This window comes from Pinus tabuliformis, chromosome 7, assembly GCF_031772625.1.
Source record: "Pinus tabuliformis cultivar Carrire ecotype Pingquan chromosome 7, CPIR1, whole genome shotgun sequence".
Taxonomy (NCBI): domain Eukaryota; kingdom Viridiplantae; phylum Streptophyta; class Pinopsida; order Pinales; family Pinaceae; genus Pinus; species Pinus tabuliformis.
Window position 1 is genome coordinate 668,743,389 of NC_142293.1, and position 247,429 is coordinate 668,990,817.

The 247,429-nt window shown below is 39.1% G+C and overlaps 1 protein-coding gene across 1 annotated transcript; it reads right to left on the minus strand.

Moving 5' to 3' along the window:
- Positions 1-48,982: 48,982 nt before the first annotated feature.
- Positions 48,983-243,221, minus strand: LOC149249229 (uncharacterized). The gene is made up of 13 exons (XM_089452400.1): positions 243,208-243,221; positions 242,629-242,745; positions 242,450-242,534; positions 198,891-198,999; positions 198,639-198,706; positions 198,372-198,497; positions 198,212-198,281; positions 196,987-198,103; positions 183,190-183,393; positions 182,827-182,887; positions 127,284-127,397; positions 49,611-49,724; positions 48,983-49,488 (listed from the first exon to the last, which is right to left on the minus strand). The coding sequence occupies exons 1-13, from the start codon at positions 243,219-243,221 to the stop codon at positions 49,423-49,425; spliced, it is 2,265 nt and encodes a 754-aa protein (XP_089308526.1). The 3' UTR covers positions 48,983-49,422.
- Between the last annotated feature and the right edge of the window lie 4,208 nt (positions 243,222-247,429).

Genomic DNA, 247,429 nt, shown 5'->3' on the forward strand with positions numbered 1-247,429 from the left:
ATTAATAAAGTATTCCATTCCTGATGAAGATAGATGGGAAAAAATATGTCATCTCATTGACTGAACAAATAACATGTTTCCAGTGGCACACAACAAATTACCAGCAAAAAGATGCAGGTTTGTAGGAGCGAAAGGATAGATAATTAGGAAAGACAACAAAATAACAGCTTTTATAGCCTTAGTCATCGGCAAAAGCCTCGAATTATGTGCAATATGTCCAAGCAGTTCAAGATTCCTATTTTCTAGTTCTATTTTTGAAGATATTTTGTAAATAAATCTTGATTTTTAAATCAAGATATTTTGAAGACAGTTCTATAAATAATTTGTAGTTTGAAGTATGAAGGGTTGAGCCCTTGTGATAAACTAGTAAGCATAATTGTAATCCTCTAAAGTTTTTTTGAGATTAATAGAAAGATTATGGATTCATCTTGAAACAGCTTGTGTTCTTGTGAGTACTTCTATTGTTACTTATGTTTTCATTTTGTTTAATTCTGCATATGTTTGAAATTAATGGGAATTATGGGTAAGATAAGAATGAATGTCAATTTATCTGAAAACCCTTATGAAGTTATAATCCATTACAGAGATTAGTTAATTGGAATTTTTTGTTTTAATTAATTCCTCTACGTCTTTTAATTGTCACTTCCTTTTAAGCTTTAAATATATTTTGTTTGGTTGTAAAAGCATTTTACACGCATCAATTGTATATGACTAGTTAAATATTATGTTTGAAGATTTAATGAATCATAGATATTCTTAAGTTCAACCTTACACATCTTTTAAAAGCTAAATTATGTTAAAGGTGAAGAGTCAACCCTTTTAATATATCATAAATAATTAAGAGTTTGCACCTATTTAATAGTTTAAAACATTGGTCATCCAAAGATCCAAATTAAAACAAAACATTTTAGATGCTTTGGCACAATTCCTTAACTTAGAATTGTCTACAAAGGTACAACAGATGCCAAGCAAAGATGGGAGGTATAACTTGGAGGAATTAGTACCTATTTGTTGTATGATGTTTCAAGAAGCATATTGAATGGAGTTGAGCTTGTAATATTGATATTTGAAGCATTCTTTATATATATTTAGTGAAACTAGATCACTAATCTAAAAATGTGAAGAAACTTGATGGAAATCACGAAGTGCCTTATACCTACTATCTTTGATAAACAATGTCATGAACCATGTTGTGTATCTTCACTAAGTTCCACACAAAATTTGATTTGTCTTGCTTTGTCTACCCATGGGATGTGGATGAAGTTGTAAGAGAAATTCAAATATCGTAAGATCCAAAACATGAAATGCCAATACAAACCTCAAAATGGGAGTCTTTTGTAAAGACAATTTTTTCATACTTGTATTACAAAATACAGAACTACTAATCCCAAGGACTCTTTAGTTTTCTCTATTGGTGGTAGACATAAAAGTGTGAACCAAGATTATGTTCACTACCTTGACTTGGCCATCAATTTGTGGAAGTGTTGAAATAGATAACTAAATCTAAAAACCTAAATTCATCCATATGGATTTCCAAAAGTGGCTATGAAATCAAGAATTACAATAAAAAAATTATTGTCGATGGTAATCCAAAATGGATCCAAACATTTTATAATAATAGTTTGAAAACTTACAAACAGTTTTGTTGCATAATGTAAAAAGGTGATCATGGAAAATGGAAACTACTAGCTCAAAAATGCAATCACAATTTCACTAAATGTTTAATATTCCACTAACGAAATCCAAGGATATGGATTCTCAAGCCCTCGAGGGAATCAACAAAGGTTGGTGCAACCCAAGCTTCATGTTGGCAAGTTTGTTTTGGTTGTAATGTGAACATATCTAGATGTAAAAGAATAATATATACAAGAGTAACAAAATTATGTACATGTGAAAAGTGGTCTCCTTGATAAGAAAATGTTGAGTTGATCAGACAAGAACACAAATTTATTTTAGCTTGTAAAAAACCATCGAAAACTATCTAGTCAAAGGTGGGGGTCTAATTGAGCAAGGTGAGTTTCTCTATTGACCCCATGACTATATAAATGTAAGGATTTTTACAAAACAAGGATTTACAAACATCATACACTACACCTACAAGATATAAGATAGAAAGAACCTTATCCAAAGGTATACCTAAGAAATTTACCTATTTAAGCAACCCTTATTATAATTAATGACAAAATTACAATGTTGAATTCTCAATGCCCATTTTAAATGTCTTTTCTCCTAAATTCTAAATTAATGGATTGGTCATAAGTGTGAGAGATGGATTCCTTAACAATTATATAATGCAACCATTGGTTGAGAGACTGCACCAACAAGTAAAATTCCTTGTAGTAAGTGTTGTAGATGACATTAGCTTGGGATAATTTATCTTTGAATGATAAGCCATTGAATGTCCTCCCTACCTAAGATTAATGCTTATGGAATAGTGTGAATCATTTGTCTCAATCTCAAGAATTTATTACAAGTTGGAAAGTGCAAGCAATAATGCAGTGCAAGGAGTAACTATGATGACTGAATAATGTGGGGATAACAATAGTTCAATTTCTTACAAAAATTTATTCCTCTCAAGAAGCTCTCAAGAACAATAATATTGGTAGGAGTGAGTCAATGCTTCAAAACTCGAGCTTTGTTACCCTCTATTTGAACCCTTGAAGCATCAATCATATACCTTGGTTATTCAACAAAGCTTTGTCTAAAAATTTATTCTTAATTTTGGCCTACAATGTATGCTAGTAAAGGGATTCCAAGATAGAAGGAAAATGCTTCAAACTATATTTCCAATGCCCATATCATCTAAGTAAACCATTTCAAAGTTACCAAGATATGTTTGGAAGATGGAATTAATAATCCACATGACAACAGCAAGGGAAATAGCGAGGCCAAAAGGCATGATAAACCATTCAAAGAGACCAAATCTGGTTTGGAAATCCCTCTTCCATACATCATTAGGTTCCTTATGCACTTGGTGATAGACTGAAGCAAGGCCATCCTAGGGAGATATCATTTTTCCCTTTGCAGTAATGAAGAATGTCGTCAATTTGGGGAAATTGGTGGTGGTTACTAATATTGACCTTCTTAAGGGTCTTCTAATTTGTGTAAAGATACCTTTGTTGCTCCTTCTTGGGAACCACCACTATAGTGGTCCATAATTCCCGAGTAATGTTGTCAAAACTAGACTGGCCATCGAACTGGTAGATGCCCCAGACTGGGAACCAGTTAGAACCATATTAGAACTAGTAAAAAAACTGAACCAAAAAAAGGTCAACCAAAAACACATAAAATATTCAAAATTTAAAGAAAACATATATATTCATGTGCATCCATATGAATCCAAACCATTTATACCAAAAAAAAAAAAAATCTCATTTATATAGCATGTAAGGGTGTACATAACCAAAATAGCACTGAGTGCAATCCATCTCTGAACCGAAAATACATCAACAAATAATCCCTAAATGGCCTCTGACAACAACAAAAAAATCATGCTACAACAAATACCTACACATCATCAAAATAGTTTCCCATATTGGGATCTTCGTCATCAATATTACCCTATAAGCATTAAAATAAGATATAAAAATCTTAGCATGTCAAGATTTTGTTTGAGTTATGGGTACATTTTTTGTAGGATCATGATATAGTAGTTCAATAATCAATGCCACTAACATCAAGGTACATAGAGAGGTTGGTGTCCTCTATTAAATGCTAGTTCCATACCCTCATACATGATAAAACCCAACAGAAACATTGCAATCCCCCAATCCTTGAATCCTAAAAAACTATTAAGTCTATTGGATTTTGAGTGGGATCTAAAATTATAATTTCTCCATATGAAATTCATTGAGTTCAGAACCACTCTCAAACAACCTAAATCGGTTAATGGTAATGTTAAAAACTTAGATAAAAGGATGAAAATGAAAGATAAAGGAGAATGTCACTTTTATCTCATAAAAATTAACAATACCATTAATGTTAGTAGGGAAATATGGTCAACTACTAGTCTTCCCCAGTCATAAATCATTGTTTAAAAAAAAAAATGTGTTCAAAGGGTCCTTGGTAGAATTGTATAAAATCAATCGGTTTTGTACAAGAACCAGTCGGTCCATACCAAACCAGCCAAAAATGGTTTAGTTCACTTGTCTGAACTGGATTTTCCCTCCAACTAATTGTACCAATTGGATTTGACCAATCCAATCCGATTTTGATAAAATTGTTCCCAAGATAGTTGCTCGCAAGGGGGTGTGTTAGCTTGATATTTCTATGTTGCAAGAGTTGTGTGAGGGGACATGCAACATGCAAGAAAATGGTGCAAGAATCAAAGAACCAACTTGATAAAATGGTGTATGTTATAAAGAGGATCTAAACAACTCGATTCTTACAATACATGTTATGAATAAATGGTTCAATATATATCAAAAAGATGGAGATCCCATTTGTTTTATTCCTTAATGTTATACACTTAATGACATGAATTTGTTAAGAACCCTATTTAATAATTGATCTTCCAAAAAGCACAATTGTAGTGGAACAAGTCGAAGTTAGTTTGTGAATATTACCATCCTTGTGTTGCATGTAGGTGTTCAGAAGTAGCCATCATATTATGCATGTTTAGTTAAATGATAACACCCTACCTAGAATCAAATTAGAAATGTGAGTAGAATCACACTCCACTATGACACATAAGGGTCCAATGGCAAATGGAATGGAGCACCTTACAGTGATAATAGTACATTTTTTCTATTCATTAACCCATATGAGTTGATATGGCCTAAGGTGATGAACAATGGGCTACCAAAACTCTACTACGAATTATTGAGATATTAATTCTTTTATATTCAACTGTTCACAAAGATAGAAGCCAATTCATTCTTGAGTTGGTTCTTATGGGTAAACAAAGCTTCCTCCTCATTGTGTATGTCATTCTTGTCCATTAAAACTAGAAGTGGATATGAATTTAAAAGGTTGATGACATCTATGTCAAAACCAACTTTGACTAATTGTTGTTGTTTAGCAAGGAGGGTTAGTCCCTCTTAGTGGCGTTGTTAACCTTCCACTCATCATTTTAATGGTCATAATTTTGTGATAGGAGAAACACTTACATTGTATCCTAATATAAGGTTCTCTATTGTGAAGCATTGAGTTTTAGCAACTAGTATTGGGATTCCCATTAGATGTGGTAAGGGTTTAATTTATTATGAGTAATAGAATTTGTTTTACTCAACTTAGCCTCTATTTTCGAAACAAGCTAAAGGGTGTGCTTTATGGAAGTTATATAGAATAGATCTAGTTTCTTCCTTAAATGTGGCAATATGTCAAGGGTGAACTTAACATAGATTATATCTTTAGAGTCTCTCAGCTCTTGAAGTGATTTTGTTGAAGATATGAATAAACTCTTGGTGAAATTTTTTCAACATTTATCTAATTTGTAGCCTCTTTACAAAGAAATAATATTTGTACTCTAATGGTAAAACCTCTTACAAACAAAAAATTTGAAGTCTCCCCAAGTATAAATTGAGGGTTGGTTGTTGGCTACCAAAATTTGGGTGCCAGTTTACCACCATGTGAGGGCCAAGTCCTATATGTAAATTTTAATGACTATAATCATTTGACCTCTATTAATTTCCACGGTTGTGTATCCAAGAATCAAACTTGTTGACATTAATAGCCCCATCAAATTTAGGCACTGATATATTTATATCCAACTTCAATGTTGAACAATAAGAACCACCTAATGAAAGGTTAGTTGGGGTTGAGGTTGTGGTCAAGATTTTCATTGATGAGTGATGTGTTCTTGGAGCAATCTCACTATATCATCCATAATTTTATCTTTTTGGGTGTGTTTTCATTGTTAAGTAACTTGGTTTCCAGCAAAGGAAATATTGCTCCTTCAAAATCTCTTGGTTCAAGATACTTTTGGCAAGGAGCCATGGGACTTAGGACATGCTTGAAAGTTCGAAGAAAAAATTAAAACAATCAAAAAATCAAGGGCCATGAAAGGTAATAATTTGTAATTTATCACTTCATGAAAATTTAAAACCTCTTTTGATGCAGAAGCATACAGCTCAGCAATTTCATTATGTTTTAGCTAAATTAGGGGGTCTTGTGTTTTCAAGGAAGTTGGATTCCTATGTATCAAATTCCTGTAATTATTAATGTTTTGAGTGATTAGAATAGGAATTAATTAGATACTGTGAGGATATTTGTAAATGATCTCGAATGTAGGAGAACATGAGTGATGCTGAGTGATGACGATAGAGTTGGAAATAAATTGTAAGTCTTAGACTAGAAAGTGGTGTCATGATTCGTGGAACTAGAGAGGATTCTTAGGGATTACTAGAGTTAAAAGTGGACTTAGAGGATATTCAGGATTTAGTTCAGCAGATTAAGGATCTGAACCAGAATTGATTAAACATAACCTTTTGTATAAATGTAAGCCTAAAACACATAGTAAAGGTAGAGAGTTAGTCAGTCAGTCAGGAGTCAGAGAGTCAGTCATTTAGGCCTACAGGCAGGAAAGGAAAGGCCACTGATATTGAAAATCAGGCCGAGGAAGAAATTCCTGTGTAAATGGTTGTTTATTAATACAGATAACTCGATTATGAGTTTGTGTGATGTGTATTTGAATTATAAGTTGTGTGTGAACTTGAGTAATTCTACGTAACATAGGTTGCAGGTGTGCAGAATCAAAGAAGAAGTGCAGAGAGGAGTGTCATGGTTTTACACACAGACAGTATTGGAGGAAGCCTTTAATGTTACAGCAAAGGTGAAGGAAGCATAAAGGCACAAGCGGAGATCGAGATCAGAACATGTGAAGATCGTGAGGCAGTGCAAAGGAACTATTAGATCAATCAGATCAATGAATGAGAGCAAGGGAGATAGAAGACTAAGATTAAGTCACGCAAAATAAAGTGAAGAAGATGAACGGCAGAGATTAAGCGCTAACCCTTTTTTAAGCTGAGTTTCTTTAAGTTTGATTAAGCACGTGGGCAGTTTCCAAAGACGGGAAGCAATTTCTCGCGCGTTCTAAAGGTTGTAAGCAGTCTTTCAAAATTTCACACGATTAATCTTAGAGGCCAACACATAGCAAACGGTGGAGAGAGAAAACCACTTTTCTCGCGTGCTCTCAATCGGACAACGGTTGTGCAAATATTTGTGCGAGATTGTGCGATAACCGTTAGATCAAGTGGGATTGATCGCACGATAGTCGGATCGGACGTAGCAGATCAACGGTGGAGATTGTCCGAGATATTTAATGATCGGGTGACGCGATAACTGTCGAATTGAGGAATGAGATCGACGGTGGAGATTTAACGCACTAAGGAGAGCATCGAAATATGTGCAAAAGGTTGAAGAATGGAAGAAAGGTAAGTTTTAAGTGTGTTTATGAGATATTTCTACTATACGAGAATTATAATAGAAATAAGCGGGATTAGTGTATTTCGGGTTAAGTTAAGAATTAACCAAAGTTTATGAAAGGTTGGGTAAGGTTCTGCTTAAAGTTTATCAAAGGTTTAGACTTTGAATAGTTAAGTCTAACGTTTCTGCATTGAGTTTATTTAAGAAGCCTTGAACCTTGATTAAGTGAAGATTTTACGAAGTATGGAATTTTGAGAATTCTTGGGGCACACACACAAGTGTGACATGCAATTGTATTTGCATACTATGTGTATATGCGGCTTAGGTTGCATCATTGGGGTATATGCAATTTAGGCTAGCATCATTTCGTATCAGAGTTGAACAAGGAAATTCTGTGTGTAAGAATTCTTTGAGAATACTTAGAAAATATTTATGTTTTGAAGGTATGTATGCAGGCAAGAGGAGATCAGATTTTAAATCTAACAAACAGTAGGCACACAGAGATAAAGTGCAGCAGAATTTGCAAATGCAAGGAAATAGAGAACAATCTAAGCGGCTAGTGGAAAAACTCAAACAAGCTAAGTTGGAAATGGAAGATTCCATTTGTGAAGCAGAACAGGGTGAAGTTCTGGATAAAGATGAAGACTGGAGATCTATGGAAGATCTTATGAATTATTTTGAGATTTCAAGACAGAAAGGAGATATGATGACTGAAGCATCAAGTGAGACCACAAGGTCTTATGTTTTTAAAACTAATAGTTTGTGTATGATTGCAGGTATCGCAGGAGAAAAGCAACTTTGTGAAGATTTCTTCAGAATAAGTGAAGATCTTGAAGTAAAATGTGACAAGGAAAATTTCTCAGAGGATGAATAATTTGATTGGTTACAGTAGGAAGAGTTGGTGGATGAGTTACTTAATGAGAGAAGAAAGTCATTTGAAGTTGTCATAGAAATGGAAGATCGGGATCTTATTCTAATGAAGAATGAAGGAATATTGTCTCAGGGAGGTAATCTAATGAATTTGATTAATGTTATTAATGAAGAACAAATGTAGGAGAATATTAATGCAGATGATGAGACAAGGATAGCTCTTGAAGAAGGGTTATAGAGAGATAGCAAGGCAAAATGTATTGAAGAAGAAGGACATCTACTGAAAGATGTTAAGAAAAAAGAAGTATATGCTAAAGATTTAGCAAAGGGAGAAAGGACATCTGATGATTGGTCACTAACAAAGGAAGGTTTTGCAGAGGATGAGTAGTCTTTTGAAGCTGTCAAAAGTATGGAAGAGTATCTTTTAGAAGATGAATACTCTGAAGTAAAGAAGGATGGAGAATGTCTCTTAAATGGGAAAAACAGTGAATTATGGCAGCAGAAAGAACTTAGTAATACATTGATGTTTGAAGTTGTTACACTCCAGGAATAATTTCTTGTGAAAGAAGGAGATGAGAATCAGTCTGAAGCGCTGATATGTGAAGCAACAGTTGATATTTTTGAACCTTGTAATTCTCAAACTGATAAATTATGTATAAATGCAGGAATTATAAGTGATGATGAAATACTTATGAAGTGTCAAAGAGAAATTGAATTGCTAGAATATTTGCTAGAAAACTCATAATATGACAATGTGATTGCAGAGGAAGGAGTTCACTACAATGGACAATAGCAGAAAGACATTATTGAAGTAGATGGTGTGGAAGAGAGACTTGCTGACAGTTTCGAGAGTCCTTTGGAGGATTCTTTAGAGAGGTTGGATCAGCATACTGATGTGCTGATAGAGGAGAAAAAATCAAAGCAACATACTGAAATGTTTCCAAAGGAAGAAGAGGCACTGATGCCTTATGTTTTTCATTTTAATAATTGTTTTGTGAGTGCAGGTTTTGTTGCAGATGCTGGAGAAAATTTGACACATGTGAGCAACCAAGTAAAGATGGAAGAGGAAGAAAAATATGCTGGAATCAATGAACAACATAGTGATGTATTTGAGGGGAATCAAGTACAAAGGAAATTGGAGGACAATTTACTTTTTGAAAGTAAATTTACAGATATTGAACAAAGGTTGTTTAGACAACAACAAGAGGGTAAGGATGAAAGGGCGGTATTAAGAATCCAACAACTTCAAAGAGAAGACGGTAAACAACAGTTTGAAGATGAGTGGACAGAGTACAACAACAAGTGGCAAAGTAAATATCAGTCAAAAGATAAATTGGACTTAGAGATTGAAAGAATAATAAGATTGATGATGAAGGTGCCTCAGAAGAAAACAGTAGTAAGAAGGCCAAGGAGCAACAGAAAGAGAAAGATAGAAGCAAATTGTGGAAGCATATCTAGTGGAGCAAAGCAACATAAAGTGTGGAAACCTGGAGAACAGCAACAAACAACAACAGCAACCAAAGACAAATTGCAGAACAAAGTATGGGATCCAGGAAGACAAAGGTCGAAAGCACATGATCAAGAGATCATGATTATTTTAACCTTGGGAGTCTGATGCAGGAGCATATAGCTCAGCAGTTTCATTATGTTTTAGTTAACTTAAGGGGTCTTGTGTTTTCAAGGAAGTTGGATTCCTATGTATCAAATTCCTGTAATTATTAATGTTTGAGTGATTAGAATAATAATTAATTAGATATTGTGAGGATATTTGTAAATGCTCTCGAATGTAGGAGAACATGAGTGATGATGAGTGATGATGAGAGAGTTGGAAATCAATTGTAAGTCTTAGACTAGAAATTGGTGTCATGATTCGTGGAACTAGAGAGGATTCTTAGGGATTACTGGAGTTAAAAGTGGACTTAGAGAATATTCAAGATTTAGTTCAGCGGATTAAGGATCTGAACCATAATTGGTTAAATAGAACCTTTTGTATAAATGTAAGCCTAAAAGGCATAGTAAAGGTAGAGAGTCATTCAGTCAGTCAGGAGTCAGAGAGTCAATCATTCAGGCCTATGGGCAGGAAAGGAAAGGCCACTGATATTGAAAATCATGTCGAGGAAGAAATACCTGTGTAAATGGTTTTTTATTAATACAAATAACTTGATTTTGAGTTTGTGTGATGTGTATTTGAATTATAAGTTGTGTGTGAACTTGAGTAATTCTACATAACGTAGTTTGCAAGTGTGCAAAATCAGAGAAGAAGTGCAGAGACGAGCGTCATGGTTTTACACATAGATAGTATTGGAGGAAACCTTTAATGTTACAACGAAGGTGAAGGAAGCATAAAGGCACGAGCGGAGATCGAGATAAAAACAAGTGAAGATCGTGAGGCAAAGACAAATACACAGGCAGAAAGTTGAATGGGCGATCATACAATAAGAAACAAAAGAGTGTAGCGGTGCATAGGAACCATTAGATCAGTCAGATCAACGAATGAGATCAATGGAGATATATGACTAAGATTAAGTCATGCAAAATAAAGTGAAGAAGATGAACGACAGAGATTAAGCGCTAACTCTTTATTAAGCTGAGTTTCTTTAAGTTTGATTTAAGCATGTGGGCAGTTTCCAAAGACGGGAAGCAGTTTCTCGCGCACTCTAAAGGTGGTAAGAGGTCTTTCAAAATTTCACGCAATTAAGCTTAGAGGCCGACACGTAGAAAACGGTGGAGAGAGAAAACCACTTTTCTCGCGTGCTCTCAATCGGATAACGGTTGTGAAAATATCTGCACGAGATTGTGCAATAACCATTAGATCAAGCGGGATTGATCGATGGCAGAGATCAGCCAAGCTTGTTGGTGATCGGGTGGTGTGACAGTCGTTGGATCAGACGGAGCAGATCAATGGTGGAGATCATCCTGGATAGTTAATAATTAGGTGACACGATAACCGTCAGATCGAGGAATGAGATCGACAGTGGAGATTTAACACGCTAAGGAGAGCATCGAAATATGTGCAAAAGGTTGAAGAATGGTAGAAAGGTAAGGTTTAAGTGTGTTTATGAGATATTTCTATTATATGAGAATTATAATATAAATAAGCAGGATTAGTGTATTTCGGGTTAAGTTAAGAATTAACCAAAGTTTATGAAGGGTTGTGCAAGGTTCCACTTAAAGCTTTATCAAAGGTTTAGACTTTGCATAGTTAAGTCTAACATTTTCGCATATAGTTTATTTAAGAAGCCTTTAACCTTGATTAAGTGAATATTTTACTAAGTATGGAATATTGAGAATTCCTGGGACCCACACACATAGTGTGACATGCAATTGTATTTGCATATTGTGGGTATATGCAGCTTAGGCTGCATCATTGGGGTATATGTGGTTTAGGCTGGCATCATCTTTACCCTTAGACATTTTTAGGGAAGGAATTTGATTCATGATTGTAATTTCAAAACCTAGAGAGATTGAGAAAGACTGTATGAGGAAAATATTGAAGAAGCTCAAAATTTCAAAGCTCTAAGGAGGCCCTAATCATCATTATTTGATACCAATTGAAATGAGAGAAATACCAATAATGAAAATAAATATTCACACACAATAAAGCATGAAAGAGCTTTTGAAAGAAGTTTTCATTAATGTCAAAGGTTGTCCAAAAAAAGAGTAAGTTACATATTCAAATAACATATTTAGAAATATTGTTTTAGGATTTTTGATGCCCCATTTGGATCCCCTATCTTTGAATGCAATTTTACTCCATTTACCTAGCTCAAACGGAAGCATAACATATATTGTAGGAAAAAAAATCTAAGATCATTCGAAAGGTATATGGAACTCTGTCTAACTCCTCACGGTTGAGGAGAAATGATTTTTTGAATATTCACCATACATTGTACCAGTTGCACAAGCCAGACCAACCAGTAGGAAAGTTGGCCCAGTCTATACCCCGAATGTACTATAAATAGGCACGAGAAGGAGCATTTCAATTCATTCGCTCAAGCGAAGTTTGGATATGTTCAAAAAAACAAACAAAAGGTGTTATGAGGTTCATACCTCATGAACCAAAATGAAGAGGAGCTGATTTAGAGAGACAAGTTTTTTGGAAAGAAAGTTTTGGCACATTTTTGAAGGGTTTTTTGGCTTATTTTGAAAGCATTTTTGTCACACCTTTTGAAGGTTTCTAACCCTAGTTAGAAGGATTATTTCAAACCTAGGGCCAAATTTTGTGCCCTTTGAAGGTAGAATTTCATATTTGTGTATAGAGACAAATTCCAGTGTGGAAGGTCAAATTTTAGGACCAGAGTTATGGTATAAATAATGCTAAACTTAGGCTTCCTTTGAGGGCTACATTCTAGTGTGCTTGAAGGCAAGTTTTAGGTCTATTTTGAAGATCTAACAATATCCTCTACTGAGGAGGCAGAGTTCTAGAGGCCAAATTTTGTTCATAAGGAAGTTGAGTTCAAGGATCATTTGTTGAGGGTAGCTTTTTTGCTAAGAAGGTCATGTTTAGGAAGCTAAGTTCTTGTGTGAAGGAGAAAGGAGCAGCTTCCATAAGGGAAAACTTTATTTGACTAAGATTGACTCTTGTACAAATTTTGGTGCCAATAAATCAAGGAGTTGGTGCCTCCTTTCAGTTGGTGTTGATAAACCAAGGAGTTGGTGCTTCCATTTAGTTGGTGCAGATAAATTTGAATGCACTATATATATATATATATATATATATATAACCATTATGTGGTTTTCACATAAAAATATGAGTTATGTATATTTACGTTCTTTGACTTATAATAATGGATGCATGTACAAATTTTTGAAGTTAAAAATTGTTAACACTAACTCTCGCCCCCACCCCCACACCACCCCACCTCCCGCACCCCCCACCGCGCCCCCCACCCCTTCTCAATATTGTTGAATATTCCAACAGGAGAAATTAGGTGAGTTTGAGAGGAAATTGTTGGCATTGTACAAATTTATATCACTAAATATAGAGTGGGGAGAGTGAAAAAAGTTAAGCAAGTCTCCAATGACATAAAATAAATTGGATGTGTATTAATAAAAGTGAAAATACATTTTTGAGAAATGAGAGAATTAAGGAGACCAACAACTTTCTCAATGGAGAGGGTTTACCCAAATTATCACTTGATTTGCAAGATTAAAGAACTCATAGACGTAAAGAAACCCACCATCACTTGCATGCAAGACCACGATATACCAAATCCTAATTCATGTCAACCACATAATATTACCTTGTTAACCATTCACTCCATTGAATCTAGATATGGGGCCACCTAAGCATAGCGGATGATTGGACATCCAAATTCTTTGCAACCTGAATTACCAATTCCAATGCCAAAGGTTTCATTGCTACTCCATAGGATCAAGAGCCAAGACTACAAGCTAAATCAATTAAATAATTTATTTTGGATCTGGGTCCATCAGGATATGTTAATAATAATAATAAGAATAATAATGTCATTTTCGAATGTATATGTTAAATAAATTTAAATTGAAAGTAACAAATATATATCTTAAAACAAAAATAATAAATAATAAAGAAAAGGCAATAATAGTAAATAAATAATATTATTTATTTACTATTATTGCCTTTTCTTTATTAATTATTATTTTTGTTTTAAGATATATTTTTGTTACTTTCAATTGAAATTTATTTAACATATACATTCGAAAATGACATTATTATTACTACTACTATTATGGGGCATTACAATGTTAACACTCTCGGATCTCTGAATAAGTTGTATATCTCTTCACACGAAATGACAAACTATGGAACCTTGACCTCTTGCCCTTCGAGCTCAATTCAGTATCCAAGAATTTATTTTTCTTTGACAAATTGCTTGCACCATAATCTCCCAAATTATCAGATAATTGAATGGCACAATGGAACCATAACTTGTTGGAACTTTTACCTTTCAATCCATTTAAATGTGGATATAATCCCTTGACCATTGTCATGTACACCCCAGATTTCTTGGAACCCTAGATATCAGGATATTTTTCGTTGTCAAACCTTCTTTTCCATTGAATCTAGATCGGGTCCTAAAGAAAGCCTATGAACTGTTGGACCTTAAATCACTGAATTCCCAGATGTCCTAGAATTGTGGGCCTTTTTTTGATTTTGGCATAAATTTCTTGTTTGTCACTATTTTAGCTAAAAGCTAAATACACTAAAAAACTTCATCAAACCAATCCTTGGTGTGAGTCCAGAGGCTTCCACATCGAAACTTCAAGAACCAATCATAACTTGACACATGGATCATTTACCACATCATCATTTCCATATCACTACCACATCATCATTTCCATATCACTACCACATCATCTTCCACATGCTATGCCACATCATCACCATGTATCACTTAGAATAGAGCCACTTGGCCACCCAAAAAATCCAAATCTCCTTACCACATGTCCACACCTCAGGGTGCCACTTCTTCATCCTTGGCCACCATGTGCCATCTCTCATCCTATCTATATTGTCATGTTAGTTCGGATCCACTTGATGACTATTAGAGAAGTTGTTGTGGAGGTAAATCCCCTCTGCGGACAGAGGCGATCCCTACTAGTCCAAATAGGGTCTAGCAACAATCAAACAACGCTAACACGTAGGTTCCTAATTGCAAATTAAAGACAAATGATGAAGGCCTACCTGGATTCCAACGCTAGTACTTGTAGAAGAGTCGACACTCCCGTTCCTTTGCTCCGGCTAGTCACAGTCCTCATGATCCTCGTGCACAGACACCTGCACATGCAAAGAACGATACAAACACAAGCATGAAATCCAAGAGATGCAACTATATATCAGTCAGAAAGGATACAACTCAAACACCATCATAACGACATTAAGAGTGGAACCACAATGATAGTCGTCTATTATTTAAAAACAAAGAAGAATACAACCATAGTTCTGACGTCAAATCCTTCTCAAGAGGGTCTAGCCAGCAAGTTCCTCAAGCATTCACCCTTGAAGATAGATCTCCCAAGACAAACTCTCTCACTCACAAGTTTACACAAGATCAAAACACTTCACAACCTTCCTTAAGCTCTCTAACGCTCCCACACTTGTCACACCAGCTACCCATCAAGCTCACACAATATCAGCAACACTCCAAGCACTATGAATTCCAAACTAGCAGCTCATAGCAATGGTGGAGGCTTAAATAGGAGAAGGAGTCTCCATGAATGGTGGGAGGATGAGCTTATCTCCAAGGAAGGTGGCTCAAATGACGAAACAGACATGCCAGAGAAGGGAGGGCGACATATACAAGGCCAACAACCAGGTCTGGAGTCATCTGGAAGGCCGGCTGTTAGAACAAACTCACCCAGACTAGATCATCGCGGGTGCATAACTGCACTGGAGCGCTGACATCGCAACTGCATAACGAAGAAATTCATGTCAGCACGATCAAATACAAGCAACAATCGCGCTATCTCATGAAATTCAGCCATCGCGGGAATCACGTGTACTTCCGCGCTGGCAGCGCGTTCGGTCTGTTTTGGAGCACTCATCAGCGCATTTATTTTTACAACAGTCGTGATGATAGAAGAACTTTGGCAAAGTGGGTCATTTTGCAACATTAGAGAGCATGAGCATGGATGATTTGGACTCATGACACAGTAGGAAGACTGGTAGGAAGGCAGTGACAAATTACTATGTAACAGTGCCCCTAAAGCATGAAGCCCGAGAGAGTGGGAGGGGTGAAATGCTTTACGAAACTGACTGAACTGGAACACCACCGAGAAGAACCTGCATGCAAGTACAACTGATATCTCTGATAATCAATTACATGTAGTCTAGGCATGGGCGCAGCCATCCAAAAGACATACGAAAGAGGTCTGTGGTATGGACGCAGCCACCCAGCTAATGAGACCGTGATGATAATAAAGGTATGGTCGCAGCCATCCATGAAGACTCAGGTATGGGCGCAGCCATCCATCAATGAGTCATGTAATGATCATAATAATCCACAAAATCGCAACCTGGATCTCAATAGACAAAATCCAGGGTCTTGCGCTCCATCTCGACCCGAACAAAGTACAAGTCCAAGCATGTGAATATAGGAGTTGAGGTCGAACATGCAAGAACATCGTCTGATTACCAGTCAATGATGAAAACTGTTAACAGACGCGAGAGGTACCACCAATAATGACAATGGTCCTCAAGGTACTATAGGTACAATCTACGGCGTGCGAATCAGTGAGCTGGCGTCGAGCACCCGCAGAATCATTCGATCGGAGGCCAATGATGAAAACCTCATGTCGAACACGAAGAACCTGCCATTGAGGCATGCAGGCTCCAAGGCACCTGAAGGGAGTCTCTAGGTCAACTTCCTGGATAATGAGCTGAAGTCGACAAGAAGTGACCTTGATCGAAGGTGGGCCATAATGTTTCCCACATCATCGACATGAGACAGAGGAGGATAAGATATTTTTCATGAGGTATCAGAGGGAGGTTGAGTATTCTTGCAGAGGTCAACTTCTCTTGAACATATCGGCGACACAACAGTAGACTTGGCAGTATTTGACATTAAATGATCAGGGGTCATGGTGACAAGGCAATGAGCAGATGAGAGGTCAAACAGGATAACCCAAACCCACGGAAGCAAGTTTGAAACAACAAGATGAGATATCCCCACCCAGACACGAATGCAGACAAGTGCCATGTTCAAGAGCGACATACTTCCGACATGAAAATGGTTGTGGTTCCATTTTCCCCACCATTGCTGGCAAGTACCCCGGTTATTTTTGATGACAAGCTTGATGGGGATAGCATATGCTTGAAAAACGTCATCCGATGTCATTAAGTTTTAACGAGTCTGACAAAGGAAGAACTCAGCGTCTTTTCCTGTTTAGAGAGTCTGAAAAGACAGCAAAAAAGTGAACTCTAGGGGGGTCCTTTTTTGTAAAGTTGTGTATCTCGAGCCCGAAAAAGTATAAAACAATGCCCGAAAGAACCGCTCGACCAGTACGATCGAGGAGTACTTTTCATAAGTAGTGACTTCGACCCGAAAAAGTAGAAAAGCGGTCAGAAGCACGTCGTTTTGTAGCCAATAACGAGCTCGAAACGACAAAAACCCGGCGATCTTTTTAAGTTTAAACGGTCGAAAAAAGAGCTTAAAGGCGACCGCCTCTCGCTTCTTTTAACGAGTTGAGAGGGAGACTCGGCTATCTTTTCTTATTTCACGTCGAAAAAGAGCTTAAAGACGACGTTTTGGGACCAAGTGCGTATAGAACTGTCGTAATTCCACCAGCTGAGATCCTGCACAAGGAACACTGCACGCGTAAACCCGTTCGAGATAATATAGACAATGTGCATAAAAACATAGTAAAAACTATATCGGAACCAAGCATATAGTAAAAACCATCATAAAAACCCATATTTATGAAAAATAATATTTAATTTTTTAAAATTACCATAAATAAGGGGGGTAAACAAATTTTTTTACCATTGTTACCATTGGAGCTTTGTGGAGCGACTTGAAGCATTGAGGTTGGCGAGCGAAATTCCACCCCGTACGTGCATCATCCATCCTGAAATCAGTTCCAGGTAGATACATCTTGCCCTACACTCCATTTTGAAGTCTTTTTTCTGCATTTTAACGGTGGGAAGTGGTTGTTTGAGCGGATTTTTTGAAACGCATTCCGCTCTCGGTCAGCGCGGATTTCCCTATCGGGTCCACGCTGACCGATAAAAACTTCCACAGGCCACTCCCGGATCAGCGCGGAAGAGTGATGTACTTCCACGCTGACCCGAAAAAAATAACAAAGGCGCCCATTATCAGCGCGACTGTTTTAAAAACAGTCGCGCTGACGTCGCGCAACAAGTTTTTTGATAAAATTAACGTATGAAACTTTGCAAGGAGGGTGCTAATGAGATTTTTTGATTATGCAGGGTATAATGGCGTTCGTTTGGCAGGAACGTGCTCACAATAACGATGACATAGCGGCTTTTGCCGATGCTGGGTGCCGAAATGCATTGCGGAGGTGCGGGTTGCTTAAATTTTTCTTAACTCCACGCTTGCGGGCACAACCTGACCTTTTGGAACTCTTGATCAGGGCCTGGAATCCCACTGATGGGAAGTTCGTTATCCGAGGCCGAGACATTGAGTTTGATTACACAGACATCTATTTTTTGACCGGGTTGTCACGTCGAGGTGAGAGGCCTATTCTGGAGGGGCAGCGACCCGGTGGTGATACTTTAGACATGCTGATGGCTCAGGTGTGCCCACGGGCACGCAAGTCGCGGAGCAGAAAGATAGCAATTCCTATGGTGGAGGACATCATCCTTCGAGCTATGCTCTTCATGGTGACACGGGCAGCGGGCTCCCAGGCCCAACACGAGGCCTCAAAGACCCATCTCCGACTGGCTCTCGAATGCTTGAATCCTACCATATTTAACTGGGCAGAGGCAGTAGCGGCAAACATGAAGAGACAACTGACCAACTGCCGTCGCGGTGAGACGAAGCAGTTTGGCTATGGATCGATCTTACTCCCGCTCATGCTGGAGCGGGTGTCGGCATTGCAACTGCAGGATATGGTTTTGGACCCACCTAGGCCTCGCGAGACGAGGGCCACACGATGGGGCCATGTCATGCCACGAGGAGGTGGTGGTCGACCAGTGGCATGGGGGGTATACTTCCGAGAGTGGTTGGAGCGGCAGACTATCTTTGTGGAGGACTGGCTGTATGCTGGCCTAGACTTCCGTGGAGACCCAAACATGCCGTTGCATGTTGGAGAGCAGTGGGATGACGGTGGTAAGACACTTGATCTCATTTTTTTATTTTTTATTTTTGTGATGTTTTTTATTTTTTTTCCTTTTTTTCATGTACATGTCCTAATGACGAACGCTATGGTATGCAGATGTAGGACCGGCGAGACCCCTCGGCCTGGCTCTAGAGGCACGGAGGGACGCACAGGGCATTGGAGCTCTAGCCCTGGCTCCTCCGGGAGATGACGCGATGGAGACCGTGATATGGAACCTCGAGGGCTTGCTGACAGGGGTTCCAGATTACCTGGGGATAGAGGAGGTCCCCATAGCGTCCCAGATCCATACAGTGGGAGTAGAACCTAGGATGCACCGCCTTTTGAGGTGGGTGGCACGAGCGGCTGTGCAGTATAGGGAGCACAACCCGCCACAGTAGATATCTAGGTCTTTATTTCCTACTGGTGATTTTTGAGAGACATGTGTCTCAGATGTACAGAGAACACAGGCCCTATTTAGACATGTACACTTATTTTTGAGCGCCTTGGTGCGCCACACGATATATATATATATATATATATATATATATATATATATATATATATATATATATTCCTATGGTCTATTATTGTGCTTTTATGTGCTTTCTTGTATGATGTTTTGATTATATGTTACACAAATGTCTATCCAATACATGATTAGCCAATGCATCAGATAATGTGTTTAATCGTCGTGGAATATGCTGATATGTAATGTAATCAAAATTCCTCTCTAACAATTTAACACGTAAATACAACCTTAAAATGTGACGGTCTCTGACGGAATATCGCCCATTGAGCTGATGGACGACAAGTTGAGAGTCCAGGTTGACAACCAATGTACGAATATTGAGATTAATTGCCTCGGCCAATAATTCAATCACAGCACTATATTCAGTGACATTGTTTGTGGTACAGCCCAAACACACACCTTGAAGATCTATCAACTCACCGTGAGGATCGTAGATCACCCACGCCGCAGAAGACAAATTGCGAGTGCTGCGGCAGGCACCGTCAGCGAAACCAACATAAGGTGCACCAGACATCTGCACAAGAAGCAAAAGACACAATAAGCGGCAATCACGCCTTCACACCAAGCCAAAAACATGAAAACACACACACACAACACACCTGCTAAAACATACGCATGTACAAAACGAAGTGCATGGAATCATGCATAGTACTTTTTCAAGTACAGCCCGTTGTGGGGCTTATCGAGAGGGTTACCTTCGTAGTCAACTAGCTCATATGCCCCTTTCTGTAAAACTCTCTTTACAATATAAGGGCCTAGCCACATGGGCTCGAGTTTGCTTGCCCCCAGCTTGTCATTCGCTTGATCGTATAGCAGGACTAAATCTCCCTCAACAAAGGAACGAGGATGGATGGTATGGTCGAAGTGAGTTTTAACTCTCTTCTTCTGTGCTTCGATAGCTAGAGAGGCTAGCCGACGGGTCTCGTCCAGCCATTCTAGGTAAAGAAGACGTTCCTCTACCGGAGTAGTGTTGGGAAGCAACTCGACGGCCAATTTTAACGAAGGGATTTCGCATTCGATAGGAAGGGTAGCCTCCAGTCCATAAACTAATTGAAATGGAGTGAAACCGATGGCATCCTTTACAAAGGTTCGGTAGGCCCACAAGGCGGGAAACAACATCAAATGCCAATTAGACTTATGCATGCCAACGGTACGTTGAAGCATCGTAACCAAAATCTTGTTAACGGCTTCAACCTGGCCATTGGACTGTGGATAGTATGGGGTCGAACTATCATGTCGTAAGCCTAGTTGGGTTGTTAGTTCGGTCATCATGTGATTACGGAAATGCTTCTCGTGATCCGTGATGATGGCCTGAGGAACTCTGAACCGTGAAATAACATGGTTGAACAAAAATTGTGCCGTTGTGTGACCATCTTCAGTTAATGTGGGCATCGCCTCGGCCCATTTTGTAAAGTAATCGACGGCAACGATAATATACCCATGCCCCCCAGCCGAGCGAGGGTTACAGGTCGTATAATCAATGCCACATTTTGCAAAAGGGCCACCGGTGACAACAAGGTGCAACGGAGCTAGTGGTGGCGCACGCATCTTCCGCTGGTATATCTGGCATGCGTGACACGAACAGACGGCAAGAATGCAATCCTTAAAAATGGAGGGCCAGAAATAACTGGCGCGGAGGATTTTTTGAGCTGTGGCATATCCGGACATGTGACCACCACAGGCGCCAGAGTGGCAGTCATTCAGGACTCGCTCAGCTTCCTTGAGAGTTAGACATCGGCGGAGGACGGAGTCAACGCCGAGACGATACAGGGTGTCCCCAATAATACGGTAGGGTTGAGACTGATGACGGATCCGTCGCCGAGCATCCTTGGACACAGCGGGACGGAAAGAGGACGTCTGCAGATATACAATGATATCCCCGTACCAGGGGTCGAGGGTGCTGATCAGGAATAGAGTTTCGTCCGGGATATGGTCCTCTGAGTGAGAGGGTGCAGAAGGAGATGGCAAAGAGCAAAGTAACTCAGCAAAGACCAGGGACTTCTTAGACTTGGCAGCAGTGAATTCCAAGTCAAACTCTTGGAGGATGACGATCCACTTTGAGTATTTGCCCCCCAGCAACTAACGTGACAAAATGTACGTCATCAGGTTGCAATCAAAAATCACAGTCGTGGTACGCAACAAGATATAATGCCGGAAACATTGGACGGCACAAACGGCGGCCAATGCCAACTTCTCGACGTAAGCGTATCGAGTTTCCGTGTCTAAAAGGTTGCGGCTGAGGTAATATATGACATGCTCAGTGTCATCATCGTCGTCTTGCACGAGAACCATGCCGATAGTGGTATCGGTGGCGGCCAAATACAGAGTATAATCGCGATGGTAATTCGGAGGATGCAATAATGGAGCAGAAGCAAGGAGACCCTTGAGACACTCGAAAGACTCCTGAGCGATAGCATCCCAATGAAAAGGGGTATCTCGCTTCAATAATCGTGTAAAGCCTTTAGCCACCTCGGCATAGTTCGGAACGAATCATCTTAAGAAATTTGCTTTGCCCTGCAAGCTCTGCAACTGCTGCAAAGAAGCAGGGGGAGGAAGATTCAGAATAGCTTCGACTTTGAGGGGATCCAGCCGGATGCCCTCTCGGGAGACGATAAACCCGAGCAGTCTGCCTGATTCAACGCAAAAGACACATTTATGAGGATTAAGCCTGATGTGGTAGTGTCGACAGCGGAGAAAGATTTCACGAAGATGGGAAGGGTGGTCCTGGCATTTGACTGAATGAGCTGGTAGATCATCCAGGTATGGTTGTACAATGTGACGGATGTCATGAAAAGCATAGGACATTGCACGTTGGAAGGTAGCACCGGCGTTCTTCAAACCGAAAGGGAGCTTTTTGTAAGCAAAAGTGCCCCAAGGACAGATAAAGGCAGTCTTATGCTGATCAGCAGGCGCAATATTGATCTGGTTATACCCAGAAAAACCGTCCATAAATGAATAGATTTTGCTCCCCGCACACTCATCAATGAGCTGATCAATGAAGGGTGTGGGGAAGTTATCCTTAGGACAGGCCCGGTTGATGTCATGGTAATCAACATAGACTCGAATGGTACCCTGCTTTTTGTTCACAGGGACAATATTGGAAACCCAATCTGTAAGTGGAATGGGATAAATAAAACCAGCCTTAAGAAGCTTTTCAACTTCTGCTTAGTGGCTGCAGCCTTCTGGGGGTGCACGGGGCGTAGACGTTGGCGAACAGGCTTAGCACCCGGATACGTAGGTATCTCATGCACCACTATGCTAGGGTCAATGTCGGGCATCTCTTCGTAGGACCAAGTGAAGACATCACAAAATTCGCGAAAAAGATCGGTGTAGAGCTGAATTTCCTCTGGAGTACAAGTGACTCCAATGTGAATGTGCTCGACAATCCCTGGTTTCGCAAAGATGTCGATGGGTTGGGTCTGCGTAATGTTTCCCATATTTCCTTCAGAGGACACTTGATAAACTTGAATAGGTGTTTGAAGGGGCTGAGATGGGAGACAAGGAGCAAACCGCTCGAGACAGGTGATCATTTCCTGATGGGCAGGGAGAAACGAGGAACGGTGGTGATGATCAGACCAAGGAGGTTCCTCGAGAGACATGGTCTCGATAATGGCTTCATCGGAAGGAAATATTTCCTTTAACGGATCTGAAGTAGCGTCATCTCCAAGCCAAGGGGAATGAACATACGAGTCGGGAACCCTGCTCAGAGGAGCAGGTTCAGGAGGGGGAGCCGATGCAGCAACGATTTCAATGTAGTTGAGCTCGGCAGGACTCAACGGCATCATATCGCCCCAAGATTCTATCTGATTAGCGGGAGGAAGGACCCACGGATCAGAGCGCACGGAAATCATATTAATAGGAGCGAGATTAGGAGGTGGGAGGGAAAAGACACCCATCAGGGCGAGATATTTAAAAAGTCCGGCTCCCACACTCTCACATGATTTGGAGGTATGCTCCACGAAAGGCACGTTGCCTTCGGAAGAGGAGGTGAAGAAGGAGAGCTGGTCCATGGTGAAAATCTTCCCCTGATGAGGGAAATGAATGACACGGAAAAGAGACGAAGCCACAGCTTGCATGGCGTATGTCCAGCTACGTCCGAGGAGGAGGTTGTAAGTAAGATTAGCATCGACAACTTCAACCTCCACTTCGACCGTCTTCCCTTCCAAAGAGATGGGCAACCGTTGGAGTATACCATAAGGACGAGACTCTCTTCCGTCAAAGGCTTCCAATGTTGTAGGAGACTGGCTCAGCGTCGGAGACCCAATAGCTTTCCAACAGGCAACAGACATGATGCAAGTCGAAGCACCTTCATCAATGACTGTACGATGAATCGTTTTAGTGTTGATAATGACATGTATGAGGAAGGCGATTTGGTGAGGCAATCTCGGCGCATGGCCTTCCAGGTCAAAAGAAATCAGATCCGAGTCAGCCGGGTCTATGCCACCGATGGCCGATAGCAAGGACTTCCTCTTGGAGGGGCAGCTCTGGAGCACTTCTAAGGCGGACGGAGCTTGAGCTAAGTCCTCAACAATGTTGTAGTGCTGGGCAGCATGAGCATTAGGGTTGTAAGAAGACTTCCGGAGTAAACCTTTTGGAGGGGGTCGGATGGGCGTCTCAGTTCTACGTCTCTCGATATGGAGTGGACCAGAACTGGACGGAGGAGCGCTGGAGGGGACCTCAGGCTCTTTCCCGACATGCGACGGATATTCTTTTGCCCGAGTACTGATGTGGACGAGAATCGTCCCAGCCATAAATACTTGAGAGCCAAATGAAGAAGAGGGTTGTGATGGGTCAGCCACCATTTGAGTTTGCTATGAGGGGAAAGGTTCTTTGAGCACAGCAGGAGTCCCGAGAGCACCTTTCAACAATCGACTAACTTCGGACCGCCTGGGGCAGTCTTTAGTATAGTGATCCTCGTCACAGATAAGACAATGATACTTGGGTTTACGTTTGGCTCCTTCTTCGGGTGGAGGTTTAGGGGAGTCTTGTCTAGGCTACTCAGATTTATTCTTAGCTTTCCTTTTCTTCTTTCCTTTCGAGGATTTATCCGCCGTGGTGGACTGGATGGTGTTAACCTCGGAAGTATTTCCAGAATTAGATTGACCCTGAGAAGTGTTTTCGTTTGAAGCATTCGATTTTTGCTTCCCAGGGTTCACGGATGATTTCTTTGAAGATGTATTTACAGAGCCAATAACACCGTCAACAGATGGCTTTGGCAGAGCTTTGGATGTTCTGGGTCTCGAGGCATCTGGAAAATAATCATATAAGGTACCTGACTGAGAATACACTAAATGGAGGTACTGAGCACGTGCGATAGCTTGCTCTTCAGTTACACGAGCTCCCACAGCAATGTCTCGCGCGATTGCAGGGACAAAGGAGGTTGTAAACCAATCGGTCAGGAGCTGATCAGGAATCCAGAACTTGATCAAACAACGACGCCGTCTCCATTCATGTATGTGATCGGATATATGTGTGGCCGTGTCCTGTTTAAGAGACGTGAGGAGATGTGTTCCTGTCTCATACCGAATGGGAAACTGAAATTGAGTTAGAAATGCCATTGCCAACGAGTTGAAATCTTGAAAGGATCCGCGATTCAACTCAATGTACCACTTAGCAGCTGAGCTGGTGAGAGTCCTTTGGAAAAGGCGAAGCCTGATGGAATCGTCAAGCCATGAATTTGACGAACACCAAAGGTGATAGGTCATGACGTGGGCTTGAGGGTCCTCTCCAGCTTTGCCATCGAATTTGGGACAATCACCGGGTATCTTGGTTGGAACTGGTGGCCAGTATGGATTATGAAGAATGGGATCATTAGTCAATTTGGACACATCTGGCAATTCCAATGTTGCTAAGAAAGGTAACTAAGGATTGAAGGACATCTGTGGCCACGGATAAGAGGTAATACCAGAGTTCCAACTAGGTGACGGTTGCCCCCATGGACTTTGTCTGGACGGGTCCGGCCCATAAGGGTTCTGCCCATAGGGATTCTGTCCATAGGGGTTTTGTCCATAACCGAACAGTTGACTCTGGATCTGCCCCCCAGCACCCCATGGATTACCAACTTGACCTGCAGGAGCAACATACTGTTGCTGATAATTCTGATAAGGAGTGACCTGCATTTGTTGATAATTTTGATACGGGGCCAACTGAGTTTGCCCCTGGGGTTGTTGGTAACCATACGGTTGCTGAGCTCCATACTGAGCCTGGTGACCAGGCTGCGCTTGGTAAGAAGGTTGGGATTGCAACCCACCTTGCATCTGAAGACCAGTTTGAGTCTGGGGCCCAGAAGGATGTCCTTGAAAAGGTTGAGCTTGGGCCACCTGGCCGGAAGGTTGTCCTGGCTGAGTTTGGGACGGACCCGTTTGCCCAGAAGGATGAGCTTGCTGGGTATTAGGTTGTCCTTGTACAACCGAGGGTTGTCCTTGCGGAACAGATGGCTGAGCGGGCTGGACGGCCGGTTGACCTTGAGGTTGACCAACTTGTCCAGATGGATGACTAGGCTGGGCAGTGGGTTGGCCTTGCTGCACGTAAGGCTGACCGCCCTGCCCAGAAGGGTACCCTTGCTGGATTCCAGGTTTTCCTTGTTGCATATAAGGTTGTCCTGCTTGTCCAGATGGATAACCTTGCTGGACACTAGGTTGACCTTGTTGGATGTAAGGTTGTCCCGGTTGCCCAGACAGGTAACCTTGCTAGATACCAGGTTGCCCCAGATTGCCAGAAGGTTGAGTAAGATAAGTGAAAGACGGACCACCAGCGGCCGAAGGTTGTCCCTGAAAGGGTTGTCCTTGTAGGCCCCCAGGTTGCCCTGGGTAAGACTGGTCGTAATATTGCTGCCCTTGGGGGGTTTGCACGTAAGACAGCTGGCCTTGGTTAGGCGGTCCCTGAAGCTGTGCAGGCATCGCTTGGCCACCATGGTAAGTGGTGGCGCCCCAAGCAACGGATAATGGTACCGAGACCTCAACAACAGGCTGAGTAGGCAAGGGCCTAGAAAGATAGAGGTACTGACCAGTGGAATCGTAGTAATAGAACGGACCTTGCGAGCTCGGATCCTGGACAGTTTGCAAATATTGATCATATGGCCCCCCTCCTGGAGTGGGACCAGAAGAGGGCGGTGCACTTTGTGCAGGATGAACAACTCTGGGTGTATGTGCCGATTGGCCACTACTTACTAGGCCGTGAGACGGACCAGCACCAGTAGTCACAGCTGAAGATGTCATAACGGCACTAACAACCGGTGTTGAATATGCTACACAAACAGTCAGAACAGTTGGAACTGAAGTGACGGGTGTACTGTGAACTTGTGAAACAAAAGATCCCGTAGTGGGAGTGATGTGGAGATCCCACATGGTACTTGAAGAGGGGATCCTAGTACCCACATTATCCCTCAAGGACTTATAGCGTGAGGGTACCGGAGATGTGGCCAGGATAGGAGTTTCGATACTCGACAAAACAGGTGTCTCACTCACTCTAGGAGATGTATCATCCATGTCGGAGGAAGACATTGGGGTCGAAACACCAGGAGGGGTAAAAGGAATATCGTCTTCGTAAGGCTCCCAAATGGGGTTCCAGTGAAATTCGTAAGCCTCGTCGTCTGGAGCACGAGAGTTAATTGGTTGGATACTCGGGATAACAGGGAGAGTATCACTCACAACCGGTACCTCAGGAGCAACAGAAGACGGAGACCCTTGATCACTTGGAACGGGAGACGGGATTGATGATTCTGCCAGGATGACAAACTTCAAAACAAATCCTAGGGAAACTAACGAGAAAGGACCCTACTCAAACTAACGCAAACAAGATCTAACCGGGTAAATGTTAATCGCGGCCGAATAAATTTTAAGACGCAAGGACATAACTTGACCTTTTCATTTTTTAAGAGTCGAGAAAAGGACAAAAAGATGACTCTAGTCGCCTTCGAGTGTTTAATGAGCCTGAAGTGACAAGTGCTCAGATGGACCTTTTCTTTTAGAGAGTCCGAAAAGGAACGAAAGTGACTACTCTGGAGAGCTAGGAAAAAAGGTTTACCAAACAAATCCGTAAAACTGCATATACACCTTGGCAGTCATATGAAAACCAAGGATTTCCCGTACGACAGTCAATCTTCCCAAATGCTGTGTTCGGTGCGTTACAGCTTGTAAGGCGGCAGACACGGCTTCCTATGGATAAAGGATGATAACCTAGTGGGGTCTCCCCATATACTCGACGGTACGTGGGAGCTCAAATCCGTGCTAGACCACTGTTGCATCACAGAAGGAGGAATCACCCAACCTTAAGTGAAACAAAAGTGACTAGGTTTAACGACGCCAGAGCACGTCTCTAGCCTAGACCTCTAAACAGTGAGCGTTATGTTCCAATGCGTTTTTAAGTTCATTCAGTTCATTTTAAGGTTGATCTTGTATTAGGTTTCGGTTTTCAGGCCTTACCATATGAAATCTCTCAAAATTTCCTAAATGCAAACTATATGCCAAAATATGTCATTCCATTCGATGAATGCTAGTTACGAGAGGGTTTGAGGGCTTTCACGCAAACGAAATGATCACAAAACAACAAATAGCTTCCCTAATGCAGCTAATGGAAATTCACAAACTTTTCTTCAAGATCACTAATCACTAATCAAAACGAAAAGCTCCTAATTTTCATTAACTAATACAAAGAAAAAGAGATTTTTCTTTTTATTGATGGAAAAGTGCATTAAACAAACTTTGAGAAATAATAACAAACAAATGTGAAAAGAACCGGTTGACCCCAAACAACTGTGATCCGTGTCCGGGTAGTGAAAAGAAATCGAAACAATGTCAAGATTGGTTCAACAATGATCACTTAAACAACCAAGCAAAAGCAAGCAAAGAGGAAGGCTTGACCAAACCAATAGCAAGCAGTAAACGAATCTTTTCAAACGAGTAACCAAGCAAAGCTGATCCAACAAACTTGGAATGATAAAACTAGGTCACAAGACAAAAAAGGCAAGATCCGTTCAACAAAACTCACAAGAGAGTGCTTCAATCTCCAGACAATGAAAATCAAGTCATAAACCAAGTGAAGATAGCAGGGGATAGCAAGACCAACAGGCTCAGGAGGCAGAATTGAAGAAATTCAATTCTACAGGAATCAGCGCGGGTGGTACACAGCAACAATGCGCTGATAAAGAACTACGCGTAGCAACAATGCGATGTCAGCGCGGAAGTACACGCCTTACCCGCGATGGTCCGATTTTCAGAACCGTCGCGACTGTTTGGTGTATTAACGTGATGATCAGGAGGTCACAGAAAGGGTTGCGCGATGACAGCGCGACTGTTTAATTATAAACCGCGATGATGCTCAAAAACGGCCACAATCAAGCCAAAAACTCCCAAACCAAGGCAATCAATCTTTAAACAAACAAGGCACCTCCCAGACCGAACCAGGAAACCAAAAAATAGAGAACTAATCCCCAAACTTTGAAAAGAGAGCAAAAACAAACTCAAGGAAAGAATGAACAAAAAGGACAAAAGCCAGCTCCAAGCTGTTCAGTTCGTAAACCAAACCGGAGATTGACTGAAGTGGCGTTGATCTACTTCGCTAATGCAGAGCAATAGCGTTTCGAAGGCTATCTGGCCGTGCTTCAGGCTCCGTCTAAAGTTTACAAATCAAACAACAAGGTAAACTCCCCAGCGGAGTCGCCAAATTGTTGTGGAGGTAAATCCCCTCTGCGGACAGAGGCGATCCCTACTAGTCCAAATAGGGTCTAGCAACAATCAAACAACGCTAACACGCAGGTTCCTAATTGCAAATTAAAGACCAATGATGAAGGCCTACCTGGATTCCAACGCTAGTACTTGTAGAAGAGTCGACGCTCCCGTTCCTTTGCTCCGGCTGGTCACAGTCCTCACGATCCTCGTGCACAGACACCTGCACATGCAAAGAATGATACAAACACAAGCATAAAATCCAATAGATGCAACTATATATCAGTCAGAAAGGATATAACTCAAACACCATCATAACGACATTAAGAGTGGAACCACAATGATAGTCGTCTATTATTGATAAACAAAGAAGAATACAACCATAGTTCTGACGTCAAATCCTTCTCAAGAGGGTCCAGCCAGCAAGTTCCTCAAGCATTCACCCTTGAAGATAGATCTCCCAAGACAAACTCTCTCACTCACAAGTTTACACAAGATCAAAACACTTCACAACCTTCCTTAAGCTCTCTAACACTCCCACACTTGTCACACCAGCTACCTATCAAGCTCACACACTATCAGCAACACTCCAAGCACTATGAATTCCAAACTAGCAGCTCATAGCAATGGTGGAGGCTTAAATAGGAGAAGGAGTCTCCATGAATGGTGGGAGGATGAGCTTATCTCCAAGGAAGGTGGCTCAAATGACGAAACAGACATTCCAGAGAAGGGAAGGCGACATATACAAGGCCAACAACCAGGTCTAGAGTCATCTGGAAGGCCGGCTGTTAGAACAAACTCGCCCAGACTGGATCATCACGGGTGCATAACTGCACTGGAGCGCTGACATCGCAACTGCATAACGAAGAAAGTCATGTCAGCGCGATCAAATACAAGCAACAGTCGCGCTGTCTCATGAAATTCGGCCATCGCGGGAATCACGTGTACTTCCACGCTGGCAGCGCGTTCGGTCTATTTTGGAGCGCTCATCAGCGCGTTTATTTTTACAACAGTCGCGATGATAGAAAAACTTTGGCAAAGTGGGTCATTTGGCAACATTAGAGAGCATGAGCATGGATGATTTGGACTCATGACACAGTAGGAAGACTGGTAGGAAGGCAGTGACAAATTACTGTGTAACAGAAATCCAAAATTCTGGTGATTTTGTTAAGAAACTATTTTGTTGCATCCACAAATACTTGTATGCCTGGATGCAGAGAAAATTTGGTTCATTAGCTCTTTGGTTCAGTGACTCAAATGTAAAATGACTTGGATGTCCAAATATGTTGAAGAACCTAGATATATTGAAGAACCTATATATGTTGAAGCACCTGGATATGTTGAACAACCCAGATATATTTAAGAACCATAATATGTTGACATTGTTGAGACTCGGATATTACTTATGGATCTTTGACCAGCCTCGGAAACTTGCATGACATCTTCACTTCAACTTCATTTTCGTCTTGATTCCTATGGAGTTAGGAGAAATGCTATATATAATTAGAAAGGTCTTAAAGATGGGTATCCAACTTAAGACTTGGCATGTGCTTCTGAACAAAGTAATTATGGGAAAATTGCCTTCAAAGTTAGTCTACACAAAAAAATGAAACTATGAGCATCATGCATGACCCCCAACAAGCTCCCCCTGAGCTTGACATCACTCGTTATTAATGACAATACTTGACATCACTGACAACCACCACCAACTTGCTCAACAAAATTCTCAGCATAAAGGGGTTCCTTAGTCAATGACATCCCAATATTGTTTATCCACTCAAGAAATAATCGATTTGAACTTCTTGGAAACCCTTTTGGGAGAAAACCCCAAAATTTCTTTTTATAATTATTTGTAGACACCAATCCCCACTGGTACAAACTTTGTAGGCACCAACCTATTCTTCTAGATCTTCATAGGCACCAATCTCCATTACAAAGCACCAACTTAGTAAGAAACACCAATATCCTTCCTTGTGTGACATCAACTTGCATATAGCTTCTTCAAAAATGATATACTCACCATAACACCAAATCTACTTGTTGCTTCTTCAAATCTACTCATTATGTGCCAAGTGAAAATCATGGCAATTTTCCCAAAACTTGTTGACTTTTTTCCTCTTTCCAAGAGAAAACTTGTATAGTGTGTCTTGTGTCCAATTCTTTATATCCAAGTCTAAAAAAAATTCCATTCACTTTGGTATGTCTCCTAAGATCTCTAAAAATTTCATAGTATGAAGTGTCACAAAAAAAAGAACTGTAGCAAAAAATTTCATGATCACTCCTTTAAAATTGATTTCAAGACCATTCACAAGACCTATCTTCCATAAAGAATATCTTGTAGTGAATTAGAGTATGCTCATTATACTCAAAATTTCATAGACTAATTCTTCATTGAAAGAAAATTATAGAAAAATTCCATGTTCACTCATTTAAAACTAATTTTAAGACCATTCACAAACCCTAACTTCCGTAGAGTATATCTTTGGAACTATAATGAACTAGAATATGAATTTTTACCAAACATACTTAGAGTTGTTTTTTAAATATGTTCAAAATTTCACAGTCTAATTCTTCATAGAAAGAAAATTATAACAAAAGTTCCATTTCACTCATTTAAAATTGATTTCAGAACCATTCACTAACCCTAACTTCCATATATCTTGAAAATTATAGCAAACCAGAGTCTTAATATTTTACCAAATGTCCCTTGCAATGTCTTCTCAACCTGTTCAAAATTTCATGGTCTGAAACATCCCCAAAATAAAAATAATAGCAAAAAGCCCAAAATGGTTCATTTGAAATAAATTTAAGGACCAACCACAAGCCCTAACTTCCACAGTGTGTATATCCGAAAGTATAACGAACCATAATTTGAAACTTTAACCGAATATTCCCCTCAATATCTCCTCAATATGCTCAAAATTTCACCATTTGAAGCATACTAGGAAAATGAAAGAAAAAAAAGTTGTAGCAAAAATGCCAAGATAACCCATTGCCTCCACAAATTATATTTTTACACATACACATTTTCCTTTCAATACGTTATGCTTTTATACATTATCATAACTCTTCATGAAAATGGGTGTTAAATCAAAAGAGATGTCAATTTCATTAATTAAATAATCAATTCCTTTTTTATTTCACTTTTCTAAATACCATGGGCTTCCTAAACCATGGGTTTGAAACCACCATTTCACTTTTATTATATCCAACAATGAGGGTTCACTCTGGATCTTCTAAATCATTTGTCCAGATCTTGAAGCAAGAACCAAATCCCTCTCCTCCTCTCACGAGAGGAAGGATACCCAATTGCAAACAAATATGTTATGAGGCAAAAAAGAATATCCTCTCCAGATATCAAACACTTCTAAATTTTACTTTAGGGAAGGACTACAAAATCCAATGATAGTTATCTTTGGCTTCTTACTTTTCTTTGTGATCAATTTGTACAACTCTATTCTTTTGCTAAGGAATTTGGCAATAAAAGTTGCTACAAGAAAATTCACTATCTGCTCCCATTTCTTTGAGGGGGAGAAATGAAAATCCAAAACAATTGCAAATTCAATAAGATACACACTTAACACCTTTTGTGTGCTTCTCATTAGCTCTGCTACAAACCTTTTTTAATATAAATATTCCCTAGTTTTGATTAAAAAGAAAAGAATGGCAATTTACATAGTCATTTAAAAGAGATAAAGATAAAGCAAAAAGTGTATTAAAATACAAAATAAAATAGTACAAATATAATACATGATCACACATGTTTATTAGACTAAGTTTCATCAATGTAAAATTGTCCATGTCTCTATAATGAATTTCATAGACTTGCATGTAAAGTAGAATATTTGAACATATATATAGATTAACATGTGATGTTTCTTAATGCATAGCTTTAGAGTAATTTATGAAAATTTGGTTGGTATAATCTATAAAATTGCATTTTACAACCTCTCATTTTTTGTCTAACATCCTTAACAATATTACTAAATGGGACTACATTTGGTCTTCCTCAAAATTATGGACTATACATGTATGAAAATGACGAACAAAAGGTAAATTGCAAACAAATAAATTATGAGGCAAAAAAGAATATCCTCTCCAAATATCAAACACTTCTAAAATTTACTTTAGGGAAGGACTACAAAATCCAATGATAGTTATCTTTGGCTTCTTACTTTTCTTTGTGATCAATTTGTAGAACTCTATTCTTTTGCTAAGGAATTTGGCAATAAAAGCTGCTACAAGAAAATTCACTATCTGCTCCCAATTCCTTGAAGGGGAGAAAGGAAAATCCAAAACAATTGCAAATTCAATAAGATACACACTTAGCATCTTTTGTGTGCTTCTCATTAGCTCTGCTACAAACCTTTTTTAATATAAATATTCCCTAGTTTTGATTAAAAAGAAAAGAGTGGCAATTTACATAGTCACTTAAAAGAGATAAAGATAAAGCAAGAAGTGTATTAAAATACAAAATAAAATAGTACAAATATAATAAATGATCACAAATGTTTATTAGACTAAGTTTCATCAATGTAAAATTGGCCATGTCTCTATAATGAATTTCATAGACTTGCATGTAAAGTAGAATATTTGAACATATATATAGATGAACATGTGATGTTTCTTAATGCATAGCTTTAGTGTAATTTATGAAAAATTGGTTGGTATAATCTATAAATATGCATTTTACAACCTCTCATTTTTTGTCTAACATCCTTAACAATATTACTAAATGGGACTACATTTGGTCTTCCTCAGAATTATGGACTATACATGTATGAAAATGATGAACAAAAGGCAATGTCATGGGTTATAGTTAACAGCCACTAGAAAATTACATGCATATATACACACATACATACACACACATGCATAGACACATAGACATACATACATACATACATACATACATACATACATACATACAGATATATATATATATATATATATATATATATATATATATATATATATATATATATATATATATATATATATATATATATATATATATATATATATCTATGTATGTATGTATATATATATATAGATATATATATATATATATACAAACAAGCATATAGATAGACATATACACATATACATACGTACAAATAGAAAAACATAAATACATACATACACATATACACATACAACATGAGCCCATTTCTAATCATCTCCCATATTTCTGGTATACTCAAAAGTCCAACTTGGTATTCATGATCCCTGGCATATTTAGAGATGATCCTAAAATATCTTTGGAGACAATGTTATCGCAATGAATAGATGTAGTGAGAAGTTAAAAAACATATTGAAGAAAATATAATTGTAAAGAATGCCACAAAAATTTCTTGCAGAGTGAGTTAGAGTCACATGACCATTCATGTTTACACCGAAGAGAAGGTATAAAGATTTAATGATAATTTATATATCCCAAATTTATTATTAGACATTGGAATTTTAATATTGTTTTGAAAACTATAAATAAAGTTGATAAGGCAGCAAATATTTATTAAATTTTTCAAGGAATAGCTCATACAATATGATCAAATCAAAAAGTAAAGGATTTGACACAGACTATTTCCATATTATAGCTTTCACAAAAGATTGCACCTTGGATGCATTTTATTCACACATAAGAAACAAAGAATGTGTCCTCTAATGAGTGCAACATCCACCAAGTAATATCCATCACTACACAATAGACTTGTTATCAAAGAAGAATCTAGCCATTACCATATAGAAGAAACATTGTTAGAAAGAAGAAAGAAACCACCTAAGAAGAGAGGAAATTGAGCCATTGAAAAACATTTGTAAAAGACATTTTTTGCTGCTTGTTATTAAGAATAGAGCAATAACCAAGAAGAGGGGAAATCAAGGCCAACTTGATTTAAATCAATTCTATAATTTGAAATAGTTGTATCAAGGAGACCCAAGGTCCTACCATCATATATGTGACAAAAGACAATACATGTAGAATGCAAAGAGCTATCAAGGAGATGCTCGAAGTTGAAACATCCTATTTGTGAAAAAAAAACAATGTAAACATACTCAAATCATTTTGAAGAACAAACTGCCATATAGAGAAAAGTTCCCAAAAAACAATCCAACATATTTATAACAAGACTCTATAGAACAAAACTAATTATATGCTCAAAATTATTTTTGAGACAAAAGACAATACATTGTAGAATGCAAAGAGCTATCAAGGAGATGCTCACAGTTCAAACATCCTATTTGTGAAAAAAAAAACAATGTAAACATACTCCTCAAAAATCATTTTGAAGAACAAACTAACATATACAAAAAAGTTCCCCAAAAACAATCCAACATATTTCTAACAAGCCTCTACAGAATAAAACTAATTATATGTTCAAAATTATTTTGTGACAAAAGACAATACATTGTAGAATGCAAAGAGCTATCAACGAGATGCTCAAAGCTCAAACATCCTATTTGTGAAAAAAAAACAATGTAAACCTACTCCTCAAAAATCATTTTGAAGAACAAACTACCATATAGAGAAAAGTTCCCAAAAAACAATCCAACATATTTCTAACAAGCCTCTACAGAACAAAATTAATCATGTGTTCAAAATTATTTTTGAGACAAAAGACAATACATTGTAGAATGCAAAGAGCTATCAAGGAGATGCTCGAAGTTCAAACATCCTATTTGTGAAAAAAAAAACAATGTAAACATACTCCTCAAAAATCATTTTGAAGAACAAACTACCATATAGAGAAAAGTTCCCAAAAAACAATCCAACATATTTCTAACAAGCCTCTCCAGAAAAAAACTAATTATATGTTCAAAATTATTTTTGTGACAAAAGACAATACATTGTAGAATGCAAAGAGCTATCAAGGAGATGCTCGAAGTTCAAACATCCTATATTTGAAAAAAAAACAATGTAAACATGCTCCTCAAAAATCATTTTGAAGAACAAACTACCATATAGAGAAAAGTTCCCAAAAACAATCCAACATATTTCTAACAAGCCTCTATAAAACAAAACTAATTATATGTTCCAAATTATTTTTGAGAGGTATATGCACAAACTTCAAAAGTCAAGACAAAAGTTTTAATAAGTTCAATTAGTAAGATAACAAATTTTGAACATAATTTTGTGAATGACATAAATCCTAGATAAAGGTAATTATCTTTTTAAAGAATCAAAGAGGTTAATAATAAATGTGGTGATGGTTAATTTTTTTTATGAACAACTTTGCAATTTAAATTCTATAAGATGGAAACTCAGCAAGGATGAATAGTTGGTAGTTTGGTTGGGGGAGTTCAATTGTAATCTACCTTCATAAAAAAAGGAGGATGATGGTAGTGCCAGAAAAGGTGATTGTTTAGGGAAACAATTGGATATCTACCTTCAAAGAGAGAGTGATGTGAATCAAATTAAGGACCTACAAAATTTTGAGCACTAAAAATGTTGCATCATTGACAATTGAACAAGAATGTTTTCCAATTTTTATAATTCTTTTTAATTACTAAATCAAGTTTTGATAGATCTTAAAAAAAACAATCATGTTAAAAAAGAGGGTATTAGAATAATTACCTCCTTATAATAATAATAATAATAATGTTTGCAGGTGGTAGCACAATTGGCAAAAAACATGTTATAAAGCCTTTGTGAATCCAAATAATCGGAAATTCAATCCCTGGACATGTCTTACCAACGAAACATACAAATAATAATAATAATAATAAAATTACCTTATAATAATAATATTAATATAAAATTATATAATTAAAATATGCAATAATAAATTTAATAAATAAAATTAAGTCATTAATTGTTGAAGAATGTAACTAGGTTTGGTCTTCATAAATGTATTTAAGTCCCAATATAACATATTTGTCAAAAGAAAGAATAAAATTTTATTATTATTAAAATTGACTTATTAAAGCATGGGTTTCATGCTTTGGTCAATTATTTTTAGGTCAAAGTCTCCATTTCAGGCTTCTAGGGTTTGTGTCAAGTGTTCTTGTCCATATCGTAATGTAAAGAACACTTCCTGGGAATTAATTTTCAAGAAAGAAATTAATTTTATATTAAAATTAGTCTTTTAGGCCTCCTCCACCAAATCAACCTCAAACTGGAAAAGTCAGCCTAAACTGGGCAACATAATAACTATATAAAGGCAACAACTCAACCTCATTTGTCACACACACTCAACAAGTTCAATCTACAAATTTTGGGGCCAGAAAAAGTGTGAATTTCAGGGAAAAAGAGGAATAGGGATAGCTAAGGAGAAGGTCTCTCACAAGCATAAGAAGTCAAAAATTCCTTTGTCTTTCCCACACATGTGAAGTTGTGAAGCTGGTAGAAGGGGACTAAAATTCTACAGTAACTGGAAGGCCAAAATTCTACTACTGGGAGTCGAAATTCTACAACTAGGAAGTCGAATTTATGTATTGTTGTTGGGATGGAGCTGCTGGATAAGAAGAGACTACTATATCATCTTGGAAGTCTGACTTGGTGGAGGAGGAAAGTCTATTGGTCTAGGGTCTTGGTCCATCTCAATATGAATTATTGAAGGAAGATTTATTGATTGGGTTTTCCCCTGTAGAGGGGTTTTAGTCCTAGTTGTCTACCTACATCTAGTCTCCATGATATTCGTGATTTGCTTTTGATAAATGCTTGATGAAACAAAGATAAAGAAGAACATAAGAATATCATAATAAATTATCAACATAAGAAAATATTTTTGCCTTTCCGATTTTCTAACATCGTATCAGAGCTGAGGTGAAAGAAGGAAGAGAAAGGTAGGTTGAAGATCTATTGAAGAAAAGGATCAAGGAAACGTTATTAAAGAGGAGCATATAAGGAGATAAATCTACCATTTACAGGAACAATGACAAACTCAATGAAGGGAGAAAACAAATTAGAAGGGGCCTCCAAGTACAAGGCCTGGAAAAAGAGAATAGATCTCATTCTCGAAAAGAATAAAGTTTTAGATCTAGTTCAAGGAATATTTAAGAAGCTAACTAATGAATCAAATAATGAAAATAAAGTAAAGTTTAAATAACTTGAAATTGTGGCTATGAATCTAATAGTGGATGGGGTTAAGGATAACTTACTTCCATACATATCAAACATAAATTCTGCTCAACAAATGTATGAGGCTATCTTCAAGTTATTCACAATCAAGAACATTGGTCAAATAGCAAGCCTCAAGAATGAACTAAGACCTGTCAAGATGACAAATGATGATACTCCTCCATTGTACTTTATAAGGATATCTAGAATCAGGGATGAACTCCAAGCAGTAGATGAAGTTGCCTCGGAAAAGGAGCTCATAATTACTACCCTTCTAGGACTACCTAAATCTTGGAGTTCCTTTGCACCAAGACTCAATAGTTGGAAGGATATGCTAACATTTGAACAAATTTGGAATGCATGTAGTCAAGAAGAAGTCAGGATATCAATGGTAAACAACAAAAAGGAGAATGAAGAAGAAAAAACCTCGAATGCTTACTCTACTCATCACAAAAAGAAGGGAACCTTTAATAGTTTTAAAGGATCAAAGAAGAAAATGGACCTATCCAAGGTTGAATTTTACAATTGCCACAAGATGGGACATTACCAGAGTTATTGTCCTGAGAATCCAAGAAATAAGAAAAGAAATAGGGATCAAGCAAATGTCATTGATGAAGCTCCATCTAAGAAGAACAAAAGGCTAAAGAAGAATCAAGAGTCAAGGACTTGTACTACTAATTCCTTCCTTACACATATCCTCCCTTGGTCTTCTATTCTAAGCTTTGAATTTCCTTATGTTTTCTAAATTTATAGTTCTAACATGTTGAGTTAAGACATGTTGACACCCAATCTTTGGGATCAGGAAAATTATGTAAATAATGTAAATAGAAAATAAGGAGATTAGGAATATGAAGAGACATTAGGAGGGTAATCCCAAGAGTCTCTTACTCCATGTATATATCTATGAGAAATCTTAACACAAAATCACAATTCGCAATGTGGAGTTACTTCCGGGCCTACATGGTATGAGAGCCAACTCCCAAATTAGTTTATGTGTTGTAACTCCTATCAGCTCTCTGCCATATTTTGTTCCTATATTCCCTGCCATATTCTATGCAAGATTTTGTGCATTCATATTCCTCAAGGAGGCCACGAATATCCACTGTGAGTATTTTTTTGTGAAGGCTAAGGTTTTGTATTTGATAAAGTTTATATTCTAGCTTTGTAAAGTGATATTCCTAGCATGGAGTCGAGTGCTACTACACTCTCCCTCGGCCCATACACCTCATATAGTGATATATCACTATCTCCTGCACAGTCAGCTCTGCTCCGTTGCCACTCCCCCAAACCCAACTCAATGTTATACAGTTGTCATTTGGTGCTCGACTCCCAGACCATACCACCGGTTGAACGTTGCACCACTCCACCATACCATTAGTTACACTCCTCTAGAGCTCACACCGCTTACCGTGCTCCTTCCACCAGTCCCCTCGCACCCCATACTACATTCCTTGTGTTTTAATCCACTCCAATTTTTACGTTAACACAGCCTGTCATACCCATACCTCCACATACCCCATTCATTTCCTCTATCAAGCCTCGTTTCCATACCAATACATACCACTGCAATACCACACTACCTCCATACCGCTCATATGAAAGTTGTATCGTTTCCGTGGTCATGTATCATTGTCATGGCTCCAGACCACCCTCCATACAACACTCCCATACCATATATTACATACCGCTCCAAATGTTGTTGCATTTATTATATGTGTTTGTTATATGCGTTTTGTTAATACCATAATCTGCCTCCCTCATATAAGCCCTCCCCCATATACTCCCTCTCCCATATAACAACTACCCCAAATAATACCTCTATCCCATATATATCGAATTGCAATTTTTTTATATTGGTAGCAAAGTACATTTTTAAGATGCATTCACTAATATCAATTGTTGGAGTAGTCCTCTATGGGAAAGAGAACTATCCATAATGGTCGCGGAAGATAAAACACACTCATTTTCAGTGAGTTGTGGAAAGGAGTTTGTGTAGGAGGAGATAATGAACCTGCAAATCCCACCTCATATAAGGAGATCGCCATTTGGGAAAACAAGAACAGAAATGCCTATGCCTTGATTGCAGCATCTGTAAATGAAGAGGTGAGTCGCTATATTTCACCATTTTCAAATTCTTTTGAAGCCTTACAAAATTTGAAGGAACTCTATGACTCACATTGTGAACTTGAAGTTGTCTAATTGATGATTAAATTGTTCAGTGTTGAATCAAAAAATGATGATCCTCTTGCTTTAGCATCAGAAGTAAGATCTATTATGCATGATATCAAAACCACTGGTGTTCAAATAGACATTCCTCTCATAGCTTATGTCAAGGAACTATATCCCACTTATTCAAATTATCTTGAGTCATTGCAAGCAAGTGGAAACCTCAAGGAGATTACCTTTCACTCCCTTGAGAAGAAGTTTGCTGAGAGAGAAGGATTTTGGGAAGAAGACAGCTCCTCAGTCTTCTAAAGAAGTTGTGTGTCTTGCACATAGAGAGAAGAATCATGCTCAAGATTATTCTAGAGGAAGAGGTGGCCGAAGAGGAAGAGGAAGAAGAAATTTTAGAGGCAAGGGGGTAGACAGTTTCAAGGAGAAAAGTCTGATCTTCATTACATACGTTGCAATAGAGATGGACATGATGCATCCACATGTAAGTTGCCTTGGGATAGAATTGAGTAAGAAAGAAATGAACCCAAAGGTAAAACCCATGACAAAGAGAAAGGTAAAGCACCTCCACTCATTATGTTGTGGCACATTGCAATACTGGAGTAATTGAAGACGTGTTTAATGCTTCACTTGCTTCTTGGAAAAATGATTGGTTGTTTGATTTAGGAGCAACTTCCCACATGACCTTTAGAAGATATTTTTTTGAATAATTTACTGACAATGTTGATGGAGTAGTATACTTTGTAGACAAACCAAAACTCAAGCAATCGGGGCTTGGCACCATCAGGCTCAAATTTCTCAGTCTTCTAGACTTTATTCTACATGATGTTCTATACCTCCCGGAGTTGAGGAGAAACGTGATGTTTTTAGTCTACATTTGCCAACAAGGACAGTCCATTCATATGTTTGATGGAAAGGTTGAGGTCAAAAAAGCATCAGATCACTCACTTGTCATGACGAGGATAGAAGAAGAAATACTTCTGAAGTTGCAAGGTACCTTTGCTCCTACACAAAACTTCTCATACAATTCTCATTATGATGAAGGCACATTTCCATCAAGTCTTTTATGGCATGCTAAGTTTGGACACTTGAATTATGACAGCCTTCATATGTTGAAGAAAAGTGGTGTTATTGGTTTGCCTACAATTCCTAGGAAACATAAGCAATGTGATGCTTGTATTCTAGGAAAGCATAGCAAACAGTCTTTTGATGATTCACATTCCAGAGCACATAGAAAACTTGAACTCATTCAAACAAATTTATGTGGCCCAATGCCTATTCCTTATACAAATGGAAATAAATATATGATGACATTTATTGATGACTACACCAAAATGTGTTGGGTTTATTTATTGAAAACCAAATCTGACGCTTTTCAAACATTCAAGATTGTTCATGCATGGATTGAAAATGATGCACAATCGTGTATTGGCTCTATTCCAACTGATAATGGAAAATAATACACTTCAAATGAATTTGAAAATTATCATCGCCGGCATGGGATCAAAATTCAAACAACTGTGCCTTATAATCCCCAACAGAATGGAGTAGCTGAAAGAATGAACATGACAATCTTAAATATGGTATGTTCCATGATGTTTTTCAAGAATGTAAAATTGATGTTTTGGGTTTATGTAATTCTATGTGTTGCGTATATAAAGAATAGGTGTCCTTCTAATGCTATTAGAAACAAGACTCCTTATGAAATGTGGTATGGCCACATTCCTTCGGTATAGCATCTCGGGTCTTTGGTTCCACTTGTTATGACTTGATACCAAAGGAACAAAGAAACAAACTTGGTGCAAGGAGTCATAAGTGTATCTTCTTGGGGTATTCAAATACCTCCAAATCATATTGTCTTTATGATGAAGTTAATAAGAAGTTTGTTGTATCTAGAGAAGTGATCTTTCTTGAATCTTCCAAGGCTGACAATGTTGTTGAGCGGTAGTTTGATCGCTTGGATAGATTTGGACATGCAAAGTCATTCCAAGAATTTGATAATCAGATTCCACATCTTGTACGGGGCATTCCTATACTGGATCAATCTGTGGAATCTTCTTCTGAAGCACTTTCTCCCCCACATGAAGCTCCAACCACTGATGACAATTTGAGTGATGTGATTGACAGAATTGGGAGACTCAATCTTGATTCAATCCCAACTCAGTCAACTGAGCAGCCTCGGCCATCTCAAAAAGGTCCTCCAAATGCTGACAAACACTTGAAAGTGTTCATCTTGATGAGGTTGGAAAGACGGGAACAAGAAATTCAACCAAGAAAAATGGAGGTGATATAGACGATTCTGATTCACCTGTTGATATGGATGTTTCTTATGATTGTGAATTGAATTTGTCTACAGATTTTGAACCAACTTCCTTCAAAGAAGCCTCTTCTCATGATGAATGGAAAGAAGCAACGCAGAAAGAGTATAACGCCTTGATAAAGAATGGCAATTGGAAGTTGGTTGATCCTCCATTGGGAACCAAACCAATTGACTACAAGTGGGTCTACAAGAACAAGTATAAAGTTGATGGCTCACTTGACAAGCACAAAGTCAGGCTTGTGGCAAAAGGTTTTGCACAGAAGGAAGGGATTGATTATGAGGAGATTTTTCCCCCACAACGAAATGGGCTACCATTCGGACACTCTTTGCCTTGGCAACTCAGAACAGTTGAAAAGTCCATCAAATGGATGTAAAAACTGCTTTCTTGAATGGAGATCTAAAAGAGAATGTTTTTATGTCCTAGACAGAAGGATTTGTTGTTAAGTGTAAAGAACAGAAGGTATGCAAGCTTGTGAAATCCTTGTATGGCCTCAAGCAAGCACCACGAGTCTGGTATGAAAAGTTAACTAAGCATGTTCTGAAACTCAACTTCAAACATTATGATCTTGATGATGTGACTTTGTTTGTCAAGAAAGTTAGCAAAAAAGTTGTATATATTGTGGTGTAAGTAGATGATCTTTTGATGACAAGGAACAATGAGAGCTACATCGCATCCATAAAGAAGGAATTGAGGAAAGGTTTTGAAATCACTGATTTGGGCTATGTTCATTACTATCTTGGTATTGAAGTAACTCAACATGCGAAGTCTATATTCCTTTCTCAAAAGATGTACATTGGAGATCTGTTGAGCAGGTTTGGCATGGCTGAGTGCAATCCTCTAACCACTCCAATGGAACAAAACTTAAAGCTCACATCTACAGAAGGAAAAGAATTTGGGGATGCAACAAAGTATAGACAGCTTGTAGGAAGTCTCAACTACCTAACTACTACCAGATCATACATTTCATTTGTTGTTAGAATCCTCTCCAGGTTTATGCAAAAGCCTTGTGGGGGACATTGGTCTGCTGCAAAAAGAGTTTTGAAGCACTTGAAGGGAACTCAAGACTTTGGACTCAAGTATACACAAGTGGGTGACTTCAGCTTGATTGGATACTCTGACTCAGACTTCGATGGAGATAAAGAAAGTGGGGTATCTACTTCAAGTTATGTTATGTCTTGGATCAAGAGTTGTCTCCTGGAGATCACGCAAACAATGAACTCCAATAGATTCCACAACTGAGGTAGAATACATGGCAGCAGCTGAAGCAACAAAAGAAATTGTGTGGCTCAGGAAAATTCTAGAAGATTTGCAGGTGAAACAAGTGCATTCAACTCCAATCATTATTGACAACACTTCTGCAATACAGTTGGCCAAGAACCCAAAGTTCCATGATCGAGCGAAACATATCAATACAAAATACCATCTGATTTGACATCATGTTGAGGCCAAGACTATCCATCTATGCCATTGTTCAACCAATGATCAGATTGCAGACATCTTCACCCAAGTGCATGGGGATGAGAAAAGTTTGAAAGATTCAGAATGATGCTTGGACTCACCAACATCCCTTCAAATTAAGGGGGGGGATGTTGACACCTAATCTATGGGATTAGGAAATTTACGTAAATAATGTAAATAGAAAATAAAGAGATTAGGAATATGAAGAGACAGTGGGAAGTGAAGCCCAAGAGTCTCTCCCTCCATGTATATATCCATGAGCAATCTTAATGCAAAATCACAATTCGCATTGTGGAGTTACCTCCTGGCCTGACAAGACATTTTTGAATTATTTTTATAAGTTGTAGGTATCCCTCAAGATTGGATTAAGAGGGAGCTCTCACCATTTTACCAAAGATAAGTGTCTTACTCCTTGTCTTATCTTTTATGTTTGGTTCCCCTCTCTTATCAAGATGTGTTTGTATTATAGAATAATAACCTTTCTTTTTATATTTTCCCTTGGCTAGGAAAGATCGATAATTTCTCAAGGGTTGTGGAGAAGACCTCAATGGATAGACTTGAAGCATGAAAGAAGTTATATTGAAGCCCTTCAAGCAGTGATGTCCTATAAGGTTTGTTAAGAAAAACAACCCAAGGTATGTCTTAGCCTATAAGCTTTGTTACAAAGTTCTCTTCATATAAAGGTACGATCATTCTTTTTTTAAATTTTGCTCTACATTACTAACATCGTTATGTCTAGGGTTTTGAATCGTAAGAGATTCTTGTTTGGGTGATTAATCATTAGATTGAATCTACCCTCATTATATTTTGATCATTCGTATGGAAGCATAAAAGAATCTCAATAAAGCCCTAACCTAAGGGTATGTCTATAGTTATAAAGCCCTAGTCTACTTAGGGTTAATGATGAAGTCTAGAAATCATATTCTCTTTTTTAGAGTCTTGGTATTGTTATAATAAAAACCCTAGTCCTTTAGGGTTTGTTGTTAATGTTTAAATGAAGCCCTAGACCTTTAGGGTTTGGTAAATTAGGGTTTATGACCAAAACCTTTGTAATGTCTATAGTAAGATTCTAGGGATAAAACCCTAGGTGTATATTCATTTGTATGACCAAAAACCCTAGTCTGAATAAATTGATTTGATGTATTGATATTTGTGTCCTAGGTTTACCTAGTAAATATTGATGAGAAATGCATCCTAGATATGTATATACGAGTATGATAACCTAATTGTTGTTGCTCATGTAAATTCTAGGGTTTGTAACAAAGCCCTAGTAGAGATTGATATTCTAGGATATGATGATATTGTTTTCGATATGATTTAGTCTAGGGTTTGCATCAAACCTTAGTAAAGTCTAACATTGTTGAAACATTAGATGCATGGTAGGATTGTTATTAATTACTGATATCTAAGGCTTTGTGTCTCTAAGATGGAATCTAGGGTTTGTAATGGATCATAGTAGAATTTGTCATATATCTCTGAAAATAATATTGAGGCCCTAGATAGAATGAGATTGATCTAAGTTGTTTTATGTAGTCTAGGGTTTGTAACAAAACCCTAGCAAAGAAGTTGAAGTTTAGAAGTATATGTCTCCTAACTAGGTTTAGGTATTTGATGTCTAAAGTATTTGATTGTTTTGATGGTTCCATTATATTGACATAACTTTGATATTTTTAATTTAATGCTTATATATATATATGGTTGTACTTGTTATTAAAGTTTTGCAGGTACACAAGATGTCTGTACGAGCAAGATCAAGATGACCTTGATGAAGTTGTGAAAGGTTGAAGCTTCTCTGATGTTATAGAAGAAGAAAGTAGTTGATCTCCCTAAGTTAAGAGGGATTCTGGATAGAAGAAAGGGTACATCTCCCCAATTGAGAGGGAGGGCACATTATGACAGTGAACATCTTGAATTAAAGAAAAAGACCTGAGAAGGACTGAGAATGTATTTGGTGTTGCTGAATAAATGAAAAGTAGAAAGTTTCTTACAAAATTGTATATGGATAACTTGATCCAAATGAACGAGGACCCCAATGGTTTGTGTTTATTTGTATGTTTGAAATTTCATCACTGATTGGGGTTGTGATTGTATAGGTAGATCTCTCCATGAAGAAAGATGATCACTTGAGAAGCATGCTTGGATAAATGGATATATCTAGTTTATTAGGAGAGTTGAAGCATCTAATGGCAGATGCTTGGGAGGACATATGGTCGGCTTGTGTGTTGATGTCTAGATCCCAAAGAGGGAGGGTGGCGTTGGTCTTGAAGCTCTGCCCTTGGATACGCACCTATATCTCTAGGTTGATGGTTAGTTAGTAAACCTGATGGTACCTAGACTGGTTGAAAGTTTTAGTCCATCTTCGTCCCACCTGGATAAATAACCCTGGTCAAGTATCTAGTTTACTTGTATGTTTGAAAGTTCATTACTGATTGGGGTTGTGATTGTACATGGATAACTTGATCCAAAGAATGAGGACCTCGATGGTTTGTGTTTACTTGTATGTTTGAAAGTTCATTACTGATTAGGGTTGTGATTGTACAGGTAAATCTCTCCATGAAGAAAGATGATCACTTGAGAAGCATGCTTGGATAACTTGATCCAAATGAATGAGGACCCTGATGGTTTGTGTTTACTTGTATGTTTGAAAGTTCATAACTGATTCGGGTTGTGATTGTATAGGTAAATCTCTCCATGAAGAAAGATGATCACTTGAGAAGCATGCTTGGATAAATGGATATATCTAGTTTATTAGGAGAGTTGAAGCATCTAATGGCGGATGCTTGGGAGGACATCTGGTCGACCTATGTGTTGATGTCTAGATCCCGAAGAGGGAGGGTGGCGTTGGTATTGGAGCTTTGCCCTTGGATATGTACCTATAGCTCTGGGTTGATGGTTAGTTAGTAAACCTAATGGTACCTAGACTAGTTGAAAGTTTTAGTCCATCTTAGTCCCACCCGGATAGATAACCTTGGTCTGGGATCTAGTTTACTTGTATGTTTGAAAGTTCATTACTGATTGGGGTTGTGATTGTACATGGATAACTTGATCCAAATGAATGAGGACCCCGATGGTTAGTGTTTACTTGTATGTTTGAAAGTTCATTACTGATTGGGGTTGTGATTGTACAGTTAAATCTCTCCATAAAGAAAGATGATCACTTGAGAAGCATGCTTGGATAACTTGATCCAAATGAATGAGGACCCGATGGTTTGTGTTTACTTGTATGTTTGAAAGTTCATTACTGATTAGGGTTGTGATTGTATAGGTAAATCTCTCCATGAAGAAAGATGGTCACTTGAGAAGCATGCTTGGACAAATGGATATATCTAGTTTATTAGGAGAGTTGAAGCATCTAATGGGGGATGCTTGGAAGGACATCTGGTCGGCCTGTGTGTTAATGTCTAGATCCCGAAGAGGGAGGGTGGCATCGGTCTTGGAGCTCTGCCCTTGGATACGCACCTATATCTCTGGGTTGATGGTTAGTTAGTAAACCTGATGGTACCTAAACTGGTTGAAAGTTTTAGTCCATATCAGTCCCACCCGGATAGATAACCCTGGTCAAATATCTAATCCGTGGCACTAAGTGTGCCTGAACTTTTCGTAGTTCATATTGGAGATCTTCCATGTACCTCTATATGGTTGTAATTACGAATACTTACCTAATTAAAAGGGAGTGTTGAAGAATGTAACTAGGTTCGGTCTTCATAAATGTATTTAAGTCCCAATATAATGTATTTGTCAAAAGAAAGAAAATAAAATTGACTTATTATTAAAATTGACTTATTAAAGCATGGGTTTCATGCTTGGGTCAATTATTTTTAGGTCAAAACCTCCATTGCAAGCTTCTAAGGTTTGTGTCAAGTGTCCTTGTTTGCAGCATAATGTAAAGAACCCTTCTGGGAAATTATTTGTCAAAAAAGAAATATATTTTATATTAAAATTAGTCTTCTAGGCCTCCTCCTCCAAGTTGGCCTCAAACTAGACAAGTCAGACTAAACAGGGCAACAAAATCACTATATAAAGGTAGCAACTCGACCTCATTTATCACACACTCAACAAGTTTGATCTACAACTTCTGGGACCAGAAAAGGTGTGAATTTCAAGGAAAAAGAGGAAGAAGGATAGCCAAGGAGAAGGTGGCCTCTCACAAGCATAAAAAGTCGACATTTTCTCTCTTTCCACGTGTGTGAAGTTGTGCAGCTGTTGGAAGGGGGCCGAAATTCTGCAGTGACTGGAAGGCCGAAATTCTGCTGCTAGGGGTCGAAATTTTGCAACTAGTGAGTCGATTCTGGATTGTTGTTGGGTTGCAGCTGCTGGATAAGAAGAGACTACAATATCATCTTGGAAGGCTGACTTGATGGAGGAGGAAAATCTGTTAGTATAGGGTCTTGGTCCATCTCAATCTGAATTACTAAAAGAAGAGTTCTTGACTAGGTTTCCCCCTATATAGGGGTTTTAGCCCTGGCTGTTTACTTACATCTAACGTCCATAATCTTCATGATTTACTTTTGATAATTGCTTGATGAAACAAAGAGAAAAAAGAACATAAGAAAGTTAATAAGAACATAAAAATATCACAAGAAATTATCAACATAAAAAAATATTTCTGCCTTTCTGATTTTCTAACATTAATTAATAAAAAAACCTAAATTAAATAAACTACAATTTCAATGATAAATAAAAACAGGAACAATGTGTATGTATTTCGCATGAATTCATTTCTAACCATCTCTCATCTTTATTGTATACCCAAAAATCCATCAATATCCATAAACCATCTTGAAATGATCCAAATATTCTCTCAATTTCGTTAATCGGCCAACTCGAGAGGCATGTCCACGGGAATGTTGTATATAGTTTAGCAGGCAATATACAAGTGTATCATATCCTTTCCTTTTTTTTATCGAGACAATTGTAGAGATTGAACATGTAAAGAAACATATATAGGAATTGCCCAACTGTAGCAAAATAAAAGAAATAGCGTGATAGGCACACCCCAGAACAAAATTTCTTGCAGCATTCCAAAACATATTCAAGGGCAGACCTCATATGACTAGCATTCCAAAACATATTCACTGGTTTTATCATATGACTTCAATAATAAAACCAGTGAAAAATGAAGAGAGATCCGCTTGAGCGGCACTAACTTCATCAAATGGACAGTTGAGCTCTATTCCGTTTTGCAAAGAATATATATGAATTTTCAAGATAGTTGCTTCAAGATTACACCACCTCAAACACATTTTCTTCATTAAGCGAGCTCATGCTGATAATTCTTAGCTTGCCTTCCTGCATGAGGGTAACATAAATTATATGTGTGATGTAATTAAACAAACTGGATATGTCAGAGATCAAATCACGTTTAATTTACAAGGAAAAAAAAAATGATGTTCTTTTATCTGCGTTTTCACCTTAGTTCCGTAAGCAAGACCACCTCCAACTAAAGGGTGGAAGCATGCCACATTAACCTCATCTTCTGTACTTGGAAGAACTCCTACTAGCTTCATGTCAGAAACTCTGTAAACCTGCAAAAATGAACAAGAAAACACATTTTAGCCATGCAAGAGTGCAACTTTGAGAACTTCAGAACTTTCCAAACTTCGTACTGGTCTACGACATTTAACGTTGTACATGCTAATCCACAAGGTCTGTTCAAGTTGTAAAGTCATTGGCTTCTAACAGGAAAGCAAATGTGAATCTCAATGGGGGAAAACACTTGTGTCAGTCTTTCAATTGCAGAGACTTCAGACATCCAATGTTCCACGAGGTCTCGTCCCCCACTTAGGGGTCGAGTTTCCTAGCTCCCTTGCACTCCGGGGACTTGGGATGAGAGGGGGGTCGTTTCTCCACGCCCCAAAAAAACAGGGTACACGAGGAAACTTGAAAGGGGTCATTTCCTCTATTTTTTGGGTTGTTTCCTAGGAAAAAGGGGTCTTAAGGGGTCTTGAGGGATCGTTTCCCTAGAAAAATTTCGCAAATTTTTCTTATGAAACAAAAAAATCGTAATTTTTAATATTTTTTGACCGACTAGGAAGGGTTTACGTTATGTTCATATCACATTTCAGTTTTTGTTTGCTCCTTCGTTGAACTTAACACTGTCGCCCTCGCCAACCTTCTGTCTGCTCGTTCGTTGAACGGAACACTGCCGCCATCGCCAAGCAGCCTTCTGTCTGCTCCTTTGTTGAACGGATTACCTTGAGCAATTATGCTCATTTATCTTTTGATATGTTCTTATGTTATTTTGACTCTATAAAATTAAAAATTTCCACTGTATCAGACTTTACTTTTATAATTTTATTTCAATGTTCATAGTTGGAAGTGGAACATCAATATGCTTTAAAGTTTAAACATTTATAATTTTATAATTTATTTTCATTGTGCATTGCTAGTAAGTTAGTAAACTAGTAGTTACACTATACAGTTATAAACTTACATGTATGATGTATGATTATAATTTATATGATAAAGATATCAATGATCATGCTTTTCGTTTTAAATTTGTTTCAGTTATATGATTCATCGATTTATATTTTGTATTTATAAGTTTTTAAGATCCCAATATCCCCACGTTTCTTAAAAATTGGTGAAAACTTTTGCATAAGCCGCTCCTGTGCATCCTTGCCTCCTCGTCCCAAAAACTTGGTGGAACATTGATTTAATCACCTACAAACCAGCCTCGATCATTAAATGATGTTCAGGGTCTCAGGGTAAAAATTAATGGTGTACATCATCTCCCAACCCGTCTTTGACACTTGAAAATATTAACATCTATTAATTGGAACTCCAGCAAGATATTAGATCGAGTATCATGCCAGATATACTATTTTAGTTTCAATAATTTAAATATATCATCATCACCTAGGTGGTTAGGAGATGTATTGAAGTCCAACTTGACAGTGACTGCTGGGAAATGAAAATATTGTGCTGAACACCTCACGCATTTAAAACTCCTCAAGCTATACATGCTTTATATCTTTTTGAGTTGACGTGCTATAATAACAACTAACTTCTTGCGCTCTATTCATGTTCGTAAATAGAAGGAAAATTTTCGCAGCCCAAATTATTAAATTCCCATAAGCAAATATTTTATTCATGATGATTGCATCAACAATCTTTATGGTCAGAAAATAAATGGTGTTTAACATATACATTTTGCATGTCTTTTATAAGCCTCATAGTCAACATTGCTTCGCTCTTAAACCATATTAACCACTTCTGCTTATAAGATATCAGAGTAAAATTAAATTCAGTTCTTTCCACTCTCCACTAGGAATGTAAAGCATCTCCCATGCAATATGGAATATGAGTGATCATAGACTGCAAATTCACCTATCAGAGCACTTTTCGAAGACAAACAATCCACTCAATCTAATGAACATAAAGGTGCATTACTAGAGCCCCGAGATGGAATGGCAGGGAGGAGTGACACCAGCAAATTGATTGAGGTTGGTGGAAAAGGCACGTCAGCCATTCACGCAAAGGCATGGGAGCATGGAGAGGATGGATACAAACACAACATAGAACATCTGTCCCTCTACAAACTAACGCAGAAAAATAAAGAAGACGTCACAGGATGGGGCAGGGCAGGTATCATGAAGGACCATGGCTCTCAACCATGGTCGTGGCCTCATTCTCCTCGCTATCACCATGAAGACAAACGGTCTAGTCGAGCATCCAATTGCTCATCGTCCTTGCAACAGGAAGGCAAGGAACCAATCAACGGTGGAATGAATTGCTGAAGGTATGGACTATAGGACTCCTATCTTAATCTATGAGGCCGGTGAACTGAAGAAGAAAAGGGAGACACAGGAAGAAACTCTACCCAAACCTCGATGCAGAGGTAGATTCCCAAACCACCGAGTTTAGAGGATGTTAAAATGTGACAACAACAAAATGTATAATATTTTAATTGATGTAAATGTGCTTACGGTTGGTTATTTAGTTTTATGAACCAAAAATATAGTTACCAAAACTATTGTAATGAGCCTATGTATTTAAATTTTTAAATATATGTTTTCGATAGATATATGTTTCCTACAATTGATGAAGAAGCTGTGCATGTGTAATAATTCTCCTACAAATAAATTTTATTTGCCTTGATGTTTCCTTTATAAATTGTCAGGATTTTACCAGGTATACTGTGTATTAGTGTGCCATTGTTCTTTGTTCTTGTAAATAAGTTTTGTATTACTAACTCTGAATAACAGATAATTCGAAAGCCAATTCAGAGAGCCAGAGGACTCGCTCTAGCCATCGGAATTCAAAAGCCTTCCACATTGCAAAGGGATTTGTTGGTAGACACAAGGCTGCTACCATCCAAAGGGTTGTTGGTAGACACAAGGCTGCTACCATCCAAAGCTGAAGACTCTGGAGAACAAGGGGAAGGCCAAAGGGAAGCCACCGATAGTGAACACATTGACAAGGAATTAGAAAGCATTGTGCCAAACCTTCGCTTCAAAACGAAGCTGAACCACCCACTACTCTCACAGTGGATATATATTTGCATAACAAGAAATTGATTACATGTCACATGGACACAGACTCAGAGAAGGACGATCCCATTCTGATCGCCATTCTGGATGAATTATACCAGCTCAATGACAAGTACTACCATCTAATAGAGGAGGCCATTTATGTGTGTAAATTCCATGTTGAGCATAAAAGAATTAAGCATCTCTTTCATTTTGAGCAACACAAAAATAAAATGTTTAGTCACAAATTATTATTTTTTTCAGAATTTAGACTTCTACGGTTATTTTTGTGTGTGGAATTTGTTTCCAGATCCATCACATAAGTATCGGTGGTTTTATCAACGTTTCAAACCATCATATGTGGTTCACCATCAAGATTTAAAAAAAAGATGTGAATATCTGATCAAAGAATATATATATATATATGGGGGAAAGCCGACAAGAAAAGAAAAAGGAAAAACAGATGGAGGGATTTCTTGAAACTCTAAAAATGATAAAAAGAGAATTTTTATTTGTTTTATATAATACATACATAATCTCACTGCATAGTGAGATATATAAATATTTCTATTGATTTATTTTGTTATTTATATATTTTTTTTAAATGTTACATGTCAAGTGCATATTAAGCATGGATGAAATTAGAAATTCTCCCTCATACTCTGAATTATAAAGCACCTATCAATCGAATAATAAAAATATTAGTTTGTAAATAAAGAAAGAGATATTCACATAGAGTTTTTTTGTTATTAATATGTATATAAATATTAAACATTGAAAAAATTGCGATCTATATATATATATGATATTGAAATAATTTATATAATGTGTATATTGAAATTTTATTATTATTAATATTTTTTAAATGTCACATATCAACAACTTCATTCATATCATAAATAAATTAGGCATCCCTTTATATAAACGTGAAAATATAAGAATAATTTCAATTATTTAATCTCTCTATATAGTACATGTTGCTTATATATCAAGTGTTGAGAGAAATCAAATCCCTTAAAGTGTAAACTTTTTTTTCTTAATTTTTGTACTCTAAAATAAATTTTAGACTTTAAAAAGATTAATCCTTCTCGACATTTAATAAATCTAAAATTAGTATATATATATATATATATATAATTATGTTTTTTATTAAATTATATATTTATGAAATTGATATATATATATATATATATATATAATCAAATTCACACCAATTAATTATAGGAAAATATCATGACGATATTAAAAATTTCCAATATAAAGAACTGTACCTGAAATATGTCATATATATATATATATATATATATATATATATATATATATATATAAAATCTTATGTAAAATAATCTACCAACAATATATATCATTACATCCAGTGTTTTACAAAACGGACTCGGATTCGGACTCGGCCGAGGATCGACTCGGACTCGGAAACGGCAATGACTCGGTCGTTGTAAAAAATACATTAAATATTTATTTTTTTTATAAAAAAACATAATTTTAAATATTTTAAACATAATTTTAAAGATTTTCATTCAAGTTTCCAAACACACAACATTATAATATACATGGAAGACAACATATGATCAAAGTAGGCTCATCAACCAATCCATTATATCAAAATGGTACGGTGTACCCAATGGCAATAGTAAATACATAGTCAACTGTAGTCTGTCATACATGATCAAAGACTCAAGAGTCAAAACAAAATACAAATAACCAAGGAGGCTAGTAGCTAGAAGTTAAAGTTATTAAGGTTTTTTCTTGGGCTTTGACCTGAGTCTCTTCAAGGTTTTTTCTTGGGCTTTATTGCTTATCTCTCTGTGTTGTAATTCACTGCTCTGGGGCAGATCTGAGCCCAGCTTTGGAGCATAATTTCGGCCTATTATGAGGCCATTCCGAGGCAGAATCTGAGCTCTGTTTAAGGACAGTCTGAGGCAGCATTCGAGGTATCAAGGCCAAAGAGTTTCAGGGCATATTTTGAGGCCTTAATAGCCTGTCTAGACTGTAGATCAGAGGCTGAGGTTGCACTGTTGTAGGGCCATAGTAGCCTTGAGGAAGCCGCACCAGTTGAAGCCTGTTTTAGACACATATAAAGGGTCGTATTACCCCTATGACAGCAGTTGTAAGAGAAGGTTCAAGGCCCCAGGCTAGGAGACTAGTCTAGGTCTCTTTTTGAAGCAAATGGACAGTTGAAAAGAAGGTATGTAAAGCTGCAGGAAGACCTATTTTAGGCTGCAAGAAGAGGCCTATCTTGGACGCCAATGAAGACCAAATTTGTTGTAGGAGAAGCCCGACTTTAAAGACAGCCTTTGAGGGTATATTCTGAGATTTGAACAAGACCGAGTTGCTTAGCTCGTGTGCAAGTCAAGATCAAAATTAAATCATACTTTGAAGGATTGATTAAAAGTGCTACCCTGAGACAAAATTTGAAGTAGGAGTAAAGGGTCAAGGCCTGTTGAGCAAGGATAGAATCGAAGGTTAATGCTTGGTTTAGTCATAAGTTGGAAGGCCTGAGACGGCACTTCCAAGGGCTGAACTTTGGCAGCAGAAGGCAAATCAGTGGCAGAAGAAACAACACTCAGTGGCAGCTAGACATCTTCAATTGATATCTGAGGTATGAACCAGATTCTCCTTTCGTTTAATGGTTGAGCTGTATATCAGTAAAATATCTTTGTACTATTGTAAAACAACAACAGCATTTGAAGAACAGATCAGCAAAAAAGTGTTAAATTTTTGGTTAATACGCTGCCCAGCCGGTTTTGAATGACTCGGCCGTTTTTTGATGGGACCCGGCCGGGTTGACCGGGTCAGCTATGACCCGGCCGAGTCATTGGCTGACTCGGCCGAGTCATAGCTGACTCGGCCAGCCGAGCCGGGTCAAAGGCCGGGTCAGAAATTTTTTTAATAGAACGGAACGAAACGGCCGTTTCCGTTTCGGTACGGCCGTTTCGTAAAACACTGATTACATCATAACTAATACATATAATGATGTAATGTAATCATAATTTATAAATTTATTTATTATTTTTATATTTCTCATTATTAATTTATAATTTTATCTATTATTTTTATATTTCTCATTATATTTTGAGATTCAAAATATATAAATGAAAATAAACATTATTACTTCAACACAATGCTTTATTAGTCTCTGCATCTCCCTATTACATGACACGAAAGAATAAAAAGCAACCACAAGAATGAGTTGTTTGTATTTTTAGCGATAATTGCACACCAACCAACCTGACTTATAAGTTATTTAATCCCTCCCTCCTTATTTACCCATACATCAGGTTTATATTCATTTTATTTTCACTTTTTCCTATTTTTTGTTCCTCAAAACAACAAACTTTTTTTATAAAGGAATACGAGAACATCTCGGAGGGTGTTTATCTATTGCCTTCTCAACATAAGGGAATGTGAGAAAACGGCCCGCTACGAGAACCCAGGTCCCAGGAGCATGACAAGCACAAGGAGCATGTCGCCTGCTTTCGAGATTGTCCCCATGTAGCATTGTACATAGCTTAAGTTCATATTTTTATAATAACAAGAAAAAAACCTATAAGATAAAAGGTGGTTAAAGGTGTTCATGTCATATATACTATAACATAAAATTAATACGCAAATTCATTATTTAAATAAGGTTTTAGTATGTAAATTCGGTTGAAAAATGTGTAACTAGGTTCGGTCTTCATAAATATAAAATGTACTCTGTTAAATAATAAAATGAAAAGAAATTATTATTATATTGGAGCAAGGGTTTCATGTTCAAGTTCTTTTATTTTATAGGTCAAGCACCCATTGAGTGCTTTTAGGGTTTGTCCTAGGTGTAAGAGTCATTGTCATATATTGAAGACCCTATGGACACATTGTATCTTGTAAAGAAAAAATTATTTTGCTTTTAAAGTGTCGAAATACCTCCAAGATCAAGTTGGCCTAAGGCGCTGTCAAGTCGGTCTACATGAAGAGCCATGTCCACCTTTAGAAGAGCTTATATAGAGAGAGGAACTCGTCCTGCATTAGACACACTCACTCATCTCATTCTATGCGAAGAAGAGGAAGAGAAGAAGTCGAAGAAGTCGAAGTGCTTGGGCTAGATCTATCTCTCTTGTGAAAGTCCAAGTTAGCATTTTTGCGCTGGGTCTATCACTAGTTTGATCTTCAAGGAAAGAAAGAAGGAAAGGCAAGAAAAGGTCACTTACGGCATCTCATTAGCTCTAAGTCCCAAGGAAAAACTAGAGAAGAGAAAGAGAAGGTTATTCAAGGGAGATCGAAGTCTCTAGGAGAAGCAGCAACAGTTGTCGTGAGCCAGAATTTTAGATCTACAATGGGAGGGCGAAGTCACTGCAGCAGGACATTGAGTTGATCTTGATCTTGGAGGGTATTTTTCAGAGTCACTATATCATGGTATTCATCAATTGAAGAATCTATAAGAAGAGAAGAGATTTACGGGTTTTCCCCTCAAGAGGAGGGATTTTGGGCCTTGGCCCTGGCTTGCATCCTATATATTGTGTCACTGTTCTTATTGTTTTGGTAGCTATTTGATGTATCGCACACTGTAATAATAAGGAACAAAGCTAACAAGTAAAAAAGTAACACAAACAATTATCAAGTTAAGAGAATTAACATTCTTACTGCCCTATTGAATTCTCAACATGGTATCAAAGCTAAGGTTATCTAAGGGCATCATGAAGATCTCCTCTACAGTGAAGAAGTTCATCAAGAAAATTGCAAGCCATCTCAAGAAAGGTATCAAGGAAGCATGGAGTTTCTTATTTTCTTCAAAGAAGGTATCACACAAAGAAAGGGATGAAGGTCTCTTCTCGGCTCTCTCTGGTACATTCCAAGATGAAGACGTTTAGGTAATTGAGAGTGGTGCATCAAGGCACATGACTGGCCACTCCAACCAATTGAAGAACTTATCAAAAGGTAAATCCGCTTATTGCGTAGAACTTGGAGATAACAAGAGCTATCCCGTGAAAGGCATTGGATCAACCTCCATAAAGTTGGAAGATGGAAGCAACATACACCTCAACAACATTCTATTTGTTCCAGGTTTGCATAAGAATTTACTTTCTATTTCAAGTCTAGAAGATAAGGGTGATAGAATAGCCTTCATTGATGGAAAGGTCGTTGTCTGGGGAAAAGACTCGAATATAAATCAAGCCAAGGTCATTGGCATCCGAGAAGGAAGACTCTACAGATTAATATCTCTTGTGGCCCAAGCCCTAGTTCACATTGAAATTAGCCCATGTGAACTTTGGCATCGAAGATTTGGTCATCTACATTTCAAAATCCTTCCAACTCTAAGCTCCATAGTAGATGGAATTCCTAATTTGAAGGAGGATCATGAAGGTGTCTGCAAGGGATGTGCATTGGGTAAGAATACCAAGAGACCATTTGGAAGCAGTGCTTCGCGGTCAAAAGAAATCTTGGATCTCATTCATTCTGATGTATGTGGCCCTATGACTCCTAAATCTCTTGGAGGACATCTATATTATGTCACATTTATAGATGATCATTCAAGAAAGACATGGGTTTACTTAATGAAAACCAAGGACGAAGTATTTACAAAATTTCAAGAATTCAAAGCTGAAGTGGAGAACCTTACAGAAAGGAGAATCAAGATACTAAGATCTGATAATGGAGGAGAATATACATCCAAAGACATTATAGCATTCTGTAAAGAATCTGGGTTTAAGAGGGAGCTGATAGTCCCATATAATCTCGAACAAAATGGAGTTGCAGAAAGAAAGAATAGATATGTTGTCGCTCCCAGAGAGCCTCAAATTGCTTACAAGACTAGTGCCTAGGCACATCTAAATTTGGAGTGTCTCAAATGATTCACAGTAAAGGGAGACCTCACTTATATTCTATATGTATATATAATGGGTTGGTTCATTCACCTAAAGGAGTAAGACATGAATTTCTTGGTACTTCTTCCCATATACAAATCTCATAAATATGTATAAAACAATGGAGGCCGAGTAGTCCAAGGACTTACAATTTAATAGACTTTTGCAGAGCAATGATAGAGGATGAGGAGGAGGAGTAACTCATCATATGGAGCTTACAACATCAAGAATTCTATGCATAACACATAGAGCTTGCAGCTTTAAGAATTCCTATACTTATCTGAGTCAGAAGTAGATATAATGGGAAGAAGAGAGGTTGTGTGCTATGATTCATGAAGAGCAACTGTTAAAGATATAATTTCAATAATCCATGCAGGCACTAGCATTAACAATGTCAATACAAATGAATCTGTGAGGAACTTACAAGCACATGCATAACATATTGATACCAGCGAATCTGTGAGGAAGTCTTGAAATATTTCTAACAATAGTAATTACATGAATTCAGAGAAGAAACATGAACAAAATGGGTTTTAACAAAGGGAGAACATACTGTAATACTTGGAGGGGGAATCACCACCATTTCTCTTCATATTCTGGAAAATCTGTATTGTAAAGCCATATAGTCTGAAAATAACATGTAGTGTTTCTTTAGAATTTCTGAACCTTTTTTAAGTCTTGCTTTCCCCTATTTATCTGGAGAGGGGAGCAAGAACATTCATTACAACAAAATATCTCTAGTCTAGACTCAGTTGTCGGGTCAACTAGTTGTCTCAGTCATAAATGGCTTTGTGGCCCAAAAATATTACAGAATTAAATGCCTCATGAAAGGAGGCACGTTACAGTACAATAAATAAGAAATACTCAGATAAAAAATACACAAAAACTCTCCTTGCCCATCCTGTGATCATCTCTGTTGCAGGGGTTGTTCTACTTGCGGTATGGCTTCCTGCACTGCTTCGCCAACCTCTGTCATTTCTGCCTTTATTTCATTCGGCGCCGACTTCCGGATCCGTGTCATAGTAGGCTTCTTCTGGATCAACCCATCCCGTGCTTTGAATGCACCATCTGTTTTTCTTAAAACCACAGTTGTCAACCCATCACGCCCTTTAAATCCCTATCCTGCACTATCGGCGCCTTGATGTACCAGGTGAGTCTCTCTTGATGGCAATATGGGGGAACTTGCTAATTCTGGCCTCTGGCTATACAAAATGTTGTGAAACAGACGAAACCCGACCTCCCTTAGCCCTTTTCACTTTAGCTCCCCTTTTGTAACTTTCTCCATATGACCGGGGGCTGGAACCAGGGGCTTAGCCCTTCGGGCGCTAAGGTTTTCCACTGCTGTGTGGGGGGCCTTTTCCTTTATAATACCAGAAACGCCTTTGATAACTCTTTATACCGCATTGGTCGATATCCCGAACGCGAAATGTTTATAGACCATGCCGTAATAACTTATCGCATTTGGGGGCCTTTTTCCTTATCGCAATCGTAATCGCAAGTCGGGAGGGATATCGGCAGAGAATGAACTTTCACTTTGTGCGATCGTCGATCCCGAGGTGACATCATCATTGCCACGTCACTGGAAACGACCCAATAAGACCCCTGAAAACGCCTAAACTGAGTGTCACGTGTCCTCCGTACTGCCACATCATTGATGACATCAGCTACCATGTCAGCCATCAAGACCAATCACATTGCACCACATGGCCCCCAGGAAGAGAGAGAAAATGGCTTGCCTAGCCCTGTTTTTGCATGGGTTTCCTTTGTAAAATGATCTCGGCCTTCCCTGGCGATTTTACACAATACCGTAGAATCGCATCCCGCAAGGTTTTGGAGTGGTAGCCCCTCTATTCCGCTAATTGCTGATAATGCGAGATTGCAGGATGCGGGATTACGGGATTGCCCATCATCAATATGTCGTACCACCATGTGGAGGAGAGGGAAAGAGGTCGCCGGGCCTTCGTCCTTCCGTGAAATTCCTTTGTTAACGATTCTCGACCTCACTCGGCGATGTAATACTATATCGCAAAATCGGTGATTCGCCAGTCTTTTAAGTTTAGAACCCCATCGATCCGTTGATCGCTGATATTGCGGGACTGCGATATCACCATTCGGCACCGTGAACTGCCGATAACCTTAAGTTTGTGCCCTGGGACCCCGCCGATCGCCGATATGCAGGATACACTGTGAAGTTGCGGGACTGCAAGATGCCTGATATGTGGGACTACGAGATTTACCGTATTCCGTCATGTGGAGGAGAGAGAAGCGGGCGACCCGGCCTTTGTTTTTCATGGAATCCCTTTGTTAAATGAAATTGGCCTTCCTCGACAACTTTACATTATATCGGTGAATCGCAACCCTGTAGGTTTTCTTGAGTGGTAGCCCCTCTGCTTCGCCGATTCGCCGATGGCCGATAGTGTGAGATTTACTATGCCTGAGCCCGATTCGCGATCTGCCTTGGTCCTTTGGGATTTTCTCTTTGTTTTCTAGCTTCTCAAGGGGCAATTTAAAATTGCTCTATCTCCTGATCTAGAAGTCCATTCTTGGACTTCCATATACTGTTGGAAAGCTCTTTCCGAGCACTATGCAATGGGGAGGGTCTGATTTAGCTTTGAGATCTTATGTGGCCTAGGAAGGTGACCTCAAAATTCACTGCTCTTGGGCAACCTTGACCAATTGAAACCCACAAGGCAGTGAGTGATAACAAGATCCATTCAAGAAAGTGTAAAGGCAATGTTACACGATCAAGATCTACCTAAGTTTCTGTGGGGAGAAGACACGAAGACAATTGTATACATTCAAAATCGAAGTCCACACAAATCTCTAGACAACAAAACTCCAGAAGAAGTGTTCACTGGAAAGAAGCCATTTGTAGATCATCTCTGGATCTTTGGGTGTCCTGTATATATCCATATATACCAAAGGATAAAAGAAAGAAGCTGGATCCTTCTGGTGTGAAGGGAACATTTGTGGGGTATAACAACTCATCAAAATCTTATAGGATCTACATGAAAGATGGACATCACATAGAAATCAGTCATCATGCCATATTTGATGAGCATAGCATTCAAAAAATCAAAAGAACTTTCCATAGACTCTGATGATGAAGAACTTCCGATATTTGAGGAAGACGCTAACCAAGGGCAAGAAGAATCACAAGATGAAGAAGAAGGTCCCTATGAACCTATTCAATCTTTGGTCATTCCTAAAACAAGGAAAAGACATAATTCGTTGAGGTCTACACTACTTGATGCAGAAGGTCATGGAGCAGCAATATGCTCATTTAGAGAAAGCAAGAAACCAAAAAGATATTCTAGGTATGTTGCATACATGACAAAGCTAATAGAAGCAGAACCATCCTCCCTTGAAGAGGCTATAAATCATCGGGAATGGAAGGATGCCATGAATGAAGAGTATCAATCTATAATGAAAAATAGATTCTAGGAGATCGTACCTAGGCCCAAAGACAAATATGTGGTCACTTCCAAATGGATCTATAAGAAAAAGCATGGAGCCGACGGAAGTATAGATAAGTATAAAGCAAGATTTGTGACTAGATGTTTCTCTCAACTTAAAGGCATCGACTATGAAGAGACATTTGCTCCAACGGCAAGATATACAACAATTCGATCATTAGTCTCTCTGGCAACATCGATGGGATGGAACATCCACCAAATGGATGTCAAGACTGTTTTCTGAATGGCACAATAGATGAAGAAGTCTACATAGAGCAACCCTTGGGATTCGAAGTTAAAGATAGAAAGGCATATGTTTGCAGATTGAAGAAATCACTATATGGCCTCAAGCAAGCACCAAAGGCATGGTATGCTAGAATGGATGCATACCTACAAAGAATAGGCTTCACAAAAAGTTATGTTGATTCGAACCTTTATATCAAGGTTGTAGATGGAGAACCTGTAATTATTCTTCTATATGTAGATGATCTTCTCTTGACAAGTGTAGAAGGCCGAGTTGAAGAATGTACGAAGCAATTGGTAGCAGAAATTGACATGAAAGATCTTGGTCCGATGCATTACTACTTGAGACTAGAAGCCTGGCAAGGACCTAACGAAGTTTATTTGGGTCAAGGAAAGTATGTAATCGAGATACTGAAAAGATTTGACATGATGGACTGCAAACGGATGACTACTTCGATGATCACTAACTTGAAAAACCTAAGAAGTTCTTAATCTATCCCTATGGATCCTTCCAAGTATAGGCAACTCATTGGCTCACTGATGTACTTGGTGAATACTCGACCAGACATATGCTTTGTAGTAAATGTTCTCAATCAATTCCAAGTGGAGTCGAAGCATGATCATTGGGTGGCAACAAAACATATTTTGAGATATCTGCAAGGAACCATCCACTATTGTCTGAAGTATGACCGAAGAAATGATGTCCAACTGATTGGATATACAAATTCTGACTGGGGAGGCAGTGAGCAAGATGGAAGGAGCACTACAGGAGGATGTTTCAGTTTTGGATCCTCCATGGTCTCATGGATGAGAGGAAAGCAAGACACAGTTGCTCTGAGTAGTGTTGAAGATGAATACGTTGCAACCTGTGAAGTAAGCAAAGAAGCAGTATGGTTGAGGAAGTTTCTATCTGACTTGTTTAAAGGACCGATGAACCCCATAGTGATACTTTGTGATAACACCAATTGTATACGATTGTCTTAGGATCCAGTGTTTCATGGAAAGACAAAGCATATAAACAAGCATCACTATATTCGAGAGCTAGTGCAAAATGGTGTGTTGTAGCTACAATATATCTCCACTAGTGAGCAAGTAGTTGACATATTGACGAAATCACTTCCGAACAAGAAGCTTGTATACTTGAGAGACAAGCTTGGTTTGGTTGATATATCCTCCCTAATTGAGAGGGAGAGATAGACACTACATTCTTGTCTTCACTTGGGAAGAAAGAATGCAGGATTGGGTAACCATCTGTCATCCGATACTCTTTGAGAATGTGGTAGGGCATTCAAGACAAGAGTAGTCGTGGACCAAAATTCTTTGAGGATTAGCTACCCAAGATAAGAATAGTCCAATGGAAGGTCATACTCTGTGAACACCCAGGTGGAGTATGTACCTTGAGAGACAATGATTTTGGTGTCTATGAATCATTGGTCTCGCCAGCATTGTGCTCTGATCATGTGGATAGAGTTGTTAGTCAAGGCCTTGCTATGTAACAATGTTGATTGAGATGATGCTAGACAAATGGGTTACCAATCCAACCCTTTTTATGAGAGCTCTTTAGAATGAGAATGACCATGTACCTCTTGTGAATACCTCCCTAGTTAAGAGGGAGTGTTGAAAAATGTGTAACTAGGTTCAGTCTTCATAAGTATGAAATGTACTCTTGTAAATAATAAAATGAAAAGAAATTATTATTATTATTGGAGCATGGGTTTCATGCTCAAGTTCTTTTATTTTATAGGTCAAGTACCCATTGAGTGCTTCTAGGGTTTGTCCTAGGTGTAAGAGTCATTGTCATATATTGAAGACCCTATGGGCACATTGTATCTTGTAAAGAAAAAATTATTTTGTCTTTAAAGTGTCGAAATACCTCCAAGATCAAGTCGGCCTAAGGAGTTGTCAAGTCAGCCTACATGAAGAGCCACATCCACCCTTAGAAGAGCTTATATAGAGAGAGGAACTCGTCCTCCATTAGACACACTCACTCATCTCATTCTATGCGAAGAAGAGGAAGAGAAGAAGTCGAAGAAGAGGAAGTCGAAGAAGTCGAAGTGCTTGGGCTAGATCTATCTCTCTTGTGAAAGTCGAAGTTAGGGTTTTTGCACTGGGTCTATCACTAGTTCGATCTTGAAGGAAAGAAAGAAGGAAAGGCAAGTGCAGGTCACTTAGGGCATCACATTAGACCTAAGTCTCAAGGGAAGACTATTGAAGACAAAGAGAAGGTTATTGAAGGGAGATCGGAGTCTCTAGGAGAAGCAGCAGCAGTTGTCGTGAGCCAGAATTTCGGATCTACAGTGGGAGGTCGAAGTCACTACAGCAAGAGGTCGAGTTGATCTTGATCTTGGAGGGTATTTTTTGAGTCACTAGGTCATGGTATTCGTCAATTGAAGAATCTATAAGAAGAGATTTACGGGTTTTCCCCTCGAGGAGGGGTTTTGGCCCTGGCTTGCAGCCTATATATTGTGTCATTGTTCTTGTTGTTTTGGTAGTTGTTTGATGTATCGCACACTGTAATAATAAGGAACAAAGCTAATGAGTAAAAAGGTAGCGCAAATAGTTATCAAGTTAAGAGAATTAACATTCTTACTGCCCTATTGAATTCTCAACAAATTCGTCTACTCAAAATTATGGAGTGGTTACTCATTTGATGTGTAATTTAATTCCATATACAATAGGTATCTACATTTGAGATAAACCTATAAGGAGATAAACCGAAAATACAATTAAAAAAAATTGTTTTCTTCTTTTCCCTTCAAAAATATTTACACCTAGAAATAACATCATCATCTTGAATCTTATTGGTTCTCTTAATCTTGATTTTGTTAGTACATTTTTTGTTTTGAGGCACACATTTTATAGCAAAGTTCCCCTACTATTATTTCTTTCATAAATAAGACTGCAAACAATATCAAAAAGATCCTTGAAAACTCTTCCTGCCTCCTTATAGGACCAGCATGCCAAACCTAGAAAAGTGAACTGACAACTAGCTTCAAAGAGACAATTCCAAACAAGTCTCCATGGCCTCTACATCTTACTTCAACACTGAGGACAAGCTTAATGACAAATCTGACTATCATGGATGGAAGATGACTTTGGCCTTGACTTTGGAGGAGCATAAAGTATTGGACTATGTGCAAAGAAAAGTGGTGGAGCCTCCTTCAAATGCACCTGCTATTGCTAAAACGAAGTATAGAAAAGGTGAGGTTAGAGCTAAGAAAATTATTATTGAATCCATTCAAAAGCATTTGGTTTCCTATATTTCTGATCTGGAACTTCTAAGGAAATGTATGATACGCTAGTTGGGATGTTCAAAGTGAACAATGCAAGTCTGTGTCTACTCCGATGGAACTAAACTTCAAGAAGCCCGAATTGGCAAACCCTTATGAATATAAACAACTTGCGGGGGCCCTGATGTTCTTGGTAAACTCCCAACTTGACATATGCCTCGTTATAAATATTTTGAGACAATTTATGGCTGAGCCTCATCACATACAATGGGTTGTTGCTAAGAATCTCTTAAGATATCTCCGTGGCACTATCAACTATGGACTGAGATACATTGTCAGGAATTTGAGGCTACATGGATATTTTGATGTTGACTGAGCTGGCACTGTAGTGGATAGAAAGAGAACGTCAAGATGTTGCTTCTCTTTGGGATCTACTTCAATTTCTTGGATGAGCAGGAAGCAGAAATTAGTTGCTCTAAGCACCGCCAAGGCTGAATATATTACATCTAGTATGGCCTGTTGTGAAGTTGTTTGGTTGAGAAAGCTCTTTAGTGAGCTATTTGAGCACGTGTTGGATACCACTATTATCTATTGTGACAATCAGAGTGGGATTCGCCTTTCAGAGAATCCCATGTTCCACGACCACTCCAAGCATATTGATATCAAGTACCACTTTATCGGGGATATGGTACAACGAGGAGCAATAAGACTCCAACACATTAAAATGGATGAATAGGTTGCGAAGCCTTGTGATACCCCATGATGATATATGAGAGCATAGGGTGAGCGGTTCACCTTCCCCTATGGTTGACAATGTTCCACCATGTAATGTCCCTTGCTAAATAATTTTGGAACAAGAATTGATTTTGTATTATGGGGCCAATTTTGGAGTGGTGGACACCATTCGATGTTAATAGGAGATTAGACTAGGAAAAGATGTTTTGTTTTAAAGTTAAGTTACACATGGAGACCACCCTCGCTAGGGAATTACACACTCCCTAATTCAATATGCATAGAGAGGGAGATAACTTTTGCATGGCATTGGTTAAGTGGGGCCCATGATGGAGGACGAAATGGAGGGAAAATTCCCCCACGAAAACTATATAAGGAGGGTAGCTCTCTTCTCAAATCATTCATGAGTGTATATCGATTTCTCTTGGTTGCTCGAGCTGCTTAGCTAAGTCACTGGTTGTTTAGCATGAGTTCTTTAGGCGGAGAGCTCATCCTTTCTTCGAGGGACTTCGAGTGCCACCCTAGGAAGGTTTCCTTCATTTCTTCAGGAGGAGATTCTCGTTGTGGTTTCCAACAGTAGCATTTCCTTCCAGGTGGTGCATATTTCTGGAGGACGCAGGGAGAGAGGAAGTCGAGTTGTTTGTGGAGCTGAGTAGGAGAGTTTTGTTGTGGGATTTTCCAGAGGAGAGGCTAAGGAGGATTGCCAGCCTTTGGGGGAGTTTGGGGGTCAATTGGGCTTCAGGTTTGGCAGTGTGATTTTCGCACTTCCTGGGCCAGCGCAGAAGCAGTGTGTGGGAGCTCATCTGGTGGGTAGAGTATCAGTCCTTGAGGCTGAGCTTTGTCGTGGAGGTTAGAGGAGATATTTGGAGTGGTGTTTTCTTCCATTTCAGATCTTGGAGGAGGACTTTGTGGCCATTTCTTGCAGGCCGTTTTGTTGTAGCTGCTTGGAGGGCGTAGGCCATAGAGGAGGTCGAAATTGGGTGGTTGGAGATAGGCCAAACCCTTTCTGGGTTTTTCTAGGTTTTGGCCAAGGAGTTTGTGGCTGAAATTTCAGAATTTTTTGAGCACCAAAGGCAGGGTTTCTTGCAGCACCTTTCCAGCCAGCAGTTGTTGTAGCTGGGAGACAGCGCAGAGCTTTAGAGGAGCAGTTGCTTTCTAGCATTTGGGATTACTATCGACACCTGGGTTCTGTCTAGCTTGCCCTTGAGGCAAGCCCAGGTGCTCTTTCCATACTATTGTACATTGCTCCATTACTAAATAAAATGGCTTAGCTAGTTCCCATTTCTGTTGTGTATTGAGTATTTGCTGATAGTTTAATTTTTCTGTGCAATAATCGAATTGGCTTTTGTGTATCACTGTTTGTTTAAGTTTGGAACATTACAGTGGTATCAGAGCTTAGATTTTGGCGCAGCCATGGGGAAACTTTTCTATGAGTGAAGAAGACCGACAGAATATCACTTACAAAAGGCAGAGGTACCGGAGTAGAGAAAGGGAGTTGGAGATTACTCCAGACATGGAGGATCGTGGGAAGACTGCAGTAGCAGAAGATATGGGTGAGCCCAAGAGCAGGGAGGAGATGGCTTTCGATAGCCTCTTGAAGGCTTTGAGTGATTTGGCAAAGGGGCAAAAGGAGATGTTGGACAAGATCAAAATGCAGAACCGGGAGTGAAGCATTCACCGAGAGTTCGTAGTTGGAGAGACTTTTGGGGCCTCTCAACAGTTCGATCATCCTTCTTCCACTGCGCAGCGGCCATCCTCGAGTGAGCCAGCTCGAGCTACTTTACCCTCTTTTATACCTTTGGCACAGGAAGAGACTAGTGGAGGTGAGGATTCATCGTCGATGGGGGAGCATTTCCGGGAATGGCAATCCATGGGGGCAGACTTCAGAGAGGCTCTGACATTCAGAGACTTTTGCAAGCTCAAGCAGAACAAGAAGGGGAAAGGCTATGGTACTCAAAACTATGAGTTACATCGCTATATTGGGAAAATGTATTTCCCTACATATGATGGAACTTCCAAGTGCACAGCGCGTGCTTGGGTGGAGAAGTTGGACACATACTTCCAGCTGAATCAAATGACAGAAGTAGAAGCCATCAAGATGGCCACATTGCACCTGGAGGGGGAGGCACACGATTGGTGGTTTCATGGTTTGTCCACTCTAGGACATGCCAGCATGACCTCCTATGAGGAGTTCACAAGGAGTAGTGGAGCGCTTTGATCGGAAGGATCCAGAGGCTCACTTCAGGGAGTTGACCCAGCTCCGACAGATAGGGCATCTAGAGCATTATATCTTGGAGTTTTTGAGGGTCTCAGTCATGGTGCCTGATTTGTCAGATACAAGGAGAGTATACACATTTGTGGAGGGATTGACAGAGCCATTGCGAGGATTGGTAAAGTCTCACAAACCATCGACTCTTCTGGAGGCAGTATCTTGCACTCGGGATTTCCAAGGGGCCATTCCCAAGGCTCGAGCTCCATTTCCTACACGCACTCCCTACCCTCAGAAGGGAAGTGACACTCGAGCACCCATAGCACAGAGAGCAACCCAAGGGCGTGGCCAATTGGATGACAAGACAAGGAGGGACCTTAAGAGGAAGAAGTTATGCTTTACATGTCGCAAGCCTTGGGCACCTGGTCATCGGTGCAAAGCAAGCAAGGCCCATTACATCAAGGTCTTCTCAGACAATGATCAGGAGGATGATGAGGAGTTGGAGTTTGGTGGTGGAGACAACGATGAGACAGCAGGGAATGGACCACCACCACCACCACCACCTCAGGGAGGAGCATCCTCCGCACCAACAAGGGAAGTCCTAGCTTCCTTGTGCGAGATTCCCAAATTCTTGACTTTGAGGATCAGAGGTATGGTGCAAAGGCAGCATGTTTCAGTCTTGGTAGATAGTGGGGCCACCCACAACATTATTGATGCTCAGATGGTCCAGAGGGACACGACTATGCAGTGTACTTGATATGTTCCCGCTCTGACAATGACTATGGGGAACTATTTGATGACAGACCATTTTTTCGTGGTGGATGTACCAGACACCAATGTGGTGCTAGGTATCCAATGGTTGTATTCCCTTGGTCGGGTTACCGCCGATTGGAAACAATTGGTGATGGAGTTTACTAGGCCAGATGGCAAGCCGGTGGCTTTTAGGGGCATGCATTCGTACCCCCCTCTGACAGTTTCGGCTCATCGGGTGGAGGCCAATTTGAGGCATGGAGACATAGCATGGCAGTGGAGCTGAGGATTTCAGAGGTTAGAGGGAAGACCACACCACCACATCCGGACATACAGGCAATACTGGATAAATATCCGGTAGTTTTTGGAGATATACCACCAGGGAAACCACCTGACAAAGGATTTGAGCACACTATAGAGTTGGAGCCCAGTGTGCAGGCAATCATCACCACACCCTATAGGCATCCCAAAGCCTATAAGGATGAGATCGAGAGAGCCATCCAAGAGTTGTTGGCATTGGGTCACATCAGACCGAGTTCTAGTCCGTTTGCTTCCTCAGTTGTGCTGGTGAAGAAGAAGGACAGGACTCTTTGCATGTGTATTGACTACAGGGCCCTCAACAAGAAGACGTTGAAGAACAGGTATCCCATTCCGTGCATTGACGAGTTGATGGACGAGCTTAGAGGGGCCAAGTACTTCTCTAAGATAGATCTGCGATCAGGGTATCATCAGATTTGGGTGAGAGAGCAAGACATTCCGAAGACAACCTTTAGATGTCATTATGGGCATTTCGAGTTCCTGGTCATGCCCTTTGGGTTGACCAATGCACCAGCTACTTTTCAATCATGTATGAACCATGTGTTCTGAGGCCAACTGAGGAGGTTTGTACTGGTATTCTTTGATGACATCTTGATCTACAGCAGGACATGGGAGGAGCACCTACAACACTTGGAGACAGTCTTGCGTATATTGGAGGAGCAGCAGTTCTATGCAAAGATGTCTAAGTGCGAGTTTGGGTTGACAGAGATGCTTTATTTGGGACACATCATCAGTGCAAATGGGGTCAAGGTGCATGAGGAGAAGATTCGGGCCATTCGAGATTGGTCAGAGCCCCGGGATGTGACAGCATTGAGAGGGTTTTTGGGCATCTGTACTTATTATTGGAAGTTCGTGAAGGGCTTCTCACAGTTGGCAACACCCCTTACTGATCTGACTAAGAAAGGGGCCTTTGCGTGGAGCGAGGAAGCTCAGATAGCATTTGATCACCTCAAGGAGGTGATGAGTTGTTGTCTAGTTCTAGCACTTCCAGATTTTTCTCAGCCTTTCACATTGGAGTGTGATGCATCAGGTGTAGGGATTGGGGCAGTCTTGTCCCAAGATGGGCACCCCATTGCTTTTGAGAGTAGGAAGCTTCTACCTCATGAGATGTCGTATTCCATTTACGACAAGGAGATGTTGGCCATAATGCATGCATTGGCCAAATTTAGACAATATTTGGTGGGGAATCGATTTCGGGTGAAGACGGACCACAATAGTCTTCGCCATTTTATGGGGCAGCAGGGCCTCAATGACAAACAACAGAGATGGGTCAGCAAAGTGTAGGCCTATGATTTTGATATTGAGTATGTGCGGGGAAAGCACAATATAGTAGCGGATGCACTATCTAGGAGACTAGCAGGGCTTTCACTCGTGAGCATCTGTCATGACTGGAAGGCTTAGTTACTAGTATAATACTTCAAGGATCGCCAGGCGTGTGACATCTTGGAGGGTAGCTATGCAGATGAGCACTACAGGGTAATGGATGAGGTCAATTATTATAAGGGACGTATATTTCTAGTTTCAGGATCACAGTTGAGGGAGCACGTCCTTCGAGCAGCTCATGATTCTCCTTTGTCCGGGCACCAGGGATTTAGGAAGACATATATGGCAGTGAGAGAGCGCTTCACTTGGAAGGGCCTCAAGGGAGATGTACTGAGGCATGTACAGGAGTGCGAATCTTTCCAGAGGAATAAGGGAGAGTTGACCCATCCTACAAGATTGCTGCAGCCTCTTCCCATCCATGAGGGGAAATGGGAGAGCATCTCTATGGACTTCCCTCAGTAGAAGCGAAGGATTGTATTTTTGTAGTGGTCGATCGGCTGACCAAGTTTGCACACTTCTTTGCCATACCAACACGATCTTCAGCTTCACAAGTGGCGGAGTTGTTCTTCAGGGAGGTCTTTCGTCTGCATGGACTCCCGAAGACCATAGTCAGTGACAGGGATAGCCGATTCATGGGAGGATTCTGCAGGAGCTCTTCAGGTTAGTCAGCACTGAGCTCACCCCGAGCACCAGCAAGTCCTAGAGAACCAAGATATCCTCAAGGCTCTTAAGGATAACTTACACGCAACCCAGAACCAGTAGAAGATGTATGTTGATCGGCACCGAGTAGAGAGACATTTTGAGGGTGACTTGGTCCACCTTCGATTGCAGTTGTACTGGTAGTACACACTCAAGCAGAAGGGGGCAGAAAAGCTACAACCGAGATTCTTTGGGCCGTATAGAGTGAGCAGAAGAGTTGGAGAGGTGGCTTACGAGTTGGAGCTACCACTAGGGAGCAGGATTCATAACATCTTTCATGTATCATGCCTCAAGAGGGTGTTGGGGCAGCAGGTTACAGCAATCATGGAGTTGCCTCCGCTTGATGATGAGGGGCATTTGATCTTAGAGCCAGAAGCCATCTTGGAAACTAGAGAGAGGAAGCTCAGGAGCAGGATAATCAGAGAACATTTGGTGCGATGGAAGAATCTACCGGATGAGGATGCCACTTGGGAGGGAGAGCACATTCTGGAGCATCCGCATTGAAGTTGCTTGGGGACAAGCAACATTTGGGAGGGGAGGATTGTAATGTCCCTTCCTAAATAATTTTGGAACAAGATTTAATTTTGTATTATGGGGCCAATTTTGGAGTAGTGGACCCCATTCGATGCTATTAGGAGATTAGACTAGGAGAAGATGTTTTGTTTTAAAGTTAAGTTACACATGGAGGCCACCCTCACTAGGGAATTACGCACTCCCTAGTTCGATATGCATAGAGAGGGAGATAACTTTTTCATGGCATTGGTTAAGTGGGGCCCATGATGGAGGACGAAATGGAGGGAAAATTCCCCCACGAAAACTATATAAGGAGGGCAGCTCTCTCTTCTCAAATCATTCATGAGTGTATATCGATTTCTCTTGGTTGCTCGAGCTACTTAGCCAAGTCACTGGTTGTTTAGCACGAGTTCTTCAGGCAGAGAGCTCATCCTTTCTTTGGGGGACTTCGAGTGCCACCCTAGGAAGGTTTCCTTCATTTCTTCAGGAGGAGATTCTCGTTGTGGTTTCCAGCAGTAGCATTTCCTTCCAGGTGGTGCGTATTTCTAGAGGACGCAGGGAGAGAGGAAGTCGAGTTGTTTGTGGAGTTGAGTAGGAGAGTTTTGTTGTGGGATTTTCCGGAGGAGAGGCTAAGGAGGAATGCCAACCTTTGGGGGAGTTTGGGGGCCGATTGGGCTTCAGATTTGGCAGTGTGATTTTCGCACTTACTGGGCCATCACAGAAGTAGTGTGTGGGAGCTCATCTGGTGGGTAGAGTATCAGTCCTTGAGATTGAGCTTTGTCGTGGAGGTTAGAGGAGATATTTGGAGTGGTGTTTGCTTCCATTTCAAATCTTGGAGAAGGACTTTGTGGCCATTTCTTGCAGGTCGTTTTGTTGTAGCTGCTGGGAGGGCGTAGGCCATAGAGGAGGTTGAAATTGCGTGGTTGGAGATGGGCCAAATCCTTTCTGGGCTTTTCTAGGTTTTGGCCAAGTAGTTTGTGGCTGAAATTTCAGAATTTTCTGAGCACCAAAGGCAGGGTTTCTTGAAACACCTTTCCAGCCAGCAGTTGTCGCAGCTAGGAGATAGCGCAGAGCTTTAGAGGAGCAGTTGATTTCTAACATTTGGAATTACTATCGACACCTGGGTTCTGTCTAGCTTGACCTTGAGGCAAGCCCACGTGCTCTTTCCATACTATTGTACATTGCTCCATTACTAAATAAAATGGCTTAGCTGGTTCCCATTTCTGTTGTGTATTGAGTATTTGTTGATAGTTTAATTTTTCTGTGCAATAATCGAATTGGCTTTTGTGTATCACTGTTTGTTTAAGTTTGGAACATTACACACCAAGTTTCCAGGACGTGGGGGCTAGGGAGTGGGGATACACAGAAGCGGCCTATGCAAAAGCTCTCCACCAATTTTTAGGAAATGTGGGGGGACGTCGGGGTCTTTAACACAATGGACCCTAACAAAAATAGTAAAATAAAAATACTGAAAACTTATAAATATATCATTGAAATTTTATAATTTAATTGTCTTTATCATTATATAACACTTATATCATGAAGGATGTATCAATAAATCATATAACTGAAACAAATTTAAAACAAAAAGCATGATACAATCATACATGTAACTGTACAGTGTAACAATGTATAATGAAAATAAAAGTTTAAACCATATTGAAGTTCCAACTATGAATACTAAATATTGAAATAAAAGTCAAGTCTGATACATCAAGATTCAAATTTTTATAGAGTCAAGTCTAATATATCATATATCAAGATTAAAAACAAACTAAACCATTGAAGTCTGAAACAGAAAAGAAAATAACATAAGAACATATCAAATGACAAATGAGCATAATTGCTCAAGGTAATGCCCTGCTAGTTTCTGTGTCCAGTTGTTGCATGAATAAATCAAGATCAACCATGTCACCATCTGAATCAGAATCACTTGCATTCTCAAACATGCTAAGTGGCACACCAACCAACCCCATCTATGTCTCATCAAGTCCCTCCTTCGTATCTACCTGTGCATCATCGTTTGGGTCAACATCCCATCGTGTTGTTGGTCCCTTCAAATACTCAGGCATCTTCCTATGCTCAAGACGTAGGGAACTATGCACAACAACTAACTTCTCTGCTCTTCTAGCGGTAAGTTCGTTCCTCTTGATAGAGTGGATGAAGCTATATGTGGACCAATTCCTCCCTGATACAGAGGAACTAGCAATCTGAGACAACAAACACATAGCTAGATGTTAGAGCCCTGGAGCACCATCGCCATGCATCCTCCACCAACCAATCAGCTCATCTTGGGTTAGATCTATGCGATCTACCCGAGCACCACGTGTGTTGAAGGGGCCCTTAAGAGAAACTAAACAAATTGTCTTTGAAGTCTTTCCCCCTCCTCCTCATTCGACATCTTTGCAATTGCATCTAGGAAGCCATTTTTTACCTCAGGATCATCAATAGGAGGCACTCGCCCAGGCCTTTCAACATACCATTTGGGTTTAATGCATATGATGCCATGTGCAAAGGTGTGTTCATGTGATCCCACCTACGCTGAATGATGGGTCAAATTTGGGATGTATAGAACTCTAATGAGGGTTCCCTCTACTGAATGGTTGCCTTCACACGACCCAACATGCTATCAAAGGTCTCATAGATTTCTCCAAGACTAGGAGCATCTGAATCAGTGTAATGAATGATCTCCACAATGGGGACCAAGAATGACACCAAATAAGAACAATTTGCCTACCAATCATTGTCCAACACCTAAAGCCTGACCTTCTTCCCCAAATCTGTCTTTGATTCTGACCACCTTCCCCACTCTGGATTCACAACCAAGGATTGTAGTGGTTCTTGTACCTCTAGCCCCCTCTCCAATAAGAGAAAATAGCTAGCATATCTAGTATCGATGGTCTTGAGGAATTTCTTCCTCGTGTGAGCCCTATACATGACCAAGGAGGTGTGGTGGTTGCAGATAAACATTTGCACATCTCTAGCAGCTGCCACCAAGTTTGATATCCACTAAATTTTGCCAATATCCTTCAATGCATTATTGATTGCATGCACACAACAAGGAGTCCAAAACATATGTTGATACCTGCTTTCAATCAATAACCCGGTTGATTCACAAACTGCTATTGCATCTGTCACAACCTGCACCACACTATCAGCCCCGACATCCTCTATAGCTTCTCGAAGAAGCTCAAATTGGAAAGATGCATCCTTGCGCTTTCTAGAACAATCAATAGCTTTAAGGAAGAATGGACCTTCTACAGATGTCACTATGATGTTGATTAGTGGGTGTTTTCAGATGTCAATCCATCCATCCATAACAATAAAGCAACTATGTTTGTCTCATTCACTCTTTTTGCACATTAATTTTGGACACTTGTCTATCTAAAATTGTTGTTCTTAGCTTATGTTCTTCGGGTGGTACATATGAAGGCCCTATTTTTGCAATTGCTTGGACCATTTCCTTGTAATAAGGAGAATGAACAACATGGAAGGGAGTTCCATTGGCAAAAAGAACTCTGCCAATTGCATCATCTGTGTCATCTCAATCTAGAACATTGTACATCCCAGTCACTATAGCACCCATTGCACAGGAACGAGATGTACCAGTAGAACCCTTTGTCTTTTTTGATGAAGCACTAGATGGAGGCATATTTGTGCATGGATCAACATTTTTGCTAGAAAACAATCATTTTCCACTAGCTGCCCTTTCTAGCTTCCAAAGTTGCTCTCTTTGGGTTGGGCTCAGGTTCTTTAAGGGACATATATTGACTCCTTTACCTGTAATAGCCAAAATATGTTGCTTCACCCTGGTATAACTGCCAACAAAGCGATGCCCACAAATATTGTAGACCCAATCACGTGAACCACCAACTTTTGGATTTTTTTTCGGTTTTTTGGTTACATAGATTAGAAGCAATTTTAAAGGATTAAATATCCCCTTTGCAAATTTTACCAAATCTTTTGGTGGGCCTTCAGAATCTACACCATGCAAAGGCCTATTCTGATTTCCTACCCTCCTATGACTGCCTTCAAGTTCTTCTTATGCATCATGTGACTCACTACCACTATAGTTGCTATCATTATTCCCATTGTCCCCAGAATAACTCATAGTTGTAACTTGTAGGCTACAACAAGGTTTTGGAATTGATTTAAAAATTAAAACAATAAATAAGGTTTTATGCAAAAATTTCATAAATTCTATGTATTATAAATTTTCATAAATTTTCATGTATAATTTTTTATAAAAGCATGCAACTTATGTAATTATTAATCTAATTTTTTCCTTGTTAAAAAAATAAATGCACAGAATGAAATCAAGCATTCAATCATGGACAACTTTGCGATTATTGTTGTCAAGAGGAACAAGGCATCAATGTACAGGCCACAATAGAACTTACAATGGCAAGCGTTGAGAGTAGAGGCGGCTGAGAGCCAACTGGCAGTGGCAAATGCTGAGAGCAGCAGCGGCAGAGAGAATGCAGCGGTTGTTGCTTCGACGACTTTGAGTGCAGTGGCGGGTGACTTCCACGAGGGCGATTTCCACAACTTCGAGTGTAGCTCGACTGTAGCAGCGGGCAATTGTATGAAACAATGAAAAATAAAAGATCCCTTCCGCCCCTTCATAACAAGCTTATAAATATTAAATTTTAATGTTTTATAAAAAATTGCAATTTGAGTTTATTACTAAGGAAACAACTCCTTTTTTAAGAAAATGACCCCTTTTTTTAGGAAACGACCCCCTTTGGAGTTTCCGTGCATAACCTTTTGTTGGGAGCATCGAGAAATGACCCCCAAATGACCCCAAGTCCCCGAAGCGCAAGGGAGCGAGGAATCATGATTCCCAAGTGAGGGGGCATGTCCCCATGGAACATTGATGGTTGATGATATATGCATAGGATGAGTGGTTCACCTTCTCCTATGGCATATGAGCAAGATGAGTGATTCACCTTCTCCTGTGGATGCCCCAACATACATCCTACCCTTATTTGACGAATGAGTTGGGAAAAGTGGATAGGGACCATAGCACTACAGATGGACACATCTTGTACTGTCGTACTCCCTATGAATAGGATGCATGATGTTCAACAACTTGATCTAGAATCAAGCTTGATTGGGGTTCTACCCCTAGTTATGTGGACTAACTTTTGTCAGTGGAGAGTGATAAGGTCCTCTGACTCACTCTCGATCGATGCTCCTTATTATCTATATCAATCTTCAGCAAAGATGAGATGAGATGCAGAGATAGTACATAATGATCAGGATGGCATGATGATGGATGGATTGGCAGGTGGAATTCTCCCTAGTTGAGAGGAAGTGTTAAAATGTACAACTAGGGCCAAATTCCACCTTAGACAACTCATTTGAAAAAAATGATTATTCGATTGAATTCCTCTTTTCAAGAGGACCAAACTCAACCTAAGGTTCACTAAAATCAGACAAGGAGAAATATGTTTTTGAGGTCAAGCCCACACATGTGCAATTTGTCAAGGTCGGCTTGGGGTCAAGTTGGACAAATTGACCCTCCATCGCATATAAATAGAAGAGACCTCCATCCTCATTTGGCACATTCATCACACAGCATATTCTTCTCTCTCCTTCATTGATTGGGTCGTACAAATTGCAATGCAGCCTTTCTTCTTCACACCTGTTAGATTTTTGGAGGCATCTTTCACTATTTGGGTTGATTTTCTGCAATAAGATTGTTTGATCTAGTTTCCCTCATTGGTTTGACTTCATTTGACCACCAAAAGTTCAATCTTGGAGGGTCGAGTTGTTGGCACAAAAATCGAGGAAATCTAGGTTGTTTAACCAGTGTTGACCGCAGATTTGCAAGACTACTATGAACGTAGGGTGACATCATCATTTGACTAGGTTTGACCATTGATTTGTTGACTGTTTTTGCTGCTATTTGACCAACAAATGAGGTCGATTTTGATTGAGGTTGACCAAGCTCAAGATGGGAAATTTGACTATTAACTATTAATTGGTTAGGGTTGATTTGATTGTTGTTGACTAAGAGCAGAATTGCAGATTTGTCTAGGTTCTTTTGGAAAGTGGTATTGGATCATCAAATTGGCAAGTCAATTTTGACTTTAACTTTTTGTTATTGTACTATCTCTCTCTGCTGAACATTTGATATTTATAATAAGAAGAATTGATCAAGGGTTTTCCCCATCTTGGGGTTTTCCCTAGCTTGAGCCAAATTCTTGTGTTCTCTTGTCTTAGCATGTCTTCTGCATTTATTGTATATATTCTATCTACAGTGATTGTCAATGTTATTAATGGTTAATGTGATTGCTATTGGAAAATAAGTGGAAATTATCATTGGGCTAATAAAAGGACATTGAAGTAATTGTTGCAAGTATAGAACATACCATTGTTACCTAAAATTAACATTAGCCTTTAGAGAAAGACTTGGAGTTGTGGAAAGACCCTCCCGTGAGGATCCCGATTGAGTTGGACATTGAGCTCTGGGAGCTCTTGGGGGCCTGGGGTACTTCTTGAAGCTACATGAGCAGAGGGTAAGTGGTTCACCTTCACCTGTGGAGTACATACCCCAGCGTTTAAGCATAGGGTGAGTGGTTCACCTTCCCCTATGGAGTATGCTATATGAGAACAGGCTGAGTGGTCCACCTTCCCATGTGGATACCCTAGCATACATCCTACCCTTACAATCAGGGACTCTTGGGAAGTACCTCTCATTTGGAAAATTAGTTGGTAAAACTGGTTAGGGATAATTAGTACTATCGACGGACACGTCAGGACTAGGATGCATGATGTTCAACGGCTTGATCACTAAGAATCAAGCTTGGTAGGGGTATTATCCCCTTGGACATGAGGACTTTCCTCTGTCATTTTTGCGAGGGTGGCAAGGTCTTGTGACCCACCCTCTTTCGATCCTTTCTTATTGGTCTATGATATCAATATTCAACAGAGATGAGACCAGTTGCAGAGATGGTACATGATGGACATGATGGCACAACAACAGATGAATGTTGACAAGTGGAATCCCTCCCTACCCTCTTTCTATCCTTTCTTATTGGTCTATGATATCAATATTCAACAAAGATGAGACCAGTTGCAGAGATGGTACATGATGGACATGATGGCATAGCAACAAACGAATGTTGACAAGTGGAATCCCTCCCTAGTTGAGAGGGAGTGTTAAAGAGTGCAACTAGGGGCCAATTCCACCCCTTGCAAGCCCCTCCTTGATGGCTCATTCACACCTTTGGATCACACTTGATAGCATATTCCTTGACATCAAAAATTAGAATTTTGCTCACCTACAAATGGCATTTTTCAAGGTCAGCCTCATCTCCTCAAGTCAGCCCCACTTCATGTAGGCTCACTTGGTCAAGAGACATGTCTCTTGACCCCATGTTAACCACTATAAATATAACATTTGTTCACTCCATTTTGGCATATCATCATCACACATTTCCCTTCTCTTCTTAGGTTCGATACATCTGAAAATTCCATGAGTTTCTTCACACGTGCAAGGAGGAAGGAAGATAAAATTGAAGGTGGCCAAAAATCTAATCTGTTCAGCACTTTGACTAGCATTGACCAACATTGACTTTGCTTTTTGAGCAAATTTTGACTTCGATCTTTTGGGCATATCTCTATCTGGTGAGGCCGAATTTTTGGGCACAAAAACTGAGGTAATATGGGATGTTTTACTGGCATTGACCGCAGGCTTAATTGCAGACTTTGACCGTAGAACATTGACCAAGTTTGATTGCTTTTTCTTCATTGTTTTGGGTTGACTTTGACCTGTTCTAGAGGTCGAGTTCTTTGTTGCCTTGACCGAGATTTTCGGAGGTTGTTTTACTAGTATTTGACCACCGTTGACTTGACTGGTTAGGGCACGTTAACTGTTGCTATCTACTTCAGAAGTTGCAAACTTGGAACAAGATTATTGATGGTCAGCTTTGGTCTTCTTGTTTATCTTCATTGTACTAAATTGGATCTTCTCTCTATGTTGAACATTTGATAATAATCAATAAGAAGTATTGGTTGGGTTTTCCCCCTTATGGGGTTTTGCCCTGGCATTAGCCTAGATCTCTGTGTTCATTGTCTTGGCTTGTCTTCTTGTGCATTGTTGACGATGTTCTATCTACAATTACTGTCAATGGTTATCTAAACTGAATGCTAAGTGATTGCTACTGAAGTTTACTGTGATTGCTATTGGAATCTGAACTAGAATTATTATTGGGCTAATAAGACATAGAAGTAAATTGTTGCACGCATAGAACATACCATAAAAATTAACATAAACAAAATAATCAACAGAAGAAAATTAAATACACCGATCACACTATCACACCCCCAGATTTTTATACCTTCAAAAATATTTTTTCATTAATAACTTAGTACTTACAACGGCTCCCTTCCTGGGATAATGGCCCACTAAGGAAAATACATACAACAATAAACTAGAACTATCCCAGTTGATCAAGCCCTATATCAGTCCTTCAACGTATTTGGCTAATCTGGATCTCCCTTGGTACCACTTGCACCTTCCTCGAACCTGACACACTTGAATGGAAGTCCTTCTCCACCCAATAACTAAGGTGTCCTCTCAATGACTTGTGCTCACTAAATGTCTCTTCTCCCTTAACCTAGCCTTCTTTTTATAAGTTTGAGTTATGACTAAATCCATAACACTAATCTCCAAAGCAACTGACAATTGAGATTAGATCTCACCTCACTTGAGATAAACTATTGAGATTCATCTAATTCACTAATGCAGAAACCTTTGCATTTCATCAGATTAACTCACTTTGTCATATAAAAGAAATTACTTAAACCACTAAAGTAATTACTAAGGTTATCAGTGTATTAGACGACTTTTGTATGCCTAGACACTTACGCATGTGAAAAAGTACCTACTAAAGCTACAAACATCAACACTCCGTCTTAGTGAGGGAGGTGCTTCCTAAAGAGGCACCTAGAACTGGCTATCCCTCCAGTCCTAGCACAATGTCCTTCTTAAAAGGCTTGCTCTCCCTAAATGTGCTCCTAGGAGCCTCCACATGCTTCTTAGCATCCATCAATATTTGAACATGTTTTCCCGTCAACTTTTATAAGTTGCTCTCTCTAACCCCAATGGCCATTGTTGTGTTTGGGCTACATTCCTCTAAATGAATGAGTATATGCCCATTCCTAAACATGAATACATATCCTTTGTCATCCATGATTGATACTGCGAGCAAGTACATCTTGAATCCTGGCATGAATAGCACGTCCTTAGCTTCCAGCATCCCTCCTGACTCTAGTTAAAACTTAATGGTTCCAACCCAATTCACTACATACTTGGCATCCCATGTGTTTTGAGCCTCTTTCCATCAAACTGCTAAATAGTTCACATGCCTCTATCATGTGACGTGATGCACCACTATCCAAGTACCAAGCACTCCTTGTGATGGTGCTAGTAGATAGAAAGATAGACCAGAGACAAATGAGAATTCCTTCTCAAACTTTGTTGCATACTCATCAAGTTCAACCTTTGTTGATGCTACTATTTGTAGCAACTTCCCCTTCCCCTTCTTATTTGGATACAGTGATGCATAGTTCCCACTCTTGTAGCAACTAAAGCACTTGATCTTGCTCAAGTGCTTCTTCTCTGGCTGAGAGGTTGCCCCCTCAATATTACCTTCAGAACCTTGTCCTTCCCCATTCTTGGCCATACTGGCCAAGGCCAAGTTCTCCTTTTCATCTTCATGTTTGCTAGCCATAGACTCGTCCAAAGTCTCTTTTAACATGCGGTCATTGCACCAATTGGAAAGGTGCTCCCAAGCACAAGTTCCTTTGACAAATGCTTCCCCATGATTTGGGAAAACCATCTAATGCCACATCCACGAGCTCTATGTCCTCCACTTTCTCCCCAATGTTTGCAAGTTGATCATATGCCTGGGTGGCCCTAACATATGGCTCAAGTTCTACATGTTTTTTCTCTAGAACAAGTCCATTAGAGTTTTGAACATCTCACTGGTTGTCTTCTTTTCTTCCAAGTGAGGAATTAGGTGATCCTTCAGAACATCTATGATGACACATTCAACTCTAATGTCCTTTTTGTGGACTTCCAACTATGTTGGATATGTTGGTGATCAAATCTCCTTATCGACAATATTCCAAATGTCATTCTCTTTTAGCAACAAGGTAACCCTTTCCTTCCAGGTCAAAAAATTTGATGGTCCATCCAACTAGTCCTCGAATTTGAGACCAGTTGTTGCAATATCTCTTATCAGATAATTTGCCTTGTGCTAAACCCTTCTGGCACCCACAAGAATAAATGTCAATTTATACATCTACTGGGATCTACTATGGATTTGTGCTTTGGTCTTTTGAAACACCCACAAAATTAATATGCTGCCAAATCCCCGACTAGTATGGTCTCCCTCTCTACCTCCAAAGGTTGACCTCCGCCAATCTTGCTAGTAAATCTGGCCACACTACAAAATCTCGACATTGTCCTTCATACCCCTGCTATTGGCCATTGCTACAACTTGAATTTCCTCATTGCTAGAAAATGTGTACGACTCCTATATGGTTACAATTGTTTTCTATATTCTCAATGCATCTGTACCACTGCATCTTGACCTTGTCTCCTATGCAACACTCTTGGTGACATGTTCTTCTCCTGGTGCTGATTGGCAACTATCCATGGCTCATCTCAACACTTTGTGGTTCAGTTTCTATACATCGTAACCTGTCAGTTTGCCTTTCTTTAACCCCACGATGCTTCGAATGCAACCTTAACTCGGCTAGATTGTCCCTGTAGCACCCTACAGCATGGTTCCACCACCTATTGCACACTCTTCCAGCTCGACCTACCCCGCATGATGACATTGACTGCTCTACGCCTATATGTTGGCTCTGCAGCATTTTCCCTCTCCTGTTGTTCTTCCTTCACGTGGTTGCGCCCTAAGTCTTTGTCCCCCCATGTAGCCACAACTATCGATTTTCCCTACACTATTTCCCCACTCCTGTATCTCGCAACTTGACAATATTCCTACTGAAGGTTGACTCGCAGGTGTTGGTGGCTAGCTTTGAAAACAAGAGTAGTCAACTCTACCTCTACCCCACATCTAGTTGTGGCTCAACTTTTTCACGATGGCTAGTCTGACAACCTTGCCCCACAACTTGTCAAAACCTTCGCAATAACAGTTGTGTCCCTTAACTCACCTTTTTCGATCCTACAACCTACCAAAAGCTCCACGCTAACAGTCATGTCCCTCAAGTCACCTTTTCCACCCTCCTGGCCTGTGTACACTGCTGAGTTGCACTTAGCAAATATAGAGATTCCATAGCCCATGATTCAGAGTGTACATAAAAAAAATCAGAAGTCAGCAGGGCATTCCAACCCCTTTCTCTCTCCTCTTTCTTCTTCATTCCTCAGATTTCGCAACCCTGCATGATGAATAAAGTTATGTAACAAACCTAGGAGACTTGGGATTTGATCAACAAGTGAGTACACCATGGTGTGTTTTTTTCACTTCGTTAATTATTCTCATTTTTTAGTGATGAATAATTAACTAAGTTTTTTCACTCACCGCATATCCCAGACCCAGGATGATGGCTTGAGCGTTGAGCTATAATTCCATCTTAGTGTCTATGGTCAATGTATATTACCATGCTAGGTCATCTCTGAAATTTCGCAGAATTTGACTAAGTCTAGATAGGATTTTTTTAATAATAAAATATTACCTACAAAACGAGATTTTTTAATTAATTTATATGTAAAGATGTAAATAAGTGGTCCTAGAAAATGTTTGAGGCATGTGACTACTCGAAATGCATCCTCGGAGCCCCACCATTATCTTAAGACCCCCTTTGAAGGTCAAAAAATGGCTTATAACCTCTCAAAATCCAATTTTTTTAAAGGATAGTGGCAAAACTGAGGAAAAATGCAAAAAAAAAATAATAATTGGAGAAAATTTATTATCTTCTCCAAAGTCAAAAGGCGTCTAGCAAGTGTCATGGAAATTTAAGGGGAAGCGGATGGTGATATGGGAGCCACATAGGGGGCACCAAACAAGGCACAACTCACTTACAAAGTCAAAGGCAGTTAAAGAGGCATCATAGAGTTCATGAAATACTACATATGGTTAGAGTTCCAAATTTGATTTAATTTGAAAATGAAGGAATTAAAGTATTATATAAAATTAGTGGGTGGGGAGCAGACCCCACCTCACTCCCATTGTATACACATGCCAAATTAAAAGACCACACAAGCCTAGTCAAAGGTTTCAACGCAGCTCCACGCACACTGATTTATCTCCATGCAGTAAATTGGAAGTGGTCTCTAGCATACACATAGCAACTGGTTGGATTCTTATTGAGGATCTGTTAGAATATTTGACTTCCACTATGCCTCACACCACTCTCACACTTGTACGCAGCACTTGACTTCAAGATCCACGCATAGCAATTTGGGACAGAGCTATATGCAGTTTATGGGCAAAGATGGGTTCAATTTGGAGGAGGCGACACATACGCTTTTAATGGTTGAGGATTCGTTGGGAGTGTGTCTCCCTTACCACCTACTCATCTCCACACATGGCAGCCAGTCAAAATCAAATTTCTTGAAGCAATGATACGTTGGACAGAACAGGGAGTATGCACAGCACTTGGATGCCACCTAACAAAGTTCGATCCTATTACCCACCATTTTGTGGGTGATATCCCTAGGAGAATTTTTTTTTCTCCAAGATGGTCCTTGACCGACAGCCCCTTACAACCACCGGCTACCTCACTATGCCATTTCTCCACCACCTAAGCCAGCCATGTGGTCCCTCGCCCATCTACCATGATCATATGTTTGAAGGTGGGCCTCCCGAACCTAAAGGTATGACTTGTCATTTGGTAATTGAGTATTGTAGTTTGCTTATCATGGACACTTCTGGGCATGGATTAATGGGGGAATTCGACAGAAAGAATGGGCTAGGTTTGTGCTCTTGTCCCTAGACCCCTTTTGGATATTAACCTTGAATTCTAGTCCCGTGGGATCTGTTTTACTGACCATTTGGCCTTAGGGATGGTATTTCACGGGAAACCCTGATTTTGGTTGCGTGGTCCCGCTCCCTTATCTGCATATATTACCCCCTTTCAACTTATTATTAACCCATTCATCATTTCTCCCACCTGGGTTCACATTCCTCCACTAGGTCCACATAGGGTTAGCTCACCCCTTCCCCTTGCCCATAGCTTGGGTCAAGCCTAGAATGATGCCCTGGAGGTTGATACAGCTAAAAAAAAGATAAAATCATATTTGGCCACATTTACCAGGAAAATGTACCACAAAATGCAAAAAATGGTCGGGACAAACACATCCAACACGTGGGAAAAAGCCAATACATGAGCTCTACCCCATCATCGTGGCCATCACCCTAGTTCCTACAGGTTCTATGAGCCTCCTTCATCATATAAGAACACATGATTGTCCCAACCCCTAGTGGGCAATGAACTGCCCTACCTTAAAAGGGGGTATTCACTACTATATCTTATGCATCATGCTCTTACCCCTTAAGCCCCGAGTAGTTAATCAAAGAAAATCATAAAAAGGCAAAAGGCATATAAAGAAGGGTGGAAAAATCAAGGTTGGGGCACCTCATGTACCACGATTGCTCCCTCATATACATTATAAACCCAAGTGTGGGCTTCCCTTTTATTAGCTACCCTTGCACCCCAACATGTGGCCCAAGGTTGCCCCTTCTCATCCCCTACTTCATTCACCTATCTGTCACATGCCACCACCTTTTGAAGGATGTACCTTGAACATATTATCCCCTTTAGAAGTAGAAACCACCTAATAGGATACTTGGTTAACCCCATTTGGAGTTTAGGAGGCATTGGCACATCCCGAAGCCCATTATGGTGTTGATTTGGGGTAGCATCGGATGTGCTCTAGCCACGAAAATTGGTGGAGAGGCGGCTAAAGCACATGAGATCTCCAATACCCAAAAATGGTTTGGGCAGATTCTAAATAGTTTGGGAGATATTAAAGTAATTAATATTTTAATAAAATATTAATGTGAATTAATATAAAACTGTGTTAGAATGGTCCAAAAGTCAAGGATCAACCCAGATCTAATCTTAGCCGTTGATTAGGGAATTAATCTCAGTCGTTGATTTGTCAATGAGAAAGGTATAAGAAGAGGCTTGAGGGTCACTTGGAGAACACACCAAAAGATTAAGATTTCGACTTTCTGGGGCTGGGTTTGCTCAGAAAGTTGAGAGAGTGATCAGAGTTGCAGCTGAGGAGCAGTGAATATAGAAGCAAAGAGGTAGAGATAGCACCAGGAGGATCAACGCAGTAGCCGGAGAGATGGACGCAGAAACAACCAAGGGTTCACGCAGATCTAGCCAGGGCTCACGCAGAGGCAGCCAGGAGCTGCGCAATGCCTCAAAGGGCCAGCGTGGGTGACGCAGAGTGCTAGAGGGCTGATGCAGTGCCTCCAGAGGCTGACGCAAGCCAAGCCAGACTAACATTGGGCAAACGCTAGGCCAGAAAGGGTTGACGTTGTCCCTAGACGCTGATGTTGGGGTTTCGTGGGGAAAATTGGAGCTGTGAAGCTGCCAGAGTGTTTATCGGGGGTTTTAGTTGGAATATCTGCTTTTGAGTAGAGAGGTACTACTACCGAGATTTTTCTCTGTTGAGTGAGCTGGATTTGGCACCCAAATTGTATTCTAAAACTGCTTAAAATCAAACCCTCAGATAGCTGCACCGCTTTTCCTGCATTGGGTTTTTCGGGGGACATTGGTCCAAAAACAACGATGTCACTTGTGTGCTTGTTTCTATTTCCTTCAGTTGATGATCTGTAATGTGTTGAGCATGTACTTGTATTTATTTCCAGTATTTACAAGGTAAATAATTTGTTAATTAACAGAACAAGTAGGTAGGAATAATTCAGTAAAGTACATGAAGGGTTTCTAACGGGTTAGACTTAGAAATTCCAACATATGGAAGGGCATGCCATTATGAAGTCCCCACCTGTGGTCCATGGTTGGTAAGCTCATTTACTCAATTTCTCTAATGACTTGATGTATTGGAAGGCTAGGGGACGCATTGGATCTTATGCAGGATTGCAGATGGTCTCCATCTTGGGTTTGGTCTCCCTATACGGGGTCCCAATCCTCCAAAGGGCTACATTAGCACATGTAGGGTGTGTGTTGAGAGTCATGGGCCTCCACAGAAGTAAACATTACTCCATGGATCCTCGAAGATGTTCAGAGATTACTCGAGATTCACCTATTAGACGAGGAGGATGCACCTGGTTCACCCTTGCCCAGTCGGCCCCACAGATATACCATACACTTGGCAGCTGACCCAGGACTTGTAGGATGATGTGGCATCACCTACACCATCATCATAGCCCTTGTAGATAATCTACCAACATCTTCGACTCATTTGGAGACCCATGAGGCTATTATTGTGCCCCACGCCCACTAGGAGCACCACAGGTTTATTGTTTGGAGAACAAGGGGCCAACACCTTATCCATCACTTTTGAGGGTCCTATTTTTCATTATGGCACCTATGAACCCAATCAAGTCCCTTGGAGGGCCCTGTTGAAGGAATGTAACTAGATTCGGTCTTCATAAATGTACTTTTGATATTTGTATTTAATCAAGAAAAGAAATATTATATTTATAATATATGTCAATGGGTTTCTTGCTCATTGAAATAGGTCTAGCACTAGTTTAAGTGTTATAGGTGAGTCAAATAGTCAAAAGGAAATGTTGAACGCATGTTACACCATGTATGAATATGTAAGGAAAACCTCCAAGCAAAGTCAAGTCTCCTCCTATGCAAAGGCACCATCAAAAATCCCCTTCAAGCATGCTACACCACCATGGAAACTATCCGAAGTCTGCTCAACAAATCATCCTCCAAAACAGCGCTCAAAGTCGGCCTACAAACAAGGTGACTAGTCGGCCTTCTAATCGGCCTAAATGGAGGGACAGTCCTTTATTTATAGAGGTTGTCCACTCCAAATACAATGCACCGATTTAGCTCTGAAATCCGCAAGAAAAAGAGGACAAGAAGAATGAAGGAAGCCGACGTAAAGGGTCTATGTTAAATTATGGTATGTTCTATGCTTAGAGCAGTTTACTTCTTTTTCGTATTATTATCCACAGATTAGCAATCACATGTACATTAAGTAAAGTGCAGATAGAACATTAAACGATCGACAGAAAACAAGCTAAGACAAGAGACACAAGATGTGGCGGCTAGCCAGGGACAAACCCCAATATGGGGAAACCCTTTGATCAAATCTTCCTTTATCTTCAACAATTCAACAGAGAGAAATAGTACAAAGATCTGATTTATATAAATAGCAGCAAACCCTATATCGAACTTGTCAAGTTTCCACCGGTGAGTCGTTCACCGTGCACCAGTCCAGGATTCGCCGCACTTCAGTCCAAGATTTCGCCGCGCACCAGTGTAAGATTTCACTGCGCACCAGTGCAAGTTTTCGCTGCGCACCAGAGAGAGAGAGAGATGTGATGATCAGTGTGTGTCCAAATGAGGAAAAGACCTCCTGTATTTATATACAAATGTTGATGATGAATAGGTGCATCTATTGGGCTTCTGACCCTACATGAGTTGGTGGTCGGCTTGATAATTATTCCATAATCAAAATAAATTCATATCTCCATAAATACTTATCAGAATCGGATGATCTTTAGATCAATCCTACACCTTTCGACGAGAGGAATCTAGGAAAAATATTATCAGCCATGAATAAGATGACCCACATGGAGTTTGGCCCTAGTTGCCAATTTTAACACTCCCTCTCAACTAAGGAGAATTCCATCACAATTCGTCTGTTGGTTGCTACTATTCATCCATCAAATGCACTGCCCTATACAGCTTGACCCCTGCTCTACTCTGCTCTATTATGCCTGCACTGCTCTGTTCTGTTCTGCCCTGTTCTGATCTGCTCTGCTCTGCTTTGTTCTACTCTGCTCTGCTTTGTCTGAATTATGAAGAAGAAGAAATGATCAAGGATGTATCATACTGACTCAAAGTCAGTCTCAGAGTGTGTACCATTGGTCCCAGACCAGTCCTCAACTGACCCGAAGTCAGTGTCATAGTGGGTACAACTCCTACCACTGGTCCCAGACTAGTATCATCCTCCACTGACTCAAAGTCAGTCTCAGAGTGTGTACCACTGGTCCTAGACCAGTCCTCAACCGACCCGAAGTCAGTGTCATAGTGGGTACAACTCCTACCACTGGTCCCAGACCAGTATCATCCTCCACTGACTCAAAGTCAGTCTCAGAGTGTGTACCACTAGTCCCAGACCAGTCTCAACCGACCTGAAGTCAGCGTCATATTAGGTACAACTCCTACAACTGGTCCCAGAGCAGTATCATTGATCCCAGATCAATGAGGGTCATTCTAGCATAGGGAGTACGGTAGATACAACAATGCGTCCATCGGTACTACTATGGTCCCTATCCTCATTTCCCTGCTCATTGATCAGATGAGAGGTACTTCCCATGAGTCCCAGACTGCATGGGTAGGATGCCTCGACAGGAGAACTAATCAATCCTATCCTCACAGGAGAACTAATCATTCTGCTACACAATCTCCATGGAGAACACATCATCCAGGCCTCACAGGAGAACTAATCATCCTGCTACATAATCGTCATGGAGAACACATCATCCAGACCTCACAGGAGAACTAATCATCCTACTACATAATTATCATGGAGAACACATCATCCAGACCTCACAGGAGAACTAATCATCCTGCTACATAGTCGCCACGGGGTGTCACAGGGAAAGTTTTGATTCTTTTACCCTGTACATGTACACCACCAGGGGATGATGAATCACCCTGAGGTCATATGTCGCTCCAAGAAGTACCCCGCGCCCCCCGGAGCTCCCAAAGCTCAATACATCATATAGGACCCTCATCAGAGGGTTTCTAAATGACACCAAGTCGTTCTCGGAAAGTCAAAAATTTGACTTTTCCTAGGGGCTTTGTTAGAATGTCGACAACCTGTTCATCTGTACCGATATGTTGGAGCCTTATAGCTCCCCGCTACACCATATCTCGAATATAGTGGTACCTGATATCGATATGCTTGGAGCGATCATGAAATACGGGATTCTCTAACAAACAAATCCCACTCTGGTTGTCACATAAGATCACAGTGGTATCCAATGTAAATCCAAACAGCTCACTAAAGAGCTTCCGCAACCAGACTACCTCACAGGAGGCCATGCTAGCAGCAATATACTCTGCCTCAGCGGTGCTCAAAGCCACCGACTTCTGCTTCCTGCTCATCCAGGATATCGAAGCAGATCCCAAGGAGAAACAGCACCCAGAAGTGCTCTTATGATCCATCACACTGCCTGCCCAATCAGCATCTGTGTATCCAAGTAGTCTCACATCTCCGGCAGTGTATCTTAGCCCATATGTAATTGTGCCACGAAGATATCTTAACAGATTCTTGGCACCAATCCAATGTATGTGATGAGGTTCAACCATATGTTGACTTAATGTGTTGACTACAAAGCATATATCTGGACGGGAGTTCACTAAGAACATTAATGCTCCGACGAGTTGCCGATACTCGGTAGCATTTCGTAAAACAGGTCTAGCAGCACTACCACTTAACTTCTTGAAGTCAAGCTCCATCGGGTAGTAACAGGCTTGCAGTCCACCATACCGAATCTTTCCAATATCTTCACCACATATTTTCCTTGAGATAGGAAAATTTCCCTTGGCTTCTGCCAGACTTCAAGTCCTAGGAAATAGTGCATCAGTCCTAGGTCCTTCATTTCAAATTCAGAAGCCAACTCCCTCTTACATTTGTGAATGAGAGGGTCTGCACCTATTAGGAAGAGGTCATCCACATACAGCACCAGTATGAGAGGTTTGTCATCTTCAACCTTAAAGTAGAGGTTAGGGTCAACTTCACTCCTAGTGAATCCCAGCTTCATCAAGTAGCTGTCGATCCTCTCATACCATGCTCGTGGTGCTTACTTCAGCCCATAGAGAGCCTTCTTCAACTTGCATACATGAGATTTTCAATCATAAATCTCAAATCCTTCGAGTTGTTCCACGTAGACCTCTTCTTTGATCGAACCATGCAAGAACACAGTCTTGACATCCATCTGACGTAGGTTCCAACCTTGTGAAGCCGCAAGGGCTATGATCAAGCAGATGGTGGTATATCTGGTAATAGGTGCAAATATCTTGTCATACTCTTTTTCTTTCGGTTCCTTGGTGTCAGCTTCTTGAGAGCTCCTCACTGTAGGAAGATTGTTCACCTTGCTCAGAGCCATATCTTCATCAAAGGTGACATCATGACTAATCACGACTTCCCTTTGATCGGCTACATAGATTCTATAGCCCTTAGTATTTTCACCATAGCCCACGAAGATTCCTTTCTTTCCAGATGCACCCAATTTATTCCTTTTCTCTTTCGGCACATGAAAATATACAGGGCTTCCAAAAATTCTAAAATGAGATATGTCAGATTTCTTACCGGTGAACATTTCTTCAGGAGTCTTGGAACCCAATGCTTGATGAGGGCATCAGTTTTGTACATATACGGCGGTGCTTGCAACTTCGGCCCAAAGAAACTTCGGAAGTCTTTGATCATGGAGCTTGGCACGGTCAGCTTCCACAATCATATGGTTCTTCCTTTCCGCCACACCATTCTGTTCAGGAGTATATGGTGTAGTAGTCTCCCTCTTGATGCCAGCCTCTTTACAAAAGTCATGAAATGCGTTAGATTCATATTCAGTCCCATTATCAGTCCCTAAGACCTTGATCTTCTTTTCGGTTTGATTCTCGATCAAGGCTTTGAAGTGTCGAAACCAAGAGAACACTTCATCCTTCTTTTTCAAGAAGTATATCCAAGTCTTTCGAGAATAGTCATCTGTAAAAGTAAGGTAATATAAATATCCTCCCAAGGAGTTCACAGGCATCATACCAGATATGTCTAAGTGAACCAGTTGTAATATATCGGAGGTCTTGCTTTGGCTTGAGGGGAATGGTCCCCTTTTTAGCTTTCCTTCGGCACATCCCGGACATACACCTTCTTTCTCTACTCGGAATTCAGGCATCCCTGTTACCATCTGTCTTACATCGGGTAGAGCTTTATAATGAAGGTGGGCAAACCTCCGATGCCAAAGTTCGGACTGAAGAGATGTGTCACAAGACATGACACCTAGCAGACTTCCACCGACCTGATATAATGAATCAACTCAAAACCCAAGAGTGAAGGCATATTTAACATTATTTTTTCATATACATACCTTGCCATCACTAAAGGTCACCTTGTAGCCTTTGTCTTCCATTGCCGAGATGGACACCAGGTTCTTTTTGAGGTCAGGTACATATAATACATCCTGTAAGTGGATCGTATTACCTTGATTCAATTTAAGAGAGACATTGCCTACACCTTTCACGGGATATTTCATATTATCTCCAAGGACAATTTCCAAGTTAGTTTCTTTCTCTAGATTATGGAGAACATTTTTGCAACCAGTGAAGTGCCTTGAGGCACCACTATCAATGAGCCAAATTCCCATTGAGTCTGAAGGAGCAGAGGTAGATAGAGCAGCTGGTAGATAATATTCATCCTACTTATTTTCAACAATGTTGGATTCATACCTGGAATTTCTAGCCTTCTTGAATGGTTGTCCTCTTCCTTGATTTCTAGCATTCCTTTTTCCTCTGCTATTAGATTTGCCATTCCTTTGATTGCCATGAGAGGGATTTTGATCATCGTCCCAGTGTGAGTCCCTTCTATCAGGGCACTCCCTTGCATAGTGACCTGCTTTATCGCAAATCTAACATCATCCTTTCTTCCACCCTTAGGTCCATTTGTTCCTAGCAGCAGCAGATGCATTTGATGGAGGCTAAGCAATTCCGCCTTTCACATGGTCCAAATCTTCTTGTTCTTCTAATGTTAGATCGAGAGACATCTTCCATCCGTGGTAGTCAGACTTCTCACAGAGCTTGTCTTTAGCAGGGAAGTGTGTTGAGGACCCCATGAATTCTTTTTGGATAGCCTGCCAATCTTCTCTTCAGCGATTGCTCTTGCTCTTGCTTGGGCTTTGTCTTCACCTCAGCTCTGATACCATGTTAAATTATGGTATGTTCTATGCTTAGAGCAGTTTACTTCTTTTTCTTATTAGTATCCACAGATTAGCAATCACACCTACATTAAGTAAAGTGCAGATAGAACATTAAATGATCGACAGAAAACAAGCCAAGAGACACAAGATATGGCGGCTAGCCAGGGACAAACCCCAATATGGGGAAACCCTTTGATCAAATCTTCCTTTATCTTCAATAATTCAACAGAGAGAAATAGTACAAAGATATGATTTATATCAGCAGCAGCAAACCCCAGATCAGCCCTAAACTAGGGCAGCAAACCCTAGATCGAACTTGTCAAGTTTCCACTGGTGAGTTGTTCACTGTGCACCAGTCCAAGACTTCGTCGTGCACCAGTCCAAGATTCGCCGCACTCCAGTCCAAGATTTCGCTGCGCACCAATGCAAGATTTTGCCACACACCAATGTAAGATTTCGCCGCGCACCAATGTAAGTTTTCGCCGCGCACCAGAGAGAGAGAGATGTGATGATCAGTGTGTGTCCAAATGAGGAAAAGACCTCCTGTATTTATATACAAATGTTGATGATGAATAGATGCACCTGTTGGGCTTCTGACCCTACATGAGTTGTTGGTCGGCTTGATAATTATTCCATAATCAAAATAAATTCATATCTCCATAAATACTTATCGGAATCGGATGATCTTTAGATCAATCCTACACCTCTCGACAAGAGGAATGTAGGAAAAATATTATCAGCCATGAATAAGATGACCCACATGGAGTTTGGCCCTAGTTGCCAATTTTAACAGTCTACTAGGGCAGTAAGAGTAAACGAGGAAGAACAACGAATATTGAGGGACTGGTTTCTAGGGTATACACAGTCACACGTGCGAGGAAATGAAGGATAGTCTGCGGCTATATCAGCAGTGAGATCATAATTATATATTCTTCCTTGTTTGGGCTACTCACTACGCCTACAAAGCCTCCTAAGCCAAGCGAAGAAGGCTACTCTCTCAAGCGAAGGATCAAGGAGGAAAAGCAAAGGTAAGACGGTTGTTCTAAGGCCCATTACAGTCACACGTGCGAGGGAAAAGGATGTTGCCTCCGCTGTCATAACAGCCCTCCCATTACAATCATCCAAGTTAGTTGATTGGTGAAAAGAAGAAAGGACACATCATAGGACAAGGGTCTCATCAAAGGTCTCTTCTCTAGAGCAAGTACAACAAGGTTCACTAACAAGTTGAAAGAAGAACGAAGTGCCGAAGAAGGAGGACGAAGTGTCGGAAGAAGTGTCAGAGTATAAGGTGCAGAAAGGAGGGAAGACTTGACTTGTGCTTGGAGGATCCTCTTGTCAGGGGTCTAGGGTTTCGCATTGATCAATAGAATCTTCAATAAGAGAAATTCACTAAAGGGTTTTTCTCTCAAGAGAAGAGAGGTTTTGGCCCTTGTAGAGAGCCAACATCTTGTGTTCTTGTTTTTGTGTTTTGGTAGCAGTTTGATGAAGTACACACATATGCTCTAATAAGAAGAAGAAGAAGAATAAGCTAACAATAAAAGTAAAAAGACTCCACAAATTGTTATCAAGCAACGAAGAATCACACTACACTACTTTGCCCTAGATTCTTCAACATGGTATCAGAGCTAAGATGACACATCAAGGAAAGGGCAACTCAAGAACACTCATCAAGGAGAAGCATCTACAAAGTTGAAGCATCAAGCCTAGAAGTCTCAATCACTTCAAGGACAAGAAAGGTATACAATCCATCATTCATCAAGAAGGTTCTACAAAGCTAGAAGAAGAACCTTACAAGGCACCTACAAAGAAGAGCAAATTGAAGCAAGACCTACATCAAGCTACAAATCTTCAAGCAAATTTCATCATCAAGCAAGTCCACTTGGAGAAGGCAACTTGAAGAACATCAAAGTCCAAGGAAGGCAAGCCATCAACTCTTCAAGGAGGAAGCAAATCCATCACATCTTAAAAACGTATCAACTAAGTACATGTCCCCTTCTGAATATACATCAATGTCTTTTTGCAAGGAAAACAATAAATTGGTAGGTACCAATAACTTTCTTTCGTGCAAGAAGAGGACTAATCTACTTCTCAAGGAGAATGAACTCCTAGAACATGTCAAAGGGAATATCACTATCCCCACTAAGGAACAAACTCAAGCCTTAGCCAAGTACAATAAGGATGAGACAAGAGCTCAAAGGATTCTAATAGAATCAATCAAAGACTCTCTCATTCCCTATGTCTCCAAATTCAAGACATTGAAAGAAATTTAGGAGAAGTAATATCTCTGAGGAATGAATTGTACAAGATGAAGATAACAAAAGAAGGAATAGCTCCCTACTTCATGAAAATCTTTGAAATGAGAGATCAACTTCAAGAACTTGGGGAAGTCATGTCTGACAGAGAGATGACAACTATAGTACTCAATGCTCTACTTGAGGAGTGGGGAAACTTCACATCAAGCATGTATGCCAAGAAGGAAGCAACCACTCTCAGTGAAATGTGGTCTCTATGCAGGACAGAGGAAACCAAACTCAAGGCAAAGAAGATGCGGGATCAAAGGAGCAAGCATTTGCTACCATGGCCAAGAGAAAGGGTAAATTGTGCAATTTTGGTCCACGAAGAACAAACAACAAAGACATGACCAAAATCCAATGTTTTGGATGCCAAGAATATGGACACTACAAAAGGAATTGTCCTAAGCTTAAGAAGGACAGACAAAATTTGATCATGATTAAGAATCTTAGAAGATCTCCATCATCAAAAAGAAAAGAAACATTTGCAAGGCAAGGATCTTTAAGATACTATGTTGGAATCTTCAAAAGAAGGTACATGAACGAAAGCAGATTTCTCACTGGGAATCCCATTCATGATTCAAGAAAAGGGATGATATGCAGGAAAGCTAAGATGAAGCAAGAAGGGCCACACCAAAGGATGATCAAAGGAGAATCAAGATGAGGTATGTATACATAACAGGTTTAGTCATGTTATCATTTGTATATTATTGAATCGTGGTAATAGTTCTATAACATGACCTAGTATGAAAGAATCTCTTTCACCAAGGACATGCTCGAAGGCATGTACTACAAGGCAATGAAGGTCAACAAAAGAATATGCTCACATAAGGAGCATAAGATTGTTGACTGAGAAGCAAGAAGAAATGTTGACAAGTCAAAGAAACAAGCAATGAAGGAATGCTCTCACAGGAAGCATTAGATGGTTGACCTATCTATCTAATAAGAAGCAAATGAAGAAAGAGATCAAGCATGTGGAAGAACACCATGATCTCCAAGAATCATTGTCTGACATGATGCTTTGAAGATATCTCCCGAAAGAAGGCAGGACAAATTTGATAAAGGAAGAAAGGACCCTTGACACCTATGAAGGCCTTGGAGATATAAAAGGTGCAGATAATTGATTCTACTCTACAGAGATGCCGTGATGAAGAATCCATCCAACAAAGAAAAAGCAATGTTGAAGCAATATCAGGATGAAGTCATGATGGGCTACTAGGTCAAAGCATGTAAACATGCAAGTACAATGAAGCGTCCATGAGAAGAATATTTCGAAGCATGGACAAGATGACAAAAGAGTAGCCAAGATGACAAGAAACCCTAATGAATGAAAAGAAAGCCACTTTCCACGAAGGAAGCATGACATGAAAAACCGAGGAAAGTGATCGATGGATGGTGCCCTACCTAGAAGAAGTCTGAACAAAGACTTCATGACATCAAAGAAAGGAAGAAGATCAAGCAATTGAAGGACACCCGAAGAAGAAGTTGTTGATGAATGAAAGAGTCCCTAGTCAAGAGGGAGCTCTGACAGATCCCTGATCAAGAGGGAGTTTTGGATCACCCCTGATTACAAAGGAGTGACAATTGTGTTTTCCATTTCATGGGTCATGCACTAGACCAGGACTAACAGTTGTAAGTCTAGATGAGGGCCATGAATGGAAATGTAGACACAAGATAGACACAACATTCTTGTTTTCACTTGGGAAGAAAGAATGGGAGGATTAGGTAATTATCCGGCATCCGATACTCTTTGAGGATGTGTAGGGCATCCAAGACAAGAGTAGGCAAGAAGACCGATATTATTTGAGCGTTGGGAACCCAAGATAAGAATAGTCCTAGAAGGTTATACTCAGAGAACACCCGGGTGGGTATGTACCTTGAGAGACAATGATCAAGGTCTCTATAAATCATTGGTCTCACCAGCATTGTAGCTCATAGTCTCATAGAGAGATGGCGTTGTTAGTCAAGGCCTTGCACTAGGACAACGCTGATGGATATGATGCAATAACAAATGGATTGCTAATCCGGTTTCTCTTATGTGAATTCTTCAAGATTGATAATTTCCAAACACCTTGTAATGTTGTATGAATACTTCCCTAGTTAAGAGGGAGTGTTGAAGGAAATGTAACTAGGTTCGGTCTTCATCAATGTACTTTTGATATTTGTATTTAATCAAGAAAAGAAATATTATTTTTATAATATATGTCAATGAGTTTCTTGCTCATTGAAATAGGTCTAGCACTAGTTTAAGTGCTATAGGTGAGTCAAATAGTCAAAAGGAAATGTTGAAGGCATGTTACACCATGTATGAATATGTAAGGAAAACCTCCAAGCAAAGTCAAGTCTCCTCCTATGCAAAGGCACCATCAAAAAGCTCCTTCAAGCATGCTACACCACCATGGAAACTATCTGAAGTCTGCTCAACAAATCAGCCTCCAAAACAACCCTCAAAGTCGGCCTATAAACAAGGTGACTAGTCGGCCTAAATGGAGGGACAATCCTCTATTTATAGAGGTTGTCCACTCCAAATACAATGCACCAATTTAGCTCTGAAATCCGCAAGAGAAAGAGGACAAGAAGAACGAAGGAAGTCAAGGTAAAGGGTCTACTAGGGCAGCGAAGTAAGGAGGAATAACAACAAAGATTAAGGGACTGTTTTCTAGGGTATACACAGTCACACGTGCGAGGAAATGAAGGATATTTTTCGGCTATATCAGCAGTGAGATCACAGTGATCTATTCTCCTTGTTTGGGCTACTCACTAGGCCTACAAAGCCTCCTAATTCAAGCAAAGAAGACCACTCTCTCAAGCGAAGGATCAAGGAGGAAAAGCGAAGGTAAGAGGGTTGTTCTAAGGCCCATTACAGTCACATGTGCGAGGGAAAAGGAGGCTGCCTCTGCTGTCATAACAGCCCTCCCATTACAGTCATCCAAGTTAGTTGATTGGTGAAAAGAAGAAAGGACACATCATAGGAAAAGGGTCTCATCAAAGGTCTCTTCTCTAGAGAAAGTGCAACAAGGTTTACTAACAAGTTGAAAGAAGAACGAAGTGCTAGAAGAAGGAGGACGAAGTGCCGGAAGAAGGAGGACGAAGTGTCAGAAGAAGTGTCGGAGTATAAGGTGCAAAGGAGGGAAGACTTGACTTGTGCTTGGAGGATCCTCTTGTCAAGGGTCTAGGGTTTGGCATTGATCAATAGAAGCTTCAATAAGATAAATTCACTAAAGGGTTTTCCTCTCAAGAGAAGAGAGGTTTTGGCCCTAGCAAAGGGCCAACATCTTGTGTTCTTGTTTTTGTGTTTTGGTAGTAGTTTGATGAAGTACACAGATATGCTCTAATAAGAAGAATAAGCTAACAAGAAAAGTAAAAAGACTCCACAAATTGTTATCAAGCAACGAAGAATCACACTACACTACTTTGCCCTAAATTCTTCAACAGGCCCTACGACATGTATTATTCATCATCGGACCTCTTAAGAGGCATATTCTTTCATTTGTGATCTAGTTTGGTGGGCTTGTCACCAAAAGTTAGATTATTAGCACATTATTTTATTTTGGGTCTTACGTAGGCCAAGGAGACTAATTCGAACTCCTCATTAGTGTATAAATACAAGTGAGATGAGTTCATTTGCTCATCATCACTTTGGATTGGATCTCTTCTCTCTCTTGAGAATTTTGCACTTTTTCTTGGTGGATGAATTGGAGCTTTATGGATGAATTTTGATGTTTGGATTTGGTTTATCTTGTCTTGGAGCTTCTCCGTTGTCAAATTGTGGATGGTTGGATATGTTATATTACATGTAAGTACATGATTTTAATGTTATTCTTGTTCTACTTTGTCATATACATTGGATTGGAATTTTCACTATTTGTAAGGCTAATTGTTGCATGCATTTACTGCTTAAATTGTGGAATTGTCTCTATATAGCATCTCTCAATGTATGGGTGATGTAATTTTAAATAAATTTCCTAGGGATAATTCTATCAACGAATTCATCTTGATAAGCCATCACCTTTTGGAAGCCAAAGTATAAAAGTTGTAAGGTTACTTCCCTTTGCCCTAGAAGGCTAGCGAGGTAGTCTTAAGGCCTCCTTGACTATGAAACCAAGTCCTCATTCATATTTATCATAGACTCCATTCTCCCAAGACTAAGGCACTGATCTACCAAGAGGTGGTCAACCAAAATTAATTCTTTTTCACCTTTTCCTAGGTCTAGCCAAGTTGGTTCACCTAGGGCATCATTTTCCCGATAAAATAGCCCCCCCAAAAAGTTCGATCTCCTAGCCTCTCTTGCGCTAGTGTCTCCTTAAGGCCTCCAATTTTGAAGCCATTCCGACTGTGGAGTTGTGATAAAAGCCAAACCCTAGCTCCAAGATCAAACTTTGCCCTAGTATCCCCAAGGCTGGTGCCTCATAAGATCAAGTCTACACCTTTAAGTGAAAAATCGTTCTCTGATTCTTTCCCTCTACTTGTCTAGGTTAAGAACATAATTGGTTGCTAAATCCTTTCCTCTTGACCTAGGTTGGGCCCACCTGGTCCCATGTGGTCTCGCTCCTTGAAGACAATTCTTCAAGAACCACCTGGGATACTAATTTCAATAACCTCTTCTGGAAAGGGATTATTTGGGTCACTTTAGATCCACTTATTGATTTATCCTTCATTTGTGACTCCATATATACCAGGTCTCCTCCCATCACTGAAGGTCTGTAAATAGTAGGGAGCCTCAGCTGAGGTGACAGTGGGCTAAGTCTCCATTTGTTGCCCTTGGTCTAGCATTTGCCCCTTTAGGTGTCCCCTTTAGGTCCCCTACTAGTTTTAGTGGTAACATTTCGGCGTCATTGTTGGGGACACGAAACGTGTGCTTTGTTACCCATACAACACATTGACCTATCATTATTGGCAACTCCATTGGAAGAATGAAGCCCTAGTTCTTCATTGAACTTTAAGGTCAATGCTTGTAGGGTGAAGCAAGCATTTTTCTAGGCATCTTTAAAATCACCCTAGCGACTCCTACAAAATTTACATGTATACCCAAAGTAGGGTGTCTTTCTTTGATGATTTTCCCGCTTTGGACATCGCTAGTGTCCCTGGGCACCCCAATCATGTCATTGGAAGGATGGTACATGGGGTACCCGTGTTTGATGGTGACCCAAGCTCCGCAATTGACCATGTGAAAAGATTTAATGCACATACTTCAAAGGAGAAAGTGGTCCACCAGGATGTCCTTATGTTGGTATTCTTTAGTTCTCTCTATGGTCATAACTCATGGTTGCAAAATCACGAACCTAGAAGCATCTCATATATTGAGGAGTTCGTTGATGGCTTTCTTAGGCATTTTCAAGTATGCCATGCATTGAGCATTCAAGAGGAAGGCTTCATTGAGCATCATCAAGACCTTAAGAATCTAAGTGATGAATGGGGAGATGAATCCTCCTTGGGTCCACATGATGAAAAGAATGATTTTGAGAACACGTGTTGGGAAGGATGAGTCCATGGAAAGTGAAGTTGGGACTAACCTTACTTTTCTCAAGGATATTACTCTTGATGAATCTCCTTTTGAGAACCTTGAAGAAGGTGACCCCATTAGCACCTTGGAAGATGACATTGAAGATTAGTTCCACATTGAAAAAGAGAAATGGGAAATTGTTGGTTCTCAATTTGATTGTGCTCCCATTTATGACATCAACAAGAAAAATGAGGTTGAGAGTGGTCTCCGTTTTCTCTCAGGCATTATTTATGATGGCATATCCATCGATACCCTTGAGAAGAAGGGTCATTATTTTTCCTTACATGAAAAGGATGATTTTGAGGAAAAACTTGTTGAATATAATTCTTCACCCTCCCCTTTGCCTTATCCTTTGGTTCATCACTTTAAGTCTTCCACAAGTGATCCCCTCATGTTGAAATTTGGTACCGGAGGACAGGTGGTTCCCTTAGGCTTTGATCTTTGGCCTAGGGAAAAGTGTCCAAAAGAATTTAATTTTTCTCCTAAAGTGACTTTATAATTTTATAAAGTTAAATCTAATTTAAAAGGGACTTTAAGTGATAAAGTTACTAAGTCTAATTTTAAAGTGACTTTTATAAAGTCAATGAAAAATTAGAAAGGAAAAGTGACTTTGGAAATAAATGACTAAGTGGGGTGAATTAAAAAATAAAAAGTGAGATTTAAATGAGCATTTAATCTCAGCCTTAGATCTCAATCTATTTCAGCCATTGGATTTAGGGATCACCCAAAAGTCACTTGGGGTTAGATTAAAGGAAGAAAAGGAGGAAAAGGTCATTCATTCTTTCATGAGCAGATTGGGAGAAGGAGAGCAAGAGAGATTTCTGAGCAGGGAGGAGAAGGAGACAGCAGCTTGGCACACATTCCAAGGCAGCAGTTGAGCAAATTTGTACAGCTGATTCAACGCACAGTGAAAGGCAGATTTTGGCACAATTTTCGAGTGGTTTGCACAAAAATCGAGCAGTTTGCTGATTTTTCTACACGCAAAACGAGGGCCGTACAGCACATTTATTGCAGTCTGTACATCGCATTTAATGATGGTCGTACAGCAGCATTTAATGCTGAAAGTGGGCACGAAAATCGAGGAGGCCGTACAGCATTTATTGTTGTCCTGTTTGCTGCAATTTCTAGTTTGCTGTGAGGCATGGGAAAAGAGATAAGTTGTAAATTTGCTTCATGAATTTTTTGCTGAATATTTCTCACTGTAAAAGGGCAATTTTCAGAAATAAAGAAGAGCTCTCAAACTGGTTTTCCCCAAGAGTTATAGGGGGTTTTTCCAGGGTCAAGTTGACCAAAAATCTCAGTGTTTAAATGTGTTTTAATGGCTGTTTATTACTGCTGATTTTTATTTCTGCAATTTCCAGCATTCTGTAAAATTTCCAGAATTTGTGTTTTCAGCAAATTTATTTTTTCAGCGTGTTAAATGTATGGTTATGGGAAAGGGCATTTAACTATATGGGAGAAATAAAGAGAAACTGAAAATCGGGGTGGGAAAACAGAAATTTCTACATGGTATCAAAGCTTGAGTGTTGAAGGACAATTTGGGACAGCAAAAGGAAAAATTACAGTTGCTGATTTTTCACTCAGAAAATTCCAGCAAGCTGATTTTTTCATAAACATCAGTTTTACCTTTATTACAGCAGTGCTATTTTTCAGTTTTAGAACAGCAGGATGTCATTGGGATTGAGGGTGGAGGATAGGTTGGATGGGCATACAAATTACAGCGTTTGGAAGGAGAGAATGCAGAATATCTTTGAGGAGACAGAAGTCTGGGATATCATGGTGCATACCACACAGAACCCTGTTGTTGTGCCTACTGATGCTACTCAGTTGACAGCTTATAATAAAAAGAACAACAAGGGTAAGAGGCTGATTCTAGACGGAATCAAAGACCATTGCATTCCTCATGTGAGAGGAAAGAGCAATGCCCATGAGATGTGGACAACATTGTCCAATCTCTACCAGAGTACCAATGAGAACCGGAAGATGGTCCTGAAGGAGAAGCTGAAGAACATTGAGATGGGTAATGATAGTGCAGTTGGATATCTCACAAAGATTACTAATGTGAGAGATGAGTTGGCAGCGATTAGAGAGGCCATTCCACCCACTGAGTTGGTGCGGATTGCAGTGAATGGCCTCCCTCGTTCATGCTTGAACTTTGCTGATGGGGTTTGTGCACATGAGACCCTTTCCACATGGGAGAGGTTTTGGGATAATTGCTTTCAAACAGAGATCAGGAAAGGTCAGCTTGGGGCAGCCAAGCCAGTTGAGCAGGATGAGGATGTAGCACTGGTGGCAAGAGGCAAGAAAGGCAAAGGGAAGAAGCAGGCTTCCACAAACAGTGATGGGGGCAAAGGCAAAGGTAAAGGTAAACAGGGTAACACACAGAAGGACTATTCCAAGGTGAAGTGTTGGAATTGTCAAAAGATGGGACACTATGCAGTTGTGTGTCCGGAGAAGAAGAAGAAGAAGGGGGAGAACCAGGACGTGGCAGCTTCAGCAAAGATTGAGGACTTTGCAGGTCGTTTTGACCGGGAGTTTGCGTTCACTATGTGTGAGTCCTCTAGTGCAGGATCACCTGCCACACAGGTTCAGAGGGAGCATGCTTTTCCCTCGATTAGCGGAGCATCTTCAGGTATCTGATATGTGGACAGTGGGGCTTCACGTCACATGACAGGAGTCTGTGAGTACTTCTCAGAGCTTTCAGAGAGTGGCACTGATATAGAGGTAGTACTCGGTGATGACAGAGTTGTTAGAGCAGTGGGGGTGGGGACACTGACATTTCAGAGGGAGTCCAAACCTCCCTTGAAAGTGTCAGATGTTCTTTATGTGCCAGGGATGAGGAAGAACCTCATATCCGTCTCAGCTTTGGAGAACAGAGGATATGAGGTACTGTTCAGGGGAGGACAGGTGTTGATGTATCCCAGAGGCACTCCAGCTGATTCAGCTAGAGTGATAGGTGTACGCCATGCAAAGGTGTACAAGTTTGCATTCCAGCCCCTTTTGGCATTGAGCAATAGTACCGACAGCAGAGCTAGCAGTTCTGAGCTGTGTGAGATTTGGCACCGCAGGATGGGACATATGTATCATGGAGCCTTGAGGACATTGCGGGAGATCACTACAGGTGTGCTAGATTTCAGTACTGATCACTTTGATACTTGCAGAGGTTGTGCATTGGGCAAGTTTGCCAAATCCCCTTTTCCCAGCAGTGACAGCAGAGCGATTGGGATACTTGATTTGATTCATTCTGATGTGAGCGGTCGGATGTCTCATGTTCCCTTGAGTGGATATGAGTACTATGTTTTATTCATTGATGATCACTCCAGGAGGACCTGGATTTATTTCTTGAAGACCAAGAGTGAGGTCTTCAAGCGGTTTCAGGAGTTCAGAGCTCTTGTGGAGACACAGACAAGTCGGAAGATCAAGTCCTTGAGGTCGGACAATGGAGGAGAGTACACCCTTGGAGAGTTTGTTGATTATTGTGCGGAGGCGGGCATTAAGAGGGAGTTCACTGTTCCTTACAACCCCCAGCAGAACGGGGTTGCGGAGAGGAAGAACAGATCCATCATAGGGGCTGCCAAAGCCATGTTACATGATCAGGGGTTGCCATTGTTCTTGTGGGCAGAGGCCTGCAACTCAGCTGTTTACTTGCAGAACAGGAGTCTGCATCGTGCCTTGGGGAACATGACTCCGGAGGAGGCTTTCTCTGGGAAGAAGCCTGATATTGGTCATCTTCATATCTTTGGATGCATTACATACTCCTATATACCCAAGGAGAAGAGGACCAAACTAGAGCCCACCACAAAGAAGGGTATCTTTGTGGGCTATAGTGAAACCTCAAAGGCCTTTCGGATTTACATTCCTACACAGAGGAGAGTTGTTGTCAGACGAGATGTGAAGTTCGAGGAGGATAGGGCCTTTAGGAGGTCACAGGAGTTAGAGTATCTGGATCAGCCAGACCCTCAGCAGCAGTTGAGTCAGTCGCAGGGATCTAGTGGGTAGGGATCAGGAGGATCAAAAGGTACATCTATGAGGATGTCAGGTCCGTCAGTGAGCAGTGGCTCACCGAGCCAGAGGGGTGGTGCTCCGGGCAGCATGCAGAGCAGTTCACTAAGGAGTCCACTGATGGACAGTTCACACGGTACCTCAGCTTCTACAGGTTCAGGTGCAGGCAGGAGGACAGCAGACAGACAGCCAGGAGTTCATGCTACTGATGGTGATGAGGAGGAGGAGTTTCATTCTCCTATGGGAGAAGCATGCTCAGGGAAGAGAAAGCCCAAGTGGCTTCAGGACACCTTGAGAGATGCCACATCTTTTGCTGAGCCGAAGAGGCCGGTCAGAGAGAGTAGACCACCTGAGAGGTTTTGTAGCTATATGGCGATGGTTACCAGCATCCTTGACTCTGAGCCTTCTAGCTATGAGGAGGCAGCTAGCCAGCAGGTCTGGAGAGAGGCCATGCAAGAGGAGTATTCTTCTATCATGAAGAATGATGTTTGGGAGGTGGTGCCGAGGCCTGAGGGCAAATCCGTGGTTACTTCCAGATGGCTTTACAAGGTAAAGCATGCTGCAGATGGCAGCATCGAGAAATTCAAAGCAAGGTTTGTGGCTAGAGGGTTCTCCCAGGTAGAGGGAGTTGATTATGAGGAGACCTTCGCTCCCGTGGCTCGATATACTTCGATCCGCTCCATTATATCGATAGCAGCAGATATGGGTTGGAAGATCCACCAGATGGATGTGAAGACCGCATTTCTCAATGGCTTCAAACAGGAGGAGGTGTACATTGAGCAGCCACAGGGCTTTGAGGTGCATGGGAAGGAGTCCCATGTGTGCAGACTGAAGAAGGCCCTTTATGGCCTGAAGCAAGCTCCCAGAGCTTGGTACTCCAGGATAGATACATATTTGCAGGGGATGGGTTTCACAAAGAGTGAGGCAGATCCGAACCTTTACTTTATTGTGATTGGTGAGGAGCCTCTCATTCTGGTGTTGTATGTGGATAACTTGGTCATTACAGGTGCAGAGAGACTCATAGAGCACTGCAAGAGAGATCTTGCGACGGAGTTTGAGATGAAGGACATCGGCTTGATGCATTACTTTTTGGGCTTGGAGGTGTGGCAGGAGGAGGGGCATTTCTTCCTGGGGCAGGGGAAGTATATTGTGGACATCCTTAGCAGATTCCACATGGAGGATTGTAGACCCATGTCGACACCGATGATCACCAACTGGAAGAAGCTTCATGCTTCGGATTCCGAGTTGGTGGATCCAACATTGTACAGGCAGCTGATTGGTTCCTTGATGTATTTGGTCAACAATAGACCAGATATCTGTTTTGCAGTCAACACGATGAGTCAGTTTATGTGTGAGCCTAGGAAGGTTCACTGGGTGGCTGCAAAACACATTTTGCGGTACTTGCAAGGGACAGTGGATTATGGTCTGGACTACAGGCAGGGAGATGGAGTGAGATTGGCAGGATACACTAATTCTGATTGGGCAGGTTGTGCTTCTGATAGGAAGAGCACTTCAGGGTGTTGTTTTGGGTTGGGTTCAGCAGTAGTGTCATGGTTCAGCCGGAAGCAACAGTCAGTAGCACTGAGTTCAGCGGAAGCAGAGTATATGGCAGCCAGTCTAGCTAGTTGTGAGGCTATCTGGCTTCGCAAGATGTTGTTTGGCTTATTTGGTCAGCCGTTGAGACCTTCAGTGATTTACTATGATAATCAGAGTTGCATTAAACTCACGGAGAATCCAGTATTTCATGATAGGTCAAAGCATATCGGGATCAGATATCATTTCATCAGAGACTATGTTTAGAAGGGAGCTGTGAAGCTTGAGTATATTTCCACTGATGAGCAGGTTGCAGATATTCTTACCAAAGCCTTACCACGGGGCAAGCATGTCTACTTCAGAGACAAGATGGGTGTGGTGAGGAACACCTTCCTCGGTAAGAGGGTGTGTTGAAATTTGGTACCGGAGGACAGGTGGTTCCCTTAGGCTTTGATCTTTGGCCTAGGGAAAAGTGTCCAAAAGAATTTAATTTTTCTCCTAAAGTGACTTTATAATTTTATAAAGTTAAATCTAATTTAAAAATGACTTTAACTAATAAAGTTACTAAGTCTAATTTTAAAGTGACTTTTATAAAGTCAATGAAAAATTAGAAAGGAAAAGTGACTTTGGAAATAAATGACTAAGTGGGTCTTTATTAAAGTGGGGTGAATTAAAAAATAAAAAGTGAGATTTAAATGAGCATTTAATCTCAGCCTTAGATCTCAATCTATTTCAGCCATTGGATTTAGGGATCACCCAAAAGTCACTTGGGGTTAGATTAAAGGAGGAAAAGGAGGAAAAGGTCATTCATTCTTTCATGAGCAGATTGGGAGAAGGAGAGCAAGAGAGATTTCTGAGCAGGGAGGAGAAGGAGACAGCAGCTTGGCACACATTCCAAGGCAGCAGTTGAGCAGATTTGTACAGTTGATTCAGCACACAGTGAAAGGCAGATTTTGGCACGATTTTCGAGGAGTAGTTTGCACAAAAATCGAGGAGCAGTTTGCTGATTTTTTTGCACGCAAAATGAGAGCTGTACAGCGCATTTATTGCAGTCCGTATAGCGCATTTAATGTTGGCCATACAGCAGCATTTAATGCTGAAAGTGGGCATGAAAATCGAGGAGGCCGTACAGCATTTATTGCTGTCCTGTTTGCTGTAATTTCTAGTTTGCTGTGAGGCATGGGAAAAGAGATAAGTTGTAAATTTGTTTGCTGATTTTTTTGCTGAATATTTCTCACTGTAAAAAGGCAATTTTCAGAAATAAAGAAGAGCTCTCAAACTGGTTTTCCCCAAGAGTTGTAGGGGGTTTCTCCAGGGTCAAGTTGACCAAAAATCTCAGTGTTTAAATGTGTTTTAATGGCTGTTTATTACTGCTGATTTTTATTTCTACAATTTCCAGCATTCTGTAAAATTTCCAGAATTTGTGTTTTCAGCAAATTTATTTTTTCAGCTCGTTAAATGTATGGTTATGGGAAAGGGCATTTAACTATATGGGAGAAATAAGGAGAAACTGAAAACCGGGGTGGGAAAACAGAAATTTCTACACCTCACGCCTTGTCATATACTCCCATGTAACCATGAGCCCGAGTATAATGTCAAGGAGAAGCCCCTCATTGATTATACTTTACCTCCTCAGACACACCCTCAAGGTTTTGATCACTCCATGACCTCCCCTCTCCAAAGTGACCATCACCTTGAGAAACCCATTTGTTGCACCCTTTCTTTCCCTAACCCTTTGTTCCCCTCTCATCACAACCTTGTGGCATCTACAAAGCATAATATTATAGACAATGATTGTGATAAGGAGTTCTTGAGAGTGATCATTCATTCCACCATTGTGTACCTAGAAGGAAACCCTGGGACCTCTAGATTGACCTATTTTCTTTCTCCTAAGACTTCCCTTTACCTCGAATGGAGATCATATTTTCCTGTGTCTCACCCACTTCATCTGTCATGTGACTATGTCCACATTCGATTTGGGAGTTGCTACATGAGTAATCATACTGGCAGGCATATGTATATTGATGTGATGATATGTTGGTTGCACTGGCTTTATGATTACACTTAGTATTAGCCTTAATATTAGCTTTACTATATGCATGTTAGGATAGGATGCATTGCCTACTCATTTTCTCATTAGAACTAACATCATATGATATATCTCATGATAGATTAGATGCATCTAAATTAAAATTTGAGTATTTTAATTTTACTTTTCTATTGATTTTACGACTTTACACTAAGCATGAGTGATCATAAGACACCATAAAAACATTTTGCCCCGTGGGTTTAGTCTTTAATATGTACAGGTAACAAGAACGTCATAACCAAGAGATTGTTGGTGTTCTCATGACCTCTAGTTCAAGTAGCTTTGCCCACTTTTCCAAGAGATCATGTCCCAGTTGGAGCCAGATGTTACCCACCATTTTGTGGGCGATATCCCTAGGAGAATTTTTTTTCTACAAGATGATCCTCAGCCGACAGCCAGCAGCCCCTTGCAGCCACCAGCTAGCTCACTGTGCCATTTCTCTGCCACCTGAGCTAGCCATGTGGTCCCTTGCCCATCTACCATCATCGTATGTTTGAAGGTGGGCATCCCTAACATAAAGGTATGACTTGTCATTTGGTAATTGAATATTGTAGTTTGTTTATCATGGACACTTCTAAGCATGGATTAATGGGAGGATTCGGCGAAAAGAATGGGCTAGGTTTGTGCTCTCGTCCCTTAGACCCCTTTTGGATATTAACCTTGAATTCTAATCCTGTGGGATCTCTTTTATAGACCATTTGGCCTTAAGGATGGTATTTCACAGGAAACCCTGATTTTGGTTGCGTGGTCCCGCTCCCTTATCCGAATATATTACCCCCTTTATAATTATTATTACCCCATTCATCATTTCTCCCACCTGGGTCCACATTCCTCCACTAGGTCCACATAAGGCTAGCTCACCCCTTCCCCTTGCCCACACCTTGGGTCAGGCCTGGAATGATGCCCCGGAGGTTGATGCAGCTAAAAAGAAAGATAAAAGCATATTTTGCCACATTCAACAGGAAAATGTACCACAAGATGCAAAAGATGGTCGGGACAAACACATTTAGCACATGGGCAAAAGCCAATACATAAGCTCTATTCCATCATCATGGCCATCACCCTAGTTCCTATAGGTTCTATGAGCCTCCTTCATCATATAGAAACCCATGATTATCCCAACCCCTAGTAGGTAATGAACCGCCCTACCTTAAAAAGGGGTATTCACTACTATATCTTATGCATCATGCTCTTACCCTTTGAGCCCGAAGCAATTAATCAAAGAAAGTCATAAAAAGAAAAAAGGCATATAAAAAAGGGTGGAAAAATCAAGGTCGGGGCACCTCATGTACCACGATTGCTCCCACCTGTACATTATAAACCTATGTTGCACGGGAACCGTTCCTGAGCGTTGGGAAACCCGTTCTGGTGGTTCCCACGCTCCTTGGAACTTTGGAGCTGCACAGGAACGTTCCATTTTCTGTGGGAACAGTAAAAGAAACTTTGGACGGTTTCCGAAACTGGTCAGACTTAAATTTGCAACGCTCCAGCGTTCCCATGTGGACCCATGTGGAAATTGGAATTGGCAGCGGTCTTTTAGCTATGACAGCTAGTTTCGAACCAAACATTCCAGTATGGTTTCGGTGGAAACTGCCAGCGTGATATGAAAATTGGCTACTTGAATTCACTAATTTAGTAATTTTCACTTTGAATTCACCCACGAAATTGCAGAATTTAGTAATTGAATTCACCCATGAAATTGTATAGTGGATTACGAACAATATGGTAAGTCAAAAATACTGTAAACCCCAAAGAAAAGGACCTGGGCAGAGAAAGACGCACTTGTTGTTACACACTGTATGATCAGAGAGGGAAATACGCACTTGTTTTTGGCGCCAAAAAAACCCTTCAGTTTTTCCATAAATGCTGGTTGCTACACCTCTTTTCACTGAGAGCTTTAGTTGTTGTTTGGCGTTGAGAGCGGAGAGCTAAGTGTGTTGAGAGCGGAGAGCTGAGTGTGTTGAGAGAGCTAAGTGTGTTGAGAGTTGGAGCGCTGCCCTTCAGCAATAAACTACTTGTTTCGTTTTCATAAGTTCAGGTAAAAAAACAAATCAAGCATATTTTATTTTTATTTTTGTTTTTGTATATATTCGAGTTGTTTGGGAATGCAGCGTTTAAAAATTTAGGCGGAGAGCTCATGGCTTAAACATTTACATGTACGATCAATGATTAATTCAAAAGAAAATAATAAGACATGGCTTCAAACTTAAAATTGGTATCTACACTACACTAGTAAAAAAGTGCCTTTAAATTTGTTATGGATCACTAAATTTTTTAAAGAAATATCTGCAAATTCTTTTTCTTACCTCTGTAACTTATATTAATGTAATTTTAGTAAAGGTTCACTCTATTGGTAAATATTATATTTTTTTGGTAAAATAGGAGACATATGTCAACACTTATTTTTGGTAACATATATCTTTTTGCTATGGCAGCGGTTTTTTTTATTATATTTTTTTGATTATATATATTATTTTTTTATTATATAATATTGCCGCTCCCAATTAGCCGTTTCCTGGAAAATTTGGGGAAACCTATAGCCGTTCCAGACACCTGTACCCAAGTTCCCAACATTCCCAAGTTCCAAAAACTCATGCAACATAGTTATAAACCCAAGTGTGGGCTTCCCTTTTATTAGCTACCCTTGTACCCCAACATATGGCCCAAGGGTGCCCCTTCTCATCCCCTACTTCATTCGCCTATTTGTCACATGCCACCACCTTTTGAAGGATGTACCTTGAACACATATTATCCCCTTTAGAACTAAAAACCACTAATAGGATACTTGGTTAACCCCATTTGGATGTTAGGAGACATTGGCACATCCCGAAGCCCATTATGGAAGGGCATGCCATTATGAAATCCCCACCTGTGCTCCATGGTTGGTAAGCTCATTTATTCGATTTCTCTAATGACTTGATGTATTGGAAGGCTAGGGGACGCATTGGATCTTATGAAGGATTGCAGATGGTCTCCATCTTGGGTTTGGTCTCCCTATTCGAGGTCCTAATCCTACAGAGGACTACATTCACACATGTAGGGTGTGTGTTGAGAGTCATGGGCCTCCACAGCAGTAGACAGTACTCCATGGATCCCCAGGGATATTTAGAGATTGCTCAAGATTCACCTATTGGATGAGGAGGATGCACTTGGTTCACCTTTGCCCAGTCGGCCCCACAGATGTACCATACACTTAGCGGACTTGTGGTATGATGTGGCATCACCTAAACCATCATCAGAGCCCTTGCAGATGATCTACAGGCATCTTTGATTCATTTGGAGACCCATGGGGCTATTATTGTGCCCCACGCCCACTAGGAGCATCACAGGTTTATTGTTTGGAGAACAAGGGGCCAACCCCTTGTCCATCACTTTTGAGGGTCCTATTCTTCATTATGGCACCTATGGACCTTATCAGGCCTCTTGGAGGGCCCTACGACATGTATTATTCATCATCTAACCTCTTAAGAGGCTTATTCTTTCATTTGTGAGCTAGTTTGGTGGGCTTGTCACCAAAAGTTAGATTATTAGCACATTATTTTATTTTGGGCCTAATGTAGGCCAAGGAGACTAATTCAAACTCCTCATTAGTGTATAAATACAAGTGAGATGAGTTCATTTTCTCATCATCAATTTGGATTGGATCTCTTCTCTCTCTTGAGAATTTCGCACTTTTTCTTAACGGATGAATTGGAGCTTTATGGATGAATTTTGATGTTTGGATTTGGTTTATCTTGTCTTCGAGCTTCTCTATTGTCAAATTATGGATGGTTGGCTATGTTATATTAAATGTAAGTACATGCTTTTAATGTTATTCTTGTTCCATATTGTCATATACATTGGCTTGTGATTTTCACTATTTTTAGGGCTAATTGTTGCATGCATTTACTCCTTAAATTGTGGAATTTTGTCTCTATATAGCACATGCATTTACTCCTTAAATTGTGGAATTTTGTCTCTATATAACATCTCTCAATGTATGGGCCATTTAATTTGAATGAAACTTCCTAGGGATAATTCTATCAACGAATTCATCTTGATAAGCCATCGCCTTTTGCAATTCAAAGTATAAAAGTTGTAAGGTTGCTTCCCTTTGCCCTAGAAGACCAACGAGGTAGTCTTAAGGCCTCCTTGACTAAGAAATGAAGTCCTCATTGATATTTATCATAGACTCCATTCTCCCAAGACTAAGGCACAGATCTACCAAGAGGAGGTCACCCAAAATTAATTCGTTTTCACCTTTTCCTAGGTCTAGCCAAGTTGGGTCACCTAGGGCATCATTTCTCGACAAAATAGCCCTCCAAAAAATTCGATCTCCTAGACTCTCCTGCGTTGGTGTCTCCTTAAAGACTCCAATTTTGAAGCCATTCTGACAGTGGAGTTGTGAGGAAAGCCAAGCCCTAGCTCCAAGATCAAACTTTTCCCTAGTATCCCCAAGGCTAGTACCTCATAGGATCAAGTCTACAACTTTAAGTGAAAATTCTTTCTTTGATCCTTTCCCCTTCCTTTTCTGGGTTAACAACATCATTGGTTACTAAATCCTTGCCTCTTGACCTAGGTTGGGCCCACCTAGTCCCGCGTGGTCCCGCTCCTTCTTAAAGACAATTCTTCAAGAACCACCTAGGATACTAATTTCAATAAGGATTTTAGGGATTGGGAAACTCATTCACAAGTCATATCCCATAAACCTAGCCATCAAATCCCCACAACCTTCTCCTAGAAGATTTTGTACCTTGCTTAGGAAGTAAGAAAGCTTCATTCTTGAACCTCTTCTGGAAAGGGATTATTTGGGTCACTTTATATCCACTTATTGATTTATCCTTCATTTGTGATGCCATATATACCGGGTCTCCTCCAATCAATGAAAGTCTGTAAATAGTAGGGAGCCTTATCTAAGGTGACAATGGGCTAAGTCTCTATTTGTTGCCCTTGGTCTAGGATTTGCCCCTTTAGGTCCCTTGCTAGTTTGAGTGGTAACAGATCACACAACTGTCTTGGCAACTCTACACTTGTGATTATATTTCCCTCATTGGGATTGTCATCTTCTCCACTTGTCACTTGATTTCTCCATTGGGAACTTCTCCCATTTTTGTATAAACCCACCATGAGAGCTCCCATTTGCCCATGGTTGGAAGCTTTATGCTTGATGTTACTCCATTGGAATTGATATTGAAATAATAAAAATCTTCGAGGTTACTTCTTGGTGTTGAGAAATCTATGGCATGAATAGTTAAAAGATTTCTCTGCTTGATAATTGCTTGTGATATACTTTTACTTCTTAGCTTATAGTCTTTTCTTTGTTATGTTATTATTGTGTTCTTTTCATCAAGAAAATTACCAATATGCACAATAAAAGACAAGTGACACAGTATGTAGGCTTATCAGCCAGGACCAAAACCTCTCACCTCTTGAGAGGAAAACCCGATCAAAATTCTTCTTCTAGATCTTCAATTGATGAGTACCAAGACCATGACAAAGACCCTTGACTCTAGTATCCTCTCAAGAACCTTGTCACTAACCTTGATGCTCTGCCTCTTCCCTTTCTCGACTTTCTTCTTGATCTTGAACTGCTCTCCTCAGCTCCTTCTAGAGAAACTCAGTCTCTATTCTTCACATTGCTTCTTCTCGACTTCTCCTAGAGAATCTCGGTCTCTATGATCTTACTTGCTTCCTCTAGAGAATCTCGGTCTCTAGTCTTGATCTCTATCTCGGTTACCCAAAACAAGTATCCAGAAGAACCCTTTCTTCACTGACCCTAAAAGAAACCTTCCTTTGTAATCCCCAGAAGTAACTCTCCTTTGTTGACCCCAGAAGAAACCTTCTTCGCTATGCCCAAAAGAATCCTCCTTCACTATGCCCAGAAGAATCCTATCTTCGCACTTCTCTTTGTAGCCTCTTTTTCGCACTACTTCTCCACCTCTTCTTCACACTTCTGCTTGACCTCTTCTTCGCACTTCTGCTTGTCCTCTTCTTTGCACTTTTGCTTGTCGAGTTTCTTTCTCCTAAGTGAGGTCGAGTGTGGCTATATATACACCTTTCCTCATGTCCTTTAGGCCGACATGATCACAAGTGGTTAGGCCGACTTCTTCAAGCAAGTTCTTCCATCGTTGTAAGCCGACTTGAAGAGGATAAGTGACAAGGTTTTGGAGGATACTTTACATAGACAAGTTTGACCTTTTATAAAGTGTAACATGACTTCATTACATGACAATGACTCTAACATTTTATGACTAGATGACAAATAATTCCTAAAGACTCTCAATGGGAATCTTGACTCAAAAATAAAATCTCTTGCTCATGAAACCCATGAAGTAAGTAATACAATAATTTTATTTTTCTCTTTTATATCTCATTACATAAAATCATAATTACATGTCATTATGAAGTCCGAACCTAGTTACACTTTTCAGCACTCCCTCTTAACAAGGGAGGTATTCATAATGGTACTTGGACTTTCTCAATATGAAGAATTTCCCATAAGAAGAATTCGGATTGGTAACTCATTTGTATAGCAGCATGTCAACTAGCATTGTTACATAGCAAGGCCTTGACTAACAATTCCATCTCACCACAATGTCTGAGCTCAATGCTTGCGAGACCAATGATTTATAGACACTCTCATCATTGTCTCTCTTGGAACATCCCCTACCCAGGTACTCAGGGTGTTTTCCATGAGGACTATTCTTATCTTGGACTCCCCAGCCCTCAAAGAATATCGGTCCTCCACGACTACTCTTCTATTGGATGATCTATCTCATCCTCAAAGAGTATAGGATGCCAAATAGTTACCCAATCCTCCATTCTGTCTTCCCATTTGAAGACCAGAATGATGTGTCTATCTCTCACTCTCAGATAGGGAGGACATATTCCAATAAAGGAATGTACTCATTCCTACAAAAGGAATGTACCTAAGTTCCCTCTTAGCTTAGGAATTTCAAAGTTTCTTCCAAGTAACAAACTTTCCAAGCACCCTCTTAATTAGGGACCTACAGCAGCTTCTCAGGTGGAGATGATGAGACAACCAGCTGCTTGAAGAACTCTTTTTCTTCGATGCCATAAATTTATTTTTTCATGGAGTCTTTATCTTTTGGGGACTTCTACATAGGGCACAGACCATCCATCACTTTCATCCATGAGTTAGTCATGTCCTCATTTCATCAAAAAGTGATCCATCAGTTTTCCATCTAGCTTTGCTTCATGTCATGCTGCTTTCTTTATGCCATATTTTCTGGAAGGATCTTACATCCTTCAATATGGTCTTCCTGGAAGTCATCCACAGATCTTCCCTTTGGCAGTCCTACATAAGCCCATCCAGATATTAGTTCAAAAATAAGAAATGAACACTTAAATCAAAATTACCTTTGTGATGGTCTTTCTTCATGACATCTTCCTGTAGGTATCAGCATCCTACATACATGTTGACACATTTCCCAAAGATATTCATTGTCAAGGGTCTCCATCTTTTTCCGACTCTTATCAGAGTCTTCATATCTTTCTAGGAGATATTCTAGTCAATTCTTCTTGGTCTCAGATGTTGAATGCCTTCTACCTTTGTTGCATATTTCACGATCTCTTCCTTTCTTTTCACACACTTCATTCTCAGGAGCTTCCAATCAGAGTTCCTTAATTGTAGTCAACTCCTTTATGATTCATATGAGAACATATTATGTTGATTTCATCTAGTGTGACTTAAGCCTTGTTGCAATCTTTCGGAGGAGGAGATCCCTTCTTCTTTTGATCATGTTTCCCAAGATGGAAATAGTGATCCATATTATCTGCAACCATATGACATGACTTTCATAATAACCTATGTAAGCATACATACCTCATCTTTCCTTTTGATCATCCAGACTTCCTATAGCAACTTCATTTGAAAGAACTTTATCCTGCTTCTTCGTTATGTCATCATACCATCATCCCTTGAATCCCATGAGTTGGAATTCTTGATGAACATTTGCTTTCTTTCTAGATCAGTGAATCCTCTGATAAGGATTCCATCGGAGAAACTTGAGGATCTTTCATATCCTCACCCAGCATATGTTTCCTCATTGATTATTGTATGATGATCCCAGTCGATGATGACCTCTACTTCTTTCTATAAGTATTATTTGAGATTTCAATGAGGTTTCCAAGGGCTCTTATTCTTTGTACTCAATAGAATTTCTTCCAGACATTATTTTTGCTTCCCATGTCACGAGCTCTTATATCTAATGCTTCTATCACGATGCTATTTTCTAATATGATGCATCCTATCTTATTTACATTGTCTTCTATCCATAAATTACAAGTGGAAAGTACCTTCTAGTGAAGAAGATCATCTCAGTCATAGTAGAGATCTTTTGCTTCTTCCTTCTTAAGCTTCTTTGTCTCAGGTTCTTTCACTTCCTCGGTAATATGGGCTTCTTCCCTATCCCTCTTGTCCTTATTACATTTAGGCCAATCTCTTCTATAGTGCCCAAGTTCCTGACAATCATAGCATCTTATCTTAACCATGTTCTTCTTTTTCTTTGGAGGACCAAACACTCCAAATTTTCCTTTTCTTCTTGTCATGGCAGCATATGCTTGATTCTGCTCATTTGGTCCTACATCAACTTTTGTCTTCAGCCTAGTTTCTTCGATCTTACAAAGTGACCATAGATCTTGAAATGGAGTAGTCTCTTTCTTCCCATCTAAACTTGAAGTGAAGTTACCCCATTCTTCTGATAGTGCATTCAATACCACCGTGGTCATCTCTCTATCAGACATGACTTCTCCCCGCTCTTGTAGTTGATCTCTAATTTTTTATATCCTCATGAAGTATGACGCTATTCCATCTTCCTTGGATATCTTCAGTTTGTAGAGTTCTTGCCTTAATGAGATAGTTCTCCTGCAGTACTCACAAAAAACAATTCTACCAGTTTTTCATATATTGCTTTTGCAGTCTCCAACTTTGATACATATGGGATTAGAGAATCTTTTATAGATTCTATAAGAATTCTTTGGGCTCTCACTTCTCCCTTCATGAATCTAGCATGTGCTTGAGTATCTTCCTTAGGAGGTTGGGTTATCGACCCCTTAATGTGATCCATGACCTCATTCTCAATAAGATTTAGGTTTGTCCTTTTCTTCCATGCAAGGAAATTTGCAGCCCCAACTAATTTATTACTTTCCTTGCAAAAGGACATTTTGGTATTATCAGATATAGTCATAGACTTACTTGAGAGATTGTTACTTGCTTCCTCCTTAATCTTGATGTTGACAGAGGATTTGCTTCTTGAGAGTTTGATGAGAGAGGGCTTGATTCACGATCCTTTTTGAATGTTCTAGTCTTCCTTCTTGAAGATGGTTTCAAGTCTCTTGTTGGTGTAGATTTCTTTGATCTACGGTTTTGAAGATCTTGCCCTTGGTAGCCTTTGGATTTGCTACGATCCTTCTTCAAGGTCTGATGTCTTCTTGATTGAGTGCCCCTTCTTGACTTCAACACCTTAGCTCTAAAACCATGTTGAGATATCTAGGGCATGAATAGTTAAAAGATTTATCTGCTTGATAATTGCTTGTGATATACTTTTACTTCTTAGCTTATAGTCTTTTCTTCGTTATGTTATTATTGTGCTCCTTCCATCAAGACAATTACCAATATGCACAATAAAAGACAAGTGACACAGCATGTAGGCTTCTCAACCAGGGCCAAAACCTCTCACCTCTTGAGAAGAAAACCCAATCAAAATTCTTCTTCTAGATCTTCAACTGATGAGAACCAAGACCATGACAAAGACCCTTGACTCTAGTATCCTCTCAAGAACCTTGTCACTAACCTTGATGCTCTGCCTCTTCCCTTTCTTGACTTTCTTCTTGATCTCGAACTGCTCTCCTCGACTCCTTTTAGAGAAACTCATCTCTATTCTTCACACTGCTTCTTCTCGACTTCTCTTAGAGAATCTTGGTCTCTATGATCTTACTTGCTTCCTCTAGAGAATCTCGGTCTCTATGATCTTACTTGCTTCCTCTAGAGAATCTCGGTCTCTAGTCTTGATCTCTATCTCAGTTACCTAGAACAAGTATCTAGAAGAACCCTTTCTTCGCTGACCCTAAAAGAAACCTTCCTTTGTAATCCCCAGAAGTAACTCTCCTTTATTGACCCCAGAAGAAACCTTCTTCGTTATGCCCAGAGAATCCTCCTTCGTTATGCCCAGAGAATCCTCCTTCGCTATGCCCAAAAGAATACTATCTTCGCACTCCTCTTTGTAGCCTCTTTTTCGCACTACTTCTCCACCTCTTCTTCACACTTTTGCTTGACCTCTTCTTCGCACTTTTGCTTGTCCTCTTCTAGCACTTTTGCTTGTCGAGTTTCTTTCTCCTAAATGAGGCCGAGTGGGGCTATATATACACATTTCCTCATGCCCTTTAGGCCGACATGATCACAAGTGGTTAGGCCAACTTCTTCTAGCAAGTTCTTCCATCGTTGTAAGCTGACTTGAAGAGGATAGGTGACAAGGTCTTGGAGGATACTTTACATAGACAAGTTTGACCTTTTACAAAGTGTAACATGACTTCATTACATGACAATGACTCTAACATTTTATGACTAGATGACAAATAATTCCTAAAGACTCTCAATGGAAACCTTGACTCAAAAATAAAATCTCTTGCTCATGAAACCCATGAAGCAAGTAATAAAATAATTTTACATAAAATCATAATTACATGTCATTATGAAGATCGAACCTAGTTACACTTTTCAACACTCGGTGTTGTGATGCTATTGCTTGTGGATGAGGTAAAATGTTCCATTTGATTTTGTTCTTCATGCTATGATTGTGTTCCATTGAGTTTATCTTGTTTAAGCTAGTTGATTTTGTGCATTGCCTAAGGGCATTATTATCTAGGGAGGGGAGATTTGTAAATATTTGCAATCTCCTTTGAGCTTGCCATATCCTGAGCATTGTTGCAATTTGTTGTTCTCGGTTGAACAACAAATTCAACCTTGCCTCTATATGACAAGACTCCTTTTGCACTAACAATTGGTTTGCAAGTGTTTCTTCTGTTCAAAGGCAGGCTACCAAATCCCTTCGAAGTTAGGGGAAGTCTTTGGTTAGACCATCCAACTCCATAGATCTCAAGGAGCTCACAAGCTATTCAAGCAAGGAAAACCCAAGAATGTCATTGGATATTTTATAACGGGGTTTCTATAAACCTTATGTTCTTCCTTCCATCAAATTCAAAGTTTAATTTCTATTGATTACTTTAAATTGTGCTCAAATTTTATATCAAGCAATAAGAGTCAAGATCATTGGGCTTAGGCCAATTTTCTTCTCATTAAGTCAACTCTTGCGAATTGATCTAAGTGAGGAAATTTGTAATATAAGTGTACTTTATATTTGCATTGGATTTCTAACTTCTTTCGATCTCAAGCATGTGATTTCCTTTCACACGGTTCAGTTCTTTATCTCTCTTGTGTGTTGACTTGTCTTTTTGTTTTGGAATAGGGATTAGAGGTGATTTCAAGAGGAAAAGGGCTTAGAGGCAAATTCAAGTTTGAGGAGGAAAATCAAAGCGCATGCCTTAGAGTCATTTCACCCTTGAACCTTCAAGATTGACATTCTCTCTTTATCATTCACCATTTCTTCTTCTTGTAACTTTATTGTATCTCATTATTCACTCAAGCCTCTGAAACCTTTTCTTTTGTAACAATTACCATGGTCACCAGTAGAGGACGTGGTCTACCCCCTGTAGCTCCTAGTTCTTCAGCGTCTAGAGCACAGCAAAGTCCACTGCCAGCGCCAGGGCCGCCTTCATCTAGAGGGAAGGTTGTTATATTTTCTCGCAAGAGGGGCAGATGAAATTAGTAGTACTAGTTACTTGGTTCATTTCATTGTATATGATATTATGACTCATGATATGAGATACATTATTATTATTTTTGTTGATATTTTGACGTTGAGTCAAGACTCAAGACTCAGTATTTAGGACATGATTTATTGTTATGTGTGATGTAGCACTAGACATATTACACATATTATATATTAGTTCTCTTTTCATATTTATGTGTCAATGCATTTATTTTATGTTGTGGATGCTTTAGATATTAAAAAAATTGAAAAAAAAAACTGATTTTTTTGTATTTGGCGACTTTTTGCCAGTTTTTACCGATTTTTTACCGCTTTTTACGATTTTTTCCCATTTCATACCCTCGCCGATTTATTCTCGATTGTGATTATCGCAACATTTTTTTTCTCTGCAAATGCTAATTCTATTAACTGTAAAATAAAGTAGAAATACAAGGGGCAAGGCCTCGGGGATCATCTTCCGAGAGCACTCACAACATCAAAAACTGTCCTATGTGAAGGAGAACCAGTTACATAAGCAAGAGTGCAGATATAGACATCAGGAATTAACCAAGATAACATGAAGTAGAGGTGGTATAACTGGCTGTCTAGAGCGTGTGACCAGAGAGCTAGACCAAGACATTGCTCAAAATTCCAGAAGAACTTTACATTGCCGCATATCATGGAGAGAAGTAAGACCGCCTGTCTGAAGAGGCCGAACCAAAACTGCATCCATAACCGCCTGAACTTGTTCATATTAGTCATCCACAAAACCGATATGGAATGGGCCCAGATGGCCTCAAATTGCTGTGTCCTCATTCTGAGGTTCCTCCACCACCTGGCAAGCAGTGTCCTCCCAATCATCACCACAACCTACATTTTCGTCGCCTGGGTGCCTCAACAGGGGACGCGAGTCACTATCATTATCTTCCACGTTCCTTTGGCCTGCGGCATCTGGAGGCAGAGAGGCGCTGGGAGCGTCGCTTCTTTCAAGCCTCTCCCCCTTACCTTTCTCCAGAGTTTCCCCTGCCATTACCTGCAAGTTTCTTTGACTGCCGGCCTCTCTGAAAGCTTCCTGGGGAGGCTCAGACATCATACAAACCCGAATTGGAGCCGGAGATTCTTCTTCAGAGAAGAGAATAGTGATATTGGCAGTGATTACTGGCCTATTAAGATTGCTTTGAAAAGTAAAATGATTGGTCTGAAACCCATGATACGGAGAAGGTCTGCGAGCAGGATTCACAGAGCGGGCTGCCTGTGGTCTGCCACGCCCTCCACGACTCCCCCGAGACGGCTTCTTTGACTGTGGCGTACCATGATAAGGAGGTTAAGGAGAGGCAGATACACAAACGAAGATAGACAACACAGGAAATCAGAGGCAGAAACAAGAGTGTAGTGAAACAGCACAGGAAATGACTTTAGACAAAGACAATAGGCCTGCAATTGCAAGGAGAGCGGCACAGGTCGAATGGTAGGGGTATTTGAGAGCTGACCAATAATTCCTGAGACAAACCTGCTATCGAGACACACAGCTATCCCAAGCCTGAGATTAACAAAGAACAGAATACACACAAGGAGTTTACCTTTGTTTCCAGAGACCAGCCTGCCCCACAGACCTGTATCCAGCTTCGGCCATAGACGAGAAGGTGGAGCGCTAGCAGTGGGAAGGATAGCCCAGAGCGCCATGGTTATAAAAGCCAGAACCTTACCTTGGACGAGGCGAACAGTAAATGCATGGAGCATGCCAAATCTGTTGCTCTGCAGAAAATCCATCGCAAACCAAATGAATTTCTGGTGTGTCATGCTCATGAACCAAATAAACGTTTGGAGAATTGCGTTGGTCTGCATCTAGCAGTACCGAGCTTGTCCATCTGTCCTATGATTCATTAATTCCATTTATTTCACCCGCATCCGGGTGTGATTATCGCAACATTGCAGGAAAACTTAGTTGTTAATGTCCTCAACCGAGCCATACAACATTTCTTAACTACGTGTTGACACAATGGCTACACGACAATAGTGCATGGAGATATGTAGGTTTGTGCCATTGCTCATGACTCATAGACTACTTACACAATTTCCTTTTCATGCAGTAGTTCTTAGACTACAAGTTCACACTCAACGCCAGTTTAGGAATGGTCTTGATGTGATCTTACACAGAGGTCTCATGTTTCCCTTGAATTCTCAGATTGCACATGACTTCGATACACAAGTGCTAACAGCGTTACGCAATTCACGCCTTGAATCTTCTTTATTCTCACGTAGCACAGCAGATAGGTCAAATCAAGAAAGTGAACAATCAAAACGAGCTCTCACTCACCCTTGAATACCAGTCGAATGCAATTGGATCACCCTTAGTCAGATGAATCACCACTTAGAATAGTGTGCATTGCATGGGAGTATACCAGTTCGATTTTGAGCTTTTCTTCATTACAGAGATTGTGAAATTTCAAGTCTGAAATAATTCTTCTAATTGTTAATTAATTAACAATTTATTTGCTACGGCAAATATCGAATAAATCACACTGCAACCTTCACAAATAAAATTGTGGAAAATAATAGCGTTGGAAACTGAGAAATATACTAGCGCACACACATAGATTTGACACTTATTTTTGGACTAAAGTCCCCAAAAAAACCCAACTTGAGAAAATCCTTGGAGCAGTTGAGGGCTTTTATTATTATGTAGTAGTGAAATAATCTGAGTACAATCTGGACGCCAAACACTGGCTATCCTATAGAGAAAATACTGGCAAAAATTATTTGAGGGAAATTACCCTCTCTCCGTGCAATCCCGACACTTGACGGCCTCTGAAAAGCAATTTGCCCACCTAGCTCAGCGCAGGCCATGTGTCACCTTTGTGCAATCCCTCAAACGCTTTCGCTCTGAACTTCTGCAAATCAAGTCATCCTGCCTATTGCTGACTGGGAAACTGTCTCTCTAGAACTCTGGAAATGTCTTCCAGCCTCTAGAACTGATAACATGCTTCACCCCAGCAAAATTGAACTGCCCTTTGAATTTTTTGCGCAACCTCTTGGATAAATTTCAGCGACTCTGCAATTTACTCAACATATCTGGGAAAATGTTCCTCCGACTTCAGTGTCCCTGCCCCTCTCTATCTTTGCGTCCCTTCTGAAGCTCGAACTCTTTCGGCAATAGCTACTCTCTGGAAAAATCGAACTCTCCAAGGAAATCGATCTCAAGTGTGTGTTCTCCATCTACCCATTGACTTCTTCTTATAATCTTTTGTTGGGACTCCAACAGCCAAGATTAAATCTTAATCGATGGCTAAGATCATATCGGAGTCAATCTGTGTGAGTTTCTAGATGATTCACACCTTATCTCAATTAATTTTGATTAATTAACCAGATTTCCTATGTTTATACTTACAAAATATTTAAAAATAAGTTAATAATCTAATTGAAACACTTTCAAGTGGAATTTTCAAAAACGATTTTTGGGCTATAGAGAACTCCTGTGTTTTAGCCTCTCTACAAAGTTTCGAGACTAGAACACATATGATGCTACAAAAACTAACACTCCCTCTTAGCGAGGAAAGTGTTCTAGTACTACACCACTGCTACAACACTGTGTCGCTATATCACCCTCTACCACGTTGTTGATGCCTAGCCATTACCCACCGAGCGCTACACAACTCTTATGGTGCATTTGTGTTGCTGCTGGTACTGCTATACTACTACCAACTCTGCATTTGCACTACAACTCCCTCTCATATGTTGTTGCTACAACTGCAACAACTGCAACTGAGAAGCATCCTAAATACTGAATCAACTGTCTACTATCTCCTGAGTCCTAACTGTTACTAGCTATTGCACTGTCCACTAGGGAATCTGCATTGCTACTTACTCTGCTACTAAGCCTCTTGCTCTGTTGTCAACACTGCGTTGCGTTCCTCAGTACCTGACTGCAACTAGTCTCCAGCTGCCACTATGACATCTGACTGCATCACTAACGTTGATCCATCTTGCTACTCAATATTGTGGGCCCCTGTAGCAAGGTAATGATCCATGAGGAGGACACCTCAATGCACCCTGCCCAAATATCTACAACTTTGGGATTATAGCTCCATATTGCCCCACCTCACTCCTGGAGGTATAGCTACAAACATAGAGAAATATTCCTCCAACCTAGAGGACAACTTATCTATCTCTGCAAACGTTGCTGCCTAGTCCTGCTTCTCCTGCTTGTCCTTCCTGAGAGGACACCGTGTACTGTAATGACCAAACTCACCACATTTGAAACACTTGACCTTAGATAGGTCCTTCTTTTTCTTCTTCTCCCCCGTCCCTGGATGGGACCCTTCGATGCTAGGGCCACATTCTCCTCTTCCTTTTCACCCTCTGTGCCCATGTTGCTACTCCCGCTATTTGTACTCTTCAATAGAGCACACCTCAACTCCTCCTGTTGTAGGTTTGCCCACATCCTGTCCCATCCGGGTAATGTGTCTCTGCCTAATATGCTTTGGACGAAGACCTGTCAATCCTCTGAGACACTATTCAGTGCCAACCGTACAAGCTTTGTGGGTTGGGGTGCCTCCCCAACGACTACTAGTTGATCTCGAACCTCCTAAATCCTGGTGAGGAAGGGATATATGCCTTCACCCTTCTGCATCCTGATGCTCTTCAACGTCTCCAAGAGGAACATCGTCTGCTGCTCAGAGGTACCCAGATATAGCTAGACGAGAGCATCCCACATCTCCTTGGCAGTTCCTTTGTCAGTTACATTTGAAACTATATGGTCCCAGACTTCATCCAGGATCAACCACTTCGCCTTTTCCATTTCGTCCTGTACTCGTTCAGCTGATCCGCATCCCAAGGAACTAGCTAAATTGATTGTATCTGCATGTAACCTCACTTTATCTATTATAATAAAAGTTGAGATTGTTCCTGTTCATTTTGCTGTTATTTTGTCGTATTCTATTGGTTATATTTTTACATGGCAATGTTCTGTTAAATGAATGGAAACTTTATGGAGAAATTCTAGTTGAGTTAGATTTCTGCAAAATTAGTCAAATATTCTATTTGGGATATTACTAACTCACTCTCTTGGAGTTATACCTTAATCCACCTGAAACCCTAATTATTGCATACTTATTCCTAGGTTAAATCTTGTTGTAGAACCCCTGAGAGGTATTTAGCCCAAGTCAAATCAAGTTACTCGATCCCTAAGATCTACTAGGGAAGCCTCCCTTGTGGTGGATTGTCTCCAACCACTAAAATAAAGGGAGAAGTTGCTAAGGTGACAGTGGTAACTCTCCCATTGTTGCACTCAATCTTGATTGCTTAGTGAGGCTTTGCACTAAGGTGCTAGAGTTTGCAATAACAGTCCCAACTCAAGGTTGATATCCACAATGGAAACTTGAGACTAGGAGGAAATAGCTCCTACACTGAATTTCCATATGCAAAGTTGAAAAAAGTTAAATACATTGCAGTTGATTAATTCAATTATTGATGTTTTAACTTTTTACGCTATTTTATATTCTGAGCATCGGGGGCTTTCTGATTGGTCAAGACCGTTGGTGATACTCCTCTCACCAGGGTTCTAAATTCCCCCAAGAATATGGTATGTTCTGTCCCTTGAAATAGCGAGATCATCATGGCCATTAATTTGCATCATTAGCCATACAGTGTGGCATAACATCCTAACTCTTGATAGGTGGTGGATACTCAACACTTGAACAGAATCATCTTGCCAATTCCTCCAATTTATATTATGTTCATAATACATATTTGCAAAAATTGTTGTGAATTACCGAAGTGTATTACATCAATAGCCATACAGTGTGGCATAACATCCTAACTCTTCATAGGTGGTAGATACTCAACACTTGAACAGAATCATCTTGCCAATTCCTCCAATTTATATTATGTTCATAATACATATTTGCAAAAATTGTTGTGAATTACCGAAGTGTATGGGAAAATTATGCTTAATTGTTGCTAAAATTATCAGTTGTAAGGATGTGTGTAAATGAGGGAATTCCATAAATATATGACTTGTAAAATTGTATGTTGTTATGCAATTCAGTGTTGAACATTCAATGTATGGGTGAACAGATAAAATTCATATAGAAATTTGATTTTATGTTTATACATAGTTAAATTATACAGGTAGAAATTCCATATAAATATGGTATGAGTTGTTGGAAGCTCCTAATAAGATTACAATTTGGGAGTTTCACACTGGTAAAGAAAGAAATTGAAATTCATATGAATTGGGCAGCTAAAAGTTAGTAGCGAAGATGGCCAGTACATCGCACTGATTTTCTGTGTCAGTAACCTATCCCATCAAATATTTCTGCTTCAGGCAAATATTAGGAATGACATCCAGAAGTTAAAGAAATATATTCTCATGAATATATTAAGGTGAACCATATTCAAATGTTATTGATCATTCAAATCAGAATCCTAACAGTTTTCCTTATTTATCAATATTTTTTCTTCTTGGTCCTAGAATTAAAAGACAATACTAATTTACCACCTTAGTCCTAAATTTAACTTCTACCTCATCAATACTGCATCTTCAGGTAAATACTGAAAACATTGTTCACAAATTTCAAAGAAATAGTCTCACGAGTAAGGCATTTGAGCAAATTTAGATGAACTGATCAAAGTCAAATACAATGGATATTAGTCATTGAAACCAAAATGCAAATATTTAATGTATGACTCTGCCACATTCTGCATACTTCGTTTACTGTCTAACAAAAGTTTTGAAATCACATACAGTTCTGTGCATGCCAACAGTGTCCAGTTCTTGTTGGAATTTACTTTTTAAGATTTATAATAAAATAAAGAAGCATGCACCGGCTCAATTAATATGAATCTCTTTAAAATTAACCTTTTCCACTATTTACATCTTGATCTTCTAGAAGGCAAAAAAACTCATCCAGAAATACAAAGAATAAAAGGGCATCAAACCTCCAAAATTGTGTAGACAGGCATGGCAACTGTCCCATCACCAAGTACACTTCTCATAAGAGAATTGTGGCGGCGTCCATAAGCTAGAAGTATATGTGAAGATGTTGGTGAAAACTGTTTGGCAAAGACAAATCTGACAGTTAAAAAATCAGCATTTTAGCAGGAATTAACTTTAACCCATATATTATGAATTATATTAATAAATCGTGCTAAAGATAAAGTATGCCATCGACAAGCCATTTTTAAATTATCAAAGGTTATTTAAATGATAGTTTTAAAATCAATACAATATCATTGAAAAATTCAATAATTTTCTAGTTGCCTTTCACTCATTCATTCCATTGGAGCATTGATTTTTATCATAGGTAGGGCCATTGGTATTCAAAGTTAATACTAGTGCACATTCATTTGTTTTCTCTTGTGTACTGCTCAAAAAAATTTAACAGGGCCTGAGAAAAACACAAATCCCTGAGGAAAACACAAATCATGAACACTGATCACAAATTCAATGAGCCACACAGCAGAACTTGGTATTGTTTATTGTTCAAATTTGTTTCGTTATTCATTTCACATCTGCGTCAGATATGTCACTACAAGCCTAGGTACTAAGAGCTGGGATCCATGCGCAAATATATGTTGGGACAAGCAGACGACCAATTGTTTCTCTAATGCCACCCAAGTCAACTTAGAACACAATTAGCTATGTACAAACAAAAAAAGCATCCACAGGATTGCCAGCATATATTATAAAGCATACACATGATATTCATCAAATAAGATATTTTTGGGTATAAGACTACAACTAAGTCATAGGACACGTCCCCCAGGATCACATGTCCCGTATTTCACGTGTCGGACACGAAATACGCGCTAAAACATGTCCAACACGATTTTGATCGTGTCCTCCAAAACGTAAAACGTATTCAATACATTTTCATCGTGTCCTTTGATCAAAACACGTGTATCATATGTGGATAAAACGTGCCCTAGTGTTTTTTCCTATTTGGACACGTGTCCCACAAAAAATCGCTATAAAGCCCACGCAAGTTCATTTTGCGGGTTTTTTCAATTGTTTTTCTTCGTCGAGTCGCTGCCGTCGATGGAGACTCTTTGTTTGCTTGCTGGAGTCGCTGCTCAGTGGTGTTCACATGGTGTGGCATGCCAGGTATACAATTTTTCCATTCCGATTGGTTCTCTTCATCGCTTTGACACCATATCAGATTATAAAAATGCCTTATACCATCAATGATCAAGGCAACGCCTAGGGCTTGCCGCTTCACCCACTTTCGGTCTTGGTTTCTTCTCTCCATCGCTTTGACTGTGAACAAAAGTGGAAGACACAAACAGTGAACAAACCGTAATCAGCAGATTGTCGATAGAAGACCAACCCATGGGCCGTAATATAAGCTTATGTAATTGTATAAGGACAACTCCATCCTCTCGGTCTGGATTTGATTAATTTCATATATACCATGAAATCTTATTAGTTTCCTTAGCTCACATGAGGATCGTCAAAGCCCACAACAATCTCAGGGAAATATTGCTTGGATACCTGAATGATTGGATGGGGTCATCACATTAGTTCTAAAAAAAACTTTACAATATAGGAAAATCACTATTGGAAAATCAAGCTCTTAATTATCCCAAATTACTCTCCATATTGTTAAAAAGGGAAAATGGAAAATACATATCAACCCGTTCAGTTAGTCCTCGTGCCCCAATCAGTTAGCTCAAATAAGAGTCTACAAGAAAAATACATCTCTATGTTGTCTACGAGAACATTTTCATAATCTTCCCCATTCTAGTGAGTGTTATCACACATCCATCTCAACCCCAACTCTGCCATGCAATACGAGTTTCCTAAGTCCTTCATTAATAGAACTTGAATTGTTTTCCACTGTTTGACAATCACTAGTGACATAATTGTACCTCTGTGCAAACCATATGCTACAGTCATCTCTTGGTCTATTAGAGCCCAAATTCTAATCCACCAATGCAAAGAACAACCATACATTCCTAGGTCATGCATTGTGACTGTCACCTACAAGGATTTGTGAATGGGAAAATTTATGTAATTGGTTATTAAATTATAGGTGAGCTCCATGAAATACACCACGCCTTCTTTTGTAACATCCACTCCGTCCACTGTCCTGTAACAAGTCAAATTACATAAATACATGATTTAAGATTGCATGTAATATCTTAGTTATGTTATCAATGTTCAAGAAATTTCTTAATTGTTTAATCATTTTTTGTAGGTGAAGGATTTGGCGACTGTTGCAACTGGCAACTTGCACTTGCAAGTCATTTTTATTACACCTGTGGAGTGTGGACTTTATAACAGCAAGAAGATTAATGGCTCAATCATCCAAGGCAGCTGGCAGAGGTCAAAGGAAAGACAAGGGTGGTGCTTTTCGTGGTCCTCCCCCCCCCCCCTTCCAAGTTTTTCAGCTTCTGTTGGTCATAGTGCCCCAAGTGCTTCAAGTGAAGCTTTAGGTGCTTCTCAGCCCACATATGATGTTGTTGTAGCAAGACAACAAGCACAACTAAAAAAATACCCTCTATGGAAGTATGTAACCAAGAAACAAGGGCCAAAGGTTGGTGCGGAATGGAATGTGCTTTGGTCTTGTAATTTCTGCAAGGGTGAATATAAGAGCACTTACTTTCAAGTTAAAGGCCATTTGTTAGGCCTTCCTTGTGGATTTGGAGCATGCAAAAATATCAGTGCTAAAGAAAGAATGGATTTGGAAAGGGAGGATGCCGCTGGCTTGGGGAATGTGGTGGCAACAAGCAAGAAAATTAGAAAAAATGAAGATCCTCTTCCATTCTTGAGGAATACTAGTAGTAGTAGATTTGGGAGTGGGGCTGAAATTCAGCCAACAAAAAAGAGGGCAGCCCAAACTTGTGGTCCAATGGACAAGATTTTTCAGCGTGAGAAGCGAGATGAGGTTGATCTTACAATTGCATTCTTTTTCTATCTCAACTTCATTACTTTTAATGTTGCACAATCTCCTTTGTTTATTGAGATGTGTCGAGCTTTAGTTGATATGGCTCCAATTGGGTATGTACCTCCAAGTTCAGAGAAGCTTAGAACCACATTGTTGGTTAAGGCAAGGAAGGAGGTGGATAAAATTCTACAACCTATTAAATCATCATGGATCTCATCTGGTGTCAGTATTGTTTCTGATGGATGGACAGATACAGCACGCCATCCTCTCATCAATTTCATGATATATTCCCAAAATGTACCGGTCTTCTTGAAAGCAATTGATGCTCTTCGACAATACAAGGATGCACAATATATGGGTGAGCTATTTATTAAAGTTATTGAAGATGTAAGCGTTGAAAGTTGTGTGCAAATCATCACAGATAAAGCACACGTTTGCAAAGTTGTTGGCTTGATTGTGGAAACTAAATATCCACAAGTATTTTGGACACCATGTATTGCTCATTCCTTGAATTTAGCACTTAAATCTATTGCTTTAGATGTGACATGGATTGGTAATCTTATTGAGGGTGCACGCCATATCCGAAATTTTGTACAAAACCATACCAATGCCCTCACAATATATAAAGAGTACACACATCTATCATTGTTGAAGATTGCAAAGACTCGGTTTGCTTCCTCAGTGATCATGCTTCAGAGGTTGAAGGAGGTGATGACTGCTCTTGGGGCCATGGTTATTTCAGATCTTTGGTCTTTTTGGAGAAAGACGGATCAAGCTGCTTCAAAAAAGGTAAAGGACACAGTGTTAGATGATGGTTGGTGAGAGAGAGTGAATCTTACCATAAAGATCATAAACCCTATCATTTCTTTCTTGCGGTTTGCAGACACGAACCAGCCCATCTTAGGAGAGGTTTAGGAGGGTTGGGATTCCATGATTGAGTCCGTGAAGACTATTGTTATGGAGAATGAGTGCCTTGGATATGAGACATCAACAGAGAGGTTATGGTCCACCATACAGGACATTCTTATCTCTAGGTGGGATAAGAATTGCACACCTTTGCATTGCTTAGCTCACTCTTTAAATCCCAAGTACTACATTCAAGAGTGGCTCCGTGGTGGGACCTCACACAGATACCCTCCTCACATGGATGGAGAGATTTCACAGGGGAGGAAGATAACATTCAGAAGGATATTTCAGGATAGAGCATCTTTTCTTGAGGTGGAGGAAGGCTTTGTAGAGTTCTCCACTAGCACTAGGAGATTTGGGGGGTATGATGTACTTGGAGATAGGGGGGTCAAAGATGCCTATACTTGGTGGAAAACTCATGGGGCAGCATGCCCTATTCTACAACAATTAGCCTTGAGGGTCCTCTCTCAAGTTACTTCATCTTCTTGTTGTGAGAGGAATTGGAGCACTTATGGGAATCTATATAGTTTGAAAAAGAGCAAGCTTGAGCAATCAAGGGTGGAGACAATGGTGTATGTGCACACCAACCTTCCTCTTATTTACAGGCAGAGGCAGGAGTGGTTGAAGGGAAAGACAGAGATGTGGGATGTGTTTCCGGATGATATGGGCTTGGACAACAGTGTTAAGTTGGCATTAGCCAACATGGATCTTAATGACCCAGTGCTAGAGCCAGTGACTTTTGATGATAAATCTCTTGAGGGGTCATCTTCCACACCAACAAATGCAGTAGCAGATCTTGGATTGGGCATAGAGGAGGATGGAGTAGAGTCAGATGGCAATGCCATTGATGGTGATTATGACATGGACTATTGATAGAGTGATGAATCATGGACTTGTGGCTCACTGGCTAGTGAGTCATGACCAATACCACTGATGACATTGACGAGCTATGATATTCCTACTTATTTTGTATCTACTCTTTTGTATTTTCCAGTGGCATTCCCTCAGTATCTATGTAATACATTTTGATTTTGATGACTTAATGGAAAATCTGCATTTTATGGTTTTAATATCTAAGTTCTTCTAAATTTATAGTTAGTAGTTTCTTATGTGCTTGTACTATGTAGCCTTGTACATGAACAATGAACATTGAACATTGAAGATTCAAGAATGAACATTGAACTGTGAACAATGAACCATTGAACATCATTGATGTAGTAAATTAATAAATTAATACTATATTTCACTGTTTCAGTAATTGCAGCAGAGGACATATGAAAAATTAATTTTATGATAAGGTATCTTTGAATAAATGACCCCCATGCTACTGCTAAATTAGTCAATTACTACAAAACTAGTGATTAGGCACTAGATTTATAGGATCCACTTCAAAGTACAGAACATTGTTATTTAAAAACAATTAAAGAAATATATATGAAATGAAAGTGTTGCTCAAATGGATATAGCAAATGGAAATGCTGCTACAAAATAAAATTCTCTGTTCTGCAGGAGTCTGTCTCCTCTAAAACATATTTGCAAAGACAAGAAATGAAAAGGCAAGAGGGTTTCTATATCTTTTCCTTGAGTGGACCCTACAGGAAAGTTTTGGAACCCTTGGAAACACTCAAAGACTCAGAACTTCAATAAACTTTGCTTCCTTTATTCAGAAACTTTATGGAAGATAGGGACATAATTCTGCCTCTACCATAATTGAAACTAGCTTGAACAACCACAAGGGAATGAAATAACAACACTGGCTATACTACTCTGTCAGCAAAGCTTCTATTTATGCTTGAAGAGTCCTAACTAGCCCATCCAATCATGTCATGAAGGTGGGACTTGTCCCTTACTGCCCTAATTTTCTGCATGCTGTTTCAAGGGGATTGTTTCCCTCTGCTAATTTGAATCCTGAGATTAGCAGGTTGAATTTTATAAGGTCGTTATTTCTGCCTTCAAGTTTTGGCAGTCCTGAAGGTTGTGAAAGGAGAATATCCGTTAGATTCCTCAACCATTCTGTTGATTGGTCTAAGGTAATGATTGAAGAAAATCAGCTCACTTGGGTCAGATCCCTTCATCAAGGCTGCTGTACTTTCCTGCTTGTAAACCACATTAGCTCAACGATGTAAATCACATAGTAAGTTAGTAACCATCAAAAACACTTAAGACCTATGGCTACTCCTATGATCACCAACTAGAAGAAGCTTAATGCTTCAAATTACGTGTTGGTGAACCCCACCTTGTATCGTTGGCTGATCGATCCATTGATGTATCTAGTCAAAACAAGGCCAGATATTTATTTTGCAGTCAACATGTTAAGTCAGTTTATGACGGAGCCCAGGAGAGTGAACTAGGTGGTTGTGAAACATGTGTTGAGATACCTACAAGGAACAGTGGATTATGGTTTGGACTATGTCAGGCGCAATGGAGTTAGATTGATTGGTTGCACAGACTCAGATTGTGCTGGCAATGTTAGTGACAAGAAGTGTACTTCCAGGTGTTGTTTATCATTGGGCTCAGCAGTGGTGTCATGGTTCAGCAGGAAACAGAGGTCAATGGCATAGCGCAGTGCAAAGGCAGAGTACACTGCGACTAGTTAGGCAAGTTGTGAGGCACTTTGACTTCGCAAGATGCTATTTGGTTTATTTGGTCGAGGCTAAGACCAACTACGATATACTGTGATAATCATAGTTGTATTAAAATCTCCGAAAATCCAATATTTTATGACCAGTCAAAGCATATAGAAATCAAATACCACTTCATCAAAGATTGGGTTCAAAGGGGAGCAGTGAAGCTTGAGTATATATCCACTGATGCACAGGTAGCAGACATTCTCACCAAGTCATTGCTAAGGGGCAAACATGTATTTTTCAGAGACGGGATGGGAGTGGTGAGAAATGCCTTCCTCGGTAAGAGGGACTGTTAAAAATGGTACCAAGTTGGTGTTTCCTAGGCATTTCTCCCCTTGGACTAGGGAAACACATAAATCACCTTTTATGAGTTTATTAATATCAAGGGGGCTAAAGTACTATTTATGTGGAGAAGTACCATGTACTTTTAATTATTAAAGTCAAGTGTTATAAAAGTGACTTTATGTGTAAAGTACTAAAGTACACTTTATTTTATTAAAGTGACTTATGTTTTAAAAGTTACTTTATGAGAAAAAGTGACCAAGGTACTAAAACATCAAAAAGTACTAAGGAGGTTCATTAATAGAAAGGGGGACCACATGAGGAGGGGTCACGTAGGGGACTAGTCTCCACCCTTAATCTAAATGGCTTGAGATTAAATCTCAACCATTAGGTCTTAGGTATAGGGTTTCCAGCTTATGGAGAAGACAAAAGGGAGGAGAAAGGAAAAAGAGGTTCATTATTCTCATGAGAAGATAGAGAAGAGTAGAGAGCAGTTGAAGGGAGGAAGATTGCTATACTTGGGAAGAGAGATCAAATCCTTGGAGAGGCTATCAGTTTGAATCTACAGTAGAGAACATTGGCACGAATTTCCAGAAAGTCGTACCAGTTGTTAGATTGAGTTTGTTGTGGTAAGAAGCCCGAATTTCTAGCCATAAATTTCACTTTGTGTGTGACTTCATGCAGGCTGAGTTCTGAGATAAAATTTAGGTCGAGTTCTGAGATAAAATTTAGGCCGAGTTCTGATCTTAACTACTGGAGAAAAGCAGACCGGAAATTTCAGGGAGCATTCCCAGAGAGAGGCCAAAATTTTCGAGGAGCCCTGAATTCATTTAGGGCTGAGTTGGAGACAAATGTTAGGCTGAGTTTTTTATCTCTGCTACATGGGAAAAGCTAACTGTGTATTTTTTGGGTAAGTAAAACCAACAATCCTTCATATTAAAGTGAATTGAGGGAGAGTATGTTAGCACTGAAGGAGGAGGTTCTAGCCAGATATCAAGGTACAGACTTCTAGGCGGACTTCAGCCATTCTCAAGCTCAGAATTCAAGGCATTGACTTAGAGACAAGCAGAGGAATTGAGAGTTGTATCAGTCAGTGTAAAGAACTGTGTGGAGCCTCCTTTCTTCTTATTTTCTTCAGTGCCTATAGCAAGCATATCAAGGGAGATAAGTTAACCTTTTTCTTTGTTGTAAAAATTCCTTGAAGAAGCAAAAAGAAAGTCTTCTTTCAGAACTAGTTCTCCCCAACATTGGAGATTTTCCAGGGTCAAGTTGACCAAAAATTCTTGTGTCTAAATTGTGTGATCTTGCTATTTTTCTCTAGTATCAGTTGTGCAAAAATAATTAGTAGAAGCACTCTTTAAATGTTTCAAATGAATGCATGAAAATTTATCAGCATGTCGAAACATGTGGGTTGGGTTTGAAAAACACTTGCAAAATTTGTAAATTGGGAAAGGGTCCAGATCATTCAAAATCTTTACATATACATAAACCAATGTTGCCAAAGTGTAAAGCAGAGCAGGAGTGTTTTTGAGAGTGGGGGCATTGGGAATGTCATTTTCCAAAATCCCTCTCGGAGTGTCTCGGGAGCATCTCTGTGTGTGTTGCATTTACATTCAAAAAAAAACATCCATACTGCCAAATTAGTTGCAGAATAAAGGAAAACATACATATTTGTACATCACTGAAGATAGAAATGGCATCCATAGTATGTTAATGATTAATCATGCAAGCATCAACCATCTAGATTCTGTTAATTACAAACAAAAATACAAATATTTGAGCCATATAATAGAAAGTAAACCATTAACTTGTCATTGAAATAGGTTACCTAGCAACTGTCAACATGACCAAATAGTAATGTTTACAAAATAAGCCTTCTACGCAGTATGAAGACTGAAAGGTCCAAAACACTAATCTATCATCTATGACGAATATAGTGAACAAGGAGAAACGATTTTGTAATATCTATGATACTATCTACTCTTCCCTCTTCACACCACTGCAACTGCTATGTGGGCCTTCATGTGGTAGTTGTGAAGTAGGTGGAAGCAAAAGTTGTGGAACTAAAGAGGAAGCCCATGTTGTTGTAGTTGGAGTCCTAGACATGGGGACCATGGCAATGGATGGCATGGTGTCTCAACACAATTATAAACATCCATAAGAGCATCCTCCAATTGTTTTAAATACAATACCCCCATCCATGGCAATCGATTAGGGTGGCATCTCAACATGATCATAATCTTCCATAAGAGCATCTCATCCTCACTTTCCTTGCAACCCTAATCCTACCTTAGGTCCCACCTCCACTCAAAAATTAGAAAACAATAATATTTTCAGCCTCATATAGAAGCGTCTGACTTATTGAGGGAATACGTGGGGAGCGTCCAAGGAGCGTGATTGGTGTGCCTAGAGAGTGAGATTTTGCACGTGGGAACATCTGCTAGGAATGTCACAATTTCAACTTCTTAGGGAGCATGGTTTTTAGGGTCGAAGTGTGCTCTCTGTTACCCACCAAAAATGGGTAACCCCATGGGAGAAAATTTTTCTTATTTTGGATATCCAATGATCCAAGTGGACGTTGGTGGCCACCCACCTATTACACTTGGACCCCCACCACTGCCTCTTTCAGTTTTTCAGTTTCCTTAATTGTAGCACAATTTACTATTTTTAGCAATTTTTCAGGTCCTTAACTTCTGGAGTTGTTTTGAGGCCCTAAACAATGTTTTTTGGCAAGATTTCGGTGATTGGTATAGCAATCACATAAGCAGTCGTAGTCCTCGGAGAGATCTTTCCAACGAGGTATCATACGCGTCAAATAGATATAATATGACCAAGTAACGACCCCGGGAAGTTGGCTGCCCAACTAACCCCAACAGGGCCCATAAACTCTTGGTGTTACATCTCTTCGAGTTAGGGTTTTGGTTGTTTAGGGTTTTCTCTTATTGTTCAATAATAAAAAGGCCCTTGAGGCTCATTGTAACTCAGTTCATAGGCATGTAGCTGCCACATCTCTTTTCAAAGATAAGCTACCATCGCCCGAGCTAGTCTTATTTCCATTCTGTTTGTAAGCATACTTCAGTATTTGATATTAATGAAATGAAGTGTTATTTCTGTTGCATCTTTGTATTTATGGTTATATTTTTAATTTGTTCCGTTCCTATTTAAATCCGGATCATCCAGCAAGAAAGCAACACTATGCATTGCTCAATTATGACGATATGCCACATTCCTCTACCATTTGTGTTGTTCATACACCTCCCACCATCTAGAATTCCTCTTGAAGGAAGGTGGGTCACCACTCGGTAGGTACTTTAACAATTTTGTAATCAAGTACTTATGCTTAATGTTTTGGGCATTCTAACATCGATAAAGGTTTGATCATTTTGCAATCAAATCCTTTTGCTTAATGTTTTGGGCATTCTAACATCGATAAAGGGGTTATCTAGACGATAGACCAATCTTGAGTGTAAGCTTGTTCTCTCACCTTATCAAGGGGGTTAGTCTTTACCCCTAGTCTAGTGGGGCCTCCTCTAAGGCCTTAGGGTTATAGGAGGGGCATTACTTAGGAAAATTGGATTGAAGTAACATGTCCATCATCATCTCATACTTACCCCCTTTCATCATTCCCTTGATTTCACATCCATCGTTTGGGTTTGTTGTCATTGGTTCCTTGGGATTTGCCACCCTCACATCCACATCCTCCAATCAAAGCCATAAAACTTTTCCCTGGAGGTTGATGTAGCTAAAGGAAAGATAAAAGCATAAGATGGCCACACCAAAAGAAAAAGAAAAGATAAAATGCAAAAGATGGCCAGGACAATAATCAACATGTGGAAAAAAGCCTTGCGTGAGCTTTACCCACCTCATTAGCCACCACCTGGTTCTTGCGAACTAGATGCTCCATCATATAATAAAGGAATCCTTGCATGCCCCAAGCCCAATGAGTAAGAAGTCAACACATCTTTAAGGGGTGAATAAATGCTATATCATTAAATGCAAGCTTGGACACCTAAGCTATGTTCCATATCAAAGGATTATCAAAAAGAAGTAAAAGGCACACCATAACCCGCACGTCGAGGAAAGGGGTAACTCGTGCCTCCATTATTGCTCCTTCGATACATCTATACACTCAAGGTGATGGACCTCCATCAGCTGGCCCCATAGCCATGGAACCTAGCCATGAAGTCTTTTCCCTCCATTGCCACCACTATCACAACAACTATGATATGAAGGGTTGACTTTGCACATGTCACCTCCCCTAGAGGGCTAGAAGAGCTTATTAGGTTTGATTACCTAGCCACCTCTAACAAGGTAGTAAACACTTTTATGGGACTTAATCTAGTTAGATATTTGAAGGTGATCTCAGTTTGAAGTCTTAATATGCGCTTAAAAATTAAGTATTGCGGACTATGATGCATTTATGTGTCATTGTCTCTAATGAGTGGTTGCTTTCATTTGAGCTTGAGATGGTTTTACCAAGTGGTCCTTCACAGAGCAACAGAGGCCTTGTGCGCACATTCACTCCATGCCTACCCCACATGATGCCTAGGTCGTACTACACTTTCAAAGAGCAATGATGCTTGAAAATGCAACATTGCCCCACCACAACAGAGCGTTGGGTACTTTGATTATTCCAGCAATTGATTGACACTTCAAAACAACCCTAGATGCTAAAACAATGAGCTCACTTTGCTTAGCACTAAAGATTCTTGATGATGTACCTAGCATACCGAACATGCTCCCAAGTTGGCCATGACACTATTGGAAATACTAAGGGGCGGGTGAATCAGTATTTCCCTTAATTTTCACAATTGGTTAGTTTGTTCTTAAACATTCGGAGCATCAAACAAACATGAAACAGTACACAGAAGATTTTGTCTCATCAAGCACTTTGTTATGTATGATGAACATACAAATTGTTGAACCGGAAGGAAGTACAAGACTCCCCAAGGGTTTTACCAACAAGGCTGGAAGGAAGCAAATGCTCCCAGAATGAGCTTGAGCTCTCGCACCAGGGACAATAACCCAACTACAATTTGCCACCTTAACTCCCACTATTGTTGCTTCCACTGTCCACTCTCACTGTCACTGCTCCAACTATCGACTACTACTGTTGCTGCTACTATCCATTGTTGCCACCCAGAACTGCCACTGTTGCTACTGTTGTCACTCACTACTGCTACTGTTGCTACTATTTTCACTCACTGCTGCCATTGTTGCTGCTACCAAACCCAGCTCTGCCAACTACCATCGTCACAACACACTTCAATGTTGTTGCCATCTCTGTCATCTCAATACCAAGAGTATTGGCATGCATCAGAGGTTATTGTCATCAAGCTACTATCTTCTCTGTCATCAAGGTCACTCTGTCATCAAGAGAATGTCATTACTGTCATCATCAAGGTCATTGCTATACGAGGGTACTATCACTGGTTCTCATCAATAGTCATACATCAAAGTCTAATACTGTCTCATTGTCACAATCATACAAGGTCACTACCAAACATGGTCACTGCTATATCAAAGTTATTGTTATATAGGTCACTGTCACAAATCCAAAGCACTATCGTTAAGATCATTGTCAACTATCAAGAGAACTGTAATGAAGATCACTGTCAAAGTCATCAAATGTTACTGTCAAGCCTAAGTTCGCTGCCATGTAAAGGTCAACACCATATTTTCAATTCACTGTCATTAAGAACACTTTTGACTGTAACAGCCAAGCATCATTACAAACATATAACTTTGTCTATCAGGTATCATTGTCAATCATTGCATCACAAGGTAGATTATTGTTCTTACATCAAAGTCACAAGGTCACTGTAATGTCAAGGTTATTGCCATACACGGTTACAGTCGTGTTAAGGTCATTGCATCCATGTCACTAATATAGGGTTACAACCAAAACATCATACCGCTGTCAAGAATATTGTTGAAATTTGGTACCGGAGGACAGATGGTTCCCTTAGGCTTTGATCTTTGGCCTAGGGAAAAGTGTCCAAAAGAATTTAATTTTTCTCCTAAAGTAACTTATAATTTTTATAAAGTTAAATCTAATTTAAAAGTGACTTTAAGTGATAAAGTTACTAAGTCTAATTTTAAAGTGACTTTTATAAAGTCAATGAAAAATTAGAAAGGAAAAGTGACTTTGGAAATAAATGACTAAGTGGGTCTTTATTAAAGTGGGGTGAATTAAAAAATAAAAAGTGAGATCTAAATGAGCATTTAATCTCAGCCTTAAATCTCAATCTATTTCAGCCATTGGATTTAGGGATCACCCAAAAGTCACTTGAATCACCCAAAAGTCACTTGGGGTTAGATTAAAGGAGGAAAAGGTCATTCACTCTTTCATGAGCAGATTGGGAGAAGGAGAGCAAGAGAGATTTCCGAGCAAGGAGAAGAAGGAGACAGCAGCTTGGCACACATTCCAAGGCAGCAGTTGAGCAGATTTGTACAGCTGATTCAGCACACAGTGAAAGGCAGATTTTGGCACGATTTTCAAGGAGTGGTTTGCACAAAAATCGAGGAGCAGTTTGCTGATTTTTCTGCACGCAAAACGAGGGCCGTACAGCGCATTTATTGCAGTCCGTACAGCGCATTTAATGCTGGTCGTACAGCAGCATTTAATGCTGAAAGTGGGCACGAAAATCGAGGAGGCCGTACAGCATTTATTGCTGTCCTGTTTGCTGTAATTTCTAGTTTGTTGTGAGGCATGGGAAAAGAGATAAGTTGTAAATTTGCTTGCTGATTTTTTTGCTGAATATTTCTCACTGTAAAAAGGCAATTTTCAGAAATAAAGAAGAGCTCTCAAACTGGTTTTCCCCAAGAGTTGTAGGGGGTTTTTCCAGAGTCAAGTTGACCAAAAATCTCAGTGTTTAAATGTGTTTTAATGGCAGTTTATTACTGCTGATTTTTATTTCTGCAATTTCCAGCATTCTGTAAAATTTCAAGAATTTGTGTTTTCAGCAAATTTATTTTTTCCAGCTTGTTAAATGTATGGTTATGGGAAAGGGCATTTAACTATATTGGAGAAATAAGGAGAAACTGAAAACCGGGGTGGGAAAACAAAAATTTCTACAAATATTGTAATCATTATCATGGTTACTGCCATATCAGATTCTACTATTATACTAGGATATTGGCATGTCAAAGTTACTTTGTCATATATCATTAAACTGTCATGGAGGTTTCCACAAATATACTACCATATCAAAGGGTGTTGTCATATAAACGGTCACTGTCATATGTTATAAAGAGAAGAGCGAACAGAGTTGTAGAGTGCAAGCCAATAGAGAATTAGTCAAAAAAGAATTAGATACAATCCCCATAAGTATGTGAGCTGCCATGTCAAAGTCAATGCCAAATTTCCCAGCCACCTTCAAACAACATTATCATGAGGACACTGTCATACAATACTATAAATTAAGCTACAAGTGAATTGCGTTCAATCTCAGGCTAATCCACGCTTAGTAATCACCCACATCCTCACGCATAGGCATATTTTCATTTTAGCCCTTAATTGTACTGTGTGCACAACCTCTGCTCAAACCATCGATCCAAGACTACAAACTACTGTGCATCATGTTTCTTGTTGCAGTATTTAGTGATAAAACTATGCTACAGACTTCCACACACCCAATAAATCTCAAGTTCAATTAACACATAATACAACTTCTGTCTCAGAACTATTCACAAAATACTAGGTGCTTCAGATCTAATTTCTAAGGGATGCATACATGACAGTTAGGAATGCCAAGATCACTGGTTAGGATTCTTGGATTAGTCAAAGTTCAAATAAACGAGTCATCCATGCTGCTGGAAGTCATTTTTAGGAAGCCGTGGAGTTAATAAAACATATGCACAGAATAGCCCAGCGAATAAAACCTGATGACCGCAGGTATGCATGTAGGTCATTTCCCTAAGTTGATTGCACATGATTCAAGTGAGATGTTTTTCCCATCGATTTCTCTTGCACAAAACTTGTCAACCAACGATGCCCTATGCCCAAAATTAGCAAAACCCTTAAGAATGCATCCCCAATTTGTATGTCACAGAACTGTTGGATTGGTCCACAGAGAATGGATTGAGTTAGGGTTTGAATCTATTGTGAAGAGGAGAGATCAAGATGCCCTCAGAAATCACAACGAATTCTTACACAAGACAAACATTTAGTAGGTCGAGGTCAATCTTTTATTATTTTCAAGACTGTAATGTTTAGGGCTTCTGGAATGAAGCAGAATGCAACAGAAGACTGCTTCAGATTAGCAGTTGGATTTGATCCTTCATCACTTGCAATAAATCCAACGAAACCCTAATTCCAATAGAATCAAAAAGGTGGCCCAGAAACCCTTGCAATAGGCATGCTTGTTCAATTTCTTCACAAGGTCGCAGGCACTATTGTGTAGCCTCAGGCATTCCTATGAGCTTCTTGGATACCTTGGCCACAGATGCATAGAAGATATCCACGAATTGATCACACACAATGAGAGGAGTGAATACTTCTCTTATAGCAGCTTAGAGAAGCATCTAGGAGGGTTGGCCAACTTTGAGGAAGGAAAATATAAATTTAAAATTTAAAATATTTTTAGCCAAAGATTTGGGCCAACCTCCATAAGTTATTAATCTTCCCAAAAACCTTTCCTTAATTTTAATAAATGTTGAAACCCTTCAAAAACACCCTTTTGCTATAACATCATTTAATTATAATAGAAGTCCTTATGATTTTGCCACATTATGCCAAATCATCACCATTTGGGGTTTTGGACCACTAGTTGGGTGCACGATCTTTGAGTAAGCATATCTTCCAAACCATGAGGGCTCTCAAAATGCTTCACATACCGTCAAAATCAACATGACGAAGAGAATCTAGTGATGATGGTCTTTGAGAAAACTTCATTGATCTATATCTTTAAAAACCTCAACAAGTGCAAAGTATGTCCTTCTTCAAGGGAATCCAAACCTTAGAGCTAGGGTTTCATCAATGCATCATCTCATTCATGAGAGCCAGCATACCAAGGACATCAATGACGATATCCTGCACCTACTTTGACATCCTGCACCCGCTTTGACATCCTGCACACACTTTGACATCAATGACAACATACTCAACAATCTCCCCCTTTGTCATTGATGTCAACACATTGATCATAACCTGGCGTGTTGCATAAGCTCCCTTTGACTTCATGCTTCTTCTCTTCATTTCTTTCCAAGATTCTCTCCCCCTTTGACATCAATGGCAAAGGGTGGTTGATGTGGCCCTGACGATATCTCTGTTATAAAAATAGATAATAAATAATAATCATAATAATGTGTAATTAAATAATAATTAGTTAAACAAAGAGGCATGTCTCTACAGACATGCTTGTTCGTGAAAGGGTACTTACCTAGCTATATATATAGGACCCTCATTCTCATTTGTAATCATCCTACATCAATTCTTTTATACAATATACAATTTACTATTACTATCCTACAATGGATGTCTTAGTCTACAAAGTATTTTAATATTTTTGTTGTGTATACGACTTTTGGTCGTTACATTGGTATCGGAGCCACGTCTGATCCAGGCCCTTGGCCATCAAGGTTCGATCAACATTGTTATTGTCAAGATTTAAGCATTTCGCTACAATTTGGAGTTTCTCTCTCTCACCATCAAGCCTTTGGCCATTTAAATAAATATAAAAAAAGGAAAAATGGAATACAAAAAAAAAAATAGAAAAAAAATCTATAAAAGAAAAAAAATAAAAAAATAAAAATAGAAACTAAATTTATAAAGAAAAAAGAGGTCAATATATTCAAAGTAATAAAAAGTAAAAATATTTAGAAAAAGAAATTAAACAAAGCATTATAAAAAAATAAAAATAAAAAATAGCACACATTACCTGTGCCACGTGAAGAACACCGACGGGCCCGACAGTCTTGATAGCAACCGGCTCAACCAACCAGCCACCACGAACACCAACCAACTCTGCAGCATCTTGTTCGCTTCATTCCACTGGAAATACTACCAACTGCTCACCCCGCATACAACCATCCATCCACCATTTGTTGCCATAGCTACAGCACTTATCTGTAGTCGTCGTTGTATGCTCGCTGAGCCCCGCATGCCGCGCCATCCATTCTGCAAGTCTGTTAAATTCTGTCCAACTCATGTGTCAGCGTGTGCCCTTAGACCTGACGATCAACCAACAACCATTCACTACCTGACCATTCAATTCAGAGCCACCGCTTGTGGCAGCCAACACCACCACCGCACTCTATTTGAACTGCAACCACAACCTGTGTCCTTGTTCAAACGCCATCGCACAATCGTTTCTTTTTGTCCCTGCAGCGTAGACCACGCCTGTGCTTCCCAGCTCCCAATAGTCCACGTTCTTGTGCTTTCCCCTGTTGTCGACTACCATCCCGACCAACTCCTGTTTGCACACTGCATTAACTTACATTGATGTCAAATGTTGGATCCACCAGTTGTGTCCCCCGTCGTTTTCGTCTAGTGCCATCACACAATCGTTGTTTTCTGTCCCTGTTGCATTGACCACGACTGTGCTTCCCGGCTCCCTGTTGTCCATGTTCCCGTGCTTTCCCCCGCTGTCGTCTGCCATCCTGACCAAGTCCTGTCTGCACGCTACATTAACTTACGTTGATGTCAAATGTTGGATCCACCAGTCGTGTCCCCCGCCATTTTCGTCCAAACCTATTCATAATACATAGGCCGATAATCATTCAAAAAAAAAAATATATATATATATATATAGTTATATATCGTATATATATATATATGGTTATCATATCGTATATATATATATATATATATATATATATATATACACGATATGATAACTATATATACACGATATGATAACGATATATCTATATATATATATATATATATATATATATATGATAACTATATATACACGATATGATAACGATATATCTATATATATATATATAGTTATCATATATATATACACGATATGATAACTATATATATATATATGAACTCTATTTCTTCGGAAAAAAAACTATATATATATATATAAATATATCCTGCTAAAGAAATGGTATCAGAGCCATCTGGTTCTTTGTCCAAGCAATTTTCATAATTATCTGGTTCTCCCATTGAGTTGTATTTGTCCCTGCCTTTGTTTACGAGTTAAAGTTGGCGATAAGGCTTTGGTAGAGAGCGGTTTTGGCGACGGACTGCCGTGTTTGCTTTCCTGGAGCACAAAGATTTTTTCTCCTCTGTTCAGGTGCATACTTATATTCAATCTCAATGGCTGGTTCTTTGAATGAATTTATTCTTCAAACACCCGAAGATAAGAAAATTGCTAAGCAAAAGAGATGGTCTTTTTTAAATAAAAATTTGAACAAATCTTCTGAAGAAAAATTATATGATGAAAAGGTTTTAGTCCAGGAATTTTATCCACAACCAAATTGGACATTGCCAGAGATAGGAGTTGATAAGTTATATAAGATCCCTGCTTTTCAGTTTAGAGCAACCCAGTTATTCTGCTTTTAAACATTCTGATTTCTACTGATCAGAAAGTCTACCAGATCCCTTTAATCAAAAGAGAAGATTGAATGGGGTTTGGAACATGGGTTCAAATATATTCATATAGGCATGACTCAGTTCGGGATTAATCCATTGGTCAGACCTGGATTAAATACTTCTTGCCTAACTTGTGTTCTGGATACTAGGCTGAATGAGTTTAATGATGCATTGTTAGGAGGTTTTCAGAGTCCTCTTAATAATGGTCCCGTCTGGTCTTCTGTAATTCCCAGATACCAAGTTTCTTTGAGTGACCCATATATAAATGAATTTTTGAATGCCTATATTTAGTTCAATGGTTTCAATGTCGCCCCACAAACTTCAATCGCTCAACTTCATTCTTCTATTTGTCTTTGATTTGTTTCAAGCACAATGCCTCCACTCAATCCGAAATTGTGTTCTAGAGCTTTGAAAGAAGGGGTAATAGTTGGTCCCCGTAATACTGCCCCCTTGCAGATAGGATTTTTAGAATGCACTCTACCTGAAGAATGGAATAGTACTTACATTCCATTATCCCAAAAATATCCTCAACTGCAAACGTCAAAAGAACCTAGACAATTGTCTATTGTCAAACATTCTGATGGATCTTCTGGTCTCAAATTCACAAGCCCTCGTCTTGTCAGATCCATGACTATCCTGGATAGGTCTCCATTTATAGGAAGCCGAGACAGTACAAAAGCAGTAATACCTCCACCAGTCATAAGTACTCCTGCTCCTGTTCCAGTGCCACCCATATATTTTGCTCCCAAAAGGAATCAAAAGAAACCTCTGACTCACAAATCTGATGATTGTCAATTCTGCGTATCCGGTCCATCTTCCAGTTTCCAACTCGAAGATCAGAAGCTTGAACCAGGATTACCGATATAAAAAGCTTTAGTCTTCCCAGAGCTCAACAGGATCCAATTGCAAAGATTAATGAAAGATATCTGGAGCCTACAAACTCTAGAAAAACTTTCAAGAATGGTACTCTGAAGTCAGACTTTCAATGGATACAGATGAAAAATATGTCAGATACAGATCAGACTGAAATAGAGAAAATGCATAATTATACAAACTACCAGATTGTTTGTATGCTGCAGAATATAGATGATATAGCCAAAGATGTGCTAGAGATTAAGGAACATATAAAGAAAATGCACAATGGTTATAAAGAATGTTTGGGAATGCAAAATGAGCACATACAGAGATTGAATGATGTCAATTCCAACATAGGGATAATCTCTAAGTCTCTCGAACATTTAAGGAATGCATTACCACAGCCTACTTCTCCACCTCATTATAGAGAAGTAGATCTTTTAAGTTCAAAATTGAAGTTTTCTTCCAGATCAGATGAATCAGCAGAAGGTCTTAGGAGTATTTTGTTTAAAGGCATAGACAATGTAAATATTGCTAAGATAGAAAAGGTTCAACAAGGAATAATGTTAGCCAGAGAAAAAACAAATTTGATGAGAGCTAGGCTAACCACTTTTCCTACTGTTGAAAGCTTAAGGTTACCAAAGGGTTATGTCAGTCTTAGAACCCTTGTAGAAAATGGCCAACCATCTGCTCCACAAATCTTGGCCATGTCTGGTGTTACCTCCCCTACTCCAGGAGACACTAGTTCTAAAAGAGATAGAGGGGACACATTTGCATTCTCACACAAGGGAAAGAAAGGCGACACTGACACTTTTGCACATGAAGCCTCCGCCGATAGTCCGTTTTCCCGATATAGAGATAATCTGGAAAGTGTCACTACCAAATTTGAAAATCCCTTAGCTAAAGGAATTGGTAATACACTTTTGGTAAATATTGATTGCATGGAAAGTGCGGAAGTAATAATAGTCCTGCATAATGTTCATGCTTGAGATTTCCAACGCAAAGCTGAAACTAAAGTCTCATGGTCTGATATAGTCACACAAATCGTTTGGTCTTTTACTGGTATTTTAAAACAGTGGTGGGATAAGTTGTCTGAAGAAGAGATGACCAATATCATTGAACATCAAACAGATCCCCTGAAAGCTATTTTCGATGCCTTAAAACATGAATTTGTGGGGGTGGTACCAGAAGATTCAGTACATCATGGTCAACTCTTTTTATCTCAAAGATTGTGTAACATAGATTATTTGCATGATTATTATTGTGTTATGCAAAAACTTCTTTATCAAGCAGCAGATCCTCACAATGTTGCTTATTTGAGATATTATATAGCTTCAATGCCAGGAAAAATTCCAGATTTGATTAACCAGTGTATTGAGACCAACAAGATAAAAATTGAGAATTCTTCATTTGCTGCAATACACCAAATGATAGTTTCTATTTTGAAAAAAGAATGTGCATCAGAAAAAGCTAAAAAGAATTTTAAGAAGCAGATGCATTTCAGTACGAAGCTATGTAATAATTTTGCAGAAACTTATGATTTTGGATGTAGTAGCAAATCTAGAAAGAAAGTATCAAAAGTTTCATGTTCCTGCAAAACAGACAAGTACATTCCTAAGAAAAAAGATTATCCTTCTAAGTTTTCCAAAAAGAAGAGGACAATATTCAGGAAAAGAGCAAAGCCTTCTAAAAAGGTAACCTGTTTTATATGTGGAAAAGAAGGACATTATGCAAATACATGCAAAGAGAAAAAGAACAAGAAACAGTTGAAGATTATGGATGTTTTCACTACAGTCCATAATCCAGAAAATTGGGATCTCATATCCCACTCAGATGGCGAATATTTTGAAATTTCCAGTGATTCTTCTATTTCAGATATTGATGATTTACCTAATATCAGCAAAATAAGGTTGGAATCTGATTCCTCTGACTCTGATGAAACTTTTATTGCTGACATTAAAATGTTCTGCTTCAATAAAACAGATAATTTGCAGAATCAGATTGATGAGATTAAGACACAGCTAGCCCAGCTTGCACCATCCCAGTTAACGGCCAGAAGAAGATTGAAAGAGAAGCTGGAAAGCTTAGAAAAACAATTGCCTTCCAAAAGGATCATTGATGATGAGAATTTTGTGGCAAGAGAGTTTGATTCAATGTTCAAACCATTGTGTCTTACAGAAGCTTCTCAGGATACAGGTATGGATGAAATCAATACTCTTAAGAGAAAAATTAGCAATTTGGAATCATCTATTAAATCAACAAAATCAGAAATGTTGCAATTATCAGCTAAACTTCAAATTCTTATTTCTGAATATGATGATGCTAATTCCAATTGGCAAAAATTTTGATGAAGAATATTCCAGAAGAAATGCCCATGAAATTTAAGGAAGTAAATTTGGTAAATATCATGGGAATAGGAGATAAAGTGGTAATTCCTTTGAAAATAAAATTGTCAAACATAAAGGAATATACTTTAGATGCACAAATCGATTCTGGAGCTATGTGTAGTTGCTGCAAATTTGGTGCAATTCCTTCTTATTATTGGCAGCCTACTAAACTGTCCTTCAGAGCTGTAAATAAAGAATTAATGGAGATTAACTATATATCTCCTGATTTTCCAGTCTATTTGAATCATGTACAGACTTATGTTACATTGTACAGTTTTGATACAGGCTCAGATGTCTTGTTAGGACAAGATTTTCTGAAAAGATTCCTCCCAGTCACCTTCGGCAAAGACACTGTCACATTTACTACTAATGAAGGGCCTGTTATGATTCCTGCAAAGAATGAGTACCAGCTTAAGGTCAAGCCCAATGAAGAAGATAATTTGCAGGACACTATGCATAATCTTACAAAAATTCAAAAAATTGTCAAGCATGCAGAAATACATGGACAAAAGGCATTGCAAGCGATCTTAAAAAAGCTACACCAGGATTGCACAGCAAGCAGGCCAGTCGCTTTCTGGACCAGAGAGATATTTTGTAGCATTACCTTATAAAGAAGGGTATGTTCCTAAAGCACAGAAAGCAAGTGCTAACCATATGTCGCCTACTGAACAAACCTTGTGCAAACAAGAAATTCAACAACTGCTTGAACAACATTTGATAGAGCCTTGCAAAAGCCCATGGGCATGTCCAGCTTTCTATGTCAACAAACATAGTGAGCAAAAACGTGGCAAGAAGAGGTTGGTAATTAATTACAAAATATTAAATGAGGCCCTCATGCCTATCCGGTATCCTCTTCCCAATAAAGAATTGTTGCTTGCTAAAATAGCCAATGCCAATGTTTTCAGCAAATTTGATCTTAAAAGTGGTTTTTGGCAAATTGGCATTATTCCAGAAGACAGGTATAAAACCGCCTTCACGGTTCCACATGGCCAATACCAATGGACAGTCATGCCATTTGGATTGAAGAATGCTCCGTCTGAGTTTCAAAAAAGGATGGAAGATATTTTTGGAGGGGTAGAATATGTAATTGTATATATTGATGATTTGCTTGTGTTCAGCAAGGATGTAAATACTCACAAGATGCATTTAGAAAACTTTTATGAAATGGTATACAAGCATGGTTTAGTTCTATCTGACTCAGAAGAAAAATTTCAAATTGGAAAAGTCAGAATAGACTATTTAGGATTGCATATCGAACAGGGTCATATAGAGCTTCAGCCTCATGTCCTTCTCCACCTTTTAAAGTTTCCTGATATTCTCCTTGATGAAAAGATGCTTCAGAGATTTTTGGGTTGCTTGAATTATATCCGGCAGTTCTACGAAAAGCAGTCTGAAGATACAAAGATTTTGCAAAAAAGGCTAAGGAAAGAAAAAATCGAATGGTCCAATGAGATCACTACAGCAGTAAGGAACATAAAAAGCAAAATCAAAGAACTTCCCAAGTTAAGACTGCCTGACACTAATCTCCCATTTATTCTTGAAACAGATGCATCTGATCATACATGGGCTGCAACACTATTACACAAACATGGAAGGAAGGAACTTGTTTGTGCATATGCCTCTGGTACCTTTGACGACACAGAAGTTAAGTATCCATCCTCCCACAAAGAAATACTTGCTGTCAAAAGGGGAATTCAAAGATTCAGATTGTTCTTGAAAAGTGTCAGGTTTTTGGTTAGAACTGATCTAAAGCATATGAAAGGTATTTTGTCCAACAAGAAATTGTTAGAACAAGGAAATACCAGGATTCTAAGATGGGCTCTCTGCCTAGAAGGGTTTGATTTCGATATTGTCTATAAATCAGGTGCAGAAAATTATTTAGCAGACATGTTGACAAGAGAAGGAGCTCCAGAAATCAAAGACATCAAAATGTTCAGACCCCTGTACAAAGGAAAAAGTTCTTCAAGTAAAAGTCCAGTCCAGTCTAGTGTCTATCAGTCTAAAATTTGTTCAATCTTGGTCTGTAGTCCGTATAAATATGAATCCTGTTGGGATTGTTTTGTTTTAAGAGTCAAGTCATTACCAGTAGAAGTCATCCAAATTATTTTGCAAATGTGGTTTGATTCAGAATCTGGCATGATAGCCTATAATAGTGAGTTACCTTATAGAGATAGGCCTTGGCGTGTCTATTATTCACTGTCTAGAGGACCAGTTCCTATCTATTTTGGTTTTGTCCAACATACTGATTGGACATGGCAAGATTATTTCTCTATCCATCAGAGGGCCAGGATACATGGTTATGTTAGATTCATTGCATATGCGACACAGTTAGATAATGCTAATAACTGGTGGAGTCCTTGGTTTAAGTTGTTCATGTTTAAGTATATGCCTAGGAGTGAGCATATTTGTAATTTTAATTTCCGGGAAACCATTAACACTTTAATTTGGGAAATCCATATTGCTGCTCGATACGACTACACTGTAGAGTTTGAATTTCTTCATACTGAAACAGAAGTAGTCTTACAGGATAGACAGCAAAATGAACCATCATTCAATTTGAAGGTCAGCTTCCATGGAGAAATTTCTACAGATCCCAGGACGAGACCAGCAAATGTATTCCATTTTCCATTTTTTTGCTGTTTCTTGGAAGTAGCACCTCCATGGCTTGATGATGCCTTGCCAAATGATATATTTGCTCCTGACATAGAACAATTACTAGAGATGGATGAAGCTGACAGGGAATATGCTGGTGCAGAAGAATGGCAATATAATAGTGATTGATGTATATGATCACTCATTAGATATCATGTACATTTTTAGTTTTCGTGGGTTTTCTTTAAAATATCCACTTTGTAATTATTATGAGCCGATGTCCTAGATTCCGGCCTTTTAGTTTTCATGGGTTTTCTTTAAAATATCCACTTTGTAATTATTATGAGCCGATGTACTAGATTCCGGCCGTCTTGTCTATCGATCATCTAATCTTGCTTTTTAGATAGTGTCAAATTCGGTCCCCATATGGCACTGCCTTTAAGGGACGAGATAACAGGTCGTAGTACCCACTTGCCCAAATCTTTTAGGTGCTCCTTACTGTTAGTCCTTTGGATATGATTTCCTGCGTGATATTCATACCAAAAAGAGATTCCTCCTGTTGCAGGTTTCTGGTAAAAACTTCGACCGGTTAACCTGCTAAGACATTATAAATATTAGAATTGTAAGAAGGAGGGGCATTCGAAGTTTGAGAGTCACTCTCTTACCACAAAATTCTCATCATCAATGATCCTTTTGGAAGGCAATTGTTTTTCTAAGCTTTCCAGCTTCTCTTTCAATCTTCTTCTGGTCATTAACTGGGATGGTGCAAGCTGGGCTAGCTGTGTCTTAATCTCATCAATCTGATTCTGAAAATTATCTGTTTTATTGAAGCAGAACATTTTAATGTCAGCAATAAAAGTTTCATCAGAGTCGGAGGAATCAGATTCCAACCTTATTTTGCTGATATTAGGTAAATCATCAATATCTGAAATAGAAGAATCACTGGAAATTTCAAAATATTCGCCATCTGAGTGGGATATGAGATCCCAGTTTTCTGGATTATGGACTGTAGTGAAAACATCCATAATCTTCAACTGTTTCTTGTTCTTTTTCTCTTTGCATGTATTTGCATAATGGCCTTCTTTTCCATATATAAAACAGGTTACCTTTTTAGAAGGCTTTGCTCTTTTCCTGAATATTGTCCTCTTCTTTTTGGAAAACTTAGAAGGATAATATTTTTTCTTAGGAATGTACTTGTCTGTTTTGCAGGAACATGAAACTTTTGATACTTTCTTTCTAGATTTGCTACTACATCCAAAATCATAAGTTTCTGCAAAATTATTACATAGTTTCGTACTGAAATGCATCTACCTCTTAAAATTCTTTTTAGCTTTTTCTGATGCACATTCTTTTTTCAGAATAGAAACTATCATTTGGTGTATTGCAGCAAATGAAGAATTCTCAATTTTTATCCTGTTGGTCTCAATACACTGGTTAATCAAATCTGGAATTTTTCCTGGCATTGAAGCTATATAATATCTCAAATAAGCAACATTGTGAGGATCTGCTGCTTGATAAAGAAGTTTTTGCATAACACAATAATAATCATGCAAATAATCTATGTTACACAATCTTTGAGATAAAAAGAGTTGACCATGATGTACTGAATCTTCTGGTACTACCCCCACAAATTCATGTTTTAAGGCATCGAAAATAGCTTTCAGGGGATCTGTTTGATGTTCAATGATATTGGTCATCTCTTCTTCAGACAACTTATCCCACCATTGTTTTAAAATACCAGTAAAAGACCAAACGATTTGTGTGACTATATCAGACCATGAGACTTTAGTTTCAGCTTTGCGTTGGAGTGCCCAAGCATGAACATTATGCAGGACTGTTATTACTTCTTCACTTTCCATGCAATCAATATTTACCAAAAGTGTATTACCAAATCCTTTAGCTGAGGGATTTTCAAATTTGGTAGTGACACTTTCCAGATTATCTCTATATCGGGAAAACGGACTATCAGCGGAGGCTTCATGTGCAAAAGTGTCAGTGTCGCCTTTCTTTCCCTTGTGTGAGAATGCAAATGTGGCCCCTCTATTTCTTTTAGAACTAGTGTCTCCTGGAGTAGGGGAGGTAACACCAGACATGGCCAAGATTTGTGGAGCAGATGGTTGCCCATTTTCTACAAGGGTTCTAAGACTGACATAACCCTTTGGTAACCTTAAGCTTTCAACAGTAGGAAAAGTGGTTAGCTTAGCTCTCATCAAATTTGTTTTTTTTCTGGCTAACATTATTCCTTGTTGAACCTTTTGTGTCTTAGCAATATTTACATTGTCTATGCCTTTAAACAAAATACTCCTGAGACCTTCTGCTGATTCATCTGATCTGGAAGAAAACTTCAATTTTGAACTTAAAAGATCTACTTCTCTATAATGAGGTGGAGAAGTAGGTTGTGGTAATGCATTCCTTAAATGTTCGAGAGACTTAGAGATTATCCCTATGTTGGAATTGACATCATTCAATCTCTGTATGTGCTCATCTTGCATTCCCAAACATTCTTTATAACCATTGTGCATCTTCTTTATATGTTACTTAATCTCTAGCACATCTTTGGCTATATCATCTATATTCTGCAGCATACAAACAATCTGATAGTTTGTATAATTATGCATTTTCTCTATTTCAGTCAGATCCGTATCTGACATATTTTTCATCTGTATCCATTGAAAGTCTGACTTCAGAGTACCATTCTTGAAAGTTTTTCTAGAGTTTGTAGGTTCCAGATATCTTTCATTAATCTTTGTAATTGGATCCTATTGAGCTCTAGGAAGACTAAAGCTTTTTATATCAGGTAATACTGGTTCAAGCTTCTGATCTTCGAGTTGGAAACTGGAAGATGGACCGGATACACAGAATTGGCAATCATCAGATTTGTGAGTCAGAGGTTTCTTTTGATTCCTTTTGGGAGCAGAATATATGGGTGGCACTGGAACAGGAGCAGGAGTACTTATGACTGGTGGAGGTATTACTACTTTTGTACTGTCTCGGCTTCCTAGAAATGGAGACCTATCCAAGATAGTCATGGATCTGACAAGACGAGGGCTTGTGACTTTGAGACCAGAAGATCCATTAGAATGTTTGACAATAAACAATTGTCTAGGTTCTTTTGAGGTTTGCAGTTGAGGATATCTTTGGGATAATGGAATGTAAGTACTATTCCATTCTTCAGGCAGAGTGCATTCTGAAAATCCTATCTGCAAGGGGGCAGTATTACCGGGACCAACTATTACCCCTTCTTTCAAAGATCTAGAACACAATTTCGGATTGAGTGGAGGCATTGTGCTTGAAACAAATCGAAGACAAATAGAAGAATGAAGTTGAGCGATCAAAGTTTGTGGGGCGACATTGAAACCATTGAACTGAATATAGGCATTCAAAAATTCATTTATATATGGGTCACTCAAAGAAACTTGGTATCTGGGAATTACAGAAGACCAGACGGGACCATTATTAAGAGGACTCTGAAAACCTCCTAACAATGCATCATTAAACTCATTCAGTCTAGTATCCAGAACACAAGTTAGGCAAGAAGTATTTAATCCAGGTCTGACAAGTGGATTAATCCCGAACTGAATCATGCCTATATGAATATATTTGAACCCATGTTCCAAACCCCATTCAATATCTTCTCTTTTGATTAAAGGGATCTGGTAGACTTTCTGATCAGTAGAAATCGGAATGTTTACAGAAGTAAAGCGGAATAACTGGGTTGCTCTGAACTGAAAAGCAGGGATCTTATATAACTTATCTACTCCTATCTCTGGCAATGTCCAATTTGGTTGTGGATCAAATTCCTGGACTAAAACCTTTTCATCATATAATTTTTCTTCAGAAGATTTGTTCAAATATTTATTCAAAAAAGACCATCTCTTTTGCTTAGCAATTTTCTTATCTTCGGGTGTTTGAAGAATAAATTCATTCAAAGAACCAGCCATTGAGATTGAATATAAGTATGCACCTGAACAGAGGAGAAAAAATCTTTGTGCTCCAGGAAAGCAAACACGGCAGTCCGTCGCCAAAAACGCTCTCTACCAAAGCCTTATCGCCAACTTTAACTCGTAAACAAATGCAGGAACAAATACAACTCAATGGGAGAACCAGATAATTATGAAAATTGCTTGGACAAAGAACCAGATAGCTCTGATACCATTTCTTTAGCAGGAGAATTTCAAAATGGATAAACTGATTACAAAGAGATTATTTACAGAGATAGACTATCTTCGCATTTATTGGACTTTATGCCGTTCACAAGGAACAAGCATTACCGAAGGATATATATATATATATATATATATAGTTATATAGTTATATATAGTTATCATATCGTATGTATATATAACTATATATAACTATATAACTATATATATATATATATTGTTCGTTGGAGTCTGTGCTTATGAAAAGAATTTGGACGGTGTCATCCTTGTTCTCTTCGGTGATTATATCATCTGAAGATGGAAACTCTGAAGGCAAGACCAGGTCAACTGCCGCCTCGACCTTTTGACTTTCGTCTGGTATGGGTTCAGATGGTTTGTCTTCAATGATAGATGCTTCATCGTATGTATATATAACTATATATAACTATATAACTATATATATATATATATATATATATATATATATATAGTTATCATATATATAACTATATAACTATATAGTTATATTAATATAGTTATATATATATATAGTTATATAGTTATATATATGATAACTATATATATATATATATATATATATATATGATAACTATATATATATATATATATATAGTTTACAAAAAAAGAAAACTAAGGTTCAAGGTTATTTAAAAAAAGGAGGATAATAATATCTATTATAAGCAGTTAGGAAAGGGTTACCTTAAAAACCCTAAAGCTCATTTCAAGACAAAAGATAGAGTCTAATTTGAAGATGAATAGAGTCTAATTTGAAGATGAACAGAGAAACTATGGATTCCACACATAACTCTACTTTTCGGACCAGATGTCCATTTTGTGGAGCAGACGATCAGTGTTTATCGATTTTTAAAAATCACAAAATACCTTATTATCCCAAATGTCGAAGATTGTTTACTTTAGAAGAATATCAAGATAGCACCTAGACACAAATTAAAAAATTAAAAAAAGAAATCGCAAAACTTCAAAAAAAGAATGAAGCATCAAAAAAGAAATATAAAGATCTCCAAGATCGGTTTCATGAAAAATCAACAGAAAGCAATGAAGAAATTTGGCATCTAAGGAACCACAATGAGAAACTTCTTGCACAAGTCAAAAAGTGTAAAACTAAGAAGCACAAGTTAGAACAAGAAAAAGAAAGTTTTGACAAAAAATTCAACGAAAGTCTATCAAAGAAAGAAGAGGAAAATTTATGCTTAAAAGACCTTAACAAAAAATTATTAGAACAAATCAAGTGTTTAAAAGACGAGAAGCTTGAAGGCCAAAATAAAGTTGACTCAGAAAATGAGGAATGCTTATGTCTCAAAAATCATAACCAAAATCTGCTCAAACAGATTAAAAAACTTAAGGACGATAAGAAATCATTGACGAATAGGTTCGAAGAAATTGTCGCAAAGGAAGCATCAAAATCGCTAGATGTAGTAGTCCAAGTTGGGGAAGAAGAAACAAACACTGATTCCACTAATCTCACAGTTCAGGGAAATCCAGATTCTATTGAAGTGAAGTCGCATGTAGAAGTTGCAGTTCAAACGATGGACATTCCGAATGATGATTCAGTCACCAATTCAACAACAACAACGCCTGAAGGAAATAAAGAAACATCCACTAACATGATAAGGGAAAGTCCAACCAAAAGAACTATGTATCGACATCTGAATCACAAGAGCAGACCTCCCAATCAATCTATGTACCAGTACCACTCAAAAAACAAATGACAAGTTTATGTTTCCAGGAACACTAAAGTTTGTAGAATCCAATCCCACAATAACGTTTCATCACAAAATTTGATTCCGCAAAAGATCAATCTAGGATGGTCCAATCTGTTCTGAGTATGACAATTTTATATATCTCTCCAAGGATCATAACAACTTGTATCAACAAATATGATTGTCCCAAGACGAGAAGACACTTGTAGCATACAAGAGATCAAGCCCCTTTTCATCAACAAGCTTTGAGAACAAAGCTTTTTGAAGGGGAAGGCAATGTTATGAACATAAATTATGTGAAAATAGATAACAAATAATAATCATAATAATGTGTAATTAAATAATAATTAGTTAAACAAAGAGGCATGTACAAACATCCCTGTTTGTGAAAGGGTACTTACCTGGCTATATATACAGGACCCTCATTCTCATTTGTAATCATCCTACATCAATTATTTTATACAATATACAATTTACTATTACTATCCTACAATGGGTGTCTTAGTCTACGAAGTATTTTAAACATGCATAGTTGGAACATGCATAGCAATAACCATGAAATGTGCCTGCATATTTAGGTGTATAGGGTGATGATCTTCTAAAGGTGTCTCGCCCTTGAGAATATCCAAGGCTTTGCTACTCTCCACTTCTGAATGCTCTTCTATGATTTGGCATCTTGAATGCATCATCTTGACTTCTTGAGGCATTGGTCTTCCAACTTTCGGTGTTGGTTGATTTGTGCAAAACTTTGACTTTGGGCTTCTCTTCATGTTTGGCATGAGGCTCCTTTTCTTCTTTGACGTGTGGTTTCTCTTCATTTTTGGTGTGAGGCGTCTCTCCATCTTCATCATGTGACATCTCTTCCTTTTCGATATCTTCATCCTTGCGGCTTCTCTTCATTTTTGGCATGAGGCTTCTTTTCTTCTTTGACGTGTGGCTTCTCTTCATTTTTGGCGTGAGGCTCCTCTCCATCTTCGTCATGTGACATCTCTTCCTTTTTTACATCTTCATCCTTGCGGCATGAGGATTCGCCAACATATCCAAAACTTGTCTTGATAAGTGGTGATCTTTGGCAATTGAGAATGTCATCCAAGGCCTATCAGATCCTCAATTTTTTATTCAGCTTGTCCACTTATGCTCTCAAGGTGACAATTTCTTGTTCCTATTTTACGCAATCCTCTTCCTTCTGCTTCATTTGACTTCCTAAGACTTCGTGCTTTTGGCCTCTTCAAGTTCCCTCTTCAAGGAGGTGATTTGCTTGCCAAGTTCTTTATCTTGCTTGTTCCATTTATTTGGCTTTTCCTTTTCTTTGAGTTGGCTTGTCAAGGTGCTTTCCCTATTGTTTGCCTCTTGCAACATGCTTTTGAGATGATCCACTTCCTTCTTTGCTTCATCAAGTTCACGATCCTTTTATGGTGTTTGTTGGTTTTTAATTTGATCCTGAAGTTGGCTGATTTTAACTATGGAACATCTCCAGTTATCGTATATCTTTGTCTTCTCGGCCTATAGCTCTCTATGTTCCCTACTAAGACAATTATAATTACCTTTGATCCTATCCCTATCCCATTCCAATTTTTGAAGTTTGTCTTTGAGGGAATTAACATCTTCTTCAGGATCAATAGCCATCTTATCTTCAACTACAGTCTCCACCAATCAACTCTGAATGCTACGGATTTGCCTTCAAGTAGTTAAGCTTTGAACGAAAAACCTGCTCTGATACCAATTGTTGGAAATACTAAGAGGGCAGTGAATCAGTGTTTCCCTTAATTTTCACAATTCTTTAGTTTGTTCTTAAACATTTCGAGCATCAAACAAACATGAAACAGTACACAAAAGATTTTGCCTCAACAAGTGCTTCGTTATGTATGATGTACATACAAATTTACCAGTTGAACTGGAAGGAAGTACAAGACTCCCCAAGGGTTTTACCAGCAATGCTAGAAGGAAGCAAATGTTCCCTGAATGAGTTTGGGCTCCCGTACCAAGGACAATGACCCAACTACAATCCCCCACTTCGACTGCCCCTACTGCTGCTACCACTATCCACTCTCACTACCACTGCTGCTGCTACTGCCACTACTCCAACTGTCCACTACTACTGCTATTGATGCTATCCATTGTTGCCACTACTGCTATTGTTGCACCTACCACTGTTGCTATTGTTGTCACTCATTTTTGCCACTGTTATTGCTACAAAACCCAACTCTGCCAACTACTATCGTCACAACATACTTCAATGTTGCCGCCATCTCTGTCATCTCAATACCAAGAGTATTATCATACATCAGAGGTTGCTATCATCAAAAGATTGTCTTCTCTGCCATCGAGAGAATGTCATTACTATCATCATCAAGGCCACTACAATACAAGGGTACTATCACTAGTTTTCATCAATAGTCATACATCAAAGTCTAATAATGTCTCAGTGTAACGAATAAAATATATAAATAATATAAATATAATATAAAAGATAATAATCATAAATAATAGTTAGTTAAGCTAGTAATTAGGTTGAAGAGGCATGTCTAACAGGACATGACTCTTCATGAAGAGACGCTTGATATATAAGCAAGCCTCTCGTTCTCATTGTAAATCATTCATCTTATTCTTATTCACACATTTAATATATAATAATTGTATCCTCATGGATATCTGTATATTCCAAGTATTTTGGAGTAATTAATTGTTCTATATCTCTTGTGATTGATTGTCTTTGTTCCTTACTCATGGATTCCATATTTTTTCTTTTTCTTCACTTTTTTTATCTTTCTTTTTTTTTTCTTTTTTTTTTAATTTTTATATGATATATTCTCTCTTATAAAAATCTAATATATATATATATATTTCAAATATTCTCTTCTTCTTCTTCTTCCTCCTTTTTTGTTCACTCTTTTAATAAAACTTTTATATAATAATAAATTTTTTTAATATATATAATTATAAATTATTTGATGAATCAAAAACCAAAGAACTTTTACGTCTGAGAAACCATAATCAAAGTCTGCTCAATCAAACTAAGAAACTTAAGGAGGATAAGAAAGCATTAAAAGATAAGTTGGAACAAGTCACTCAAGAAGAAGTATCGAAATCTCCAGTCACAACAGTTCAAGTTGAAAATAAGGGAAAGAATACCGATCCAGTGAATATGACAACTCAAGAAGACAAGTGAGTTGAAAAACGACACACGTAAATGTGGCAATTCAAACAATGGACATCCCAAGTAAATGTTCCATAACCAGTTCAACATCTTCGCTAGAAGAAAATCTAAAAACTCCATATCGACATCCAAATCACGAAGGTAGACCAATCAACCATGCTACATATCGGTACCATTCAGACCAGAAACAACAAATTGATGTTTCAGAGAATAATGACGTAAAATCAATCCAGTCTTATGCTAACAAGTCATTACAAACTTCCGGTGATCAGAGTACTATACAGAAGATTAACCTGGGATGGTCTGATCCCTTCTCAGTGCGACAATTTTGTTTGTCACTAAGAAGATCTTATCAACTTGTATCGACGAGGATGACTATTCCGAGATAGAAAGACTTTCGAAGCAGAAAAAGAGATCAAGCCTTTTGTCATCAACAAGCTTTGAGGACAAAGCTTTTTGAGGAAGAAGGCAATGTAACGAATAAAATATATAAATAATATAAATATAATATAAAAGATAATAATCATAAATAATAGTTAGTTAAGCTAGTAATTAGGTTGAAGAGGCATGTCTAATAGGACATGACTCTTCATAAAGAGACGCTTGATATATAAGCAAGCCTCTCGTTCTCATTGTAAATCATTCATCTTATTCTTATTCACACATTTAATATATAATATTTGTATCCTCATGGATATATGTATATTCCAAGTATTTTGGAGTAATTAATTGTTCTATATCTCTTGTGATTGATTGTCTTTGTTCCTTACTCATGGATTCCATATTTTTTCTTTTTCTTCACTTTTTTTATCTTTCTTTTTTTTCTTTTTTTCTTTTTTTTTAATTTTTATATGATATATTCTCTCTTATAAAAATCTAATATTAATATATATATATATATTTCAAATATTCTCTTCTTCTTCTTCTTCTTCCTTTTTTTTTCACTCTTTTAATAAAATTTTTATATAATAATAATTTTTTTAATATATATAATTATAAATTATTTGATGAATCAAAAACCAAAGAACTTTTACGTTTGAGAAACCATAATCAAAGTCTGCTCAATCAAACTAAGAAACTTAAGGAGGATAAGAAAGCATTAAAAGATAAGTTGGAACAAGTCACTCAAGAAGAAGTATCGAAATCTCCAGTCACAACAGTTCAAGTTGAAAATAAGGGAACGAATACCGATCCAGTGAATATGACAACTCAAGAAGACAAGTCAGTTGAAAAAACGACACACGTAAATGTGGCAGTTCAGACAATGGACATCCCAAGTAAATGTTCCATAACCAGTTCAACATCTTCGCCAGAAGAAAATCTAAAAACTCCATATCGACATCCGAATCACGAAGGTAGACCAATCAACCATGCTACATATCGGTACCATTCAGACCAGAAACAACAAATTGATGTTTCAGAGAATAATGACGTAAAATCAATCCAGTCTTATGCTAACAAGTCATTACAAACTTCCAGTGATCAGAGTACTATACAGAAGATTAATCTGGGATGGTCTGATCCCTTCTCAGTGCGACAATTTTGTTTGTCACTAAGAAGATCTTATCAACTTGTATCGACGAGGATGACTATTCCGAGATAGAAAGACTTTCGAAGCAGAAAAAGAGATCAAGCCTTTTGTCATCAACAAGCTTTGAGGACAGTGTTTTGAGGAAGAAGGCAATGTAACGAATAAAATATATAAATAATATAAATATAATATAAAAGATAATAATCATAAATAATAGTTAGTTAAGCTAGTAATTAGGTTGAAGAGGCATGTCTAATAGGACATGACTCTTCATGAAGAGACACTTGCTTGATATATAAGCAAGCCTCTCGTTCTCATTGTAAATCATTCATCTTATTCTTATTCACACATTTAATATATAATATTTGTATCCTCATGGATATCTGTATATTCCAAGTATTTTGGAGTAATTAATTGTTCTATATCTCTTGTGATTCATTGTAAATCATTCATCTTATTCTCATTCACACATTTAATATATAATATTTGTATCCTCATGGATATCTGTATATTCCAAGTATTTTGGAGTAATTAATTGTTCTATATCTCTTGTGATTTGGGCCGACCTCCATAAGTTATTAATCTTCCCAAAAACCCTTTCCTTAAATTTAATAAATGTTGAAACCCTTCTCTTCAAATGTAGCAATCATCAAAGTGAGTTATGGCACCGAAGGTTTGCTCATCTTCACTATGAAGATCTGCCTAAAGTAAGAAGGATGATTTCTGGAATGCCTGAGGTTCAAGCTAATCATGATGGGGTATGTCTGAGATGTGCTAGTGAAAAGAAATCAAAGGCACCATTCCCTTCTACCAGGAGCAGGACTAATGACATTCTACAACTCATACATTCTAACTTATGTGGGCCCATTTCGGTGAAATCTCTTGGTGGCTATCTATACTACATAACCTTTGTGGATGACTACTCACGGAAGACATGGATATTCTTCCTAAAGCACAAGGACGAGGCATTTGATATGTTCAAATCATACATTCTGACTTATGTGAGCCCGTGCCAGTGAAATCTCTTGGTGGCTATCTATACTACATAACCTTTGTGGATGACTACTCACGGAAGACATGGATATTCTTCCTGAAGCACAAGGATGAGGCATTTGATATGTTCAAAGACTTCAAGGCATTGATAGAGAATCAAACAAGGAAGAGAATCAAAGTCTTCAGGTCTGATAATGGTGGAGAATTCGCTTCAAATGAGTTCATTGACTTTTTGCAAGAAAGTTGAAATCAAGAAGGAGACCATCGTAGCTTACAACCCTCAACAAAATGGAGTGGCTGAAAGAAAGAACAAGACCATCATGGAAGTTGCCCAAGCCATGTTGCATGATCAAAAGTTGTCGAAGTTTCTGTGGGGAGAAGTTGCAAACATTGTGGTCTATGTTCAAAACAGGACCCCTCATCAAGCCTTGGGTGACAAGACCCCCGAAGAAGTCTTCACATGTGTGAAGCCCGATGTTGGACACTTAAGGATCTTTGCTTTCATATGCCAAAGGAAAAAAGGCACAAGCTGGAAGCTTTAGGGAAGAAAGGTACGTTTGTTGGATATTATGAAAATTCTAAAGCTTTTAGAATATATTTGTCTAGTTAAAGGAATATCGAGTTTAGCAGGGATGTGACATTCGCTGAAGATGTTAACCTTGGGAAAGCAAGGGACACTCCTCCTCCTCCTCCTTCCAAAGTTGAGAACAAGGAAGATGATTTTCTGGAAGGTCCTTCTGTGTCTGAATCTGAGATTGATGTTGTTGATGATCCTTTGGAACCCATGGACCCCTTGGATCCTCCTCCATGTGATCCTCCTGCCAGGCAGAGGCCATTATGGCTTCGTGATACCTTACAAGATATTGAGAGACATGCTATTGCGAGAGGAACCTTTAGAGAAAGAAAGAAGTCATGTCAATATCAAGGTTTTCTTGTGGCTATGAGCAACATCATACAGGTTGAACCACACACCTTTGAAGATGTAGTGAACGAGCATGTCTAGAAGGATACTATGGCACAAGAATATGAATTTATAATGAAGAATGATGTGTGGGAAGTAGTTTCGAGGCCCAAAGGAAAGACAGTTGTGACTTGTAAGTGGTTGTATAAGATCAAGCATGGAGCAAATGGATGTATCAAGAAATATAGGCAAGGTTCGTGGCTAGAGGTTTCTCCCAGAAAGAGGGAGAACATTACGATGAAATTTTTGCACCAATTGCCCGCTACACTACCATTAGATCTATTGTGGCTCTAGCTACTAGCCAGGGATGGACTCTTCACTAGATGGATGTGAAGACCGCATTTCTACATGGCATACTCCAAGAAGTATATGTTGAGCAACCATAGGGATATGAAGTACAGGACAAGAAGACTCGTGTGTGCAGGCTAAATAAGGCACTCTATGGATTGAAACAAGCCCCTAGGGCTTGGTATGCTCACATTGATAGCTAACTGATGAAGCTTGGATTCACGAAAAGCAATGTCGACCCGAACTTCTACTTCAAAGTTGTACAAGCTATGCCGTTGATTTTGGTTTTATATGTTGATGACTTATTCTTGACAGGTAGTGAGCCTTTGATTCTCAAATCTAAGAGGGAATTGGCCTCTGAATTTGAGATGTAAGACCTTGGATTGATGCACTACCTCCTGGGTTTAGAGGTGTAGCAAAGGCCTGGTGAGATTTCCTTTCATAAGAGAAATATGTGGTGAAACTATTGGAAAGCTTTGGAATGGTAGAATGCAAGTCAATGGCCACACCGATGGAGATGAACTTCAAGAAGCTATGTGGAGAAGATGTTGGACCTGATCTGGCGAATCCCTTTGAGTATCGACAATTGATTAGGGCACTGATGTTCCTTGTGAATAATTGACCGAACATATGTTTTGTAGTTAACACTCTGAGTCAATTTATCAATGAACCTCTACATGCACACTGAGTCACTGTTAAGCATGTGCTGAGATATTTACATGGGACGATTAATCTTGGCCTGAGATGTTGAGATATCAATGCATGTACATATTAGGGTTTGATTCCTCTTTCTTGATAATTACTTGTGATTTATGTTGGCTTCTTTTACTTCTTTATTATGTTGTCTTTCATCAAGCAATTACCAAATTAAATGTATATAAAGATCACAAGAACAAGAGACACAAGATGTAGGCACTCAGCCAGGGAAAAACCCCTATCTAGTGGAAAACCCAGTCCATCTCTTCCACTAGTAGATTCAAATCCAGATGAGATAATCCAAGACCCTTTAGACCTAGACAAAGACCTCCAATCACCAAGTCCCTTCCTTCAAGTAGATGATCAGCTTCCTCAAATGTAGCTTCAATGCTAAATTTTGACCCCCAGCTTCAGAATTTCGGACCTGCAATTAATTCAAAAATTTCGGCCCCCAGCTTCAATCCAGAAACCCTAGCAAACTTTGCACGTGTGAGAGAGATGCCCCAGAAACTTCGATTTTTCTTCTTTCTTGGATTAGGTCTTCTTCTCCTGCACTTCGTTCTCTTTTTCATCCTCTTTTTCTTTGTAGATCGAACTTGTGTGAGTGTGCTTCCAAGTGAGTTGAGTTGCCTCTATTTATACTGCTTCCATAAGGTCGAATTGCCTCCAATAGGGCCGACTTGGTGAGGATGGGAAAAATGGTTGTTTTGACTCAAAAATAAATTTCTTTACATGATACAAAAGCCCAAGAAGGGTCTAATAAATATGACAATGACTCTCTTGACTTTTGACAAAACCTAGAAGCCTTAAACAAGGCTATGACCTATAAAATAATTGAAAGAGCATGAAACCCATGCTTCAAAAATATTTTTCTTTTACAATAATTTTTTTCTTTTGACAAATACAATTATGAAGACTAGCACTAGTTACATTCACACTCCCTCTTAACTAAGGAGGTATTCATAATTACATAAATACAGAGGTACATGGAAGATCTCAAAATGATATGCTCTATGAAGATTTACAGCACATGCAGTGCTACAAATTAGATACCTGACCAGGGTATCTAATCGGGTGGGATGTAGATGTGTTCCAATCTTCAACCTCTCTAGGTACCATCAAGCTTTAGCTCTAACAACAACCCATGGATCTAGATGCATATCCAAGGTTGGAACTCCAAGACCAATGCCACCCTCCCTACTTCGGAATCTAGATATCATCACATGCAGACCAGATGTCCTCCCAAGCATCTTGTCGCCACAAGATGCTTCATCTCTCCCTATCTACTAAATTTGTAATATCAACCAATCCAAGCATGCTTCTGAAATATTTGAACTTCTTATTTGGAAGAGACTTTGTCAACACGCCAGCTACCTGTTCATCTGTCGGAATATATTGTAGCTTTATGACCCCATCCTACACCAAGCTTTTAACGTAGTGGTACTTTCTATTGATATGCTTTGTCCTTGCATGAAACATGGGGTCTTCAAACATCTTGATGTTGCTTTGATTATCACAATTTATCACTGTAGGATCTAGTGGCTTTCCAAACAAATCTGACAAGAGTTTTCTTAACCAAACTACTTCTTTTCCTACTTCACATGCAGCAACATATTCAGCTTCAACACTACTTAAAGCAACAGGATCTTGTTTTCTACTCATCCATGAAATCATTGCAAATCCCAAACTGAAATAGCCACCAATAGTGCTTCTTCCATCAATCTCACTGCCACCCCAATCGGAATCGGTAAAACTTGTTAATTTAACTTCCTTTCCATCATACTTCAAGCAGTGATGAATTGTTCCATGTAGGTATCTCAAGATATGCTTGGCAGCTATCCAATGGTCATGACAAGGCTCCAACTGAAATTGACTAAGAACATTTACAACAAATCATATGTTAGGTCTGGTATTCACCAAGTACATCAAAGAGCCCACCAACTTACGATAGCTTGTAGGATCGATGAGACTAGAGTCGGAGCTTCTCAACTTCTTTAGATTTGTGATCATGGGAGTAGTCATAGGCTTGGAATCCATCATACCAAACTTTTGTAACATCTTGATTATGTACTTTCCTTGACCAAGATATATCTCACCAGGTTTCTGCCAAACTTCCAAGCCCAAGTAGTAATGCATGAGTCCCAGATCTTTCATTTCAAATTTTGCTGCCAACATTTTCTTGCATTCTAGAATTCTGTGCTCCACACCTGTAATAAATAAATCATCCACATATAAAAGTATAATAACTGGTTCATTTTTCACTATCTTGATGTAGAGGTTTGCATCAGCAGAACTTTTGACAAAGCCAATCCTTAAAATATAGGCATCCATTCTTGCGTACCAAGCCCTAGGAGCTTGCTTCAAGCCATATAGAGCTTTCTTTAGTCTGCAAACATGAGTATCCCTGCTATTTATCTCAAAGCCTTCTGGTTGTTCAATATATACTTCTTCATCAATGGTTCCATTTAGAAAGGTTGTTTTAACATCCATTTGATGTATATTCCATCCCATAGTTGCAGCTAGTGAAACCAAAGATCTAATAGTAGTGTACCTAGCAGTGGGAGCAAAGGTTTCTTCATAATCTATTCCTTCCTTTTGAGAGAAACCCCTTGCAACAAATCTTGCTTTGTATTTGTCTATGCTTCCATCAACGGCATGTTTGATTTTGTAAATCCATTTGGAAGTGACAACAGATTTATCACTAGATCTAGGCACGATTTCCCAAACTTCATTCTTCATGATAGATTGATATTCTTCTTGCATTGCTTTCTTTCATTCTTCTTGATGAGCGGCTTCTTCAAAGGTAGTTGGTTCTGCTTCGATTAACTTCATCATGTATGCTGCATATCCTAAGTATATTTTTGGTCTTTTGCTTTCTCTGAAAGTTCCTTTTGTTGCTCCATGTCCTTCGGCATCTTCAAGTGTATCTTTTAACCAATTTGGCCTCTTCTTTGTTTCAGGAATGATTATAGGTTGGATAGGTTCACTTGGACCTTCTTCCTCTAGGTTTGTAGGTGACTTGTCATGTTGCTCTTCTTCTTCAAATAGTGGTACATCTTCTTCATCAGATTTAATTGGTATATCCTTGGATTTCTTGTAGGCATGATTTTCATCAAATATAACATCTCTACTAACTTCAATTCGTCTATCTTCTTTGATGTAGATTCTATAAGCCTTTGATGAAAGGCTATAACTAACGAAAATACCTTTTATACTTGTAGACTCTAATTTCCTTCGCTTGTTTTTTGGAACATGAATGTATGCAGGACATCCAAATATTTGGAGATGGTCTACACTTGGCTTCTTCCCTAAAAACGTTTCTTCAAATGTTGTATTGTCAAGGATTCTATGAGTACTTCTATTTTGTATGTATATTGTTGTCATGGCTACTTCTCCCCATAGAAATTTTGGTAAGTCTTGCTTGTTTTTTGGAACATGAATGTATGCAGGACATCGAAATATTCGGAGATGGTCTACACTTGGCTTCTTCCCTAAAAACGTTTCTTCAGATGTCATATTGTCAAGGATTCTATGAGGACTTTTATTTTGTATGTATATTGTTGTCATGGCTACTTCTCCCCATAGAAATTTTGGTAGGTCTTGATTAAATATCATAGTCCTTATGTATTATTCAATGGTTCAATTCTTCATTTCTACTACTCCATTATGTTCAGGGTTGTAGGGAACAATGAGCTCCCTCTTAATGCCTGTTTCTTTACAATATGTTATAAGTTCTTTTGAAGTGTATTCACCTCCATTGTCAAATCTCAAAGTTTTTATCCCTCTTTCGGTTAGTGTCTCAACTTCAAATCTAAATTCTTTGAACTTCTCAAATACTTCATTATTTGTCTTGAGAAGATAGAGATATGGCTTTCTAGAGTGATCCTCATTGAAGGTCAAATAATATTGGTGGCCTCCAAGAGATTTATTAGACATTCACCCACATACATCAGAATGAATAAGATCTAATATCTCCTTAGATCTTGTATCACTACTTGTAAAGGGTTTCTTAGTATTCTTTCCCAAGGCACGTCCCTTGCATACTCCTTCATGGTCCTCCTTGATGTTGGGGATATCCTTCTCCATTTGACTTAGAGAGGGTATTATCTTGAAGTGAATATGTCCATATCTTCTATGCCAAAGTTCAATGGGACTAATTTCCATATGAACAAGGGCTTGAGGAGATTTCCTTCACAAATCCGAATAACCCTTGCCTTTTCAAAAGTAGAATCTTTTCCCCAAACCAAAACTTTACCATCTACAAAAGCAACTCTATCTCCTTTATCTTCTAAACAAGAAACAAAGAGAATTCTTTTTCAAACCTAGGACATAGAGGATGTTGTTGAGGTGTAGCTTTGCTCCACTTTCTAGCTTCAATGATGTATATCCAAGGCCCTTGACAACATAGTTGTTGTTGTCTCCAAGCTCCAATGCATGTGATGATGATTGTCTTGATAGAGTATGAAGTTGTCCACTTTCTCTTGTCATGTGTTTTGAGGGTCCACTATCAATAATCCATGCATTATCACCATCAAGTGTACCTATAAGTGCAACCAAGAATCCTTCACTCTTGACTCTCCTAGATAGATTGTAGATGATCCTTCCAAACCAACGTCCTGCAATTTTCATGAGATTCAGTGCCATCTTCAAATAACTTGTTGAGAGAGATCTTTTCTTCCAAGGTTGGTTTTTCTTCCTTCAATCGATAGCCAACACAGACATTTTCAACTAGTCCTTTCACCTTAGCTCTGATACCATGTTGAGAAATCAATGCATGTAGGTATTAGGGTTTGATTCCTTTCTTGATAATTACTTGTGATTTATGTTGGCTTCTTTTACTTCTTTATTATGTTGTCTTTCATCAAGCAATTACCAAATTAAATGTATATGAAGATCACAAGAACAAGAGACACAAGATGTAGGCACTCAGCTAGGGCAAAACCCCTATCTAGGGGAAAACCCAGTCCAACTCTTCCACTAGTAGATTCAAATCAAGATGAGACAATCCAAGACCCTTTAGACCTAGACAAAGACCTCCTCCAATCACCATGTCAGCCCTTCCTTCAAGTAGATGATCAGCTTCCTCAAACGCAGCTTCAATGTTAAATTTCGACACCCAGCTTCAAAATTTCGGCCCTGCAATTAATTCAAAAATTTTGGCAACCATCTTCAATCCAGAAACCTTAGCAAACTCTGCACATGTGAGAGAGATGCCCAGAAACTTCGATTTACTTTCTTTCTTGGATTAGGCCTTCATCTCTTGCACTTCACTCTCTTTTTCGTCCTCTTTTTCTTTGTAGATCGAACTTGTGTGAGTGTGCTTCCAAGTGAGTCGAGCTACCTCTATTTATATTGCTTCCATAGGGTCAAATTGCCTCCAATAGGGCCAACTTCTCCAGGGCAGGGATGACTTGGTGAGGAGGGACAAAATGACTATTTTGACTCAAAAAAAAATTCTTTACATGATACAAAAGGCCAAGAAGGGCCTAATAAATATGAAAATGACTCTCTTGACTCTTGACAAAACCTAGAAGCCTTCAATGGAGGCTCTGACCTAGAAGATAACTAAAAGAGCATGAAACCCATGCTTAAAAATATTTTTCTTTTATAATAAATTTTTTATTTTGACAAATACAATTATGAAGACCGATTAGTTACATTCTTCAATATGAGATATACTACCAGAGATGTGAGAATTCATGGTTACACTGATGCTGACTAGGCCAAAAATGTTATTGACGGGAACAGCACATTAGGGTGGCTTTTTAGCCTTAGATCTGCCATGATATCTTGGATGACCAGGAAGCAGAAGTATGTTGCCTTTTGCATGGCTAACACTAAGTATATTACTGCTAGCATGGCTAGCTGTGAGGCAGTATGGTTGAGAAAGCTCTTTGGAGAGTTGTTTGAGCAGGTTCTGGATATGACAGTGATATATTGCTACAACAAGAGTGGGATCCAACTAGCAAAGAATCCCATGTTCCATGAGAAGTCCAAGCACATTGAGATTAGATACCACTACATCTAAGATATGGTGTAGAGAGGAGCAGTGAGCAAATAGCAGATATTCTTACCAAGGATTTGCCAAAAGGGAAGATCTTGGTCTTTCAAGAGCAGCTTGGACTGATTGTGTGACCCTCCCGGGAAAGCGTCACGGTTGATCGAGAACACTGAGCAATGCTCTTCCCCCTTGTTTGAGCTCACAAGGAGAGGAATTGAGCCGAAGAACTCCTGGGGTTGAGGGAACTCTAGACAATAGGATAGGTTGTGATCCTTACCCATTGCGGTAAGTATATCTCGCCTATTGTCACTGTAGGGCGTGTGTGTGATCCTTGTCATTTATGACAAGTGGGTATCTCCCCCTACCATCAAGTCTGGGACTTGGCAAAGTATACCCTAGTATGCATCCTACCCACAAGTTGGGCTTGTTGGGATTTCCACCCATCTAGCCAATGGGTGAGGAGACTTGAGATAGGGTGTGATCCTTACCATTTATGGTAAGTAGTATCTCACTCAAGTGATGGGATGCAGGTGTTCTACCACTTGACTCTTGAGGGTCAAGGTGGGAAGGATCAGCGAACAATACGATATAGTGTGATCCTTACCTCTCATGGTAAGTAGTATCTCGTCTATTGTCCTTGGATATAAGGTGGAAGTCGGAGCTCCCCTATGATGATTCTTATTCTTTAGATTCGCAATTGTTTAGCAGATGAGTAGAGGAGACGAGATATGAAACTATTTCAACAATGATGATGACAGGACATTTGAGATGAGATTCATGATGTTGTTAGTAATTCCTCCCTAGCTGAGAGGGAGTGTTGAAATTTGGCAACTCGGGGAAAAATTCCCTCTAGTGCGAAGCCTTCCTCATCCGGAGAAGACCCTTCTAGCCCTTTGGAAGAATTTAATTTGGTCAAGTAAAAATATTATTTTTGATGTGAAACCCACATGTGCACAAAAGTACAAGATGGCCTGGACAAGGAAATTCAACCCCCTAAGACACATAAATACACATCATGTCACATCACTTGGAGGACATCAAGACATGTCACATTCTTCTCTTGGATTAGTTCGTATAGCTCTGAAATTGCATGTTCATCTTCACAAGTGCGAAGGAGAGAGAGAGTCATTTTTTGCTGGCCGAATTTGTCTTATGTTTTGAGCCTTTGACCAACGTTGAATTTTCGAACTTGGAGCATGGTTTGACTTGGTTTGACTTTGAATTTCTAATCTGATTAGAGGGCTGAGTTGAATGCCACATTGACCAAGATTTTTTTGGGTTGTTTGACCAAGGTTGACTGTAGAATTTCGACTAGGGTTCTCGCAAGTCAAAGGTTGACTTTGATCAAATTTGTATGGGCATGATTTTGACTATTTTGACTGATTTTGATTGCATCTTTTGGCTGGTTGACCACATATTTTAGAGCTGACTTTGACGATTGGCTGTTGACTGGTTAGGGTAGCATTGACTTCAACAAAATTTGTAGATATGACTTGTTGACCAAATTTGACTTTTGGGCTCATCTTTCACTGGATATTGGTTAGTCAAAGGTTTGACTTTGACTCTTTGTTGATGAACTGGAACATTGTATCTCTCTGTTGAACATTTGATGATAGAAGAAGAATTTTGAAAGGGTTTTCCCCCTTGTGGGGTCTTTCCCTTGTCTTTGACCAAATACTGTGTCTCCATTGTTCTTGGTTGTCTTCTATTGTGCATTGGTTTTTATTCTATCTACAATTGCTTATTGTTGCTGGAAGATAGAATTAAATTGGATAAATTGATTGCTAATTGATGAAGAAATGATATAAGTGGTTATGTTAAGCATAGAACACTAGAAAAATAACAATTAAGGCTTCAAGTCAGCACCAAATAACTACTATAAGAACTACTATATTCCAAAGATCGATATGAGGAAGTTCGATGGCAATGATCCTATAACATGAATATTTCAAATGGAGCAACACTTTGATATACACCAAGTGGCATCTTTACAAAAAGTAAATATTGCATCCATGCTTTTAGAACAAGAGAAACATGTATGGCATCAATGGCTCTGTGAAAAGAAAAAGCTTATGTTATATCTTGGTCCATTTTAACAAAGCAATTGATAGCACATTATGGGGATATTAAGATCAATACATTATTCAGTCAAATGGTAAATCTTTGACAAAAATGTCCAATTACAAAGCATATTCAACAATTTCAAAAGTTGAGTCTCAAAGTAAAGAACATTTCAAAGAATAATTTGTTTGAACTATTTGTGGGAACTTTATAGGAAAGCATCCAACATGACGTGTGTCTCTTTGAACCTAAATCTCTAGAGCATGCTTTCAATCTGGCAAGGAAAGTCAAAAGTAAAAATATGGCCACCAAAAAATCAATCACTAATAACTATAGCGAAGATCATGCTCCCTCTCCTAAACTGATAAGGTTGACTCCTCAGCAAATGAATGAAATAAGAGCAAGGGATTGTTTCAAGTGTGAAAGCAAGTACAGTAAAGGGCATAAATGCAGTGAAAAGTAATTATTCTACATAGACTCTGAAGAAGAAGAAGATAAAGAATTGGAGTCGTCACAAGATCTAGAGTGAGAAGTGACTACTCCAACAATATCCTGTCATGCAATTGTCAGCATCAATACCCCACAATCCCTCAAGATAGAAGGACATATCAAAAAGGAAAAGGTAACAGTGTTTATTGATTCAGGCAGTACCCATAACTTCATCAATTACAAATTAGCAAAACTTCTCAATTGTTTCATATATCCAGCACCAGAGTTTCAAGTAATGATTGTAGATGGAGGCACCATAAATTGTTCAAGGAAGTGTCATAGTATTAAGATCAATATGGGGGAGTATTTGTTGGATAGTCCCATGATTGCAATACAAATAGGTGGTGTTGATGTTGTATTAAGGGTCCAATGGTTACAATCATTAACAATTGTGACCTTTAATTTTCAAGATCTCTTCATAAGATTTACTTTAGAAGGAAAGGAAATTGAGCTTAAAGGTATCCAAGGGAAACCCTCTAAAGTGATAAGTTCTAATGGAATGACAAAATTACTCAAAAAAGGGACACCAAGGTGTAATGGCACAATTATGTTCACTAAATGTTTAAACGTCAATATCATCTATGTTAGGGGATCTCCATAAAGTTGTCAACAATCATCCCAAGGTTATTTGGATTAATTCCTAAGGGTCTTCCAATCGAGATCATGACCATGCTATTCATTTGCAATTGTGAAGTGTACAAGAGAGAAATGAAGAAGGGAAAATCATACTAGAAGTAGACACAATCCTTGAAGCAAGGATTAAGCAAACAAGTAATCCTTAAATTGTGGAGTACATAAATAGAAGAACCTGGCAGTGGAAGAGATGGCATGGAAAGATGACATATTCTTGTAGAATCACTAGCAATTAGTCAAGTGTTGAGGACAACACTTGTTTGAAGCAGAGGGGCATGTTAAGCCCTATATGAGCCCCATGTTAACCCTAAAAACCCCTCTTAAGCCTTAGATATTGAGTGATTATATTTCTTTTGTTATATTGTTATGTAGGCTAGAACCCCTCATAGTTCCATTTTATTATAATTATACTTCTTGTCTCCTATATATATATAGATATAGACACACAAAGGAGGTCTAGACTTAGAATCATCAAATATTGTCTTGTACATTGTATTCATTGTAAAATGATGTTTCCCCCTAGAAGAGGACTATAATTATTGGTTGCTTATCATTTTTAAGGTGCAAGGATCATAACAGATGCCGAAACACTAAGCTCACTTTGCTTAGTGTTAAATATTCTTGATGATGTACCCAGTTGACCCAGCATGCCCCTAGGCTAGCCTTGGCACTGCTCGATGGGTGTGCCTTGATCCAGAGTCTAGATGATCATTGTCATCCCCAAGATGACTAGGGAGGGTTTGCACCACCTCATGGAGCCCCAATGCTTGAGATAGATTGCACCACATTGTCTTGATAGCCCCAATGAAGATGATGTAGGACACTTAGAGTTGGCTTTTGACACAGAGACATTTTGACCCTTGATTTGAGGACTTATCCTCAATCGATGGTTAATTATGATCAAGGGATTGACCTCGTATAAATAAAGGATCACTCCATTCTATTTTATCATCATCACTTGTGGATTTTGGCCTCCTCTAGAGAGCTCAACTTAGCTTAATGTAACTTGCTATTTGTGGAGATGTGATAATTTTTTGAGCTATTGCTATTGAAGAATGATTTTTGTCTTGGAGATGTCTTTTTGGGATTGAAAGAAGGTTATTTCTTCGAAGAATTGTAAGTGTAATTGCAAATTTTAATTGTTTTTCATGTCATAAATTTATGCCAGGATTTTTCTTATTCCATGTTGAAATGCATATAGTATATGGAAAATCTTGCTTAATTATTGCATGTTAAATTTATCTTTCTTGATACCCATGGGGGACCTTTTAGAAGAGCTTTCCTTATTTAATTTATCCCCTCACAAAAAATATAGTAAGGATTTATCAAGTGAAAACTAGGGAATTCCCCTTACTCCAACCATTAATTCATATTCTCTTAAATTTAGCCCTAAAGACTCCATCACCCAAATAGGAATAGGCGTTGGGAACCCTTATGGGGGTCCAAAATTATAAAAATCTTGATCTTTTCTTCTTTATTTTTCTAAGTCCTTTAAGGCAAGCAGTTAGGGCTAGATTATAGCAATGAATTCAATTAGGGCACCTCTTGGATAGATGTTGAGGCTTGGTTGGCTTGAATTCTTCCTTGTTAATCATTTTCACACAAAAATGTAGCATTTTGCATGGTTGAATTTGCCCTAATAAGGCTGAAAATATCCTCCTTAAGCAATTTGAGCCCTAGATATACCTAACCTTAGCTAGGGCTTCAACTTAGGGCTTGATTTGAAGGTTTGCCTTCTCCTTTTGTTGTTATTTGCAAACCTTTTTCTTGGTGCTTGTATGCTTAGGTATTTTCCTTTGTTGATCTATATCTTGAAACCCTAGGCCACACTTGCCTCCTTTAAGGCTTGGTATATGATAAATCGCTCCTACACGAGAATTCTGCCCTTGTCCATTGAAGAAGTATCTTTACATTTCCCTTCATTTACATCACCTTAAGGTATCTAACATAGAATATCCTTTAGGTGAACACTGGGAAGCCTCCCTTAAGAGGAGGGTTATTGAGGTGACAGTGGCAATACACCTCATTGTTGCAACAAGGTTTGGCCTTAGCCTTGTGAGGCCTCTCTTAAGACCTGTTAGATTTTGAGGCAACACTCCCAAGGTCACTCCCTAAGCACTCCATCTCGGAGCATGGTTCCAGGGGCAAAGTGGGCATTGTGCTTCCTATAACTCTAACTCAAACAATTACAAAACATTGTTGCTAACATAATCTCCTTGAGCAATCTGTAGAGCCATGTTATCTTATCTCAAGTAAATCTTTTATTCAACTAGATGAAATGAAAGGTGATGCAAATGTTTCACACGATTACGCTTCACTTGAGCACATTTCTGAGCAAGAAATCCCTCTGGAGATTTAGGCTAGAAACATTTTTCGGGGCTACAAATAATAACAAAATTTGCCATTAGGCAAGTAAAAATGTGACTTGGGAATCATACATGCAAGGAAAACATGTGACTTTGGGAGGCTAATCATTGAGCTTAAGTCTCACCTTGTTGGAGATCCAATTTACCCCTGTTGATACCCATTCAAGTAGTATCGCATTAGACATGATTGAGCACAGACATTACTTCCACGTACCTTAAGTATATCAAAAGTCCCCCTAGGTCATCCTAAAACCAATCATTTGCCTACCTAACTGTTATAGTGCACCGTAAACAGCATTTGGGAAGATTACCCTCTCATACTAGCCTAGCGTTGGTATGCCTAAGGGTTATAGCACTAGGCACACCTGTTCTACAATCCATTTCTTGCTCAGAAAATTCATAATGTTAAATTGTGTTAATCATGGGATTGGATTAAAGGTTCATGAATGTATCTCTTGTTTTTCTTGCTTAAGATATATAGTTGATATGCTCTGAAAATGACACTAATCTTCACTGATAATTAATCAGACAATCATACTGCACTAGGAACTTTCAATCAAGTCATCATACCACAACTTAAGAAAATATCAACATCTAATCCAAGTTATACTCTCGCTCATACTAAACAGCTAACTTAGGATTAGAATCAAGAGTAGGGAAACCCCCCTTAGGCTAGGAAATCACACACCTAAACCTAGAAGTGAGGAGCAAGACTGCCTAGGTTACAGTGAGTAGCCTACCTGTTAGTTTCCATACGTTCTCCCCTTGGTAAGGTTGGTACTTTTTCTCTAGGAAGAATCTGAGCGATAACAGAACCCTTAGAGGGTATTTAGCCTCGAAGAACTTCAATTATATAATCTAAGTTACCAGGATTCGGATAAGGATCCAGATTCGTAAGATTTTTGAAAATCAAGGATCCAGATAAGGCAAGGATACAGCAAGTACAAAAAATATAGTAATATTTTTTAAATTTTGAAAAACACTTTTAGAGTTCAAAAATCAAATCCATTTATAAATCACAACATTTAGAACTGAAACCATTAGATATTGTTATTTGATAATTAGTATGTTATTGTTATTGGATAATTTGTACTATAATTTTATAGTTGTACTAGATTATGTAAAAATTAATTAATATTTAAAAACCTATTAATTCATGCGAGTGTTGAAGACAGAGATGATTTGTCCACATATTTTTACCATGAGAGAAAAACGCTTCTTGGATACATATATTAATAAGAATGTTGACTCCTCAATTCTACTGGATATTTACCATAGTAGGAAAGTTGATTATTGAATGTATATGAGGAAACAAAATTTCCACCGTTTGTCAATGATCGTTCGTAGTTTCAATATGAACATGTTAATAGAATAATTAGATTATACCACAATCTTTTCTTTATAAGCCTAAAATAAAAATAAAAGATTAATTAAAAAATATATAAACCTCTCCGGCTTCAACACCAAAGCGTCGTCTCCCCACACATCGAGATCTCTCTCAATCGCCCATGTGTTCACAATGAGCCTCGTTTTAGCAGGAATGTGGTATCCCGCTATCGTGCACGCCTCCATTGACTTGCGGGGAAGCAACAGTGGTACCGTTGAATCCAGTCTCGGCGTTTTCTTCACAAGACATTGCAGGTACTCCAGACTCAGAAAATCAAAACCGCGTTGAATAAAACGAGAGCATCCAGAATTCTACACGAGATTCGTTTCCAAAGTGAAGGATCCATTTCCAAAGCAAGGGATCCATTTCCATCAATTAGGGATTCGCCACACTAGAGGTTCTTGGATGGATCTAGGCGGATCCGGATCCGGATCATATCTGTGGATCCTGGACCCCAGAGGGCCGGATCCGACTCCAAGGAAGCCCTTCTTATGGGAATTACATCCGACCACTGAACAACAGGGGAGTAGTTACTAAGATGAAAATGGTGACTAATCCCATTGTTGCTCATAATCTAGATTGATTAGTGAAGCTTTGCACTAAAGTGCTAGATTTTGCACTCAAGTACTAGATTTTGCACTAACAATAATCATCTCATCAACTATCAATAATTATTTCAATACACTTTTGTTCATTCTCGTGTACAAGCATATTTATTTTGCAAGCCTGCAACAAATTAAAGTTACAGGGTTTACTCTTTACATGAGGTAAAGACTCGAGACCACTTTATCATTAAGTGCCCAATTTCTCTCTAAGATTATAGAGATATGTTATTGCCCTCTTAGGTACTCCACTAACATGGAAATATTTTTGGCCATTCATGGACATTAATATCATTTGAATTTCAAGTGTTACGCCTGCTGTATTTAGGGCTTCAGCACAAATTTTTTTCATGCTCAAACAAAGCCCATTTCAATGGGCTGCATGGCTTCTTTTTGTGGTCACAATGACACAGAATTCACTTCCAAAATCTATTTGTTTGAAATATACATTTTTCGGACAAGCTACTATTTTATAGAAGTTTGGTAATTCAAGATTTTGATAACACAGTAATTAAAAGCCAACAAGGGAGTTCAAAATAATGTTACTATTTTCATCATAAAAGTCACTTCCATTGTAAATTGGCTATTGTTTATTGGCCTAATGGTTAAGAGTATATGATTCCACATAAGAGGTCGCAAGTTCAAAGCCAAAGGGAGGTAGAATATATGCATCTCTGTAGATTTTAGGAGTCAAATCACTACATGGAGGTGGGTCCCTCGTCCCATAAACAAGGGGGTATCACACACCAATTTGGTGTCTGATTTGGCTGTGACCTTAAAATTAAATTATTATTATTATTTATCTTAAAATTAAATTAAAGTTGTCCATTGTTACGAATAAAATATATATATAAATAAATATAAGTAACATAGATAATTGTAATAATGATTAGTTAATAATAATTAGTAGTTAGGTTGAAGAGACATGACTATTCATGAAGAGACACTTGCCTGATATATAAGCAAGCCTCTCGTTCTCACTGTAATTCATTCATTATCATTCTTATTCACACGTTTAATATATAATATTTGTATCCTCATGGATATCTTTATATTCCAAGTCTTCTGGAGTAATTAATTTATAGAAGGAACTTTGTTCGCTTCATTGGTCCAGTCGCAATCCACAGCCTAACAGGCTGCCAACGTCACACATAACCTGCCAAACAACTGAAGCAATAAACGGCTACGCCGTCGTCCAAAGCCATAGCCGAACACTACCTTTGCCTGTGTTCATGCTGATCTTCCTCAACCCCACTGGTTCCACTCTTCTACCCACCATTGTAACGCGTTGCATCTTGTCCGCACTGGTAGAGCGAATCATTGTCTCTTGCTGCCTTATAAAGTTATATGCAACAAAAGATATTTTGATACCATTGGAGAAAAAGGGTGTGATCCAAATAATTTTAATTGTTCAAATCTAAAGATTGTGACCGTACCAAGAGTCACGTCTCATCCAAATTTTCTGAGAAAAAAAATATTATTATAATTATAAAAAAAGCATACTATATAAGCTTTATATAGTTACATATAAAAGGAAAAGTGGGTCTCAAAAAAGTATATATAAATTTTATATAATTATAATTTTATAATATATATAAATTAAAAATTATATAATATATATAATTTATAATTATATATTAAAAAAATTATTATTAAAAAAAATAATAAAAAATATATATATATATATATATAAGACGAAATTAGTAGAGTCAAGGCTATTTAAAAGAGGAGAATATTTGGAAAAAAATATATAAAAAAAAGGATTTATTTAAAAAACAAAAAACAAAAAAGTGATTTAAAAAGTATCTAATATTCAAGAAGCAAAAATGGAGTCTAATACAAAAATGAAGGCCATAAGATTCCCAGAAACCTTACCCAGAGACGGTAAAGGGTTATTTACCATTAAAGGAAATCTCGCAAGAAAAGATGTTATTATTTCTATTTCTCCGGCAGAAGATGCAAATTATATAACACCTAAAATCGCAAATCAATTAGTGATCCCGGAGTCAAATATAACTGAAAATTAGACTTTTTTCGCAATAAAATATATGACATAGCCAATTTACAGTTAAACATTAAAGATTATACATTTGTATCACAATTCTCGGTTCAAACCCTATTGAACAATAAAGGCGACATTATTTTGGGATCACCCTGGATGGAAACGGTAGGATCTGTCATCTTAAATACGAAGAAAAAGTTTCTAACATTTTCTTACAAGAAGAAGAAAATAACACTCCAAGATGTTACACTGAAACCAAATTCAGTAATGCCAGAAGATATATCAGATATTTCAAAAATAATTTCTCAAGAACATAAAAAAGTATTACAAAATATGCAAAATGAAATTGAAAAAATCACTATTGACAAAAATGAAGAAGTTTCTCAATTTAAAAACCATAGTCAAAAATTACTGACGCAAATTAAGAAACTTAAAAAGGATAAGAAGTCATTAGAAAACAAGGTACAACAACTTATCGAAAAGGAAGCATCAAATGTAGGAGCTCAAGTTGATGACAAAACAACAGATACCGATCCAGTGAATGTCACAACTCAAGAAGAAGACAAGCAAGTTGAAGAAAAGACGCGCTTGGATGTTGCAATTCAGATGATAAACACCCCAAGTGAAGGTTTCGTAACGAACTCAACAACATCATCCCCTGAAATAAATCAAAAAATTTCCACACACCTAATAAGCGAATGTAAAGTTCCATATCGACATCCGAATCATGAGAGTAGACAACTCAACCATGCTACGTATTAGGACCATTCAGAACAGAAACAACAAATTGATGTTCCAGAGAAGAGTAATGTAACCTCAATCTAGTCCTACGATGATAAGTCGTTACAAATTCCAGTGATCAGAATACTACACAGAAGATTAATCTAAGATGTTCTGATCCCTTCTCAGTGCAACTATTTTGTTTGTCACTTAGAAGATCATATCGGCTTGTATCGATGAAGATGATTGTTCCGAGAGAGAAAGTCATTCGAAGCTGAAAAGAGATCAAGCCTTTTTCATCGACAAGCTTTGAGGACAGAGCTTTTTGAGGAAGAAGGCAATGTTACGAATAAAATATATATATAAATAAATATAAGTAACATAGATAATTGTAATAATGATTAGTTAATAATAATTAGAAGTTAGGTTGAAGAGGCATGTCTAAATGAGACATGACTCTTCATGAAGAGACACTTCCCTGATATATAAGCAAGCCTCTCGTTCTCACAGTAATTCATTCATTATCATTCTTATTCACACATTTAATATATAATATTTGTATCCTCGTGGATATCTTTATATTCCAAGTCTTCTGGAGTAATTAATTTATAGAAGGAACTTTGTTCGCTTCATCCGTCTGGGGTAGCTCAAGTGGCGATGGCCGTGGAATGAAGTCTCACTAAACCGGAGATCTTGGGTTCGAATCTCGTGCTACCCTCCCCCCGTAACAAGGTGAATAATGGCCATGTAAAACCTGAAAATCGGACATTCCTACCAAGCTTACAAAAAACAAAAAATTAAAGTTAAAAGCATCTGAAGGCTACATGAGAGCACATCTAAATGACGCAAGTATCTGAAAGAAATGACCTTCATAAAGTTGCAGATCGTACTTTTCATATAAATTATGTGGACACGGAGAATCAAAAAATTATCATATCACTCTACAAGCTACATTATTTGTAATATCAACTGTGTAAAATCCAAATGGAAAGAAACACGGATACATTTTTTGCCTTTAAGGGTCACTGCAAAGCCTGTTAATCTAAAGCATCACTTTAATGCCATCTTCTTGATTTTCACTGGGCATCTTTTCATAGATTTATAGGTGTTGGAGTTTTAATGCCATTTGGGTAAACCTTCATTCAGATATCATTTTGTTTGGTTGAAGTTTTGAAGTTCCCTAACATTTAGTATATAGCTGTTCAAATGATTAGTTGTCAAAACTTCTGTTTGGAATGAAGTTGGTGGATAATAAATGTGGGAAATTTTAGCCTCTTCCCTAGAATGTAGCAGGATTTTTTTTTACCATCAACCAACCCATTAGGTTCTCTGTTTCAATCTGTGTTTTTCAATGTTTCATGTAATTTACCATATGAAATACTAACATAAAAGGCTAAATGTTGAATATAATAGGACTTTTACAAACTACTCTCAGAGGTAAAGATAGTGGCCCAACATTCCATGCACATAACATTTATTTAAAACAAAAAAACAGAAACAAGAACTTATGATTCCCTCAGGGACCATCCAAAGCAAGAGTGCAATCAACGTTGAACAACAGAAAAAGCATGAAAAGCATTCTCCATTACTAATTATTATATAAACAGAGATGTAGGATGAGTACCTGGATTGAAGTAAGACAATGAGCAGCTCTAATAGCCCTTGATGCAAGCACCTCCCCAAAGCTGCAACAGAAAAATGAGAATCCTAAATCAGGCACACCTGTGAGAAACCAAAATCAAATAAAGTCGACGCCTAAACAAAACTAAAAAAATTCAGCATTAGAATGAAAAATGCAACAACTATCAACCGAAACTGCTAAGATGACCTGTCAAACTGTCATTCATCCAAGTCAAATTGCCATTAACATTTAATTTCACCACTGCCAAGAAGCATAAAAAATGTAAGGCATTAACATGCCAGGAAAGCTTCAAAAGTTTCTAATTTATATAGAGGATGTACATTTCTATTTAAAATCAATACTTACGTTGCCTCTTCAAATGAGTAGATACGGAGTTCATAAACAACTCGCTGAGTACTTATTGGATGCCGTGTTGGAGATGATGTTGTGCTCCCAACACCAAAATTTGACCGAGACTGCATGCCTACTTCTGACTCTGGGGATGGAAGCACACATGCTACGCATGCAGCTAAGAAACGACCACACGGTGAAAAATGTGCCCCCATTTCACTGGCAATACAAAAACAAAATAAGTGAAAAAACATAAAACTGTCCTAAGTCGCACTTGAACATAACTTGTTGACAATATCCTTCGAAAATTGCAGTCAAAGGCATAAGCTCTTATGATATGGCGTAGCATTTTATAAAATGTGAAAACTGTCAAACAAATTCATAAAGGCCAAGCTCAACTCCCGAGGAAATCTTGGGGTGATTTTTGTCATCCAATAATGCAACTATACGGGAGCTGCAAAATGTTGTGAAATATGAGGACCTCCTAAATTGAACAATGCTATAATGAGCCTTACTTGGAGAGATTGGCAATGGGCAAATGAGAAGCCCATTTTTGGTTATAACAGCAAAAGTTATCTCCTCATGCATAAGAAGACCCCCCTAGCCCTAGCTTTGAATGCAAAATGGTCTTCCTCAAATGTTGAATGTCAATTGGTCACCTGATTGAGCAACGCTTGGTCCTACAGAATTTCTTGTAAGATCAGATTGTTGCTGCCATTAGTTCTTTATCAAAGACTTCCTCCAAAGTCCAAGCTTGCTAAGAGTGGATTAACCGAGGACAAGTGCCCCTTTTGTGACAAAGCTAAGACACTCAAACCAGTGTTATTCTTGACAATTGCTAGATAACCATTTCATTCCATATGTTAATGATCTACTTTTTATTATGACTTAAAAATTTGTATGTTTGTTTGTAATTGATAGTATCTAGATTCGAAATGGTTGATGCTCGAATAATTAATCATTAATGTACTATGGAATCTGGATGTCATTTCTATCTTGATTTATGTATAAATATGCATGCTTTCATATATTCTGCAACCAATTTGGCATTCTGGACGTATTTTTGAATATAAAAGCAATATATATATATATATGAAACAGACGCTTTCGAGGATATTTGGAAAATGATGCTTCCCACCAGTTTTATCAGACGCACACTGGACCATACCAGACTGAACTGCTCGGTCCCACTGTTTTCAAGGGAAAACAAGTTTGAACCAATGTCACTGACCGAAAAGGGCCAGTTCGTTACTAAATCGGCCAGCTCTTATATGTAACCAACCGGTTCAGTATCGAACTAGCGTTTTTTCATCAAACCGGCCAATTCAGTACAATCCTACCAAGGACCCTTTGAATGCAAATTTTTTTAAACAAACAATAATTTATAAGTGGGGAAGCTTAATATTTGACCATATTGCCCTATTAATGCTATGCAATTAATGGTAATGTTAAATTCTTAGAATAAAAGTGGCATTCTCCTTTATCTCTCATTTTCATCCTTCTACTTAAACTTTTTAACATTTGTTAAATTATGGTATGTTCTATGCTTAGAGCAGTTTACTTTTTTTCTTGTTATTAGCCACATATTAGCAATCACATATTAAGTAAAGTGCAGATAGAACATTAAACGATCAACAGAAAACAAGCCAACACAAGAGACACAAGATGTGGCAGCTAGTCAAGGACAAACCCCGAGGCGGGGAAACCCTTTGATCAAATCTTCTTTTATCTTCAATAGTTCAACAGAGAGAAATAGTACAAAATCAGAATTTTGTAATTTTATATCAGCAACAGCAAACCCTAGATCAGCGAAGTCAAACTTGGTCAAACAAGTTGAAATTGACCTCCAATATGCTTGGTCAATTTCCGGTCAACTAGCCCTCGAACAGCCTAAAGAAACAGCCCTTGAACAACCCCAAAAACATAGTCAAACTGCGGTTGACTGAAGTCAACCTACTGCCCAAAACTAGGGCAGCCAACACTGGTCAAACCTGTGGACGGATTGCCTCGATTTCTGTGCCAAAATTTGCGACCTGCCTAGGAGAGGCAGCCACAACAAAACCGCACCCTTGATGAGTCAACGCTTGGTCAACACAAGTCAAAGAGACCTTCTGCAACTTCTGCGTCCTCCTTAAGCTTCCTCCTTGCCCTAATGCGTCCTCCTTAAGCTTCCTCCTTGCCCTAATGCGTCCTCCTTCTTCCCACGTGTGAGCTGCTCCTTGTATAACCCGAAGCTAAGGACAGAGAGAGAAGAATGAATGAGATGAGATGATGAGATAATGAATCAACCTCTCTTGTATTTATATGATTCACTGGGCATGTATGCCACACATTTAACTGTTGGCCGACCTTGACAATTTGTCAAGTAAATACAAATAAATTCATATCTCCATAAATACTTGTCGAAATCGGATGACCTTTAGATCAATCCTACACCTCTCGACAAGAGGAATCTACGAAAAATATCAACTGCCATAAATGAGGTGACCCACATGGAGTTTGGCCCTAATTGCCAATTTTAACACTCCCTCTCAACTAGGGAGAACTCCATCTGCAATCCGTCTGAACGTCGCTACTATCCAGCGATCAAATGCACTACCTTGCACTGCTTGGCCCTGCTCTGCTCGAACTATGAAGAAGAAGAAATGATCGAGGATGTATCATACCATCCTCCACTGACCCGAAGTCAGTCTCAGAGTGTGTCATACCACTCTCACTGATCCCAGATCAATGGAGGTCATCCTAGCATAGGGAGTACGGTAGATACAACGATGTGTCCATTGATAGTACTACTAATGGTCCCTAACCCCATTTCCCTACTCATTGATCAGATGAGAGGTACTTCCCATGAGTCCCAGACTGCATGGGTAGGATGCCTCGACAGGAGAACTAATCATCTTGTCCATTGGAGAACGAATCATCCTGTCCAACAGTCGCCACAGAGAACTAATCATCCTGGCCCACAGGAGAACTAATCATCCTATTCCACAGTCGCCACGGAGAACTAATCATCCTGGCCCACAGGAGAACTAATCATCCTGTTCCACAGTTGCCACGAAGAACTAATCATCTTGGCCCACAGGAGAACTAATCATCATGTTCCACAGTCGCCATAGGGTGTCACAGGGGAAGGTTGAACCTTTCACCCTGTGCATAGTGCACCACCATGGGATCGTGAGTCGCCCTGTGGTCACATGTCGCTCCAAGAAGTACCCCACGCCCCCCTGGAGCTCCCAGAGCTCAATACATCATACTCGACTCTCATAAGAGGGTCTCTGACGACACCAAGTCGTTCTCGGAAAGTCAAGAATTTGACCTTTCCCAGGGGCTTTGTATTGATATGTTGGAGCCTTATTGCTCCCTGCTGCACCATATCCCAATTATAGTGGTACCTAATATCGATATGCTTGGAGCGATCATGAAATACGGGATTCTCTGATAAACGAATCCCGCTCTGGTTGTCACATAGGATCACGGTGGTATCCAATGTAAATCCAAACAGCGAACTGAAGAGCTTTCGCAACCAGGCCGCCTCACAAGAGGCCATACTAGCAGCAATGTACTCTGCCTCGGCAGTGCTCAAAGCCACTGACTCCTGCTTCCTGCTCATCCAAGATATCGAGGCAGATCCCAAAGAGAAACAGCACTCAGAAGTGCTCTTTCGGTCCACCACACTACCTGCCCAATCAGCATCGGTATATCCATGTAGTCTCACATCTTCAGTAGTATATCTCAACCCATGAGTGATTGTGCCACGAAGATATCTCAACAAATTCTTGGCACCAATCCAATATGAGTGGTGAGGCTCAACCATATGTTGACTCAACATGTTGACTGCAAAACATATATTCAGACGAGAGTTCACCAAGAACATCAATGCTCCGATGAGTTGACGATACTCAGTAGCATTTCGTAAAACGGGTCCAGCAGCACTACCGCTTAACTTCTTGAAGTCAAGCTCCATCGGGGTAGTCACGGGCTTGTAGTCCACCATACCGAATCTCTCCAATATCTTCACCACATATTTTCCTTAAGATAGGAAAATCTCCCCTGGCTTCTGCCAGACTTCTAGTCCTAGGAAATAGTGCATCAATCCTAGGTCCTTCATCTCAAATTCAGAAGCCAACTCCCTCTTACATTTGTGAATGAGAGGGTCTGCACCTATTAGAAAGAGGTCGTCAACGTACAGCACCAGTATGAGAGGATTGTCATCTTCAACCTTAAAGTAAAGGTTAGGGTCGGCTTCACTCCTAGTGAATCCCAGCTTCATCAAGTAGCTATCGATCCTCTCATACCACGCTCGGGGTGCTTGCTTCAGCCCATAAAGGGCCTTCTTCAACCTGCACACATGAGATTCTCAATCATGAATCTCAAATCCTTCAGGTTGCTCCACATAGACCTCCTCTTTCATCGAATCATGTAAGAACGCGATCTTGACATCCATCTGATGTAGGTTCCATCCTTGCGAAGCAGCAAGGGCCATGACCGAGCGAATAGTGGTATATCGGGCAACAGGTGCAAATATCTCGTCATAGTCTATACCTTCCTTCTGAGAGAAGTCATGAGCGACAAAACGAGCCTTATACTTTTCCGCACTTCCATCAACGGCATGCTTTATCTTGTAAAGCCATTTAAAAGTGACAACTGCTTTGTCCAGGGGTCTAGGGACCACATCCCAGACATCGTTTTTCATGATGGATTCATATTCCTCATTCATAGCATCCTTCCATGCTTGATGCTTGACAACTTCTGCGAATGACGAAGGCTCATTTTTGATGATCGTGCTCATGATGGTCAAGTATCCCTGATACCTGGTCGGCTTCTTACTTTCCCGGAAGGTTCCCCTGGGTGCAACATGCCCTTCAGCATCATCAAGTGTCCCCCTAAGCCATGAAGGCCTCTTCCTAGAAGAGGAAGGCTCTTGCGGAGGGGGATCAATAGGATCCATAGGTTCTTCCACATCGGGCATCATCTCATCTTCCTTTTCCTTTGGTTCCCTGGTGTCAGCGTCTTTAGATCCCCTTTGAGTAGGAAGATTGTCAACTTTGCTAAGAGCCATATCTTCGTCAAAGGTGACATCATGGCTAATCTCGATTTCCCTTTGACCAGCCACATAGATTCTATAGCCCTTAGTGTTTTCGCTATAGCCCATGAAGATTCCTTTCTTTCCCAATGCACCCAATTTATTCCTCTTCTCCTTCGGCACATGAAAATATACCGGACTTCCAAAAATTCTAAAATGAGATACTTCAAGTTTCTTACCAGTGAACATCTCTTTGGGAGTCTTGGAACCCAATGCTTGATGAGGGCATCGGTTTTGGACATATACGGCGGTTCGCAGCTTCAGCCCATAGAAACTTCAGAAGTCTTTGATCTAGAGCATATAGCACGGACAGCTTCCACAATCGTACGATTCTTCCTCTCTGCCACACCATTCTGCTCGGGAGTATATGGTGTTGTAGTCTCCCTCTTAATGCCAACCTCTTTGCAAAAGTAATGGAACTCATTGGATTCATACTCAATCCCATTATCAGTCCTTAAGATCTTGATCTTCTTTTCAGTTTGATTCTCGATCAAGGCTTTGAAGTGACGAAACCAAGTGAACACTTCATCCTTCTTTTTCAAGAAGTATATCCAAGTCTTATGAGAATAATCATCTGTAAAAGTGAGGTAATATAAATATCCTCCCAAAAAGTTCACAGGCATCATGCAAGATATGTCTGAGTGAACCAACTGCAATATATCAGAGGTCTTGCTTTGGCTTTGAGGAGAATGGTCCCCTTTTGAGTTTCCCTTCCGCACATCCAGGACATACACCTTTTTGCTCTACTTGGAACTCGGGCATCCCTGTCACCATTTGTCTTACATTGGGTAGAGCTTTATAATGAAGGTGAGCAAACCTCCGATGCCATAGTTCAGACTGAAGTGATGTGTCACAAGATATGACACCCAGCAGACTTCCTCCGACCTAATATAATGAATCGACTCGAAACCCAAGAGTGAAAGCTTCCTTAAAATTCTTTTTCCATATACGTACCTTGCCATCAATGAAGGTTACCTTGTAGCATTTGTCCTCCATTGCCGAAACGGACACCAGGTTCTTTTATAGATCAGGTACATATAGGACTTCTTGCAAATGAATTGTTTTACCCTGATTCAATTGAAGAGTGACATTCCCTACGCCTTTCACGAGATATTTTGCGTTGTCCCCAAGAACAATTTCCAGGTTGGTCTCCTTTTCTATCAGATTAGAGAGAGGTTCTTTGTAACCAGTGAAGTGCCTTGAGGCACCACTATCAATAAGCCAATTTCCCAGTGAGTCCGGGGGAGCAGTAGTAGAGAGGGCTGCTGGTAGACAATATTCATCTTGCTTATTGTTAACAACATTAGATTCATACCTGGAGTTTCTTGCCTTCTTGAAGGGTTGTCCTCTTCCTTGATTTCCGACTTTTCTTTTACCTCAGCCATTAGACCTGTCATTCCTTTGATTGCCTTGAGAGTGATTTTGTTCATCGTCATGGTGTGAGTCCCTTTTATCAGGGCACTCCCTTGCATAGTGGCCCATTTTGTTGCAATTGTAACATCGACCTTTTCTTCCACCCCTTGGTCCAGCCTTTCTTTTGGATTTAGCCCCAGAATTGTTTCTTCTTTTAGCATGAGAAGGAAAGGCAGAGGGATGGCCTTTAAGTGCGGGCATTTCTTGCTCTTCCATCCTTGTCTCTTCTTGAATACATCTAGCCATCAATTCCTCAAATTCTGCGATGACATTATTGTTGAGAAGAGTAGTCTTGAATATATACCATTCAGGTGGCAGTCCTCCAAGAGTTGTGATAGTCATTTCCCTGTCAGGAACTACTTCCCCAATAGATAGGAGATCATTCTTGATCTCGATGATCCTTAAGAAATATGCTTGCATACTCTCATCTTTGCCCTTCTTAATTTCCTTCAGCTTATTTTTAAGCAACAAAACTTGATTTGCATCATTAACTTTAAATAAACTCACCAGTCTATCGTAGATTTCCTTGGAGGTTGTTAGCTCGGAAACATAGGCCACCAGGCACTTGTCGATAGAGTCCCGGATGATCTTCCTTGCTTTGACTTCTCCCTTGGACCACTTGCTTTTGGCAGCAACGGATGCATTTGATGGAGGTGCAACAATATTGCCTCTCACATGGTCCAACACTTCCTGATCTTCTAAAGTTAGATCGAGAGACATCTTCCATCCATGATAGTCAGACTTCTCACGGAGCTTGTCTTCGGCGGGGAAGAGTGTTGATGACCCCATGAAGTTTTTAGGATAGCCTTGCCAACCTTCTCTTCAGTGATTGCTCTTGCTCTTGCTTGGGCTTTGTCTTAACCTCACCTCTGATACCATGTTAAATTATGGTATGTTCTATGCTTAGAGCAGTTTACTTCTTTTCTTCTTATTAGCCACAGATTTGCAATCACATATTAAGTAAAGTGCAAATAGAACATTAAACGATCAACAAAAAACAAGCCAAGACAAGAGACACAAGATGTGGTGGCTAGCCAAGGACAAACCCCAATGCGGGGAAACCCTTTGATCAAATCTTCTTTTATCTTCAATAGCTTAGCAGAGAGAAATAGTACAAAATCAGAATTCTGTAATTTTATATCAGCAGCAACAAACCCTAGATCAGCGAAGTCAAACTTGGTCAAACGAGTTGAAATTGACCTCCAATATGCTTGGTCAATTTCCAGTCAACTAGCCCTTGAACAGCCTCAAGAAACATCCCTTGAACAGCCCCAAAAACACAGTCAAATTGTTGTTGACTGAAGTCAACCCACTGCCCAAAACTAGGGCAGTCAACGCTGGTCAAACCTATGGACAGATTGCCTCGATTTTTGTGCCAAAATCTACGGCATGCCTAAGAGAGGCAGCCACATCAAAACTGCACCCTTGATGAGTCAACGCTTTGTCAACGCAAGTCAAAGAGACCTTCTGCAGCTTCTGCGTCCTCCTTTAGCTTCCTATTTGCCCTAATGCATCCTCCTTCTTCCCACGTGTGAGCTGCTCCTTGTATAACCCAAAGCTAAGGAGAGAGAGAGAAGAATGAGTGAGATGAGATGATGAGATAATGAATCAACCTCTCTTGTATTTATATGATTCACTAGGCATGTGTGCCATACATTTAACTGTCGACCGACCTTGACAATTTGTCAAGTAAATACAAATAAATTCATATCTCCATAAATACTTGTCGGAATCAGATGATATTTAGATCAATCCTACACCTCTCAACAAGAGGAATCTAGGAAAAATATCAACTGCCATAAACGAGGTGACCCACATGGAGTTTGGCACTAGTTGCCAATTTTAACAACATTACCATGAATTGACTCGGGATGTTTAAGAGTGATTCTGACCTCACTGGATTTCATATGGAGAAAGTAGAATTTTAGATCCCACTCAAAAATCTAGCAAACTTAGCAGTTTTTCAAGATTTCAAGAATGGGGGATTACAACGTTTCCATTGGATTTTGTCATGTACGAGGGTATGGAACTAGCATTTAATCAAGAGCACCAAGCCCTCTATGTACCTTGATGTTAGTCACATTGATTGTTGAACTCCTCTATCATGACCTTACTAAAAATGTACCCATCACTAAAACAAAATCTTGACTTCACATGCTAAGTTTTTTCTATCTTATTTTGATGCTTAAAGGGAGATATTGATGACGAATATCCCAATATAAACAATGATTTTGATGATATGTAGGTATTTGTTGTAGCATGATTTTTTTTGGATGCTAGAGGCCATGTAGGGTCTGTTTGTTGATGTATTTTCGGTTCAAAGACAGATTGCACTCAGTGCTATTTTGATTATTTGCAATTTTGCACCCTTACATGCTAGCAGCTATACAAATGAAAACTTGTACTTATTTGTGTATAAATGGTTTGGATTGATATATATGTTTGTGTATGGATGCACATGAATATATATGTTTTTCTTTTTGAATATTTTACGTGTTTTTGGTTGACCAGTTTTTTGGTCTGATCTTTTAACTGGTTCTGACCATTTCCTAATTCAGGGGGTCTACCAGTTCGGTCAATGGTTCGGTTCTAATAACATTTCTTCCAATGCTTCGCTTCTAAAAAATGTACCTTCTTTGTCCCCACTTTGTGCAACAATGGCTCAAACACATCTTCTGCAAGTGTCAATTTGCTCATAAACAGTGGAAGATGGTTCAGCATAAACTTCCATCCTTGCTCCAAGGAAGCACACCTGAAGGGAAGCCTTGCTTAGGGATTGCAACGCCCTTGTTTGCGGCCTTTATGTTTTCCTTTGGCTTGCATGCATATTCATATCTGTATTGTCTTTGGAAATTGCACTCTAAATGTATTTGAAGGAATGTATGTGCTATCTTTGCTTTTCAGAAGTTGTGAGTTGATGAGGTAAGTTGCCAACTTGAAGCCAAAGAATTTTTGCTAGTTAAAGAAGCTAAAAATTTATCCATTGGTGCTTATTTGGACCTTGTTTCCGAGTTCACTGCCAAGATAGCCAGCCCCTTTTCTTTTCTATATAATATATGTGCAATTTGTTGGAAACCTAGTTCATAAGGGTTATGGTAAATTATATTATTCACTTGTGAAAGAATGAAAAGAGTCACAAGTTAATATGAATAGTCATCAGGAGTGCAAGTGACTTTGGAAGCTGAATCCAAAGGTCATAAACATGTATTTATATGTCTATCATTTTAATGAAAGTGAAATTCATGCTTATCTAAATTCATGTATCAAACAGAATTTTCTCCCAAAAAAATCTACTTCCAAAAATTAATGACAAATAGCCACAAGGACCAAGACTTGTGAAACTGATTCGGAAACAACAATAAACATTCATGCTAGAGAAGGAAATGTCTCAGTTCCCTGGAAATTGCCAAGCATCAGTTAGCTTCACACTGCACAAAATCTTTCATCCTTTAGAAACCAAAGCAAGAATAAAGGTATGGTTTTGATAAAATTACAACATAATGAGCAGATACAGTGTTGCAGGAAACGTCCCCCCCCCCCCCGGGATCAAAAACCCGATCCGCAATCCGTACGAACGCGTGGGGTAAGCGCCGTACGTAACGCGTGGGGTAAGCGCCGTACGTAACGCGTTTCGGGCTAATAAACATGCTTCTTGGAATTTCGGAAGCGTGTGACCGAAAAGCATTGAAACGCGCTTCGTACGGTGCTTCGGCCATACGAAGCATACGGATCACGAGCGATTCCGTACAACTTCCTCCGTTTCCGCCGCACGGCCAAAAAAGCGTTGTTTTTTTTTTGGCATTTTGGTTTGTTGGGGGTGGGTCCACCTTGGGTTAGGGTGAGGAATAAAGGGATTGAACCCCCCATTCATCTCTCATTTTCTCACTTGGAGTTTATGAGAGTTGGAGAAGAGAAGAGAAGAGAGGAGAGCTTGGAGGAGCTAGGAAAGGAGGAGGAGCTTGGAGTAGGAGCTTAGAGGAGCTAGGAGAACGAGTAGGAGCTTGGTGGACTTCCATCTACAAGAGCTAAAGAGGTTAACTGCAAACCCCAAACTCCCTTATTTTTTTGACATTTTTTTGTATTTTTCTCCTCCCTCTCCTACTCTTTCCCATTGTTTCTACTTGCTTATTTAATTGCAAGTTGTCCACCACCTATATCCATATTCCAAGATGGTGTTCTTTTGGCTTCTATGTACGGAGTAGGAATAGAAGGGAAGAAGCACAAGAAGATAGTGGTCCCAATATGAGTGACCCAATGTATGATGAGGAGGAAGGGTTTGAAGAGGAAAGGGATGAAGTTGAACCTGAAGGGAAAACTGAAACACTAGAGGGGAAAGTTGCATTAACACCCTTGTGGAACTATGTGACCAAACTTGAAGGGGGAAAGGGTGGTGGAAGCTACAAATTTTTGTGCCCTCATGGTTGTCATGGAGGAAAACCATTTAGTGGTTCATATACCCGTGTGAGGAGGCATCTTTGTGGGGTGATGGACAGTGATGATAAAAAGGGTGTTGTGGGGATACAAATTTGCCCAAACATTTCAGCTGAACAAAGAAGAAAATACATCCAAATAGAGGAGGTTGCACAACAAAAAAACAAGAAACAAAAAACTCATTCTGAATCAAGTGCAACCTCTAGATTTGGTAGTTCATCTCCTCATGGTACTTTTGGAAGCTCTGGAGGTAAAAGAACAATAGGGGATTTCCTTAATGTTGCTGGGAGGGATGATGTGGATGGAAAGATAGTCCGATTTCTTTGTGCTTGCGGTGTACCATTCAATGTGCTTCGCTCTCCCTATTGGCATGAAATGGTAAAGGCCATCAATGAAGCCCCAAAAGGATACAAGTCCCCCAACTATGAGAAAGCTAGAACAATGTTATTAGAAAGAGAAAAAGCAAAGGTTCAAAGAGATTTGACACGTTTTACAAATGAGTGGGTAGATTGTGGGGTATCCATTGTATCATATGGGTGGACAAATAATAGAAACCAACATTTGATAAACGTTCTTGGTGTTTCTGCTAGTGGTGCAGAATTTATTACATGTCATGACTCCTCCTCCATCAGTGCATCTTCCCAAAACATTGCAAATCTCCTATTGCAATCAATCAAAGATGTTGGTCTGAATAATGTGGTTCAAGTGATCACAGATAATGCAGCAAATTGTAAGGCAGTAGGAAAAATTATTGAGCGTACTCATCCACACATCTTTTGGTCTGGGTGCCTGGTTCACACATTGAACCTTTTGATGCATGATATTGTGAAGCATAAAGAATGTGGGTGGATTAATGAGCTTTACAGGAGAGGGAAGCAGCTCATTAAATTCATCACAGGGCATACAAGGGTAAACTACTTCTATGGCACTTACTCCAAGTTGCAGTTGCTTAAACTTGCAAAGACAAGATTTGCCAGTTATTACCTCACCTTTAAGCGGCTAGTGAAGGTGAGACAAGCTTTAACTAATATGGTGTGTGTTGAAACATGGGATGAAATTAACACTAATAGAGATGGTGCTAATGCAGCCAAGGACACTATTCTTGACATGTACTTTTGGTCACAGGTTAAATATGTTTTGCAATTCACCAAACCAATTTATTACATGATCAAGTTTGGAGATTCAGATCGACCAATAATTGGGGAGGTGTATGAGCAAATGGATGGCATGTTGGGGCAGATTAAAGACATTGTTAAGCCTAGAGATATCACCTTGTACAATTATATTCGTGCAGAGGTGGAAAACCGATGGGAAATACTAAATGTTCCATTGCATGCATTAGCATATGTTTTGACACCTAAATACTATCATCCATCATGGCTTTCAACACCAGCACCTGGGGGGAAAAGCAGGAGAAAACCACACCAAGATCAAGAGGTTCACAAAAAATATATGATTGCATTGAGTAAATTAATCCCTGATGAAGAGGAGGCTGCCATGGTACAGAGATAGTTGAGCAACCATACGCTTAACACTAGTCCATTTGGGAGCATGCATGCAATTAGAGATTGAGAGACTTTTTCTTCTCTTGAGTGGTGGAACATGCATAGAGGGGCTACTCCACTTCTACAGACTTTGGCATTGCGGGTGTTATCACAAGTGGTAAACACTTCTTCTGCAGAGAGGTGTTGGAGCTCTTATTCTTTCATCCACAATGTTAAAAGGAACAAGTTGAGTTTAGACCGGGCAGAGAGCTTGGTTTATGTTCATTACAACTTGCGATTGTTGTCCCATTACTATGATGATGCAAAGACTAATAAAGACCTTAAGATTTGGGATAGGAATCTAGAGGAGCCCAATTTGGAGGATGGAGTGTTGCGATTAGAGCAATTAGAGGATGCTCTTATCCAGGTATGTCCATTGTGGTATGAATTTTGCTTATAAAGCATTTCTCTAATTCATGTTTTTAATTTTTTTTGTTAACTAGTGTTTTTTTTTGTATGAATTTTTTGAGCGATTCCAGGATGATGATGATCGTGTTGAGATGCCACCCCCATCTGGTCCCTTGGTTCCTAGGTTCCATGGTTCAACACCAACAGCAGGGGGTTCGTCTTCATTAGTTTCAGTGCCACAACTTCCACAGGCACCATCTTCTTCATTGCCACCACGTGGAGGCCCGCTGCCACGTTCTCTTCGTGGTGGAAGGAGGAGAGATTAGTAGATATATTCACAATTTACTACTTTTGTCATAGATTAATCATTAGACTTGTAGGCTTGTGAATTTGAACCTTTTTGTCTTGGCGGTGACCAAGTGACCTATTTTGTAAACATTATTATTTGAATTTTGGACATGACAAATGTTGACAGTTGCTCACTTGCTAGATAAATCATAATATGCTCTATGTTTTATGTTTTATAATATGCTTAAATGTTTTATGTTTTATAATATGCTTAAAAATTTGATGTATGTTTGTAATTGCTAAAATATAGATGGTTGATGTTCGAATAATTAATCATTGATGTACATACTAGTAACTACAATGGAATCATGGATGCCATATCTATCTTGATTTATGCAAAAATATGCATGTTTTCATGTCTTCTACAACTAATTTGGTATTTGGGATGTTTGTTTTGAGTATAAATGCAAAAAAAATATAATATATATATATAGCAGACGCTTCGCTTCCTAGATTTTTGGAAAATGACGCTTCCATGTCCCCGCTTCCAAAAATCGTCCCCGCTTCATGCAACATTGAGCAGATATATATCTTGGCATAATTCATTGTAAGATAATGAAAACTTTCCAGCTATAATATGCTGACTTTTGTGCTAAAACTCAGTTGCCAGCAACAGTAGACCATAAAAGAGAAATGGCAGCATACCTGCATAGGACAGCATGTGGTATCGTCAATCGGCATCTCTTTGAATCAAGCAAGGCACAAGGGTTTTTAACATCAAAAGGCCATACTCTTAATTTAACAGTGCATGGTAGTTCAGCAGCTGTCAGTGCAGCTGTCACAGCAAAGGTTGCCTGTGTCGCTGCAACTTCAGGAATATCAAAAATTGCTTGTCCACTTTCAGTTCCATTACGCAATCCAAATCCAGTACCCCCCTGTGAGCTCACTTGAGCTTGAATGGGATGACGTCCTGTAGACCTTCTATCAAGTCTGGTTGTGGCCATACCAGGAGCCACTGCAGCTCTCGCCAGTGAAACTGCGCGGTTCTGCTGTAACTGATGTAAATCAGATATCCTGGCATCTGATGGCATTAGTTGAATAGCTGGCAAACTTTCAGTTATTGGCAGATTTGGATGTAAACCAGCCTGTGTCTGACCCATCATCAACCCCTGTAAGAAAGGTAACTCCCAACCTGGTTGATCTCCAAAAGGAAGAAACTGATGCATCTGCCGACCTCCAAAAAATAACTGCACATCCATTCTTTGAGGAATACTTGAGGTCCACGTGTCAGGATTTGCTGCTATTATTTGTCCTTGTTGCCTCTCAGGTAACCCGGAAATAGAACTTTCAACAAGGTTGTCACATCCAGGCTCCATTCTGCCCGATGTTTCAGGATGGTTTGACAACTCTAAATCTTCCACTTCCCCTGCAAGACTAACATGATTCCTTTGGCAGTCTCTCAGATGCTCTTCTGCTGCTCTCAACAACATGTCAACCCCAGATTCATAGACGTTGCTTTCTGGCTCACTTTCAGGAATGTGACCAGGGTTTACTGATTCTGGCAAAGATTCTGCATTTGACACTTGAGCATGGACATCAACTGGGGCATCTGTAGCAGCATTTTTTTCTAGGTCTAGTGCTCTCACTGACTCTAGAGTTTCGGTATTTTTGGCTTCCGATTCTCTAGTATTGGAGGCAACTAACAAGCCTTCAGGCTGTGAATCTCTCATATTATTTCGATTGGCCATAGCATCAGGCAAGAGAAACTGAGTAAAAGGCATCAAGTATTCAGAACTGGCACTAGAGACAGGGATTCCAGAACCTGCAGTAATATTAACAGGCATGAAGAATATCAGGTGGAAGGTACTCTCAAGTATCCATGGGATGTAGCGATCGTCATTGAACAATCAGGAGCATCAAGATCATTAACCTGGAAGGTATGGTAAGTATTGTGAAGAAGCCACTGCCATAGAAGAATCAGCAGCATCAAGATCATTAACCTGCAAGAAAAAGTCAGAAGAAATTGCACATGTAGCAAGTGATAGGATAAGATCATTAAACATGTTCAAAGGACACAAAAGCTTCCATGCCTCAGCAGTTAACAAAATTGGAGAAGCATGAGGATGAAAATGCACTGCACGTAGCGACCGACGAGTCCGGAGTATACTTATAGGTGCTGATGTGTCTCCCTTTTCATTATATCGCCAAATATACAACTGACAAATCAAACCATGGCACTTGCATCATATAAAAACCCAATCTGCACGAAGCACAAACTAAAGTCTATAGTCCACTGAATCTAAGATATGCAGCATCTCTGTACAAGACAACATGAAATATTGAACTCATTTCATTACCCTGTGGCCAGAAGCTACAGCTAGTAGATCTCCTTGAGCATGAAATGCAATGGAAGCAATGGGACGGTCTGCAACACAATGGCCAACACCAAATGGAAATGATATAAAGAGAAGGCTTAACTTCAGAACTGCAGAAAAATAGTATTTGAGTGTAACCCAAATAAACTAACTTCCAGTAATGCATAAGAACCCATCTAATTAAGCATATCAAAGATCTCAACATGAACTGATGGATGATTATATAAGTATTACTGAAGTCTCGTGAACCAAGGGATTGTGCTGTATTTGCATCCCAGAGGCGGACTTCATGATCCAAGCTCCCACTTGCAAGAATTCCCTGATGGAATGGATGAAAACGCACCTGCAAGTATTTCCAAACAAAAGATGCAACCAAATTAAACTTTTAAAATATGATTCAATAAGAGTCCTTTTCTGTAGCTAAACTCATAAGACAATAATGCAAATCCGATGCTTCAATTAAAGCCTCTGTAATTACTATTGTGAGATGCAGGAATACAAAATAAGATTGTAATGACAATTTGCTGAGAGTTTGTTTCCTACCTAGCAGAGAATTGAAACAGTTGACAAGGCCATACATCGAAACAATAATCCCAAGAAGGTATTCCTAGATGAGCAGTCAATAGCAAGATGAGTCTCTGAGTTTGTAAGTTGCCAAGTATAGTCAATGTTGTCCAACATTGTATTTAAAATGACAACTGAGACCATCCTTGACTGTCCTCAAGTGCTTTAATTCTAGAATGAAATGCAAGAAACAAGTTTTATGAAACATCTTTGAGTGCTGGAGACCATGTGTACGATTTTCTTTCCTGTATAGAATGTTTCGGGCCTGATAGTTCAGTCTGCTATGAACATAACTATATCAATAAATAAATAAAAATAATAATAATTAATAGTTAATGAAGAGACACATGAAAGGACATGTTTCTATGAGAAACGCATGACTCCTTATGAAAGGTTATTCCCACTTAGCTATATACAAGACCCTCATTGTATCCAATTATATCACTGTTGGAATCAAATCATTTATTTATATATATTATTTATTCTATGTTGGATATTCTCATATTCCAAATATTCTGAATATTTGTATGATAACAAACATTGATATCAAAGTCAGTTTGATGGCCCTTGGTATCAAACCCAGTCTGATCTGGTCATTGGCCACACTTTTTTTTAAGAGGCTTAGCCACACACTCAAAAATTGTGGAGTTTCTCCAATTCTAACATTTATGACCAAGAAAAAAAACAAGCCTTGCCCATTTTTCAGAGATTAAAAAATAATAAAAAATTACAAAAAAGCAGTGCAAATATTAAAATAATTATACTAAATAAAACTATGTTGCATGAGTTTTTGGAACGTGGGAACGTTGGGAACTTGGGTACAGGTGTCGGGAACGGCTATAGGTTTCCCTAAAATTTAACGGAAACAGCTAATGGGGAGGGGTTATATTATATAATAAAAAAATTAAAATATAAAAATAAAAAATATTTTTTTAATTATATAATTTATATAATAATCAAAATTAATATTGAATCAAAATATTAAAATATTAAAATCAATTTAAATATATAAATAATAAATATATAATCTCTCTTATATATAAATATATTCTTTGGGTGTCTCTCTCCGGGAGTCTCTCCCTTTTATATATATAAAATATTAAAATGTCAAGTTCATTATCAGTTCTCTGACACATGACGAGTCTTTGAAACAATCTGGCTTAAAAAAACAAACGAACAGTTTTACATATGTTTCTCTAGTTGTTCTTAAGAGAAAAAGTAAAGCAACTCTAATGTTTATGTATTGACTACCACATACAATATGCACACACAATCTTCTGCAATATATATACATAAACGACAAAAGAAATACTCATCAGCATGACATCCCAGATATCGCCCTTACATCGAGGTGCCACACGCTTCCTTAACCCATGAAGAGATTCCTCCATTTTCTCAATTAAGGATATTGGTGTTAAGGATGTTTCAGCGTAGGCTCATGTTTTGTGGGCAATGCAGCTTATTTCTCTACAGGCTTTGTATTCCCCAACCCCAAGGAACACTGGAACTCCAAAAAAACCAGTCTTCAAAGCTCCCGGAACTTTCCCAAGCTCCCATTGCAACTCTCATTGAAAAGGAAACATTCCCATACAGTTCCAAAGCTCTCGGGAGCGCGGGAACCATTGGAACGAGTTTGCCAACTCTTGGGAACGGTTCTCGTGTAACAGAGAAATAAAACATAAAAGATATTATATTATTTTTTAAAATTGAAGAAAATAATATATATAATATTAAAATAATAATTAGAAAAATTATTAAAAGTTGCAACCCTACAACCACCAACTACTGACACCACTCTACTCCTCCGTCAAACTTCCCCGCACTGCCAATCTTCTGCCAACCCTAAATCCTTCTTTCTTGTGTTCTCTTTGATCGCAGCTACCAACGTCACGCTATCAGCCAAGTTCACCCATTGTTCAGTGCCCGCAAACAGCCATTATAATCTATACAATTCCAGTGTGCAATCCGCCATACACGGTTCGTTTTAATTTTGTATTGGTCAACTAAAATTCATCATATAAATTTGCATTCATCCATACGGCCCATATTTAAATTAATTTCGGGCGAATTATCCGTACAAGTTTGCAAATTATTTCCCATATAGTCTGCCATATTTTTCAGTCGATCGTACCAACCGTACACATCCTCATTCAATGAATTAAATTGCAAATGCCATGTCCATACAATCGTACATTCCATTAGTCATGACCCTCTCCGTACACTCACATTATCAAAAAAGTTTCTTTTTTGGATTAATTTTTAAGAAAAGGAATATTTCGTTTGGCATTAAAAGTAGTTTTATAATTATACAAAAATGTAAGAGAGAAAATAAGGCATTTTTATAAGTAAAAGTGAAAAAAAAAATTGTAAGGGAATGTACTCTTGACCTTGCAAGGAACTTCTTGAAAGACAAGCTGCTATGGCAAGGACAAATATGCCAAGCATAGAGGGTAGGTAAGTTTAATGTTGAGAGAGCCAAGCCCATAAAAGTCATCATGCCTAGCTTGCGTGATAAATATACCATTCTAAGCAAGAAGCAACTCTTGAGGGGTTCTCGCTTTTTTCTAGAAGAAGATTTAACTGTAAGACAACAAGAGGAAAGGAGGGAGGAAATGTCAAAGGTTAGGGCAGCAAGAGATGAGGGCAAGAGAGCATGGATTTATAAAGGTAAAGTTGTGGTGGCAAGGACGGACAAAGACAAAACGGTGAGTCTTGCATGTCAAAACAAATAGCAATCAAGCCATACCTAGGTTTCCTTAATATTAGTTTGTTGGAATTGCAGAGGTTACCAATGGAGACGAGGACCTGGGTTAGGGCCTATTACAGAAGATAGAGACATAATTTGCCTCATAGAAACACATGAGCATGAAGGGTGTGTTGACCCTGCCGCCTACACCTACCTACAAGTCAGTGAAAAAAGCCTTCAACCCCACAAGGTGTGGTTGGTGGCAGGGAACTCAGAGAAGGGGCTGTCACACTAATCCCGACTCTCTCTATTTGAGCCTAGATAACCGGATTCGCCCTAAAGGCCCCTCGAATCCCGAATCCAGCGAATCCGACACGATTCTGTCCAGATTCGTGTCCAAATCCAATGACACGTCGTGTCCTTTCCTGACTCGTCGAATCCGAGGTCGTGTCACGATTTTCATCTGCGTGTCACGATCGTGTCCTGTTTCCAGGACTCGCTAAGCTCAAAAAGCGACCTGCGCGGGTATGAAAAGGGCGTGTTTGCTCATTACAGCCACGCATATTTTCATTTGGCAAGTGTTTTGTGAGCTGTTGGCAAGTGGAGAAGGGTTTGCAGCAGGGAGTAGAGCATTCAGCAAGGAGAATCGACCACCAAGTAAGTGCATTTCTGATCTCACTGTTTGTAGAATGCAATTTCTTCCATAAACTAATGAATGGGGTGGTGAACCATTAATGGTTTACATTATAATAGTATGGACCCTGCGGTTGTTATGAATGGGGTCGATTTGTAATGAAATAACTTTATATCTGGAATCTATTTAATTATGTGTACTGTAACAGCAAGACATCCTTTTTTTATGTTAATTTTCTTTCACACAAGAAGAGGCAAGTGTTATGGTGTTCCATAGACCTCTGCTAAACTGTTTGGTGATCTATCCATCCCCCAAAATGGCTCCTTTTTAATAGAAGTTAACCAAAGAGAACAGTGTCTCAGTGGTCGTTGGTAACCCATTCTCAGAATACTCTGGCAACCTTGAATTTCCAAAAGACATGCTAAAATTGTCTTTGTTTTATGATAAATCATGTGGAAACCATCTGTTAAGTTTGAGTGATGGATGCTATCCTTAACAAGTTAACAACTAGGCTTTTGTTAAGCATTAACCATCCAAGCACCCTGCAATTAAAGGAGAGGGGTTTACGGATATCTGAACACCTGCTGACCTATCTAACTTCAACATTTTGACTAGCCCATATTTTGGTTTACGGATATTTGAACACCTGCTTACTATTGTTACACAGTACACTCTATATTTTGGCACTCATTTTTGGTGGATTTCGTTTAAAAAAACAATTTGAAGCTAGTCCTGTCATGTATGTCTTTCTTCCTCGGGATATACTATCAAATTTAGACCACCACAGCTCCAAATTGGCAGTTATCTAGACCTGTCATGTATGTCTTTCTTCCATGCATTTTTTACAGCAATTTGTATATGATTTTTTATTTACAAATTTATTGTTCATTTCTTTTACAGGTAACAGTATTCATGGCTCAATCAAAGGCAGCAGTTAGGGGGCAAAGGAAGGGCAAGAATGTCATGGGTAGAGATGCCCTTCCTCCCCCAATATCATCAGAGTCTGTTGCAAGTAATGTTGAGGGAAGAGGACTTAAAGACAATGATAAATATCCATTGTGGAAATATGTCACAAGAGAGGATGGGCCAAACAAGAAGGGAAAGGGAGGAGGCAATGTGCAATGGAAATGCAACTTTTGCAACATTTCTTTCAAAAGCACATATTACCGTGTGAAATCACATTTGTTGGCTTTACCTAGTTGTGGGATTGGAGCTTGTAGAGCTATTACTTCACAAAAGAGAAAAGAATTGGAAAAGGAGGCCAATGTTGGTATTGAACATGTGGCTTCAAAATCAAAAAAACCCAACAATGAAGACCCCCTTACATTTTTTAGGAAAGCCACCACCAAATTTCCATTTGAGAGTTCTACTTCTACTGGGGGACAAGCATCAAAAAGAGAGAGTTCTACTTCAACTTTATTTATTGAGATGTGCCGAGCTCTAACTCAAGGGGCTCCAGCAGGGTATGTGCCTCCTGGGTCAGAGAAGCTGAGAACCACATTGTTGACGAAGGCAAAAAAAGAGGTGCAAAAAATGCTTGAGCCTATTGTAGCATCATGGCCAACATCTGGGGTTAGCATTGTTTCTGATGGATGGACAAATCCAGCACGACACCCAATCATCAACTTCATGGTGTCTTCCTTGAATGGTCCAGTTTTCATGAAAGCAGTGGATACACTTGGCGAATACAAAGATGCACAATTTATGGGTGAGTTATTTATTAAAATTGTTGAAGATGTAAGTGTTGATTCTTGTGTGCAAATCATTACAAATAATGCACCTGTTTGCAAGGCTGCTGGCATGATTGTGGAAGTTGAATATCCACAAGTTTTTTGGACACCTTGCATTGTCCATTCATTGAACTTAGCACTGAAATCCATTGCTTCTGATGTGCTTTTGATTGGAAGCATTATTGAGGATGCAAGACATATCCGTAACTTTGTGCAAAATCATACAAATGCCCTCACTATCTACAAGGAGTACAGCAATCTATCATTGTTGAAGATTATTGATACACGATTTGCATCTGCATTCATGATGTTGAAGAGGTTGAGGGAGGTCAAGACCGCTCTTGGGTCCATGGTTATTTCTGAGTTTTGGTCTTTTTGGAGAAAGACAGATCAGGTAGCCTCTAAAAGAGTGAAGGACACAGTGCTAGATGATGCTTGGTGGGAGAGGGTAGATCTAATTATTCGGATCATGGACCCTATCATTTCTTTGCTTCGAGTTGCAGATACAGACAAACCCATCCTAGGAGAGGTTTATGAAGGATGGGATTCCATGATTGATTCTGTGAGGAGCATTATTCTACAGAGTGAGTGCCCCGAGTATGAGACATCACCAGAGGCCTTCTGCGATACCATACATGATATTCTTGTCAGCAGATGGGACAAGAATTGTACACCTTTACATTGTTTGGCTCACTCATTGAACCCCAAATACTACAGCCATGAGTGGCTGAATGGTGGACCTTCCCGCAGATTCCCTCCTCACATGGATGGTGAAATCTCACAGGGGAGGAAAGAGGCATTCAAGCGGATTTATCAGGATAGTGCATTGCTTGCTGAGGTGGAGGATGCCTTTGCAGAGTTTTCCACTGGCAGTGGTCGATTTGGAGGTTATGATGTGATTAGAGACAGGGGGGCTAAGAAGCCCTATTCTTGGTGGGCAAATCATGGGGCAACAAGCCCTCCTCTTCAGCAGTTAGCCATGAGGCTCCTCTCTCAGGTGACTTCATCCTCTTGTTGCGAGAGGAATTGGAGCACATATGGGAATTTGCATAATGTGAAGAAGCGCAGGCTTGAGCAGTCCAGGGCAGAGACAATGGTGTATATGCACACCAACATTCGTCTTATTTACAGGCAGAGGGAAGAGTGGTTGGGGGGGAAGACAAAGATGTGGGATGTCTTTCCTGATGATATGGGTTTGGACACCATTGTTGAGTTGGCATTGGCCAACATGGATCTCAATGATCCAGTGCTAGAGCTTGTTAGATTTAATGACTTAGAGGGGTCAACCTCCACACCAGCAGATGCAGAGGTGACTATGGATACAGGGGAGGAGGAGGATTCAGAGGAGAGCAATGGGGACCATGATGATGAGGACATTGATGCTGATTCTGATGCTATTGCTGATTGATGCCTTGAGGCTTGTATACATGTAGTTGTTTTATATTTTCTACTTCTATTTGCCATTGGCATTGCACCAGCACTACCTATGTAACACATTTTGATTTGATGACTTAATGAGAAAACTACAGTTGTCAGTGTGTTTATCTTACTATCTTGTAGTTGTAAGTTGTCTTTCAGTTATGAATTATGAATCGTGATTTAAATTTTTAATAGATTTATCATTTATGTGACCAGTACCACAGACATTTATTTGAATTTTGTATGTACTATGCATGCTAATAGCTATAGATGAAGATCTATGTTTGAAATCAATAAATTTGTATCATTAATTAAAATTTGTGTAAGAAATATCTAATTTTTAATATATATATATATATATATATATATATATATATATATATATAATAAAATAATATATAACGAATCCTATGTGTCCTGTTCCGGGGGGTCAGCGTGTCCGAATCCGACACCACGAATCTCGAATCCTACGTGTCTCGAATCCCCATGTCAGGTGACTTAGGTTTGAGCTATCTCCTAAGTTAGCTAAGGGGGGTGGTCCCTAATGAAAAGTTAATATAAAATATGTGATTTTCTAGAAGAGTGTTATAGTGAAAATGGATTACTTTTAAGGATTTATGGGCAAATATGAAGTGAGCAACTTGAAATAACAATGTCAATCATTAATATGATTAAAAACCATAAAACCAGTGCCTTATAAGGAATTTGCTCAACAATTTAAAGATATATTTGCTCAAAGTAAAATGCAATGCTCTCAAAAGAGAAAACAAAGTAACCCTGAAATGTAAATAAGAATTGTTAGCACAAGATATGTAAAATACAAAATGCTTTTGAGATAATCAACTTTATAAATCAAAACATGTGAAACATATCTTGCCAAAACCCAAAAATTAGTAATTAATTTGGAAATGTAAAAGAAAGGAAGTGCTAAACCAAGACATCAATAAGCAATTAGACTTGAAACATGAAAAGAAAACACTTGTTTGAAATGATTACAATACTTGCTTTTGGAATAGACTTTGCATATGAAAACTCAAACCATCAAGAAACAAGTAAAGTAAATGTAATGGAAAGTGCTCTTGGTTAATTTTATTAATTAGCTCTACAACAAGATTACAATTTAACTCTTCAATCCTCAGACCTCACCCTCGCCCAATGATATGGATCTCACAGTGAGGAGTCAATAGAGGAGTAGAGGATCCCTAAAATGTCTACTTCAACCAACTTATGTTGGAGGTAAGATTTTAATGAGGCTTGGGGCCTTCCTACACTAAAATGTCTATATGAAATGCAAATTGTGTTAATTCCCAAAATTAAAATAATGATACATGCAAATGCTTCAAAGAGATTGATTTGCAATGCTTGAAAATGAAATAGTGTTCAACATAATTTGCAATTATAACTTCAATTGGAGGAATAAAATTAGCTTACAAGTGTTGCATGTGTTTCATCAATGAACTAAAATGATACAAGTAATTTGCTTGAAAGTAATATTTGTTTCAAACAGACAATGACAATAAATTGCTCCAATATTCAAGATAACAATGTAGCATAAAATTGAAGCATGTATTCAAGTGCTCATGAAACAATTTACCAAGGTAAATGGAAACAAATCAAAGTTTGTTAAGAATATAAAATGCTTGCATGTAAAGGATGAATTGCCCAAAGTGAAGTGTAAGCTTGTAGCTTCAAGCAAAAATGAGATAGAGAATGCAAAGCTGAAATGAAATTGTAACAAACATTAACTTAATGAAATGTGATAGTGAGGTTGTGTTAATTCCCAATTAAAGCATGCATGTAAGTGAATGAAGTATGAAAGCTTAAACCATGCAAATGTCAATCCACCCAAAAGAAGCCTCCCTCTAAATGGGGAGATAGGATACCATGAGAGAAATCCCAAGCTCCCACAAGAAAATTAGATCTTTTATTAATATTGCAAAGAGAAGAGGGTCCTTCAAAGTTCTCAACTATACTTCAAGGAGAGTCCTCACAATAATTGCTTGAAACTTGGACACTAGACCATAGTTTTAAAACTCCGACTCCGACTCCGACTCGGCCGAGGATCGACTCCGACTCCGACTCCGAAACGGTAATGACTCGGCCGGCTCGATTTCAATGACTCGGTCGTTGTAAAAAATACATTAAATATTTATTTATTTTATAAAAAAACATAATTTTAAAGATTTTAAACATAATTTTAAAGATTTTCATTCATGTTTCCAAACACACAGCATTATAATATAGATGGAAGACAACATATGATCAAAGTAGGCTCATGAACCAATCCATTATATCAAAATGGTACCCAATGGCAATACATAGTCAACTGTCATACATGATCAAAGACTCAAAACAAAAAACACATAACCAAGGAGGCTAGAAATGGCCTCTACAACAAAAGTAAACTGTGACCAGACTCCAGTACTAGTACTACAGCTACTGGCTAGTAGCTACTGCCAGAGGAGCCAAGATCATGTCGATCAATCTCTGGATCATCATCAGAGTCAGACAGGGGGCCCCATGGCTCCTCCTCATCATCATCATCTCCAACTGCAGCTGTAGAAGTGGTACCACTAGCAGGCTGTGCAACTGCAGCAAATGCAAGCTGAGATAGAGTATATATGCGACTGCGCTTTTGTCGTGGCTGAGCAGAGGAAGCACCTACAACTGGAGTCCTTGTTGATTGTGACACTGAGGCTAGTGGATTGGGATCTGCATTCAACTGAACAGCATGTTCAAGTTCAACTGATGTCTCGATATCTAAATCTAAATCAAGATCCTCATCAGGATCAAACTCTGCTGGACGACTCTCCACTACCCAATCTGATGTTGGATCAATGTCTTCCAACACAATGGGATCTAAATCAGGTCTTTTGTTCAGCAAATGGTTTCATCTGAGCCGGAGGTTGTATTGGACATAAACTATATCATTTAACCGTTTTTTATCCAAACGGTTTCTCTTCTTTGTGTTACTTGGGAGCAGGAGCGAAAACAGGAGCGGGAGCAACATTTTCAGAAGCTCCTAGTTTGGGAGCGAATCCCAGAGGAATTCGACAACCAATGTCACTAACATCAAGGTACATAGAGGGATTGGTGCTCTTGATTAAATACGAGTTCCATACCCTAATACATGACAAAATTCAATGGAAACATTGCAATCCTCCAATCCTGAAATCCTGAATAACTGATAAGTTTGCCGGATTTTGAATGAAATCTAAAATTCTACTTTCTCCATATGAAATCCAATGAGGCCGAAACCACTCTCAAACATCCTGAGTCATTTCATGGTAATGTTAAAAATTTAAGTAAAAGGATGAAAATGAAGATTAAGGAGAATGTCACTTTTACTTTAAGAATTTAACATTACCATGAAATTTGAATAGCATATCAATAGTAGAGAGCATTTGAGTGTGTTAAATAGGGTTTGGGAGGGGGAAATGGACCCCAAATAACATTTAGCTAATTCATAAAACACCTTGAAGTCCAAACCAATCAACAAACCCCTTAAAATTTCATTAAAATAATGTTAAATCATTGTTTTAGTGGGTTACGGGCCGTTGTTTGTGACTCGGCCGAGTCAGTACGGGAAACGGCCGAGTTGGCCGAGTCAGCCATGACTCGGCCGAGTCACTGAATGACTCGGCCGAGTCATGGCTGACTCGGCCAACCGAGCCGTTTTTTGTACCGAGTCACTCCGGAGGGCAATGGAACGGACCAACTCGGCCGTTTCCGTTTCGAAACGGCCGTTTTTTAAAACTATGCACTAGACCTCTTTTCTTGAGAAAGTAGTGGCAAGATCTCACAAAACTTATGCAAGGGAAACAAGGTGTGAGTTTCCTCCAAATGCCCACGGCTTAGAGAGGAGAATGGGCAGCCCTCTAGTGAACTTGACTTGGCCAAAATAAGCCTCAAAAGGGTTCACGACATCCTTGGAAATCGAACCCCCAACACTTGCCAAAGGTCCTGCAAACACTTGTTAGATGTTGCGGGAAGTTACTCTTCAAAATATGCCACACAAGAGTTAGCAAACAATCCAAACAATGGCTGCTAAGTTAAGTATTAATGGAAAAATCAGCAAGATAAAATGTATATGTGCAATTATAATTTACAAAAGGCTAAGCTAAAGAGTGAGAGTAAACTCTCGTCTTTGCTTAGCCATCTTCAAGCTTTTATATAGCAAATGAAAGAAATGAAGTACAATGTTTTTTTAAAAGATATTTAAATTTAGATGTTCTCAGTTTGTGTACAAGCTATGTGCCGAAATCCTTGCAAAACCACTTTGTAAGATAAGACTATGAAGGCTCAAAAAACAAATGAGAGCTCTTTTAAGAATGTATCAAGAGTGGGTTGGTCTCGACTCTCTCCAAAGACTTCCCCTCACGCTTGATTCTGTAATCCCAACAAGATGTTCCCTCTACAAAACTTCAATCAATAATTAGTTCCATATAATTTAACAATAAACAATGATAAGAAACTCTAGAGATTTATTTAAAACCAACTAGAGCATTCTATACCTAGAGCATACTTCTAAATCAAATGTCAATGCAAGATAGCTCTACATTAACAAATCTACAAGAGCATATGGAAGAAAATTAGATCAAAGCATGAGTAAAAGGAATTATACCAATGCTCAACAATTCATCACACTTGAAAAGGAGGAACACCTCATGAATGAAACCCCAAAGTCTTTATTGATATTTCTGAAAGTGTACAAGGCAACAGCGCTTCTGCAAGCACAATAGCTAGTAAAAATATTATTTAATGTGAGAGCCCATGGCTCTATTATATAGAGAGTTGGGAGCAAATCCCAATGAAGAATGACAATGACAAATGGCATTGGAGCCAATCCCAATGTAGAAGTTATTAAACAAGTGGCATGAGGTGACAATCCCAAAGAGAAATTCGAATTTGTTGAATGGAGCTCCAATGCCAAGTGTAAAAATCAAATTCTGGCAAGTGGGCATCATTTTCTTCTTCCCTTATGTGCCAAATTCGAATTTTATAGTGGAATGACAAGTGTATATGGGTGGTAACCCATGTGGGGACAATTTCCCACAAAAATCTCCACCAAATATTTTCCCAAATCCTCCCAAATGTGCATTAACTTCACAAATTCGAATTTCCAAGCAGCGTTTTCATTTAATACTAGAAATTCGATTTTATTTGAGCACATATCCTTTCCTTGATTTTAAGGAGTCCACATCACCTTGAGACTTCACTTTAATTCCCCCATAATTTTCCACCTCATTTCCACAACATTTAGCATGTGTGGATATTTATTTTTCTCCATTTATTTAATTTCTGACTTAATTAATTGCCAGATTTCCCACTAAACTTAGAAAAAGTGGGTTTTGAGAGTCCAAAACACATTATTAACCCCTCAAAGTGTGTTATAGTAGAAAGTTGTGGGTGAAAGATGTAATTTTGATTACTCATACCCCATACAACTTCTCTAGACTACACTTATTACAATTTAAATACAATTTTATTTGCAATTTTTGACCTGCAAGAAATCTAAAAAATTAAAAAATGACTAAGTTGACTTAACCAAATTCCACGAAATTTTTTGTGTGATCTAGTATGGTAATATACATCGACTCTAGACACTAAGATGTGTCAAAGGCTCAACCTTCAAACCGTCACCCCGGCTTCGGAGTAAAACATGAGTGAAAAAATCTAGAAAATTATCTGCCTCTGAAAAAGAAGGGATAATTAACTAGATTAAAAAAACACTCCAAGGTGTACTTGTTTGTTTATTGAGTCCCAACATCCTAAGCTTGTTACAGACTCAAAATTCATCATTACTAGTATCACTTATGACAATTCCCCGTAGGTTGTGGAATCTGGGTACAAGAAAGATGATGAGAAGATAGAAGTAGAGTTAAAAAAACTTTGTTGACTGACGATATCTGATGGTACAAGTGTCCTCTGGATCATCCTTGGGCATGAAGTCTTCATATAATCATCAGGTGCCACTCCAGTGGTCAACAGGTTGCAAGACACCTTTGTTCAAAGGGTATTGGAAGATGGTAGTGTGGAACAAGGCAACAGGAAATGGGAATGGCAAAGGACACGGGTGTATCATGGCATTAGTGAGAGAAAAAGAAGGTCATTTCATTCAGCTAGAAAAAGAAGACTCAAATAAGCAATTCATTTGGTTTAAAAAATCAGAAAATAGAAATCACATCAAAATTGCAGCGTGTTGTATTGCATCGCAAGTTTCAAAAATCTACAAAAGTAGAGGGCTTGACCACAAAGATCCCTTTGCAGCCTTTAAAGCAGATATTGCAACATATTCTCAGCTAGGTGAAGTCCTTATAGTGGGTGATTTCAATGCTAGGACTGCAAGTGAGCAAGCTAACATTGTTTGTTGTAAAGAATATTGTGACCCTATCTAGCTTACAGAAGAGAGTAATCATCAGTGGGAAAGAATTTCAGAGGAAAAGGGTTGCAATCTCTTTGGTGAACAATTGCTTACTCTATGTGGGGCTTTCGATTTAGTCATTTGTAATGGTTTGACTAGATGGGAAAAGTCCGATAATTTCACTTGCAATACTTACAGTGGAGCAAGTGTAGTAGATTATGTAATTTGATCGCATAGTTTATGTGAGAAAATGGAGGAAGTTTTGATTAGAGATTAGCTTTGGGACTTAAAATTAGATCACAAGCCAATTTATTTAAGTTTCTCTTGAACTGAAAAGAAGCAGTTAGGGTCAAAAACTCAGAGTGTTCAACAAAATCTCCCAAAGGGAAGAATTCTTTTGACTCCAGAAAATTGTAATACCTTCAAAATAACGCTAGAGAGGCTCTTCGAGAAGGAGAAAATCCCATTTCACGACCTTCATAGTCACGAATTAACACATTTAATTCAAAGTGCACTTGCAGAGTGCAAAAGAGAAAAATTAAGAAGTCTAAAACAAATTGCTTTCTAGTTAATGCTTGGTTTGACGAGGAATGCAAAAAGGCAAGGAGAATGTGGAAAGAGTCAAACAAGGATAACATAAAGCTCAAAGCTTACAAGCAGATATTAAGAAAGAAAAAGGTTGATTTCATGGTTTCAAGGAGAGAAGAACTAATCTTCCTTGGGAAAAATAACCCCAAATTATTTTGGAAGGAGCTCCAACTGAGAAAGATGCAAACTGAAAATAGTATTACAACTTCTAAATGGTTTGACTATGCAAGACAACTTTATGAGCAGGATCCCAAGGTTGACCCTCCTCCCTTGGTCAACACTGATACAGAACTCTTCATGGTGCAAGAGGTAGAGATGGGTATCAAGAAGTTGGGTGTTGGAAAAGCAAAAGACTTAACTGAACTCCAAGTAGAGTATCTAAAGTGGGGCTTAAAAATTCTTGCACCTCACATAACAAAAAAATTCAATAACATCATACAACAGGGGTTCCCCACAGATTGGACAACTAGTCTAGCAATACCTCTTTTCAAGAGTGGTGATGTCAATAATCCCTCTAATTATAGGACCATAATGATAAACCCCTTGTTTGCAAAGTTATTTGGAAGCATGTTAGAAAATAAAATCAGCAAGTGGGCAGAAGAAAGAGATAAACATGCTAAAGGACAAGCAGGTTTTAGACCTAAACATTCCACAGTTGATCACGGTATAACTTTAAGGCATATCATTGAAAAAGTTTGGGAGAAAAAGGAAGAAGTCTTTTGTTTCTTTGTTGATTTCAGAAAAGCCCTTGACATAGTTCCTAGGGATAAGCTTTGGCAAATAAAGGAGGAACTTGGGGTTCCTAGGCATTTGATAGCAGCTGTGCATATGCTGTATGAAGAGGTGAAAGTCAAAATTAGAACTTTAGCAGGCATTTCTGAAAGTTTTAGAAGCGATATTGGGGTCAAGCAAGGTTGTCCATTGTCTCCTACCCTTTTTGGTTTATATATCAACAAGCTTGAAGAGTGGCTAAATTCGCAAGGGGGTGACGGTATCCATTTGGGAAAGTTTGTTATAAGGCTTCTTTTGTACGCAAATGACCTTATTTTGATTGCTAAATTTGCTCTTGGTTTGCAAGAGCACTTACTTTCCCTTGAGCATTTTTGTAGAAGGGTGGGGATGCAAGTCAATATTAGCAAAACGAAAGTAGTGGTTTTCTCTAACAAAAGAAAACATAACCAGCATAAGTTCTACTTTGAAGGCAACATTATGGAAGAAGTTGCGGATTACAAATACCTTGGAATTGACTTCAACAGAAATCTAAGTTGGGATGGTTGTAGAAAGAAAAGAACTTTGGGGGGTTGGAAAGCATTTTATGCTTTTCAAAATAGGTGTAGAGAGGCAGAGTTATGGGACTGGAAAACCACTCTAACTCTTTTTGGGTTTTTAGTGATTCTGGTGATTCTCTACGTTGTGAACTGTGGGCTAGCAATACATCTGACATGCAGTGAAAACAAATTGAAAAAATTTAGAAGCGTTTGATTACAAACAAATTCAAAATTAAAAGTGTAGTTCCTTATGCTATCTTGTTAAGTGAAACAGGGGTTGCTCCTATTGAAGCAATTGCTATGATGCGAGTCATAAGGTATTTAAAAAAATTGAGCAAATGGAAGAGGGCATATGACCTAAGGTTGTGTTTAATGACATATTGTGCAAAAGAAAGAAGACTTGGATGCGGAAAAATAACAAATGGTTTAGTAAATGGGATATTTGCTTGAGCATGTGTCCCACAAACAGTAAAGAGATAAAAGCTTTTATTATGGATAAGTTCCACAAACGTACTTGGGAGAAGGAACTAGGGAGAAAGAAAAAGTACTATATTGAAGAGTTTGATCCTCTATTACACCGGAACCGCTCCTGAGATGTGGGAAACCCATTCCAATGGTTATCGTGCTCCCGGGAGCTTTGGAACTGTATGGGAACGTTACCTTTTCAGCGAGAGCTGCCATGGGAGCTTGCAATAATTCTGGGATCTTTGAAGACTACTTTTTTAGGAGTTTCGGCATTCCCTAGGGTTGGGGAATATAAAGCCTGTAGAGAAATATGTTGAACTACCAACAAAACATGAGCCTATGTTGAAACCTTCGCAGGAAGACATCCTTAACATCGATATCCTTAATTGAGAAACTAGAGCAATCTCTTGATGGGTTAAGGAAGTGTGTGGCACATTGACATAAGGGCGATATCTGGGATGTCATGTTGATGAGTATTTCTTTTGTTGTTTATGTATATATATTACAGAAGATTGTGTGTGCATATTGTATGTGGCAGTCAATACTTAAACATTAGAGTTGCTTTACTTTTTCTCTTAAGAACAACTAGAGAAACATATGTAAAACTGTTCCTTTGTATTTTTAAGCCAGATTGTTTCAAAGACTCGTCATGTGTCAGAGAACTGATAATGAACTTGACATTTTAATATTTTATAAATATAAAAGGGAGAGACTCCCGGAGAGAGACACCCAAAGAATATATTTATATATAAGGAAGTCGACTCGGCCGAGTCAAACCGAGCCAATACCTGATCGGGTCGGCTCGGTGGCCAAAACGGAACAGCTGGCTGGGTTGTTACCGAGCCAGTCATTGACTCGATCGACTTGGTAACAACTCGACCAACTTGGTAATGACTCGGTCAGCTCGGTAACAACTCGGTCGGCTGGGCTCTTTAACCAAATCCTAAAGCACATTTGTCAAAAATTTTCCGCCTCCTACATATCAATGGTTGGATTGTTGTTTATTGCATATTTATAGCCCTAAAGTAATCTATCATTGTGAGAAAGTTTTGAAAATTACAAGGCCGAAGTATGGTTATCCTAGTGGCATGAATTAGAAAACTAAAACAATGCATTGAGCCATACAATGTTTTTAAAAAGGCAAACGTTCTGGCAATGGACTAATAAATACATACTTACCTCTGATTGTTCTGGAGCTTGACCATAATTAAATCAAGGGTTTTAAGACTTCATTAGGGGCAGAGAATTGGTATTATTGTTGTTGTAGTCTAGTAATTGTCCTTAGGCTGAGGCAGAAAAGAATCCTGGCATTGGTGGCTAAGTATGAACTTTTTATTGGACAGTGCACTGGGTGCCATTTTGATATAATGGATATATTCATAAGCTTACTTTGATCATATGTTGTCTTCTCTCTATATTCTAAAGCTTTGTGTTTGGAAACATAAATGAAAATCTTTCAAATTATGTTTTTTATAAAAAAAATAAATATTTAATGTATTTTTTACAACGACCAAGTCATTGAAATCAAACAGGCCGAGTCGATACCGAGTCGGAGTCGGAGTCGAAGACGACCCTTGGCCGTTTCCGAGTCGGAGTCAGAGTCGACCCTTGGCCGTTTCTGAGTCAGAATCGGAGTTTTAAAACATTCATTGTATGTGGCAATCAATACTTAAACATTAGAGTTGTTTTTTCTCTTAATAATAACTAAAGAAACATATGTAGAACTGTTCCTTTGTATTTTTAAGCCAGATTGTTTCAAAGACTGGTCATGTGTCAGAGAATTGATAATGAACTTGACATTTAATATATATAAAAGAGAGAGACTCAAGGAAAGAGACACCCAAAGAATATATTTATATCAATGTTTTACGACTCCGACTCCGACTCGGCCGAGGATCGACTCCGACTCAGACTCGGTAATGACTCGGCCGGCTCAATTTCAATGACTCGGTCGTTGTAAAAAATACATTAAATATTTATTTTGTTTATAAAAAAACATAATTTTAAATATTTTAAACATAATTTTAAAGATTTTCATTCATGTTTCCAAACACACAGCATTATAATATAGATGGAAGACAACATATGATCAAAGTAGGCTCATGAACCAATCCATTATATCAAAATGGTACCCAATGGCAATACATAGTCAACTGTCATACATGATCAAAGACTCAAAACAAAATACAAATAACCAAGGAGGCTAGAAATGGCCTCTACAACAAAAGTAAACTGTGATGGTGACCAGACTCCAATACTAGTACTACTGGCTAGTAGCTACTGCCAGAGGAGCCAAGATCATCTCGACCAATCTCTGGATCATCATCATCAGAGTCAGACAAGGGGCCCCATGGCTCCTCCTCATCATCATCGTCTCCAACTGCAACTGTAGAAGTGGTGCCAGTACCACTAGCAGGCTGTGCAGCAGATGCAAGCTGAGATAGAGTAGATATGCGGCTGCGCTTCTGTCGTGGCTGAGCAGAGGAAGCACCTACAACTGGAGTCCTACTCCTTGCTGGCTGTGAGACTGAGGCTGGTGGATTGGGATCTGCATTCAACTGAACAGGCTGAAGTGGATGTTCCAGTTCAAGTTCATCAAGATCCTCATCAGGATCAAACTCTGGTGGACGACTCTCCACTACCCAATCTGATGTTGGATCAATGTCTTCCAACACAATGGGATCTGAATCAGGTCTTTTGTTCAGCAATTGGTTCCGTCTGAGCCGAAGGTTGTATTGGACAAAAACTAGATCATTCAACCGTTTTTGCTCCAAACGGTTTCTCTTCTTTGTGTGAATCCTCTCAAAGACAGACCAATTGCGCTCACACCCAGATGCACTGCAAGTTTGACTCAAAATACGAATTGCAAACTTTTGCAATTGAGGGCACTGGCCACCAAAGGCCTCCCACCATTGTGCTGCAAAAAACATAGGAGTGTAATGAATTATGAGTTAGATGAAGGCTGAAGCTCAACAAAATTACAAATTATATCTAACTTTCAAATTATAAATGATTTAACAAGCTTTAGTCTTTAATAAAAAAATAAAACTGTAAAACCATTAAGAAATTGAAAATTGAAATTTTTGTTTACCTGGCTCATCTGCTTCTCTTGCAATCTTTGCTAGGTTCTTCCCAAAGGTACCTATTGCATTGCTGAAGGATGTGACCTGTTGATGCATCTCCAGCTGATCAGACTCCGATGGGATCATGCGTTCAATGCAATCAACCAGTCCATCTCTGACCTCCCCCCTCAAAGCTCCTGACTCCTTAGCTTTATAATGATACCGTGGGTTCAAAAAATACCCAGCTGCATGTATAGGGCGATGGAGTTGATTGTTCCATCTTTCATCAATGATTGCCCAAATGGGCCCATACTTTGCCACTCTATCCTTGTATGTTGTCTTTATTTGCTCCTTTGCTTGATCCATAGCCTCATAAATGAAGCCCATAGCCAACCTTTCCCCATCCACCAACCGCAACACCTTAACTAGTGGCTCAGCAAGCTTCACAATCTCTGCTGCCTTTCTCCAAAAAGTTTCATCATGGACTTTCCTTTTCAATTCTTTGCCTTCTGGTTTGTTAGACCAATTGCTTTGATTCCATTCATCACTGGAAAACATCTTTTGCAAGTTTCTATGTTGGGAAAGCATAGATTGCAATGTCAAAAAATGTGTAGCAAATCTAGTGATGGCAGGCCTAATAATATCCTTGCCTCCAGTGTGTTTCCTCATGAGACTCAAAACCAGTGTATGATTGTAGATAAATTTTGTTATGCTTTTGGCATTATCTACAGTGTTTCTGACCCAATCTAATTTTCCAATATCCTCAAGCATGAGGTCTATGCAATGTGCAGCGCGTGGGGTCCAAAAGATGGTCTTGTGTTTTTCCTCTAACAGTTTACCAGCAAGAACATAGAGGCATTGTCTGTGATGATTTGAACAACATTAGCCACCCCCACATCCTCAATAACCTCATCCAATAGCTGAAACAACAAGTGGCCATCTTTTACCTTATCAGATGCATCAACTGATTTTAAAAACATGGTTCCCTGTGGGCAGAAGACAAGAAAGTTTATGATGGTACGGTTTCTTTGATCAGTCCATCCATCTGACATGATGGTACACCCTGTTCTTGCCCATGAGTCCCTGAACTCTTGCAAATACTCATTAATGGATTGAATTTCTTTCTGCAAACGAAACCCCCTTAGCTCTTGCATAGTAGGGCCTTTGAAGCCTTTTCCAGCAGCATGTATGGCATCAAACATAGGCTCATAATATGGTGAACGAGCAGCATTAAAGGGGATATCAGCATCATACCACCATCTAGCTATGTAGTCACAAGCAGTCTCCCTCAATTCTTTCTTCCAATGGTCATCTAAAGTGGGCTGAATTTGACCTTTACTAACTTCGGGACCATGTGCATCTGATGGAGAGGAGGGAGTGAAATAACTTTTGATAGTCACATCACCCTTCATTCTACCCTTTCCCTTATCTTGAACAGAACCAAAAGAGGGAGGAACATAACGGAAAGGGTTGGATGCCTCAGTTTGAGGGATAGAGGAAGAACCCTCAAAATCATAGTGGGGGTTGGTAGCCATCATTCTTTGTATCTCCCTCTTCCTCCCAATTTCAGCCTGTATCTCTTTTTGCCTAGCCTTATCTTCTTTAAATTTCTCAAAGCTGGCCAACAAATTCTTTCTAATCTCATCAATTTCATCAGAGGTACATGCGGTAATTTGGCCTCTAATCCCTGCCAAGTGTTGTTTCAGCCTATTAATCCCCCCAGGACCTTCCTTAATTTTCCTATGGCAAAACTTGCAATGCATCTGATTATCAACCATTTCAACATATGCCCAAGCAGGATCTTTTGCTCTAGGTGCCATTTTTTGACTAGGAAAACAATCTGAAAATGAAAAAAAAAAAAAAAAAAAAATTGATTCAATGTTCATTTATTTGACAAAAAACACTCTCTAAGCTTTCTTGATATGCACCTAAAATTTACTAAGCAAAACCAGATTTATAGAGGTGGAAAAAAATACCTCCAGGCACAAACTGCCTCCTCAAGCTTGCTCCAAGAATCAGCTCCTCAATGCTGCTCCAAATGGTTGCCCAAGAAGCTCCTCACTCCAGCTACAATGCTCCTCCAAGACTCCTCACTGCTGCTCCAAAACAAGCTCAAGAACTGCTCACTAATTCTCAAAGAAGACTCTCACTCAAATGCATAAGACTGCTGTGAGTGAATGAGAGCATTTGGCTGTCTTAAATAGGGTTTGGGAGGGGGAAATGGACCCCAAAAGCATTTAACAAATTACAATTACCCTTTAGAATCCATTAACTGCATTTAACTTTTGCAAAAATCACATAAAAAGTGAAATTTCATGAGCTGTTACGCTGCCCAGCCGGCCCTACATTGACTCGGCCGAGTCATAACGGACCCGGTCGGGTTGACCGAGTCACATATGACTCGGCCGAGTCATTGGATGACTCGGCCGAGTCGTATGTGACTCGGTCAACCGAACCGGGTTAGCCACCGTTTCATTGCAAAGGCCATCAACTCGGTTCAACTCGGCCAAGTCGGAGTCGATTCGGCCGTTTTGTAAAACAATGATTTATATATAAGAGAGATTATATATTTAAATTGATTTTTTTTTTTTTTTTTCAATGTGGTTCACGGGCACTGAGTGGCCGCTACGTCCACGTAGAGAAGCGGGGCAGTTCCACCCGAAGGGATCTGCCGGTCGGCCATATCAGGCCTAACCCCGAGGGCGTCGAGGAGATTTGACCCCGTGACCTCCCAACTGGGAAAGTGCTTAGCAACGGGAACTCGACCATTTGAGCTATCCCTTGGGGCTTAATGCTTGAATATGTTGATTCAATATTAATTTTGATTATTATATAAATTATATAATTAAGAATTTTTTTATTTTTTTTATTTTTTTATTATATAATATTACTGCTCCTGATTAGCCATTCCCTATAAATTTTGGGGAAACCTCTAGCTGTTCCAGACACCCGTACCCAAGTTCCCAACATTCCCACGTTCTAGAAACTCATGCAACATAGGTTTAATCCCACTCATAATCATCAACAAAAAGCGTACATAGGGGCCAATATTTCTTGGAGAGCCAAAATTCTTATTGCTCAACTAAGGACTAATTCTCATCAACTTCATTGTGAAACAGGGCACTGGAAAAGGCCAAAAGAAGTGTGGGAGGAAAGAGTATGTATTTTTTGCTCTTCCAGAAAAGTGGAAACAAAAAAGCATTTCATTTTAAAATGCGAGGCCTTCAAAGACAACAAGGAAAGTTATGCAGATATTATGGTAACTAGCTCTTGGGATAATCTATTCAGCGAGGGGTTTGTCGAGAAGCTAGGAGCGTTTATTGTGAGACTTCACAGGAAAAGGGCTGAATATAAGAGCCAGATGGAGAAGCAATCTATCCCATAGGCTATCTTTAGCCTCATGGACGTTAAAATAATTTCCTCCTTTCTTTCTACAAGGTTATTTTTTCAACTCAACTTCAAAGGTATTTTAAGTTTATTTAAAATCCATTCTTAATTAAGGAAAAGAATATATATATATATGAGAATATTTAAGGAATTAAAGAAACTAAGAAAGAGTGAAAGATAAATTCCATATATATTCTTAAAAATTGCAAACATTGTTGTCCAATGTATCAAAAAATTTAGAAGACAAACTCGCAAAGCTTCAACAAAGCAAGAAGGTATCACAACAAAAAATACAAAAAGCTTGAGAATGTTTTACAGATAATCAACAAAAAAGGACAATGAAATTTCTCGCTTAAAAAATCACAATCAGAAATTACTTGCACAGGTCAAGAAGTCCAAGGCTATGAAGCAAAAATTAGAACAAGAAAAGGAAGGTCTCAAGAAGAAACTCAACAAGAGTCTATCAGAGAAAGAAGAAGAAAATGTGCGCTTAAAAGACCTTAATCAAAGATTATTAGAACAAATCAAAAGTTAAAAGATGAGAATAAAGACACTAATGTGACATAGGCAATCTAGAGAACGAAGAACTTTCACATACAAAAAAGTCATAATCAAAATTAACTTACCCAAATTAAGAAATTTAAAAATGATAAGAAATTGTTGAAGAACAAATTAGAAGAACTTATCACAAAAGAAGCATTGTAAGTTGCAGAAATCCAAGTTCAAAAATGGGAATAAACAATGATCCAGATAATATCACAAATCATAAAGATCTCAATCCAATTAAATTGAAGACATATTCAGAGGCTGCAATCCAAATGACAGAAATCCCAAGTGAAGATTCTACAATCTACCAAGCAACAATTGTGAATGAAAGTAATCATATACATGAAAAAAAAATCAAGAAATCACCATGAGCATGATAAGGGAGAATCAAGTTATAAAGAAAACTTATCGACATCTTCATCATAAAGGAGATACCTTAATCAGGCAACGTAAGAACATCATATAGGATGGAAACAACCAAGCTATGTTCCGAAAAATATTGATGTCAGTGAAATTGTCTTATGATAAGAATTCATCCTAGGTATCAAATAACCCCAAGGCTCCACATAAGAATAATTTGGGATGGTTAGATCATTTCACAGTGCGACAATTTTGTACCACAATTAAAAGTTCATATCATCTTGTATCATCAAGGATGACAATTCCAAGATTTGGGAAAGACACTAAGACAATACAAGACAGAAAAAGATATCAAGCCTTTTCAGCAATATGATTTGAGGAAAAAGCATTTCTAAAGGGAACAGCAATGTTATGAACATAACTATATCAATAAATAAATAACAATATTTTATTAATTAATAGTTAATGAAGAGACAAATGAAATGACATGTCTCTATGAAAAGACATGACTCCCTATGAAAGGGCTTTCGTGCCTAACTATATATATGAGACCTTCATTATATTCAATCATATCACTTTTGTACTCAAATAATTTATTTATATATACTATTTATCCTATGATGGATATTCTCATAGTCCAGATATTCTGAATAGTTGTATGATAACGAATTTTGTCCATATCATAATCCATCATGAGACAAGTTTTCAAGGGAAGAGTGAGGTAGCGACCAATTATAAATAGAGGAAACCAATGAGCAGTATTTAAAAAGGCTGAGTCATTCTCAGATGCATACTATTTACAATGTTGTTGTCTTTGCTTTTAATATGGTTTATGAAAGGGCACCAGCTCTTGCTTAATCTCCAATCATCATCTTTATTCAAGTTAGTAGGGTGCCTCTCAGTTTCCACGGCCTCTCTAGTCTTTTTTTTCATGTAATGATAAATTTTTGCAATAACTCTGGCTTTCTCAAGGCAGATATGATGTTTGGAGTTGTTTGAGTGCTATACAAGAGCTGATTTTTTGTGCATACATGTGAGATGTCAGCACCATGGTTCTTTAAACCTAATCTGAAGTGTCCTACCAGTTTCGTTGATATAAACCTTGCTACACTCACAAGGAACAAAGCAGACACCTTTGGCTTTCTTATGATCTATTTGGTCCTTAGCATGGTCAAGCAATTTTCCTAAAGTGCTATGAAGAGAGGAGGTTGCTCTTATATTCCTTTTGTTTAAGATCTTGGCTATTTTATCAGTTGTTCCTTGGATGTATGGTAGCAAGAAAGTTTTTGTTATGTCATAGCTTTTTTATCTTTACACTTCCTCTTGATGACCTTTTTAACCTGTTTTTCAGTGTAACCATTTCCTTCAAACTTTACATAGGTGTTCAAGCTCTTGTTCAATGTGCCCATCATCAAAGATTTGCTTGGCCCTAGTAACTAAGGTGTTTATAACACCTATTTTCTGAGCAGGATGATGGTAAGAATCAGTTTGTAGGTACCTGTCAGAGTGAGTCTTCTTTCTATAGACTTGATGGGAGAGGGAATGATCAATGATCCAAGAAAGGAAGCTTCCGGTCATTATTTATTTCCATGGTAAACTTGATTTAGTCCAATTGGTTGTTCATGCATTCCAAGAAGATGTTCAAGTTCTCTCTTCCATGGGTCCAAATAAAATAGGTATCATCCACAAGCCTCAACCAGTGATCTAGTATTTCAAGTGTAGTGTTGATTGCCTTTTCTTCAAAGCCCTCCATGTAAAGGTTGGCAACGATTGATGAGAGAGGAGAATGCATAGTGACACCATGAATTGCTCATATATTTCACCATGGAAGCTAAAATAAGTTGATTTCAAACAAACTTCAACTAAGTTTTCAATTTCATCATCATCGATCCTCTTAATCATATTGATAGCATCATCTACAAGAATTTTAGTGTTCTCTTATAAAGATACAACGTCAAAAATTATCAAGAGATCTGTTTTGCCAACCTGCAAAGACTCGATTCCTTCCACAAAATAAGAGGAATCTTTGATAAAGGATTGAGTATTCCCAACAAGACGTTTAACTCTTTCAGCTAGTAGCTTTGCAAGGTTGTAAGCAGAGCATATAGTGTGGACAATGGGTCTCAAAGGATAACCTTCTTTGTGAAGTTTCAGCAGACCATAGATGTGGGAATGGTAGCAATTTTTGGAATGTTCTTTTTCTTGTCTTCATCCAAGGAGGAGTGTATGGTTGCCTCCATGATATCTATTATTATTTTGATATTTGAACCTTTATCCACCTTCCTGTAGCTACCACTCAACATTAAGTGCTCAATCATTTTTCCACGATATTAATTTGAATCCATAACAGCAATCATATCCCCCTTCTCTACCTTCAAGATCATTATGTCTTTGTTTGCACACAGGTTTCTCAATGCTATGGATTCCTCTAGATTGTTACTTTGGCCTTCGGTGGTTATGCTCTCTTCAAGAGCACAAACCAGTCTTCTTGTTAAATTTCTAATACCAGCCAGATTCATTTCTTCACAGCAATTTAATTTATCCCCAACAATTTATTTATTTACCCAAATAATTACTGAATCACCGAAAATAAAATCATTGGTAATTTTTAACTTCTAGAATTAAATATATGCGGCGGAAATAAACCCAAGCAATCAATCACACGTTGCAAAATAATTAACCCACAACAATTCTCTGTCATTTAATTATCTGGAAAATATGGGTTTTTCAACCTACAGAGATACAAGGAAAAAGACAAAATCCAGGAACCTGTAACTCGCCTCTCACAAAATGAATTCAACCAAAGGAACTCTGCCTCTAGGAAATTATCCTCTCGATGAAATCGGCTTGGAGAACTCGGCCCAAATACTCAACCAGCAACTCGACCTGCACCCTCCTTGCATGCCACTGATGTGCACAAGGGAAAACTTGGCCCTACAGCAACTTGACCTCCTCCAGATAAAATTATCTCCTTCCAGCAACTCGGCCCTACAATCTCCTCTTACACTGCCCCCTTGGATTCGCCCCAATCCAGCCGCACTTCTCCTTCTCTGCGCTCTGTGAAAATTTCATCTATTGCAGCAATTGGAAATTATTCTCCTAACTATAAATTTAATTATGCAATTTATTTGCTACGGCAACAATGAATAAAATCACAATTTCAATTTTCACCATAAAAAAATACTACCGAAAAATAAAATATTGGAAACTAAGAAATTCTAGCACACACACAAGAATTGTGACACATTATTTTTGGACAATTGTCCCTAGAAAAACCCAATGTGGGAAAATCAGTGCAGCAGTTGAGGGTTTTATTATTTATGCAGCAGCAGAAATTTTGAGTACAATAAAATGATGCCAAACTGGCATTTCTATCTGAGAAAAATACTGGCAAAAATATCTAAGGGAATTTACCCTCCTCCTCAAGCAATCCCGCAACAAACTGAGCCTCAGAACTGGCTTTGGAACCCTCTGCATCAGCCTTCTACGTTGCTTCTGCACAGGCCCCACTCGTACTACCCAAAAACTGCCTCTGATGTGACATCTAGCCTATTGTTGCCACTAGAAGTGATTCTTCCAGCCTCCTAGAAATTTTCCCGGCCTCTGGAAAATAAATCGACCCTCCTTCTGGCTTAATCGAACTGCCTATCTTGAGGCACTACGCAGTCCCTGCACTGCCTCCTGAGGAATATTTTCGACCTTCTATTTTTACTCTTCCGGAGTTGGAGACTCCTCCGGAAATCTACTACTTTGCCCCTCTACCACCTGCAACTCGACCTCTGACTCGATTTCTCTTGCTGAATCACCTGCACTAGAAAATCAAACTATCTAGATCACTAAGTATCTGCACTGGTGTATTCTCCATCTACCCATCAACTTCTTATAATCCTCTATTGGAGCACCAACGACTAAGATTAGATCTTAATCAAGGTCCCAGATTAATCTTTTGTCGATCCGTGTGAGTTTTTAGAATATTCTCACCTTGACTTAATTAATTTTGAATAAGCAACCAATTTTCCCAAGTTTAGACTTAGGAAACATTAAAAAATAGGTTAATAATCTAATTAAGTCATCTCTAGGTGGAATTTCCAGAAATGATTTATGGGTTATGGAGATCTCATATTTTCTAGTCTCTCCACCAAGTTTTGTGACTAGAACACATCTGATGCTACAAAAACTAACACTCTCTCTTAGCGAGGACGGTGTTCTAGTGCTGCACATCCTACCACAACACTTTTTCTATGTATCATCTTCTGTCACACTGTTGATGTTTGGTTGTTGCTACCCATTAACTTCTGCGCAACTCTAAGGTTGCATCTGTGTTGTTGTTGACACTATCATGTTGTTGCCAACCCTGCATTTGCACTGCAACTTCCTCTCATCTGTTGTTGCAACTACAACTACTACAACTGAGAAGCATCCGAAATAATTTGTCCCTGCTACTGAAATGGGTTCTCCACCATACCCATTTGTTTTCTAAAATAGATAAACTTAGCTCTCCCTAGAGATTTCGTGAGTATATCTACAATATTCTCTTCTGTGGGAACATACTATAGCTGGACTGCTCCATGTTGCACACAATCTCTGATGAAATGACACTTGATATCTATGTGTTTCGACCTGTCATGAAACACAGGATTCTCAAAGAGCTTGATGCAACTTTGATTATCACAGTAGACACCATACTTTGCCTAAACAAGCTTACCAGTAGCTTCCGAAGCCATATAGCTCCACACGTAGCTATGCTTGCTACCATATACTCTGCTTCTGCAGAGCTCAGTGCCACTGACTTCTACTTCCTACTACACCAAGAAACCATTTCTGATCCAACACTGAAGTAGTGCCCAAAGGTACTTTTCCTATCCACTGAACTGTCTGCCTAATCTTCATCTATGAACCCACATAGTCTGACGTCATCCCCTCGGGTATATCTCAACCCATACTCGATTGTGTCACGCACATACCTCAAAATATGCCTCGTTGTTGCCCAATGTACCCTCTTCGGTTCTACCATAAACTAACTGAGGGTATTGACTACAAAGCAGATATTTGGCCTAGTGTTGACCAGATACATGAGAGAACCGATAAGCTGTCTATACAAGGTGGGGTCAACATCTTTGTCATCTGATGCATCTATCTTCTTCTAGTTGGTGATCATGGGTGTAGACATGGGTCTACAATCCTGCATTCTGAACCTCTTCAAAATATCTGTAGCGTATCTTCCCTGCCCAAGGAAGATCTCCCCGTCCTTCTGCCACACTTCCAATCCTAGGAAATAGTGCATCAACCCCAAATCCTTCATATCAAACTCTGTTGTCAGGTTCCTCTTGCAATCCTCTATGAGCCCTGATGATCCTATCAAGAAGAGATCATCCACATACAATACTAGGATGAGTGGCTCACCCTCTACCATCAAATAGTAAAGGTTGGAATCTGTCACTCTTGACAAATCCCATTTGCTACAAGTAGTTGTCAATCCGACCATACCATGCCCTAGGAGCCTGCTTGAGCCCATATAGAGCTTTCTTCAATCTGCACACGAGTGCGCCTCTCATGAGTCTTGAAGCCCTCTAGCTGTTCTATGTACACCTCTTCCTCTATCACCCCGTTCAAGAATGTTGTCTTGACATCCATCTGGTGAATCTGCCATCCCATATGAGCTGCTAGGGATATAACTAACCAAATAGAAGTGTATCTAGCAACTGGGGCAAAGGTCTCCTCATAATCTATCCCTTCTTTTTGTGCATACCCCTTTGCCACAAACCTAGCCTTGTACTTCTCCACGCTATCATTTGCAACATACTTGATCTTGTAGATCCATCAAGAACCTACAACTGACATGTCCTCAAGCCTCGGCACTACCTCCCAAACATTGTTCATCATGATAGAGTTGTATTCTTCTACCATGGCATCTACCCACACCTGATGTTGTGCGGCTTCCTGAAAGCTGGAAGGTTCTGCAACTTGAGCTACCAATGCTTGATATCTGTCAGGTTGTCTGTGCTCTCTCTTGTTTGTCCTAGGCGCGCCAATAAACTCCTTTGCATCTCTCAATGTCTAAGGTTCAACCAGCTCCTCCTCATCCTGACTCTGTTGCTTTATCTCCTGAAATCTCAATGGATTCTCGGCTTCTGAGGAAATTCTAGAACTGGTTACTGTATTGGATCCCTATGATTGTCTCATTGCTGGTTCCACTGGTTGCCCCTGCTGCTGGACAAATGGAGCTTCCGCTGGCTTATTTTGATCCCCTGCAAGCATCTCACGAGATCTCTTGAAAGCTCGATCTTCCATGAACTTTACGTCCCGTCTCACTACAATATTCCTATTGCTAGGAATGTAGATCTTGTATGCCTTGGAGGTCTCACTATACCCAACGAGAAACCCCTTCTCTGCAGTCTGATCCAGTTTGGTGCGCTTCTCATCTAGCACGTGGCAATAAGCAAAACAGCCAAAGATTTTGAAGTGACTAACCTCAGGCTTCTTCCCTATGAAGACCCCTTCTGGTGTTTTCTTCCCCAATGCTCTATGAGGAGTCCTATACTGGATATATATTGTCGTGTTACATGCCTCTGCCCATAGAAAAATGGGAAAATCTTGGTCATATAACATTTCTTTTGCAACCCCAATTATGGTTCTTTTTTTCCGCTCCGCGACCCCATTCTGTTGTGGAAAATACGAAGTTGTCCACTCTCTTATTATGTCTTCCTTTGCACAAAAATCTGTGAAGTCTTTATCAATATACTCTCCACCACTATCTTCGTGAAGCACCTTGATCTTCTTTCCTGTCGTATTCTCCACGAGAGCCTTAAACTCCCTAAAACGATCGAAGACCTCATCCTTGGTCTTCAAAAAGTAGATCTAGTTTTTTCTGGAATGGTCATCAATAAAAATGACAAAGTATTTGGCACCACTGAGAGCTCCAGTGGACATCGGGCCACAAATATCTGAATGTATAAGTCCTAACACTCCATCTGCTCTGTTGTCACTTCTTGGGAATGTTACCTTAGCATACTTCCCAAGTACGCATCCTCTGCACACATCATCATGTTCTGTCCCAAGTTTTGGAACCACTGTTACTATTTCCCTGAGCATCTTGAGTACTCCGTGGTGTAGGTGTCCCATTCTTCTATGCCATAACTCATTCAGTTCCTTCCCACTGCTAATGTCATTGTCTATTAATGCCATTGGAGAGTCGAGCTGCAACCTGTATAATCTATTGCTTTGAACTCCAATCTGTCTTACCTTGTTCCAACTTAAGTGTTTGACAAACACTTTCTTCCCTACGAAATGGATATCATATCCTTTATCTTGTAAGTGGGTTACTGAAATCAGTTCATACCCAATCCTGGCACATGCAATACATTTGTAGCATTGGTGCTTGCTCCTGACTCCCTCTAAAAATCAATGGTACCTCTCCCTATTGGAGCACACTTCGTTTTGTTCCCCATTGTAATCTGGAAGTCCAGTTGCTCCTTGTTGTAGCTAGAGAAATATTCTCTAACCCCTGTCATGTGACCTGATGCTCTACTGTCTATATACCAGAGACCCTATGAAGCTGATCCTAGCAGGAAAGCAAATTCGTCCTCCAACCTGGAAGACAAATCTAAGGCCCCTGAATGTCAATTATGTCCATGGTCATAGAAAGGACAATTATGTGCGCTTCTTGCACCCGACGCTAATTCCGCAATCAAAAACTACTACAAATCCTCTGCGTCCAATCAGAAATATGCTCAACGAAAATCTGAGTTGTTGTTGCTCTCTCTGATTGCTCAAATCACTATTCTAGGAAATTCGAAATTCTTTTGCCACCTGCAACTAAAAATCGAATTATTCCCAGCAATTCGATTTGCCTATCTCGGTTTTGCATAGCCTCTGCGAATTTCGGCGTGCTGCTCCCACTAAACAATGAAATTCCCTTCTCCGCTTCTAAGCTTCTCGGCTGATCACTCATGCTCTGATACCATGCGAAAATTTCATTTATTGCAGCAACTAGAAATTATTCTCCAAACTGTAAATTTAATTATGCAGTTTATTTTGCTACAACAAACAATGAATAAAATCACAACTGCAATTTTCACCATAAATATATATATATATTGTCGAAAAATAGAATATTGGAAATTAAGAAATTCTAGCACACACACAAGAATTGTGACACCGTTAATTTAGGACAATTGTCCCTGGAAAAACCCAACGTGGGAAAATCGATGTAGCATGGTTTTATTATTTATGCAACAGCGTAAATTTTGAGTACAACAAAATGATGCCAAACTAGCATTTTTATATGAGAAAAACTCTAGCAAAGATATATGAGGGAATTTACTCTTCCCCTCGAGCAATCCCGCAACAAATTGAGCCTCAGAACTGGCTCTAGAACCCTGTGTGTCAACCTTCTGCGTTGCTTTTGCGCAGGCCCCACTCGTACTGCCCAGAAATTGCCTCTGATGTGACGTCTAACCTGTTGCTACCACTGGAGGCAGTGTTGTGAACATCTCGATAACATCCCGATTTTATCTCGAAACCACAATTTTTTGGCCTAGCCGATGTTAGCCGATTTTTAAAGATATTTTTACGGTATCTTAATTTTGTCGATGTTTGCAGATTTTTACCGATATTTTCCCGATTTTTACGATTTTTTTGTTTTCCGGACCCTTGTCAATTTTATGCTAATGCCAATGTTCGCAACATTGACTGGAAGTGATTCTTCCAACCTCCTGGAAATTTTCCTGGCCTCTGGAAGCTGAATCGACCCTCCTTCTGGCTTAATCGAACTGCCTATCTTGAGGCACTGCGCAGTCCCTGCACTACCTCCTAAGGAATATTTTCGACCTTCTCTTTTGACTCTTCTGAAACTGGAGACTCCTCTGGAAATCTGCTACTCTGCCCCTCTGCCACCTGCAACTCGACCTCTGACTCGATTTCTCCTGCTAAATCACTTGCACTGGAAAATCGAACTATCTAGATCACTGAGTATCTGCACTGGTGTATTCTCCATCTACCCATCAACTTCTTCTTATAATCCTCTGTTGGAGCAGCAATGGCCAAGATTAGATCTTAATCAAGGACCCGAATTAATCTTCTATCGATCCATGTGAGTTTCTAGACTATTCTCACCTTGACTTAATTAATTCTGATCAACTAACCAGTTTCCTGAGTTTAGACTTAGGAAACATTAAAAAAAAGGTTAATAATCTAATTAAGTCATCTTTAGGTGGAATTTCCATAAACGATTTTTGGGTTATGGAGATCTCATATATTTTAGCCTCTCCACCAAGTTTTGTGACTAGAACACATCCGATGCTACAAAAACTAACACACTCTTGGTCCACAAAGTCGCTCGCACTTAGAGAAAATTGTTCTTTCTTCGTGATGACTCACTCATTTCACTGATGTCTTCACCTCCTTGCTAGGCTCCCTTTATAATCTTCATTAAGTCTAAATCTCTAACCCCAATCTCCCTTCTAGAACCATCTTAGAGATCAACGGGTTCATATTATTTCTAAGTCACTTAAATAATTAAATTATATATCCTTAAAAAATGATTTAATAGTCTACAACAATTAATTAACCTTTATTATTGTACTTTTCCTAAGTTAGACTTAGGAAAGAAGATATAAATCACTTACTCCACCAAGCAAGCACCTAGAAGAGGCAAATAATGTCTTCCACATGCTAATACACCAAGTCTATGCACAAGACCTTCCAAAGTTATCACTAACTTCAACACTCCCTCCTAGCAAGGAAGGGATTCTCCACCACCCCCAGCTTATCTCGATACTTCACAAACTTCCCTTTCACTAGAGGCTTAGTGAGAACATTTGCCACCTGATCCTCTATAGAAATGTACTGCAATCTCACAGCACCTCTCTGGACCTTATCTCTAATGAATTGATATTTGATCTCAATATGTTTGGACCGATCATAAAACACAGGATTCTTAGAGAGCTTAATGCAACTCTGATTATCACAGTGAATCATTGTTGGCCCCATTTGCAAATAATCCTGCAAGCATCTTACAAAGCCACACTGCCTCAAAACTCACCATACTCGCTGCCATGTACTCTGCCTCTGCTGAACTGAGTGCCACTAACTGTTGCTTCTTGCTGAACCATGATATCGTCATTGATTCCAAGCAGAAACAACATCCAGATGTGGATTTTCTATCCACCACACTCCCTACCCAATTAGAATATGTGTACCCCTGCAACTCCACTCCTCCAGATCTAACATATCCCAGTCCAAAGTCTACTGTACAACACAAGTATCTCAACACATGCTTCGTTGCCACCCAATGAACCTATCTCAGCTCCATCATGAACTAGTTGAGTGTGTTCATAGCAAAACATATATTTGGCTTAGTGTTGACCAGATACATCAAGGAACCTATCAACTGCCTATAGAGTGCGAGATATACTAATTCACCCTTAGAATCACCGAGCTTCTTCAGGTTAGTGATTATTGGTGTAGACATAGGCTTGCAATCCTCCATCCTAAACCTCCTCAAGATCTCAACTACATACTTTCCCTACCCAAGGAAAATCTCTCCTAACTACTGCCACACCTCCAATCCAAAAAGTAGTGCATTAAGTTGATGTCCTTCATGTTGAACTCTGAAGCAAGGTCCTCCTTGCACATCCCTATGAGCTTCTTTGATCCTGTCAAGAAGAGATCGTCCACATACAATACCAAGATAAGTAGTTCATCCTCAACAAGCACAAAGTACAAGTTGGGATCTGCCTCACTCTTGGTGAAGCCCAAACCAAGAAGATATCCATCAATCCTAGCATACCATGCGCGTGGAGCCTGCTTCAACCCATAAAGGGCCTTCTTCAACCTGCATACATGGGAATCTCTCCCATACACCTCAAAACCCTAAGGCTGCTCAATATACACCTCCTCCTTAATCACCCCGTTGAGGAAAGTAGTCTTCACATCCATCTGATGTATCCTCCACCCCATCTCTAAAGCAATGGACATAACTGCTCTAATGGATGTATATTTGGCGACATGTGTGAATGTCTCCTTGTAATCCACTCCCTCTTTCGGGGCTAGCCCTCTCGCCATGAACCTTGCTTTATACTTCTCGATACTGCCATCGATGTTGAATGGTGTTGTCATTAATGCCAACATCTATTCTTGAACACTCTTAATATTTGTCTAGATTGCATCAATTGAAGCTCCAATGTTCAAGAAGCCTCACACTTATTGATGACTCTGAGGATGAAGATCAATGGGTTTGCTCGTAAGGTCATCATCATTGGATGCTCCTTCTCAAGCCAATTCCAATGGTATATGGCACGCTTCGTGGCCCCTCACGACTACGGAGAAATGCTCGATTAAAGATTGGAATCCCATTAAGTAGCCATAGATCCCCAAGGGAGATGCTACAAGCAAATTTGACTATCCAAGGAAAATTAAGTTAAATGAGCTTCTCCTATTCTAAGTCAAAGTCAAAAGGGAGGAAGATTTCTTCATAAATTATTTATCAAAATTCAAATTTAAGTGGTCCTAATGTTTTGCGGGTTTTTGGCTACAAAATCCAAAATCTCAATTTCAATTTGAAAATTAATTGAAGTCGGCCTCCAACGTTTTTGGCTCCAACGAAATTGAAAATTTGAATTTTCTTTTCCCTCTAATTAAAGGTCGGCCAGCTCTTCTCAACCTCTATAAAAAGGCACTCGGACCCTTCAAGTGAAGCACAATTCCATGCAGATCTTTTAAGAACCTCTCTCTAATATTTCAGCCTATGTTTGCAAGGCATATCTAAGCAAGAGTTGAAATATTTGAAGTCTTTCTGGGTTGTTTCTTTTCTGTTTATCCTTGAAAAGGGTTTTGTTGGGTTCTACATATCTGTGTGGTTATTTTGTCCACCTCTTCAAGCATATCATTGAGAATGGTTAATTTTTCTTAGGCCATCTCGGCCCTTATTCTGAAGAACATCAATATCATCTAAGGAAGGTTTGTTGACTGTGGGAAGTTTCAGTATTTTGGGCAGTCTATATCTTACACTTCATGGCAAGCATCCTTTACTAGTCACACAAGAACTGAAGCAAGACCAAGTTTGTTCATAGAAACGGGGCGGGCTACCAGCATAGAAAATTTCTACACCTCCTTGATAGTTTTGACTATCGCCATCTCATGATGATCTTGTATGATTTACGGTTGAGCCTTGTTAATTTTTAACATGTTCTTTGCTTAGTACAGTTATTTCAATATAAGCCCAATTACCAATCCATTTCTTTTCCTTTTGTAATCACATTAAGCATTATAACTGAAGAAGGAACATAAACCATACATGTAGAAGACAAGCCAAGACAAGAGGATACAAAATTGGCTCAAGCCAGGGAAAAACTCCAAGAAGGGGAAAACCCTTGATCAATTCTTCTTATTATAATTATCGAATGTTCAACAGAGAAAGAGAAAGAGAGTACACTTAAAGTCAAATTGGCTTGCCACTATGTTGATCAATACCACTGTCTAGATGTCAAGGAAATAACCCAATCAATTCTACACTTCTGCCTCTTGATCTAACCAGTGGTCCATAATAGATTATGCAGCCACATAACGGACTTCAAAAACAGCTCAATCCTGGATACATATATGCAGCCACATAACGGACTTCAAAAACAGCTCAATCCTGGATACATATATGCAGCTTCTTTGGCTGAAGATAAGGAACCCAAAGTAGATTGATTATGGACTGAATGAAGATCTGGCTAGGGAATACATCTTCCCTAACCTACAGTAGCAAACTCACGATATTAACCTCGAAACCATTTGATCTTCTTAGCAGTGAAAACGGCTTAGGCCAGGCTAATAGATTAGCCTCTTTTCTGTTGATTTTTGGTAGCATCAAATGTGCTCTAGCCATGAAAATTGGTGGAGAGGTTAAGGCACATGAGATCTCCAAGACCCAAAAATCGCTTGGAGAAATTCCACCCAGATGAAGAGATATTAAAATAATTAATATTTTTAATGGGGTTCCTAAGTATAAACTTAGGAAAACTAAACTATTAATGTGTATTAATATAAAATGGGTGAGAAAGTTCTAAGAGACGAGGATCAAGCCAGATCTAATCTTAGCCGTTGATTAGGGACTTAATCTCGACCGTTGAATCGTCAATAGGAAAAGTATATGAGGAGGCTTGAGAGTCAGTTGGAGATACACCAAGAGAGATCAAGAATTCGATTTTATAGGGCAAGGTTTGCTGAGGAAATCGAGTGAGTGATTAGTTGCAGCGAGAGGCTGAAGAATACATATCAGAGAGGCAGCAGAGTGTCGGAAGAGGCAGCACAAAGCCTAGGAGGGTTGACGCAGAGGCAACAAGGGTTGACGCAGAGGTTAAGGAGGCCAGCGCAGAGGACGCAAAGGGCCAAAGAAGCTGATGCAAAGGCTGTAGTGGCTGACACAGAGGACACAGAAAACTTCAGAGGCTGCGCTGAGGTGATTCAGTGGGACAGACTAAGAGTTGATTGGCTGACGCAGAGCTAGAGAGGGTGACGCAGTTCCGAAGAGGGTGACGTAGTTCCAGAGGAGTGCGTGGAGCATCTTTCGCTGTCCAGCACAAGGAACAACTGGAGTCACTGTGGGATTGTTCATGCGGTTGATGATCAGTCGGAATATCCGTCTCCGAATAGAGGTATTATTGCCAAGGATATTCTTTGAAGGGTGAGCCATTTCTGGCACCCTAGTTGTATTCAGAAATCTGCTTAATAATAAAACCCTCATATATGTTGCACTGGTTTTCCCGCATTGGGTTTTTCCAGGGACGATTGTCCAAAAATAACGGTGTCCCTTGTGTTGTCTCAATTTATTTCAGTTGTTGATCTGTATATTTGTGAAGGTTGCAATTGTGTTTATTTCGATGTTTATATTATTAAATAACTTGTTAATGTAAAGAACAAGTAGGAGATAATAAACCAAATATTGCAGTAGGGGTTTCTGAATTGTTAGATTCAGAAATTTTCACATTTTCTTCCATTCAACTGAGGTTTGAACCTGCCATACTCCATAGAAGGTCTAAGGCCAACAAGGAAAGATGAATACTGTCCAAAACAGCCTTAAATACCCATCGATCTAGTTCAGACATGCTTCCAAATGTCTCGGTCTTCTGCTTGAGATTCTCGGCCTGATGTAGGGAAGGGTTTTCTTGTTCCAAATAAAACTAACCTAGACTTACCCTGAAGCCCTACAGCCTACTCAATAGAAGATTCTTGGCCTTGTGACAGAAGAGAAAGCCCAAAACAAAATGCTCCTTCGTCCTCCTTTTGAGATCGGCTAACTTAGACATGGTTTTGAACTTTTGATGTGTGAAATGAGGTTGGAAGCACCTCTATATATACTAGTCGATGGGGTTGAAGGGACGTGACTATTGGGATTGATGAGCCGACATATAGGTGAGGTTGACCTTGATAATTTACATGTGAAAGAACATAAATTCAAAAACCCATTTCTCCTTTTCCAAATTTGACAATCTTTAGTTCGATTTTGGTCCTCCCGAAAAGAGGAATTCAATGCCATACTTATCTTCTTCAAAAGACTTGCCCAGAGTGGAATTTGGCCCTAGTTGCCAATTTTAACACTCCCTCTCAACTAGGGAGAATTCCACTACCAATCCATTTATTATCATGCCATCCTATCATCATGTACCATCTCTTAATCTCATCTCATCTCTGCTCTACTGAACACTGATATGAATATTGAAGAAGAATCGATTGAGAGTGAGTCACAAGACCTTACCACTCTCCACTGACAAAAATCAATCCAAGGTAGAACCTCAATCAAACTTGGTCCAAAATGATCAAGTGAATTGAACATCATGCATCCTAGACATAGGGAGTATGGCAGTACACAATGCATCCATCGATAGTGCTATGGTCCCTATCCACTTTTCCCAACTCATTGGCCAGATGAGAGGTACTTCCCATGTGTCCCGGACTACATGGGTAGGATGATGCAGAAACACTAGCAGGGAAAGAATATATCACATCTTGCTCACAACCACACGTAGGGAAAGGAGAAACCACATCCTACAAACACATGTCATAACCACATGTAGGGAAAGGAGAAACCACATCCTACAAACATGTCACAACCACACATAGGGAAAGGATAAACCACATCCTACACGCATGCAAACCACCAAGAGTAGGGAAAGGATGAACCACATCCTACATGCATGCCAACCAATCAATCGTAGGAAGGATCCTACTCGTGGGGAAAGGATGAACCACGTCCCACCGACATGTCAACCATCAATCATAGGGAATGAGCATCCTACATGTGGGGAAAGGGTGAACCATGTCCCACCGACATGTCCACATGTAGATGCTTGAATGCATCTCTCACTGGGGTATCCGCAGGAGAAGGTGAACCACTCATCCTATGCATATGTCATCATCAGTACAGGAAGGTGAACCACTCACCCTACATACATGTGTCCGCAATTGTAGGGGAAAGTGAACCACTCACCCTACACACATGTCAACCACTATGAGGTATCACAAGGGAAGGTGAACAACTCACCCTGTACACAGAGCATCAATTAGGGGAAGGTGGACCACTCACCCTATGGTCGCTCAAAGCTCAATAAGTACCCCAAGCCTTCAGGAGCTCCCAGAGCTCAATGTTGCATCTTAACAAAAGATCTCTTCATATAGGGGATAAAGCCAGGCTTCTTTCTGAAAATTAATGATATTGCTGACCAAATCGTCAATGGAAGCCTCAATAGCTCCACTCAACAGACTTATTAGCAAAGATCTTTAGCAGCACTCAGCAATCCTCTGTTTCTTACATATCTATTGGAGAAAAATATTTAATTGTTCTTACTCCCTCTTACTCAAGGAGACCACAAACCCAAGCTTGTCTTTCCATAGTGCAAAGTGTTCATCTGGCAGCCTGCTTATCATGAAATCCATCCACTTTGTAGATAAGCCACAATTCTGGCAGTGCTCTTCCATAAACAGAATGTCCTTGCTATACTTGCAAGGAAGATTCAACAGACAACTCCCTTTGAGACTAATATTAAATCATTAGTTTCTTATTTTCTTCAAATCCCGAAGGGTAGCTTCAAGGGAGCTTCATCCTTAGATATACACATTAGAAATTAAACAATGCATGAGAGGATCCTATTATGGTCCTATTCTTTTGAGGTAAGAAATCAGGGAGTCTTCAAACCTTTCTCAAGATCTGGGCTTTTGCCTTTTCTTCAAGAATCATTCCAATCCTGATGTTCTAGACAGAGATTTAGTCAATTATCCGGGCTATGTTGTAACATCTGAGTACTAAAATGGATTCAGTGTAAACTTTGCTTGCTGTAAGTTATAGTAAAACATCCTTGGACTTATCACAGACCAGTTTTAATATGTAGATCCTCAGCAAGGCACATTTTCAATGAGGCACAGCATGCTGATTACAACTATAGCATATTCTACATCTAGTAAAGGGTCTTGGTGAGCTAATGTATTCATACCCTTATTCTAGATAACATCATTGTCCAGACTCCAACTATTAACTGATCATATCTTCACCTATAACCATAGTTCCTATAAATAATCTCAGCAGTGTAGATTCCAGTTTTCTGTAGCATTTCGATAATGACCGGTAACTATAGTTATTCTCAAAATAACCTCAGATGGCATACTATAACATAGGATGGCACATTCTACAGTGAAACATCTGTAGCTCTTGAGATCATCAACCAGTTGATGTAGTCTTTGGATCATTTAAACCAATGCAGACAGGCCTTAGCTGAGTATAATATAAATTAACTTTTGTAACAATTTGGATTTTGAATGGTGTTTCAACATGTCTCCTTAGCAGAGATCTAGGTATAAATGTCATAAGAGATTAAGCAACACTCTTTTCAAGGTCATCTTCACCGAAGTCCTTTCTTTGCTGAGGCTTGATCTTTCTACAAAAGACAACAGGTCAAATCAAAGCACCAACTCCCTCTTGGTCAGTTGATACTGCATAAGATACAAAGGATCTCGGCCTTTGCAACACAGATCTGTACTTCTGAATCACAGTAATCAACAACAAAAAAGGATTATATACCTTTAAGACTGCTTCTTTAATGATGCTACTGTAGGGCTCCAAGGTAAGTCACTGTTGAGGGAGTTCAAAACTGAAAGAGGATAAATGTTGATGTGAAATGTCAAATGTCCTTGATGCCTGTAGATTTCCTCCATTCCAATGTAACAAAAAGTTTTAATATAGATATTGCCATTGCAAATAATGATTCCCCAGGTCAGCTTAATTGATTCAAGTTGAGAGTATACATATATGTGTTGATCACGATAATGCTGGAGGTATTTATCATGGATCCAGCTACTCATACTGTCTCAGGTCAGCGAATATTCTAATGCTGCGGTCCAAGACTGATAGCAAGGAGATTAGCTTTCTTAAAAACCACTCATGAGATGATAGATCTAATGATCATATAGGAGTCTCGGCTCCTTCTTTTTCTGGGTTATGATCAGACTTTTGGAGAGAATTTTGGCCCTTACGATCAGGTAACATTCATGCTAAAAAATATCCTTTCTATGACAAGGATGATTTTAAATCAGGGTTTCAATTCTCTTGGAGACTGTTCTTTTCTAAGAACAAAATAATTTCCTTTCTTCTAAGATGCTGATAGAAAGGTCATGTATGCCATACAACTCTAGGACAGTTCCTTCATAAAACTTAGGTGTACATACCAGAGTAGCTCAGAGAAACAAAACAAAACAAAAAAACAGATATTTGTGCCTTTTCGATACTTCATTATAGTGACAAATTGAGCCTTGAAAATGATGCATATTAAAGTCAACGACTGATGTCACTTCACTGGGATCAACAAGAGTTCTTCTCTTTTGATTTGGTCACAACTTTGATTGTGAACAAGTCTCATTATCAGAATTTCCATACAAGACTGTTTGTCACAATACCATAATTGCCTCTGGGTGCCATACATATATCAACACTTCTTCTAATGCTGACTACATGTATGAATATTACACTGCCTACAAATATGATGCCATACCAATAGTATTCTATACTGTAGAGGGACAAGAAACCACACGTACTGCAGAGGCCATGTCAATATATATAGTACAATAATGGCTTAGAGTATCTATAACATGCTAACAATGTGGATCAACTTTACTCGGTTGAGATGATTGCCATGACTTAAATACATATGGTCCAGTCATATTTACATACCTTCATATTTTTGTGCCAATGTGCAGAGGATTTGAAATTACAGATGTGATGAGCCAAAAGAGATGAGATGGGTGCAGAACCATACAAGGTGCCAAACAGTGACAAGATGTGCAAGACCATACATCTGAGATGTAAGCATTTTCGGAGGCATTTTGCCAACTGTATGATGCCACATAACACATGGATATTGTGTTGAGATAGAGATGCAAAGTGAGAGCAAGACCCCTGGCATGTAAGCATAGCAAAAATTTTGTGACAATGAGATCTATTCCATGCGAAATTACAGTAATAACAGTACAAGTTTTCTGGAAAATTTTAGAGTTATTAGAATCATGTGAAGTGCCTCAGATCAAAACATCTCTTGCGCTATCTTACTCCAGCTATATTCCTAATGATCAAGTTATCCAAAACAAGTACTGTAACTCTTCAAACAAGGTATCACAGTGGCTAGGCCCTATCTTCTGCACAGACGTGTCTCCAAACTCAGCCAGAAATAAAGAGAATTAGTCATGCTTTTACATGTTAAACATAGCTTGATTTAATGCCACAAGGAGCTTGATCCTGGATATGCTTCTGCCTTTTGATGAAGCCTTGAATTTTGAAGAGAAAGGAGGCCATGGAGACTTATCAACGAGCTTCTTAGTGATTGCATTCCTTCTTGCTTGGGCTTGTCCTCACCTCAGCTCTGATACCATGTTAATTTTTAACATGTTCTTTGCTTAGGACAGTTATCTCAACATTAGCCCAATTACCAATCCATTTATTTTCCTTTTGTAATCACATTAACCATTATAACTGAAGAAAGAACATAAACCATACATGTAGAAGACAAGCCAAGACAAGAGGACACAAAATTGGTTCAAGCCAGGGAAAAACCCCAAGAAGGGGAAAACCCTTGATCAATTCTTATTATAATTATCGAATGTTCAGCAAAGAAAGAGAAAGAGAGTACACTTAAAGTCAAATTGACTTGCCAATATGTTGATCAATAACACTTAAAGTCAAATTGACTTGCCAATATTCTGCTACCATATACATTTTCCAAACTATAGTTCACCCCTCTTCAACATTGGATTGAGTTAGAATGTACTGAAACAAGCTATCCTATTTCAGACTTTTGTATTGGCTAGCATCTAAGTTACCGGATCCGGCACAGGGGGGTCTAGGATCCGATCTGGATCCACTTGGATCCATGCAGGAAACGGCCACGTGGCGGATTGCAATTTGCTGGAAACAGATCCTGCATAGGATCCCGTGTTGAGGAAACGGATCCCACAAGGAAATCTGACCCTGCCACGGATTTCAACCTAATTGCAATGCGATTTTTAGATTTTAGGTTTCGTTTGGTGGTTAATATGATGAAGTGGTCCCTGCTTGCATTATTCCACGAGTTTGTCGGCCACACCCTGCTCAATTTCAGTGTTTTAGTCTTCATATTTATAATATATCTAATGATTTCAGTTCTAAATGTTGTGATTTATAAATAGATTTGATTTATAAATTTAACAAATATTATTATATTTTTTGTACTTGACGTATCCTTGCCGTATCCGGATCCTTGATTTTCAAAAATCTAGCAGATCTGGATCCGGATCCGTATCCAAATCCTGGTAACTTAGGCTAGCATGTATGTAATGTAAATTTATTTTGCAACCATGATGTACTTGAAATTCCAGAATATATAGGCCTTATTTTCAATGTAAACTTTGTTTTGGATCGTCACCAAATACAAGAGTAGATTTCATGGGTTTGAAATGATGCTTGGATGGTTGCATTGGCTATTGGACTTCACTTACCCTCTTTTTGCATCCTAAGTTAGAGTAGCCTAAGATGAATAAGCTCAACACAGGTAAGCATTAGTTTACTATAATTTTTGGAGGAGGACTATGGTTATATTTAAGCATTAACATTTGTGCACACATGTTGTGGTTGATCTAATTGCTCAATTGTTAAATTAATCTAGGCAATATTATCTTTAGGAAGTCCCCTTTGAGTTGGAGAGGAGGCAACCAGAAGTGTGAGAAAGTGCTATTGTGGTGACAGTGGGTAGCCTTCCATAGTTTACAAAAACAGCCCCTTCATGCTTCGAACTTTACATCATTTTGGAGTGCTAGATTATGTTGTAACAGGTGGCATTAAAGAAAAGTCCATAGTAGTGTCAAAAGTCAGATGATACGAGACAAAATCACGTATTCTATACTGTTTATGCCCACCATATATGACAGTTCCAGGCTTCCAGCACACCAGACTTCTCATCATCAATTACAATCAATGAAGTATAATCAATTTGATTCTCTTATGTTGCAAGCTACACTCTGAGAATACTCTTGATGCTTAAAGATTTCAATACACCTGAATTAAAAAAACTTTTCTGGAAATTGCACTGTATAAAACTACAGATAAGACCTTTCATTCACCACTCATAGAGACAACAAATGATTTGCTCAATTACTTGTAAAACTATAGTTCTTGTCCAAAAAATGTAAATGAAGCACAAGGGAAAGCCAATGAGACATACAACCCAAGGAGTTCGCCGGTGTCCACTCAACACCTTTAAGCAAGTCCCAGTCTCATAACATATTATTTTCACCGTGTGATCACCACTGTAAACAGGAAACCATGTTCAAGTACTACAATAGTCTCGACCAAGGCAAACAAGAAACTTTTATATGAAACTTTTAAAGGAATAGATCTCACTGTGTAGAGGCAAGGATGCTTCCATCAGGGCTGAAAGCAGCAGCAATGGTAGACCTGGGAGGTGGTACTAAAGGGCAGTACTTAGCAGAATAATGCTTCAATGATTCTTCTTCCAACCTGAAATAAATAAAAAACAGCAATATGAATTAAAAAACCAATCTGGAAACTATTCTCAGTCACTGCAGTGATACCATACAAGATAATTGTAGAAATCGTAACTTTATGACTTCCTAGCTGCGAATTGAAAATAGGCCAAGTATAACGCTACACAATGGTTTGTAAAATCTCCTCAAACAGGTGGCAAACTTTTAGAAACAAACAGATTGAAAATCACAAATTTCCATCTTCAAGACACACACCAATGATAATTAAAATATCACCAAATTAAAATTCTGCTCTCAAGTCTGTGGGATTTAAGGTACTTTGGCATCTGTGATGTTGTTGGAGGACCTACTTCTCAGGATAATTCCTCAATCAAAACTCAAAGGATCTGGTATATGGGCATGGTGGGGAAAGGCACAAAATCCAAGGAAGATGACTTTGCTGAAGACTTACATGGGATTTGTAACTGATGACTACCTTTCACACTGCATGGTGGCCTTGTCCACCCAATTGAATCATTTAGAAGAGTAAAGGACCCAACAAGGGTAAGGGGAAGAGTGAGAAGCCAAACTTGCGGCCAAAAAAGGACTTAAGTAAAATCAAGTGCTTTATTTCTCATAAGCACAGTAATTATGCATCACAAAATCTGAATAACAAGAAGAGTAAAGGGAAGCAGCAGTGAAAGCATGTAGCAGCTTCTGCAGAAACTCAAATGAGAGAGTTTACTGCCAAGTTCGAGAAGGATCTCTCGATGGTATCTTGCCTTTCCACCAACACAATACCTAGGAATGTGTGGTATGTGGACAGTGGGGCTTCTCCTTGCATATATGTCTGTTTCCGCATATATATATGGCTCAGCTATCCTGATGGCCTTTGCTCCTGTCTCTTCATGAATCTGCTCTGCATCCCCTTGGCTTCATGTCATCCTCTAGTATCCAGAATATTGCCATATTGACATCAATGACAACCTAGTTCAACAATCTCCCCCTTTGTTATTGATGGCAATATTCTTCTTCTCTCCCCCTTTGACATCAATGGCAAAGGAGTGCTCTGGGACTCCCCCTATCAAACTGCTTCTGTTCTTCATGAATGGTAGATCTTCATGGGTCTGTGACTCCCCCTGTCATAGTGCTCTTCTTCTTCAAGATAGAAGGATTGATGCTTTATCATCTTCATGTCTCAGAACTGCTTTATCATGGCTTCAACAATGCTTCAGGATGCTCTACTTTAATGCTTTCATTCAGATTGCAAATGGCCATACACAGGTGTCCAAGTCCAGGCTTTCATGCTCAATCCATATTGATGTCTCCATAGGCAGAATTGAGAGACCTTCATAGTTCGAATCAAGAGAGAAACTGCTACTGAGATTGTCTTTCTTCAGATCTGAGTTTATTTGTGTCTTTGTGCTTCCCCTTAAGTTACTGCCATCTAGTATTCAATCATCATTGCATTTAGACAAAAATGTGAGGAGTTGTGCCTTGCTGTTGCTATATTCCTTAAGTGATCTGTATCAGTTTCAGTTATGCTTGACTACACAACATTCTCCTTCCTATGAGCCATCTTTTCCTTGCGTTCTTGTACATATCTCTGCAGATTCAACTATCCAATCTGTGACTGCCTTTTGAATACAATTGCTGATCTGCATCCTTTTACAGTGCTTCAGTTTGTTATATGCTGCTAGCTGCTCTTACTTCAAACTCCATTCCAGATGTATCTATTTGTTTGAAGACTGCCTCTATCAGTGTCCAGAATTTATCTGTTCTCACATTAAATTCTTGAGTTAAGACATAAACTTCCGTGATAATAGCACCATGGTTGTTTGCCCTATTTCTTTAACAACAGTCCAAAGAATGGTTACAGGATCATATGCTTCAATGGAATGCTCCTGAGACATGATCTTCATCAAAGAATGACTGTTAATATAGCTCAATAAGGATTTCATAGGGACCCTTTCACTAATAGCTTCAGCAATAATGAACAAGAATTACATGCTCCCCCTAACTGTATGCATCACCTCTTTTGGGCAGAGTCTTCTCATAAAATGCTTAGATTGGCTAGAGAGCTTAAGGGACTTTCGGACTGTATTTCCTTCCTTCTCCATACTTGTGTAACTTTCTTCTTTTGCATGGTTCTAGCTTGTGTAAGAGCCCATGTTAATTTACAATCACGTGCCATGTGACCAATGTTATGACACTTGAAGCATTCTACATTGTTCATGAATAAGAACTCATGATTTCTTCCTGTAAAATTGTTTCTTGGAGGTTGTCGGAGGCTATAACATCTATCTCTATGAGATGGTTGGGGACCACAACATCTATCTTTATGATATACTTTACAGTCTTTTGCCATATGACCAAAGTTTGAACAGGAATAACAATAACCAAAAAATGAACTTTGGTACCTGGGAGATGGAGGTTTCTTTGGTGTACTTCTGAAGCCTTGCTGCCTTGAGATCCTTTGATGATAACCATTGCCTCTCGCATCTTTGTCATCATCTATATTTCTTCTTGGAGCGGGTTTTCTTCTTGGAGCAGGATTTCTTCTTGGAGCAGGATTTGTTCTATTGTAGCCTTGATTTTTCTCCTTGCCTTTGCTGGAACTGGGAGCATCACTATTTCTTTCTAGCTTCTTCACATCTCTTTTGTTTGAAGCATTTTCATTCTTGTTTGAGGATTCACCTACATATCCGAGACCTGATTTATCAGATGGACATCTGTGATAGCTGAGCATGTCATCCAAGGCCTGAGAGCTCTTCATGATTTTGTTCATCCCTTCAACCTTTTTCCTGAGGAGGACAATCTCTTCTTCCAATCTTTCACACTCATTATTCTTCTTTGCAAGTTGTTCCTCAGTTTCTTCCTTGCTACGAGTAGCTTCAGCTGCTACTATTTTAAGGGAGATGATATCTGACTTCATTTTGAAGATTTCTTCATTTTTTGCTTGACTGCACTCCATTCTCTTCTCAGCTCCTTGTGCATGTTTCCTGGCTTCTTGTAATTGAGACTTAAGGGAGGACCTCTACCTTGTACTGACCAATCTCTTCTTCAAGTTTGTTCACGCTCATGTGCCTTAGTTCAAGTTGACCTGACAAGGTATCTTCCCGCTTCTTTGCTTTATGATATTCCTTCTTAAGCTTGGCAAGCTCTTCATCCCTTTCTTGTACTTGAAGCTTGATGAGATCAACTTTCTTCCTTGTTTGATCTTGTCACCAACTGGAGTTATCTTCTTAAGTGCCTCATTTTCTTTTTTCAAATTATTATTCTCTTCCATGACAGTCATAAGTTGAGCAAGGAGTTCTTCTACGAAGTCTTTTTCATTCTCTTCATCTTTTTGGTCTGCTACAGTCTTGATGTCATCATTCTTATTTTCAGCTTCTATGATGGGTTTTGGATTTCCTTCTAGATTCCCATTATCTTCTTGATTGATGTTCATGGTCAATGCTCCTTTTGAGTGAAGGTCATGAAGTTTGTCCCATATACCCTTTGCTAATGAACATTTTTCCTAGATTGTTCTTTACAGAATCAGGTAGCCCATTCAAGATTGCCTTTACTGCTTTTGCATTGTACTCCTTGGATTTTTCATCCATACTGCTATCATCAATCACAGATTTCCAGATTTCAAAGCCTTGAGTCTGTAAGAAATTTCTCATTCTTACTTCCCATATATTAAAGTTCCCATTGAGCCTTGGAGCCTCCTCAAATTCATTGTCTTCTATTTTAGTAGTAGAGGGAGACACATCCTTAGGAGGATTGGAGACTTTCTTCCTTGATCTCGCCATTTGTGTTCTAAGAGTCAACCTTCAAGCTGTTAAGCTTTGAATGAAGGAACTTGGCTCTGATACCAATTGTTGGAAATACTGAGAGGGGGGGTGAATCAGTATTTCTTTTTCCCACTATTGTTTTACCAGTTAAAACATATATATTCAGAACACAATATGAACAGCAAGAATAAATGCTTTTATTAATATAACTGTGCAGTAAAATAAATACAATATATAGATGGTCACAATCGGTTGCCAAGCTCCAACTTGGACTTTGGTGAGGCTCCAACCTCCAGAGCACCAACTCTATTTTCCCAAGACACCAATCTTGGACTTAAGAGCACCAACTCCCAAGGACTTCAATCCTTTCTGCTTTTGAGGCACTAACCCCAAGGACTCCAATCCAATCTCACTTCTGAGGCACCAGCCTCAAGGACTCCCATCCTTCTCACTTTTAAGGCTCCAACCCCAAGGACTCCAATCCTTCTGCTCTCAGAACTCTTCTCTGCTGAGTTCTGTCTATTTACAGCTTCACTGTAGTCTCCAAACTACAGTATCAATGACAACCATGTCTTCTTATGGATGAGTCTTCACAGCTCTGCACACTGCCCACGCATAGTCTCCCAGTAGCCTTTTCTGCTGCTACTGCCTCTATAACCTCCGCTGCTTCTGCAACCTCTACAGCCTCCGCTACTTTTACTACCTCACACTCTGGTTCTTCACCCCCACAGCAGCTCCAACAGTGTTCAAACAGCCGCAGCAGTGTTCACTAGCAAATTCAAACAATGCTCCACCACCTCTGCTTGCTTCTGCTACCTCATATTCTGGTTTGTTTTCAACAAACCATCACCCCATGTAGTACTCTGTTTACTGTTTTTATGCATACCGTCTTTGGTCCATTCGTTTTCCTCTTTCTTGTTGGCTCTTCGGCTTCCTTCC

Coding starts and splice junctions, on each gene's coding strand:
- LOC149249229 (XM_089452400.1), bottom strand. Junction 49,725..127,283: donor CTGTCTACACAATTTTGGAG/GTTTGATGCCCT, acceptor TCATTTTTGCAG/GTTTACAGAGTTTCTGACAT. Junction 49,489..49,610: donor GTCTTGCTTACGGAACTAAG/GTGAAAACGCAG, acceptor ACCCTCATGCAG/GAAGGCAAGCTAAGAATTAT.